The 288,358-nt window shown below is 40.8% G+C and overlaps 5 protein-coding genes and 1 long non-coding RNA gene across 10 annotated transcripts; 4 read left to right on the forward strand and 2 right to left on the reverse strand.

The window, feature by feature from the left end:
• Nucleotides 1–8,529: 8,529 nt before the first annotated feature.
• Nucleotides 8,530–18,758, forward strand: LOC143119588 (allograft inflammatory factor 1-like). 2 transcript variants are annotated; one of them, XM_076281203.1, is made up of 6 exons: nucleotides 8,530–8,636; nucleotides 9,589–9,650; nucleotides 17,752–17,818; nucleotides 17,924–17,965; nucleotides 18,044–18,212; nucleotides 18,339–18,758. In XM_076281203.1, exons 1-6 carry the CDS (start codon nucleotides 8,624–8,626, stop codon nucleotides 18,424–18,426), a joined length of 441 nt encoding a protein of 146 aa, XP_076137318.1. In that variant the 5' UTR covers nucleotides 8,530–8,623; the 3' UTR covers nucleotides 18,427–18,758. The 2 variants fall into 2 exon arrangements, with proteins under 2 accessions (XP_076137318.1, XP_076137319.1); XM_076281204.1 differs by lacking the exon at nucleotides 9,589–9,650 and having other exon boundaries at nucleotides 8,551–8,636.
• A 1,488-nt stretch (nucleotides 18,759–20,246) lies between these two features.
• LOC143119590 (frizzled-6-like) lies at nucleotides 20,247–46,522 on the reverse strand. The gene is made up of 7 exons (XM_076281205.1): nucleotides 46,246–46,522; nucleotides 44,093–44,384; nucleotides 35,769–35,965; nucleotides 33,427–34,444; nucleotides 32,083–32,231; nucleotides 29,698–30,129; nucleotides 20,247–24,546 (listed from the first exon to the last, which is right to left on the reverse strand). The coding sequence occupies exons 2-7, from the start codon at nucleotides 44,291–44,293 to the stop codon at nucleotides 24,408–24,410; spliced, it is 2,136 nt and encodes a 711-aa protein (XP_076137320.1). The 5' UTR covers nucleotides 44,294–44,384; nucleotides 46,246–46,522; the 3' UTR covers nucleotides 20,247–24,407.
• Nucleotides 46,523–46,709: 187 nt separating this feature from the next.
• On the forward strand, nucleotides 46,710–154,991 carry cep192 (centrosomal protein 192). Of its 4 annotated transcripts, none has more exons than XM_076281206.1 (43): nucleotides 46,710–46,797; nucleotides 54,662–54,850; nucleotides 59,500–59,607; nucleotides 67,489–67,598; nucleotides 69,547–69,656; nucleotides 78,967–79,099; nucleotides 87,984–88,216; nucleotides 88,834–89,110; nucleotides 89,259–89,411; nucleotides 94,753–94,817; nucleotides 96,205–96,417; nucleotides 102,479–102,620; nucleotides 103,445–103,536; nucleotides 103,939–104,800; nucleotides 105,320–105,443; nucleotides 109,298–109,442; nucleotides 114,596–115,370; nucleotides 116,585–116,733; nucleotides 116,826–117,056; nucleotides 118,356–118,481; nucleotides 118,649–118,774; nucleotides 119,344–119,407; nucleotides 120,209–120,348; nucleotides 125,602–125,694; nucleotides 126,485–126,603; nucleotides 127,014–127,199; nucleotides 127,791–127,881; nucleotides 132,028–132,207; nucleotides 132,477–132,737; nucleotides 133,248–133,369; nucleotides 133,497–133,606; nucleotides 134,417–134,573; nucleotides 139,488–139,651; nucleotides 140,030–140,153; nucleotides 140,275–140,380; nucleotides 140,465–140,672; nucleotides 140,921–140,997; nucleotides 144,769–144,864; nucleotides 146,711–146,830; nucleotides 153,579–153,688; nucleotides 153,801–153,930; nucleotides 154,109–154,167; nucleotides 154,490–154,991. In XM_076281206.1, exons 2-43 carry the CDS (start codon nucleotides 54,696–54,698, stop codon nucleotides 154,623–154,625), a joined length of 7,182 nt encoding a protein of 2,393 aa, XP_076137321.1. In that variant the 5' UTR covers nucleotides 46,710–46,797; nucleotides 54,662–54,695; the 3' UTR covers nucleotides 154,626–154,991. The 4 variants fall into 4 exon arrangements, with proteins under 4 accessions (XP_076137321.1, XP_076137324.1, XP_076137322.1 ...); XM_076281209.1 differs by having other exon boundaries at nucleotides 105,323–105,443; XM_076281207.1 differs by having other exon boundaries at nucleotides 103,448–103,536.
• Nucleotides 154,992–165,149: 10,158 nt separating this feature from the next.
• mc2r (melanocortin 2 receptor) lies at nucleotides 165,150–166,064 on the reverse strand. The gene has a single exon (XM_076281319.1). The coding sequence runs from the start codon at nucleotides 166,062–166,064 to the stop codon at nucleotides 165,150–165,152; it is 915 nt and encodes a 304-aa protein (XP_076137434.1).
• Nucleotides 166,065–211,628: 45,564 nt separating this feature from the next.
• On the forward strand, nucleotides 211,629–240,859 carry LOC143119592 (uncharacterized). Its single transcript, XR_012986304.1, has 3 exons — nucleotides 211,629–211,758; nucleotides 224,104–224,240; nucleotides 235,275–240,859. It is a non-coding gene; the product is annotated as an uncharacterized LOC143119592 (long non-coding RNA).
• A 30,192-nt stretch (nucleotides 240,860–271,051) lies between these two features.
• LOC143119704 (CGG triplet repeat-binding protein 1-like) lies at nucleotides 271,052–275,377 on the forward strand. The gene is made up of 5 exons (XM_076281320.1): nucleotides 271,052–271,259; nucleotides 273,498–273,501; nucleotides 273,642–273,961; nucleotides 274,769–274,826; nucleotides 275,278–275,377. Exons 1-5 carry the CDS (start codon nucleotides 271,052–271,054, stop codon nucleotides 275,375–275,377), a joined length of 690 nt encoding a protein of 229 aa, XP_076137435.1.
• The last annotated feature ends 12,981 nt before the right edge of the window (nucleotides 275,378–288,358 follow it).

Consider the following 288,358-nt stretch of genomic DNA (forward strand, 5'->3'; position numbering starts at 1 on the left):
ATTCACTTACAGCAGAAATGGTAAATATAAGTATAAGTATAAACATATAACCAAACTCCACTGTACAATAGAGACAGTAGAAGATAAGAAAAACTAACAAAACTAAATACTAAATATACTATATAAATTAAATAAAAAAATCCACAGTGTGCTTGAGGGTGAGCAAGCATGATGCATATGCAAGATTCATATGCAAATATCAGGCTTTGAACCTATTGTGAACAGATGACTATTGAATTGAATTTGGTGTTTTAAAAGACTGCACGTAACTTCATCTATATACCTAGTTCTTAGTGCATTGGTGGAATGAAATGGACACAGGTGGTGGTAGCAGGTGTCAAAAGAGCCAATCCCGGCACATTCAAACACTTTTGCTTAGACCATTAACTTGGTGTGTCATGATAGTTCATAATCCCTGAATCCCGTCACCCCGTCAAGTTAACTCTAATTGGCTTTAGGGATCAGAAACACTAACGGACTAGAGAGAGGGGAGTCCTTTCTGCAAAGAAGTCACAGTCTGGTGCAAGGGAGGACACAGGTAAAGATATACAGTATAAAGAATTCAATAAAATGATATAGCAGCTAAAGGGGCATTTTCACTTCAGAATTGTACTCACGTCACGTCTAGCTAACAGAAGTGGGCTCCTGTCAGTAATGCTGTTCAAACTTGTAAATGAAAGGAAAAAATGGTGAACATTTCAGATACATCAGCATATCAGATATATGCAAAAGAAAAGCTTTTATAGGCAGCGGTATTATATTGATAAAAGACACCAATTAGCAAACCAGCAAGCTTATCTAAGTGGCAAATAATGCTCTTAATTTAGCATGAACTCCATATTGTTTAAATTGAGCAGGCTTGGTAGCAAAGATGTCAGGAAGTTCCATTTTTACAGTTTTGCTAGTCATAATGTGACAAAATTAACACTCGGAGGTCCCGGGCCTTTCAAACAGTTTGAGGCAGTCTGCTACACCTTAACATGAAGTATTTCATCTAACTAAAACCATCTATGCAAAAGTGGCACATATTTTTATATTCTAGAAAACATCTACAATAATAACATGAGAGTAAAGTGAATGTAATGAAATTAGTTTTTATTCAAATTAAGTGTAAAAATAACTACACAAAAACCTATTTTCAAATGTCTTCAAACCATGTAAAAAACACAGAATAAATGTACCTAGCCAAGACTTTGTACTTTTGAACCTTATAACCCTGCTGAAAAAAACAGCTAGAAACCAGCTTATGCTGGTAGCTGGTATTAGCTGGTCTTTGCTGGTTTTCTTCCAGCTCTTGCTGGTTTTTGCTGGTGTAGCTGGTTAGGCCACCAGCTGGATATGCTGGCGTGACCATCTGAGGAAGCTGGTCATGGTGGTTTGACCAGCCTGTCGTGTGGGATACAGCTGGTGCAAGATGGTCATGCTGGTGACTAGCCTGTCAAGCTTGACATTGTTGGTGTAAGATGGTCATGCTGGTTTGCTAGAATGACCAACATAAGCTGGCATTGCCAGTTAAACCAGTAGTGTAGACCAGCAACCCCAGCTAAAATTACCAGCTTGAGGTGATGCAAAAAGCAAAACCAGCTGAATTACCATCAGCTGGGTAAACCAGCTGAAGGTATGTTTTCGCAAGAATTTTGCTGGTCTAGTAGGTTAACCATCATAGGGTGGTCAAACAAGCTGGTCAACCAGCAAACCACCTTAAGCTGGACAGGCTGTTTTTTTAGCAGGGAAACATAAGAGTTGGCTACATAAAAGTAAGAGCATTCAGAAATGTTACGTATTTTCAACACAAATTTAAAAAAATAGTACAGCGGCTAAACACCGGAATCGTTTAGTTTTTGCAGAAAGCATGAAACTTGGCACAGTTAGGCTATACTACTACCCCTAGTGATCAAAAATTAAAATGGACCCCAACACATAGCGCCCCCTAGTGGCTGCAATCTTGAATTCAAATATGGCTACTTCTTAATAGAATTGTTGATACAACTTCAAAATTAAACAACATAAAAAAGTATTTTAAGTTCTAACACTTCTTTTTTTTAGGGTCAAGGAAGCTATTGACATGATTTCCAAACAAACCTGATGTTTGCTATTTTGAAATCCAATATGGCAGATACCAAATGTGAAAATATAGATCATCTCTATTGTTATTCATGATAGAAACATCAGTCAAAAACAATTTCAAAGTTTGAAAAGTCATTTTATCACATGACAACCTCAAAATATATGAAGCATCAAGTATAATCTGGTAAGATTCCAATATGGCCACCATGTGTAAGAAAATGAGGCAATTATTCTAGATTTTGGTTAATGGAAGTAACTGCCTACATCATCAATAAATTCTTATTCTACCTTCTCTTTCAGAGCAAACCTTGACTCTTACTATACACTGCTCAAAAAAATAAAACACCTCAGGTCTCAATGGGAAAAAAACATCATGCTGGATATCTACATTAGATTACATTACATTAGGCTGAAGCATTTTTAGCCAAAGCAACTTACAACCTGGTAAACAGCTAAAACAATTCAAAACAATTCAAAAGGGTAGAGCACAATAGGAAAAAGTGAGTAAGCGAGTGCTGTTTTTATATAGCCAAGTGTCAGTTCTAGTCAGGTGGTAGGCCTAAGTGCTAGAATTTGCTAGTTGTAAGTAGTGCTACGAGAGGAAATATTCTCTAGAAGAGCTGGGTCTTTAGGAGTTTTTTGAAGATCGAGAGGGATACCCCTGCTCTAGTAGGAACTGGTAGCGCGTTCCACCAACCAGGAACAACAGATGAAAAAGTTTGGATTGACCTGAGCGTACCAGTGGCAGACCAGTGGCGTCATTCGTCTGAGGAGTGCAACAGTCAGGAGGTAGCAAATGCCTGTATGAGGGCATTCAAGTAGGTGGGAGCAGACTTTGTAGGCATGCGTTAGAGACTTGCCTGACTAACCTGACTCTCGTTTCATAGATGTGACATAGCGTAGAAGCGACTGTGAGACTGTTATCAGCGTCACAGGTTGGCTTCGATGTGAGTGGTTGAAGTAGCACGTCAATAGATGACGGACAAGTGGCTTATTCAATCATATGCAAGCATTTTTTGATTAGGCCCAGCCTTCTGAAACACCATTCCAATGGATCGGTTCCAGATGGATGAGTGGAGCGGAACGAAATTCATCTGGCGAGAGTCAGGTTAGGGTGAGACCATTCGCTCCCATGAATTTGATTATCACTGCTATGTGGCTAATGTGCTACTGATCTGCCCAGTTTATGGATCTGCCAGTCTGTTTACAAGGATACAAGGATACAAGGAAGTTTATTGTCACATGCATATAGTTACTGGAAGTAAGAAATGCAGTGAAATTATGTCTGGTGTCAGCCTATTTGTGCATTTATGGGGGGGGGGGGGGGGGGGTAAAAAAGTGCAGTAGAAGAGGGGTTTAGTAGATTAAGTGGCAAAGGCTGCATAAGAAAGGTGGGGGAGGATTGGGATTGGGAGGGGGCACCAACAAGGAGCACCCAAGAGCAACAGGGGCGAAAAACTCCCTTACCAAGGAAGAAACCTTGGGCAGATCCACGGCTCCAGGGGCTAACCCAACTGCCAGGGGTCTTGGTGTGTGTGTTGGGGGGATGACAAGGGAGATGGGATAGTGTGCTGTGTATGTGGGGAGAGGGCAGTGTGCAATATGTGTGTTGGAGAAGCTTCCTCATGAGACAATGTGCTGTGTATTGGGGGGGGGGGGGGGGGCAGTGTGCTGTAAGTATGTTGGGGATGTGTGTTGGAGAAGCTTCCTGATGAAATAATGTGCTGTGTATGTTGGGGGGGGGCAGGGACTTACTATTGCAAGCAGAGTACTGTATGTATGATGTATGTGAGTGATGACAGTGAAGATGTGTGTGTGGGCAGGAGGGGAGTGAGCAGTGACTATGTGTGTGTGTGTGTAGTGTGTGTGTGGGTAGGTGGGGGCAGTGTGCTGTAAGTATGTAGAGGATGTGTGTTGGAGAAGATCCTGAAGACAATGTGCTGTGTATGTAGGGGGGGGGGGGCAATGTGCAGCAAGTATGTAGAGGAGGCTTACTGTAGCAATCAGTGTGCTGTATGTATGTGAGGTAATGACAGTGATGATGTAAGTGTGTGTGTTTTTTGTGTGTGTGTTGGGGATGGGGGTGGGGTCGGGGGATGATGGGTGGGGGGGGGGCAGAAAGGTTAGGCAATCAAGGACATGGGTAGATGGAGGAGAAATCAAAAATAATAAATAAAAAGTTCAATGGAGATGTGCAAAAGTTGGAGAAAGTCAGATATGTGTGTGTGTGTGTGTAAGTGTGTGTGTGTGTTTTGACGTGTGATGAAATAAGAAAATAAATAAAAGGTCTGTGAGAGGGATGTAAAAGTGCTAAAAGTCTTGTAGGTGTGTGTGTGTGTGTGGGGGGGGGGGGGGGGGTCATGAGTGCTGAGGAGTGAATGAGTGCAAAGTCAGTATAGTGTGAGTTCAGAGTTCGGATGGCCTGGGGATAAAAACTTCTCCTGAGTCTCTCAGTTCTGGCTTTATGACTACATAGGCGTCTTCTTGATTTCAGCGGTAGGAATAATCCATTGTTAGGATGAGAAGAGTCCTTCAGAATCTTTTGGGCTCTTAGGAGTACTCTTCTGGAATAGATATCTTGTAGAGCAGGGAGTTGAGTTCTTATAGTACGTTCAGCTGAGCGCACTACTCTCTGCAGAGTACTACAATCTCTAACTGTGGAGTTCCCATACAAGGGGATGATGCTACCAGTTAGAACACTCTCAACCGCTGAAGTGTAGAAGGCCTTCATGATGGATGTAGAAACTTTGAATTTCCTTAGCTGACGAAGGAAGTAGAGTCGTTGTCTGGACTTCTTCAGAACATATTGAGTGTTAACAGTCCATGTTAAGTCTTCAGTAATGTGGACATCAAGGTATTTAAAACTTGTGACTCTCTCTACAGGTTGACCGCTGATTATTAGTGGGGTGTAACTGTAGTTCTGCTGCTGCCTTCTGTAATCCACTACCATTTACTCATGTCCTTATAAATGTCAATACACTACATTTTGTATTTGAAAAGATAAATAGAAGATGATAATAAAGAGTCATTATTATGCAACAAAAAAAGTTTAAGGGTGCAAGTCAGAACTTATTTCTATTGGCATTACCCTAGGTTTTTATTTAAGACTGTGGAACTGGTAAAGCCACCCCCTCCCTGTGTACCATTTTTTTACTGATAACCCACGTTCCTAAAAGTTCCCTGAAGGTCACACAAAAATAAACCTTTAACGTTCTATACCTATAGGGAAACTAAACTTGTACATTTTCTCATTTGTTAAATCAGTTTCAGATTATTTTGGTGCCCACGCTCATCATCGCTACTGGATCTGTGACACTACCAGTGTTGGGCAAGTTACTGAAAATTAGTAATTAGTTACAGTTACTAGTTACTTCTTTCAAAAGTAATTCAATTACGTTACCAATTACTGTATATCAAAAGTAATTAGTTACTAGAGAAAGTAACTTTTGAGTTACTTTTAAGTCTGCTTTTAAAATGTCAATATGAACAGTACTGAACAGTCACACACACAATAAACCCAATTTTTGGACCTATTTATTGTAGTTTCAACGGGCCTTCAAATCAATAGCCTTGTGCATGAGTTCTCAAACTTTTTCCGACCACAAAACATTCTACAATGCATGAAGGCCTCCCTGACCTTGTTTTGCGCCACCCTCACCATCTAGGTGGTTTGATAGATATGTACAGTACACTGCCTACTGCTTGCCTACTACTTGCCTTCTGCAATATAGTAATAAGTTATTATTATCATTATTATTGCAATCCTTCTGTAGGCTACATGGAATTCGTTCAATGGGATGTAATGTGAAACAATGTTAAATGGCCTATTTTCAAAGCAGTTATTGTCTGCTCACACACACATAACCTTAGGTTATCCTCATCCTGCTTTGAACACAGTTGTATTATATAGCATTTTAAGCACCACCAGTTTGGGAAAAGCCTGCGCTGCACAAGTGCTGACCTACCGAAATAAGTTCTAATGCATCCGAGAGTTTGGGATTGTCGCGCACTATGCAGAAGGTTACTCTTCAGCTGATAAGGTGTTCCAGAGAGAAGTTGCATGTTCCGTCGCAGACAAATGAATCCACACCATGGACGTCAATTCCGATGTAAACATAGCCTACTGTGCAAATAACTCAAGTCGCTGTTACGTAGGCCTACGGTAGGCTATTAGGAGGTTTCTTTATCTGGTAAGTGAAATCTGCATTTTCCTCTCGAGTTAAACGTGTGCTTGCTTGTGCCAAGGCTATATATAGGCTACCGTAGCCTATTGGTGTTGTGGCGTGGCTATGTTGTAAGAATGAGAAATTGATATAACGAGGCTTTTGCGCAATATAGGCGAAAAAGAGCGGAGATAAACAACAATGCACTTTTACTGTAGTGGAGCTTACGAGATGGAAACGAAAGGGAAAAGGCTTTTAAGATGCCCATTTAAATTGTAGCGTAATGCACTCTTGTGTGTTTTAGCATAAATCCGAAATAAGGAGGAATGTGAACTGTAAAGAATGCATCTGCAATCTAAACATGAAACACAATCGCTGGAAACACAGCTAAGGTCGGGAGACAAAGCAGCAAATGTGCATCTTGTCTGCAGTCGTTCATTCAAGATCAACAGAGTAACGCAAGTAACGAACTCTTTGAAATTTCAGTAATTGTAATTGCGTTACTGGATTTACAAAAATACTTAGTTACATGCTCATTACCACTAAAAGTAGTGGAATTACAGTAACGCGTTACTTTGTAACGCATTACTCCCAACACTGGACACTACCTCCCCTATTTATCTCTATCTATCTATCTATCTATCTATCTATTCGAAATACAATTTGGGCCCTATCTTACACCAGGTGCATTGTGGCAGAAGGTGCAAAATCTTGTTCTTAGATTACACTCAATGCAGTGATCATTATGCTGCCATGATTTGACAAGTTGTCAAATGACGGCGTATCAATGAATAGCATAGGTGTAGTCAGGCGCATGATCAAAAATTGGATATTTTAACACCACTAAATTATAACGTGCATTATATTGCTACTGTCAGAGAATGTAACAACTGTGAACGAGTCCCAAGCAACAATTAAATTGTCGCTAAGCCCCGCATCCCATTGTTACTGTGAAACTCGGACAAACTTGATTAGAAATACATTATGGAAAATGGCAGCTGACAGTATATCACAGCAGGCTTTGAGGACGTTTTGGTCAATAAAGGATTTAATTTCGTCCAGAAGTAATCAAAAGAGACTTAATTATGCTATGGAGGGGTAAATTCAAAACTTACATATATATATAAATACATATACATATATAAATACATAAGGCAAAAACCACTGACGTTAATGCTAGCTAGCTAGTGGAAGATTAAAACTGATCAGGCTACGTTAACATTCGATGTAGTAAGAATATAGTGGTTGGCTAATGAGCCTTTTCATCTTGGGGTTTATCAGGGAACCTGGTTACTGTGCCCACGTTGTTGGCTTAGCAGCCTACATTTCTTCAAGCTGTTGAAAACGCGAGAGACATCCTGTAGGCTACTGTTGATGAAATATACCCTCGTTTTCTAGCCTCTCGGGGTACCGGCTATCAGTATTACACGTCCCCCATGCACAACGTTTGACCATGGTTATCCGTCATCTGTCAGGGTTTTTTGAGGAAATAAGCTCCATAAATAACCATTAATTTGTAATTTTATGCCTCCGCCCTGTTGTTTCCTTTGGAGTTGTTTGAGCTGATGTCTGAGTCAGTTGAGGCTGGACTGTCATTGGCTCATCTGCGTTCTAAGGGTGGCGCTTAGCAACAGGTAAATTGGACTGCTTAAATGTCCTTATTCAGTCATTTAATATTATTAGCGTAAGTGTTGTTTTTTTGCTATGTTGACGCATAGACAATTTTTAAAGCTGTTGAAATACTGAAAGTGAATTCAGACATGGCCTAAATGTGTATTTAGCATCGCGCTTCAGACTATGTTTAGTTTCTGTTGCACGCCAAAGCACAGCTTGCACCCAACCTCTGTCTACTATCAGTGAAACTTTCACACAAGCAGCTGCATCCCATCCACTTATGGGTCAGAGTGTTCTTGGGGACCCCGGTTTGATTTAGACCGCTTGTTATTTCCTATCCTATCCGCATTAAGGCAAAAGGACCCAAAAGGTATACTTAAAAAATGTCCAAAATATTTGTAGCCAGGAAACCCAGAAAACCTATACTAAACAAGTACAGAGTGGAAGTATAGCTTCAGGGCAGATGAGTAACATTAGCAATGCACATGGATATGAAACCGTCTATAGGTTGAGTTTGTGATGAATAAATGGTGTGTATCTTCTGACCATAAAAGCAAGGCTCCACTAACATAGGTCACCACCCAGTTCTGTTTTAGAGTACAATTTCACTCTGAATGCAAAGGGAAATCATCTGACCAAAAGCTAACATTAACCTCCACACTTCCCCTCTGTCAACCTTCATATAGGCTACAGAGGAACTAGAAGCGTTCTTTTCATTTCACTTTTATCAGACACCACATCTGCCAAGACTTATATCTCTTTAGTGGGGAATAACAGACATGAACAAACAAGGTAATGTTTTGAAAAACAATCTCCTTTTATCTCTATTCTGTTCCAAGCTGAAGAGGGTAAATTGTGAGTTATGAGAAGAATGTGTTTAAAAAGCAATTTTTATCCTTAAGTTCCCTGTATTTAAGCAATTTGCAAATAATGCTATTGATGCAACACATACGTGTACATATTTGTATTTACAGATTCGGCATTATAATGTAGGCTATTATTAGTTATGACAGGTCACTTTGTAACACACTATGTAGCTCACACAGACTCATTTCTCATGCTCGCTGATGTGTCAGACTTTTTTGTACTTCCTTAAATTGTTTCACTTAGAGTTGTCCATTTCAAAGCTTGATTGCCCAAATATGGTTATAAATGGTAGCCTAGAAATCTAGACGCACCCTAGCGGCGGCAAATTAATTTGCTCAGCTTGTACGTCTAGTATCGAACCATAGGAATTTCTATTGGCTTAACACCGTGGATGACGGCCAATCACAGTGCTCTATTTCGTTAGAGAGTCTTAAGGCGGGCTTAACAGGATAACGACATCCTGCGACGGTGAACAACAAGGAAGGTGGCTATGGCAAACGAAGAGCGGTTGTTTGAATCGGCGTTGGCGTCAACTTTGGAGGAGTTGGACTTTGCTTTGGAAGTGCTTTTCTTTGAAAGTAGATCAACACAATGCACTTAAGTCATTCCTTTCGAAGAAGGATGTATTTGCCGTTTTGCCGACTGGATACGAATATGGTCGTAGCGCTGGCCTATTGCATGCCTAGGCAGTTTGAAAGACAATTCTCTGCCCGCCCCTTGGATTAAGCGAGGTGAATGATTCGATGCCAGACTATACATGTCAATGATATAGGATGGCCCGCCAGGCTATATAAATGGTCTTTTGGCTTTTATACTTCAGAAAATGTACATATATTTAAGTATGATATATTCCTAATTATATCCCAAACTTTTACAGGTGGGAAAGCATATGGAATGCTCAAATCCCAACAAGACGACAAACTGAACTCCATCAATGAGGTTTGATTACATTTGTTAATAGTGACATTATGCAGTCTGATATCATTCATCTGACTGTACACAAAAATTGATCTTTCAGTCAATATACTCTTAATATTCTACAAAATATCAGGTATGATGTTTTTTAGTAGGCAATTGTTTCTAGACATGTCTATAAACGTATAATGATATCAATGTTACACTTAGGCTACTTAAGAACTTCTTCCGCAAATCGTAGAAACTATTGTAACATGTTCAATGAACCCATCCATTAAGAATTATAAAGGCACATATAAAACACTGAGGACGCACTGACATGAGTTGTAAGCAGCCCTTACCAACTAGTCTCAAACAACTCGTCTGCAGCATAAATACAGTGCTTATAAAAAGTATATTGGATATTTTCCCTTTTGCTGCTTTTATAAATGGAATCTTGATCAATTTAATTTGGCAATTTTTTACAATAATTTACAAAATTCTTCCTTCCTCTTTAATGCCAAAGTGAAAGCAGATTTCTACAAAAGTAATGTCAACTAAATAAAAGTATATATAATGCAAAATAAGTGATTGCATAAATATTAACCCCCTTCAAGTCAGCATTAAGAACTGTAGATGCACCTTTGGCTGCAAATAAAGCATGGAGCCTGTGTGGATAGGTCTCAATTAGGCTTGCACATCTGGATACTGATACTATTGGAAGGTAGCCTGACGAGCCAGACCCACATTAAAATGTAGGGTCTGGGCACTCACCGTTCGCAGTGCTCAGTCCGAGGGGCGGGATAATCGGTTGTCTTTAAAATTCCCTCTGCATGCAATAGGACAGCGCTATGAGTTCCATGCGTTTCCCACCAGCGGAGCTAGTTGGCTAGTTCAAACTTTTGCCAACTTAATAAAAGCTTAACTCGTGTAACACTGTTCGCCAACGCGCAACATCCATCTTATTTGTTTTCAAGTAGGGAATTCAAGCCAAACCGTTACAACTCTGACATCAATCATTATGTTAAGCCCGCCTAACGACTCTATACACGATTTGATTGGCCTGATAGAAGTTTAATTTTTCAAGCTCACAAGCCAACGGAGAGTTGCTAGACTAGCCCTGGCAGCAATTTGCTGCTGCTAGGGTGCGTCTAGATTTATAGGCTAGTTGGAAGGGGATTGGGCGTGAAAAGCCCTTTTCAAGTCCAACCACAGATTTATAGGATTTATAGGATTTATAGGATTGAGTTCTGGGCTTTGACTTGGCCACTCCAGAACATTCACCTTGTTGTCTTTAAATAATTTCTGTGTAGTTTTTGTTGTATGCTTCGGCTCATTGTCTTGCTGGAAAGTAAATCTTCTCCCAAGTCGTAGTTCTCTTGCACACTGAATCAGATTATCCTTTAGGATTTCCATATTGTGCTGAATTAATTTTACCTTTACCTTTACAAGCCTTCCAGGGCCTGCTGTCGAGAAATATCCCACAGCATGATGCTACCACCACCATGCTCGAAATTAGGGATGGTGCATTTTTGGTGTGTAGTGTTTGGTGTTCGCCGTCCTCCAAACATAGCATCTAATCTGATGCCGAAAAGGCAAAATTTTGGTCTCAGCAGACCAAAGAACCTTCTTCCATTTGACCTTGGAGTCTCCCACATGACTTTGGGTGAACTTTAGTCGAGATTGAATAACAGCTTTGCCACTCACCCATAGAGCTTTGATTGGTGAAGGCAAAAGTTGCTGTATGCATAGTTTCTCGCATCTCAGCTGCTTAAACTTTTAACTTCTTCAGAGTTATCATAGGTGGCCTTCTCCACCACTATTGTTCTTGAACGGTCACTTAATTTGTGGTGACTGCCTGCTCTAGGCAGATTTGTACATTTGCGGTTTATGGTTACCCCCCTATGACAATGCTTTACACTGTCAGATTAATCTAACTATGTCTCACTTAAATTTAATCAAAAATGCCCTCCTCCCCCTCCTCCGCCTTTGGTACTTCCCTAACTTCTAGCTGCAGTGTAGGCCTAATATGCTAGCTATATGCTAGATATAGCATATTGGGTCTTGAAATATTCACAGGAATCCATAGAAATTGAATAATTATGTTATTTTATCCAATATTAGTTGTACAGATGTATAGTCCATCTTATACACACCAATTGAATTGAAATAGAAATTGCAAATATTTATATTTTTGTGTAATTATTCCATATGTAGTGTAGTCATTCCATATCAGAACCCCTGAAGTACAATTCAAATACAAGCATGAAACTTCAAAGTTTTACCTTTCATTTGAGACCAAGATTATGCTTCTACACTAGAGTGTGGCTACCCGACCTGAGCCCGACGGGACCCGACGGGTCGGGTCGGGTTTGGACAAATACTTAGAAATTGTAGTTGGGTTCGGTTGGGGTTCGGACACATGGGGGCGATATGCATTGGACGTTTGTTTTTTGAGAATAAAATAAAATGTAAAAAAGACCTAACAGCTTTCTTCCTGTGTCCAAGATTTGTTTATGTAGCCGTGACAACGTGCATTTCAGGCTTGGGTGACTTTAAAAAAAGTTGTTAGCCTATCAGGAGATTTTAAGACCAAAGAAAATTAATCAAATTAAGTCTAGACCTACTATGTGAAGGCAGTCATATTTGCGTTGCATACTGTGGTAAAGACATAGGCTATAGCCTATGTCCATAGCCCCTACCATACCTATGGTCGTCTTGTTCAACTGGAGGAGGATTTCCTCGAGTTGCCCCAATTAACGTTGATGCTGCATATGGATCAGTGACAGAGGGACTGTAGTTTCAATGACTGTTGCAGTTCATTTCAAGACTTTTCGTCAATGGTAAGACTAGAATTCTACTTGCTTGGGCCTCTTGTTATTGTGCGCTGTGTGTGACCTGCGTGCGTGCACGCATCTGATTCTGTAGACAAGAATTCCATTTGTTGTTTGTTCCGTTTAATGGGCTAAGGCTATCCACAAACGTGAACGTTTAATCACTAGCATGGGAATAACTGAGGTATCATCTGCGTCGGGCTCGGGTCAGGTTCGGACATAAAAATGAAAATGCCTGTCGGGTTCAGGTCGGGTTCGGATGCAACTCTGTCGGATGCGGGCCGGGTTCGGACAGAAATTTGCGGCCTGAACCGCACTCTATTCTACACAAAGGGGTTCATAGACAGTAAGCATTTGATTGTCAGTATGTTTTGGATAACCAAAAGTTCTATGGGGAGTTTCCATAGGGCATTTTACAAAACACATGAGCATTGGCAAATATTGGTCTAAAGTACTCATATTTTCATTCTATATTGATCTACTTTTGAACATAGCTTCACAAGACCTTGTGCTAGGCCTCAGTTGTGTTTCTAAGTCATATCAAGAGACCTAGAGGGCTGAAATGTGGTGAGTTCAGAGATGCTTGTTATCTGGCAGAAAGAAAAAACAATATCCTAGCCTCTGTAACTCTGTGTCAGTACACCACACAGTTCTTTTGAGTGTTTTCCAAGAAACAGTGTCTGAGCTTTCCAAAGAGGTCAAGCATGTGATTATAGGGCAAACTAGGTGGGAACAGTGGACTCTGAAGCAGGCACTGTGCAATTTCAGGCAACACCTGGAAATTGGTATTGAGAATTAGGGCTAGTCCACACGTACGAAACCGATCTTTTTTCCCTCTGTCTTACCTGAAACCGCATCAAGAATATTTGCGTCCAAACGGATCCATCTCCACACGACTCAACACGTTACTTCATACCCCAGGCCTATAGGTGGCACTGTTTCTTTACAGAAATTGACCAAAATTTGCGCTTTACAAACAGACAGAATAGGCAAGATAGATAGATAGATAGATAGGCTACGACCAAATGGCTAGTGCAAGGAAACCAGAATTGTTTGTGTGGACTGATGGTGAACTGTCAACTGTTGTCAACTGTAAAACTAATAAACTTTATTTTACGGTTTGTGAAGGGTGCAGTCCCGTCCTTTATTTGGCTAATGCAGGTAGGCCTACTAATCACCTTTACTTTCTTTGGTTGTAGGATAGTTAGATTCACCGCAATTAGGCTACTAAACGCAAGGCTTACCCAAGTTCTAGGCTATTCTGTCGCCACATTTATACTATTGCTATAAAACCCTCGTTAGTAACAGTCAATACTTTTGCCTGCATCAAATCGCGCATTCGCATTCAGTGTGCTATCATCGGCTTAACGTGAGTTCTAAGCGTCTTTGTATGCTTATATCTGATTTCACTCGACTGTGAATGCATGTATATATGTTGTAAGACATGTAAAATATATGAATGACACTGGCACTACGCACAAATTAATGTAGCCTAAACTTACACCGCACTTAATAACTTAAGTTCTCTCGCGTCACTGACAGTAGCTAGAATGCATAAAAAAACACCGGGAAAAACAGTGTTCAGTCCACCAAGTCATAAGCTATCGGCGCTGCGCAGCACCAGTTGTGATATTTATCTTACGGAGTGTAATCGTAGGTAATGTCATGTATGAAAACTAGTATTGTTAGGCAATACTATAAGTGCAAGTCCAGGGCAGCTGAGGTGTGGCAATGACATCATCGATACGCAAGCAGGATGTGCGGTTTCGCTGTCTAAACGAACGGGCTACGGTTTCAGATTTCGGGCTACGGTTTCAGATTTCTCCACTCTGGGACCAGGTTTCAGAAAGGTGCGGTTTCGGGCAGTGCGTTTACAGGATTCGTTTGGACGCTCGGCCAAAACGAAGCAAAACCTCTGCGTTTAACCTAAAAAGCGTCTCCGTGTGGACGGGCCCTTAAGCTGTTAGATGCGCATCTCGTCGGTGATTGGCTGGAAAAGTTTGTTATGCTTTTATGGTCCAGGCTGGACCAGGTTGTCCACAGAGACCGCGTTTTTTTACAGTGTATTAAGGGCACAGGCAGCTAGCGGATGGTGAGGTGATGTTTGCTGTATGTGACAAAAAAATTTTTTGAAACCGCGTAACATCGCTTAGAGCTCCTTTAATAATGGATATCACTGATATCCAAGAGATGTTCAGTGACTTGAAAAGTGTTTTGTATCCATCCCCTCACTTATGCTTTTCAATATTGACTCATTGACCAGTGACTGGACCTTCCAGACACAGGTTACTTTATATTAGTATACTATACACATTCACTTCACTCAGACGATCTCCATTTCACTAATTGTGAGACTATTATCGACAATTGGCTGGACCGCTGTTGATTTAGTCACTTTAAGGGGAATATTTATGCAATTGCGTATTTTGCATCATATATGTGATGGTATCCAGGATTTTGCAAGGTGACGGTGTCCAGAATGTTGCTAGAATGGTATCAGAATCTTAAGTTGGTGAAATTCCACCAGAGAGAGTTGAAACAGAGCAAAAATCAAGAATTTTTGAGTGCTCCATGTGAAGGATCGCATCACATATTTTTAATTATTTAACATTATTTTGTAGAAATCTGCTTTCACTTTGACATTAAAAAGTGGAATTTTTGTAAACTATTGTAAAAAGGCCGAATTAAATTGAAACAACTTCTTGCGCACGACGGAATGGATTGGCAGCATGGCTCATTCATACTTTTCCTTTTTGTTAAATGGGTCAGTGACAGATAAGGGTTGGTAAGATGAGAAAATTAAAAATATGTTTAAACCTTTAAAACAAAACATGCCTGAGGTTTGATGAAGTGTATACTTTGTATTTCTGTTGTATTCATATTATTTAATATGACATTTATGCTATTTTTTAACAAAAGATAGAACTAACAGCCTGTTAAACTGTCAAATGGTGTAACCACAAAAATGACAAATATCTAATATTTCACACCTCCTAGAGTTCATGCAATTGCTCTCATGAAATTATTAGTTTATTTTGTAATATCCTATGAGAATATGTTTTATTATATTTATTTCTAAATTTAAATATATTTATTTCTAAATTTAAATTATATGGGTTACTGAGCAAGACCATATGCTGTAAACATCTTGTTTTCTGTCTATTCTTTGACCATTTGAGTAAAAATGGTTTAAACAACCATTATTACAGTAGAGTATTAAATCATTATCCCTATTCATTTTTTTGTACATTATTAGTATTTTAGACAAAATACTGGTTACACCAATTGACCATGAAACGTTTATAGCAATAGGACAAGAAATTGACACAGAAAATAGGCATCAAGGTAAACTGAATTGGATATTTTGATATGTATTCATGTCATTCATCATATTCCATATCAAATATCATTTCATATCATCAATGAAGAAACTTGTGTTCTATTTGATTTCAATTCAGTTCGCATACAATTTCAGTCTATACCCATTATTTTCAAAGAGAGTGAGATAAAGGGCCCTATTTTCGCGATGCAAAACCCGGCGCAAAGCGTATTATTATTCTGACGCAAAGTTTTTTCCTATCTTACACTTCACTTTTATTAAATAATGCGCCCAGGGGTGTGGCAATTACTGACATAAGATGTGGTCTGGCACATGATCTAAAAATCGCTATCTTATACCGTCTAAAAAGCATTATGCCACTGACCAAGAAAAGCCTGGTCTACAGTATAGCGAAAGGCGCATATGAAACACAGCTGAAGATGCACTGTCACGCGATGTAAGCAGCAATTCCTCTGCAGAATAAATGTCCTTAGGTTATTTCGAACATTATAGGGGGAAATTTTGCTTTTTTCAGGCTATGTTTTTGCTGGTAACCCATTGTCAGTCAATATTGAAAGTAATTAACTGTGTATAACTGTTTTGTCGTTGACTATGACACCACAGTGAAGTTAGTTTCACTTAATATGTTCAATTAATAGACAAGTGCAGATGTGTGTAGCCTATACTCTACTCGGTTTTAGTAAAGAATGGCTTAGTGGAATACCTGTTCCATACGGTCTTGCGTACAAGCAGATTCCTTCAAATACACCGCTGACTATCAAAATACTGATGCGCTGTTTGAAGTTGCCCTGCTTGCTGTTAAAGGGAATGACAGATCCTCCTCATTGGTTTAAAGAATGTTAAGCCCAAAACACACCCATGACTGATTAAGAAACATAACCTGAATCTGATCAAACTGGTCTCAAACAGAAAAGAGTCAAATGGTGTAACCGGTTACACCATTTAACATTTCTATTTAAAAGCAAAATTTGCAGGCATTATTATGGACAACTATGTACACACTTCACCTTTATATGAATATTCAAACACAGTTTTTACATTAAAGTGAATATTTTATGATTATTATGATTTATCAACATTTTTAAAAGGTCATACAATTTGACATGTAACCTAAGCTTGCCTGGTCATGGCCTAAAAACACTATTATGTTACTTTAAGAGAGTTGCTAACCTTGACTCATAGCAGTTGGGGTCTTGAAGGGTCCTTCTCTATGACATAAATTCCTGTCACATGATTCTCTGACATAATACATACAAAATTGCTCTTTAAATGGTGGTTACACCACTTGACATTTTAAGTGGTTAATGTGACAGACACGATTCCCCATATTAATTCAAACATTCAGAACAATGGGGTTTCATTACTTGTATTACATATTGAAAAGTTCTTGTGCAAGATCATGCCAGATTATTTAAGAAGGGATTTTGGAGAGAATTTAAAAAAATTTTCAGCAAGTGTAATTATTTGGTTCATGTTTTTGTGGTTACACCGTGTTGACAATTTTACCCAAATTCAGTTAATACTCTTTCAAAATTAAATAAATCCAAAACTTTAAGATTAGGGTTTGATGAAAATGATATTTGAAAATAATTTGTCAAATTATTTTCAAATTTTAACAATTTTAAATGTATGTAAGCCATATGTACACAAAAAAATGAGCGTCACGTCATTGACCCAAATATCCTTTTATCTTCGATTGTATGGGGGGAATTGGTTATTTAAGTTATGTATTAATTATTTATTTATCATAATATATGATTTGAAACTTCAATAAAATGTGTTTGTGTTGTTTGATTTGTGTAATAGTTTTGCTGTAACTGTGGCTATGGTTGAACTGGCAGCAAATACGGCCTGGCACCCCAGAGATAATTACATCTCTAAACTTAAACTAAAAATTCAGATTAGTCACATTACAATATAATACATGCTTTAGTGAAGGTTAAGTAGTCATTTTGTTTGTGTCATTCTGCAGATGTACCTTACTGATTCTAAGTATGCTGATGTGGAAGACCTGCAGTCCAAACTGGAATCTTTCAAACGTAGGCCATAGTGATAAACTCCATGCATTTAATAGTTGAATAGCTATGAATGATACCCAACTGCTGCAAATAATACAATAACATTCTCTCCCTCTCCTTTTCCAGACAAATACATGGAGTTTGACCTTAATGACCAAGGAGAAATAGGTAAGCAGACAGCACTGGAATTTTGCTATATTAGCTTATTTCAACTCAGTATCAACAGTCTTTAATACGTCCCTTCAGACATTATGGGTCTAAAACGAATGCTGGAGAAGTTGGGTGTTGCCAAGACTCATCTTGAACTAAAGAAGATGATGTCTGAAGTGGTGGGAGATAAAGAGTCCAGGGACACCATCAGCTACACTGATTTCCTTAACATGATGCTTGGGAAGAGGAATGCAATATTAAGGCTGTAAGTCTACAACATACTACAGATTAACTAATGATCACAGAAAGTGGTTCAAAATGAGCAGCCAGAACACAAATAGAATGTAAGAACATTTTATACATTTTCATTATTCTTTTTTGTCTCCAAAAGGATTCTAATGTATGAAGAAAAAGCAAAGGAGCAAGAGCCCAAGAACACTGGCCCACCACCTCCCAAAACCTTTGCTGATCTCCCATAAATTCAAAATGATTCAAGTTGGGATATGCCCTTTAGTATTATCTGAGACATCATATTATTCTATTATAGACAATGAATCAAGTTGTTTAACGTGTTAGGCTACAAGTAAGCTAAGGACGACACGGCGTTCGGGTAGCAGAAGTTAATGCACATTCAAGGTGGTAATGTGACCAGAACGCCAAATGGTCATTACACCTTGAGGTACATTAACTTCTGCTTTCTGGAAAAAGTCCATTATCCTGCTTATACCACTGTTGCCACACTTGCATTATGTAGCTTATGGCCTCTTTACACCAAACAACTTTGACAAGATTTGGAAAAGATTCTTGAAAGATTGTAGTCTTTTGAGTAATGCTTGTAGTTAAAAGACTACAATCTTTCAAGAATCTTTTTCCAAATCTTGTCAAAGTTGTTTGGTGTAAGGAGGCCATAAGATGATAATATTTCCATGTTTTGATCACTAAAACAGAATTGTTCGTAGAACTACTTCACCACACCTCACCACATATTCTCTATTTTCTTAACTTACAGGACACACTGCCATTAATAGTTCAAAATGTGTGGTTGCTTTGGCCAGCACAGCCCCCCAATATGACATGGGCTCCCCTGAAAAAGTGATGTGAAATATAAAATCTGGATGATATGCTATTATGCCATGCAATTTTGCAGTTTCCTGGATCAGACATAAAATCATATCTTCACATATTGATTTATCACTAATTCCCTTAAATAAAGATACTGACATGCATGCTAGCATGCCATTGTTGTAATAACCATTTATGAGTGGCGCCACTAGCGCAAATCAAACTTCACTCACATTGACACTTTACTAATGACCAGAAGAAGGAACACAAGAAACAACTTTGTTGAGTCCCATTAGTCTACACGCAACATTTCTTTATTTTGTAGTTAGCAATCAGTACACCCCCCAAAAAAAAACATTTTACAGTGTAGGATCATTGACACCCTCTGAATGCATGCCAAGTTTTGTGAAATTATGTTCATGGGGGGCCATATCAGCTACACATCCTCACACACACATGCATGCACACACAAGCACATATGCACACACAGACACACGCACACACATAAACACACACACGCACACACGCAGGCACACCATTACCCCCACATGCACACTCACAAACGAACACACACACACAGAAGCACACATATACACAAACACTATGCACACACTCATTTACATGCACAAAAATTGCAAGAGGAGGGGCTGGAGTAAGAGATGGAGACAAATTGATAAGCGTTTATTTTTGCGGAGAGAATGTGCAGGACTGAACAGCGGCTGTATTTTGTACCGCAATTGGTGTTGAGGACTAGCTTTTTTTTTTGGGGGGGGGGGGGGGGGATATAATACTTGTCTTTGTGGGTTGTGGCTGGCTGGTTTGTTGACAGACCTTCAGACCTGAGTTTCCCTTATAGATTGTAGAATCTGCTAAATGTGGAAGTCTTTCCACCATCTACTTGCTGAAACACTCTGCTTTGCATGTTTCCACCCCAGAATCTGTATCTTCTGTGCTGTACTGCCCACTTCCACCAGACTATGCATCTGCATCCCCACTGTTATGATGCCATTCCCACCTGACATGCATCTGCATCAAAGGCAACTGCTACTTTCTTGCTCATTTCTGCCAGTCTGCAATGCAGTATGTTTTGTACTCTTGAATGAATGCATGCATGCATGAAAACCTTTTCCGCATTATTTTAGAAAAATAATAGGGATTTTGAACTTTTCTCAGAAATATCACTTCAGGGCACCAACTAAACTTACAAATGCGAGAACAAAAGGGACGGACAGAGGAATGTGAAACTTGACGTACTTTTAATAAAAAAAGACAAAACAAAGCACTTTAGAAATTTTTTTAAGACAATTTTACCAAAAAAACCCTACCTGTGGCATGTCTGACTATAATTCAAGAATTCTGTCATACAACCCCCCCCCCCCCCTCCCACACACTACATTAAACATAAAGAACAGTGGGAGTGAAGCTAAACAAACAAGTGCTGGCCTGCTTGATATAATGATCCATATCTAAAGTCGGTTAGTGGTTCTGAGTGCCCATTACGTGAGTAGTAGTCAGGTTATCAAGCAGGCTACAGAAATGTCCTTAAAAGGCTTGCATGATTAAAATAGTTGCACAAAGCATTTTGAAATAAGAAATGTGACTACACAAAAATATATATAAAAGTAAAACATGTTTTCAAAAATCAACATACATTTCTATTAATCAGTCATGATGAAATGTATCAATAACATACATGAAATGACTTGAACCCATGTTTTCGTGGCAAACTGAGACAATGTTGTCATGTACTGTGTCAGAGACTTGCCAGATGAAAGGGGAAATGCCCTAAACAAATTCTATGATTCACCATCAGGAGTTTCTGAATGAAGGCACAGTGAAACACTGCCATTCCAAACGTGCAGCAAGAGTCTGACCACCCATTTTTGACTTCAAGGCGTATCCTTCCAATACAAAAGTGAACCAGAAATTATAGAATTTCTAAGAGTTACCTAACTCCTTCACAAACTGTCCATTGTTTGTGTCTCTTTGGAAGTATACAAACAAATCTGAAATGATAAGCATCAATAAATCAAGGCATATTTAGATGAAACGATTCCCATCTCCAGGTCATTCTTAGGGTGGCCAGAACACGGTCCCTTAAAGCTAATGAGGCTCATTTACCTATTACTCTCTTACAAGAAATATTACGCTATATGAAAAATACTTTTGTCTATTTAAGGCATTACAGCAGTGGTTTCCCCCCCCCCCCCCCCCCCCACACACACACACACACACACCCAGCGCCACAATGGAGAGGCTCATATAGCCAACATGTCCATCGGCTGTTGCATAGCTTTTCTTTAACATTATTTCTGCATCCAAACTATTTAAATTAATACAATTTTCTCTGTTGAACTTTTGTCTTTTATCCTGCTAAATGTTAGGCCAACCAACATTATGTATACCGTAAAACTCCAAATAATAGCCCGGGCTTTTATTTTCCCAAATCGCCAAACTGCACGGGCTAGTATTAGAGACAGGCGTCTATATGAGACAGGCCTTTAATTTCCTTTACACAAAACTTTTCCTCTGCAAAGATGGAAAATATTATCGAATTAATTATTTCAAACACACTGAATGTCTACCTATATGACTAGGCTATCTGATGACAATTACGGATCATCATTCATTTAGTGTTGAGATGTTGTTCATTTAGTGAGATACAGTAAGATCCGCATGCATAGCCAGATAAAACAGATGCAGAAAACAGAACAGATAAAACACGTTTTAATTACGTAATTTAAAAAGAGTTCGTATCACACTGAAAGCTCATATTTTGTCACTAGCAAATAGCATATCGGTCCTTTGTCAAACACAGTTGCATTATCAGCCCATACATAACATAACATATAACATAACAAAATAATCATGGATGTCCGACGATTTCTCCCCCAGCATATGATTCGAATTTAGACAGCTAAATACGCCATTTCACCGCCGTGTATGAGTAGGTCTAAGAGTGAGAAGTTTTATAATGCCCTGGGCAGCCACATTCCACTGCAACTACACGCAGCACATGCCACTCCGACTCATCAATAAAAACCCATATTTCAGTATATAGCCAGAGAATGTCCGTAGACGGGCTCTGATATAGCCTAGTCTAAGGTAAATTCCTTTTCTGACTTCTTTCTCTGTATCGCCATGGCATTTAGAATAAAGAATAACGTTCGCAAACCGTTCTGGTTTTGTTGGCAGCATGAAAACACGCTTACCATCGGCCTATCCGCAAATTCTAAACACAAGGGATGAATTGAGCGATGACAAAGTCAGACATATAGGCATAGTTCATATTGAAAAAAAAGCTATACAATTTGGAACTCTAGCTTTTCACCGCAGTCTTTTAATGCCATAATCATAACGTGCGCAGTCTGCGCCATACTTAAGCCCAAATCACACCCAAGATTCGCGACGAGATGAGCAGCAACTTGATGCAACATTCTAAAACCTTGCAACTATGACCAGACAAGGTGAATGCTTTGCGACGGCTTGCAACGACGTGCAACATCTAATTCACACTGCTGTAACTGCTGTAACCTCCACACTGTAACCTCCTTTCGTGTCATTGCGAATCTTTAAACAGACGATCTGACGGGTTTTAGAATATTAAATACAACCCGAAACTAAAAAACAGACCAGGCCTCTACTGGAGACCGGCCTTTAACCCAAACCTGTAGCCACGCCAGGCGTTTAAAAGAGACAGGCGTCTCTTAAGGACTCAGCGATTATTTGAAGTTTTACGGTAAGTACAAAGTTAGCTATGAACTCATCACCAAATAAATTGGTTAGGCTAGTAGGCTACTCTGCTGCTATGCATTGCCATACAGTGCCCTCCACTATTATTGGAACCCTTGGTAAAAATTTGTAAAAATATTTTTTTTTAAGTTATTTGTGTCTATGAATCTTCAAGCAGTAAATCATGACTTAATGTTTCACTAAGATATAAAAAAATAAGGTGACACAGGTTCAAATATTCACACAAAACCACCTTATGCTGGTAGCCAGGTGGACATGCTGGTGTGACCATCTGAGGAAGCTGGTAATGCTGGTGTGACCAGCCTGTTGTGTGGGATACAGCTGGTGTAAGATGGTCAAGCTGGTGACCAGCCTGCCAAGCTTGACATTGTTAGTGTAAGATGGTCATGGTGGTTTGCTAGAATGACCAACATCAGCTGGCATGGCAAGTTAAACCAGCAATGTAGACCAGTAACACCAACTAAAATGACCAGCTTGAGGTGGTACAACAAGCAAAACCAGCTGCATTACCATCGTAAGCTGGGTAAACCAGCTGAAGGTATGTTTTTGCAAGAGTTTTGCTGGTCTAGCTGGTCAACCATCATAGGGTGGTCAAAGAAGCTGGTTAACAAGCTGGTCAACCAGCAAACCACCAGCAAGCTGGTCAGGCTGTTTTTAGCAGGGATGTATATGATTACCAGCATGATTTTGTTCCAAAATTCCTTCCAAAATTTGGACTAAAACATCAGACATGATTTATATGCTAATAGATTATTATAAAGCATGCCAGGAAAACACATTTCCTCACACTAAATGACAAATATGGCTGGAGTTGCTGCTAATGTTACTGGGACTTTTCTATGGTCAGGTTAAATGGAAAAAATGGAGCATTTTGGTAACAAACACTCAAGGCGGGTTCGGCATACATTGAAAGATGACTGATGAACTGAATACAAATAAACTCAATATAACCCCATGCCTACTGATGGGCTGTTTGTTTCTCCAACTTTTTCCCCTTTACTGAGCACAAAATCAAACTTCTGTGATGATTATCTCAGTCTCAGTCAGGTCATTTCCCCCCTCATTGTTTTGAGTGTGTGTGTTTACTAAAATAAATCAGGATAATTGTATACATCTTTTTACTCAACTTTACCAGGAGTGGCAATAATTATAGAGGCAGCTGTAATGTAAAATAAAGTGAGTGAGATTTAGTACACGCGTGGCAACGCTAGTACTTCTCCATCACTCCCCAGACCAGTAGTTTAATTTGACCAGTAGTTGTTTAAGACTTCTTGTTACATTTTTTCACCCCGATCACACGGCCCTCTATCGGCCACCACCATCACCACACCCTTGGGGCCTAGCCCCATACATCAGGAACCACTGCTTTACAGGCGTTACAAAGCCATGTAAATGGTCAGCAGGAAGAAAACTGCTACATCACACCTTTGACTACAGCTATAATTATCACCATATAAGTCCCCATTGTTCTGAAGGCCACTAGTGCTGAATTTTGGTATTTGACTAAGACAAATAATGCTCCAATATATCAGTAATGATTTCAAATTCCAGCAGTTGACATTTCATGCAGCTGCAGTTTTGGAGGGTCTCTTACAAATACACGTAGGGTTGAGGTTTGTACAGGTTCCGGGGTTGAAGGTTGGGTTCAGGTCTGCATTTTGGGAAGAGTAGAACAACTGCTCCTTTGATCCTGACTTCTTGGCAAAGGGCTCTCGCTACTACTGTGAAGAATGCCATGGAGAGATGGTTGCATATCTTCTGGAAACTCTACTCTCGGTTTCACACTAAAGTGAACAAAAATAAGAATTTATTTCATATAATTATTAATAGTATGTAATGTTATTGATGTAATTGCCTGTCAAATTTAATGTACACTATCATTCAAAAGTTTAGAATCACCTAGAAAACTTGCTCTGACACTGATGAGTTAATGAAGTCTGCTTGTCTGAAGTTATACTTGTGCTTGAAATGTGACTTCTACAGAAGTAATGCGCAGAAACGTTCTTTGCAGTTGTATTTATAATTTCTACACTATATGTTTGATACATTATGTTATTTTTTTTAATTGAAATGGTAACGTGTCAGTGATTACATGTTTTTGAAAAGAAATGCATATTACATTTGATAGCAAATGATCCAAACTGTAAAATCTACAAGAATGAACACACACACACACATATACAGATGCACATACACAGTTGAAGTCAGAAGTTTACATACACCTTAACTAAATATATTCAAACTCAGCTTTTCATAATACCAAGTATTTAATTTAAATACACACACACACCGGCCACTGTATTAGGTACACTTGTTCAACTGCTTATTAAACACAAATATCTAATTAGCCAATCACACGGCAGCAAAACAAAATGTGATTAATTAATCTATATTAATCGCATGCATCCATTTTGCCATGAAATTATTTTCTAAATATTGCAATGTTGGCAGATGACTGAATCATTATTCATCATTATACAAGTGCTATTCCAAGAAAAAGTCCTTGTATATGGGTCTACAGGCATTTCTTAGTAAAAGTTGGGAACAGGACTTTTTATCATAATTAACATGTGCTGAATCCAACTAGCCCTGTTCCCAAGCAGAATTTTGAGTTTTTGACCATCTAATTAGCATAAACAAAATGGCTGCCAAAATGGCGATTTTGGGCACTTTCTTCGGACGGGCATCATTATACCATGTAAATAAATTAATATTGTTCACATCTGTGCATCTCAGAAATCTCCCGTGGGCAATAAATAAAAAGTAAAGGCTATGAAAAATATAAAAATGCAAAAAAAAAAACTATTATTATGCTAATTAACCTTATTATCACCTTATTATGCTCTTGACTATGTTTACGGTCCTCTTTGGCAAAGAGTGTGGCCTGACTTCATTGGTAAACATCTTCTTCGTGGTGGGGAGACACATGTTTGGAGTTTAAAATCATTGGAGTTCCTTTGAACTAATCACGAACAACCGTTAATTAACAACCGTTAACTAGCATCATATCCTTGATTCCAAATGGGAAAGATGGCCAGCAGTCACATGTTTCATTTGATTAGATTATCTTAGATTCAACTTCATTGTCATTGTGTAGAGTACTGAAAATATATAAGTGTATGTGCAGTATGAACAGTATAAATATCAGTAGAATATCGCTTTGTTTAAGTGTAATAAAGTGTGTACATTTATAAATATAAATAGAATACTATGGGTGGGATAGGGGCAAAATGTTCGCCTCCTTGTTGTCCCTGTGAAGGTTGCCATCGACATGGACACCTCAACAGGCACAGGCAAGGAGGCACCGGGGGGGGGGGGGGGGGTTGATGGAGGGGTGTGAGGAACCAGTGATGCGTTGAGCAGTTTTCACCATCCTCTGCCGTGCTTTCCAGTCGGAGGCAGAGCAGTTGCCACCATACTGTGACACAGTTGGTGAGGATGCTCTCAATGGTGCAGCGGTAGAGGTTTAGAAGTTCACCAGGATCTGAGGAGAGAGGTGGTGTTCTTTAGTCTCTTCAGGAAGAAGAGATGCTGGTGAGCCTTCTTGATCAAGGTAGAGGTGTTGAGGGTCTAAGAGAGGTCCACAGAGATGTGGACACCCAGAAACATGAACTGGTGACATGCTCCACCTCAGTCCTGTTGATGAGGATGGGGCTTTGTGTGCTAGCTTTTGACTTCCTTAAGTCCACAATGAGGTCTTTGGTCCTCTTGGTGTTGAGAGCCAGGTTGTTGTCGGTGCTCCGCGATGTTAGGTGGACCTCCTCCCTGCAGGCTGTCTCACCATTGTTGCTGATGAAAGCAATCACCGTAGTGTTGTCTGCAAACTTGACAATGGTGTTAGAGCCGTGTACAGGTATGCAGTCGTAGGTGAAGAGGGAGTAAAGGAGGGCTCAGCACACACCGGTGTTCAGGGTGAGGGTTGAGTGGGTGAGGTTATCTGATGTAACAGACTGCGGTCTGTTGGTTAGGAAGTCCAGAATCTAGTTTCAGAGGGAGGTATTGATGTCCAGTTCACTGAGTTTGGTGATCAGTTTGGAGGGGATAATGGTGTTGAATGCTGAACTGAAGTCAATGAACAGCATTCTCACATAGGTGTTGCTATTGTGAAGGAGGGACAGGGAAGAGTGAATTGCCGTAAAGATAGCATCCTCTGTGCTCCTGTTCTGGCAAATTCTCTTGAAGCACTCTATACTGCAAACAAAATCTACCTCTGGGTACAAATAAAGTAACTTGAACTTGAACTAGTTATAAAGTTATTAATCTAGCTATTAATTCATAGGACATTCAATCATTTTACTAACACAAATGTTATGAAGAAATATGGGTAACACTTTATAGTAAAGGTACATGAATTATCATGAATTCATGCATGAATTAATTCATGATTTATGCATTACTTCCTTTATCCTTTATATCCTATTAATAATCAGGAATTGACATGAATTCATATACTCTCATTCATGATGACCTCATGTATGAACAACACATCAACTAAAGCATTAGGTGTGATGGGTATATCATTGTGATTTATGATTTCTTAAGCATGATCATCATGATTACATGCATTTTAGGATAATTGCTCATGCATTCATCATGTCTGTGGCCCCTCAACTAAAGTAGTGAATAATGACATGTGTTTAGAGAACTCCAAAGTTATGAGAATTTGAGCAGTGATGACCACATTTTTGGCAGAAAAATAAAGTCATGATCATGGTTAATACATCATAATTCATAATGATGTGCCCATCGTACCTAATACTTTAGTAATGTGTTCATGTATGAGGTCACAAATGACAAACTATGGACTCAGTAAATTCCTGATGATTAATTAGATATTAATGAATGACGTAATACATAAATCATGAATTACTTCATGTACCCTTACCGTAAAGTGTTACCGAAATGGGTAAAGGCCTGTGTAACTTAATCCGAGACTACATACATTACCAACCTAATTCGCTTCAATTATGTAAAATGTAATGTAAATCAGGTTTTATGGCCAAGTATACTTGGGTATACAAGGAATTTGTCTCTGCATGTATCCCATCCGTGAATTAGTGAACACACAGGTCACACATTGAAGCACACATTAACCTGGAGCAGTGAGCTGCCTTGCTACAGTGATGCCCGGAGTGCAGTGAGCCTTGCTCAAGGACACTTCAACCGTGGATGTGGGCATGGAAGACTAGTGCTCAACCTTTCCACCACCCACATATTTCCTACTGGTCGGGGATCGAACCGGCAACCCTTTGGTTTCAAGCCCGAAGACCTAACCAATAGGCCATAATTTTAAACTTTACATTTCATCACTACACATCTTTCTTGACCCTCAAAAAACATAAGTCTTATTCGTCAAATACCGTGTGCCTGCTCAGTTATAACATTTTAACAATTACATTTTTCAAAGGTTTTTTCAGGTAATTAACATAGGCATAATACTAGATTTTTGTATCCTTGATCTATTGGCCAAGAGAGATTTCTGTGAACAATATGAATTAATTTACATGGTATAATGACATCCGCCCAATGAAAGTGCCCAAAATTGCCATTTTGGCAACCATTTTGTTTATGCTAATTAGATGGTCATAAACTCAGCTTGGGAACAGGGTTAGTTGGATTCAGCACACCTTAATTATGTTAAAAAGTCCTGTTCCCAACTTTTACTAAAAAATGCCTCTAGGAAGCACATCTCTCAAAAATATCACCTGTCTATAAAGCTAAACCAACATTATACACTTTAAAGCAATCCTACAGGGCTGCAGCTATCGATTATTTTTGGAATCGAGTATTCTATAGATTATTTCATCAATTAGTCGGATAAAAAATTATTTTCCGTCATTAAATGCAATTTATTAATATGCACAACCAATGTCATGCTGTAAACTAGCCCTACTCATTTCAAAGTAAATTAATATATCTTTGTTATGTAGATTTGTGCATCTGCAGCATTTACCTTTACTACCAAGTAACCTATAATAATTACGTCTCGGGTAGGCCTATTCGGTGATGTAACCTAACACTGTGTGTGTGTCAGCGGTAGACGCGGTGTTCAATCACAATCCAGATTCAATCAAACATTTTTGATGTTACCTTTTAGGGTCCATTGTATGGTCGCCATGGTTGCAATTATGACATGTTATGTTATTAGTGCACATACCTAACTCCCATTTCTAAAACTGATAGTTCCGGTCCTTGATTGTGATTGGCTGAATCACGTTCGATGCCGTTGTAAAATCCAGCACAATCATACACCTTGACCGCATTCTGTTCTATATTACTGCGCTACCATAACTTGATACAAAAGTTAAAGCAGCTGCATCTCGACGTTGCTTGGCATCCATTTAGATAGAGGAAATATATTTCTTGCCGGAAGAATGATTACCTTGGAATAACTTGTTATAGTTGCTGTACCTTTACTTTATAAAACGTTGCCAGGTATTTATAGTAACAGTTTTAGAAAAGCAATAAGCCATTCGAGTCCGTAGGCGCGTCGTGCCTAATAACGCCCCTTAGCTGTTGTAGAATCAGCGTAACCTAATCATACCAGACTTTGTCTGTAGGTTTGGTCTACTCAAACTCGTTCTTATTGCGACTGAAAAAAAAATCTGGAGGTCTGTTCCTAGCTTAAGGCATGTAGTCACATTGATATCTTATTTCAAAACCAACAAGAAAAAGGTTTTCATGCATCATTACTCATTAAATGTCTAATGTGTAAGTGTATGTAAACTTCTGACCGCAACTGTATCCTATACTGGTAGGAAGAAGTTTTTCTAGTAAACGATAGGAACAGCGACATGTGTAAAAGTAAGCATGAACAGATCAAGTGAATTACTGCAGTTGGTGTTTGTTGTGAACAATGTACTAGAACCATATTATTAATGTACAAAAAATTGTGTATTGAGGCACCAGGCTGGTAACTAACATATTATACTTACCTTCCTGCTGAAATCTTTCGGAAGTTCTCAGACTGACTGCTGAATTTGCTTGAGCTTCCAGTGTTGTTATGCTTCTCTGAGCTTAAGTGAGCAGCCATAGCCTGTCCAACAGGGCCTTTACCACTCCTCCTAGACATAGGCCTCTCCACCTGGTCTTTTCCTGACATCTCAGAGGAACTTTGTGTCCTTGAGAATGCAGTCTGATTCCTGCCTTGGTGGTTCCCAAGAGTTTGGGTAATGAGAAGCTCATCACCTTGGTTATCAGTGGGTGCAGGGATTGGCTCACCAGTGCTGGTGCCCATGGATTTTGATATGACCTTAAGTTTGTGGGAGTTAGGCATGTAGTGCTTCTTCTTGTGCTGCACACGGCTGTTGTGCTTCAAAAAGAATTCACAAGACTCTTGCAATACTCGGCGACTCTCGCTGATTGCACTGTTATTTGGAACAGAAAGAAAATTCATGTCATTTTTTTAAAGGGCCCCAACATAAATCATATATCACAGAATCATAACTTCAAAAGAAAAAAAAAAAACATTCAAGATTGAAAAATGGAATGGAGAAAAAGAACATGCAAACTAGTGTTGTTACGACACTAAAATTATTGATTCGATACCGATATCAAGTCAAGAATTGCAATTTCGATACTTTTTCAATATATTTTTTTTTATTTTATTTAATTTGGGGGCGCCCACCACCTTGACGTCATCAGTAATATTGAATATAGTGTGATCATTCACACCACTGGCCATCCTAGATTCTGCTTGACCCTCTACATGCACACACACACAAACAAACAAACACACACACACACGGAATATGATGGCTTATGTCATATGTTTCTATTTCATATATTATTTAATATATTTTGGAATTCATATAAAGTGTATTTTGTTAATAATATATAGTATTTTATAATCTGCATAATTACTAGTAGCTACAAATATTTTGTCATTTGAATACGTTATATTGCACTATATTACACTTAGGCATATCTTTAATGTGGTGTTGGTCTAATTGAGTTCGCATAGAGCTCAACAGTCCCGCCCACCACTGATTCCGGAAGTAAGAATTCCATATACTGTAATTTCTCCATTGACAACTGGAGTATAAAATCGTAACTGTCCACGGTAGACATAAAACCAGCTGATGACAAAATTCACAGGGAAACTACGATGATTGGTAACATTTGCAGAAAAGTTGCAGTGTTTGGACAAAATTTCAAAGTCACCCAGAATTTGGAGGGATTGGTTGAATTTGCGTTAATTGTTGCGATCGCAACATCGCAAAATCCTGGAGGGACTGAAATGCAACCTAAGTCCTGAATTAAATTAGCCTGGAAAATCCAGACCCTGGTAATCTAGAAAGATTAAGGGTCTGGCCACTAACAATGTAATGGCCCAAATCGAGGGGTGGCAACAAGCATGCATTTAAAAATCTCACTGCATGCAATTGGATAACTCTAGACCATGTTAACTCTGAATGATTTCGGACTTCGACGCAATCGGAAAACACTACGACCAATTTTTACTGTCCTCCAACGTTGCAGCGCTGTATTCATCAGTTTAGCTGGTTCCCCGGGATGCAAGGGGTAAAATTAACGTGCATCATTGCTCATTGCCAGAGTGTCTTGCAGAGACTATTCCATTGTGCTCTCGCGAGAACTCTGGATTTCTAGGGTAGAATTACATGCTCATAGTAGCCGATTCATCACTCATTACCACTACGCTACACCACACAAAGAACATAAGCAGGGGTTTCTACAGGTTTAAAAAAATTCAAGTTAAGACTTTAAGACATTTTAATCATTATGAATAAATGCCCATATTTGCAAAAAATCCCAGAATTATAATCGAAGTAAATACATTTGTTCTCTGAACTTTTATACAAGCTACAAAGTTTTATCAGTTCTCAGTTCCACATAAATCTTTTTATAATTTCATTACATCGAGAAACTGTATCTGTGCCGTTGAGATAAAGAACTATTATGTCAAACAACTAAAAAATGATATGACCACTGTTGAAAAAACGTCAATTGAACATTAACCCCAAAACAGAAAAAGTTGGGACATTGTGTAAAATGCAAATAAAAATAAAATGTGATAATATACAAGTTTCGTAAACCCATATTTAGCAAATATATGGAAAATATATGTTAATTTTGAATTTGATGCCAGCAACATGTTTCAAAAAAAGTTGGGATGGGGGTAACAAAATGCTGGAAAAGTTGTGTAAAGATGAAAATGAAAACGAATGAATGAAAGCAAAAGGTGGAATATTTTACAACTGTGATAATGTTTGCAAATAGTAGATTCAATTTATAATTATTATCAATGAAGAATTCCTATAAAAGTTCATAGCTCATTATATATAAAGACATTTATTTACTCTTTCTTGTGTGTCCGCTTAAAGAAGATAGCCCATTCTGAGCAAGTCTTCTTACTGCTGACCCAGAAAACAGCAGATATGCCCACTACCAGAGTCATCAGGTATTTGATCAGAAATAAGGACAGGTCAGGCCAATCAAACTCCGTTCTCTACAGAACACAAAGAACGGTGTTAGGCTGATTGTGATCCAGGTACCCAGGTACACACATACACATTCAAAAGTTTGGGGTCACTTAGAAATGTCCTTGTTTTCATCATTAATGTTGTAAATGACTGTTGTAGAAAGAAATGGCTGATATTAAATGCAATATTTACATTGCCCATTATCAGCAACCATCCATTCAATGTTCCAAAGGCTGTTTACTAATCTGATATCTGATTTTAAAAGGCTAACTGAGAAAAAATTGGAGAACCCTTTTGCAATTATGTAAGCACATAATGTAATCTGAAAACTGCTGCCCTGATTAAAAAAAACGATGCAACTGGTCTCAGCTGGTATTCTGTCTATAATGGAGTGGAATGGAAATGTCTAAGTGACCCCAAACTTTTGAGCGTTAGTGTATACATATTAGAGTGTGGCTACCCGACCTGAGCCCTATAATGTTGGGTAACCAACAGGTCTGCTTTACATGATGCAAACGTTGCAAATGTAAAAAAGACCTAACAGCTTTCTTCCTGTGTGCAAGATTTGTTTATGTAGCCTTGACAACGCATGTGCATTTCAGGCGGCACGTCTTGGGTGATGATAAAAAAAGTTGTTAGCCTATCAGGAGATTTTAAGACCAAAGAAAATTAAGCAATTAAGTCTAGACCTACTATGTGAAGGCAGTCCTATTTGCGTTGCGTACTGTGGTAAAGACATAGGCTATGTCCATAGCCCATACCATATCTATAGCCATAGGTATAGTATACCGGTAGGCTATAAGACTTTTCTGTCTTTTCTTTTCAATGGTAAGACTAGAATTCTACTTACTTGGGCCTGTGCTGTGTGTGACCTGCGTGCGTGCACACATCTGATTCTGTAGACAAGAATTCCATTTGTTGTTTGTTCCGTTTAATGGGCTAAAGACAGGCTATCCACAAACGTGAACGTTTAATCACTAGCATGGGAATAACTGAGGCCTGCATCGGGCTCGGGTCGGGTTCAGACATAAAAATGAAAATGCCTGTCGGGTTCGGACGCAACTCTGTCGGACGCGGGCCGGGTTCGGACAGAAATTTGCGGCCCGCACCGCACTCTAATACATACACACAAATTCACTTTAAATTCACTGAATAACACCAATAACTAAAACAAAAATATGGTTACTTTGATATGAAAATGTCCACTCTCTCACAGCTTACCTTGTGGGAACAGGGAATGCTGAAGTCACGGCAGCGGTCATTGATCCAGCTATGCTCCCAGGCTTCTCGTCGGCCTTGCTCATAAAGATAACAGCCTAAGAGTGTGAGCAACGGCAGTAGGTAGAGGCCACTAAAAATTCCAATGCGTATCATAAATTTTTTCAGCTTCTCTTGGTTTTGCTCATCATGCTGGATCACCTGCCGCACATTATTGAGAGAGACAATGCCAGCCAGCAGCAGAGCCAGGCCAGTGAGCACACCCACACACAATGGTGCAAGTACAAACCAGCGCAGCGTGACAAGGTCATAGAGCCCCACAAAGCACACACCACTGATGCTGTCCCCCTCCACCTTATCTAGGGCCAAAAGGATGATGGTGAGTGCTCCAGGTAGGCCCCATGCCACTGAGTGGAACCACACAGCCTTCTTCTCAATGGCTTCACAGCTCCACTTGGGCCCTGCTGCCAGAAACCAGGTGATTGTGAGAATGACCCACCACACAATCCCTGCTGTGGAGAAGAAGTATAGCAGCATGAAGAGCAGTGTGCATGACTTATTGCCTTGAGCACCAAGGACAACCGTTCCCACACCTCCTGGGTGGAGAGACTGATTACAAGCAGCCCTGTTGCCCAGCAAAAAACCAACAAAGTAGATGAGTGACACAAAGCTGTAACACACTGCATAAAAGATTATTGGTCGCTCTGGGTAGCGAAAACGTTTAACATCAATGAGGAAAGTGAGGAATGTGAAAAGCGTGGCACACAAGCAAACAATGGAGCACACGCCGATGAATGTCTTGGCAAACTTAATTTCATGTGGCTTTAAGTACATATTTTCACATGGAGGGGCACAATCTTGAGCTCCCAGGAATGAAGAACCTTGTCCAGGTTGAGTCTTAAGCTGCAATGGGCACCAGAAACCTAGGTCCCGCTTTGATGAGGGTGAGCTCTTGGGTGTGGTCACGTGCTTTGTGGGAGACACTATAGACCCATCAAGTGAGTTCTGACAGTAATTCAACCTGAGGTAGGAGAGAGAAAGACATGATTTAAGACCACTCATAGATGACTTCTATAGATGATCATTAGGGCTGCACGGAATGGATTTTTAGGACATATTGCGATTTGCAATATGATTTTTGAATGTCAATGAATTGATTCAGTTCAATATTCCAAATGTCTCTTTATTTTGTGCCACCCGATTGGTGAGCATGGCTGTAAAGCTCACCAATCAGAATTTCTGTGCCCCTTATGCACTACGTACACAACCAATCAGAACTGGCAAAGTCGATGAGGATGAAATGTATATAAAAGTCAGAAATGTGACAAAATGAACTGGGCACAATTATTTGTAGCTTTTGCGATTGGATAGTTGCATTGGTTCATATTGAGATTGTGATTGCTATAACTGTGCAACCCTACTTATCATGACATGGATACCTGGATTTACCTTCCAGTGTTTAAAGTAAGACAGTGTGGTTTGCTATGAAAAGGCAGTACATTGCTATTCACCAAGGCTTTGAACAGGTTCACGGAACGAAAACCAGAAACTTAAAAAAAAAAAAAAAAATGTTCCGGAACAGAATTGTTTATCTAAAATAATGGTAACTGGTTTATACCGTTATTTTTTTCCGTTCTTTGACAAGATTTCTGTGCAATATGACTTGGTAGGGTTCATGTCCGGTCGTTCGCTCATCGGGAGAAATGTAATAGAGAAGCTTGCCGCCAGCAAGTAGCCTAATCAAGATTGTATGCCCAAGCTGTAGCCTGTCAATCAAGCTCAATCAAAACAGGTAAGTATTGTACCTCGACAAGTATCTCACAAATGTTTAGTTTTAAATACAAATTCTATCTATTTAGATAGGATATGAATTTCCATGTTAAAATACTGTTGCTGTTCGGAACGAACCAATTGGGAAAAAAATATGGTTCAAAGCCCTGCTATTCAGTCATTTATTTCCCTTTTGGTTCACATAAAGCCAATTTGGTCTTTGACAAACAAGGAAGAAATGCATTTTTCTATCATTGCATTCTCATTGTTACAGTATCAGATAGGCTGAATGAAACCACTAAGAATACATCAATATGCATTAATGAATATAAGATTTTAGTGCTACTGTGGCCAATCCAAATGCATTTAAAATGCAAATGCACAGGCAGTCAAAGTATGGACAGCTGCCTGAATAATCACCAAAAATCAATTATCATCCTGTCACCAAATATTTTACTTACCATCTTTCTCATACAGTAGTTTTATTAAAGTCTTAAAATATCATATCAATGTGTCAATGTATGCATCATTGTGAAATCAAATGTGTCCATTTTGAGAAGTAAATGAGTGCATACCTGTCACACTGTAGTTCAGGGGGCCAGCTCAAACCGAAGACCTGCATGTCCATTTTACAGTCTGAGTGGACTCTCTCACACAGCTCCCGACATGGTGACAACACCACTGTGGGCTCATTGCATTCTGGGACAAATGCCTGACACAGGAAGAGATGAGCATCTGGGGAGCACTGGAGGTTGGCAAGGGGCATGAATTGCTGTAGGAATATAACAAGTCTTTAAACCACCATTCAGATAAATAAAACAATAAGATATGTTTTAGGGGTGCACAATTCAGAAAATGTCACAATTCGATTCAATATCGATTTTAAGAATTAAAAAACGATTCTCAGTATATACAGTGCAGTTACTTTTCCCATATGATTGCAGTAAACATAAATATAGTTTAATACTACTCAATATCGGGTTTGAGTAAGATTTATTGTTTTCCTTCTGTACACTCATAAGGATGGCCAACAAAGTTATAATTTTGACATTATTTAGTATAGGCCTACTTGATGATAATATATGGCCTGCCCCCTAACAGTCCTCTGGGCCAATGTACAAAATAGGGAATCATGTGATAGCCTTCTGATATTGATGCTGATTGAAGAGGATGCAGCTTGAAGGTTGTTGATATTTCAGTTCAAAATGAAATCAAATTACACCTCTCCCTCTCCTCCAGAGGCGATTGCTCTAAGACTACAGGGGAAGCTCAGCCTCCTCTAAAATATCACGGAAAATCGCATCAAATAACACTATTACATTAGCTTCTAGCCTACTATTCCAACTAGAACATGCTGAAAAAATGTTCAACTTCATGGCTAGTTTGTTCAGCAATAAGGTTTTGCCGGTCATTTATCGTGATTTCGCACTCGTAATACATTGCTGTAACAACACGATCTATCAAAAAACCATGCAAAAAACCCATAGACGCTCGGCTTCACTTGGTTTCAATGGCACTACAGAGTGGGCTGATCTCAGTGCAGAAAAGCTACACGTTTATTGGACAAGCGCCACAAAATCGTCATTTCCAGGGAAGCCCGGCGTCCAGTAGGGGTTAAGTCATTAGGGGAGTTCGACTTGCGGCAGATCTGTGCAGATCTGACTTGATGTGATGCATGCTGGGTTGAACACAATGCATACTGGGATGGACGCAATGCATACTGGTTAGAAATTCTGTCCGACTTCTGTCAGCCGGGGAGGGACTTACCACCGTGACACCATGTCACATGGCCTTAAAATATCGCGGGAGTCTTAGCCTGCAGACAGATCTTGCAGTTGCCTTCCACGAGCTGCACGAGCTGAAACACGCCCTCAGTTCAAAGACGTGATAGGGCCATTTGGGAGGAATGTCCTCATGACGATTATGACTAGAGGCTCATGCTGCTTCCTTATGTTGGAATATGCGACAATAAACAGAAATCGAAGGGATACCTTCTTATACGTGATTTCTGCAACAATGGTAGGCTAGCCTACTGAAAACGTTTGGATATTCTGTTATTTTCTGCTGTTGGCTAAATAGATAGACACACATATAGGGGAAACACTTGATATTGAATGTATGTGCTACAATGCAGGCCTGTTAACTGTATGACAACAGTGGTTTATTTAAACTACATCATAAGAATTTATTTCGTCAGTCATCATGCTCATTTTAATGAGTAAGAATGAAAGTTCTGCTGTGTTTATTGCAAACAACATTCCGCGATATCTCCCGCGATGTCTCCCGAGTCACGTCAGGCAGACTGTAGCCTTTCTGTCCGGGATGAGCTGCCCTCTGTTGTAGCTCCTCCCGGCTAGGCTCTGAAGATCACGTTTACGTAGTAAGCCAGACCAAGTCAGACTCAGCCGAAGTCAAACAAGCCTATTAAGAGACCTCAGACCCATTAGACCAGCCTCAGACGAGTCCAGGAAGTGACATCAATTCCGAAAATAAGTACATCATTTACTTTACTCTTTATGGAGAATACAGCTGGAAAAAACGTGTTTTCTTTTACAGTTCATGGAAAAAATAGTCACATTAGGTAGAAGCTTTTTATTATTAATCGTAATTCACATTTATTTATTAAATAATCGATCGCGACTGACTGTCCACGAGATCTGCCAGAGTCGAATCAAGGGAATCAAGGCAGATATTGCGCGAAATTTTGGTTTATGGCTATCGTTTAGGTGTCCTTCCTATTCATTAGCATGATTTACACTAGGCTACAGCATATAAATCAACAATAGGCTATCAACACGTTTGCAGTATCACTGTTGCAGAAATCACATACAAGAAGGCATCCTCTTGATTGTTTATACATTTTTGCACATTCCAACATAAGGAAGCAGCATGAGGAAACTTGTCATTTTTCTGCCTTATTTTCTAACTACTTTTACGAGTCTGCAGTATCCAGGGGGTCAAGAGCGTGCAGATTAGCTTCGGCATGTTAGCATACGCCATTTTCAAATATGGTGCTGCATGGAGCATTTGGAACCAGCTCCATGCACGAAAATCCGTGTTGGGCACGAGCTCTCATGCGCGTACATGTTGGTGGGCGGGTACCTATCCGGCGGCTACAGCCAAACGTTATTCAGTGCGTATTTCTTGAGGATCCTATGAGAAGACGTGCATATTATGGTTGTTTATCCATCATATTGTAAAATTGTATTGATCTTGTTTCGTTGTTGTTTGTCCCGAACAAACGTAGCCTAAACATATGAACAGCGGCATAAAGACCTTGTCTCGTTACACCATCCAACACGTTGCTCTCAACCTAGCCGCCCCCTTTGGAGCTTGCCAGAGGCTGAAGCACTAGGCTACTACATTTAAACACAATTATTGCCGCGAGGCATTCCAGCCTACGAATTTAATAAAAAGTAAACCATGCATAATTAAAAAAAAAAAAAAACTCAATTTAGGCTACTTCTCTATGCAATAAGGATTCCATTAGAGCACAGCGCACGTTCAATGAATGAAAATGGCCTTGTCTCGCAAACAGCTGGAAATTCCAACACTTTTTCAACTACACGAAACTTTACAGTGATCATCAAATACCCTCTATATTTAAATGCCCATCAGCCTCAACATTTAACTATATAATAAAAGTCAAAAAGTAAATTAAATCCCATACCAAAGCCGAAAATCGTCTGCGTTTGATAGCCTGGTATGCCGCTCCAAACAAAACGCATGTCTCACAATAACGTACAATGTAAGAAATAAAGGTCTGCCTCGAATAAGCATACCTCAAATAAATACTTGTGCTTTGCAGCCTAAGTAAATAGCAGACCCTGGACATAATTTAGGATTTACGGAAATGCAATCATACGATGTTGGACGCCTGGCGAAGCTCTGGCCGTCTACTGTGCCTCTGACACCGCTGCTTCATTTGGATGGTAACTCCACAGGTGAGCGCAAAGATTGGACGTCGTGGATGCGTAAGTAAACTGTTTTTTGCTGAGTCCGCAGACAATATTCTCTTTAACCGTTACTTTACCATCTGCGGTGTACAACTCAAAGTAAAGACTCCACATTTTAGATGAGTTGGGGACGTAATTGTCCGCTCAGGTTGACCGTTTTGTGCGTTATCTTCAATACTATCTTCAATATTATTTTCAAAACAGGGTGGCTATTGAGGGCTCTGGCTCCAGTCATTATTGTGGCTACTGGCTATTATTGGCTTGATTTGGTCATGGGCCAACGCTAGAATACGTTTAGAGCACCCGCTATGAGATGGCAAACAATAAAATAAAAAACAAACTAATCATAGACTGTAAAAATGCGCTACACTTGGCACTAAAAACCGAATAGTTTATTTATAGTTCGACTACGGATATTTCACGTCAAGTTCGAATGCATATTTGCAGCAGGACAGCAAGCAGACCGCTCCTAGTTAGAGCCGCTGTGTTATCCAATGAAATTAAGTTGCGCTTCAGGGCGACTCCACTCGGACTCCATGCGCGTTCCCGAGCAACTTTTTCTTCTTCTTGTTATGAGGCAAGGACTTTATGTGCATTATCGCCACCCTCTTACTGGAGGATGACACTCTTTTTACAGAATATCCAATAAAAATCGACGTTGGTCCATGCGTCATTTCCAGCTTTGTAACTGGCGCATGGTCAGAGTCGACTGGCGCTGGATCCGAACCCCAGTGTTCAAGATGGCGTTGACTATGAATTGGCCGGATTTACTAGCCTAGCCTCCACCATTCATTTGTATGGAGGGCGGGACTTAGTCACTCTCTCCAGTTATATATAATACCTCCATGGCAGTATCACAGCTGTTACAAGAGGGTCTGGCGTCCCTTTGTTATGATGCACTTCCTGTGACGCGGTCATTCGTCTCTAAATGACTTAACTCCCTCTCCCGGCGTCTCTGGGAGTGAATGGGACAGTGGGATGGCCCGGACGCCGAGCTTCTGTATGATGATTGGAGGAACCGTTATAGAGGCTGGACTCTTTTTGATTGACAGCATATGTCGCGATCTGACAGGAAGTGGTTCAAGTTCAAGGCAGGGATGCGTTAACGTTAGTGTTGGCAGGTGAAGCCGAGAGACAAGGCAAGTTACAGCTCAAATTCTCATAATTTGGGAGCAATAGAGCTGCACAGTCCCGCCCACAGCCGATGCCGGATGTAAAAAGTCAATGCAATTTCTCCATTGGCAATTGCGGTGTAAGCCATAAAAACTTAACTGCACGTGGTAGACTTAAAACCAGCTACGGTTGTACTTAGCGATTGTATATGCTCCTATAGACACCAAGAGTTCGTGGGGCACTAACCTTGTTTTGAGATAAATGCCTTTTATTCGCGATCTCTTGGATAAGTACTTCATTACCCACAATCCTGAACAATCCCACAGTGATGCCTCTGATTGGTGGAAAGGCCGTTATGGTCATAGTTTGAAACTTTCTCAGCGGAAAAATATTGACAAAGATGGAGGAGTTTTTTACTGCCTATGGCGAAAATCTTAATGTGATTAAAAACTTTCTTGACGAATATTGGTACTTGTATCAACAAGGATTGGGGTTTATACATCACACGAACTTAGTCAGGGCCAATACACTATCAAATAGACCACTGTAAATGTTAGTTTAAACAGTCAAACTTTTCAGGTAGGCTAGCACTAGCCGACAGGCTAACCTTTAGCATTTCCGACATTGTATGTCATTACATAATGCAGCTAACATTAGCCTATGCGGCAACACAGGTATGAATATTATGTTTTAGTGAGTGTCCAAAGGGGTGAAAGCCACTTTAAATCTGGTAACATTATTGACTGTTGTGTGTCCGAGAGTCAGTTTGTGGGTTTTGTAAGGGTCAGCAGCATGAGGGACAAGACCTACAAAGTTGTGGTGAGTTAGCTAAGCAGGGAGGTTGTAATGTTAATGCTGCTAGCAGTGCTAGTTAACATTAGCTAGGCTACTGTAGCCTTCATACTGTATGATTCATATTAATCATTAACCTAGGAATACTTCGTGCATTTAATGAACATTTTGTGTAATAATTCACGGCAAATTAATAAACTGAATATGGTGGTCCTAGAGCAGACCATGCATCAGCCCGACTGTGATGACAGCATAGGTTGAGTCAGGTAACGTTATGAAGCACTGCCGTTAACGTTAACCGCTTTCACACACACGATATAAAATACACGATGATAAATATAAAATTCAATATCAAAACACTATTATTTACACGATTACTCCTGAAATAACTGCTATTAACTGCACAATCACTATATAAATATCACTGTTTGGAGGAAAGGGTTCGCTGCTGTCGCCGGTTGGAAATGAAATATTTCGCGCTGGTTCGTGCTGCTTATATATTTTTCAGTGAGGCCCAGTGGTTTATGGGATGAGTAGTTCCTTCGCTCGGAAATGAAAATATGTACACAGTCTTGTACCTTTGACTTTTTTTGGATTTTCTCTTCGTTTTTTCACTCGAAATGTTATGTTGTATGCTTATGAGTTATGCCGTAGCTGGTTAGCCTAAGACAGGGATTCCCAAACTGTGGTACGCGTACCCCAGGTGGTACGCGAGATGAAAAGGACTATGGCGGACAGGTATAAAATGAAATTTTTTAATCTTTTGTAATTAATTCATGAATAAATACATAATTTCGAATCAGGTCATAATGATATGGAAACATGAAATTAAAGGATATCATTTATAAACTCTGTATGTGTTGATCAAAAAAAGGGCAGCTTATTAAACATGACGCCTGGAATAGCTAATAGAATGCGTTACTTTTGAATGCGTTTGATGGTCCGTGGTGGGGAAATTTTGCGGATATAACAGGTTTTTGAAAACAACAAAAACAGAAAGTAGCCTAGGGAAGGAGCAAAGCTAGGAGTTATTTCAGATGGGCAAGAAAGGTAACATTAAACTAGGCTTTACATTTAACAAACTAAAGGTAGCCTAAGTTTAGCCTTTCTAGGCTGTATAGCCTAGGGGAGCGCGGGGCACAAAGTAACACTTTTTGGTTATGGCTAAATAATTCTAAAATCATTTGAGTTTCACTAGTTATACTTTTTAACAAGCAACATACATATCTCTGTTACACATATGCACTGGAAGTTTGTTTGTAGGAGCTACTGTTCTTTTACAATTCCACCGAGAGTGGCGATAGGTGAAATGTTACAACCTGCCCCATATGCGGGGTTAGTTGTAACACTCATCCAAACGGCTGTTTTTAATTAGATTAATTCAATAAATGTATCTGAATGTGTATGATAGAATAGGATCTGACTATTTATGATACATAAGTCATGAACTAACAACAGACGTGTGTGGAAAATTGACTTTATTTTCTATACGGAGAAATAACATGAGAAATATGCGCCAAAGGAAGCAAAGAGTCTAACCAAGGTCAATCCTGCCAAGAAAAGCCCTCAAACCTGAAAACACATGAGGCAAAATGCAAAACATCACAAAAACTAACTAAACTAACACTAATACGCGCATATTTTTGTATTGCAACATCATTGTACAGTATGAGTGGCTTAGTTGTAACAGCGCGTTACAACTAACCCCGCTGGGTCACGTTTGTTATAAGATAAGCTAGCTCCTGCTATGAGTTGGCTACATGTTTCAAAACGGTGTTCATTTTTAGCCTACAAGACGGTTATTAAGATGATAGAAGATTGGAGTCAGTGAGCTGCACCCACAACTCAGTAATGGAAAGACAAGTACCACCTAGACATTTAAGTTGATGTCTTCAAAAGGCGTTTTGCTGCAGATCTACGTGGAAACACGTCCATACTGACTGAAAATTTGTGGAATACCGTCTCATAGTAATGTGATTAACTGACCAATAGCATGCCTCGATCAACCCCCTGCAAATAGGGAAAAAGTCCGTGTTACATTTAACCCCGCGTTACTTTGTGCCCCGCGCTCCCCTAATGTTGTCCAAACGAATACATCCTTGTCAGGTGTTGTTGTAGGCCTATTATAAGATATTGTATGTGGATGTAGTTAGGCTACTATGCAGGCTACTTTTCATAACTTTTTAACTGACCAAATGCACGCACCTAAAACCGGGAAACGGAAAAATATTGTCAACGCGGGGGTGGGGGGGTTATAGAATGCGTTACGTTTTTATGTGTCGGATGGTGGGGGTACGCGAGCCGAGTCGGAATGTAGGCGGTGGTACGCGGGGGGAAAAGTTTGGGAACCGCTGGCCTAAGACATGCTGTAAAACTCTTTAGATACGGATTTTTCCAAACGTCAATGGGACAAATGAATGGGAAGCTTACATCCGGCACCTAACCGCGTTTTGGCTGTGGGCGGGACTGTGCAGCTCTATACAGTCGGTTTCTATTTGTCTTTGTAAATAGCATACTGTAAATAAAACCGTAATGTGGAGTTACAGAGTTTGTGACTTGCTTTTGTTCCAGGCTAAATTAGGTAGCGTGTGTAGGCTACATGCCATGTCTGCCATGCCAACTCTATAGCCTACTGTTTGGGATACTTTTTGCCCTCAAAGAACAATATAGCACCTTAATAATATTAATTTAATAATTTACCATTTTTTATCAGAGCTTCCCCTGTTCCAAAGAGCAGCAATCGCCACTGCTCTCCTCCCAATGTAACACTGTAGGTCCTAGCCTACACCTCTCCTCCTAAAGTCACATTAGATCACATCTGATTGGGGAGCATTTGAGTGCCAGGATCACAGCACATTGCAAAATATACATTCCCTGGGTCAGATGCGTAGCAAAACTTGTTATATTCTTATATAATTCTTATATTATATCACAGACTTTGCTAATCACATTGCCAATTTGAATTTGAAATTGACGAATCCATCAGCCCTTCCTGAAACTGTCAAATTTAGACCATTTCAGACAAATTGACTTCTTACCTTCATTGCCACTGCTGCAATGTCTTGGTCATAGTGTCCCAACATGTTGGGGAAGAAAGTCATGTTGTACGGCATGCCATGGCACCACTGCACCCTACTAGGTTCACAGGTAAAAAGGCTGTGGGCATAACAGGACCTAACAGCCCCCTGTAGTACCACATACATATGAAGCAGCCTCCAGATCAACATGGTAGAGTCCATAGGTTCCTCTGTAATTATGATGTAGCTCTCTTAGTCCCCTATGAAGGCTAGTTCCTCTTCACCTATAGTCCACACCATTGGAGATCATCATCTGAAAGGAATGACATTTGGCATAAATTGTTTGTTTGTATAATATAGAGACCTATAAATTATGTTAGATTCACATCACTCACAATTAAGCATGTGAGAGCATTTGCATGTGCCAATCACAAACTACCACTACTGGTATGTGCAATTGTTTTGGAGCTGAGGACTAGCAACAGGCGAAGACAATCTCGAAACAGCTATATCTACTGACCAGGTAATGTTTCACGATTCTCGCGTCACGTTCCGCTGGTTCTCTGTCTGCAGGTCGTTGCCAGCTATGCTCCATCACTATGCTAGGTGAACGATTCTCCTATTACAAGGTTGCTTACCATCAAAATGTCTTTGAAGCTGTTATATTAAGGTAAAAAACTTGCATAGTGCTGCTTTGCATCGTTAACTTGGACGACCTAGCAAATGGACCAAGTTTGAGACAAGGGATGATAAGAGATAGCTATGTGGTGGTGGGCTCTTGTGTAGGTTCCACTGCATCACAAAGTCAACCTAGTGCTAAGGTGAAGATGCATCAGTTGCCTAGACATTTTTTTTTTGAGATGGGCTTTCAATTAAACAAATATTGTTTTCTCAACCAAATAACCTATTTATCTCTCTGATCATCCCAACATATCGCTTTTGTTTATGCATGTCATTTAGAGTAGTCATCACGTGTCTTATAGGCCTACATTTTCTATGAATAAGAGGTGTGTTAAGCGCGGTGTTCGGTTTCGGGGCGTGGGTAGGGATTCATGCTTTACCAAAAAATGTGGTCACCAGCAGCCACTGTTGTACCAGGGTTATCGAGATGAACATATTATGTAGTTAAAGTGCAGAAGCCTAAAGGCTGATCATTCTTTCACGTCACCACGCAGTATGCTATTAGGGAGAGCAGTAAAATTTCCTGGTAAAATGTCCCTTTCCTGGACCATGCTTCACTTACTCGAATGATAATAAATAGGCTAATGAATCTTATTCGGTTTAGGAGCTTCCATGATTTTCTTTATTTTGATTTCTGGTGTTATAACATCCATCTTTCCACACTCTCCAGGATGAAGATTGGTCTGGCGGAGGCCACAAATGAAGATACCAATTTTTGCCAGAATATTTCACCCTTCGATCAGATCTGCACGGAGATCTCATCCATTTTTTGTTTCTAATATGTCACGTAACTTCTTTCTTCTTTCTGATGAAAACCGGATTGTAGATTGTTGCCTACCCTACTGCGGTTATATAGAGCTCTCTATTATGCAATGAAAACATTTCTCCTATGATTTATTGAACCGCAAAACGCGAATCTTGCGAATCTGCCAATTTCTGTCTAACTTTACCGAAGTCGTATCCAGAAATCATCATGGAATCTTATTGCAAAGTTCCAGTTAGTTGCATCAGAGACGGGCTCTGGTTGCATTCACCCCGGCTATTGCAAGCAAACACAATAAAAAACTCAAAAGGTTTTCCTGATGAAACTAGGTTAGATCTAATTTGTTTAATTTCATATTAATCTTAAATAACTACTAGATAGAAGAACATGGTGGTGGCAGTAGGCATTTGAGGCCTAGCTTAAATATGCTAAATTAGCCTAAGCTAGTTGTCACTTCTTTAACTGATAGTTTACGTTCCTATCCAAATCATATATATATATAAAAAAAACACGAATAAACAAAAAATGGTATAAAACACCAGCAACATTATAACATTTAGGCTATAGCATTTTATAAACGATGATGCAAAGAGAGTCTCGTATGAGTATCCCCATTCGGGAAATATCGTTAGTAGGTAGCACTAAACAAATAAACACTGTCTCGTGGGCGACAGGTAAACTGCTACTGTCCATTCATTTAAACAGAAAGATTGGCGAAATTGCAACATACCTCCATTGCCTCTCAAAAATAAGCCCTTTACTGGTTAAACACTTTGATACTTTGTATTTAACACAAATCGTTTTGATGGCGGAGCTTTCCTCTGTCTGAAGCATAGGGTCTGAAGTCTCCGCCCTCCCCATTCCAACATCCTGTTGCCTAACACGATGGGAATCTATGTGCTTGCTTTCTGCAAGTGTTTGGTATGGAGAGAGGAAAATACTGAGAATTTCTATAGACGAGTTCTTCGAAGCAAAGCAGCAAGAGAGAAGACAACGAAATTCATTTAATTGGTTTCATCTTCTGGTTTTCTAACAGGGAAAATACATATCTGACTCCTTCCATCCTGTTGGAATCAATATCAAAATGTTGTCCGAGTTGTCTTGAACACCACTAGAATGTTACTTCCATGTTTATCCAATGCCATTGGACAATGACTCTAAGAGGCCCCGCCTCCATAGTGTGAGGTTTAGGCGGGCGGGTTTACTTAATTTAGGTAGCCTAACGTTAATCATCTCACGTCGCAAGTATCAAACAACACAGCTTGGTATTTTTAAGAACATGGTAAGTTTCTGGGAGAAATGGCCGGGGTTGTTTCAGATTATTCTCGTAATATAACTTCCTAATGCAACGACTTAACTTTGAACGTTGTAGTAGCACTAAGGGAAAGAGTCCTTGTTTAACGTATAACTTCATCCTGCAGGCCTAATTAACGTTACCTTGCCAGCTAACGTTAACGTTGTGGCTCATGATGAAAACAAACGTTAGTGATTTACTCACATCAAGTCATGATATCCAATAGCTTCTAGTTACTCGAAAACCACTCGAAAGTGTTCTTCTGATATCAATGGGTCTAACTTAGCAGGGACAGCGGGGGATTCGGGATTCAACTGCTTAGTTAACTTGAGGTGACTTAAGTTTAACGTTAACATTACAGTTAGCTGTTAAATGTGTTTTTCACTTTTGTTTTTACTTTGCAAGCAGGTGGATGCCTTGTGTTAACGTTATATCTCAAAATGACTTGACGCTAGTGTTATCTTTACAGTCTATGGACAAAGACCGCTATCCTGAACTTTGGTGTTTCGAATTAAAAAGTGCTACGGGGCTAAAATTAGCCACACTCAATGCAGCGTTGTTTGAGTTCTGTTTCAGTATTTAGGACGTTAAATCATGTTATAGCTGCTAATGACATTGTGGAGGTACTTTTGTAAGCTTTAAGAGTTAGCTTGATCATGAATAACCTACATTTGTACCAACATGGGAACTTTTAATTTCACCGTTAGCTGCTAGCTGTCTGTCGATATGGCTAACTTCAAGCGTCAACTAACTTAAAGGGAGCAAACATGTTTTACGTAATTTAAAGTAACTTACATCTAAATGGTAGCTGAAAGCTGAAGTTACATTAATATGACCGATATTTCTTGTAATGTTAATAGTCTAACGTAAATTAATGTCAAAGTAATATGGTGGGGTTCTATGCCGCGTTCTATTTACCTCAGAGCCTCTAATCACTTATCAGCTGAGTTCCAGTAGGCTATAAAAGTCGGAAAACTAATTGTTGTTCATTCAGTGCTGGCGGATAATGACGCAGTATGTAGTATTTTGTTGCACATGTGACCGCCTTGAAACATGTCCTCAAATGGACCTGTATTGTTCTAACTGAACTGAATCGGACTGTAGCCTATGCCTACTGTACAACAAACTTTAATTCAAGTCACATCTATCTATCTATCTATCAATATATATGCGATACGATCTGGGAAAACCCTTCATATGGTGCAATTTTACCAACTTATGATTCTGATGCTGGGTAACGTCACTTCTGTTGACGTTCAAACAAAACAGAAAGCTAGCTCACTACTTCCTACCCCTCCCTCCCATGCAATTAAAACTCTCCTTAACGCACATCTCGTCAGTGATTTGGTGGAACAATTTGTTATGTTTTTATGGGCAAGCTTTGCCCAAGTTGTTTTGTGGCCTGGGTTGTATTGTCTACAGAGATCGTGTTTTTTTTTTAGTGTCAAGACACAGGCAGCTAGCGGATGGTGAGGTGATGTTTGCTGTAAGTGACAAAATGTTTTAGCCTAAAAAAGGTATGACATCACTTAGAGCACCTTTAAGATTTTCTCTAAGAAAAAACTTGAGAACAAATGAGATTCTTGAAAACAAAGTTCTTACATTTCTTCTCAATTTTCTTTGCCACTTTACAACCCTTCCCCTGTCTTAAAATGTTACATAGTAAAGTTAAGCCTCTTAAAGTCATTCATATAATAAACACATTTAACAGTTTTAGACGGCTTGTTTGAAATATTACCCTTTATTATGTGTACTCACGATATGTAGGTTTACCATTTATTGCTAATTTTAGCTTGCTGCTATTGTTTTCGGTAAGTCTTCTGTCTGCTGAAAACTGGCATAACTGAAGGGTTCCTGGCACATGGCTCTAGTCTACACTAAAAAAAATTTCCTATCTATATCTTTGATGTCAATATATTGTGTAGGTCTAATTGAGTTCCTATCACTTTAAGACTGTCTTGGTAGTCATGAGAGAGGAAGCTTGCAGTTTTAACGCAGTTAAAAGGCTACTGATGAGTGGATGCAATTCATAATGTTTTCTATGTAGTTAGTTAAAATAAGGTTCGTACTTCTCTTTGGGACAAGCACTTTTGAGTTTTGGACTCACTTTTCCATTTTCACTTTTCCATTTACATCGGGATTTTGCAAACATTCAGAGTCAATAAATTCAATAGAGCCCTGCACAAGTAGCCTAGTTGAAATGGACAAGCAGCTGTAACTAAGCATGCTAAGCTCGACATCCAAACAGTATTCTAATGTTAGCTTAGAGCAGTGGCGGCCGGTGGTTAAAAAAATAACGGAGGAAGGAATGTCCACTTGATTGGTGTTTGTGGCAAATGTGAGGTTGTGATGGTGTTGGTGGCATATGTGAACAATAGTGTATGTAGGCCACCTACCCAGACACATTTATAGCAGCAGTATGTACTAGCATTTTAACTGGCAATGTTGTGCAATAAATGCTGTTTTAACCTTCTCGGGGTCTGACCTAAGGAGCTAGGCTAGCATGCAGCAGCCAGAAAAGTTGTGGGTTCAATTCTTGGCTTCCACCATTGTGCATTTGAGCAAGGCACTTAACCCCAAATTCCTCCAGGGACAATGGACTTTGTAATATAATTTAAATATATGCCACTTTGGATAATAGTGCTAAATTAATACATGTAAATGTAAATAAATGTAAATTTAGGTCTGGGAAGTCAGGGAAGATGTGTAGGTCTAGTTATGAAATACTGTTTTCCAGAATTATGGAAAGTCTCATTGGTTCACCGTTGCCGCCGAAAACAGCACCCCCTATCGCAATTGAAAATTACTGTACGGAGGAGCTTCCTCCCTTAGCCATTGAAAACGACGTGATTCACGAGCCGCTGGGGTCTGAGCATAGACAGTAAAAGATACGGACAGAGTCATCACGTAGACGTCAGTCGAGGCGGGTGAAGCAAATTTCAACCGCTTCCTGTTGGTCGACGAGGCTTTCTGCGCAGGCTCAGGGGACGTAGATGTAACGTAGGCACGTAGTGTGACTCGTGTAACTCTTGTGATAGCTGCACCAAGAGATTGGGTATGTAGCCCCTTACTTCATTACCACCACGTCTACATTACTGTTCTAAATGTCCTAGTTGTTCATAGATAAATGTGATTTCATATAAACAGCACTCGCCACATTCATAGCCTAGCCCAGTGGTTCTTAAACTTTTTGTCTGGCGACCCCACAAAAAAGTATGGCGAGGTCTGGCGACCCCACTTTCCCCAAACCCATTCTAAGTCCTTACTCAAATACCCCCCTCAAACGTTAACAACTAAATCAAGCAAAAACTAGAAAGCATTTGTTTTATTTACTCCATATGAACAAGAATTGAGAAAACCAAACAATCACGATTAAACAAGTGTAGGCTGCCGCCATATCAGATCAGAGCGATATGTGCGTAGCGTGCGCGCACACACAAGCACGCACACACACATACACATGCAGCATTAGGCCTACAACATTACATTAATTATATTTATGGCGATAACAATAACAGTATTTTTTTATTTCCCTTTTCTGGTTTACTATCTTTAACAATTTCAATGGGAAGGGTGGGCATGCTTCCGTGAACATAGCAAGTTAATTCTAGGAGGAATGCTGCATACGGCGACACAGATTTTCCTCCACGGTGCTGAGCCGACATCTGTATTTTGAGATGTCGTTTCATTTTGACAGGTTTTAAGCTCTCATTCGCCAGAACATCGCCGCAAATCACACATTGTGGGTGGTCGAGGTTATCTTTAACTTGGCAAGTGAATGCATATTTCAGAAATTCTTTCTGATAAAGCCGATCGCGCCGTTTGTTCTTTTTTATTCTCACCGGCCTGTAGACTTGTCCATTCTGAGGATCACGGATGAGTAGACGCACTGGTAGATGGCACTTCCGAGCTTTTGTTGATTTTTTAAGCAGCCACCTGTCCATTTTGGCTAGTAGGCTACCTATGTCTTTTGTTTTGTTTTACTTAAAATAGCGGGAACAAGTTGAGTTTGCATAGTGGGAGCAGATAGTTACATTGTTTCTATCAGCGGACCAGTAGCCCATAGACTGAACCAGATCTCGTTGAAAGACGAAAACATTTCTCTCTCTTCTCTTAACTGCGTGTAAATAAGAAAAAGGCAGAAAAGGCCAATATAATTTCCCTTTGTTTCACCTAATAATAATTTCAGACTGAATACAGAAAATAATTGGCGACCCCATGGAAGTTTTTGGGCGACCCCATTTGGGGTCTTGACCCCTAGTTTAAGAATCGCTGGCCTAGCCTACTGTCAATCCATCAAAACTTTGCGGAAATGTTGTGCTCCGATGCTTTCGTTCTTATCCAGAGAATACGGTTATTTTGCTCCTGTGCGACGCTTTCACCCGCTCTGTTCGCATGCTCATTACTTCATTTTTTAAGCAGCCACCTGTCCATTTTGGCTAGTAGGCTACCTATGTCTTGTTTTGTTTTACTTAAAATAGCGGGAACAAGTTGAGTTTGCATAGTGGGAGCAGATAGTTACATTGTTTCTATCAGCGGACCAGTAGCCCATAGACCAGGGGTGGGCAAACTTTTTGGCTCAAGGGCCACATTGGGTTTTGAAAATAGGCCGGCGGGCCACACAACCCAACCCCCCCCCCCCACGACACACGCCTAAAAAAATACATTTTTTATAGCCTATAATTTAGTATGAAAAGTATTTGTTTTAAAATACTGCTAATTTGTTTTAAAAATACAAAAATACTGCTAATTTTATGCTGTTTAACAAATGTATAAATTGTACACTATCGCTTTAAGACAGTCGCTTTAATTCACGTTTATTTCTCAATGATCTTCTGCCTGCTCCACTATGGCTAGTGCTGTACCTACGGCTGGGCCCTCTCACAGTTTTTAAATGGTCAGTAGTGGGAACTACTGTTGCCTTCATGATTTCCTTTTAAAACTTTCTTATAAGGAGGAGATATCAATTATCAACAATCACAAGCCAGCTGGAACCTGCAGCTCTCTCTCCCTCTCGTGAGTGCAGACGCGTTCCCAATTAAATGGATTGCATATGTTCACGTTAGATCTGCTGCAAAGGAGATAACTAAGAGTTAACTTAGTTTAACATGATGTTATCTCTATTTAACATGATGTTTTGACATTGACATTGTAAACGTTATCTAAGGAGAGTGAAAAGCAGTTTGCAGTAAAGCTAACCAACGTCTATCGCAGGAAAAAAATAGCGAGCAGCCTGATAACTAGCCTAAATGAAATGCTCGGCGGGCCGGATGAAAGTGCTTGGCGGGCCGGATCCGGCCCGCGGGCCGTAGTTTGCCCATCCCTGCCATAGACTGAACCAGATCTCGTTGAAAGACGAAAACATTTCTCTCTCTTCTCTTAACTGCGTGTAAATAAGAAAAAGGCAGAAAAGGCCAATATAATTTTCCTTTGTTTCACCTAATAATAATTTCAGACTGAATACAGAAAATAATTGGCGACCCCATGGAAGTTTTTGGCGACCCCATTTGGGGTCGCGACCCCTAGTTTAAGAATCACTGGCCTAGCCTACTGTCAATCCATCAAAACTTCGCGGAAATGTTGTGCTCCGATGCTTTTGTTCTTATCCAGAGAATACGGTTATTTTGCTCCTGTGCGGCGCTTTCACCCGCTCTGGTCGCATGCTCATTACTTAAATTATGTCACGTTAGCATTGATTTCGGAAAAAAGTTTATTACTCAGCCGGTAAGTCAGTTACGAGGTTATGACGCCAATCACACAATGTTGTATTACTCCGAAAATAGAAAAAGTTCATATAAAGGCTTAAAACGCTTCAGCTGTAACGTTATTTGATGTCAAAGTGTCGCCAAATTGAATGGGGTTCAATGGGATGGCTAGGTGGAGCTGGTCTACTATTTAGCATCAGATCCGCCATAGTGTCTACACCAGTGGTCACCAACCTTTTTGAGCCCAAGATCCCTAACCTTGCCCTGAACAAAGGCAAGATCTACCTTGAAGCGTCAAAAGAAAATCAAAGCTAAAATACTTCCAATTTAAGGCCTTTTATTTAGGCAAATGTATCAGGTCAAAAATATCACATCCTCCACCCCCTTATACAGGCGTCAATGAGATAACAACCCTTTAACATAGTCTTTACTTACATGATTTTGGTTTTGATTTTCTAATTGGAGTAAGTGTTTGTGACAATATGTCATGATAAATTTGATGTTTGATCGCTGTTTTGGTATGAAGCATCTTTCACGTAATTAATGCGTACTCTAGAAAGTGAAAGTAGCCTAGGCCTACAATGCACTCCGTGTCTGTGCACGTCCGCAATCGATTACATTCTTCAAATGGAGAACAAATTCCTGATCGCTAAACTTTAGTTTTTTTTTATTTTCTGTCAGTTAGCAGTTGATATAGAAGCACCTAACATAATTTGACTTCAGCGTTGACGAGAGAGAGAGAGAGAGAGAGAGAGAGAGAGAGAGAGAGAGAGAGAGAGAGAGAGAGAGAGAGAGAGAGAGAGAGAGAGAGAGAGAGAGAGAGAGAGAGAGAGAGAGAGAGAGAGAGAGAGAGAGAGAGAGAGAGAGAAAAAAAAAAAAAAAAAAAACACAAACAAACACAAACAAACACCTGCAAAGCGGTGCTGTGCGCGTGTGTGTGTCTGCATGGGGTTACGTTCGGTTCAAGTCAGAAGTTGGTTCGTCCGGTCCCGCATTCACGCTGCTCCATTATTAGATTAACGTTATCAGACAGCACTGTAAATGTATGCAGGAATTTCTCGCATTATGATGGCTAGGTCTTGAATAAATCATGCGCTATCCTATCCCACGCTGAAATGTAGGCTACGCCCGGTAAACGTTGGCGAACATGTGGGAATTTGGTGACTGTTTTTAATTGTCCTGTTATTCTCTGGATCTACTGGGCAAGTCCTAAAGATCTACTGGTCGATCGCGATCGACGGGTTGGCGACCACTGGTCTACACTCTCCGAACGTTCGCCTGCCCCCTTGGGTCTGAGGCGTTTTATAATGGACTTCAATGAGGGGCTTGAGGAGGAAGCTCCTCCATACAGTAATTTCTGTTGGCATTTTGACCTAAGGGAACGATTTTGTTCATTCAAAGTGTTCAAATAGTAATATTAACAGTAATTTATCAGATTAGTAATTCACTTTATATATTTTTTATTTTTCTCTGAAATTTTAGGGAGGGTTTTCCTCCCTTTCCTCAATGAAGGAGCCTCCTCTGGCTTAGAGATACGGCTTGATTGCATAACTTAAATTAGTTTAGTCTCCCCAATTTACTATGTTGTGATAAGACCTTAGCAGAGTTGAGTTCAGTTTTGAACAAATTTGCGCAGCATGGTCACGATGCTAAGCAGATTTAATAGCAATTTAGCCCGTCATCTTCTAATGCTTCTATGTGCCAACAACAATCCTTCAACAATTGTTAATGTTTTGTTAAATGTAGGCCTACATGCAGAGAGGCGGCAGGTCCGTTAGGAGAGACAGCGGGACAGGGCAAGGAAAGACTACGAGAGTGATAAGCGCAGGTCAATGAAAAGATTTACATAGAACATTATTGTGTGATGGCCAGTGTTGATCTTGTGGTGGCCCGCCACAGATTAGGCAATGTATGGGAAACACTGTGTAAATTGGCCCTTAGGCTATCAGTATGCACACTGAAGGACGGGGAGGATCCAGAACAGAGCCGCGCCTCCATATAAATAAAACTTATTGGATATTGAAATTAATATTCTCTTCTCTGACTGAATTGATTATGACTGCTTATGCTGCTTTATCACTGCCAAGCACCAGTATTGTAATGTCTAAGTGACATGAATGTCTCTTCCCTTCCCTATTTCTTTACAGTTCATCTTCTGCTGACTGTTTAACTGAGGCTGACATGATGGAGAATGTTGGAAACATTGTGGATGAGTCTTTTCCCAGCCTTCTCTCAAATAGTGCCAGTGACCAGTCCTCCTTGGAGAATTTGACACTCGGCCCGACTTTAGGGATACCTGTTGCTGCCTCCACTGTTGCTAAAATAAGAGCAAACAGGTAGGCTGTAATAACTTATTAGTGTGTGATTTAAAGTCCAAGAAATTATTGACTGTAAGTAAGAATTTATTTATATTGCGATTTTCACAGACCGGAGTAACACATTGTTTTACAAAGAATAACTAAAAACAGAATGCAATGCACAATACACAATTTAAGAGTAAAGGGGAACTATGCAGTTTTTTTTAGCTTAATTTACTTTACCTTAAAGTGGAAATGAAGCAGTCAAATAAAACAGACGTCTATAGCACTAGTTAAATATTTAAATATACCATAAATACAAATAAAGTCAGAAATATGACCCGTTATTCAAAATAAAGCACAAACAAGTTGCATTAATTTCAGCTGTGCGTCGCCATCTTTGTTTTCAAAAAATGATGACATCACAAGAATGGTTGGTACAACATTCTATGCTGTTTACGCAGCTGTTATAGCCTCACAGTTAGCTTACTGCCTCAACAAAATGGATATGGACGAATGGGATAGACCCACCAATGAGGACAGGCATCCAATTGCCTATGCTTTTGAGCCAGTAACGGCTCCCACACACAGCTGCGTGCATCGCGTTGCTGGAGACGCATCCCATTCACTTTAAATGGGCTCACGTGATCCGTTGCCGAACTGAATTGTGGGTCCGTCGCGTCGCGTTTCTCCCGCCGCTCGCGTTGAGGAGTTCAGCTGTTGCTGCACCGACAGACGGCACCGGCCAATCAAGCCAATCTACGGACGGCACCAACCAATCACATTACGGTTTTACTTCAAGTCATTTGCATAGCTACCGTCGGGAACACCCACTGGCATGCATTGACGGAACGCAGCTGTGTGTGGGAGCCGTCAGAGCAGTGGGAGTTTTAGTGCCCCCCACAGAGCCTGACTATGGAGGAGAGATAGATGATCGAGAGAGAGGTGTATCTGAGCGCACAGAAAACAAGCGGTGGTGCTTATGTGGGGGTTGTGTGTCCCTATGTTCACTGACATGGCACACATGGAGAGTGTCTGCTGCCAGGAAATGAACCTGGGACATCTCATCCAAAATAACAGATATATCACGTCCAATCTTATCTTACATGCCAAATGCTGTCATTAGAGCGAGACGTTGGAGGTCGCAATGCGGTCGCTGAGGGACATCCGAGCCGAAACACTGGAACGCCCAATAAACTGCAGTTAACCAACTAACACACTCTTGATAGGTTGTGCGGAGGCGGTAGGATAGGGGACTGATCACCTGAGACTACACTAATTTTTACACACATACACATTGTTCTGCAATGTATTATCATGGTAGAAGCTGCGATACAGTACTAGCATAGCATAACATAACAAGCACATACTGTAACTAGCATAGCATGAACCCTAAAATATATGGTTGCTACAAGCGGCACATCCGTGCATTTATTTACTTAAAGTGAACAGCTTGTTATTTTATGTCAGCTTACATAAACAAATAAAAACTCAGACGCCTAGCCTAGTCTCCATAAACAACGTCTACCCACAAAACCATGCCTGTCACAATCACAGACCTACAGTAGGCTACACAAGTCAGACGTAGGCTAGCGTACCCACAACAGGTTCTCACCAGGTTCGCAAGTCTCTGCAAATAGTTTCCACTACTTCTTGAGTGAAACAAATGCAATCATCGATACTACTTAATCACAAAAATAAACCTCTTACTCACACATGAGAAGTTCGCTCCCCCGAGTTTTTTCACCAATTCATCAACGATGCAAATGCATTTTCAGGTCGCGGTAATCCACAAGTTGTGCGAGAACATCCAAACACATTATTGCAACTGAAGTTAAATCTAATTAAGTACTGTCTCTGATAGGCCTACAGGCTACATTACAGCGGCCCTTGTTCTTGTACAAACACAAACATCAACAGAATTTGCGTAGGCATATTGAAATAAAGTGAACGTCCGCTAATGGATAAAACATCCATGAACAAACGCTAACCATTCTGATGACGTAGCGCCTGCATTTTTAAAACATCGCCCTAGTGGCGAAAGTCTTGACATGTCATTTTCCAGTGAAACTACTTGAATTTCGGGTTTAATGAAAATCCATGCATCTTCAAAAATGAAAAAGCAACCAAAAAAAGGTCACAGTTCTCACTGCTTCATTTCCACTTTAAAGGTGCCATGTGTAATGTCCGGCAAAAAATCAATTCATACTCCACATTCCATAAAAGATGGGGGCAGTATACCTCCAGAAAGTGAGTTGGTCTACCCTAGAGTAACAACCGAGACATGTGTATTGCAGTTTGGCTGGCGGTTATGTTGCCCGCATACCGCCTCCCATGGCTGAAACTGGTATTATGACACCTGTCGGGCTGTGGCTAGTAATTTAGCATGCTAATTCAGGTTGATATCTCTGCAGCACTATACCTTGTCATTTTTTTAATGACATCATCGCCCTTATTTCTTCTCATTCTTTTGATGCGTGTAGCTCATTTTTTGGATATTTTTACCTCAATTCTTACACATGGCACCTTTTTAAAGGGATATTCCACCATTTGGGGAATTACACTCATTTTCCACCTCCCCCTTGAGTTAAACAATTGATTTTTACCTTTCTCCAGTTCATCCAGCCGTTCTGAGTCTGGTGATATCAGTTTTAGCTCCAGCCTAGCATAGATCATTGAATCTGATTAGACCATCAGCTTCTCGCCTGCTTCTCAGCCTACGCCTGAATAAGAGTATAGTTCCATGTCAAATCAGCCTAGAAAATCGCTACGTTTTAAATAGGAAAATTACCGGAAACCTTAGTCACTTTTAAACGTGATGCTAGCAGACGAGATGCTAATGGTCTAATTCGATTCAATGATCTATGCAAGGCTGGAGCTAAAAGTGGTATCGCCAGACTCAGAACGGCTGGATGAACTGGAGAAAGGTAAAAATCTATTGTTTAACTCAAGGGGAGGTGGAAAATGAGTGTAATTCCCCAAATGGTGGAATATCCCTTTAACAGCTTCGGAGTCATTAGAATGGTTATGACATTTTCCGGGTTGAATGGCTGTCTCCCCTGTTCCCCTTAGCGTCTGTGAGCAGAAAAAACAGCCTTTCAACTTTGGTCTGGCAAGCCGCCAGCCTCAGTCAGAAAGTCTCGCGGTCTCGCAATGTAACAAATTGCTCTATGGCACTACACACATACACGCCAGGCACCGGTTAGAACAAGGTAGCGATTGAGTTTCTCAGACATTCATCAGAGCCAGTGAAAAGAAGCAGAAAGTGAGTAAACCGTTGTCAGATGAACAGGAAAAGAGGAAACGGCAGTCTGACTGAACAAGGTGTGTCGAAAAATATATACTCTGAAACTGTAGGGGGAGCTCCGTAGGGAAAACGGCAAGCAAAAAGCGAGAAAACAGAAATGGCCAAAACGGCATAGTGGCCCTTTAACACAAACACACAGACAAAACACAATACAAACACTTACACAACATAGAGGGGAGACACTGATTTACAAAAATATTTATTCATGTAGCAGACACTTTTATCCAAAACGACTTACAGGGGGCAGCTGTGGCTTACTGGTTAGGGCTTCAGGCTTGGAACCGAAGGGTTGCCGGTTCGATCCCCGACCAGTAGGAAAAATGTGGGCGGGGGAAGTGGTTGAGCACTGCTCCCCCATGCCCACATCCATTGCTGATGTGCCCTTGAGCAAGGCATCTAACCCCTCACTGCTCCCCGAGCGCCGCTGTAGCAAGGCAGGTCTCTGCTCCGGGTTAGTGTGTGCTTCACCTCACTGTGTGTGCTCTGTGTGTTCACTAATACACGGATGGGATAAATGCAGAGACCAAATTCCTTGTATACGCAAGTATACTTGGCATATAAACCTGATATACATTTACAGAAGAGTAAAAAATTGAAGCTACGTTGCAGAGGAGACCTTAGCTTGGAATTACTACTACATTTGTCAATACTATTACAACAGGATAAGAGTGCCGACATTATAAGTACTATAGTCAAAGTGTGGTTGGAGGAGAAAGTGGTAGAAGAAGGAGGTCATTCAGGTCAAACTTGGCAACAATAATCAGAAAGCATCAAAATGTATTTGCTGTAAGAATATTATATTTTTTCGAAAAATCAACTTGACACTTTTTAAAAATCCTATTTTCATTTGAAGTTACTCTGTGTGTAGAGGTTATGTTGTCACACATTTTGGCATTTGCTCATACAAATGAAATCAGTAATGTTTTTTATCCTTCAATGATGTATATTAAATGTAAAAACAGAACTGCATTTTAACAGTTTAATTTTGTGTCTGAAATAACCCATGATTATGACACTGGGCAGCCAAATGGGCAAGCAAAAAAGAATTCTACTAATTACATCACACATTATATGAGCACACAAAACCAGTCTATAGCTGATATTAGGATTATGTATATTAAAGTAAAAATGCATGTATGACATCAGAAAAATCAGTTTGACTTTTGAAACTGTTTAAAGTTACTGTTTAAAGAGGTTTTTGTCAATTTGTTGTTGCTCAGTACTTAGTCAGTGGAAATTGTTTATTTCCACTTATAAATGATTGTAAAATATTTCACACTGTAAGATGATAGGGTTTGTATGAAAAGCATTTGATACTAGTCAGATATGTGACTGAAATTTTGTAGTTAAACATTTCCATCTCCATCATTGTTTCTTCCAGAATAATAAATACTCAAGCATCATACCTAGAAGATGAAAAATTCTCTCTTGAACAGACTCTGAGCTCTGAGGAGAAGCAAAGATTTTCCCTAAGCTTTAAGGATGACTTGTGAGTATGCACCCACTGAAGAATTTCACTCCTTACTCAAAATTAGGTAAAAAGTATCATATGATGTTCTTCATATCAAGCTTAAAATGACCATAATATGCTAGGAAAGATTAGGAAATATGAGACAAAGTACTGGCTTATGAGACATCAATGCTACAGCCTGTATATTCCCATTAGAAAGGTCTCATAGTCCCAACTTTGTGTTTTTGTTTGTGTTTTGGCCATGGTTTTACCAAAGTCCTTTTAGGCAAGTCCCTCCACTCGGCGGCCATATTGCACTGCTTTTTGGGGACTTATCGGGCATCTATTTCGGCAGAAATGCGCGTGCGCAAGGCTTCTCGACACCAACCTTGCTCCAGCTGCGAGATCACACCACATGATTGGCTCGATGTATTCACAACACACCACATGATTGGCTCGATGTATTCACAACACACCACATGATTGGCTCAATGTATTCACATGTCAACGTTTTGCCGCGGAAGGGGCACTTTACTGTACTGTGGCATAATGGCACGCAGACTCAAAGCGGCAAAAGACGGCCAATTGAATGTAGTACCCACGTGTAGAAATTAGCATGTAAAGTGAATATCTTTCAAAAAATTTTCCCAGGACAGCGTGTCCCAAATACCTCTAGTTGTGACCGGTTTTATCTTTCCACACAATGCTCCCCTTTTTTCCCCTTTTACCTGAACTGGAACAACAGAGATGATGTTAGATTCTTCATAAGCTCTCTCTAAAAAGCTCCATGCAGAGGTGTAGTAAAATGCTATGTAACATGACAGAAAGACAGCAGGTTGCTGGGTTGGCAAACAGTGTTGGGCAAGTTACTTCAAAATCGTAATGTACTATGAATTACTTATTACTGTCATTTAAAAGTAATTTGTTACATTATAATATTACTGTCTCTGAATTGTAAGGCATTACACTACTATTGCATTACTTTTAAGTTACTTTCACCAAAATATCTAGAAATATGGATTTGCCATTCTAAATGCAGTTTATTACGCTCAATGCAGCTTGCTCTTCCAATGGAGGGAGATGTGGTATAGCATAATGACTGAGCTAGGCTTAAGGCAACAGTAGAATGCAATAGGTGCAGTGCTCATAATGCAATACAAGGAACAATCATAGTCAGAATGTTAAAAACTGACAAAAGGTCAAAGTCTGGTAAATTGTGATAGAAATACTGTAACTTTAAGGCCTAGGCCTACTCATTAAAATCAATAGAGAGCCTACTATATTGTAAATCAAAGCTTAAAGGAACCGTATGTAAGATTGTGGCCAAAACGGGTACTACAATCACTTTCAAATTACTGTAGAGCGGTGTATTCCCTTCCCCTCTGACTGGCAGAGTTGGCAACCGGATGACGAAACACTACTGACTTTGTGATTAGTAGATAGGTGGAGGGTGGCGCATTAGGCCAAAACACAACATGACAACATCAACATCAGTTGAGGGCTGCAACTTCACTTTTTAAATGACAATATCCTGGCCAGACTACTGTTGTCAGTGATATAAGTATTTGAAATGAACATGATTTCGTAATGTCTAGTGACATATCAGGGCAATTTTATGATTAATTGAAATACAATTTTTACATACGGTTCCTTTAATAAAGACATGTCAAGATGGTGGCCTGCTGGCCATTTCGGTGCCCTAAGTGAGTGGCTTTGGCCTATTATTTACAGACCATTACTGTGTATTTTTAAACATTAATTTCTGAAGAAATGCTGTTTTACTTATAAATGGTGCACTGTCACTTTAAGAGCATTGATCTTTACGTTGTCATAATGCCCTTTTGCCAGCTCTTGCTTACAAGCCTTATTTGTTTGAGTTACATTGATAGCACAATATTAACAATAATATGCACAATGTTAAGTTGTTTTAAGCAACCTTCATTGCTTTGGAAATGGAAGTATGCAATGACCTGTTGCTTCACATTTCGTTTTGCGAATACAAGTAAATTATGGGCCTGGTATCCACCTAGCTATCTGAATGGAATGCGTTTCAGCCGACTCAGCATATCATGTGCTTCATGTAGCCTAAATGCTTGGAAAACGAATGATTGAAGACCCACCAATTCTAGTACTACATGGTGATTGAGAACCCAAAAGGTATCAAACTTGCATGTAACATCGTGTTAGTGCATTTTGACATTGTAAACGTTATTGATAAAGAGTGAAACGCAGTTTGCAGTAAAGCTACTATTCATTGGTTACATTTGGGTGCCCCCTCTGTCCTTTGGTGCCCAACGCAAAGTGCGTGATGCGCGTGGTGGGAGCGGTGGCACTGCCAGGCTACACAATCTTTTTCTGCATTTCTATCCCTTTATTCTCTTCAATTTAAGTTCACAGCACAAAGCTGACATGCACAACAGCATAGTTTGTGTTTTATCAAGAATCAAAAAGATTAGCGTGGCACTACTTTAGATGTTTCATTAATTTACTTGTGCTATTTCGCGAGCTGAGAGATCTTTCGGTTTCGCACACAAAGTGCACTAACTATTATGTTCTTCATAGCCTTGTCTCTGACAAGCTGAAAATAATGGCTTATGTCCATCCCGCAAATAGAGTCCGCCTGCGAGTCTGCTGCAGCCACAGTCATATTCAACCAGTATCAGGAGATAACGTTCTACTATTTTGCGCGGATTTTTTCTCCTCTGTTCTCGCGTGGTGTTTGCGAATATGTATCAAAACAAAACAAAAAAGAGCTTAATTTTGGGTTAAACTGCATTGTAACGCGCGTTACTGAAGTTTGTACCGAGTAAATATTACCCATTTTTGTTTTGTAATGCCTTACATTTCCGCGTTACCGCAAACAGCAATATATTACAGTAATTACATTACTTTTGTAACGCATTACTCCCAACACTGTTGGCAAACCTGTAAGAACTGAGCTTCAGCTAAGATTAGCTTAATTTATCAGCTACTTTATGCACAGGGATTTGCAAAAAATAAATACGTACACAAAGGTATACATTCGCTGATCATCTTGCAGTGTAGGCACAGCTGCAATGTAAGATCATTTTCATTTGCTTCTCTCGTTGTGTGTAGTTTAATGTCCTTGGCAACCAACCTGCAGCTACGATTCTGGTATTTTCATAGGGTATTTTAGGTGGGGCAGACAACTCTGTACAATATTTGATTTTAGACCGCAGTTCTAAGCGGTCTGTGTCATTGCTACATATGGTACCTTTAATATTTGAGACTGATCCTTCTTTGCTGCCAGCAGTGTGTGTTTTTGTCATCATGGGTCCTCGTATGTTTCATATTTGGCCTTTGTTGTGTCGACCAGTCATGAAAACTGGGTCTAATTCCAGACTCTTTTCTTCAGTGGTTCCATGTTGGTGGAATGAATTGCCCAGTGCTCTCCGTTCCTGTGGTAGTTTTGGGTCGTTTAAGAGGGGTCTAAAGACATTCCTATTCAACATATACTTAGTTGTTTAAGCGCTTATGTGTTATGGTTTGTATAATGTTGTTTTATTTCAATTGGGCTGTTAATTAATTTGACATTATTGTTTATTATTGATATTCTCCTTAATGTAGTCTTAGCATGTCATTGTTTTTATATTATTGATTGAATGAATGGACATTATTGTTTTATTATTGCCTTTCCCCTTTTTTTCCATTGCTTTTTATTAGGCTATTGATTGAATTGATATTATTGTGTATTATAACTATTCTCCTTATTATATTTGACCTACATTCTAATCTGTTCCCTGTTCAATTTTAAATATTATTACTGTATGTTGTTTGTATTTATGTGTTGCTTTGGACAAAGGCGTCTGCTAAATCCATAACTATAACCATAACCATATTACAGTATTAACACTAGAACTATACATTCTGCCAAGTATTCCATAGCTTTAGTTTACTTGGGCAGCAAGACTGTACCCTTTACACTCAATTCTCAGATTTACCTTCATAACCTTCTGTTTAAATATATGATTTGTTATAAGCTGTCAGAATGTACTTTTTTTCACTTACTACTCAAAATATTCATGCCTCATTCTGTAATTAGGCTAGATTAGTACAGCGGCTAAGCACCGGAATTGTTCAGTTTTTGCAGAAAGCAACAGTTATACTACTACCCCTAGTGATCAAAAATTGAACAGTTATACTACTACCCCTAGTGATCAAAAATTGAAATGGACCCCAACACATAGCGCCCCCTAGTGGCCGCCATTTTGAATTCAAATATGGCTACCATTCTTAATAGAATTGTTGATACAACTTCAAAATTAAACAAGATAAAAAAGTATTTTAAGTTTTAACACTCAATTGTTAGGGTCAAGGAAGCTATTGACATGATTTCCAAACAAACTTGATGTTGCCCATTTTGAAATCCAATATGGAGGATACCAAATGTGAAAATATAGACCATCTCTATTGTTATTCATGATAGAAATATAATTCAAAAACAATTTAAAAGTTTTAACAGTCATTTTATCACATGACAACCTCAATAATATACAAGGCATCAATTGTTGCTCAACAATTCTAGAACAATTTAAAACAATTGAAAAAGGTAGAGTACAATAGGGAAGAGTGCAAAAGTGAGTACTTTTTTATACAGTCAAGTCAGGTGGTAAGTGCTAGAATTAGCTAGTTGTAAGTAGTGCTACGAGAGAAGATATTCTCTGAAGAGCTGGGTCTTCAGGAGTTTTTTGAAGATGGAGAGGGATGTCCCTGCTCTAGTAGGAACTGGTAGTGCGTTCTACCAACGAGGAACAACAGATGGAAAAAGTTTGGATTGACCTGAGCGTACCGGTGGCAGAGCTATACGATGTTTGTCTGAGGAGGGCAACGGTCGGGGGGTAGCATATAATGCCTGTATGAGGGCATTCGAGTAGGTGGGAGCAGTAGGTTTAGCTGGGAGGACCAGTAGTTTGTTTTTTGAGAGGTTTAGCTGGAGGTGGTGTGCCTTCATCCATGAAGATATGTCTGAGAGGCAATCAGAGGTCCGTGTCGAGGCCAAGGGGTCATCAGGTGGAAAGAACCGATAAAGCTTTAGCAGTGGTATGAGAAGCTGTGCGAATGTATAATCTGTCCCAAAGAAGTGGTGTGGATAGCAAAGAGAAGGGGGCCCAGTACTGAGCCCTGGGGGACCCCTGTGGTGGGATGGTGAGGTGCGGACAGATGTCCAAGCCATGATACGATAAATGAGCATCCTGTGAGGTAGGATTCAAACTGATATGGACTGGGTAATATGTTAGGAACAAAAGGATGCCACTTCGTTATTTGGGAATGAAAATGATCAATCCACAGAGGACTGAATTCAAAGACCCCCCGAAAATCTAAGTGGAAAAAATGACATGGCGAGCTAGTCCATTTTGCTTGAATTTCAGCGCAGCAACTCATGATGGTACTCAGTAGTTCGTATGGCCCCGACATGCTTGATGGCATCGGGGCATGCTCCTAATGAAATGGTGGATGGTGTCCTGGGGAATCTGCTCCCAGATGTTGACATGGCCATCACTGAGCTCCTTGACAGTCGGTGGTGCAACCTGGCGATGTTGGATGGACCAAAATATAATGTCCCAGAGGTGTTCAATCGGATTTAAGTCAGGGGAGTGTGGGGGGGACAGTCAATGGTATCAATGCCTTCATCCTCCAGGAACTGCCTGCACATTCTCGCTACATGTGTCCAGCCATTGTTGTGCACCAGGAGGAACCCAGGGTCCACTGCACCAATACAGGGTCAGATAATGGGTCTGAAGTTTTCATCCTGATGCCTAAGAGTAGTGAGTGTGTGCGTCCTTCCAAGGATATCCCTCCCCAGACCATCACTGGCCCACCACCAAACCAGTCATGCTGAATGATGTTGCAGGCAGCATTACATTCTCCAAGACATCTTTAAATGTCACATGTGCTCAGGGTGAACCTGGTCTCATTTGTGAAAAGCACAGGGTGTCAATGGCGAACCTACCAATTTTGTAATCTATGGCAGATGCCAATTGAGCTGCACAGTGCTGGGCAGTGAGCATAGGTCCTTCCAGAGGCCATCGGGCCCTCAGGCCACCTTCATGAAGTCTGACAGTGTGGTCAGAGACATTCACACCAGCGGCCTGGAGGAGGTCATTTTGTAGGGCTCTGGCAGGGCTCCTACTGTTTGTTGTTGCACAAAGGAGCAGATACTGGTCCTGCTGCTGGGTTAAGGACCGTCTACCATCCTGCCCAGCTCTCCTTGAGCAACTGTCTCCTGGAATCTCCTACATGCTCTTGAGACTGTGCTGGGAGACACAGCAATCCTTCTGGCAATGGAACGTATTGGTGTGCCATTCTGGAGGAGTTGGACTACCTGTGCAACGTTTGTAGGCTCCAGGTACTGGCTTATGCTACCAGTAGTGACACTGACCCTAGCCAAATGTGAAACTAGTGAAAAATCAGTCAACCACGGAAAATGTATCATTTGCCACCACCTCTAACATTCCTGTTTTTACAGACCTATCTCCCTTCTTCCTTTCTTGTCAAAGTTTTTGGAGAAAATGGTCTTCAAGCAAGTCTTGGACTTAGTATATCAGACAAACCTGCTAGACCCTATGCAGTCTGTTTTCAAGAGTCATTCTACTGAAACTGCTTTTCTGTCTGTGACCGAAGCATTGACAATAGCTAAGTCCTTATCTAAGTGGCTAAGTCATTCTACTAGACTTATCTGCAGCCTTCGATACTGTTAACCATGACATTCTCCTTTCTACACTATCTGAACTGGAATGTCTAGGAAAGCCCTTGACTGGTTTAAATCCTACCATAAAGGGCACATGACCTCACCACAGGTGTGCATCAGGAATCAGTATTAGGGCCCCTACTTTTCTCTATTTACACACTTCCTTGGGTGAGACCATTCGCTCCCATGAATTTGATTATCACTGCTATGCGGACGATACTCAACTTTACCTGTCTTGAGCTTTTAGTGTTTCCACCAGACTTGGCGCTGAACGCACTAGCAAGTGTCCTAAAAGTGCTGGTTCACTGACTAGCATGAGCCCTAATGTGTCAGGAGGGAGCTAAACTCATAAGGTATTACATATTTAAATTAGCTTCATTGACAGGCATAATCATTTTATGGGATGCAAAATATTAAACTACAATAAAACAAAATAGACCTTTTCAAACAATCACTATAAGCCTTAAAAGAAACGTTAGCATATGCTAATTGGCCCCACCCACCTCAATTGAATTAGGCTAACAGTAGGATGTGTTGAACTGGGTTATGTACTAATTTATCTAACTATGACTGGGTGTATGTACTAATTTATCTAACTCTAGGATAGAAGACAAAATAGCTAATTTCCCAAAAGGCAGCATATGTTTCTTTAAGAGACTTGACAGACACTAGCATCCAAGGGTTTTAGCCTCCTTGCTAGCATGCCAGCCTCTAGGGGGCAAATTAGAAGGATTGAGCCCAGGCAAGTGCAGGGTTTAGTCACACAGTCAAAACTTCTCACACAGCCCAAACGCACCCCAGTTTTTGACTGTGTCAGAATGTATGGCTACTTCCTTAAAATCTAACATGTCTGCCATTTTAATTATGCATGATTGTCTCATTATGTATTTAATAATGCTGAAAGATGGCTGTAGACATGTCATATTATGTGTTAAAAGCAGCATAGCATTATAAATGTAGAAAAAAAGGGCATATTTTGGTGGCCATATTTGAAGTCAAGATAGGGGCCACTAGGGGGCACTATGTGTTGGGGTCCATTTCAATTTTTGATCACTAGGGGTAGTACTATACCTGTACCAAGTTTCGTGCTTTCTGCAAAAACTGAACAATTCAGGTAAAAATCTGGCCTTAGCCGCTGTACTAGATATGTTTAATGCTATCTTCATATTCTGTCGATCCTCTAACCTATTTTCATCCCTTTTGCTTCACAGAGGTGATGCAGAGAACTTCTTTGCTGATAACTGTTTCTCAGATATGCTGGTAAAAGTCAATCTTGAAGAATCCAAATCAAAATCTGAAATTTCCAACACAGGACTGTCAGGTCTGCTATCTTGCCTCTTGCTTTAAGTAATATAATCATGGTAATGAGGAATGTCAGGTTTAGGAATGGTTAGGAATGTCAGGTTGTTAGAGGTGTTATCATTGTCATTCGAAAATCCGTGTCTGCACCATTGCGTTTCCAATAATGCAGGATGGAAAGGGAACAGTTGGAGGCTGCTTTAGTGTTGCCGGTTTTGTGCAAGATTAGCTTTAACTGGCAAACTTGGGAAATTAGCTTATTTGCTGTCTCCCCCAGAGTTGGATAAGACAGTGGTTTTCAAAGTGAAAAAAAATAAAAGCAACAAATAAATACATTTGATAATTTTAAAATATACCTATTACTATGAGGGTTGTTATACAATGCCATTATAATAATTTGTCGCATATCTGAACATTACTATTATTCCCAGTCATTATCATGGAAAAAATAGAGTGATGGCTCTCATATAGCAGAAAGCCCCAAATGGATTTTTTTCACACTGTATGCTCAATCGCGAAGTGCTTGTGGCTAAAATAATTATTAGGATAAGCTTAATGTATTTTTACATTTGCCGTAGTGTTGTCGATGGGTTTAATAACACATCAAGGGGGTCCTTGGCCAGAACCTAGTGGTATTTGGGGGGCCTTGTCGTGGAAAAGATTGGGAACCCCTGGGATAAGATGACTTACTCCTATTAGAAATTCTCTGACATACTCTTCTCGTCTCTGTGCCTGCTGTAACTCTACTGTAAGTCTGATGCAGCAACCGTTAGCCTAGCTTAGCATAGTTCATTGAGGTGGCCAGCTCCAACTAGCCTTAAAGGAATTATCCGGAGTAAAATGCACTTTAGATCAATTTACGGATGATTGGGAGTACATACGTTGAGTTTCCGGAAATGTTGCTGCTGGCGTCTTTAGGGGAAAGTCCGTAGGAGTAACACGCTCTGGAAATTCACAATTTCGTTGCCGTTTTTTTTTTTTTTTTTTTTTTAAACATAGTCCAGTATTTCTTTCGAAATTGAAATGAAGTTGTATGGACTGGACTATGTTTTTTTTTTTTTTTTTTTTTTTTTTTTAAACTGCAACGAAATTGTGAATTTCCAGAGCGTGTTACTCCACACTCTGCAATCGACTCCTACTGACTTTCCCCTAAAGACGCCAGCTGCAGCAGCAACATTTCCGGAAAGGTACTGGCTTTATGAAATTCATTCTGGACTCTCTATCCGACCACATAAAGACCTCGGGATACTTCGGTTTGGCTTTAGGGACCCTCTACTCACTACCACGTAAGTGTAATGTTGTTTGGAACTGTAGAAGAGGTATAACAATAGGGTTTTGTAGCGGCGAAATGACTTGCCCTGGTAAAAAACGGTAAAATCGAACTTTCTCAAAACACATCCGAATGACATGATTTTGATGTCAACTCAACGTATGTACTCCCAATCATCCGTAAATTGATCTAAAGTGCATTTTACTCCGGATAATTCCTTTAAGCTAGTTAAGTGACAAAATAACTCCAACATTTTCCTATTTACATTTGACTTGTATGGTTACATGTACAAATAGCAATGTAAAATGAGACACAGCAATTTTCTAAGCATATACATACTTGGAACTATGTTCTCATTCAGGCAAAGCACTGCTACCTGGGTAGCACCTGAAAGCTTCGCTTTGACTACTGCAAATCCCAAGTAGCAGTGCTTCTTTTTTGTATTCATTTGAGTTAACTGTATTTTGTATTGAAATATAATTTAATGCAGGATGCATAATGCAGATTTAACATCAGTAATGCTCTTCCAAGGCTATTCCAAGGAAAAAAGTAGTAATGTATGTAGCTATCATTACTCAGTTGTTAGCATTGATGAGATGGTTGTTTGTTGAACGGGTGGGTTGGCTAACATTAGTGACGTTAATAGCTTTTGTGGTAATGAAGTAGATGTTTATCCTCTGAATATTAACCTTCTCTTTAGATGAGGATATTGATGCTGTTCACCTTCAAGATGAGCTGAAACTGTACTTTGACACGGTTGTGCCCTCAGCTATGCAGAGAGGACCAGTAGATGGCCTGGACATCTCAACAGTGAGTGTCTCTCTCTACCCACATATTTTGCTTAAACCTCTATTTGAATATTAAGGAAATTTAAATAATGTTTGTGCACTTTTATTTTGGTGGTTATGTACACTCGACACATGGACCTTTCCGCTTTTGAGCGGTTGTTCCTGCCCCCATAGTTACTGTTGAGAAATAGCATGATCTGAGCATTTCTTAGACTGACCTAAGTTGCATATGTTCTGTGTTAACATGACAGAACAAGGTCAAATGCTCTGCTCATCCATTCAATCAACCCTTTAACTTATTCTGCAGTAGGTTATTAGCTTAGCTCATTATTGCCCACCTGCGACTGATACAGTGGCGTAACGAGCCAACACCGGGCCCATATGCAGGATTATCAAGGCGGGCCCCCCTTCTACAGCACGTGATAACGCAATGTCCACGAGTAGGCTACCATGAATAGGACATGATAGCATCCTTGAGACACAGCATATAAGAGATGAGATGACTGACAAAATCAGGAGTACGTGCACCACAAAAACAAAAATACTGGTGAAGGCGCACAACACATGAAAAAACACTGCTGGTGACGGCGCACTATAGCCTAACACATGAAAAAACATTGCTGGTTAGGCTACTATATGAAATTGCATTAATGATAAGTCATTATGTTATGCTAAATCGTTCATTTAGCCACAAACATAGCACTAGTGCATAATAGAACTGCCCGTCTGCACTCTTAGACTGAGCTGCCCCCCTTACAAAAAAAATATATATATATATAAAACGCAATTTTGATATTCTTAGAAAGCGAAAATAGGCTATGTGTGAGCGCAGATAGGTGCGTCCGATGTATCAGCTGGAATAGTGATGTGAGTCGCCGAGCAGAGGTGATGAATGTCACAGGTGAGCTACATGAAACTTTGAGAATTCAAATTCAAATTATGTTAGGAAAAAACGGTGAGTATCCTAGTGTAGCAAGAAGCATATTTTTTCAATGTCATTAACGTGAACAATATTAGACAGCTAACCGTATGTTGCATTTTTGCACGCGAAAATGTATAACGAGTCTATTTGATGGAGAATAGCCTACGTGAACTTTAAACCATTAAGATGGGCAATAGGTGAATAGGCAGACATCATTAGTCTATTAACCTAAAGGCTAATGAATAACTTTAGACAAGGTGCATTGCTCCTAAACTCAAACAAGTTTATTTATTAGGCCTACCTGGTTTGGTCCAACAAAGATAATCTTAACATGGACTATGCTGGGCTGCAGTGCCGGCGCTCCGCACACGCACATCACGCACTGCGCGTAGGGCACCAAGTGCCTGGGGGGGCACCAATATATCTGGGTCGTGAAAAATCACCACAATAGGCTACTTGTATTAACAAATAAAATATGTATAAAGCATGTTAATATGCAAAAGCAATACAAAAGTAATATAGGCTTAGACCAAATTAGTCGAGAAAAAGGTGAATCTCCTGTGCAGCCCTCTCTCCAGTCTCCCTCTGGTGCCCCCCTCCCCCACCTCCCAGTGGTCTGTTCGATTATTCCTCAATCCCAAATTTGGCAGACAGTAGACACATCACCTTGAAAAGGCACTAAGAGTCGGGGGCGGATAAAAAGAAAAAAGAAGACAGCGGGATGATGCTCGCGCTTCACTTGCAGTTAAGACAATGTTTAAATAAATAAAAAAAAAGTTTTGTAGCCCTTGCGTGTATGCATGCCTATGCCAGGTAATACTACTACCACCGTCAATACACTTTGTAACGTAAGCTCCTACTAGCCATGTTCATGTTCAAGTGTTAGGCCTACATTGCAAATAATTTGATGCTGGCTAGCTAGTTATTTTACGTTGTGGATATGGATATGGATTATGGGTTATTGAATGCAATTCAACACTTTACTTTAACGTTAGCAATCGGTGCATACAGTAAGACTAGCAATACAATCCTTCCTCAGGTTGATAGCTAGCAATGCTATTTCTGATTATGCTTAATCTGGGTTTGCTATTTCTTTGAGCCATCAGAGATATAGTCAGGTAACGTTAGCCTATTAGCCTAGTTTGCTTTGCATTTCAGGACGCTTTTTTGGCGTTTGTTATTATGATCAAACGATCTAATTGTGTAGTGAAAAAGTAACGCTACAAGTGACACTTTCACAACGTAATGAAATGATGATTGGGAACAACTCTTGGTAAGGTGAACTTTGGAAAAACTCTGCAACTGAACATGATATGATTTTGCCAAATTAGACAGCTTTAGATAAATTTACTAGTTGTTGTTCTATGCGGTCATTTCCAAGAGGTTCATACTAGGCCAAGGCGACATCTGTTGGTGAAACTGCAATTAGAAAAAAAAAAACTAACTAAGAAATTCTGAATGTTTTTTATTCCTTTGGTGGTGGTTGGTTGGGGTGTGTGTGTGTGTGTGTGTGTGTGTGTGGGGGGGGGGGGGGCACCACCAAGCATTTGTGCTTAGGGCACCCAAATGGCTAGCGCCGGCCCTGCTGGGCTGTGTTAAGCTCTGAACAATGTCCGTTTTACAGTGAAAGGCCCGGTGGCGAGTGACGATTATAAGCCTAATTGTAAAGCAAAAGATTCACTGAAAGAAAAAGAAAATGCCATGTGGTACATCAAAATTTAGCTAAAAATGTGGAGAATGCAATGCAATCAAGCATTTTGGGCGATGTGGAGTGACAAGCCGGCAGCAGATTAAATGCCCACGAGAGAGAAAAAGATGCGTTTTAAAAAGACGTGCACAGACCGGTTTTAATATGTGCAGACCAAAGCTGCAGCAAGCAGGTGATATTTAGCAATTTGCGATAGGGGGCCCGGCCGTCAATCATGTATTTCCAGTGTGATGCGGGCCCCTGATTGGTCCGGGCCCGTAAGCAACCGCGTACCCTGCTTACCGATAGTTACGCCCCTGGACTGATATCTACACACACCACCAGAGTAGTGCTGCCGCGATTAGTCGACTTAGTCGACCTAATCGACCATGAAAATTAGTCGACGGCAATTTTTTTAGTCGTAGAGTCGTTTTACTATTGACCGCCTATTTATTTTTGGTCTCACACGGCTGTAATGTTATATTAACTCTATGTTATAAACTCTTGAAAAGTACAATGACTGTCTTTGGATGTTAATTAAACAGGCTACTAAGACTTTGGCAGTCATGTTTTAAACCCCACTATGCACGCAAGTGTTAACGCCAGCAGCAAACCTGCGTGTCTACCTGCTTTCAGCGCAATTCATTATTAGGCAGAGCTAAGTGGGGGGAGCTAAGCTAGTAGGTTACGCTAGTCCAGACTCTGACTAATATAGTATTGTGGAAATTGAAATAAATGAAGTGAAGTGTCTCACGTTGACAACGCAACGGCGTGTCATTACTGTAATTCAATACAAAAAAACGTTAAACCGAACATGCCGCCGCCCGTGATATCAACAATCAAGGTGCGCGTCATTTCCCATGGTCAATAAGTCACAACGCATATTTTTTTGCGTTCAAGCCAACTGATAAAGTGAAGTAACCTATGTGGTAAGACGCGCAAAGTGCCTGTAGCCTACTTGTTTTGAACATGCTGATGTTAGGCTCATTTGCAAAGTCCTCAACTTCTGTCGCCTTTCAAAGTCCAGCGTGCGTCAAACTTTGGGCCGCGCGGACCAGCACCGGCCGTAACGTGGACATTGCTGGTCCGGAGCCGCGGAGTGAAATTATTCCCGGGGCTTCGTCTGATAATTTGCTGCGCAATTGATCAAGGAACCGCGGACCGACAGAAAAAGAAAACAAACTTTTCTGCAATCAGTAGGAATTACTTGCTAATTTGGTGTCATCAAACATAGAGGCATACAATTTAATGGTGGTATGAGCGTTCATTCAATGCGCGAGAGAAACGATTTGAATAACGTGGCCAAAAGCTTGTGGCATGATTAAATATGTCAATATTCTTTCCATTTGCCTACCAGTATATGATGCTTGCATGAGGGAAACATCCCAAAACGATGACACCCATATAATTGCTTGTTTTGAGAAGTATTTATCATGCAACCATGCAAAAGCAATGGAACTATTCTAATTATATTTTACATTAGTAAAGCAGTCCTCTGATGTGCATGTTTTCAAACTTTTTGTGAACAATGTTAGCACTTTAAACACTGGCTGCTTTGAAGTGCATGTATAACAATATAGCATAACAATAATAATTGTGATGTGATATACCGGTAATGATAATTTGATGGGGGGTGGGTTCATGTAGGTGGGCCCTATGACCCCAAAGTATGCCATGAATGGGCCTCAGGTCAAAAAAGTTGTCTATGTCGATGGCAACACTGGCATACAAATAAAGTCTATCAAAGATTAGTCGAAAGATTAGTCATTAGAAAATTAGTCGTTAGTGGCAGCTCTACACCAGAGCCACCGTTTGTTTGTGGGACAAAAGAAGGAGCTACAGGAAAATTGGACAATTTGATTGGTTTTAAGGTTATTATGATTGACAGACCGGAAAGGTCCATTAGAGACCATGTTTTTGGTTTGTAGTGCATCTGACGGTCAAGCATTAGTAATGTTAGCACCACCATGGACGTGTAGTCGACAACTAGTATGAAAGTCTTCTCAATAGGGCTGGGCGATAAAACGATAGCGATATGTATCGCAATAGACATGTAATCGATATCAATAAAAAATGCGTTCGATAGAACATTCGATAATTAAAAGCAACACACACCTCCCGCCTTACGTTGTCCATAAATAAATAGGCTAAATATATCTTGCATTGTAGCTAGAGTAGACGATAGAAGTAGGCCTACCTCAACACAGACTCTCAATGAGTCCTTGCCCCGTGCGCGCTCTCTCTCTCTCTCGCTCTCTCTAGGTGCATCCCTCCTCAGCATGCGCATGTAATCCAAACATTCACAATCGTGCAAGACGACTGAATTGCTATTAAATCCGGTTCGCATCATTAGCACGCTGCACGAATTTGTTCAAAACTGTTGCATTCAAATTGACTGCTAAATTCTAATCAACTCAATCCCGATGCAAATGGGAAAAGTAGGCTATTTTCCAAGACTCAAACGGCCTGTCCCAAGGAGAAAAAGTATTAATTTGAAACACACGTGGGGAAACTAACCAGTAGACTTACTATGATAAACTAGCAAATTACTTTGTTTACAATTTATTTCCAGGCTTCAACCAGTGCTGCTCATTCAGACTTATGTGCACAATTATTTATTTGAGTGTTTTTCATGATTGTGGTGCTATTTCTTTTCCCTGTTTGCTTTGATTGATAACTGAGGTGATTCAAATAAGAGGAAGGTTAAGTTTAAAATAAAAGTGTTTAAATTGAACTTTTTTTCCCCTTCTGGTCCTTATCTGAAATAGATTTTTAAAAAATCAATAATTATCGATATCGAGCGATATGAAATACTTATATCGTGATACAGTTTTCAGCCATATCGCCCAGCCCTACTTCTCAACTGGTAAAAGGCCTCAACAAAAGACGGTGTTACAGTGGACTGAGCAGTGTTTCCTCTACATTTATTTCAGCATGGCGGCCCCCCACAGTTTAATTAATACCGCCACGGTATCAGAATCAGGGCAGACGCACATTTGCTTTTTAAATAATCCTGCGACCTATCCTCCCCTGCTGGCTGCCGCTCACATTGCAATTTAACAATAAGTAGCCTAAACTAGTCAGATGTTATTATGGCCCGTCCAGTTTCAGTTCACATATTATATATTGTATTGATGTAGCCTATTTAAAGCATTTACTTTCTTCTCAGTGTTTCCTCTTCATTTAGCCGTGCCACTGCTTCAGAATTAGGGGAGACGCAAAATATTGCATCCTGCATTTTATAGACGTTAGTGGCATGCGCTATCAAGAGCTTCCATGTGCTACACATGTTGTCAACATCGCAAAAACTAAAATTTTCGCACAACTTGGTGGAAAGGTGTAGCACAGGCCAAGGAAAACCCATTCATTTCTGAAGCTGATCGTATAAAGTATTTCCCATATCGTAGTCTATAGGCCTAAGCTCGCTCGTAACAACAGCAAAAATGAAACTTGATGTTTCCGCGAAGACACCGCTGTTATATTAGATGCGCACTCAATCGTGAATCGACGCAGTAAAAAAGCAACGTCTGCTGGTAGTAGCGAAGGTTAATTTTGCAAAACATTTTGTATGCACTCGCGGTGATGGCCTAGTAGGCCTAATGTGAATCGCGGACTATAAAGTAAAGGAGATTTGCACCAAATACAGGCAGTGTTGTGGGTTGTGTTTTTACAACGTGTTGGCACAAAACTTAATTTCTGTCATAAACGAAGTAAGCTAAGCGTTTCTCCATTGTCAACGTAAACTACCGGTATGTTCAAGCGCTCAAGTGACAAAACTTTAATGCATGGGTTAACGTGACGTGAGTTAGACAGAAGATGGGCCTGTCTTAGTTCCTGAATCCTGTCCCTCTCAAGTCACGTTAGGCTAGAATAACTAGAATTAAAAAAACATCCCGGGAGTGACACCCGACCAGTTTTTTCATACTAACCTTTTTTTTCTTGGGGGTTGGCTGCGCTGCCGCCACTGTTAAAAAAAAAAAAAAAATAATCTAGCGGAAACACTGCTGAGGATAGTATTGAGACCCTGAGAGGCTGTTTTTTGGGCACAAACTGGAACATCTTTCACAGCTTGGCACTTAACTGACGCAAAGTGCATCAAAAAACACACCATTTCTTCTCTGTTACATTTCTCCGGAACTGTTCATCGCAGCGAGCTGAAACCTTTATTGCGTGACAGAGCAGAAATGGGGCTTTCCAACGCACTTGTCTGTATGATCAAATATGATAATTAAAAAAAATCATGAAATTAAATCAAATTGCATCATATTTACAGTCTATACTTCTCTGCGTTCACCTGCGCACCCATTACTCTCGTTTGAATTACTCGCAAACCCATGATCGCATAGATATGGGAAGCATATCAGATGAAAGAGGAGACCTGTCAGACATGCTTCAGCAGTACACACCTTCTCGTCCTCTCAGGTCCCAGGTGAAAAACCTGCTAGTAAAACCTACTGTTAGAACTAAACATGGTGAAGCAGCTTTTAGCTGCTATGCGGCTCAGCTGTGGAACCAACTTTCGGATGACATCAAAAAGGCCCCAACTGTAGCCAGATTTAAATCTAGACTTAAGACCAAACTGTTCTCAGATGCTTTCTGCTAACCGTGCCGAGTTACAAATTCTGAATCTGCCTTGATAATTATTCTACCTTGTCTTTTACTACTTTTGCCTTTGCTTTTGCTTACTAATTATTCTTTACTTTTAAATGATTTTACCTTGTGTTTTATGTTTTCTTTTTATTATGATCTTTACTTTTTAACTATTCTTTAACTATATTTCCCTTCTATGCTTTTATTTGTTATTATTGTTTGGTTTTGTTTATGTAAAGCACATTGAATGACCTCTGTGTATGAAATGTGCTATATAAATAAACTTGACTTGACTTGACTTGAGACACAGAGCTATCCACTGGTACCATGTATATCGATCCTTCTGCCTTTTATAAACAGACGAAGTGACTGCAAAATAATAACGTCATGTACACAAACCAACGCTGCACACCCATTACTCTTGTTTGAATTACTCGCGGACCCGTGATCGGATAGATATGCCACGCGTGTCAGACGAAAGAAGAGACAGAGCGATCATCTGATACCAAGTACATCCTTCTGGGTTATAAAAAAGATGAAGAGACAGCAAAATAATAACTTCATATAGCTGGACTTACCCCACATTTTTGTCTGTTTTTGTGGCAAAGCATGTTTATAATCCAACGCTATCGTGTGTTTCTCTATGCCAAAGCATGTTCATAATCCGTTTTTGAGATCCTAGCAAATTCCTGCATGGCATCCAATTCAAGGCTCACATTGCATCCCAATTTGTTCAACAAAGAAACACCTTTACTTTGTTCATGGCAATGCAGTAAAAAGTTGGAAAGTTATGAGTGCATACACCATAGGCACACACAGGCTAACATGCAAACTCGGGTCAGGTCAGATCAGTTTGTGTCACAGATATGGAGCACAGAAAGGTCATTTTTCATCACTAAATAAAAAAAATGCCATTTATTTCTGTAATGCGCACACCACATATGTCTGTAAATTGCTCAGCCCCAGAGAATCCTTCCACCATGTAAGGCAAGTTGAGCTGCCAGCTTGCAGTGGTGTCAAAATATAATAATTTTTATAATACACTTTTTGTATTTTTATTATTTAAAAATCTAAATTAAATCAAGATTTGGGTAGCCTAGACTCTGCTGAAAAAAAAAACAATATATAACGTGTGTATGGCACTGACCAGAATAAATCCTTATAAATAAAGGTAGTGAAAATGCCCTAAAAACAGCTTAGGGTTCTAAGGGTTAATGAAGCTAGTAAAACTATTAGACTACATCAAATTCTGTGTAGACTGCATAATACCAAAAAAAGGTCCTTCACTTTCCCAATAATAAGCCTCATATTACCAAGGACGGCAAAGCCTGCATAAATAAAAAGAAGCTGGCATTTAGAAATAAGGACTGGGTGGGTGTGGCAACAGCTCAAAAAGAACAAAACCGGATTCTGTGGAAGGCCAGAGAAAACCATAGAGAGGCCACTGAACAGAGCTTCAGGCATATGAACAATAAAAATCTTTTGGACTCCATGAACGGCATCACAAACAAGGGTACAAGGAAGTTTATTGTCACATGCATATAGTTACTGGAAGTAAGAAATGCAGTGAAATTATGTCTGGTGTCAGCCTATTTGTGCATTTATGGGGGGGGGGGGGGTTGCCGGCCCATTTGCTAAAAAATGCTTGGTTAAGTTAGCTGAGGCTTAAACGGTATACACATTTGTAAGTAGTGACTTGTCTAGCTGTGTGCCATTCTGAAGTCCTTAAATTCGGGACCATAGCTTGTCACTTGTTTCAGGGACCTTGCAGTCGGAATAGTCAATTGTTTATTCAAAGCCTCAAGTCCAAAGCAGTTTGGGCTATTCGAAGTGTACGTTTTTTGTACATAATTTTTACGTCATCCAGCCGTTCTTAGTCTGACAGTAACTCGTTTAGCTTCAGCTCATTGAATCAGATTAGACTGTTATCTTATAGCAGAGACGCTAACGGTCTAATCTGATTCAATGAGCTAGAGCTAAAAGTGCTACTGTAAGACTCAGAGAATGGCTGGATGAACTGGGGAAAGGTAAAACTCAATAACTCGATGGAAGGTGGAAAATGAGTGTAATTCCCCAAATGGTGGAATATCCCTTTAAGCTGTCATTTCTGGTTGGACTTTTGTGTCTCTTAAGGAAGGGGAGAGCAAGCGATTAAACTTCAGGCCTGGATTAGAAGGCGGAGAGAGTAATGTGCCAGCACTTAAGAGCTTGGAAAGTGAACACAGACACTGCGATGAGGACCAGGCCATCACACCACCAGTCACAGGTGAATGCAGTTGATTTTACCGAGAAATGTTGCCTGTCCGTTCTTGTTTTGAAGTGACTTTCTCTCCTTTTTATACAACCCCAACTTAGGAAAAAGTTGGGATGTTGTGTAAAATGCATATAAAACAGAATGTGATAATATACTAATTTCCTAAACTCATATTTAGCTGCAAAAATGACAGACAACATATCAAATTGAAAATTTAAATTTTGACTTTCATGGAAAATATGTTAATTTTGAATTTGATGCCAGCAACATGTTTTTAAAAAAGTTGGGACGGGGGCATGTTTACCATTGTGTTGCTTCACCTCTTCGTTTAACAACATTCTGCAAAATGTTTAGGGACTGAGGAGACCATTTGCTAGTGTTTTAAGAATGAAATGCTCCTGCCCGATATAGGATTTCAGTTGTTCAACAGTATGGGGTTATTTTAATCATGTTTTTCATTCCATGATGCACCTAATTTGACAGGTCTGGACTGCAGACAGGCCATTTTAGCACCTGGACTCTTCCTCTATGGGGAAATAGTGTTTAAATATGTGCAGAATTCATTTTAGCATTATTTTCCTGAAATATTCAAGGTCTTCCCTGAAAAAGGCATTGTCTGTATGGCAGTATGTGTCTACAGGGTACAGTTATAAGACGTCACTCGTCAGGACCAATGAGGGAACTGGGAGTGGTCGAAGGAAATCGTGAAGCTTCCGCGCGCTGTTGGAAATAACAATTGATTATAGAACCCCTGTTAACCTAATGATTCTGACCCCGCTAGATATGGAGAAGTTTCAGTCAAAGTAATATTACTATCCATAGTAGGCCGATGTAGGCCTACCCACGATACTGTTACAAGAATGCCTTCTAGCTATTTAATTAGACTCAACTTCCCCAAGAATAGTGTGCAAGGCCCTCCTCGGCCGACTAATTCGGGAGGCGCCATTTACTGAGTAATGATCCTAGTATGAAAGTTGGTCAGAGGCTATAGTGCTGGCCTGGACCACTATACTCACCTGGACAGAACATCTTACCGAAGTTACAGAGGGTTCAAGGTGTGCTAAGGTTAGCTGTCCAATTCCAGACTACTAATAAAATCAGTGACCCACCACAGTACAAAACGATGGCCAGTTCTCCTGGTAGCCTGCCTACTTTCACTGATTTAGCCCCACGGCCCTACGGACTAATCCTAGCCGTTCCCCCTGGCACATCTTCAACTTTGAGGGATATCTAAAGAAATTCTAGAAAAATATGCGGGTCAAAGCATAACAATTTATTTGTCAGATACAAGCTATTCATCCAATACATTATAGAAGGTACATCTAAATGAATAATGTGAAAGTTACGAAAACAGGTTAAAGGATCATTTAGGAAGCCATATGAAGCAATCAGAGAATGAACATACCAGCTCAGAGGATGATGACTACACACCTTAGTGGTGCGGCAGATTCTGACTACAGAATGGCTCCTAGAATGCTCTGTAAACTTCACTTAAATAGGCTACCTAGTTTGTGGTTGGTTACATTGATATGGATCACATGATTGGAGGTCATCTGATTTGAGAGTGTAACATGTAATGCACACAACTTTATTGGTTGGTTAAACACACTAGCACAATGCCACAATCTGTAAGTAGCCTAGGCTGCATGTTAAAACATTTCAAACCAATTTTACAAATTAAAGCCTAGTCTACCCTATTTTATATAATAATGTTAGTCTGAAATAGTGTGTGTGTCAAGCAAGTTTATTTATTACCTGATTTGGTCCAACAAATATTTAGACTTATCATCTTATTCAGATTTATTCTAATAGCCTACTATGAAGTGTCCATTAGGCCTATGGAATCTTCAGAAATGTCTGATAACTTCAGGCACAGAGAAAGAGGGCCAAGCTGAAGCATGTTCCCAAACAGTGCAAGCGGGCCTCTTCACTTTTTATTTGCAGATTCACATTCTGTTTTTATTGCAACATATACAACATCCCACTCCATTTTAGTACCAGCTGAGATCAGTTGCATTGTTTTTTTAAATCACAGCAGCAGTTTTCAGATTACGTACATAATTGCAAAAGGATTCTCAAATGTTTTCTCAGTTACAGTGGGCATCGCTTTCAAATGGCCACTTCAGTCGCGCATTACAAGGCGTGAAGCTTTAGTACCACTTACAGCCACTGTGCGTCGCTCTGCCACTGTACATCGCTCTGTCAGTAGCCTGACTGCCGCCCCTTCTGAAAAAGCAGGAGGCTAACTTTAAACATAATTGTTACCGACAGGAATCCCAGCCTACGAATTCAATAACAAAATAAATCATGCATAATTAAACATTACCTCGATTAAGGCTACTTGGGTATGGCTTAAGGCTTGACTACACGGTGGTAGTGAAAATCGAAATCTGCTTTTGATAGTCTACCGGTGCCGCTCCACAAAACGAAAAAATATCTTAATTTGCTGTCTACGTTATTGTCAGTGTTGGGGGTAACGCAGCTACGCAAATCAAAACAGTGTCTTAATTTACCCTACTTCTTGACTGCAATGTAGTCAATTGACTGCTTGACATGTCATTTTTATTTTTCTGTACAATAAACAAATACATCTGCTTTATGCCGCAGAATTACATTCATATTTGGCTGACTGCAGACGTGCCCCATATTCCAAGATTAAGATAGTATGAAGTGCTTTTTGTATAGGCTACTATCATAAAAATTTGTTAAAACAAATAGCTATTTGCAATTTGACAAAACGCTGGTCCTCATTTTGCGAATGCGAGGACGATATGAGCCTTTTGCATTTAGTTCGATGTCCGAGTCACCCATAATGTTTTAAAACCACTGGCTCGTAATCACAATAATTTAACACACGACAGTTGGATAGCCTACTTCATCATGTCCCCATGCCTACATTTTTGTGAGTAGCATAGAGATCGTTAAAAACAATAAAGTATGGCTCTCCGTTTGGGACATCGAAAACTTATATTTTTAATAGGGTAGACTACCGTTGGAGATGCTGACTTGCAAAGGGGATAACACGTTATCCCCACTATCATCAGTCATGCCCCATGATCAAAGTGGGGAATGAAATAAAAGTTTGAGAACCACTGGCTTAACAAGTTACCTGCAGTCCAGAACACACAGAATCTGTTGCAATATTCTGATGATATCGGCAAATGTTTGTTTTCCAAAGTAAGAATTTCACTTCACCATGCACCTTCGACAATGAATAGCTCATTACACTTGTTACTGTTAAACGTAGGCCTAACTGGTATCATTACAAACATTATTCTCTGTCCTAAAACTGGCATATTTTATGGCATTGTGTCATGTAAGTTCGTTGCAAAATCTAGAGAAATGTGTGAGGTGGTCAGCGGGGGACCATTGAGGCACACATTGGATTGTGTTATTACTTGAACATTCCACACTATCCACAGCTGTGGTATCAGGGGCAGGAGGATTATTGTTAGCGCAGGCTTTATATAAAATTCTTCAACAGAAGGCCTTGAATGCAGGCTTGCCCAAAATAAAGGCCTGTGGTTTGCGCAGCCTACAGTAAATAACAGACCCGCCACAATGTGCGGTATGATGCTTTTTTACAAGCAAGATGTTTTTGGTGCCCTACGCACACTGCATGTTCTTAAATAACAATGATCATCAGTAATATTCGACCATTAATTTGTGTAAATGGGAAAGCGTGACCACCTTGATTGGCTGATGATTGTAACGTGGGCATGATTCCAAACACCTCCCTTACAATGATGAGTGACTGTGACAGGTCTCAGAATGCGTGCGCTACACAAGGACGGAAGATATAACTGGGGCCGTAGGCTATTCACAAAGGCTTTTATCTTACCACTAGGAGTAGGCTACTCCTAAATCGCACTAAAAGATTTTAGCTTGGAGTTTTCTCTTAAAAGTTATTCACAAAGCCTTTCAGACAACTGCTAAACTAGGAATGAGTCTTCATTGCTATGGATGACGTCATTACTCATGCACGAGCTTCACTGAAGTGACCACCTTGATTGGCTGACTATTGTAATGCGGGATTCCAAACACCTCCCTTCCGATGATGAGTGACAGGTGACCGGTCGGAGAATGCGTGCTCTACACAAGTAGTGCAAAGACGGAAGATGATTAATAACTGAATAAAAAGGCCTAGCCTAAATGAATAAAGAGTAAGGCAAAACAAATAGCCTAGTAGCCTAATGAAACACAGGCCTACGGATTGATGCAGTATCGTTGCAACATTATTAAATTAATCTGTCACCATATGCCTAGGCTACGTTTGCAAAGAGGAGAACATTTTAATTTGATTCACAATGAAACATTTAATTTACATGTTAACAATGAGTAGTTTTGGTTGTTGTTGGTGGCGTTATTGCATCCCTTTTATGAATGCAAAATTGTTTCCTCGCGATTGGAAGCTCCTGTTGCCGCATAGGCTACGCATTTCAAAACATCGCAACATAAAATGCCACAAAAAGCTGTTTATGAATAGGTCTTAGTGAGTTAGGAGTCCTCTCGACTTCTTTTAAAGCGATGGTTCAGAGTAATTTTACCCTAGGGTTCTTTGCACCATGACCTCGAGCCAAACACCCTCCCAGAACCTTTTTTCCCTTGGTCGAGCCCTGGTCGAGTAGCGCCGTCAGAAACGAATGACGTTCTGCAGTCATGATGGAACCAACTTTTATCTCGTAAATTACCCCACTAATAATGCCCTGAATGGTACGAAACTTCTGCATTAGTACAACTACGACATTTAGTCCAATAACGAGGCATTAGAAAGTTTGTAAGTGCACCAGGAGTTTATTTAAATAAGACTTGCCTGATTATCTGCTACTATACCGGTGCGTCAACGTTTCTTCCGTGATTTGGGAAAAGCCTGTAAAAGTCATTGCAGGAAGCGATTACATCAACGTTTTTTGGTATATCCAGTTTTAAATATTTTTTTTCCGAAGTGTTTACAACTTAGTAATAACTAATAATTGTTGCAAACTGGACTACGAACAAAATATTAGTGCATTCCTGGATCTACATCCTTCTGCATGCTTCCTGCCAGGACTTTTACAGGCTTTTCCCAAATCACGGAAGAAACGTCGATGCAGCGGTATAGTAGCAGATAATCAGGCAAGTCTTATTTAAATAAACTCCTGGTGCACTTACAAACTTTCTAATGCCTCGTTATTGGACTAAAGGTCGTAGTTGTACTACTGCAGAAGTTTCGTACCATTCAGGGCATTATTAGTGGGGTAATTTACGAGATAAAAGTTGGTTCCATCACGACTGCAGAACGTCATTAGTTTTTGATAGCGCTACTCGACCAGGGTTCGACCAAGGGAAAAAAGGTTCTGGGAGGGTGTTTGGCTCGGGGTCATGGTGCAAAGGACCCTAGGGTGAAATTACTCCGAACCATCACTTTAAGCTGTCCCAGACTTACAGTAGGTGCTACTTTTAGGTCTAAAATGCTTTGTGAATTACTTTTTGTGAAAAAAAATTAGGAGTCCTAAAGTTAGGAGTGACACGCCCATTATTTTTAGGAGTTGCTCCTAAATTCGCCAGTTAGGAGCTACTTTTAGTCTTGAATACGGCCCCTGAATAAAAAGGCCTAGCCTAAATGAATCAAGAGTAAGGCAAAACAAATAGCCTAGCCTAATGAAACATACGGATTGATGTAGTATCTTTGTAACATTATTAAATTATTCTGTTACCATGCCTACGTTTGCAAAAGAGAACATTTTAATTTGATTCACAATAATGTTACATTTAATTTACATGTTGACAATGATTAGCCTAGTTTTGGTTGTTGTTGGTGGTGTTATTGCATGTTAGTTATGCCTACAATGCAAAATTGCTTCCTCACGATTGGAAGCTCCTGTAGCTGCATAGGATTTAGGGTTTGTGAATAGGTCTGTGAGTTAGGAGTCCTCTCGACTTCTTTTAAGCTGTCACAGAGGTGGGAAGGTGTGATTTGTTGGGGGCAGGGCCGGATTAACTGGGCACAAATGTCTGATGGCCCCCCTTCCCCCCAGCCAACGTGAATCGGGTGGTCAGTTAATAGGCCTATATCGTGAAGATTTTTCCTGCCATCTAAGGCAGGAGCGCATCTGTGAGGCCAAGCCTCACCAAGTAGCTCGTTTGTTTACAACTAACATTCCATTTAATTAAACTGCTTAGGCTATGCCAAAATAGTTTTCAACATTTTGAATATTAGTGTCGGGTGAATTGAAATGTTCTCAAAGTAGCCTTATGGCTGAAAGCTGCTTGGGATCCCCCCCGTCAAGCAATATAACCATACAAACGCGCTTCCTGCACTCATTGTTTCAAAAGGAGTAATTTCGGCTTTGTCAGAATTGAAGAGCTGTGGACGGCATGGCACGGCATGCCCAATGAAAATAAATTAACGCAACACAACACAGACCCCGCTTCTCTCGCGTCAGTCACTGACATGAACGAAACACAGAACCTGCTTCTCTCACGGCAGTCACTGACAGTAGCCTAGAATAAATGCATGGGGAAAACACTTCCCCATGACAAAGACATCGTAAAACACTGAAAGTTAATATTTTGTCACTAGCAACATACATCTGTCCTACATCTGTCAAATGTGTTATGCGTAATTCTGCTTCATAAAGTTGAACAAATACATTTGCTTATTTCACAGAAAAATATAAATAGCCAGTTAGAGTCTACAGTGCAGAGTTGGTAAGTTATGGTAGGCCAACTTAGAGTGAACATACAAACAGGGGAAGTTCTTTCTCTAGTAGCTGAGTAGCCTGATGGTAGGCAGGTGCGCACGTATAAGGCCGAACATGCAAGCGCCAATGAATCGTGCTCTCACGACAATCACGCCGTTAAACTTAAATAGGTTAACATCACTCTAAGTTCGCCTTCAAGCAAGGAAAACGATGATTTTAGAAGACATCTGTTTCGTTGGAAAGGCAAGGGGGTAGCAACAGGGCAACACAGAGACAGGCACGATGGCAGGGCTGTTATGAGAGTATTAAAATATGGGATATTCTACGGGAAAACATTAAAACGGCAAGACAGCGGGGAAAAGTTAAAATATGTGAAACACAGAAAAAGTCGGCATGCATTGTTTCGGTCCCCGTGCACAGGGATTATTTGTCATATTATTAATCACATATGATTATTTGTGAAATTGTGCAAACAGGTGCAACACATTTGAAAAGGAAGGACTGGTAGCATGCAAGCTCACGGGAAAGACTGATTTAAGAACGTTATCACAGTGTGTGGCTGTGGCGTAAAGCAGCGCGGGCGGAAGACAGCGACAATTGGCAGGGTCATGTCTTTTTTAACAATTCTGTCGGACGGTCATTGAACAATTTCTAGCAGGCAAGGGAGGGTCATGCAACTTTAGACTGAAGCATTCAAAATTCCTCCGGTGGCCCCTTCAATAAATAATGAACAGTCCCTAGATTGCTGCTGGGCTATATGTCTTGAGAAAACCAGAATGTTTAATTTGTCCTGTGTTTCTTCTACGGCTGCAAACGGGATTCACTCGCAGTTAACCAAATATTTATTTATTAGGGCGGGGCAGGCATATTTCTGGCTATTAAATTATTTCTAAACCAGTCTGCTAAAGTCTGTAGTGAAGTCTGTGTAGGGTTTTCCAGGCTCCATTTCTTTTTACGAGACACCCTGCTCACTTGAGACATCTGCCGGTTGTTTGGGTTGTTGCAGCGTCGTTGCAGCGTCACTAGAAAAATACAAATTAAAGGGAAGCTGGCCAAGTCTAAGCACTGCCCACTGTAGCCTTTTAAAATGATATCCAAAGTAAACATGTTCCTTTGGAAATTTGGATCAATGGTTGCTTTTATATAGGAACGTCACTAATTACCGCCCGTCCCCTATGTCCGCTCTCTTACGTGTATGTGTCACTTAATATTAATTTCATTGGGGCAGCCGTGGCCTACTGGTTAGTGCTTCGGACTTGTAACCGGAGGGTTGCCGGTTCGAACCCCGACCAGTAGGCACGGCTGAAGTGCCCTTAAGGAAGGCACCTAACCCCTTACTGCTCCCCGAGCGCCGCTGTTGTTGCAGGCAGCTCACTGCGCCGGGAGTAGTGTGTGCTTCACTGTGTGTTCACTGTGTGCTGAGTGTGTTTCACTAATTCACAGATTGGGATAAAAGCAGAGACCATTTCCCTCACGGGATCAAAAGAGTATATATACTATACTTCTATACAAAGCAAGACGGCGGATTCCTAAAGAAACGCAAGCACCCACACCATAAGTGTATCTAAATTAGCTATGTACCAAAAATTACATTTTACCGTGACTCGAAGAGCTGTAAACAGTGTTGTAAGGCTGCGTGTACAAATCCGCTTGGAGCTCCAGTGGAATTTTGCTATCGCGATGAGACTTCTCGGTCTAACCGTTGTGCCGTGTGAAAGGGTGGAAATAGGAGGCCCACCAGGCCAGCACTAAGCGTGGTAAACAAAATCGGATATACGAACCAAACCAGATTTTGTTCAAATCTACGCACCTATGGCTACTGAAAAATTTAAGGTTCATTTATCAAATGTTATTTTGAAGTATTGAAAAATATTGTTTAGATTTTTCGAACGAAAGGGGCGTTAATTGGTGCTCTTACCATAAATAAATAAATCCATCCCCAACAACAAATTTAGAAGAAAAACCCATGTACCACAATTATTGGCACCCCTAGAAAATGACACTGATGTAAAATGCACTGGTCACCCTTCAACATGGGAAAGACAAGAGAATACACAATTCAAGCTAGAATGGCACTACGTAGGGCGCATACCTCTGCTAAGAGCCCAGTGTTTATCTTTGTTTATCCTCTGCCACAGGGTGTATTCATGGTATGGTATTTATGGTATAGTATGTACTGTATGTACTGTCTAACATTTTGTCAATCCTTGCAGGTGCTGTTGGAAGAGAATGTAGTAATGGGAATGAGGAAAATATTAATGAAGGGCTGACCACCCACCCTCAATCTCCTTCTGACAGACCTTCTACCAACAATGAGATGAGGGTTCTAGACATTGTGGATGGCATGGGCGCAGACAGCAATGATCACCATTCTTCTGCTTTTTTGCCCACAGCTAGTATACCTGAGGATGGTGCAAGACCTCTCCATCACTTAAATCCCTTTAAGGTGATTCGAAGAAATTGCTATACATAGTGATGTGTTTTTGCATGTACAATACTATTAAACCTCTTTCTCAGAGGTGTCTAACACCCGGGCAATGTTCCATTTATGAAAAGCAAAAAAATTGTTTTTATTTTCATTTTACCACAGAGTTGATATTATATTTGACTTTAGTGTCCATGTCAGCCATTTCAAAAGTACCATTTCAATAGAGATTGAGCCTCAATTGGAGATAACTAGTGCTTTCTTGTGTATATGATTGATGTATGTTAACTGCGCAATTTTTTTAAAACTGCATTAAAGCCAGATTATGTTAACATATTAAAATGTGTGCTAACTTTGACAGCCCATATACATACATAAGAAATTCTAAACTTAATAACTTTTAATAGCTCATCTATACTCGACAGATGATCTAGGCAAACAACCACACACAGAAAGCGGAGGACTGTAAAGAGAAATTTGATTAATGTAACCAAACAAATGTTAAGATTAAAATCATGGATTGCATCTTTGACAAAGCGTGTTGGTGGGAATCGTCTACAACCAAATAATGAGATTTTTTTTTTACCTTAATTTTCCCTTCACATTAACTATTTTTTTTTGTTGTTGTTGGAATGTAGGATACTAGGGACAGCACAGCCTTTATGTCAAACACAAACCAGAGTGGTCACCACCTCTCTAAGGTACTTCAGAACACACATGTGGTCGATGAACTATCGGACAGACAGGAGAACCCCAATAAGGCCTCTGGGTTGTCCTGTGTACTTGAACCTTTACAAGGAAGTAAGGAGGATTTTGAAGGTCCCTCATTGGATCCCAAATATCTCTCTCAAAGCTTTCATGATGAGGAGGCTGGAAGTTGGAGCCACTTCCCTGAGGATATGGACTTTCACCAAGGTTAAATCTTAATCAGATTAGTAGCAACAATATATTATCTTCTTAAGACTATAAAATCTTTCCCAGACGACCCTAGTAATCACTGTTAGGAAGAAGAATGTTAACTTGCATGAAGGTCTCATTTGTAATTTCCTTTTTGTGTTTTTAGGTGAAAGTGAAAAACAGAGTGTTGTGTACCAGAATGAAGAGGGAAAATGGGTGACCGATTTGGCCTACTACTCCTCATTTCAGAAGGAGTTAGAAAGCAATCTGTCTAAGGAACTAAGCAGCCAGTTTCAAAAGGAAGACTTTGTCTCTGGCAGTAAGTAAAGAAAGTTCAACTAAAATTTACACCAAGGCCCGAGTTTGGCAGCGATGTCTCCATTTCAAGGCTTTTCTCCCGCTCAGGTGTATTAAATGTCTCTGGCAATATGGGAAGTTCGGGAAAAGCTATGTCAAGGCGGGGACTGAAATGGGCGAGACCTCTCTGATTAATTTAATTTGAATAAACCAATCGCATGCAAACAGCCAAGCCATCTATCGGCAAATACTGTGTTGGCCTAGACAAAAAAAAAGAAAGAACCCATAGATGGCGCCATATCGATATTTTGAACAAGTGAGCAGCAACCATACAACAGTGGCACAAGCCTGAATGATAGAGAGACCAAGAAATCATCTCGAACAAAGTGGTTCAAAAATAGGTATAAGTTAATAAGTTAACCAACAATTGTGGAGCTATGATGGCAATTTTAAAATAGCCATCATATTTAAAATATATTTGAAAATTTTGATCAGGTATAAAAATCCGTGGTCCTAAAAGTGGCCGTTTCCAACAGATTAAGATTAGATTAGGAGATGAAGGAGTGTGAATATGTGACTGAAAAATGTAATGACTGAATTACCATAACCAGAGCCATCATACAGCTGAAGGCTTTGGAGATCGCTAAAGAGCTAAACATACCCACCGACTTCAAAACTAGCCTTAATGATACGCCGCAATGGACACTTTTATGGCATTCTGAAAAAAGATCAAGGCATTCATTAACATATTACTGTATTACAAGTAATTTATTTAATTTCAATTTGACAAATGCATCCCAAAAGATGAATGAATTTGATCTCATGATTTAATTTTAATGGTGTAAAACAGCCTGAATGGCCTCATCATCAGCATTTTCAAAAAAAGATTTGTTATACAAAAAGCTGCTTTTCTTTTCTTTTAATTTTATTTATTTATTTTATTTTATTTTATTTTTCAAAAAATTGTCATGAAAAGAAGGGTCGTCTTATATTCAGGCCAAATACGGTACATGATTGCTAGATCTCTTTATGGTAAGAATGGGACATTCTGCCATCCTATGTGAAATAATAAGCAGAACAGTAGGAGTAGGCTATATCCAAAATACCTACACGATGTTGGCTGCAAATAGCCTATCATTAATAACATGTCATGGTAGGGTGTCCGAAACAGTAGGTAACGTACATAGGCTATATAAGGGATAATGTATAGAACGCCGGTCATTACTGGGAAAATATGTCCCGACAGGGCGAACCGGACCCCGACGCGCAGCGGAGGGGTCTTGTTTCGCCCTGAAGGGACTTATTTTCACAGTAATGACTGGCGTTCTATACATTATCCCGCTTATTATACGGCTACTTGCCAAAACGAAATAATAAACTCCCCACGATATGACTTTAGCCTACATAACCTAGCCTATTTGTTACCGTTCATCGTGGCATTTGCTGAGAAACAAATAGTTCGCAACAACACACGCTGCTGAACTTGAATCAAACATTCTTTAGAACACAGCTGATCAACCGTCTGCTTTCAGGTTTGAATGAAGTTCCAGTCCTTGCGTAGTGATATGAAAGACGTATCAGAAGCACAAAACCCGTTGCCATTGACAGCGGTAATTATATGTTATTGTGTTATATAAGTAATTTGCTGAATTCATATTTGGAGTTCAGAGAGGGTTCACTTCCTTATTTAAACTATGCTATCTCAAGGTAACGTTAGTTAATTAAAGCTACATTGTGGAATTACTTGAGATTTTTTCCTTAAAATGTGTGGTCATTCATGTGGAATTACTTCCACCAACAAAGTGTAGTATCCTTGTAGAATCTGTCATTTAGAACACATACGGGAGAGTAGCCCGAAAAGCGGTAGCCATGTCGGGCCTCCATCTTTAGAATACATTAGGTATGTCTAAGGAAGGACATACCTAAAATTCTAGCTCTGCCCTTTGTGTTTGTCGTTCGGTTACCAAAAGACAGAGGGTTGTGCTCGCGGCTGTCGGGATATTTTAAAACCTGCATTGTACTGATGCCAGGATGAAGGATTATGTTTATTCATTATCATATGAGAAGATATCCTCGTTACCAATTTTCCTAGTATATAGGCTAATGTGCAAATCATTGCATTTTTGAAAGTTCCAAATATGTATGAAGCTATCACTTGCCAGTCTCTCCAGGAATTTGCGATGTTGTGATCACAACAGTTAACGCAAATTCAGCAAATCCCTGCTAATTCTGGGTAATGATGCTCATTACCTATGCCCATGAAACCGAGCTGCACCAGTCACATCGGTGTGTCCAGGTATGGATTACTGCACGGGCCTACCAGGCCCAGGGGCCCAAGGGCTCAGGGGGCCCTGAAGCCCAAGCCTTTGCATGGAATCATTGCCTAAATATCAACAAATCAGGATGTAGGCTATGAATCTGATCCCCCTTCCACATATGTGACAATTAGTGGGGAGCCCTTAATACATCTGGACCCAGGGGGCCCGAAAGTTCATAATCCGTCCATGGGTGAGTCTGATATAGGCGGGCCAGAAGCGAGCTGCAGCGCTGCAATGTTGAAGTTAGGTGTGCCAGTTTGGCTGGTTTTCGTGTTGGTGATATTTGCATAAAATCAGCAAGGTCCTGCCTTCTTAAGAGCGTTCTGCTCTGCCTCCGCCCCTGGAGTGCCAGAAGTTCACATTTTCACAAAGTGTTGTGTAAGTGAGACAACATATGTTGTATGTATGCCCATGTTAACTGGTGACGGCACAAGTTAACATGGGCTATGCAAGCCTTGAGACATAAAGTAGGTTCATCTTTGCCTCACATACCAAAACCTAACTGATGTACAACAAACTGGCATGACTCCACTTAAAGAAGCCCTATGCAGGTCTGGTTATTCTTTCGCTGTTTCTGGGTTTTCGCCTGATTTGGGCTCGCATTTTTCACGACATAGCTCCCCCTGCAGCTTCGGTAGCAAGTGACTGCTACGCTAAACCCCCACTAGCTAGCGAGCTAGCCATCAAGAAACCAAGCTAAACACATACAGGGCTCACAATAAAACGGTCGAGCAAACACATTGTTCAAGAGACTATCAAACCACATTACAAAAACAAAGTTCACCCAAGGGTAGGCTATTTACAATTTCAACAGCAACAAAGCCAAGTCTGAGTCCGTTTTGCAGTCTTCTTAGAAACTACAATCTGACTACATTTTCGAGACGTGATTGGATACTTCCGCTGAGTCACATCTGGATTTGTTCGGGACGGGACCAGAAAGTTGCATATTCGTTTTTTCCACGGAGAAGCACTAGGGGGAGATGAAGCACCCACCAAACGACCCAAAAAGTGTTGTGGAACCATCAGAACGACTCTCAACCTGCATAATTAAGGTCATTTTTGCTAAAAATTGTTGCATAGGGCTTTTTTAATTCTTTAATCTGTTTTATGGGTAAAAATGAAACGCGTCAGTCATGCGCAAACGTGATCATTTATCATTGTTAATGTGGACCATGTCACACAAAAATGTGTAGGCCTATCTCAACACAAACAGTCTCTTTCAACCTGTGCCACAAGTCAACTGATTATAGTTGCGTTTTATTTTACTAGATCCATATTAGGGTAGGCTATTAGGGTAGGCTATATGTGTCAACCCACAATCGCGATTTTTTTGTCTTATGATCACCCTATACGCTATTGCTATGACCATATGGCCATTGCAACAATTGAATGTTTTGCAGCAAGGTGCTGATCGACAGATATAGTTTTCTCGAAATAGGCCTGCAGTCAACCATGATATGGATCTCGGTTAAGTTATTAAGTCAGTTGCAGTAACAATCTAGTGATTTGAACAATATACCGGTAAGCTTATTTTCTCCGAGCTATTGCTGCAGCCCACATAGCCTAAATTAGATAAAAATATAGGCTACTGCTCGTTCAGCCTGATGTAATGCTATAATAAGTATAGATCTTGTTCGGTTGACGAAAAAGCAGTCACAAGACAACATACTCATTAATTTAATGGGAAGACCGTAGGATGTTATAGAGATACAAAACTTACTCAAGCTGTAACATAGTAAGTAGAATTGGTGGCACAACAGCCTGGGGGTGTATTGCTGCTGGCTGCAGTTTTACTGAGCAGTTTCGGCCCAAGTGATCTTCATAATTTTTGCGCATTATAATCACAATGTGTGTTTCTGCCCCCAAAAACGAACAACGTCTGAAGTGGGGCCATGCCAGTTTGTTGTAACTGTTTTGGTATTTGTGGCAAAATAAATCTGCATTGTTCAAGGCTTGCATTCGTTGTGTTTGCTCATGTCATGGGCTGTTACCAGTTAACATGGACATCATGATATCTGTAGGCTATAGCCTACTGCTAAGACTAAAAGCCATTGTCCGCTCTCCGTAGTGTAGTGGCACTAATGCTTGATGCAAAGAACATTTTGCCTCCGTGACACTCATGTTCGAAACCCAACCCTTTGTTTTACTTTGACATGTTCCTGTTTGTAGAGAATTTTGTGTGGATAATGCTACATGCATACATGAACCGGTGATGTCCGCGTGTTCGGCAAGATCTTTCTTCACTGTATAGACTTCGTGAACATGTGAACCTCCAAGGGACGGAGGCAGAGCAGAGCGCTGTTAACAAGTAGGGATGGCCTTGTGATATTTGCATAAAATCAGTAAATATTCAACAAGTTGACATGCTCACCATCTAAACTGGCACGCCGTAATCAGTAAGTAAACATTGGTTGTAGTGTTATCCAATTGCGTGCAGCCCCTCAAGTTGGGCCGTAATGGTCATTAGTCATGGCCAGCCTTACAGCTCCCACACACAGCTTGCGTTGCAGTGCTGGAGATGCATCCCGTTCACTTTACATGGGCTTATGTCATTTGTTTCTGAACTGAGTTGTGGGTCCGTTGCGTCGCGTTGCTCCCGTCGCTCGCATTGAGAAGTTCAACTTTTGCTGCACCGACGGACGGCGCCAGCCAATCAAATTATGAACAAGTGAACAACAACAGATGGCACCAGCCAATCAAATTACGGTTATACCTTAAGTCATTTGCATAGCTACCGTCGGGAACACCCACTGACATGCGTTGATGGAACGCAACTGTGTGTGGAAGCCGTTAAAGTTTTCCAGGCTAGGTCGGCGACCTTGTAATTTTGTCCAAACATCGCAACTTTTCCGCAGTTTGACCAATCATCGTAGTTTCCCCGTGAAATTTCACCTACCACAACAGCCCCTCGCACAGAATATTGACCCAGATGCCACACTAACTTCTGACACCAGAGACATCACCGCCCAACTCTGGGCCTAAGTGTTGCAGTATATTCATTTTATAAAGATTGTTGATCTTGATCAATGTGATCTTTGCACTTAGGTGATGTCATTGAAAAAATCACAGAGGACCAAGAAGTGTTTGAGAAAGAAAACAGATTCATTCAGGTCTGCATCTCCTTCATTTTGACACTTATTTAGAGTGTATTCTACAAGTAGATTAACATAGAAGTCATTCTATGGCAAATCAGATAAGGTTGTTGCAGCATTTCAGATTCTTTTCAGTACATATGGGTCCCAAAACAAAGGCCTGTAAAATATTTCTGTTCAAATCCTCTGTCTTCATCTTTTAGCCCTAGATTTTTTGTTTTTGTAGCCCGAGAAGCACATGATCTGGGAAGCCATATTTGGGAATAAAATAATAATAATAATAATAATAATAATGATAATAATAAAATAAAAACTATTTTTAATGGTTTAGTCATACATGTTTGTCCTCCATCCTCCAGAAGTTTGGACAGGCTAGGAATAATGATTTTCAAGATTAATGCCCAAACATGATTTCCTGTGTGAGGCATTTTTGGGAGTGTAAAACATAATTGCTGATTTTATAACTTCCCCAAATCTTCACCTTGATTGATGTCAGGTCTGACCTTGCCATAAATTTGGTGCTACCTGAATTTTATGCCAAATCTTAAAGGAGAAATACGGCAATTTTTCACATAGATCTCTGTTTCACAGTCACCTAGTACTGTCGGTACAAAAGAAAAAAAAAACAAAACAGGCGGTTTTACCTAGCTCGAGTTGCTGCAGCCAACAGTTAGAGCATCCAGGCAGCTACGGTGCTACACCCTGGGGCTGTGTTCATAAGCCCCCATGTTCATACCTCTAGAGTGTAGTGCTGTAGCTGTCGGCTGCAGCAACTCGAGCTAGGCAAAACCGATTGTTTCCGTTTTTTTCAGTACTCGTGACCTTGAGAAATGGAGATCTATGTAAAAAAAAGCTGGATATCTAAGTTAAGAGTGCGGCCCACACATGGAGATCCCAGAATTAGGTTGGTTCCATTCATAGAAATCTTCATGCTTATAGCAAACTGAGATGCCTTATAGGTTTGCCTGTTTGGATTGTAAATATCATACAATTCTGTATGAACAGATGTCGCACGATCATTCTGTTGCCAGTATTATCATGGAAATACTGTAAAACGTACAGTAATGGCAGAGACTTCAACTTAAACAAAGTCCCTTTATAATTGCCTGTATGCAAGACCCTTACAGTGAAATAAACTCCTGCCCTATATAAATGCAGTGGAAATTATATGTAGTTTTGCGAGTATTATAACAATACTTTCATTATTGTTAGTTAAGATTACGTGTGTTTTAGCACTGCTTTATGTTTGGTCTTTTCATTGATCTAACATGGATGTTTTACAAGGATGTGAAATGTGGTGTAGGACAATTATTTGGTTGAAATTTGTGTTTGTCTAGGTATGTTTCGTAAATGCATTTGGGAAATGTAATGCTTCCAGGAAATGCAGATGTCTTTATTCCCCTAGGAGGAACAAATGGAGGCTAATGGCAGCTTGGGTATGGGAGATCCTTCATGGAAGCTGCCAACAAGTAGTCATATTCTCATGAGGGCTTCCCAAATTTCTTCCGACTTTGAGAGGGGAAATCATAGTTATCTGCGGCTGTCTTTGGGGGAGTTCTTCCAGCAGAGATCAGAAGCCCTAGGCTGCCTTGGATATGAAGAGGACACTGTTAAACGGGTGTGTATGTTTTTGATGTATGCATCATTGGAAAGTATTTTATGGCCCTTCATTAAAACATAATAACTTAATTTATAAAATTGACTCATGTTACTTGTTTTGCCCTAGATGGTCACACATAAGACTATAACTGCTTTTAAAGTCAGTTACAACCACTATTTGTATGATTTTTGCTGTATTCAAGAGTACTGCAAAAACCTTACCCTGACATGATGACATACTGTACTATACACCTAATATGACTGGCTTACATTTCCTTGAAAAGGGGCCACTTTTATTTCATATGAAGTTGACTATTGTTTTGCTAAGTCATGGCTGATCTCGACACACACAACTTTTTAGTAATACCAGTGTTTCCCCTAGAATTTTTTCCAGCAGCGGTGCTGTAAGTTGTAGGAAGGTTTAAAAACATTTTGAAAAATTACTCCTTAAATGATGACTTTTGGTGGATTTTGTTGACAGAAATTGACAGATTGAGAGTTCTGTCAATAACCATCAAAACGGGCATCTGCTGTGAAAAAAAGATGTAAAAAAATGTAGTGGACAAAACCCCATCTTGCAGTCTAATATTACCGGTATTTAAAACAACCTGATTTAATGCAATTTGTCAGATTTCTACCCTGCACATATGTCAATCACATGCATACAGCAATCGGCATAGGCTGCTAGACAGATAGGAAACCTATGGTGCGTTCATATGCATGGGGAAAAATGTTCCAACCAATCGGATTTTGTTGTTGAGTGGTGTGGTGAATCTTGGGCAGTTCAGTGTTGCTAGTTTAGCACGCTAGTTGAAGCAGCCGTGGCCTACTGGTTAGCGCTTCGGACTTGTAACCGGAGGGTTGCCGGTTCGAACCCCTACCAGTAGGTGCGGCTGAAGTGCCCTTGAGCAAGGCACCTAACTCCTCACTGCTCCCCAAGCGCTGCTGTTGTTGCAGGCAGCTCACTGCGCCGGTATTAGTGTGTGCTTCACCTCACTGTGTTCACTGTGCAGGGTTTCCCGCAGGAAATGTGTTAGTCAAGGTGGTAGGTCGTTGGTCGAGGGGGTGGGGGGGGGGCTCTGGTATCGGTTGCCATCCGAGTGGGGGGGGGGGTGTTCTTGTATCGGTTGCCGTCGGTGGGGGGGGTGTGGGTGTTGGCGTCTTGTTTGTGCGATACACTACAGACTGTATATTTAACAATTATTTATTAAACACTACATTATAAATAAATAACCAGCTTCTCAAAATAACAGTTAACAAAGAACAAAGTAACAACACCAAACAAACTATACAACAGTATACAAATATTTCAAAATATTTGTGTAATTTGTGCAATTTTAACAAAGACTATTACAAACTATAGAACAAGTGCAAAAGAAAGTGCAAAACAACAAAATGTGCAAATGTGATCAGTCACTACTTATGGCAGAGCTGACAACTAGCATGGTTACAAGCCATCCTCCTTGGCTTTAAAAAGATAATTTCAAGGGCCCTTTGGTAATTGCACTGTTTTACTATTGGACCATTAATGCTTATCTTCATGCAGGCTGTCAGACTGTTGACCTGCAGCCTGTTCCACAAGTCTGTCCTGATCTATACACCGAGAGTGAATGAAGTTTAGATAATTTTATAGTTTTGTGTAATATGGATGGAATTTGAGCGCGGAACGCTTTTTAATTTAGAAGCCGCAGTGGCCGCTCTGTTCCGCTCCGTTCCGCTCCCATACCGCTCACACCACGAGTCTGAGGCATGCCCACTAATAAAACCAAGACCGTTAAATTTCAAAGATATTGGCCATATAGCCTAAGTTCGTTGATGGGGATGGAGTTAGCTAAATAATTTAGAAAGCATACGCGTAGGCACGGATGGGCCTGGACTAGTCAACGCGCAAGTCAACACTGTGCTGAGAGCAGGTGGCTGTTTACTCGGCCGCTTCTCAGGTCAAATTCGCGTCAGGTCAATTTAGCTCCCCGGTCCCAAAGAACTAAGAGCAACGGCAATATATTTCACTCAGAACATTTATTTTAAAAGACTGCAACACTGATAGTGCAACAACAAACAAGCTTGGCAACGTTAACTAAAGGGATCAGTCGGGATTAATTGACAAAAGAACGAAAATGACAAATCACGCAGTCGGCTAAATATTTTAAACTTGCGCCAAACGGATGAACCCAGCATCGGTGCGTCGCATAAATTAAAACACAAATTGAAGCAACAACTTGATCATTGGACAACCCTACCACTAAACCTTTCCATAGGCCTGCAACGATTATGACATAAAAAGTGGAATATGAACGCATTTCATCATACCTAACAATTAAACGGAGTTGTGGCTGTTCGCGATTTGACTGATTCTTGAGAACGAGGAGCGATATATTTGCACTGCTCAGCTCCGCCAACGTCCTTTTAGGCAAGTCCCTCCACTCGGCGGCCATATAGCAACGCTTTTTGGGCACTCATCGGGCATCCTCTTCGGCAGAAATGCGCGTGAGCAAGGCTTCACGACACCAATCTTGCTCCAGCTGCGAGTTCACAACACATGATTGGCACGATGTCTTCACAACACACCATATGATTGGCTCAATGTATTCACATCACACCACATGATTGGCTCAATGTATTCACATGTCGACGTTTTGCCGAGGAAGGGGTGTGATGTGTAGGGTTACAAACTAACCCCATGCATTTCTATGGAGGATTTTTTGAGTGCTGTGTCTCCTCATTAGAACGTCTCTGGCTCCGCTCACTAGCTCTGATTCGGAGGCATATCACATATGTAAAGATTATAAAATCTGATTATTTTTCGATTCATGACACGTTTCTTCTTATTTTTTAATGCGTTCTGCGGAGAAGGGAGATTGGCGTTGGTCACGGTTTGGAATGAAAGGGAGAAAACAGGACAAAGTAACACGTTTTTTTTTTTTTTGACGACGTAGTTAAGGCGGCAGGCTTGTTTTGCCAAGGCGGCAGCCTTGACTGCAAAGTGCTGCGGGAAACCCTGCTGTGTGCTGAGTGTGTTTCACTAATTCACGGATTGGGATAAATGCAAATTTCCCTCACTGGATCAAAAGAGTATATATACTTATACTTAGTAAACCATAGGCAGAGAATGGGATTCCCGCTAGCATGCTAGCTAGCTTTGTATGCTAAGCTAAACGAACATAATCATATTGCTCATTACAAAACAAAATGTTAATGTTTGTATATGAAACGGTTTGTATGAATTACCCAAAATTCCCAGTTAATTCCCGTAAAGTTCCATTAATTCCCATATTTTTCTTTAATTCCATGAAAGTTTCCCATTTGGAATATTTCCAAAATTCCCCAGCTTAACTTCCCATGGTAAGTTTCCGGAAATTTACCGGAAATTTTCCGCCCCTTTGCAACCCTACCCACAACACAGAAAATCATTATTTACAATTAAATTTAAAAAAATTAATCATAGGCCACATCTCACCTGTTAGCTAAACTATTACTATATAGAATGTATAAACTATATAGACTTGTCTTACACTGTATTGGTGCTGTGCAAGTTGAATTGAGTGCCTGTCACTTTAAGGCCGTGACGGCCCATGAGGCTTTCTTGAGTCTTACGGTTTTAAGATGATTAAGTAGCGTTGTTGTAGCCTGGAAAATCCAGACCCTGGTAATCTAGAAAGTAGGGCTGCACGATATATCTAAAATTTATCGTTATCGCGATATCAACGCTTGCGATGGACATACCGCAAAGATTACTTAATTTTCGATACATTTTCTGTGCCGCACGCATTCCATACAGTCTATGGTGTATTCACATTCTGAATGTCAACATATTTTACCAAACCGATGCTGTCATGCAGCCCTAGAAGCCCGTCCCCCACCAGTTTAGGTGTGTGGTGTTTTAGGTGTTGAGGCAGGAGCTAAGTCGTGATGGCTGAAGATAGTGAGTCAAGCGAGGTAGGCTACACTTAGGTGAAGAGGAATTGGTGACTAAAAGGAAAAACACGTCTGTTATAGGGAAATATTTTGGTTTTATGAAGGCCGACTTACAAACACAGCGCCAAATGCGTCCTCCACCGTGTTCAAATAAACAATTTCTTTCGTTGTTGTTATAGGATCAGAAGATAGCCTATCTGTCTTTCACTGTAAGGCTTGTATTTCATAATTTGCATTTAGCAAAAGCCCCAGACAGCAGCAGAGAGGTAATCAGGATTCGTTATTTGTAAAAGTTTAGCCTACTTTGTTAGCCTGGACTGTGTGATCGCAGCCAGTTACTTTCACTTTCCGCTGCCCTCGTAGTCGGCATACGTGGGATGCGCAGCGTATGAGGTTACAGACTGGGATACTTAAGATTTTAGATGAGTGACCGCCGCGATATAGCTTAAGTACAGTAGCTTTTTTGCTAGGCCCAGCGAAGGCTGGCAATGTGGAATATTCCGCTGGTTGGTGCGCAAGTATTCAGATTGGCTGTCTATCCGTCTTTTACGAGGATTTTCTTGGAGCACATCTTCCACACAACTTCGATAGCCTAGTCAGTGGGTATCTTAGCTGTCCACCTAGGCTACATAATATACTGCTCAAAAAATTAAAGGAACACTTACAGTTTTCCACAATTGTTCAAACCAATTTTTTGAAACCTTCCACCTTCTCTCCATTCTCAAACTACATTCACAGAATGTCTGACAGTTCTTGCAAAATAAAACACTCGCCTTAAAAGTTTTTCTTCTGCTCAGAATCAAACAGTGTCAGCACCAATCCAGTGTATGATTGAAGTGTCCCCTTAATTTTTGAGCAGTATATTTTATATTGTTATATATTTTATATATTATTGTAGAAAATTATACATTTATTTCTGTAATTATACATTTACCCCCCCCCCCCCACCCTTCAGTCTATGTTAGCAGCAAGTAGAATGGAGAAAAACATTAAATATTTAAATATCGCAAGTTATATCGTTATCGCAGTACTCAATAATGTTATCGCATATCGCATGTTTTCCTAATATCGTGCAGCCCTACTAGAAAGATTAAGGGTCTGGCCACGAACAATGTAATGGCCCAACTCGAGGGGCGGCAACAAGCATGCATTTAAAAATCTCACTGCACGCAATTGGATAACACTAGACCATGTTTACTCTGAATGATTTCGAATGATTTCGGATAACACTACGACCAATATTTACTGTCCTCCAACGTTGCAGCGCTGTATTCATCAGTTTAGCTGGTTCCCTGGGATGCAAGGGGTAAAAGTAACGTGCATCATTGCTCATTGCCAGAGTGTCTCGCAGAGACAATTCCATAGTGCTCTCGCGAGAACTCTGGATTTCCAGGGTAGCGTTGTTGTGCATAAGGATATGTGGATGGAATTAATTAATTGGTAATTAATGTTTTCCATGTCATTTGTTAAAATAAATGCTCAAAAGCCTAAATACTCGAAGAAAATCTATCTTTGATTATAGGAGAAGCGTCTTGTAATGGTAATTTCTCTGATTTTGTTGAACTTCTACTCTACAAGTAACTAACTCCAGATGTAAATGGTTGCGTATCCTATTACTCAAATTCAATTATTATATCCAACAGTAGGCTAGATAATTTCACAGCCTAGGTATGTTAGCAGCACAGGGTTTGAGAGCATTGATTATAGAACAAACAAAAACAAAACCCTGCATGGAATTGATCTGGGAATACCGAAGGTAGGGGTGAGCTACCTCGCTGGCGTGTTTATTTGGTTCCTTGGTTAAAATATAATGTAGGCTATGTTTTTTTGCACAAAATTGCGTCTGCTAATAAACTTAAACATAAACACAAACAAACGTAATTTCTTGTGAAATCCCTGACTGTGCCTTCAATGCTAGCCTACTATTATTTGTTGACATCAGCTGTCGTTCGTTCCTCTCCAGATTTGCTCCTGAAGTTCACTTGCGTTGTTTTTTTAAAAATTATTTTCAATTAGGCGACTTTTTTGCAGCAGCGCTGCGCCGCTGCTGAACACGTAGTAGGGGAAACACTGAATACCTAGAGAGATTGGGCATGTGGCTGTTTTTTATGCTGGTCCATTGGGATGAAGAGCTTGTCATTATTTATTTTCTCTTGCATTTCTAGCCCTCATTTGGTTACATCATAACATCTCCAGAGAAGAGGGAACCCTTTGCTCTAATCCGACCTTCAGACTTTTCCTCTAGGGGTAGCTCTTTCCACAGTGAAACTATTCCTCTCAGTGATGCAGATGAACCAATGAATGCAGGTGGGATTTTAGGTGATCTGTTGTATCCAATACTATGATATTTAAGTGCATTTTTCCCAGACTGAAAAAAAGTATGAATCCTGTGTTTACATTATTCAAACCTAAAATTGATGCACTTGGCATCATCAGGAATCACTTTCTTCACTTGTTGTGGTAGAGCAGTGTTTGAAAAAGGGGCAGCAAACTGAATTAGCAAGCTAACAAACCTTACCACTTACTACTTTTAGTCAGAAGATCCCCCACAACTAAATCTATAATCGATCCATTTTTTTCGTGTTGGTGACTAAACAATACAATCCCTCAATTGTTAAACTGTCTATAATTAAGGCATACGGGTTGTTATTCCATACCAGTTTGTTATTTTGTCCTATCCATGTCTTATATTATCATACAACATTTTTGCCTGATATCTTATTTCATTGCTGAGAGATGCCTTTTTAACTATGTATAAACATGCACCAGAAAATTGCAAGGAATGCTCCTTTCCTCTCAACGAAACAATATTTTTGCTGAAAGATAAATGGATAGATAGATTTGATTGTCTGTCCCAAACAAAATTTGTGGTAGCGATACGTCATAAGACATGGTAGACTTATTGGACAGAAATCTGAGGCCATGGAGAACTGATGAATTGATCCATAATGTACAATCTGAACTGAACTATCCTACTTTTATTTTTTTTATTTTTCCATTTGCCCTGACAAAACTCTTCTTTCTTTGCACACTTGCATGTGAATTCAGAATTACGTGTAGGAGTTGTATTACAGAAAGGTAATTTTATCATTATATTATTTACTCATAAGCTTTACCTTTTGTAAGCATAGAAGACTTGGAGAAAACCCTGGAGGACAATGTTGACAGAACCATAACCAATATTGATGTCCAATCTGCACTAACGGACATGGACAATTTAAAGGTAAGCTTATGAAGACCATTGTCATCTGCTTGTGAAGTTAATAAAGGCCATCTTCACACTGCAAGTCAAGTACAGAAATCCAATGCAATTTCCCAGTTTTATTTTTTATGGTTAGTTATATTGTCATTTTAAAAAAGCTGAATTTCAGACTGTACCTTTTAAATTATAAATTTAGTTTACAAGTGCTTTCTGTGAAACTGGCACAAATCTTAAACTGAAGTCCTTGTGTAATTGGTTTCTATTCTGTGTTATGTTGAGTACATTTGACGGATTGCCCTAAATCCATAAAATATGTACGACTGGACTGATGCTAAAATAGCAAAGACACATCCTTAATTCTGAATGTCTCCAAGTTCAAAAGCAAGCATTAAAGTTACAAACAACATCGTTTTTACCCTCTAGGGTTTGAATAACACTGTCATGCTGGGAAAGGATTGCGATATTAAGGAGACCACAGTTTTGGGAACAGACTTGCCCAAGACCCCTACTGATGTACAGCTAAGCATTAGCACAATTGCTTCTGCAATTGCAAATGCCTCCCTCAATTCTGATCCAGCCCAGCTTGCTGCTATGATTATTGAGCTGTCCCAGAAGAGCCACTTCAAGGTTAAACAGACAACAAATGACGACCAAGATGCCAGCATTTTACCTCAGCATCCCAGCAGCAGGACTGCAGCAGCCCAGGCAAATATTGTAGGTAATATTAGTACATTTGATATGGAGAAATACCTGAAGAGAGTTGAACTTTCAGCCAGTGACAGCGATGTATATAGTTCCCAGTCCTGTGTCGACATTCTTGGTTTGACTGATGGCCGGGATGTCTCCCATCGGATAGTTGAACCTCCTTTTGAAAATAATCTAGAAGCTGGGACTAGGAATTCTACTGAGGCTGAACACCTGTTCAATGAGCGGACTAGATCATTTTCTTCAAGGATTTTATCTACATCATCTGATGGGACAGAAGAAAGCCCTTATAATCTGACAACCTTTCAGTCGAATGGAAGGAAAGTTGTTACTTCTCAACCTAAGGACTTACCAATTGCATTGAAAATGTCAAGTTCCTTGAATTGTAACTTGCCAAACACTAGAGAGGCCCCTCTCAAATCTAAACTTTTGGCAGAATGCAAACCAGGATCAGGCAAATCAGAGGTAGCTATAGACCCTGCTACAGACAGGAGCAAGAATGATGCTACTGTGAAACTCCAAGAAGTTTGCTCACATGTCTGCAGCACTCCAGCTTCGGACACTCAGGATTCTGTAGAAGGTAATGACCAGCTGTTGTACTAAAAAGAAATCTAGAAATCTTGTCAACCATCTATACTGTAACACAGAAAACCTGTCATGTCTTTTAGTTGTCATAACAAAACATGGCAAACTTCTACAAGGCCTTGTTGTCCAAAGTTACATTGACACACCACACTGTGATGGTAAGATAGGAAGGTGATGGTAAAGTGGTGGTTCAGTAGCATTTTTATGCTAGGATGTAGAATATAAAAATGGTTATTTTTTTTTGTTTTAAAGCATTTTTTAAAGTATATATTTTTGGGGCTTTTATGCCTTTATTGCAGATAGGACAGTGGAGAATGACAGGAAGTGAGTGGGAGAGAGAGTCTGGGTGGGATCGGGAAAGGACCACGGGGTGGGAATCGAACCCGGGTCGCCGGCGTACCGTGCAGGTGCCCCAGCCAGTTGCGCCACGGCTGGGGCCGAAAACGGTTATTTTACATCTGAACATAACGTTTTGATCTTTGTCTAATTCCTTTGTGAAAATTTGTGTCTCTAGCAGATGCATTGAAGTCCTCTCCTGAGCATAACGCTCCAACGCATGCACAGTCTTCCTTTAGGCCCTCCACTTCTCCTCTGACCCATTCCAGCCCTAGCCAGACCTCTATCCTCACCAAAGAGGGGTAAGTACTGTCGATCATTGTATTCTACAGCATTACAGTTCCAGTGTTAGTTTTTTTGATTTTTTTTAACTTTTTTCATTCTGTTATTAAGTGTAGCATTCTTACAGGTGTATAGACAATACATTCTTTCCTGTGAAAATTAAATTATTTTTTTAACATGTCCAGACTATAACATGGTATATCAGGAGCAAAATAAGCAGTCAACATAATGACAAGATTTCTGCTTCAAATTTGTAGTCGGGGTTCTAAAAGACAAATACCACATTATTGTAAAACGACACAAACTGTTGTGACCGAAAGTTGTTGTCTCTGAGCTTCTGTAAAGCCTGGTAGCTCTCATTTTAAAAGTTGTAACAGTATAACAGCTGTAATAGTAAATATAGCCGCAAGCGGCAATGGCGGGCCCGAGCACCTGCGGGCCGCAACCCGTGATATTTCAGAATCCAACGAAGCACCAACGTGGTGCATTTGTAAAATGTACATATTTGATGTGTGTGCTATTTGTTTTTGCATGTTATTTTCTGGCACATTTACTTGCTTGGTCAGATGGAGGCGCAATGCAAGGCAGGCCCATTGTTTGTCATCATAATCATAACATATATTAACCTGAGAAATTTCAGATTATTCATTTTAAGCAAAGAACATTTCTGATACACTTTTTGGCCAGATGGTGGCGCTATATTAGGCATGTGAATATCATCACAATAATGATATCCAATATTTTGTTAAATTTCAGATCAACCAATAAAGGCATTACCAATTTCTGGCACATTTTCCTGCTTGGCCAGGTGGTGGCGCTATTCCAGGCAGGCCCATAGGGTGTCTGGATGTCATCATAATTATCATATCTATTAACCTGAGAAGTTTAAGACCGTTCATTCAAAGCATAGAGCATTTTTTGGCATATTTCCTGTTTGGCCAGATGGTGGCGCTATGCTAGGCATGTGAATTATATGTGTGAATATCATCACAATAATGATATCCAAAATGTTTGTAAACTTTCAGATCAATCACTTAAGGCATTGTCCATTTCTTGCACATTTCCTGCTTGACCAGGTGGTGGCGCTATGCCAGACAGGCCCATTGGGTGTCTGGATATCATCATAATCATAATATCTATTAACCTGAAAAGTTTCAGACCATTTATTCAAAGCATAGAGCATTTCTGGCACATTTCCTGCTTGGCCAGAAGGTGGTGCTATGCTAGGCCTGTGAATTACACATGTGAATATCATCACAATAATGATATCCAATATTTTATAACGTTTCAGATCAATCACTTAAGGCATTGTCCATTTCTGGCACATTTCCTGGTTGGCCAGGTGGTGGCGCTATGCCAGGCAGGCCCATTGGGTGTCTGGATATCATCATAATCATGATATCTATTAACCTGAGAAGTTTCAGACCATTCATTCAATGCACTGTGACTTTATGACACATTTCCTGTTTATAGGGTGAGATATTAAAATCATGACATATTACAACATATCAAAAATCCGTTCGCAATTTAACATCAGCAACATCTTGGCATCATATTTGCCAAATTTCACATGAATCTGACAAATTGTCTAGGAGGAGTATGTTAAAATTGACCATGTGACATCAGTGCAATTGCCATTCTTTCTGTTGCCAGGTGGTGGCGCTATGCAAAATATGCATTATGGGCATGTGAATATCATCACTCCCATGGTATTCAAAGACCTGTGAAATGTAAAACATTTCAAGCCATGCATGGTGACTTATGACACATTTATTGTTTATGTGGAAGGGTATTAAAATTAATAATTTCGCCATTTCGTCAAATTACAACATATCAAAAAAAAAGCTTCACAATTTATAATCAGGAACATCTCAGTGTCATGTATACCAACTTTGACATGAATCGGATCAACCGTCTAGGAGGAGTACGTTAAAATTGATCATGTCCACAACGCACAAAATCTCAATTACCTCACTTCCTGTGGGCGTGGCTAATGCATTGTACATACGAAAGTTGTTCATCTTGGGGAGATACACATACCTACCAAATTTGGTGTTTGTAGCTGAAAGTATATGCCCACCACGGGATCAGTCATCTAAGGGGGCGTAAGGGGGCGCTAGCGAGTCTATGGGCCATACCCGGGGCCAAGCTTTTTTACCTAGCTGCTTTGTGTGACACCTGATGTGTGTGCCAAATTTCAAGACTTTTCGATTATGTTAACCACCTCTAAATATTTGCCAACCACGGGATCAGTCACCTAAGGGGGCGCTAGCGAGTCCCTGGGCCATGCCCGGGGTCAAGCTATTGTACCTAACTGCGATGCGTGACACCTGACGTGTGTGCCAAATTTAAAGAGTTTTCGACCATGTTAACCACCTCAAAAACAGGAAAGCAAAAAAGTAGAATAACAATAATGAATAATAATAATCCTTACAAAAACAATAGGGCCTTGCGCCCTTCGGTGCTCGGGCCCTAATAATAATAATCCTTACAAAAACAATAGGGCCTTGCGCCCTTCGGTGCTCGGGCCCTAATAATAATAATCCTTACAAAAACAATAGGGCCTTGCGCCCTTCGGTGCTCGGGCCCTAATTAACTTTGTTCTGTATCTCTAACTATAGCGTCTTGAGACTTTGGGTCCAGAAGTCCTTGAAAAATGCTTGAATTTGAATTGTGGGAACTCTGCAGTGCACCAATGACTGTCTTGAAAAATGAATTCAAACAGCTCATGTTGAAGGAACAAATCCTATCTTGCGGACACTCTTAGTATGTTATTAAAGGCATATGACTGCTATTTTTGTATAGAGAAACCAGATGTAGCAAATAATTGGGGGTCTAGCAACAATATTCTTTATTCTGACATAGGAGTCTATGGCAGCCCATAGAACAGTCAGGTAAAATTTGGCATAGTGATTGGGGACAGTCCCATGATTAATTTCACCAAGTTTCATGTCTGCACCTCAAGCGCTCTAGTGCCACCAATGAGTCAAAATTGGTGTTACATCCAGGCGCATCATTTTTTAACCGTATGCCCGGTTGTCAAGATTGAAGTATTGTTGGAATCCTTGGATGACACCGAACTCCATGCACCCATGGGGTCAATTTCCGCCATGTTGGACCTTCTGCTATTTTGGATTTTATCAAAAGCGAAAATAAATTCTCAAGTCACAAATTTTGTCAGATTTTCACGGAACTTGGCACAGATGATCTTCAGACCAAGCCTCACAAAAGTTACCTATAGGCAGGGTTCCCACAGGTCATGGAATTTCTGGAATATCATGGAATTTTGGAAAGTCTATTCCAGAATTTTATCATTTTTGGTACAAAGTCATGGAATATCAGGGAATTTTGTTGCAGCAGTTTAAAACTTACTTTCCAAAATACATTAATACAAATATATTTCCTCAAAATCGGTGTATATCTGGTTATTAGCCTTACTGCTTGCTTGAGTAGCCCAACTTTGTTTACCAATGCCCATTTAGTAATTAGATTAGATTAAATTAGATTACTTTATTGTCACTGCACAAATACTGTACTAGTTTGCGTCTAACACAAAGTAGGCCTACTATTTTACGGACTATAAAAAATAATGATTATGTAGGAAGTTTAGAAGACCCAGAATTGACCTGCAGACTACAAAAGTGCACCGAATTCAACACAAATGACTCAATACACTTGGAGGAGGTATGAGTCCTTTCTTTTTCAGATATCTTAGGATTTCGCTGTAGTATCGTTTCAGTATCGAGCATCGTGATATTTATGGCAGGTATCGTATCGAAGTCATAATTTTGGTATCGTGACAACACTAGTGCAATGTCCATGTCAAATAAACCGTATGTAAATAAATAAATAAATATTCTTACATGTGTTGTAGAGTTTCGTCATATGAGTCATCAGAGGACCTCATGAAGACCTGCCCCAGAAATCCTCCCTTTCCAGAGCTACACATTTCAAACCTCAGTATGAGCCGTCTTACTTACCTCTCCATCAATGATGGTCATGGTACTCCAGATCAAAAGGTAGATTTGTTATTTTTTTTAAAGAACTTGCCACGTCTGGGGCAAAAACAATGGAATTAAAACGTTTGTCCCAGTCCTCTCCTTTTTTTCTTTGATATGCTCACAGGTGTCCTGACTGATTTCGGTTGAATAATTTTCGACATGATGTTGGGAATAATTCTTATGTTTTATATAGATTTTCTTTTAGAATTTTAACACAATTTTCACCTTACTGTACTATATAATTCATACAGTATTTTCATTTAATTTTAATTGCAACACTACATTTTATTAGAGGTTAATGGGGATAAAATATTTTGTTTGCTGCTTCAAACATATACATTTCCCATCAATTACCAAGACTGTGTTGGCCCGTCAAAATCTAATTCATCCTGGCAAAGTTTCATAATGAAAAGTGGGTTTACATGCGCATGTTTAATCCGATTAAAATTGGATTCATGCCTCAATTGGAATAAAACAAACTCATCAAACACCTTGATCAGAATCACTGATCTGAAGATTAGAATCCAATTGAATAGCCATACAAAATTGATAAAATAAACTGTCTGAACACAGGTTATCATTTCCGCTTCATTCCTTTGAAGGCTGAAATGTAGGCCCATGGACTAGTTATTTTGTTTGTTTGTTTTGACCATTTCTGAACTGTTACATTCCTTAAACTTACTTTGCGAATGTGACCTTTTCGCAATGTCATTACCAATCATAGTTATACCACCAATGTGTTTATTATTATTATTATTATTATTATTATTATTATTATTATTATTATTATTATTATTGCATTTCCAAAGTACATCATGTTTTGAACACAAATGTTTTCATCAATATAGATATAAGTAAATAAATATACAGTTAAGAACAAAATTATTCATACCCCTGGCAAATATTGATTTAATACTGATTTTCTCTTTATCAATATGTTTGTTCTGACTGAAAATGACAGTCACATGCCAAAAGTTTGTAAGACAATGTGGGAGAAACATGGAATTAAAAAAAGAAGCGTTTTCATCAAATGGCAAGTCCAAGTCCATTTTTCATACCCTTTTTAAATAATCACTGGGAACATCTTTATTTGCATTCACAACTCTTAAAATGGCTTATAATGTCTACCAAGCCTCTCCATGTCTCCACAATTATTCTAGACCACACCTTTTCAACAGCAATCCGGTTTTTCAGTCAGGAATGATTATTTGCCATTACTCTGGCATTGTGCTCACTTGTGCCAAGAGACCTGCCCCAATAGGCATCATTGGACCATTAAACCATACAATGATCCAAAACATACAGCCAAACAAGGCAAGAAATGGTTAACAGAGAACAATGTCAACATTTTAGAGTGGCCCAGCCAGAGTCCAGACCTCAATCAGTAAAAAAAAGTTAGCACAAGGCCAAAGTGATGGCAAATAATCGTTCCTGCCTCAAAACCCAGATTGCTGCTAAAAAAGGTGCAGTCTACAATCATTGTGGAGACATGGAGAGGCTTGGTAGGTATTCTAAGAACCATTTTGAGAGCTTTGATGGCAAATAAAGGAGTTTCCATTGATTATTTAAAAAGGGTATAAATAATTTTGCACACCATTGTTTGCCGTTGAAAAATAAATAAACGAAGTGTTTAATCCATCAACCAATGTGCTACCAAGTGAGGTGACAAATATTTCGGTCCTCAGACTTTCATCAGTGCAAACCATATACAATGACGTGGCGCCTATTTATAGTCTGCGTCTACTTGGTTGCAGCTCTGTCAATCAACCTGACCCCTAGCTAGGTAGGTTGAAGTGTAGACTCAGAGAATCATGAGAAAAGAAGGCCCTCAGGCTCATCGTTACAGTAGACCTAGTCATAGACAGTAGTCAAGATAATGAAAAAAATAAAATAAAAAAATCACATGCAAAATAGAGAAACAAGAAAAACATAAGGAAACAAGATTAACAATGAGCAAGTGAAGTCAACAAAGGACTCTCTTTTGTCCCTACACCCTGGGCCAACCCGTTCCAGACCAAAGTGGAATTATTAAAGTTTTTCCGCACCATCAAACTGAAATATTTCTTTCACAAGGACAGAACTGGCCTACCCCTCACCACTGACAGCTTGGACAGAACGCGTAAGGCTATCTTTAAACCAAAGAGCACTTTCACAGCACCTGTGAATAATGCCGCCATAGACACTTTTTGTAAACTGGTTGATAAGGACATTGATTCCATATATATGTCTGCACCCAATTACAAATGGTCTAACTGCACTAAAGAGCACTTATTGTCATTGTCTTCTTTGAGCAAGAATAACAATATTATCTTTAAAAGTGCTGATAAGGGAGGGGGACTAGTATGCTTGAACTGTACTGACTATGAGCATGAGGTCTTAAGACAACTGTCTGACGCTGATTCCTATAGAAAGCTGACTGGTAATCCTACAGCGTCCTTCAAAAGGGAGGTTGACATTTTTGTTAAGAATGGTTTTGACAAACATTACTTAACTGCTTCAGAGAGGGATTATCTCATCACTGACAACCCCACCATTCCAGTAATTTACACATTACCTAAGGTCCATAAGCAATACCATAAAGTACCTGCTGGTCGTCCCATTGTGTCTAGTAATGGGTCTCTCACTGAGCCCCTTTCTAAATGTATTGACATACATATTAGACCCCTGGTCACCAACTTACTGTCCTACCTGAGAGACACAGGAGATTTCATAGACACCATTAATAAAGTTAGTCTAGATGAGGTCGACATCCTTCTGGTCACCATGGACGTCACTAGCCTTTATACGGACATTCCCCATGATTCTGGACTCCTAGCTTTAGAGTTCTTTCTGAACACACGCACAGAGTGCTATCCTCCCACATCTTTCTTGACTGAAATGGCCAGATCAACAATGATTTTCGTACAGATTTGTGGCACTGCCATGGGTGCCACATTTGCGCCTGATTATGCTAATCTGTTCATGGGTTACCTTGAGCATCACCACATCCATGCTGACAATCCATTTTCCGACAACATACTGCTTTACAGGCGCTATATAGACGATTTATTTTTTATTTGGAAGGGCACAGAAGCATATCTTCATGAGTTTCATGACTATCTTAATGGTCTCATTGATTCCATTAAATTCAGCCTTGAATTTGATCACAAGCGCATGCATTTTCTGGACACCTGGGTAGTGCGAGACACCCGCAATCTACACACCACTTTATACAAAAAACCCACAGACATGAACAGCTATCTACATGCGTCAAGTTTCCATCCTGCACCGAGTAAGAAGGGGCTCCCTTATAGACAGTTTTTATGCATTAGACGCTTTTGTCATAGAGACGACGACTTCGAGGATGAGTCCAAAGCACTTTACATGGATTTCTGTGCACGAGGTTATACCTCCGAGGTTCTTGATGGTGCCCTGGAACGAGTACGCAAATATGTACATCGTGATCGCTCCATATTGAACACCCAGCGTAGCGATCCACCTTTGATTTGTTGCACAACTTACACACCCCTCAGCCAACAAATCAAACATGTCATTAGACAGCACTGGCATGTTCTTCAGGCTGACCCCAAATGTGCTGAGCTTTTTCCCAACCCGCCCCTTTTTACTCACTCCAGATCTGCTAACTTAAAAGACAGGCTGGTCCACTTGGACACCTTCAATCACTCTATGCGTCCCCGTGAACGCTTGGATGATCTGACGGGCTTCTTTCCCTGCTGCAATTGCATGTCCTGTACTATGATCACTAAGACCAGCCAATTCACAAGCTACTCCACTGGCAAACAGTACAACATAAGAAAATTCATTACATGCAATTCCACTAATGTAATTTACTTGTTATTGCCCTTGTGGTTTGCAGTACACAGGATGCACAAGGAGACAGTTAAGAGTCAGGCTCAATGAACACCGCAATGCTATTAACAGGCAGGACCCTAAATCGCCAGTTGCGCGTCATTTCACAGAAGCCAACCACTCCATGTCAGATCTTACATTTTTAGGAATAGATAGTCTCTTCTACCCGTAGGAGGAGCTCTACAGGACAGATGCTCCTTCAGTGTGAAGCACGCTGGATCTACTACCTTAAAACGTTACATCCACATGGGTTAAATGATGACTTTGATTTGACTTGTTTCCTTTGAGCTGGTTTATCTGAGAATGTTCAATCTGCTTATTATATATCCGAATATCCATCTATTGTTTAATATTCACTTGCTCATTGTTAATCTTGTTTCCTTATGTTTTTCTTGTTTCTCTATTTTGCTATTTTTTTTTTTTAATTAATTAGACTACCTGTCTATGACTAGGTCAACTGTAACGATGAGCCTGAGGGCCTTCTTTTCTCATGATTCTCTGAGTCTACACTTCAACCTACCTAGCTAGGGGTCAGGTTGATTGACAGAGCTGCAACCAAGTAGACGCAGACTATAAATAGGAGCCACATCATTGTATATGGTTTGCACTGATGAAGGTCTGAGGACCGAAACGTTTGTCACCTCACTTGGTAGCACATTGCTTGATGGATTAAACACTTCGTTTATTTATTTTTCAACGGCCAACAATGGTTTGCGAGTTTTCTTTCATGATTGACTACTATGTTGCCTAAAACTAACGCACCCGCACGACCTTGAGTATTTGCCGCGAGACCCTACCGGTCTAACCTGACCTATAAATAATTTTGGACATGCTGTTTTTCATAAAATGTAAAAAAAAGATAATTATTTTTTTGATTCCATTTTTCTACCACATTGTCTTACAGCCTTTTGGCATGTGGCAGTGTAATTTTCAGTCAGAACAAACATATTGGTCAAGAGAAAATCAACATTACATCAATGTTTTCCAGGGGTATGAATAATTTTATTCTTAACTGTAGCTGTACTGAATACAAGTATATATTTACTGTTAACTTGTATACAGTATACTGTATGCAAGTAAACCTGATTGATGTATTTAACTTTAATATGCAAAATTTTTTTAGAGGTCAGAGTGAGGTCCACTCACAAAAGTCCAATGGGATACACTGACAAGATAATATAACTTGTATGCATATATATCTAATGGTTACCTCTACGATGCTCTTTTTTTTTCTGTTAAAGAATGCATTGTATAGTTAGTAGTTTAGCTGGTTAACCTGCTAAGAAACCTTTTTTTTTTTTTTTTTTTTTTTTTGATTTTAGAAAAACACCAGTATGGAACTGAGCACCACCATCATTAGGGCCAGCCCAACCCCTGAGGAAGAGGAAGTGAAATTGAGAAAAGACTGGGCAGGTGTTTTTCAAGACTCTTCTGGAAACATTCTTGAGCCGTCTATGAGCCCGAATCACACTCAGTTCAAAGCTTCTGATCCTACTCAACAGATCTATGGTCTGGGAGCACAAAGTCAGAATAGCTGTAATTTCCATCAAGGGACTAAAGACTTTCCGCCAGACAGTAGGCCAACCAAGAACTGCTCCGAGATTCGCCACTGTGCATATGTTGGTGATTCAGGCTACACCAGTAACCTCAACATCCAACACCACCAAGGAGGTTTCACTGGCACAGATCCGAGATCCATTGTCTCCCAGCATTGGCATGGTATTTCTGGCCATGGTATGCAGTCTGCCCCTACATCTTCTGCCTACATGACCTCTGATCTGCGGTATGCTCCTCCCATTACTAACTATACCTCCCATGTTGCGTTGTTGGATGTCCCACGAACAGCGCCCGTTCCGCTTTCAAGAGGTGCTGTCTTCAGTACTCACTCAACGCAACAATATTTGGATGGAGAGGTGCCCCCACACATGTCTAATCATTTAGGTGGAGGGCATAGTACTGTCTATCCCATATTACCTGCCCTACCTGGTGGGTATCTCAACTGTGCCCAAATTCAGAACCCACACCAGTGTTTCAGCAAATCTTACAGCCATCAAGGTATTACACAGTGGGTACCCATAGACTTCACAGATCTTGAAGGTGAGATGTTTTGCATTACTGTTTCTGGAGAATTGTACAACATTTGTAGTTTATGGATAATTCATATTATTGGGCCTCAATCACAACTTTGTTCTTAAGAAGGTTCCACGAAAACTCATAAGCATATTCACAAAGGTGTTCTTAAATCTCAGAATCATTCAAGGGCGTTGTTCTTCATGTTCCATCATGTTGAATCCCATATCTTAAGTTGACAGTAGGGGTCAACCAATTATCGGCTGGGCCATTTTCGGGCCAATTATCGGTAGGGGTCGACCAATTATTGGCCGGTCATTTTTTCCACTGATAAGCCGATATTGAAATGGATAAAGAATTAAATGCGCTACTTTGTCTGTAAAGCGTCTCTCACTCCCTGCATTTGCTACTCTGTGGTCGAGAGCATTGTCCCGCCCACTACACCGTCTGATTTGTTAGTTAGCACGAATGCAGCCAATCAGGATGGAAAACTGAATACACAGAAAGTTTAGGCTTCTCATTGAGGCAGACTGTAGACTAGACTTCAGCGGTATGGAGCTATTTTTCGAAGGTAAGATACTTTACATTGCTGAAGTTGCAATGAATTACATTGCATCCTCTTTGTGACAGGTCCCTTAACAAGTACAGAGCAATTTATTTTAATAGACTAAGCCTACTCAATGGGCTATCACTCAGCTCTTGGATTAACATGATACACAGGATTTACACTTGTGATTCAAGTTGATAGACAATTGTGTAATAAAAGAAGAAAGAAAAGTTTGCATAATTAAATGCTTTTGAATGAAATCTTTGCAGCATATCGCCTTTACTATCTACCCCCCTTTTTGACAACTGACATCGGTTTTACATATTGGTTATCGGCCTCCTGTTTTGGTAATAATTGATATCGGTATCGGCCCTGAAAAAAACATATTGGTCGATCCCTAGTCGACAGGGTCTGCCAGTTGTTCTTAATTAGGTAAACACCCCATCAGCCCCTCAAAAAAGGGCATGACACTGAAGGGCTGTGCACACTGCACACACACACACACACACACGCACGCAGACATACGACAGACATGCATCTTTCTACAGACATACATGTTATAGGCTACACATACGGACAGACATACATGTTATAGGCTACACATACAGACAGAAATACATGTTATATACAGAGAGGTGAAATGTGGTGTTGTACTGTTAATTCTGACAAATTGTCTGATCCATCTGTTATCAAGCCTCCGTGGTTGTGCCCGATGAACTTAAATTCCCCAGTCCTTGCTGTGTGGGAATTGCCTCACAGATACCCCTTAGCATATTCAACCCCACGGATCGTTGGCTGCAGGTCAGCATCTCCATTTCCAGTCTGTCTATTGATGGCGAGCAGGTAAGGCACAGAGGTTCTAGATTGCTGATGATTTGATTGATTGATTGATTGATTGATTGATTGATTGATGGATGGATGATGACTTTTTACAGGTGGATTTGATTCCTTACCAGTGGATAGTTGTGAAGAATAAGACTGTTGTCTGCCCAAAGAGTACTGAAGAGCAAAGGGTCTTGTTCATTGCACCACAACCTGGTGTGTACCAGTGCACACTTAATGTGCAATCGTGGCCAGCCTCAGCTGAGCCAGAGACTGTGACTAGAGCCAAGTTGTTTTCCAAGCGCATATTATTTTGTGCCGTGGCAGAGAATCCTGCTGTAGAGGTAAGTGTAGATACTGATCATATGTTCGTTTACAGTAATATGTATTATGCATGACGCTTGTGTGCATGCTTGATTGCAGGCATGCATGATTTTTCTTTTTTCATTTCACACAAATCGCTTGCCTCGGTGCCAAAGTCTGGCCAAGTTGTTTCATATTCCTAAATGCCTCATGCACAAGTGGATGATTCTGGAAACAGCTGCGTTTGGAAATAGTCTTTCAGACCATCACTCTGTTGTAGTTCCTTCTGCTCACACATATGTGTGACATGAAAAAAAAAAGTGTAGGGCAGTTACGGCAAAGTCCTTTTAGGCAAGTCCCCCCACTCGGCGGCCATCTTGCAACGCGTTTTGGGCAGCTACCGGGCAGTTATTTTGGGCAGAACTGCGCGTAAGCAAGGCTTCACGACACCAGCCTCTCTCCAGCTGCGAGATAACAATCTTGTGCGCCAGTGCAACCACATGATTGAGCACGATGTCTTCACATGTCGCCTTTTTCTGGAGGAAGGTGCGAGATATGTGTCCAATTGCCATAATGGTGTTACAAACTAACCCCATACATTTCTATGAAGGATTCTTTGAGTGCTGTGTCTCCTCATTAGAAAGTCTTTCGCATGGGCAAATTCTCACTATATATTTCTAAAAACTATATATGTCCGGAGTATATTTTTATACTCCTTAGCACTTTAAAAGTGCCAGGTTGTATGAAGAGCCTTTAATCACTTATGAAAGCCAGATTTGATTTAAAGCGTAACTCAAGAGTTATACTTTAAGAGGAATTAAGACAGGCCCCACCTTCCTCCATGCTTTGTTTTATCATAACCTGTACATAGCCTGTATTGGATTCAGATAAACCAAGTTTAGAATTGATACATTTTGGCCTGTACCATTTAGGAGAACTGGTTGTGCAACCTAAAGTGCATCTTTAATAAAAGCATATACCCTCTAGATCTGATGTAACATGAGTTGAGCACTGTCTGTCCCACAGCCGATTAGATTAGCTTATTCACACCATGCCTACTTCCAGACCACCTTCTTAAGATAATAAAATTCTTTAAGACGTCTGAGTGCCCCAACCATGACTACTGGCTTACTTTGGTGGTATTTGTATGGGAGTCATAAAAATGTTACTCCTATATCTTTGACTCCCGGAACAAATGGAAGACAAGTATGCATTTGGTCATTATTATGTCGAATAGACACACTGAATGATTTCCCCCAACAACTTAAACAGTGTCCAAGGGATGTTTTCATTAAAGTTTAAAGCATTATTCTTTTTTGGGTTTTTTTTACTCTTGGCAGGCAGAAGTAGGTAAATCAGGTTGTCTGGACTTTGGAGACCTCCCAGCTGGCAGCTCCAAAGCCCTTCCTCTGAGACTTATCAACAGGACCCATGCTGTAATTCCCATTCGTCTGTTCATGAGTGCTGTGAGTCAAGCCTTGATTACCTATTTTGAATTAGCTATCTGGTAATATGACAAAACAAATTGCTTTGTGAGAAAAAAGAAGAATGTAAAAATGTATTGGAGTACTGGTCATAACCTATAGTTTATTTGACATTAAATTTTTGCTGTATCCTGTGATATTCTTTCCAGAATGCTACTTCTTGGCGCTGCTTCACCTTCTCCAAGAGTTCAGTTGTTGAGGAAGTAGTGCATCCAGCAGCTAATAGGACTGCTCCATCTGTTGTCAATTATGTGCTACATGCTAGCAATGGAGATGTAAGTATCATGTGTGGCCGTTTTTATGATGTACAAACACCAGTGTACATGAGACAGTGATTTTCTAAGGATATACAAACTTTCAGGTAAAGCACTGCTACTTGGGATTTTTAGGTGCTACATGCAAATCACTCACAGCAGTACTTCTGTGGTATTTGTACATGTTGTATTTATAAAAGTCAACATGTAAATAGGAAAATGTTAATTTAGGGATATTCAAAGTTCTCTAACCATCGCCGTTTCGGTTGGTGCAGTTCACAACACAAAAACTCTTCATGGAGAGTGCTGCTCTATGGTGCTCTATGTTGCTCTATGGTGCTTTGAGTTGCGCACAGTTTTTCTAGACGTTGCATAGAAACCCATGTATAGTAAACAACGGTTGAAGGAAGCAGGCTTCGCAACAATGAAATTAACTGTAAACAAGCTGACTATCCACTGTTATCACTATCAGGAGTAAGAAAGAAAGTACTACAACAAACTGAACAAGTCTGCTGCTTTTAAACTGTTTCCTTTGCGTGATTAGTTTTGAATTTCTCATTATGTCTTTGAATGTCTTTGTGTGTCTGTAGAATCCTGGGGTTTTCATGATATGGGTCCATTTTCATGCACCACAGAAGTACATGTCCACCACAGGTACAACAATGTACTTTTACTTCAATCTTTTTTTCTGTCCTTTGAGAAACTTTACAGCTGCTTATTTCATGCAATACTTTTTACTGTGCTTGTGCTTCATCTTGCATTATTGTGTGCAAGCCTATTCTCTTGCAAATAAATAAATGCAGTCATTGGCATGACTAGCCACGTTTACATGGACAGTTTTTGTCATTCCGATTAAACTATTCTGATTGTGCTTTAGAATCTTTGATCGGAATAGCCGCCGTTGCCTACTTTTCCTTGAGAAGATACAGCAGGCAATCTGATTGACCGTATACATGGCTGTTCAATCTGAATAGGAATGGACTACACCACCTCTTTCATTCCGATTAAAATTCTGATCAGATCAAGCATTTTTATTCCAATTGAGCCGTTATTCCATTTCTAATCGGAATAAAAGTGTCCATGTAAAGTACTATCTACTTAAAAGCCCTGCTTATCTTTCTACCTCATAGTAACCTCATAGTAACCGACTAAGCTGTTCCACTGCTTTCCATGCGTGTTCACTATCAATCTTGTACATATTCTTGCGTGCATACTATGTGCTAGCCTGAACAATGAATGTATGAATTTATGTGCTTTCATCGTTTTCTCTGTGATCCTCCTCTCTTTCTACTTGCTCCTCCCTGTTTTCTTTCTCTCTATCGAACCATTCTCATGCGCTTGTAGTTTTTCCCTTGTTACTGTCACATTACTGCTTTGTTTAGGAGGTTCAGGCTGTTCTCTATGTAAAGCATCTTGAAACTATTAAATAAATAAAAATTGAATTGACTTTCTCAGGAGAATTAGGGCCTGCTGATGAATTAACAGCACGTATTGATATTGAAGTGGACAGCCCTGGACCAAGTCATGTGATCCAAAGTGTTGGGCTCAAGGCACGGTCAGGAACAGCTCGAGTGCATGCCCCAAGACATTTACAGGTACAGAGACATGATAATGGTAGAGTAACTGACGACTTCAAATTATTATGACCAGCACGCTAGCGAAGTGGCAGTCATATAGGATTAGCCAGACTTTTTTTTTTCAGTAATTTTGTGTCATTAATTCCCGGGACACTGAAAGACCGGGCTGCACGTAACTTGGTGGGCATGTAGCCCAACAAGGACACGGAACCATTGATTTTCGCTTTGATCTGTTGCCCCTCTGCTGTACTGGACCCCCTTTAGGAAGGTAGGGCGGACACAGTTTTCTGTGACTATCTCAAGAACCGTAGGGCCTAGGAGGATCAAATTGTTATTTATGTTGGTCTCAAGAGGCCATCTCAACCCATTCCATAACCACTCATTTGCGGTATAGCGCTAAATTAAGGCGTAATCGCAGGTATCTTTGGCTGACATGTTCAGAACGGCACGAAATCTGACGTGTAGGATCATTACGACGCCCTCTGAATGCACGTTTCGTGAAATTACGTCTATGGGGAGCCATACAATGAATTAATTTATATATACTAGGGTAAGTCAAGCTGATTTGAAGTTTCCTATAACTACCAGTGAGCCGCAGGCTCAACGCATCACTTTTTGACACTACAATAGGCACACAAAGGGCTATATCTTGGCTATATAAAACGCATGGTCACTAGGGCTGTCACTTTACGTTCGAAAATCGATTGCACAATCGATTGGACCAACCAACACAAGTTTCGAAAACTAAAATAGGGAATCGATTTTAATCAAATATGTACACTATTAATTTTAAACGAATTAAACAAATAAAAAAGATAGATGTAACAAAAATCAGAAAAATAAAATAAAGAATTCCGAAGTGCAGTAAGCATTGCGAAAGCTAAAAAGAAAATTACCACCAATTTTACGCACCGGAAACAGCTGTTTCAATCGGCTGCTGTGTTGCTCGTGTTTTGCCAAAAAATGGAGGACAACGCGATCAACCTGTGCGACATGAGAGACGAGTGATAGGCCCTAATAACTTGAGGAATTCGATGTGGAAGCACTTCGGGTTTTGGGTATATCAAACTATGGAGAATGACAAACTGTGCAATCGTGAGTTCTACGTAGGCGAAATTTGTTTGACATTACTAATCGTAAACACAGACACAGCTACGTTAAAGCCTGCTGTAATGATTTTCACTGATTTTATGGCAGTCCACTCTGCTTATTGTTTTTTGAGAATGTTGCACTCCTGTTTGTCATTGTGCACGAAACTTCACGCCAATAAATCATCAGAAATTGAGTTGGCTTGTGCGTCTACAAGCGCCCTCTTTACGTTCGTCATAATGCCTGTTAGTTGTTTGTGGATTGGCCTATATTTGGCGTTGAAAATGGAAACGTCTTTAGACATGAAAAATCGATTTTACAATCGATTCAATTAACACTTATGTCTCAAAAATCGAACAGGATTTTTTCACAAAAGTGACAGCCCTAATGGTCACTGGCGAATGGCTTAAACAAATTTTGTGGTTTGTCCTGTCCACATTGAGGGTGGTTTTGTTATCAAACGTTATCAAACATCAGGCCATAAGAACCGCGTTTAGATGACGCGCCAGACCACAGGTCGTTAATTACCTCAGCCTTGAGTGCATTGTTCAATGAGAGGGAGGCGCATGGCGAAAAATCAGAGAAAAATCTGTTGTACTACTTGAAGTGCTCATCACACAGATATGAAACATGAAAGAGCCTTTTCTCAGCTTTTAACCCATTTAGGCCTAAAACGCCTGGAAAAAATGCCTGTAAAACCTAAGGGTGATTTCAGAAAACCCCCTAAAACCTGAAGTTTTTCTGGAAATTCAGCAATTGTGTCAACGCCTACTTAATGATTGATTTCTCAGCCTCTGTAGCAGATAGGAACAAAATTTTAAAAGTGTTTGAGAGCTTATACCTGTGGCTTTGTTAAGAAATTGGGTTTATTCAGTTACACCTTCACAAAAATAAAACATGTAATGTGTCAGTGCAGGAACAGCACTATTTTATCAGAAACCAGTGCATTTTCTACAGCTTGTCATTCTGGTTGACATCTACTGCCTGGTTATATGTATTATTGGTATGTTCAGAAATTACTGATAGGCCTACACAAGCTGAAATAGTTTCAAAAAGTGTAACTGTGTTTATTATATTACAAAAACATAGGCAAATTGGGGCCACCACCACCTTGACACTTATCAGTAATAATGAATACTGTGTGATTATTCACAGTAGTGGTGATCCTAGTCTCTGCTCAACCCTCCATACACACACAAAATGATGGCTTGTCATGTTTCTATTTAATATTTTGAATTCATAAACTTTATATATTTTGTTAGTATTTTATGATCTGCATAATTACTTATAGCTAAAAATATTCAGTAATTTGAATACATATTGATTTTTAAACTATTGCACTTGTCTTTAATGACATTACAGTGGTGATATGTAGGTCTAATTGAGTGCCTGTCACTTTGAGAAAAAACGTGAAAGTAATTAGCTTTCATTATCAATTCCATAGCCTAGGTAGGTTACCGTGGCATTGTGTGTTGTCCCATTGACTTGGTCATGTTTAACGGGCTATGTGCTTATAGCTTACCCTACCATAACTTGGAGTTCGCTATTTCTGTTATTTTGATCCAATGAGTGAGACCTAGAAAGTGCTCAAAATAAAACTTTACGGTATTCTCTTGATAACGTTAGTGAAATGGATTTAATGTGAACGTGCACATAAAAAGACGCAGAGTGGCTACATAATACAGCGCACGTTTTGCAGTGATGTTCCGCCTTTTAAAAGCAGGTGTAGCCTAATCCGAATCAGGGTTAAATCCATCAATTAGACAAACAGAATCAGTAGGGTACAAGTTTTGTAGCCTACCAGGGCTATGTCAAAAGCAGGCAACATTAGGGAGGGGAGAGCGCGTTCAAAGTCATCAGCAATAATGTCATCGAAGCCGAGAATCTCCTCAAAATCATACCTTCCGAAATCTCCTCGCTATCAAAGTCCTCCATGCTTTGCTCGAAGAAATTTCAAAACAATGTCACGAGGAACATGACGACACTCCCTCGTGTCTATTCTGATGCATTTCATTGGCCCAGAGGCCGATAATTGGTGCAAAAAAAACCTTATACGCGGAAATCGACGCATACGCTTTCCCGGCCTCAATGGTAGAATTACGCAACAGCGCTCCCGGCTTTAATGGTAGAAATGCGCCAATGCTTTCCCGGCCTAAATGGGTTAAACGGTGCCATCTAGCCGCTATTTGCTGTGATAAACAGTTCACGAGAAAAATAACTTTAACATTTTCAAGAAATTTAATCATTATTCTCTGTGCCTCCACATCCATTCATCTCGGTGGAATATCTCATGAGCTCTTTACGTAACACATGACACCATATATCAGAATTAGGGGTGTCACGATTTCGGAATCGATCGAAATTACATCTCAATCTCAAACTTTGAACTCAAAGGTCGAATCGACGATGTAGCCCCAATGTCATGTCTAGCATGTATGCCAAGACGCAAAAACACACACGCGCGCACACACACACACACACACACACGTGCTGAACACTCCTCTAATTTTAGGCTGCAGCCAGTTAAAAAATATACATCAACGTCTAGCATGTATGCCAAGACGCAAAAACACACACGCGCGCACACACACACACACACGTGCTGAACACTCCTCTAATTTTAGGCTGCAGCCAGTTAAAAAATATACATCAACTGACCGAAATCGAAGCCCCTCTTGCTACTCTGAAATCACTGGTATGGAAGTATTTTGTCGTTCATTCACGTCAATTAAACACTAACTTTTCGTAACACCCCCAATTATCACCACTTTTGTTTGGAAATTCTAAAACAACAATGTTTTTTAACACTTCATATATATATTAATAATATTATATATTATTATATATATATATATAATAACATTTGCTAAATGAACCTTACATTTTTCAGTAGCCATAGGTGTGTAGATTTGAACAAAATCTGGTTTGGTTCTTAATGGGAGCATTTACTGCCTGAAATATCCGATTTTGTTTACCACGCTCGGAGTTATAGTGCTGGCCTGATGGGTCGCCTATTTACGCCGTTTCAATGGCACATGAACAGTTAGACCGAGAATTCTCGTCATGAAATTAAAATTCCACTTGAGCTCCAAGCGGATGTGTACACGCAGCCTTACAACACTGTTTACAGCTCTTCGAGTCACAGTAAAATGTCATTGTTGGTACATAGCCAATTTAGATACACCTATGGTGTGGGTGCTTGCGTTTCTTTAGGAATCCACCGTCTTGGTTTGTATAGAAATAGATATTAAGTGACACATACACGCAAGACAGCGGAAATACGGGACCGACGGTAATAGGGCGAGTTCCGATAGCCTACTCAACGTAGCAAGTGAAAAGATTATCTAGTTACAGTCCAAAATTACTTTAAGGCTTAAAATGCACATTGATGAGTACATATTTCATGAACACTAACCTTGGTTCTCGTCGGAGTTTGCTGAAACAATCAAATTATCATTCTCTGTTGTTTCATTTCACTATCACGTCTCTGTTTAATGTTTGTTCTATTTACATTCTCGCGGTTGGAATGGTTTCAAAATAAAAAGCAGTTTCAAAATAAAAGCCCCCGAAACAGAATAGGAAAAGGCCAAAAAAAGAGTAAATAAGATATAAGGAATGCATTAATAGTATTTTTTTTTTTTTTTTTTAAAGATTGAAAATCAAATCGAATTGTGACTTTAAAATCAAAAATGAAATCGAATTGAGGATTTGGAGAATCGTGACACCCCTAATCAGAATAAACGGCAGACCTTACCAAACACAACACTGTAATGCATTTCCGTGTATAATTAGCTGTTCCAGAGTAATCTGGTTTTGAAATAAATTATAGCAAATTTCAACATGGTCTCCAACTTTGTTGCTTCACTTTAAAAAGAAATGTTTAAAGCCCACAGTGGTAAACATTCCCTGTCCCAACATTTTTGAAACATGTTGCTAGGATCAAATTAAAAACTAACATATATTTTCCATTTCCCAATGTTCCAATTATTTTTGCTGGTAAATATGGGTTTGCGAGACTTTTATATTATCACATTCTGTTTTTATTTGTATTTTACACAACTTCCCAACTTTTTCTGATTTGGGTTACATGTCATAACGAAGAATACATGCAGATTTATGATACCCCCCCCCCAGTGCCAATTGAGGCCATTAATTTACCTCTTATCTTTTCTGTTTCCATAGACTGTTAGTCTTCAGGCACCATTTGGTCAATCAACTGAACAGACTCTACCATTGAAAAATGCAGGCAACATCAATGTGCAACTTAGACTAAAGGTTTGTACCCACTCAACTAGTGGCAGGTCTATACTTCTACAACTTTCACTTTCACTTCAACTTTCACTTTTTGGCAAGATACATATACATATACATCTTGGTCTGTCAAGGGATTAAATTATAATCGCAAGACTGACATGACAAACTATGTGAATTTCACTACTCTAACAGGTATCTAATTAGATGTGTTGCAGGTGCAATTGATGGCATGTTGACCACCATTTTTCCACAAAGTTAACATATTAACTAGGGCTGCAACTAGGGTAGCAAAGGGGTGGAATTCGGGACCGTTGCGCGACACTGCGGAAAAAAGTTAATTTCGAGCCCTGGGCCTAATGAATTAATGTAAATTGAATTGTTTTCTAATGTTCATGTTATGTTAATCGTCTATAGACCTAATATTGTTATTGAGAACTTCCTCTCCAATGAGCAATGAGTGACAGCCCAAGAAGATGCGCCAGCCTATTATGAGTTTTGTTGTAGCTCTGTGATTAATCAGTTATCAAAATAATTAGCGATTCATATGCGACATATGTGATCTCACTAATTAGCTGAGGAAAGTAGGTAGGACTTTATTTTATTCCCTGTTAATTTAATAGTTGACAACTAATCCATTAATTGTTGCAGCCCTAATTATATTTTGTGTTTGTGGTTTTTGTAGCCTAGTGATGCACATCATCAGACTCCCTTGACTTGACAACAGCAGAGATTAGCTAGACTCTGTGTTAATATTTTAATATAATGTAATAGTGGTTCGTCTTTGACTTCTTGCCTTTTTTGAAAATTGTAGAGCAGTGACAGCAGTGAGTGCTTTTATGTTAAGCCAAGTGAGCTTATGTTGCATGCCGGAGAGGAGCAAGGAATTGTGGTTTCTTTCACGGCTAAGGATAAACAAAAATGCATTGAGAGGTAAGGCTACTCTTTTTACTTAATTACTCCAAGGTCTTTAGTAGGAAAAAACAATTCCATCCAAGCGTTCCATCAATCTGAACTGATCAAACTCAGTTTATCAGTGTCTTAATTACACTTTTCTTATGAAAGGTGTAATTTCTCTCAGATTCCAGTGAGGATCTAACATGCTAAAAGTCTACATAGAGGTTTCTTGACTTCCACAAGTCAGATCTTATCCTACACATTACCTCTCATTTTGCCTGCCTCTGAATCCTTACTGATCTAACAATTCCACTGAGGATCTAACATGCTAAAAGTCTACATAGAGGTTTATTGACTTCCACAAGTCAGATCTTATCCTACACATTATATCTCAATTTGCCTGCCTCTGAATCCTTACTGATCTAACAATTCCACTGTGTCTTCAGTGTGCTCACCATTCTGGTGCTGCCTTCTGGCCCCCAATATGAAGTTATCCTGAAGGGAGAGATTCAACCAGAGGGCAATGGGAAAGCTGTCCATAATTCCACCACTGTCTCACAATGCCAGGTGCCACCAATTCTCTCCAACAAGCAATTTATGGTCTGGGGAGGAGTCACACTTGGCAGGGCCATGTAAGTTTATCATAGTTCACTTTTTCTATTTTTACTGGTTCACCAATTTCCTCACACTTTTTTCTTTGTTTTTGTTTTTGCACATAGTAGGCAAAGTGTGTCCAAATTCACACCCATTCTCTGTTGAATGGCTCTGTTGAGTACTCATCACACAAATATCACGAAATCAACGTTTCGCTATTTGATTAAATGCTAAGAGATAGCAGGGAATTAATGTGGTCAAGAAAATATGCACTGTGATATTTTATAACTATGACAAATAAAAGCAATTGAATTGCAAATTGCTGTTAAAACAGTTCAATTTGAAATATAAAATTTTGCCAGTCATAAACTGCTTCCATCTCTGCAAAAATGGACACACTAAAGCGCTGTGGAGAACAGCGGCGACACGGAGTGCGGCACACTTCACTTTCGACATTCGATTACTTTGACAACATTATTCTCAATACAACCCAGCACACCAGCGCAGGTGGCAGCAGAGTGCGATGCTGGTTTGCGGGGTTGTATTTAGAATAATGTTGTCAAAGTAATTGAATGTCAAGCGGACTGCAAGGTTTTTCTCATCTCTGCATGCCTTCTTTGTCTGTTAAGGCAGCAGAAGTTGGTACTCCGCAATAACTCAACCAATGTGGCTCAACAGCTGCGGTTACTGGTCAGAGGTCAGGACCAAGACTGCTTTCAGGTAGGATCAAAAATATGTCTTCAGTCCAATTTTAGAATATTGCAGTGAGATGTTATTGTAGGAGTATGTGTTTATGGAGGTTGTACAAAAAGTGAACAGTGCAAAGTGATTACCAAGAATACCATATAGAATAAAAATGATTGTTAACTATGCAAATTCTTGATAATTATATAAGCAAATACTAAACATTAACCTAAGAACCTGAACTGTAAATGAACAATTACCATATTTTCCGGACTTTAAGTCGCACAGTTTGGCTGGTCCTGAAACTTGTCAGGTGCGACTTGTATATCAAAATTAGGGCTGTCAAAATAACTGATTAATTTGAGAAAAAATAACTGATTAAAAAAATGTAACTTTTAAAAAACGGCCTAATGGTGTTGATAAAAATAAAGTGTTGAAAATAAAGTCCTTTGCAATGTCTGCAAGTGTTGACATTGAGGGGAGTGTTAATTTATTTTCATTGTGTCCCCTAGGTTATATCTGTGGCCTGAAATGTCTTGTATTACTTCAGCATATTAGGTCATATCATAGATTATTATGGCCATAATTTGAACAGTGAAAATAATAATAAAAGAGTTTTTGAACTTTAATGTCACTAATGCTGATTATTCAATTATTCATTTGAATACTTTTACAGCAAAAATTATATATGCGATTCATTTAGATTAATTAATCACAGAGTATGTAATTAATTAGATTATTTTTTTTAATTGATTGACATCCCTAATCAAAATATATATAATTTAACATGTTTTTAAATGTTAATTCATACTGACGGTGGGTTTCCACACAGCGAAACACCTCGCAAATTTCGGCCAGCGAAATTTCGCCTCGGGGGCGTGACGGCCAAACCGCTAACCTTTTAACTTCAGTGTCTAGCCAGTGGTGGCAAGCGAGCTAATTAGGCTAACCAGCTAGTTCAAACGTTTAAGTACTTAATGAAGATATCCAGGAGTCTTTATGCCTCGACTAAGTTGATGTTGCGTATAAACAACAATTCATGTTCATAGAAAAAACAAGGTCAAATATAGCCGCAAGCGGCAATGGCGGGCCCGAGCACCTGCGGGCCGCAAGCCGTGACATGTCGGAATCCAACAAAGCACCGACGTGGTTCATTTGTGAAATGTACATATTTGATGCATGTGCTATTTGTTTTTGTATTTTATTTTCTGCCACATGTACTTGCTTGGCCAGGTGGGGGCGCAATGCAAGGCAGGCCCATTGGGTGTCATCATAATCATAATATATATTAACCTGAGAAATTTCAGACCATTCATTTTAAGCAAAGAACATTTCTGATACACTTTTTGGTTGGCCAGATGGTGGCGCTATGTTAGACATGGAAATTATACATGTGAATATCATCACAATAATGATATCCAAAATTTGTGTAAACTTTCAGATCAATCACTTAAGGCATTGTCCATTTCTGGCACATTTCCTGCTTGACCAGGTGGTGGCGCTATGCCAGGCAGGCCCATTGGGTGTCTGGATATCATCATAATCATAATATCTATTAACCTGAGAAGTTTCAGACCATTTATTCAAAGCATAGAGCATTTCTGGCACATTTCCTGCTTGGCCAGAAGGTGGCGCTATGCTAGGCCTGTGAATTACGCATGTGAATATCATCACAATAATGATATCCAATATTTTATAAAGTTTCAGATCAATCACTTAAGGCATTTTCCATTTCTGGCACATTTCCTGCTTGGCCAGGTGGTGGCGCTATGCCAGGCAGGCCCATTTGGTGTCTGGATATCATCATAATCATGATATCTATTAACCTGAGAAGTTTCAGACCATTCATTCAATGCACTGTGATTTATGACACATTTCCTGTTTATGTGGTGAGATATTAAAATCATATCAAATATATTACAACATTCAAAAATACCTTCACAATTTAACATCAGCGACATCTTGGCATAATGTTTGCCAAATTTCAAATGAATCTGACAAACCGTCTAGGAGGAGTATGTTCAAATTGATCATATGACATCAGTATAATTGTCATTCTTTTTGTTGCCAGTTGGTGGCGCTATGCCAAACATGCATTATGGGCATGTGAATATTATCATTAACATGGTCTTCCATGACCTGTGAAATTTAAAACATTTCAAGCCATGCATGGTTAATTATGACACATTTATTGTTTATGTGGAAGGGTATTAAAAGCAATAATTTCGCCATTTTGTCAAATTACAACATATCAAAAAAACGCTTCACAATTTATCATCAGGAACATCTCGGCGTCATGTATACCAACTTTGACATGAATCGGATCAACCGTCTAGGAGGAGTACGTTAAAATTGATCATGTCCACAACGCACAAAATCTCAATTACCTCACTTCCTGTGGGCGTGGCTAATGGCATGTTAATTGAAAAGTTGTTTGTTTTTGGGAGTTACATACACCTACCAAATTTGGTGTGTGTATCTAAAACTATATGCCAACCACAAGTCACAGTGACATAAGGAGGCGCTATGGAGTTGCTGGGCAACGCCCAGTGCCAAGCTTTTATCCCTGTCTATTCACTGTATCACTAGATGTGTGTGCCAAATTTCAAGACTTTTCGATTATGTTAACCACCTCAAAATATTTGCCAACCACGGGATCAGTCAAATAAGGGGGCGCTAGCGAGTCCCTGGGCCACGCCCGGGGTCAAGCTCTTGTACCTAACTGTGATGCGTGACACCTGACGTGTGTGCCAAATTTCAAGAGTTTTCGACCATGTTAACCACCTCAAAAACAGGAAAGCAAAAAAGTAGAATAACAATAATAATACTCAATAATAATAATAATAATAATAATAATAATCCTTACAAAAACAATAGGGCCTTGCGCCCTTCGGTGCTCAGGCCCTAATAATAATAATAATAATAATCCTTACAAAAACAATAGGGCCTTGCGCCCTTCGGTGCTCGGGCCCTAATAAGAAATAATATATTTCATACCTGTGTTGCAGCATGTAGCCTAGCTGTCTAGCTAGGTTTACAATGCAATCCAATGTCCGAACATACTAGCAGTTCCCCTGTCAGCTAGCTAAAAAGTTCGAGTGTTTAAACTAACATATATAGTGGTCTATTTAGTAGAGTATGTGCTCTGACTAAATTTGTGTGGCATATAAACCGCAATTCGAGTTGATACAAGTGCCAATGTTCATGTAGAAATATTTTAATCGCATACAAATTTTCGTGTTACAGCTCAGGAAGTCTCCGCCATCTTGGTCAGACTTTTTTGTAACTCCCGCCTCCAAACACAAACACGCGGACCTGATTGGTTCTCCAATGGTCCTCATTTAAATAAAGTTGAACTTTCGGCAACTTTGTTTTGCCCGCCTCGGCGATTCACTCTCATTTCGCCCAACCAGGGCGAATTTCGTCTCCATTCAACCTCAATGAGAGCGACGCGAAATTTCGGTGTGTGGAAACCCACCGTGACTGACATGAACCAATGAGTAAACATTACCGTCTACAGCCGCGAGAGGGTGCTCTAAGCTTGTGGAAGGAGCTTGATGAACTTGCTTTTGTTTGGTTCTTCGGTTAAGAAAGGCATGTGAACAGTTAAAAATAAGGGTAGCACCTTAGTATAGCGTCGTTGAAAGTTTGCACGTTATTTTAAAATGTGCATCTTTTTTTCTCTCTCGCTCTCGGAGGTAGCCTCCCGAGCATTTGCTCTGCTGCCGGCTTGTGCCTCCACATCACCCAAAATGCTTGATTGCATTGCATTCTCCACAATTTTAGCTACATTTTCATAAATCACATCAGCATTCAGTGAATCGTTTGTAAATTGCTTTACAATTACCGTCGGGCCCTCCTCGTTGGCCACCTTCGTTATAGCCCGGCTCGCCTCAGCTTCGTCGCCATTCACTCTTTCGGCTTCATTAACATTCCCGGTAGAATTCTCAATCTTTTTGGCCTCTATGTCCAGTTACATAGTCTCTGTCTGTTCTTGGTCTTGGATTTTGTGAAATGAATTTCAAAATAATTTGATGCGACTATGTTTTTCCCCTCTTCATGACTCATTTTTTGACTGATGCGACTTATAGGCCGGAAAATACGGTAAATGTGTTATTCGTACCTGTTTATTACCAGATATCTTTTTAGATGGGTTACCGCTACTCTTCTCTTTTCTCACAGCTTCAGAGCTTATTTGGGCCAGAGGAAAGGCTGAGTCAGCATAGAGAATTAACCATTCGACCCAAGGAGGACATGGCAGTACATCTGCTTTACACTCCCACACGTGTGGCATGCATGCTGGCAAAACTGGAGATCAAGCAGTCTTCAGTCAGGCCCTCTCAACCTGGCATTAAATTCACTGTGAGTTTTTTTTTTTTTTTTTTTTTTTTTCATATTCATAAAGCAGTAGTCAGTGTAATTTTAAAGAGAACTCGTTAATTATTACCATAGTTAAAGTAGCCAAATAGATTCTTTTGGAGTGAACGCCATGGAAAATTGTTGGTTCGCAAATTCTTAATTTAAATTCTGCTGTTTTCACCCGCAGTTATTCTTAGATCACCTGCAAAACTTAGACCAATCAAATGTGTAGTTGGTTAAAAGTTGTTCCTTTTGCCATCCTGTTCCCTCAGATCCCATTGTCAGGGTATGGTGGCACCAGTAATGTTATTCTGGAAGACCTGGAGAAATATTCTGAAGGCTACATGGCCTCACTGACCGGAGTTAAAGTCGGTAGTGTCAGTAAACTGTGTCTGTGTGTGCGCAACACTGGTTCCCGAGCTGCTTATGTCAAAGCTGTGATCTACACTGACCTGCAGAAATCAGAGCTTGCTGAGACCACAGTCTTCAGCCTGGCACCTTCACAATTTGTTCTGAAGGAACGGACAAAAGAGGTAGGTGAACCATGTTCTCTTTTCCCCTTAACTCCCTCCCCTGATTAGAGCCACATCAAATCTGAACTGTTTAATTCCAACCATTGTCAGCATTCAGGTGCACTTTTTGACTACACCCATGCACTGTACAATATACTGCACTGTCTAGTTTTCAAGCACCACACCTGCCTAAAAACAATGCATGAAATATGCACAACTATTTTCCTGTAGGCCAGGAACATCCTTTGAATAAATCATGCATGGGATTTATAAACTGGAAACTTTTGATGAACACTGTTTTTATTTTTGGAAAACCGTTGTAGGAAATTTTAAGCTATTAGAAACATGTCATGTTTGGCTATTTGCTGAGTTGCAGAATTAAAGGAAACCTAGCAGGTTGTCAATGTTAAATGTTTTCAAATAACCAAGTCTCCAAGTTTAATGTCCTCAAATATCGGTAAGGTTATGTTGAATGATCAGCTTGCAGTGCATCTCTCTACTTCTTGGATGACTGTGCACCTTTGTTGATAGGTGATCACTGTGCTTCTGAAGACCTCTCCACGGGAACAGGCCCTTTGCCAGTCAAGAGCTGCACTTCTTGCCACTGTTTGCCTCTTCTGTGGGGATGAGATCTCACGACAGCAATATAGAAGGTCAGGCAGAGAACAGTTTCCAAACTGTAGGGGGAACCTGTGAGATGATTCACACCACCAATATCACATCAACCATGTGCATCACACCAGTACTGAAATATTAATTATTTTAAACATATTTATTCAGGTTCAGAACAAGCAAACCTCTTACTGGTCAGAAGGTACTCTCTGATGATTCATTACTGAAGAATGTCCCCTTTGATGAGACTTTCCTGGGTGAAGATGAAGTCCATGAAGGTACTGGTTACATAAACACAAAAGCAGTTGTACAGACTATCTACCTGTGGGCATTGGAGGATTCTTGTGCTTACTATTTGTAGAATCAATATGTATTATGATCAATATGATGTGCACATATACAGATTGATTTTTAAATGCCTTATTTTAATTCTTCATTTATGGTCTGTTTCTCTTGAAAGTATGGTTTCAATTATTATTATTATGACGCCGCGCAAGCGAAGCGGCAGTCACATGGGTTTAGTCAGAGTTTTTTTCATTAATTTTGTGTCAATAATTTCCGGGACACTGAAAGACCAGGCTGTGCGAAACTTGGTGGGCATGTAGCCCCACAAGGAAGACATGGAACCGTTTTGATCTGTCTGATGCCTGAGTATTTTTAAGTAGACTGGTGCATACTCATTCATTACTCTTCAGGATAGCTATAGTTAGACTTGAAATGGAGTTTTAAATCAATGGCGTCACTGTATACATTCTGGACAATCTCCTGTAATCTCTCAGTGTATGCTGATCATATCACTGATCATACACAAGCAGTGTTTTGCAGTAGCCAAGGCGAAAGATACCACCTTAGCCGTTGTACAGGCTACAGTTGAGATAAGTAGGGCTTCATTTGATGAAAGGATTGTATTGGAGGATTTGCTTGGATGACTATGCTCTCTGTCTTGTAGAAGGTAACATTCCTTTATCCATATGGAAATATCAGAGATGCAGGCAGAGATCCATGCATACAAATTATTTTACTACCCCACTTTGATTTCTAGAGATTACATGACATGTATTGACTCAATGTGTATGTTTTTGTGGCAGTGTATGACCTGCCCCAGAGGCCCAGTGATGCACAGATCTTCTTCAACAACATGAATAAGGTCTTGCTTTCCTTGTTGGGAACCACAGATACTGCAGGCTTGGATGACCATCTGGAATTTCTGCATACATCACAACGTAATGGATCGGAGTTGGATGGGTATACCAGTTTCTTTATTTAATGTTTCTGCGTCCAGATTCAGGCATTTAGGTTGTAGACATTCTTTTTTAGTCAAAATCTAAACATACAATTCATCACACTGTAACGTAAATACAGTCACACTGCATTCCTAGAATATTACAATTGAGGGTTTTCTTTGGCCAGAATAGCATCTCATTCAAACATATACTGTGCAAATAGATGATACACTGCCAACAGAGACCTCAATATCTATTTTGAGTTAACAGCATCACACCAGCCAACCACTATCAAAAGCACATTTGGGTTAAATCTCTTACTAGTCCCAAACAAAATCCTCATTTGAATCAGATCGGAGGCAACTTTATTCTTTGCTGTTTGGACCAAAACATGCTTTTATTTTTGGACGCTTACAGTATATGAACACTACATTAATTAAAAATAATAGTGCACTAAATGATCACACATTCGGCTATTCCCACACAGGTTTTCATGTTCCTCCTTGCTACCCCACATTTCATTTTAGACACATGAAAATGACCAAAATGAACAAACATTAATAAAATATTGTAGTAGCAGATAAAATGCTGATTGATGCCTCTTAGGTACAAACAATTATTTTATAATACCCTCGATAATACTAATGGTCAACTCATAGTAAGAGAACATGTTTGTCTTCTATCCTACTAAGTTTGGTCTAGCATAGATATTAAATGCCCAAACAAGGCTTCCAAGATGATTTATTTTCTTGGTGTCACACTTTCAAAAATGCCTCAAGGGCATTTACAGTTGTTAGTTTTGGGACCTAAACATTTAAACATTATATAGACAAACTCCAAGCAAAATCTGAGATTGTGTGGCAACCATTTTCCTGGATTCTGACTGATTTGATATGGAATGACCCATGCATTAACCATTGTGAACATAGTGGTAATGGGAAGTATTACTACACTTACTTCTTCTTCAAGTTCAGAATTCAAACGGCCTAAACATCAATGTGTATTTTTTGATGAAAATGGTTTGTAGTCAGATTGTCATGACATCCTGACTGCTCTCAGTTTTGTTGCTGGGTTGGTGATAATGGAAACATTACTGGCACTTTGGAGTCAGTGTTTGTTTTTTTTAGTTGAAACCTTCCGTGAAAAATATTCCCTCAGCCCTAAAAAAAAGTAATTCCTCTGTCAGTCCCATGATCACCAAAATGATCAATCAGTTTCTCCGGTCCGGCCATGTCCCTACGTCTCTTAAACTGCTGTCATCAAGCCACTACTCAAAATGCCCCGCCTTGACCCCGAAGCACCTGCCAACTACCGCCCCATCTCGAACCTCCCTTTCCTGTGAAAGGTGTTGGAAAAGGTTGTTTCTGCCCAACTCCACAACCACCTCATAACTAACAGTCTTCATGAGAAGTTCGAGTCTGGTTTCCGCTCTGGCCACAGTTCAGAAACTGCCCTGGTCAGCGTCACCAATGACCTGCTGATGACTGCTGATCCTGGCTTTCCATCACTTCTCATCCTTCTCGACCTCACCGCAGCATTTGACACTGTGGACCTGGTTCACATCATATCTCACAGACAGAACAGAGTATGTATCCCTGGGTGGTGCTAAATCGGACACACACTTTGTCACCTGTGGTGTCCCTCAAGGATCAGTCCTTGGCCCCACCCTCTTCACGCTGTACATGCTCCCTCTTGGTCGTGTCATCAGCCAGCATGGAATAGCTTTCCACTGCTACGATGATGACACCCAACTTTACATCAAAACAAACCCAACCCCCATCTGCAGCCCTTTCCACACTTTCCACCTGCCTGAAGGAGAAGGCGTGGATGACGGCTAACTTCCTGCAACTTAACAGCTCAAAAACGGAAGCCATTCTTGTTGGCACTCCACACCAGACCCGGCCATCCACGATCACCAGCATCACCTTCTCCGGCCACGACATCAACCTCTCATCCTCAGTCACAAACCTCGGTGTCAGAATGGACCCTCACCTGACTTTTGAGGCCCACATTAAACATCTTTGCAAAATCTCCTACTTCCACCTCAGGAACATTGCAAAACTCCGCCCCATACTCACTCTCCCCGATGCCGAAAAACTTGTCCATGCCTTTGTCTCCTCCAGGCTGGACTACTGCAACGCACTTCTCATCGGGATCCCAACCAAGAACATCCAGCAGCTGCAGTACATTTAGAACTGTTCTACCAGGATCCTGATGGAGGTGCGGAAGTACCACCACATCACACCCATCCTCAAATCCCTCCACTGGCCTGCTGTCCAGTACAGGATTGAATTCAAAGTTTCATGGCACTGCCCCCCTATACCTCAAACAACTCATCACCCCCCTTTCCTCCTCACGCCTTCTCCACTCTGGACAGGCCAACCTCCTCCAGCCTCTGAGGGCAAGGCTTCAAACTGGACGACCGCACCTTCTGTTCAGCTGCACCCAGTCTGTGGAATGCTCTCCCTGTCCATCTAAGGTCCCCACAGACTGTGGACTCTTAAAAAAAAAAAAAGAAAAAAAAAAAGGCCTTAAACCCCACCTTTTTAGAAAAGCCTATGGCTAAAACTGTTATTTTAATGTTTTTTTTTCTCTCTCTGTTTTCCTTTTATGTTAGATTTAAATTATTTTATGTTTTATGTGCACTGTACCACTTTGAGGTCATGGAATTGATGTAAAGTGCGTTATAAATAAAATTTTATTATTATTATTATTATTATTATTATTATTATTATTATTATAACCAGTGTTGGGAGTAATGTGTTACAAAAGTAATGTAATTACTGTAATATATTGCTGTTTGCGGTAACGCGGTAATGTAAGGCATTACAAAAAAAAAATTGGGTAATATTTACTCGGTACAAACTTCAGTAACGCGCGTTACAATGCAGTTTAACCCAAAATTAAGCGCTTGTTTTGTTTTGATACATATTCGCAAACACCACGCGAGAACAACAGAGGAGAAAAAATCCGCGCAAAATAGTAGAACGTTATCTCCTGATACTGGTTGAATATGACTGTGGCTGCAGCAGACTCGCAGGCGGACTCTATTTGCTGGATGGACATAAGCCTACGCTCATTATTTTCAGCTTGTCAGAGACAAGGCTATGAAGAACATAATAGTTAGTGCACTTTGTGTGCGAAACCGAAAGATCTCTCAGCTCACGAAATAGCACAAGTAAATTAATGCGCTAATCTTTTTGATTCTTGATAAGACACAAACTATGCTGTTGTGCATGTCAGCTTTGTGCTGTGAACTTGAATTGAAGAGAATTAAAGCGATAGAAATGCAGAAAAAGATTGTGTAGCCTGGCAGTGCCACCGCTTCCACCACGCGCATCACGCACTTTGCGTTGGGCACCAAAGGACAGAGGGGGCACCCAAATGTAACCAATGAATAGTAGATTTACTGCAAACTGCGTTTCACTCTTCATCAATAACGTTTACAATGTCAAAATGCACTAACACGATGTTACATGCAAGTTTGATACCTTTTGGGTTCTCTCAATCACCACGTAGTACTAGAATTGGTGGGTCTTCAATCATTCGTTTTCCAAGCATTTAGGCTACATGAAGCACACGATATGCTGAGTCGACTGAAACGCATTCCATTCAGATAGCTAGGTGGATACCAGGCTCATAATTCACTTGTATTCACGAAATGTGAAGCAACATGTCATTGCATACTTCCATTTCCAAAGCAATAAATGTTGCTTAAAACAACTTAACATTGTGCATATTATTGTTAATATAGTGCTATCAATGTAACTCAAACAAATAAGGCTTGTAAACAAGATCTAGCAAAAGGGCATTATGACAACGTAAAGATCAATGAGATCAATAAGTAAAACAGCATTTCTTCAGAAATTTATGTTTAAAAATACACCGTAATGGTCTGTAAATAATAGGCCTTTTATTTTACTTTAGGTGTTTAAGTTATCATTTAAATGTCACTCATTTAAAGCCACTCACTTAGGGCACCGAAATGGCCAGCAGGCCACCATCTTGACATGTCTTTATTAAAGGAACCGTATGTAAAAATGGTATTTCAATTAATCATAAAATTGCCCTGATATGTCACTAGACATTACGAAATCATGTTCATTTCAAATACTTATATCACTGACAACAGTAGTCTGGCCAGGATATTGTCATTTAAAAAGTGAAGTTGCAGCCCTCAACTGATGTTGATGTTGTCATGTTGTGTTTTGGCCTAATGCGCCACCCTCCACCTATCTACTAATCACAAAGTCAGTAGTGTTTCGTCATCCGGTTGCCAACTCTGCCAGTCAGAGGGGAGGGGAAGTGGATACACCGCTCTACAGTAATTTGAAAGTGATTGTAGTACCCGTTTTGGCCACAATCTTACATACGGTTCCTTTAATTAAGCTTTGATTTACAATATAGTAGGCTCTCTATTGATTTTAATGAGTAGGCCTAGGCCTTAAAGTTACAATATTTCTATCACAATTTACCAGACTTTGACCTTTTGTCGGTTTAAAAAAAAATTCTGACTATGATTGTTCCTTGTATTGCATTATGAGCACTGCGCCTATTGCATTCTACTGTTGCCTTAAGCCTAGCTCAGTCATTATGCTATACCACATCTCCCTCCATTGGAAGAGCAAGCTGCATTGAGCATAATAAACTGCATTTAGAATGGCAAATCCATATTTCTAGATATTTTGGTGAAAGTAACTTAAAAGTAATGCAATAGTAGTGTAATGCCTTACAATTCAGGGACAGTAATATTATAATGTAACAAATTACTTTGAAATGACAGTAATAAGTAATGCATAGTACATTACGATTTTGAAGTAACTTGCCCAACACTGATTATAACATATTTTGCCAATGTTGGACTACTGAAAGTGCCTGACAGGCCCTGGATTTAAAAGATTAACACCACTTTGGTTTTACTCATCTCCATCTACAGTGGTTTTGGACCCTCAGATCAAGCCAGCCATGTGTCGCTGGATGTCCTCCCTGTGAAGGGCCCTCCCCTTGTAGCTAAGGAGGCCTTTCAAAACCCCACAGATGAATATTGTGGTTCCTGGAGAGTTAAACCTGAGCAGGTGGTTTTGAGAGCCCCTACAATTGGTTAGTGGTTTTATTTTTGTCATTTTAGTGGGTGGTGTAAAATATAAAAAATATTGCAGTCCACGAAGTGTCCATTAGGCTGCTATTGCTACCAATGCATGTTGATATGAAAACTATTGCCCGAGTAGGCTTTATGACATTATGATGGCCTAAATTCACTAATCACAGCTGTTGCTGGAATGGAGGCATTTAATATGCACATACATGTAATATGCACATACATTTAATTCACACACACACCCCTTTCTAGCCATCCATCTGTTGAAGATGGTGGGATAGATGGATGCATGGATGAAGGGATAGTGAAGAGTAGAGATGTATGTGAGTTTTGTCAGTGTTACAATTTGCATGTCTCATTACTGCTTCATAATTTTCTAGGTGGTGTAGCTGACATTTGCCAAGTCCAAATTGTGAATAACTCAGGATGTGAGCTGAGTTTTGAGTTGTCTTGGCCAGCACATTGTTTGACCATCACCCCTCAAAATGGAGTCATCGAACCAGAGTATGTACCTGCCTAATTAGTAGTGGTATAGTATATGGAATCGATCACACCTCACCAATATCTGATTAGTTTCAATCTGCCCATCTTTTTTTTGTTGTTGTGTTGCTTGACTTTTATAAAGGAGCCATATGCAGATTCACATAAGCCCCAACCCATCCTTGATCTCAAAGCCACTGCAGCTGCCCTGGAATGGGCATGTGTATGTCTTGTGTGACGGTCAGCAAAAGGTTGGTTCTAATCCTGACTTTAATTACTGTTGACCCCATTTAATTTGAACTATTACTAACAAACCTATGACTAATGTCTCCAAGTTTGTGAAGGTGCAGATCCAACAGAACATGACCAAGGATGTGACGATGTCTGGTGTATCGGACAAGTCTGTCTTGCCCCTAGTGCCACAGGCAGAAATTCCAGCTTTGCCCACAGCCAAAATCCAGCCAAGGGGCGACATAATTTCTCAAATTGAGATTATAAACCGCATTTTGGTCTTTCCCATCACACCTTGTGGGGAGAGCACAGGTAGCGTAGTCCTGTGATTACACCACATAGTTAAAGTTCAGCATTTATTCTTAATGTTTTAAGTTGTATGTGTTTTATGAACAGATTAATTTACTTCCTTGTGTATTAACATCATGCAAATGTACTGGATTTTTAAAAGCAGATAATACCGGCATATAATCTCTGGGTGAAACATTTTTCTTCAAATAGTTCTTTATGCTTCTCTATTTCTCATGTTCAATCTCTCTCTCACTCATGGGCTTGCTCAGAATGTTCTCTTAAGGTGGAGAACAAAGGAAAAGAAGTGAGATGGTATCTATCATCTCTTGCCCCACCATATGTCAAGGTAAAGTGTTTTAAAAATTGCTATCATGAGAAGGATCATTATTATATACAGGTTTTTCATGACTTATAGCAGACTGTAGAGTAAATCTATAATGTCATCACCCGTTTCCCATAAGTCTTGTCATGTTGCATGCGTCTTGTTTCTTTGAAACAAGTAAATTATTTGTTAAGCAAATACATTATGTAAATCTATTATGTCAACTAATCCTGATGCAATTTGAGTACTGATGCACTGGAAGTCCAAGAGTGGTCACTGAAATGTGCCTGACTTGGAATCAGCTACGCCCCGCAGCCTCTCAAGATTTTGTACTGGATCCAATGCTTTCCTAATGCCTTATAAGAATATGCAACATCACACATTTTAATGTTTACTAGGTGATTATCATTAGAAAGTCTGACAAACACAATAGGTCCTCTCTCATTTTTCTGTTTCGTGGTTACAGATGCACTTGGGACATCTTTTGTGAAATACAGTAGTTGTTTTAGCAAAGTCCTAGGGTGGAGTACATGGCCATGAATCCAAATAATTAGACCGGCTCACTGCTTGTGTAGTAGGCTACCTGAACATGTCAAAAGATTTTATTTTTGGCATTTCTAGTAGGGCTGTGTATTGGTAAGAATCTGACAATACATATACATGGGTTATGATTCGTTATATATTTCAATACTGTGCGGAAAGCGATATATTGCGATTTTCTATTTTAGAAAAACGGGTATCACTTTACTTGACAGTATCGACATAAGAGTGACATGACACTGTCATGACACATGAACCCTAATCCTATAACCCCAACCCTAACTCTAAACCTAACCCCAATCCTAACCCTTACTTGTTATGACAAAAACCAAATGTCACTTAATAACAGAAGCGTTATGTCAAACGTTTATGACTTGTTTAGGACACATTCATGACTGTGTCATGTCACTCTTATGTTGACACCGTCAAGTAAAGTGTAACCGAAAAACGTACATTTTATGCGTATGATGGTATCTTCTTTATAATGTAAGTAAAAAAAGAAGTTTGCTTTAGACAAACAATTTAGGCAGAACTGTACTGTACAGTGTGCTATGTTAATAACAAAATAAAGTGCAGTATGTAATCTCTCTCTCTCTCTCTCTATATATATATATATATATATATATATATATATATATATATATATATATAATAGGGTGCATCAAATTTGAATGGGAAATTTTAATTTCAAAATATCAATTTGGCTGGCATTGCATTTTGTTCCAATTAACATAAAAATGACTTTTGCACAGTTTTGAGTAATTCCATTGAGATTTAGGGGTGCCACATAACACATGAACTTTGGCGAAATTTCGAAAAATGTGCAATTTTTAGTCTAATTGCCAAAAGTTGACCTGGAAATGTTGAGTACAGTGAACTTTTATACAGTAACATGTTCTATAGGGTTATCAAAGTAAAAGTTGTTTGTTTGCCTATTGGGCAACTTGGGCATTTCTCAGAATTCAACTTTCAAGATTCTCCATTCACTGTCCTATAGACAAAATGAATGGAGGTCAATGGGACATGTTCACGTGGCCTTACCCTGAATTCTGTGCAGCAGTGATGGATGTCGGACACACATATAAAATTGAATTGACTTTATTGTCACACACACTTTATTAAAACACAAAGGGTGATACTGACAAACTTAAAAGAACAAACCCTCTCTAGTGGCTAACTCACTGACTAACAGGGCCTAATGGTAAGAGCTGACACTAACTAAACTCCGAACTTAACTGCTCAGTCTGTGCCAGAGTCTCTGCTCCACTGAGCAACATCACCAGGGAGAAAAAGAGAGGGAATGGAACCTGAACTCTGAACCTAGCCAGTGTGTCTCCCCCCAGATATGTCTCCCCCACCCGCCACCCAAGAGTAACCGTCCTATTCAGGGATTAGCTTGGGTTTGCAGCGGCAAAGGTTTGGCTGTTGGTTGCGGTCATGTTCAACTCATATACACACACACACACACACAAAGACAGACACACACACACACACACACACACACACACATACAGACACAGACAGACACACACAGAGAGAGAGACATACACACAAAGACACAGACACACACATACAGACACACACAGAGAGAGAGACATACACACAAAGACACAGACAGACACACACACACACACACACACACACACATACAGACAGACACACAGAGAGAGAGAGACATACACACAAAGACACAGACACACACACACACAGACATATATACACACACACACACACACACACACACACACACACACACACACACACACAGAGACACACACACACACAGAAACACACAGACACACACACACACACACACACACAAAGACACAAACACACACACACACACACAGACATACACACAAACACACATACACACAAAGACACACACACACACAGACATACACACACACACACATGTTCTCCACAGCCAAAGAGATAAATAGAGAGAGAGAGAGAATAAGGGATACAAAGGAGAGAAGAAAGACACACCCAGAGAAAGCGGATGAAAAAAGGAGAGACAGGGCCAGATGTATGTTTTTGTGCCCACGTCAGGCATATTTTATTCGCAAAGTGCACGTAAAAGCATGGCGAGGTATGTACATACAGGCCGCACTGAGGAAAAAGCGTAGACTGCCTGTCGTGGGAGCTGCAAATGGCTATTTGCGCTTTTCCGTGTCATGCATATGCATTCATAGGAGGGTCAGAGGAAAGTGGGAGTATCGCGCAAACACAGGAGACGACAAGTGCTAATAGCATTGATTAGGTATTCCGCCATATGTATGAAAACAGCGCATGTCTGTTTTGCGGTGAAAAACTTGCGCCTGTTAAAAGCAGGTGTAATCAAAATCGCGGTTGAATGCGTCAATTAGAGAAACTTTTAGAGACAGCTGAATAAGAATTCAGAGCATCAGTTTTCTTCATTGTGCAATAAATAGTTCAAGTATTTTTAAGTAGATTAGTAGAACTACTAGGCCTACTCTGTATGTCGCTGCTCGTTGACATCTTATTATCATGTATGATCGCTAAAGTTTGTTTCTTTTTAATGTCACAATTGGTTAACTATTCAACTGTGCTTGTGGTTCAGCTGTGGGCACGCAATTAGCTTTGCAGAGGGGGCGGGGAAACAACTACAGATATGATAGTAATATGTAATAAGACATCCAACACAGATCAAGATCACCTCAAACAGAAAGATCACCTCAGTTTTCTTGAGCTGTAGTATTGTTTACCTCAGATCTCCATGGCGACCATTGAGCACTGTTAACCACTTTATCCAACAAAAACAGATGTGCGGTGGCACCCCTAAATCATAATGTACTGGAAAAATATTTTGCATGTGTTGTTTCAAGAATTGTGTTTTTTGATGCACCCTAATATATAATGTGGTTTACATACTGCACTTTATTTTATATATCGATATTAATGTTTTTGAAAATCAATACTGTATTGCCAAATAAAATATTGCAATGTTCGATTTTATCTATTTTCTTACACCGCTAATTTTTAGAGGAAATTATGTACATGTTAATGCATGAAAACTATATGTTGTATATTAAACTACTGATTACTGAATTCTACATATTGGTCACTCAGGGACACTAGCCATGTAAAGTGTGTGTGTTTTTTTTTTTTTTTTTTTTTTTTTTTTTTCGTAACAATCTAGTGCCTGGAGTACAATATCTAATGGGAAGACTAAAAAGGTACAGTAACATCTGTAAATACTGATCACTATTGTTTGTGTCTCATGTGCTGTAGGGTGTTGACGGCACCGGAGATGTTTACCGTGCCACTTACACAGCATTTCGATGCCCTAAAGTATCTGGCATACTGGGGACACAGGGAAACACACAGGTGACTACAAGATAGTGGTGTTTTGTGTTAATATTCATAGAATGAGAATAATTAACATATTTGATATGTTTGGCCTTGTAGCAAAGCACTCTGTGATAGCAGTGCTTAAAACTACTAACAACTAAAATGGGAATATAAATATAGAATAACTTTTCACTTCATTATGGAATAACACTCACATTTTCTAGGAAGCTGACACAGTTTGTAATACATTCATTCAATCAAACTGAGTGATGACTGTACAGGTAACGTACAGTAATGTCGTGCAACATGGCGTTCAAAGCTGTCAAAAACACACTCAGATGGTATTTTGCAAGACCATTTACAACCCTATAATCAGGCTGAGGAATAAAATGACCCTTTTTAGCAGATATCTAGAGCCCCTCATGTTTATCTGGCATCCACATGAATAATTAAGTGAGTGTTTGTCTGTCTGGCAGCCAAGGACCATTTACAATAGCCTCTAGCAACTACTATTGGAATCTACCACTCAGTGGTAGTGTGACGTGTGGAGGGGGGCAGTGATCAGAGGGGTGGTTTGCGTCACAATCTGTATTTGTATCACAAATGCAATTTTTTGTTCAGATTTGCCAGTTTTTTTAGTGGTCAATTAAAAGTCTGACATTTGCATATCAAGGAGGGGAAAAACGGTTTTCCATTCTGTCATCTCTAAGCTGTCATAGACTTATTTTTCTTTTTGAAAACCTAATAGGTATGTATAGTATAAGTGTATATATACTCTTTTGATCCTGTGAGGGAAATTGGGTCTCTGCATTTATCCCAATCCGTGAATTAGTGAACACACACAGCACACAGTGAGGTGAAGCACACATTAATCCTGGCGCAGTGAGCTGCCTGCAACAACAGTGACGCTCGGGGAGCAGTGAGGGGTTAGGTGCCTTGCTAAAGGGCACTTCAGCTGTGCCTACTGGTCGGGGGTTACAAGTCCGAAGCACTAACCAGTAGGCCACGGCTGCCCCGAAGGTGTATACGAACAAATGCAGTTAGGTACATAAAAGCCATACAGGTTTTAGAAAGAGCAAGCTTAAAAACCAATGATGTATATACAAATATATAATTATGTGCATAAAAACCTTTTTCAATTTCAGGAAAATGAGACTAAATATCACCGTGCATGGAAGAAGAGGTTAGGTCTACCCAGTGGTTAAGTCTGACGTCACGGGTCCAACAACTTTTTCTCAAAAAAACCTTTACTAGCGCAGCCAGTCGTTTTTCTCAACTTGTAAACTTTGTCACCATTATCTCCGTTTTAGTGAGAGTAAAACAAAATCACTTAACTTTGACAGAGTAATTAGTATAGCTGTGCAGCGAGATGATGCAATCAAGGGTAACGTCCAGGCTTCCGCAAAAAATAAGATTTTCTTAGGTTGAGGTAACTAGTGAGTAGTACCATTTACCGGCTACTCTGAATAGCAGAATTTTTATTTTATTTTACTGTCTATGGAGAAAAACAAGTGGCTCTGAAAGCCATTGGACCTGGAAAAAGATGTATTATCCCATTATTGCATCATCACTTTAGCATTGAAGGGGACACCACTACAACTGAACCTTTAAAAAAAAAAAAAAAAAAAAATGGCTGATTCTGGCTTGACACATCACTACATTCAGTTACTGTATATATAAACAGCTTTATGTGCTTGAAGCTACTATAAATCAGAAATATAACATATTTATAGATAGACATCCATTTTGGTTGGATATTACATAATCACTATTACTCTAATGCGTTGTTATTATGTAGTGCATTGTTACAGGCCCTTTTTTTGTAGTAAAAGGCAGTGTATGTCAATTGTTCTGAAATGTTGTTTGCTACTGGCTCTTTCAGGTGCCCTTCACCTTTCTTCCACGGGATGAAGGAGATTATGCCCAGTTCTGGGATCTTGAGTGCCACCCAGTGGGTGAGCAAAAGCAAAAGAGCCGTTTGCGTTTCCAGCTCTGTGGCAAGGTGAGGTTCTGGCATCAACCCCAAAAAAGACATTGAAGCATAATTGAACTAGTAAAAAAAATTACTGTCTATTCAGCACACCACACACATATAGATTTAGTCAAGATGGGCTGTTTGTGCTGCTTTCAGTCAAATGCACCACACTGGCTCACAAAGTTCTGGTATGAAAGGGGTATGGTTCAGAAAAGGAGTAGATTTAGTAGGATTGTCAATAGATCTAATTTCCAGTGGTTTGAAAAGGACAGTTCACATCCAACAGCAAAACTTTTTTTTGTAAATCTATTTCATTCTCAATCCACAGCCTTGACATCTAATGTGAACTCTTGTGAGACCAGAATAAACAGTTATTTTCTGCTTACACATTAAATACTTCTCAATCAATCAATCAATCAACATTTATTTGTATAGCACTTGGCGCCCAGAGTGCTTCACATCAGAAGCTATATAAAAACAGCATATCAAGCAGTAAAAAGATTGACATGTAGACTTAAATAAATAACTAGAATTGTCACACCACTACAGCATATTAAAAGCCATTCTAAACAAGTGAGTCTTTAGTTTAGACTTGAAAAGACCAATGTCCGTTATTGTCCGAATATCAGGGGGTAGCTTATTCCAGAGTTTCGGGGCCAAAACCGCAAAAGCCGGCTCACCCCACCGTTTATACCTGGACCTTGGGACCTCTAACACCAATTGGTTAGAAGACCGCAAAGACCAGTTGTGCTCACGCAGGGTCAACATCTCGGATAAGTATTCTGGGGCCAGGCCATTAAGGGCATTAAAAACAAACAATAAAATCTTGAACTCTATTCTAAAACGCACAGGGAGCCAATGGAGTGTACAGGAGTAATATGTTCGCGTCTAGGTGTGTTTGTTAAAAAGCGGGCAGCAGCATTTTGCACAAGTTGCAGACGTGAGATGGACGTTTGACTCAAGCCAGCATACAAGGCATTACAGTAATCGAGTCTTGAACTAATAAAAGCATGAATCGCCTTTTCTAAATCATGCCTGTTAAGGCAAGACACTACAGGTGAATAGGGTAACATTTTTAACAAGCAGATATCACTATGAAACTTCCCCAGTTGATTACTTACATTAATATGAGAAAAAAATGTATTACAAGTTTGCTGTAATTTAATGTTTACATATGCAAATTAGGCATTATCTAATTAACCTAGAAATGCAATTCCAAGGAATTACCAGTGCATGAAAATGCTAAAGGTGTGATGTAAAATATCATGTATAGTTAAAACAGATAATACAGAGATGGTTACTACAGTGATGCTAGGATAGACATGGTGGTTGCATAGCTTAATAAAAGTTGATAGTTTAAAAGTAGACTGTTTAAAAGCTGAATGTAGATAGTTTACAAGTTGTTGATCGACAGTAGATAGTTTAAAAGTTGTTGATAGACAGCTAGTTTAATAGATAGTTTAATGATAGTTTAAAAGTAGACCGTTTAAAAGTTGAAGGTAAATAGTTTAAAAGTTGTTGACAGACTGGAAGTTTAATGAATGTTGATATTTAAATAGTTTAATGGCTGGGTATAGGTAGATATTTGACGATAACTGAAAGTTGGAATGACTAATGTTTGCTAGCAGTTATGCTAAGATTTTTAACTATGCTAACCATGCTACTTAGCTAATGTTTTATAGCAGTGCTAGCAATGCTAACCTGCTAACCATGTTACTTAGCTAACGTTTTCTAGCAGTTTAATGAATGTTGATATTCAAAAAATTTAATGGCTGTGTATAGGTAGATATTTGACGATAACTGAAAGTTGGAATGGCTCTGATGTTTGCTAGCAGTTATGCTAAGATTTTTAATTCTGTTAACCATGCTACTTAGCTAATGTTTTATAGCAGTGTTAGCAATGTTAACATGCTAACCATGCTACTTAGCTAACTTAACTAACGTTTTCTAGCCGTTTTGTTAAACATGCTAACTATGTTACCAATGCTAACTATGTTAACCATGTTACTTAGCTAACTTAACTAACATTTTCTAGCAGTTTTGTTAAACATGTTAACTATGTTAGCAATGCTAACATGTTAACTATGTTAACCATGTGACTTAGCTAACCAAGCTTATCATTTTTAGTTGTTATGCTAACTATGTTAACTAGCATGTTAACAATGCTAACTATGCTAACCATGTGACTTAGCTAACCTAGCTAATCATTTTTAGCAGTTTTGTTAAAAATGTTAGCAATGCTAACATGCTAACTTTCTTAACCATGCTAACTAGCTACAGTGGGTAGGAGTCATAGTTGATGAAAAGTGTTGACATAGTTGAGTTAAAAGTTAAAAGTTGTTGATAGACAGCTAGTGAATGTATATAGTTTAAAAGTTTAAAAGTTGAATGTAGATAGTTTAAAAGTTGTTGATAGACAGCTAGTTTAATAGATAGATAGTTTAATGATAGTTTAAAAGTAGACCGTTTAAAAGTTGAATGTAGAAAGTTCAGTAGTTTAATGGGTTACATTGTTTAACGGTGGATTATTGTAGTGAGGACTTTTATTTTGAAACAGTTTTGGGCAGAGGAAACAGTTGAATAGGATGTGTAGTCTTAATTGACCCAGATTGCATGCTTAAAGTGGAAATGAAGCAGTGAGAACTGTGACCATTTTTTGGCTGCTTTTTCATTTTTGAAGATACATGGATTTTCATTAAACCTGAAATTCAAGTGGTTTCACTGGAAAATGACATGTCAATAACGACTTTCGCCACTAGGGCGCGGCCATGTTTTAAAAATGCAGGCGCTACGTCATCAGAATGGTTAGCGTTTGTTCGTGGATGTTTTATCCATTAGCGGACGTTCACTTTATTTCAATATGCCAACGCAAATTCTGTTGATGTTTGTTTTTGTGTTTGTACAAGAACAAGGGCCGCTGTAATGTAGCCTGTAGGCCTATCAGAGACAGTACTTAATTAGATTTAACTTCAGTCGCAATAATGTGTTTGGATGTTCTCGCACAACTTGTGGATTACCGCGACCTGAAAATGCAGTTGCATTGTTGATGAATTGGTGAATAAACTCGGGGAGCGAACTTCTCATGTGTGAGTAAGAGGTTTCTTTTTGTGATTGATTAGTATCAATGATTGCATTTGTTTCACTCAAGTAGTAGTGGAAACTATTTGCAGAGACTTGCGAACCTGGTGAGAACCTGTTGTGGGTACGCTAGCCTACAGTACGTCTGACTTGTGTAGGCTACTCTGCAGCAGCCTAGTTCTGTGATTGTGACAGGCATGGTTTTTGTGGGTAGACGTTGTTTATGGACTGTAAGGCATCTGAGTTTTATTTGTTTATGTAAGCTAACATAAAATAACCTGCTGTTCGCTTTAAGTAAGTAAATGCACGGATGTGCCGCTTGTAGCAAGATTTTAGGGTTAATGCTATGCTAGTTACAGTATGTGCTTGTTATGTTATGCTATGCTAGTACTGTATCGCAGCTTCTACCATGATAATACGTTACAGAACAACTGAGTATGGGTGTAAAAATCAGTGTAGTCTCAGGTGATCAGTGTAGTCCCCTAGCCTACCCCCTCTGCACAACCTATCAATAGTGTGTTAGTTGGTTAACTGCTGTTTATTGGGCGTTCCAGTGTTTCGGCTCGGATGTCCCTCAGCGACCGCATTGCAACCTTCAACGTCTCGCTTTAATGACAGCATTTGGCACGTAGGATTGGACGTTATATATCTGTTATTTTGGATGAGATGTCCCAGGTTCATTTCCTGGCAGCAGACACTCTCCATGTGTGCCATGTCAGTGAACATAGGGACACAACCCCCACATAAGCACCACCGATTGTTTTCTGTGCGCTCAGATACACCTCTCTCTCTCTCGATCATCTATTTCTCCTCCATAGTCAGGCTCTGGGGGCACTAAAACTCCCACTGCTCTTACTGGCTCAAAAGCATAGGCAATTGGATGCCTGTCCTCATTGTTGGGTCTATCCCATTCGTCCATATCCATTTTGTTGAGCCAGTAAGCTAACTGAGCCTATGACAGCCGCTATGTAAACAGCATAGAATGTTGTACCAACCATTCTTGTGATGTCATCATTTTCTGAAAACAAAGATGGCGGCACACAGCTGAAATTAATGCAACTTGTTTGTGCTTTATTCTGAATAACGGGTCATATTTCTGACTTAATTTGTATTTAAGGTATATTTAAATATTTAACTAGTGCTATAGACATCTGTTTTATTTGACTGCTTCATTTCCACTTTAAAGCCTGAGGCTGCAGGTGGCCTGAACACCTGCCATAGGATTCTAATTGCTTAATGGCCGTATTGTTAAGTGTATGGGGATTTTTAAAAAGTTTTTCTTTAATAGTTTAAAAAGTATAAAAGTTTCAAAGTTGAAAAGACATAGCAGCTTGGTCCGTTTGAAGACCTACGTTACAAAGTTTGAACGAAGTTTCTAAGTTAAACTGTTCAAGAGAAAACACGGAAAACGTGGTAAGCGGAATAATAATAAGAAGTTGTTGATGTTGTTGCCTTGGAAGAACAGTACAGTGCATTTTCATGCACTGTAATATGCGCTAATTTGCATACATTTTAAGGCACGAAACCTGAGCATTGGATACAGCCAGGTTCAAAATTATGTTTTCATTGTGTTCAGATATTAGATGGGGAAACATTTACAGAGGGATTTATGAATATCTACTTTTGTTATCCTGTAAATCAGTAAATGATGTTACTAGCCCTAAAAAATGGAAAAAATTTTCCATGTTTTTAGGAATAAAATGTCATGTAAGTCAGGCTAGGAATAATATATCAACAAACCCCTCTGTAGAAATCTTTGACATATAGTTAGGCATAAGTCTAGAAAGTTTGGTGTATGTACGTGCTTCTGAAGTGGAGTTTTTGAGCTCAGAGTGTGAGAGGAAGCTCATTTTGAGAAAACAGCCTTGAAAGACAGCCAATGAGATTCCGTTCTCAGCCTAGACTCGCCTTTGAACTTTCGTGATTGGTTGCTGATACAAAGGAAGTGTCCATATATGGATCACATAGCGTGATACAGGAAAAACAGAGCTTTCCAACGGTAGTACACATGTTATGTTTTGGACCACGGTCGCGAGAGTGCATGCAAGGTTAGAATGCTAACTTTTGCTGAATTTAGGAGAAATATACAGACGCGAGTAGACACAATATAATGAAATAAACACCTAAATGTGTAAATCGGACTTTTTTGTTATAGTAGTGTGATAGAATACATGCTAAGGTAACATACTAGCTCAAAATCTCGAAATTGACCAGTGCATGAAAAAACTATGTTTTCACCTGCCGTGTCTCGCCTTAAGAAAGTTCTTAACTTTAGCCAGGAGACGGAGCTGGAAAAAACTTGTTTTAACCACATTACTGATTTGCTTGTCAAATTTCATGTTGCAATCAAAAGTAACCCCCAAATTTCTAACAGCTGTCTTGAGATAAGTAGCCAGAGCTCCCAAACTCAGAGCTGGACCGTTTGGTGTCCCAGCAGTACTGAACATGATGCACTCAGTTTTGGCTTCATTCAAGTTAAGAACGTTTTGTGATAGCCACAATTTAATGTCGTGAATACAGCTAAGTAGGGAATCTAATACTGCGCTGTCATTCAGTTTCATAGGCAAATAAATTTGCACATCGTCTGCGTAACAGTGAAAAGACAAGTTGTGCTTTCTTATAATGGCCCCTAACGGCAGCATGTATAGGGAAAACAGGGTTGGGCCAAGAATCGAGCCTTGGGGTACCCCACAAGAGAGAGGAGCAGTTGACGAGGAGAAATCACCAAGCATGACAGAGAAGCTCCTGTTTGTCAGATAGGAGCCAAACCATTTAAGTGCCGAGCCTCGGATGCCTACACAGTGCTCAAGGCGGGAGAGAAGGGCTGCATGGTCCACTGTATCAAAGGCCGCTGTGAGGTCCAAAAGCACTAAAACGGCAGGGTTCCCAGCGTCTACAAACAGAGTAATATCATTGTGTACTCTCAACAGTGCAGACTCTGTACTATGACGTGATCTAAAACCAGATTGAAGCTTTTCGAACACCTAAACATATTTATGAGCTAGACTACTTTATTTTGTTACTTTCCCCCCTTCTATTCTTGTCTGTCGCTTCTAGCAGTAGGCTTACAGGTAGGAAGTTGTGTTTCATTATTGCTGTGCATAGCTTACAAACCAAGGTATATGGTATAGGGGCCTCAAAGGGGCTTTACTCATCATTGCACTATCCTGGATGTAATTATAAATATCCAGGCGGTTCTCAAGGAATGACTGTTGCTGTGGACTCTTGTAATCAGATGTTCATGGGCATCTCCTGCTTAACTTGATTCAAGTACAAGCAAGAAGCTATACTACAGGGCGAGATAAAAAAAATAAAATGCATGTGTTCTTGACAACCTGACAATTAAATCCAAATGATCAATCAAAATGCAGGACATTATCTCAGTATGCAGGATGCTGAACAAAGGCTGTGCAGTACCACCCAAAGCGATACTACTGGAGGTCACCCTAGGCAGGAAGGGTATGTTGTTATTACTCCAAAGTAGGTGACCGTAGCAATAAACTACTCCACCTTAACAGGAAAGATCCTAGAGCAGAACTGGGCTTAAAAAGTGGGCTCACTATCTTGGTGCTGGTGAGGAAGACCGAAAAAAGGTCTACAGATTGGAAGGAAAAAGCAGCAGAGAATCACCAATGGTTATGCGAAGTACGTGTTGCAATTTTTGTGTTAAGTTTCTTGGATTCTTTAATTTTTATAGGGTGTGAAAAGTAGAGCAAGCACTGGTTTAAATGAGGGTGATCCATCGCTGGCCCAACTGGAGACCTCCACCAAGCCAAAGATGAGACCTGACTCTAAAGCCAAGACTGAGTAGGAACTTTGATATCACAAATCCATTTTTAACTGAGTTTATTCATTCATCTTGGCACAGGTGTTGTAAACTTGTGGAAGTTCTTACAGGAGACCTGTGCAAATGTTTCAGGTCAGAGGAGGCACCCAAGAGAGGAGGAGTATATGCTCCCCAGGACATCTACACTTTCCCAGTCACACGATTGGGCCTGGCTCATACACTGAAGGTCAACTTTCGCAACAACTCCTTTGACACCCATGAGGTGAGTTCACAATCAGACTCAACATTGTGTGCAACTATGTAGGAGAATGAGGTGATGCATGCACAAATGCACATTTTGTCAAATGAAAAAAACACTTCACTCAAGCTCAGCTTCCTCATTTCTTACCTGAAGTCATTTAGTGAAAGGTGTGATTAATTCATTTTTTATTGACTTACAGCTTACATTCTGCAGTCCCAGAGCACCATTCCACATCAAGCATTCCAAGTATTCTTTAAGGTGAGTTGTTTCTCCAAAAAGGAGAAAAATCCAATCCAAGAGAAGCAAATTTATTTTGTGCATATGCTTTCCCTGTCATTTCTGATGCAGTAATTGAATGCATTAGATCATTTGAAGGTTTTGTGTGAATTTCGATATTCCTCTCATTTTAGAATTCATGTAAATATGCCTGTTTAATTCTGAAATGTGTGGTACTGTATATACGATGTATGCATATGCACAAACTTGGATATGGATAATATGGACTGATTTAAAAGTCAACATGTGGATATGTGTTCATGACTCACTGGACTTCTACTGATGTTTTCCTCTTTTCCATCAGATCACAGCATTACATCAACCTTCCAGTCCAATTCAAACCCACCTCTGAAGGATCCCATGTTGGCTTCCTTGTTGTTCAAGTGGGCACATCTGGTGCAAAACTTAGCATTCAACTTGTGGGTGAAGCAATTACTTGATTTATTTTGCAAGGATTATATCCTTGAATAATGTTATTTAGGAGACTGCTGTAATCTAGAACACTAATTTGGAGTAATAGCAATAACCGGTCACCGCATATTGTCCCGTACAGTTCAGTGACATTAGTTTTTCCAAATGTTTCTGGTTAATGAGATCATGAGGGGTCATACGAATGTGGATTTTGTGCATTTTATTGAACATTTGAGAATGTATATAGTAAAATGGCATGAAAGAGATTTTGGTCTTTTAATTTTGTTGCTTTATTTGGAACTGTGCTACTGTATTTTTTTTTTTTGTTGCATTATTGGTTTCCATGTATTTATTGTAAATCTGTATTCCCAATAAAGTGATTTTTGTTTTTTCTAGCTTTATGGTCATAGTTGTGGGTTATTTGTTTTTTGCTACACTGACATTTTAGGGATAGGGTTACAGAGGAACCTTACACAGGGTTAGGTCTGACAGAGGAATTGAAGTGTGCTAAGGCTACTGTAGGTTGGAAATGACTCCTACTCAGTCCAAGGACCCAGTGGTGAGGAAAGTTGCTCCCCCACCCCACAGTTAATGCAGGGAGGAAGTGGAACCCAGAACAGGCAGTTAAGCAAGCTCAATCAGCATTAAGGCATAGGGATATAATGGGCCATGTGCAGCAGGGGGGGGGGGGGGTCTAGGGGTGGGCATAAGTAAACCCTTGTGGAGCAAGGCTTCTGCAGGAGAAAAGAGGGTAATGGTAGTGAAGGAAATGCATAGACAGGAGGAGACTGTAAGATGTACTAAGGCAGTGTCGCAGGCAAAACAAGGGCAGTGGGTGAACTGGGAAGCGGTGGAAAAAAGACGGATTAAATGGAAAGATCTATGGGGCATGGAAGCTGGTAGGATCAGATTTATGTTAGGTGCTACTGTACATATGATGTGCTCCCATCTCCCAAGAATACCTCCACATATAGTGAGTACTATAGTATTTCAATTTTGCCGCTACAAAACGCTATTTTTATACCTCTTCTGTGTGTTTTAACACGCTCTGGAAATTCACAATTTCGTCGCCTTTTTTTTTAAACGGCGACAAAATTGTGAATTTCCAGAGCGTGTTACAACACACCCAGCAATAAGACTCCTACAGCAAAGATGGCAACATTTCCGGAAAGGTACTGGCTTGATGAAATTCATTCTGGACTCTCTATTTGACCACATAAAGACCTTGGGATACTTCGGTTTGGCTTTAGGGACCCTCTACTCACTACCACGTAAGTGTTATGTTGTTTGGAACTGTAGAAGAGGTATAAAAATAGCGTTTTGTAGTGGCGAAATTGAAATGCCCTGCTCACTTCCAGGCTACGAGTTGTGTGACTGAAAACGGTACAATTGAACTTTCTCAAAACACATCCGAATGACATGATTTTGATGTCAACTCAACGTATGTACCCCCAATCATCCGTAAATCGATCTAAAGTGCATTTTACTCCGGATAATTCCTTTAATTGAACTCACTGTTCCTTGGGAAGACAGAGTGGAAGAGGCCAATGAGCTGAAAAGAGCAAAATACTGAAATAGAGGAGGCAGCCAAGCGAGGTTTGAGTGCACGATTAAGGCCTATTGAAATCGCAGCACGAGGGTTTGTGGCCAGATCTGCTATTAGCTTGCTGTCTGAATTGGGCATTTGTGGTCGAAGTCTAAGGCAGGTGGTCAGTAACATGTCCTTGGCAGCAGAACGAGGAAGCGAATGGTTGTGGGTAAGCTAAAGGTAAGCTAACTGGCTCATTTGTTTTGTGTTTGTGATGGACTGTGCCTAGGTTGATGGTGGTTGGCTAGGGTTTTTATGGTTATGGTTCAGTCCGCATCAACGGGACGGATCAACCTAGCCAACCTAGACCATGGGCCTGTACTACGAAGGGAGCTTAACCTACCCAGATGTAACCCAGGGTTACTTTGTTAAACCAGGGTTGACAAAACCTGGTTATCTTAAGTGGTGTTAATCGGTACTACGACGCTGATTATGAAGTTGATTTGTTGAGCCGGGGTTAACCTGTGCGCGTTCACATAAAAGGGGCGGGTTGCTTTCAATGATGACGCGATCACCTTATTTTACGGATGAGGAATGCACAATTATTATGACAAGTTATGAGGAATTAAAACCCACTCTACGACAAAAATCAAATACGTCGGCAGTGAGCAAAGCAAGGCTGTTGGCAACGTATTACAGATCGGGTAGCCTAAATGCCTAAAAGTAAAGTTTTATTCCCACATGTTCTTCAAATATATACAGTGTTACGGAGGATTAGTAGCTTACGGAATGTCTGAAATGAGTTGAAATAATTAAATAGCCTAATTTGAGTTCATAGAAAGGCCTACAGATGCAACCCAATTCAGAAGTGGGCATATAGATTACAGTAATAAGGATAATTGAATGTTTAAGTAGCCCCCATTGACTGATTTAGTGTATGCCTAATCCTGTGAACATTTCAGATGCAACACCATTGCCAAATGCACATGGCAGCAGGTGAAAATGAAACACAAAAACATTATTCAGAATAGTAGGTTTATATAGTTATAGCTTGCATTAATATTTCTTATTTATGATAACATGTAGGCCTAGCTTATAGCATTCACTTGGCCTCTGTTTTACAGCTAACAAGAAACAGGTGTCTTCGAACACTACTGTAGGAGGAAAGGCACCAGAGTGTTTTACAGTAGCAGAGGAGTTTGCCATCGCAAATAATAGTGGAAGGCCGATTATGGAGGGGGTTGAGGGAGGCATTCGGTCGGATTCTGGTGCTGCGGAAATGTGTAGCCTTTATGTGCAGGGTACAGTAATATGACATACAATTCGTTAAAATTGTGATTTTTATTTATTAGGCTTACTGTAGGCTATGTCCGATTTATTTTAGGCTATTCTTGCTCAGATGTTCAGCATAGCCTACTGTAGGCCTATGTCCGATTTATTTTAGGACATACAGTATTCTTGCATCACCGATTGAATACATGAATGTCCACGTACGGGCATTGCTATGAGACGTCTTCCTAGATCATCTGACAAAGATAACGAATTCCCTCGGCTGACAATCTATATCTTCATAGAGAATATCGTCCGGGTAGGCTATATATATTTTCTGGCGGTCTCTAAAACCCCTCGCCCTGCGAAGAGAGTCCCTCACGATTTGCGCTCCAATGTCGTATGGATCATCCAGGTACGCCGACATGTCTCGGGAGAAATTGTTAGTGGAGGGGTGGTACTTATAAAGGGTGTGGTTAACGGAAACCTCGGGTTAACCAAGAACATAACCTGGTCGGAGCAGGTTTGAGATGCAGCGTAAATTGCCATGGCAGCATACCTCGGTTAAAACCTATCCACCTTTCGTAGTACGGGTTAATCGGGAAGTTACGCCACACGTGATCAAGTTACTCTCGAAGTTACCCAGATAAGCCAGAAACCCCGCTTCGTAGTACAGGCCCCATGCCTAGGTTGGTTAAGGGTATTTGGATGTTTATTGTGGTAATACGGTGGCAACATGGGTCGTAAGCTTACTGGCTAATTTGTTTTGTGTTTGTGATGGGCTGTGCTAGAGAATGTCTAATAAGGGGAGAACTGCCACTCTCGGAAAACTTTAGGTTTCTGAACAGGTTGCAGTTCCTTCTGTGGTTCCACACGAGGGCGCTCATCCACGAGTGCAGAATGAATGGAGGTTTATAGAGCTGTACCCCTCAAAATCCACTTTTCTAGGGATATCTTTTTTTTTCCAAGTAATTTGAATATTGTATTCGAAAGGGGAGGCAAAGAAAATACACTTGGTTGAGTATTATATTTTTTAAGTCACTTAATTGTTCTAAAAAGCCTTTCAAACGTGTCGATGATGTCATTCATTAGCATAATGCTAGCGTGTTATGGGCAACAACGGCCCAACCTGTAAGAAATCAAAAGGACATAAGTGCTCGTTCATTCAACTTTTGACCTATAACCCATGTTGAAGTTAGACAAACTACAATCAAATCTGAGATTTGTCAACGACAATCGTGTGAAAGAGACAAATTTAGCCGTCTAGGTACATTGACTCCCATTCATTTTGCACCCATGGCGATCGCCCCCAGTGGAACTCTGGTGGAACTGCAACCAAAATTTGGTACAATGGGACTTAACCCTTTAGGCGCCAGAGGTTTTTTTTCTTTTCTTCATTTCAAAAGGCTATATCTTAAAAGTGATGAGATAGAGACTTTCTGTAAATTAGAGAAATATTAAGGATGACCCAAAGTTTATGTAGAGATTAAATGTTTATATCTAATTTGCATATTATGACGTCATATGGTGGCGGCCATCTTGGATTATTGAATTTTCATGAATTTTCATGAATGATAAAATGCACCACTTCTTTTCCCCCAAAATGTCCCTCCCCTTCTGTATGCTATATTGCGCAATACTGAATGCTCAGGTAAATAGTAAGTAGTAAACAAACTGTATAAATCATTACTAATAAATGGCAGAAACAAACCAAATGCATGTAGCGGTAGGCTGGCCTTTTGATGTAGAGATTTTCCATTTACTACATACAGTAGGCACTCTGATTCCATGTATGGGGCACATATATATTATTCAGATGACACACAAACACAAGTAGACAAGACCTGTTTAGTTCAAAAGCTCACTTGCCACGGCAAGGCACAGATCAGGAGTGAGATGACGAGACAAGAAACAATGTTAGTATTTGTTTTCTTTTTGTTGTTTTTGTTGATGTTTTTTTTTTTTTTTTTCTTAGCTGACAAAGACACACACATCACAAGGACATGAACACACAAAAAAGAACACATATATGTCCTAAATGGTCAGGGAAATAGATAATCAACAGTGTAAATCATTACTAATAAATGGCTGACAATTTTTTTTTTTATGTAGCAGGCCTTTTGCTGTAAAGATAATGACTATCCATATCCTATCCATACAGGGCCGGCATTCCCATCATCTTGTGATAGACTATGCATGGCCTAATAGCTCTCCTGCCCCGTGTCACCACCTCTGCTCCTGTTGCAAGCAGCATGGCCAGATCTGCCTCGCGCTCGCGTCGAGGAGAGAATTTGCGCAGCTCGGACTAGGCCTACTGTCATTCTCATTGTGACTCCCCACACTGCCTCTACGTTCCCCCCTAACTGTCCTATGAGCACTTCGACCTCGTCTAACATACCCAGTGGCATTAGACAAAGGCTCCACCACGTTACTGTCGCCGCGATTGCGGAGAGGCACACGTTCAGAAGACAGAAGCTAGTGCTATGGACATTAGGCTACCTCCAGCCTCGTTCGCCACACCACTAACACCCTGCTAACTTCCCGATGAACACTCCGAACCCGTGAAACATTATTCCCACCAGTGACATTCGGCAAACGATTCAACGTTTGTGCTTGGTGTAAGCTAATCATCATTGCAAGGCAGGGACGCATCTGAAGCCTCACTAAACGAATCACCGTCATTTTCTGAAGGCAGATATTCCCCTTCAGAATCAGGGTCCGCGAATAGAAGACCCAACACTTCATTTCAGGTAAACTTTTTTGATGCCATTAGACGATAATCTAATGTAAATACTCGCTGACGTTGACAATATCGCTCTGACAAAGTGGCTCACACGCACACTAGCTCCGGTATTTCACGCACTGATTCAATGCGCTGTAGCTAGAAAGTTTTGTTTAAAGCATGCCGTTTTTTCGACTCGGGATGACGTATGACATGTCTGCCATCTAGTGGAGTGGAGGTCGAACGAAATATGACACCCTATTTGACTAAATCGGCCGTTTTATTCAGTACCGGTATGGCAGATTCCGTCCAAACCCCAAAGCAAATAGGACTCAAACAAGTCAATAGAAACAGAAGAAAGGTCTACCATGATCTCCAAACGTCTCAAAAAAAGCTGGAAAATGCCTTGAAAAAGGTAGATAAGTATAGGAAAAGGTTAGATAGGCTGACTAAGTTGCATACCACTGACCAGTCCCCAAGAACTAAAGCAAGAAAACAGATGAGGGAAGGACATGGTAATCTCAAGAGGACACTTGTGTTCCATAACACATTAGTCTCACAGCTACGACAAACCTACCATCAAAATAAAATTAAAGGAAAACAAATTATATCAAAGGTCATTGCAGGAAACATTTTGAAGAAGTACCGGTTAGTGTATGCGGCACACAAAGAACTTGGAATATCCTACAAAGCAATGAGAAAGAACAAAATGACACCTGGTCTTCAGTATTCCAGAAGAAAACATAGTAATGTGGTGAGCAACACTACAAAAGAGAATATTAAAGAATTCTTGGAACGTGGCAACAATTCGCGAGCGACTACAGGAAAGAAAGACACCTTAACTAGACAGAAGCTCAAAAAGCAGAAGCGTTACCTCAATGACTCTCTTCTCAGACTGTATCAAAGTTTCAAGGAGGAATATCCCCAGGTGCAAATCTCATACAGTAAATTCTGTGAGAAGCGTCCTTTCTGGATCGTCAAACCCTCCATTCAAGACAGGGATACCTGTTTATGCAAGACCCATGCAAACATCCAACTCATGGCCGATAAGTTGCTTTATCTGAAAGTAATTAGTAGCAACAGAATTGAAAACATAATGCACTCACTATGTTGTGAAAGTCCAACTAAAGCCTGCATGTACAGAGAATGTGTCCATTGCCAGGACAAAGAAGTACAAACTGCTGCATTTGAACCTGGTGAGCAAACACAGTGGATGGAATGATGGAGCAAAACTGAAAACAGGGAGAAAAAGAAAGGTTTTGATAAGGTGACATTCACTGCTCACTTAACAGTGAAGGAGAAAATCCATGGAACTATTCAACACTTGTTGGAAAATTTCACAGCAGCACTAAAGAATAAGTTTGGCAAACATTCTTTTAACATTTCACATCAGTACGCAACCCTCAAAGCCATGAAGGAAAATGTTCAAGACAATGAGTTAATTCTTCACGTGGACTTTGCTGAAAATTATCTGTGCAAGTATTCTTTGGAAATACAAGCTGTACATTTTGGAGACTCACATAAACAAGTGTTGCGTATACAGTTGAAATAAATAAACTTATTGTGGTAATATGGTGGCAACATGGGGTGTAAGCTAACTGGCTAATTTGTTTTGTGTTTGTGATGGGGCGTAAGCTAACTGGCTAATTTGTTTTGTGTTTGTGATAGGCTGTGCCTAGGTTGATGGTGGTTGGCTAGGGTTTTTATGGTTATATGGTTCAGTCCACATCAACGGGACAGACCAACCTAGCCAACCTAGACCATGCCTAGGCCTAGGCTGGTTTCACTGTTAAGCCTTCATGAGGTGTCGTGGGCCTAACTTAACAAAACATCGGTGAATGAGGGTGTCCACTTGATAACCCCAATGACATGCCGCATACTATACTGCTGTTGGATGGGCCATTTGTGTTTGTGACCATTTGTTGGCAGATTTGTGGGTATCGTGCTTTTTAAAGTTAATTTGAGTAGGGGCTTCTGAACGTGTGTTTACCTTGGATTTAGGCACAAGGGATTTTAACATCTAATCCTGTGTATTAATGTAATAGGACATGTAGGATTTTCTTATCTTGTCTAGGGCTGGGTGATATTATGGACTAAAAATCATATTCTAGTATTTTTAGGCTGAGTAACAATATACAACATATTCTCTCCGGTATATGCTAAATGTTGAGGAAGTCAAAGCCACAAGTGATATGTCACAAACACTTTTATTAAAATCGGCTGTTAGCATAAATGAAAATGGAGTGTTTATTTGCACCACAGTATGAATACCAATCCCACATTGACAAGGCTATCGATACCCATTAAAGGAACCGTATGTAAGAAAACTATTTCAATTAATCATAAAATGGTCCTGATATGTCACTAGACATTAAGAAATCATGTTCATTTCAAATACTTATATCACTGACAACAGTAGTCCAGCCAGGATATTGTCATTTAAAAAGTGATGTTGCAGCCCTCAACTGTTGTTGATGTTGTGTTTTGTCATGTCATGTTGTGTTTTGGCCTGATGCGCCACCCTCCACCTATCTACTAATCACGAAGTCAGTAGTGTTTCGCCATCCGCGTGTGCAACCTCGAGTCAGGGGGGAGGGGGAGGGGATACACCGCTCTTCAGTATTTTGAAAGTGATTGCAGTACCAGTTTTGGCCACAATCTTACATATGGTTCCTTTAAGTAACAAAACAGCAACAAACACAAGTGTGTGCATGCACAAGTCTACCAACGATGAGGCAGACGACAAGCCAGCATAAATCGTTTGATTTCAGCAATTTGCATGCCCAGAATGCCTGGTACGGCACTAGGTAGGCTAGGAGAACTATGTTAGTAGGCTATAAGAACTAATACTGGTCTAGGCTAGAATGGAGCAAAGCCTCCTGGGAATGGGGGATGTGTTTCTGGTTTATCCAATGAACCGATTGGAGGTCAAGTCTATTTACAGAAATGTAGGGATAAATGAGCGGCCCCTCATCTAAAGGCATGACCCTACAAACGAAAAGTTCGAGGAAAACTACAGGAGTTTTGACAGTCGACGGATTTGTGTGGTTGCTTGCTGTTTTACATATGGATGGAAGGCAGAGAGAAAGGTTAGCGGAGCTAAAGCATTGACGTTATTGAAACTAGCACAAGCTAGTCTTATGTTGATATGTAGCCTAGGCCTAGCCTAATGACTAATTATTGGGCCACTCAGGCTGATAAATGGTTTGTGGAACTCGTTGGAACTGTCTATATGTAAGCCTATATAGGCCTACTTTAGTCGTTCTCGTACAAACCTATTCAAAGTGGCTGTTTTTTTTTCTTCCAATTATTTAATTACCTGTGTTATTAGGTTGACATTGTCTGTAGGCTAGGCCTTTTTTAAATTTATACAGGCAACTATTGGAGTGCTATGATACGTCCTTGCATGATGCTTGAAATTTCCATCCGACCACAAAGCTGTTTTTATACTGCACTGTTGCATATCTAGTTCCTTACACATTTATTGAAAGTGCCTGGTTTGTGGTTGATTGGCTTGTTGTATTGCATTAGCACTATATTTTGTTTGTGCTATGTGTGTGCATGTTTGGGGAGGGGGGGGGGGGTGCCGTCAGAATACAATCTTCTCGACCCTTGTGGCTTGGTTTTCACTCTGACATGCACCATCAACTGTGAGACCTTATATAGAGATGTGTGCCCCTCCTAATAATGACCAGTGAATTCATTTAGGCACAGGTGGATTCCAATCAAGTTGTAGAAGCATCTCAACGACCATTGATAGAAGTAGGAGGCACCAGAGCTCAATTGCAAGCGTCATAACAAAGGGTCTGAATACTATGTAAATGGAATATTTCAGTCTTTTATTTTTTATAAATTTACGAAACACTGCAAACACCTCCTTTTTTGTGGAGAGTTGGAGTGTTGTGTGTAGATTGATGAGGAAAAAAAAACATGAGTCTGAAAAATAACAAAATGTTTGGAAACTTGAAAGGGTCTGAAAACCTTCCGGTTGCACTATACAGTATGTTTCTCCCATATTGTCTTACAACCTTTTGGCATGTGGCAGTGTCATTTTCAGCCAGAACAAACATATTGGTCAAGAGAAAATCAACATTAAATCAATATTTGCCTGGGGTATGAATAATTTTGTTCTTAACTGTATGTATTTGTGATTTATGTTCATATTATTAATTGCTGCTGTAACACCATAATTTCCCTTTGCAAGTAATCTATCTAATTCTAGTGGTTTATTAAAACATCATCATTTATTCTGTCAGTCTTATTTATTCTAATGAAAAGGAAAGACACTTACTCAATGCAGAACAACAGTAATGAACAAAATCCCATAATATCTATCACGTCAGATGTAAACTGCAGATGGAAGGATAAAGTTGTCAAGGCTTGTCTAGTGTCTTCTCTAACTCCTCCGACACCGGAAGATCAAGTTAGATGTTAAGTCAGAACTTCATAGGTTCCCTCATCATGACACATATGAACTTTGTGAAACTTTGTGAGGGCTAAGGGCTGTCCCATGGTGAAATTGTGAAGTGTGTGAAGGCTTGCTTGTACCCTTTCTGTGCCCTTTCCATAAGTCAGCATTTATACAGACTTTACCCAAGGGAATTGCCAACCATTCATACACTGCAGAAATTGCTTGTCCAACAAATTAATCTAACCAATTAATCTTACGTTAAGATGAAAAAATATATTGTTGGTATTGTTTTTACTTGTTGGTATTGTTTTAGACACTTACCTAACGCTTTCTCGTAAAATCATTTGACTTCATTTAATACAAGTTTGACTTATTTTAAGATTATCAAGAGAACAAGCTAATTTGGCTGCCTGCGCATCAAGCACATTTTCTTAAAAACAAGCAAAGACATTTTTAAATCTTGCCAAAAGAACAATATCAAATAGACTCAGTTTAAGCAATGCCTGTTGTGATTTGTATGGCATGAGGGTTCAGTTAAGGTACTCTGAATAAACTATAATGTCCTCTGCACTATCAACAGCAAGAGTTGCTGTGAGATGAAAACATGATTTTATGTCCAGACCTCATCGAATTGGGTAGCGCAGCATCCTCCGAATTGAGCGTCTGAGTTCTTTACTGCGGAAGGCATAGATTGTGGGGTCAATGACTGCGTGACTGACTGACAGCAAAAGATGTAGGTGAAACAGGGAGCGGTAGCATTCGCAATAAGGGTCTTGTGGGCACAACATTAGCAATAGCAGGTGCAGAAAAAAAGGGGTCCAGCACACCATAAACACACCAAATAGAATGGTGAGTGTCAAGGCTGCCTGCATGCTTCTCCAGCCAGGAAGGCGAGTTCTTCCTGCTTCCAAAACACCTGGTAAAGAAGCAATGTGTCCTGCATGTTTCCGTGCAAGCAGAAACATGAGAACATAGAGGGGGAGAATGAGGAGCAAAGCGAGAAGAAAAATTATGATGAAGGTCACCATGACAGTGGCGATGTCAAAGAACCTTATCATAACTGCTCCACCAGTGCCACACAATGCCCAGATTATCCCTAGCACCATGATTGCCCGTCGGCATGTTACAATGACATGATACCGCAGGGCGTGAAATATAGTAATGTAGCGATCCACAGCAATTGCCAAGAAACTGCAGAATGAACCCAAAAATGACATGCATAGTAATGTGTCAATCACATCATCAAGGTGACGCTCCAGTGTCCCTCCCGTGTCCAAGTGACCAGCAGCAGAGAAGGCCAACATGGTGCTCTCCCAGGCCATGCACAGGCTAGAAAGGGTGTTGAAAGCAGCTAGATTGCAGATAAACAGATACATTGGAGAGTGTAGTTTAGGGGTGCGTATCACTGCAAGCACTACCAGTAGATTCTCAGTCAGACTTGCTATACCAACAACCAGGAAGACCTCATGAGGGACATAGACCTCTTGGCAGTCAGTCCCCACAGATGCAGCAGTGGAAGAGATGCTGTACCTATTCATGTTGCTCGACTGACCTGTAAAAGAATAAAAATATACAGTGCTGTCAAATACGGTGTAGTTTATTCAGTGACGTCAAAGAAAACATGCTTTATGACAAATAGGGAATAATGAGTCCAAACATGAATATTGGGATAGGCCTTTTTAAAACATCTGATTCCAAGCAACAAAATTACCTTGAAAAAGAATGCAAAAGGTTCTTCAGGTTGTACAGAATGCAGCAGCTAGTTCTATGGAATCAAATTTTGACTTGAAAAAAAAAAAAAGACTTGAAACTGTAAAAATTATTTGTAACTGAAAATTATTGGTACAAGTATTTGTCATTATTACACTATGCCCTACACACTTATCAATCTATTTTATGAGAAGGGAACTGTTTTACAGCTACAAATTATCCTACAGTTAAAAATATTTTACCATTACAAATATATTTAAACTATGCTTTATGCGCACACAGCTGTCCTACAGTTAGCCTGTAGGTACATAGACTTGCTCCACTGTGGGGATCAAAAGTGCCTTGTGTGTGTGTGTGTGTCACAGTTTGTAACTGTAAAACTGTTACTTATGGACTGTACAAACAATTTACACAAATTATTTTCAATATTACCTATATGTTCTTTCACTTAGGCTCGAAAAACAATGGTTCCATGCTACTATCCTTGTGGGGCTACATGCCCACCAAGTTTCGTGCACCCCGGTCTTTCAGTGTCCCGGGAATCCTTGACGGAAAATTGGCCATGTGCGGCGGTCATAATTATGTTCATTTCGAATTTGATGGCAGCAGCATGTTTCAAAAAAGTTGGGACGGGAGCATATTTATCACTGTGCTGCTTCACCTCTTAATTTCACAATGTTCTGTAAATGTTTAGGAACTGAGGAGACCATTTACTACAGTTTTGAGAATTAAGTGTTGTCCCATTCCTGCCCGATATAGGATTTCAGTTGCTCAACAGTATGGGGTATTTTTAGTCATGTTTTTCATTCCATTATCCACCTACAGTAATTTGACAAATCTGGACTACAGATAGGCCATTTTAGCACCTGGACTCTTCATTTGGAGAAATACTGTTTAAATATGTGCAGAATATTTTGCCATTGTTTTCCTGAAATACTCAAGGTCTTCCCTGGAAAAGACATTGCCTGGATGGCAGTATATGTTGCTCAAAACCTGTATACATCATTCAGAATTGATTGTGCTTTGCCAAATGTGCAAGATTCCCATGCTGTAGGCACTAATGCTCCTCCACACTGTCATAGATGTTGGGTTTTGAATGGAGCACTAGTTGGATAGGTTGGATATTTGGATAGGTCCTCTCCTCTTTAGCCCAGATGACTCCATGATTTCCAAAAAGAATGGCCAATTTTGATTGGTGTAACCACAGGACCTTTTTCCATATAATCTCAGTCCATTTTAAAAGAGCTTAGGCTAAAGATAGTGTTTTTTCCTGTATCATGTCTCAATACAATTTTGGCTGCTGTTTTTTGATTTGAGTATCAAACTGTGCAGATAGAAAATGGTTATCAGAGGTTTTCCTGAGCCCATACAATGACAGGTCTGGAAATAGGTCTGATGTTGATGCAGCGCCATGTGAGGTCCAAAAGACCACGGCCATCCAATTTGTTTTTCAGCTCTTTCCCTTGTTTGCAAATATTTCTCTGGATTCTCTGAATGTTTTAATAATAGTATGTACTGTAGATGATGAACCCCCCAAATACTTCACAATTTCATCTTGAGAAGCATTAAAATTACATTGTTTCATCATTTGTGCACACAGGTTTACACAGTGATGAATACCCCTACATCTTTACTTTCAATAGACCCTGCCTCTCTGGGATGCTCCTTTTCATACCCAATCGTGTTACCAGTTACCCTAATTAGTTGTGAAATATTACTCCATTTGTTTTCTTTATCATTACACAACTTTTCCAGCATTTTGTTACCCCTGTCCCAACTTTTTTTTGGAAAATGTTGCTGGTATCAAATTAAAAATTAAAGGAGAACTTGGCAACTATTTCAACGTAATAAACCCGTTTAGAAATCATTTGGATGGTTAAATTACCTGTTCTGGTAAAAATGGTGACTTTTCCCGCTGCCCCCTAGCGTCCCCAAGCGGAAAACCAACCTTGCAACATTGACACTACCGTCCCAGAAAGAGAAGTGAGAAACAAGAAACTCGTTTTAAATCGTGTTTCTTACCTTGTAACATCCACATTGTCTGCCGAACTTATGCTGGTGGTTTTGCTAGCTTGTAAACAAATCCATGTGCTTTATCGTTACCTTTTTCCACAGTTTGAAATAGCATAATGCACAATTTTTCCAGCAGAGGGGAAATCCTGCTAAGTTTCCCTTTAACATATATTTTCCATGAAATAGTCAAATTTGTCATTTTCAACATTGTATATGTTGTCTGTGTCCTTTTTACAACTAAATATGAGTTTAAGAAATTTGCAGAACATTACATTCTGTTTTTATTCTCATTTTACACAATGTCCCAACTTTTTTCTATTTTGGGGTTGTAGTATAACGAGAGCACTATGTAGTAAAGCGAGCACACAATATACTAAATTGTGCACACAATCTAGTAAAATGAGCGCACACTTAACTAAAATGAGCATACATTCTCTCGATATACAAAAATATCTTGCAATGACACCCCTGCTGAAAAAAACAGCAAGAAATCAGCTTTTGCTGGTAGCTGGTTTTAGCTGGTCTTTGCTGGTTTTCTTCCAGCTCTTGCTGGTCTTTGCTGGTGTAGGTGGTTGGGCCAGCAGGTGTGACCATCTGAGGAAACTGGTCATGCTGGTGTGACCAGCGTGTTATGTCGGATATCGCTGGTGTAAGATGGTCATGCTGGTGATGCTGGTTTGCTAGAATGACCAACATAAGCTGACATGGCCAGTTAAACCAGCAATGTAGACCAGCAACACCAACTAAAATGACCAGCTTGAGGTGGTACGACAAGCAAAACCAGTTAAAACACCATCGTAAACTGGGTAAACCAGCTGAAGGTATGTTTTCGCAAAAGATTTGCTGGTCTAGCTGGTCAACCATCATAGGGTAGTCAAACAAGCTGGTCAACCAGCAAACCATCTTTAGCTGGTCAGGCTGTTTTTTTCAGCAGGGACCTCCTGGGCTCCGTAGAGAAGAGGGCCTACACTATGCCTAAAACACGCATGCATGATCATATACCTCACCTATTATCCAGACATCTGCATGAAAACATTTAACTCACAAGGGAAGTGGACATGGCCATACTGTAGGTTACACGAATGACTATTTTTATAAACTAAATAATAATAAATATAATAATAAATTACATTTTGTGTAGACACAAAGGTGCTCTAAGCGATGTTGGGGAATGTCACTTCTGCTGACGTTCAAATAAAACAGAGCTAGCTCGCTACTCCCTTGAAACTCTCCTAAACGCGCATATCGTGGGTGATTGGCTGGAACAGTTGGAACCAAGTTGTTTTTGTTGCCGTCCATAGAGGCCGCGTTTTTTTACAATGTATTCAGGCCACAGGCAGCGGATGGTGAGATGATGTTTGCTGTATGTGACAAAAAATGTTTTATCTTAGAAACCATGTAACCTTTTTAAAAAAAACGGCGATTTAGGCCTAACCGACCAGATTTCCAGCTTAGTGCATTAGCCGAGGCGTGCGTGGTGACAGTGGTTCTAAAACTGCCATGATCACACGCTGGAGTGGGAGCCAGGTGTGTTTGGTGTTAGTATTATATATGATTTACACAGCGATCATATTTTGTAAAGGTCCGCCAGGGAAATTTTTGCCTTCATAAATGCTTTCTCACAAAAGCATAGAATCACTGCTCAACTAGCTGGCTACGATTAAGCATTCACCAATTCACCTTCACCAATCTATGAGCTTATTCTAGCCAGTCACGTCAGTGGCACGCTGAGGCCCTTCTCATCTTTTGATACAGCAACAGGAGAGTCCTCCACTGCTATCCTTCTTCTTATTGCCTTGATCAATAGCAGGGTAATAATCGGGAGAGTTGGGAGAATTCACAAATTTCTGGTGGGCCGGTGGTGTTTTGGGGCCGGGCTGATTAAACTGAGCTAAAAAGCACATGATCTTGTTGTTTGAATATTTTTCTTTGCGGTACCTTCCAAGTAAGCCTAGCCTGCACTATGTGACTGCGGTTCCTTTCATTTTCAGAATGTTCATTACATCCATAACCTTAAGTCTTTCTTCAGTGATTAGCAAGCTACCACCAGAAACCAACAATCATTTAAGACCTGTGTGTGCTCTCTCTCCTGTGCACATGACATGAAAACTGCTCGTGTGTTGTAGATTTGTTTCATACTATGGAGCAGATCCAACTCAAAGGGTCAAAAGATCCAAACTTCAAAGTGTTTTCTATATAGTAGGTTCAACTCAATGTGCTTGTAGGGTAATGACTGTATAGGCTGTATTGAGAGGGAATGCAAAAGGTTATTGCGAAGGAACGCAGAAGTAATTGCGAGGGAAAGCAAAAGTTATTGCGAGGGAACGCAAAAGTATTGCGAGAGAATGCAAAAACATTGCGAGGGAGCGCAATACCCACCCTGACCCTTCGTGGGCTCCACAGTAGGCCTACTTTCTATCTGCATTCCTTTTGCGATGTCGCGATGCCTATCTTGTGTGCGTAGGCCGCCGCTAGAATCATTGGTCAGTAGTTATAACTGATTTGTGCCTGTCGCTGACATTTGTCCATCTTCTAGTTGACAATGTTGGGGGGGGGGACAAACACCACCGTTTTCAAAGTTCAGGGTGACACTTCCCCCCTGTCAACCCCCTAATAGGCCTAACCCCCCTGCACAAAGCTATAACAACACAATCATTGTGTTTTCTTAATGACCGACAGTTTATAAAAATTAATTTAGGCATAAAGTAGGCCTTTTAGCGTTTAAAGTGTTATGGAAAGGCCTGATTTACATGCATGCACTGTTAAAGCGGTCATTGTTTTTGTTTTTCATGATGACATTTGAGTTCATGATTTTAATTATTTTCTTTTGTTGAGTATTTTTCTGGTTTACCTAATGACAGAAAGTTGCATTTCTGAATAAAAATTATTTTGGCGCAGAGTTTTGAAATTCTATTTTATACGTGTAATGCCAACCATCTCGTGAGTGAAGAGTTGTAAAGATAACACAATTCCCTTCACTTCTCACAGTGCTGTGAAAAAACTTCATAAGGCACTCAATCACCTCGTTTTATACATTAAATGTTAAGAAATGGGTACTATTTTGGTTTGTGCAAAGCAAGAATTGTACTTCACTTAACTTCTTTACCTTAATAAATGGAGTGTGATATTCAAGGATAGACTTTCAGTAGATACAATTCTAGAATCTGCCTCTGTCTGTTTGAGATTTTTGTTCTGATTAACCTTTTAGAGAAGGGTTACAGATAACTGTGCTGAAATAGTAATGTTGATGGTGTTAGCGAGACACCTTTGTCCAAAGTGACTTGGAACATTTTTGGAGAATAGTGTGAGTCAGAAATGAATATATTATACCAACTCCCAAAACAAATACATACACTAGGCCTACTAATTCAAATAAGATATCCATATCCATTAAATGGTAACCGGCAACAAACAGAATGTTCACACTCGGAGTTAACTATAAAGGATCACTGATCAATTGTAGAATGAGAATTACTAAGGACCATGTTAGCTTTTGATATAGGACAGCATCTATTCTGACACAATGTAGTTTTATGTTCTCTGTACAAAATGTAAAAAACATGTTTACAGCCTGATGTTGCAGAATATCATTTTTAAGTTAGCAATCTTTTTTCAGCGTCACTGTTGGTGTTTGCAAGGCAAATCTTTGGTTGTTAGGGGGTTCTCACTTGGTTTAAACAAAGGCACAAAACATGGACAATGAAACATGAACAATGAACATGATCAATATTATAAAGCAAAAACGTAAATACATTTGCACGCTGTCAAGAACAAAATGTACACAAAGTTTACACATGCTCATAATATGTATGCTTCATGTTATTCAATGAATAAAACCACTATCTTATAACTATAAATATAGGTAAAATACCATGAGAAGGTGCTCTCAGACACCTTAAATGGCTGGGTCTGAATTCACTCTAGTAGTAATAACAAGTGCAATCACTATAGATTAATGTTGATATTATCAGTATTGATCCTACTAAACTCAAAATGTTTCTGTTATTGTTACATTATTAATATCTATTTATTTTCTTTCCACTCATAATTCAGAATGAAGGTATCCATACCTATAGCCTTGCTTTTTCATTGGTCTTCATAGGATCTGTTCTATCAATTTTGATAGAACCCTGAAATGCTCCCAAAGACACTTGTGAACATTTGTGGGGTAGTAGGTTGGTGGAACACACACATCTGTTTTACTGTTATTCTGCCCTTGGGTGATAACAGGACCAAGGTTGTGGTGAATGTCATGTTTTTGTCACAGATGATGAAAGCAAGGCTTTTTCACTGCTGAAAATAGAATTGGCCCTAAGTGTGCTTGTATTATACAGGCCCTAACCTAATATACAGTCACAGTCAAATTTGATAATAGTGGTACCCTTACAAAAAAGAAAAATGCTAAATCGTTCCAAACTGACAAAAGTAGTGGCAACATCATTGTTTATGTAAATCTATTAAACATACACAGTAGGCTACACAATAATGAAACTGATGGAATACCCTCTGATTACACCAATAGATAATAATAATAATAATAATAATAATAATAATAATAATAATATATAATTTATTCATATAGGACTTTTCAAGCACAGAGCACAAAGTGCTTTATAGACAAACAAGAAAAAAAAAGAAACAGAAGAAAAGAAAAATATACAGTACTCAAAACAAAACAAACAAAAATGCTAATAATAATAATGATAATAATAATAATTTGGCAGACATGAGTGGAATCACTCACTTATTAAGGAAGGATGTATACAAATGGGTCTTCAGAGTAGATTTAAAAACAGCCACTGATGGTGCAGATCTGATGTTATAAGAGAGGCTGTTCCAAAGCTTGGGTGCTCTAACTGCAAACTATCGTGGTCACCCTTGACAGTTTACTTTCTGGAACAACTAAAAGTCCTAAGGATCTGAGGGGCCGAGCCTTACAGTATAGGGGGTTAATAAATCGTTTAGTCAGGTGCCAAACCATGTAAAGCTTTATAGGTTATACAATAGTGCAGTTCCACATATCATACAGGTCTACCAGAGGGTTTTTCTGATTTGCCTGGAAAGTCATCAATGCGTTTGGCATGGAGGTGAATAATTCCAAGCCAAACAGGAAGTTGGAATAATAAATGTTTTGTACTATGGAGACAGGGCATGGGCATTGTTTTTATTCACATTAAGTGAGAGACTGGCAAGCCAGACTCACATCAAGATGTTGGGTCTGGGAACACACCATTGACAGGGCTCAATCCAAGAGGCGGGATAAACAGTTGTCTTTAAAATTTCCTCTGCAAACAATAGGATAGTGCTACAACCACTCAGTGCCGTTCTTTGTTCTTTTCTCAAAGAAAAGCTTAACTCCAAGTCTTTAAGAGTCGCGGCCAAAGCCAATTTGAAAGATCGCTGATCGCCAGCAGCAGCAGCCATCATCTTTGTTTTCAAGTAGCAGGAAATTCATGCAAAACCGTCACAACTCTGTTAGGCCCGCCCACCGAATCTATACACAATGTGATTGGCCTGACCAGAGTTTGGTTTGCCAGCTCGCAAGCCAACAGAGAGTTGCTAGATGACCCTGGCTGCAAATTACATTTGCTGCCGCTATAGTGCTAGATTTCTAGGCTGAGAGAAAAGCACAGGTACTGTTTTACCATGGCCTGGGCTGCAGATCATTACGCTATTTTTCCATCCTCCCTTCCTTCTGTCCTATCCCCTCTTTCTAATTAATTTTGTGAAGAAATGTGGGAAGGAGGAATCATGGAGAGACAGATATGAGAAATGAGATGTCCTGCTCACTCACGCATCACTTTTAAGAGATGTCAATTACTGATAATGTGGCAGCATCACCTAGGCTAGAATAAACAGACCATTGTTACACATAAATTGCAGAGAATATTGACTTATACCAAAGCCTAAAAATATCATATGAACATGGAGTATTCCTACTTACTGGGAATCAGAATGTCGGAATGTGTGAAAAACATGGATGCCACAAAAAAGGTTAAATCATATGCTTACTCACTAATCTTAAATAAACCAGTGTTTTTCAACCACTGTGCCGGGGCACACTAGTGTGCCGTGAGAGATCATCAGGTGTGCCGCAGAAAATTACCCAAATGTCACTCACTGGTCCAGAAAAGCAACTGTTGCATCAAAGAATTTGTAACCACATGCTCTCATTGATTGTATGATTGCACTATTTGTGCAGGCATTGTACAACGGGGGCCCCATATCCAGTATTCACAGAATCATCACATATCCAGTTCATAACAACAATTAAATTAGATATAGTCACCTACAAATGAAACAGAGGTAGCTTGTTTTATTGAGCAGGTCTAGCATAGAAGCCATAATAAGGCCATATCTGTGTATTATTTGAAATTTTAGGCTATGGCAAGGGCGCAGGAGGCACGGGGGACATGGGGGATGTGTCCTACGCAGTTCTGAAGAGATGGCCGTCGTCCCCCTCACTTTTGATAAGGAAAAAAGCCTTATAAATAAATAATAACCTAGGGTTTGCGCTATAACTATGTAAAACTCCCTATTAACAGCATCACATCACTAACCACACAGCCATCTACAGTAGCCAAGGCTACTGTAAGACTGCACAATCTCATATTCACGTTGGATATCTGAAGCCAGTTTGTCTACACAACCATCATAAAATAATCCAGGCTACTTGATGCATTTCGTTTGGAGCGGCATAGGCCTACGGTAGGCTATCAAAAGCATAACACTTTCGGTTTGGTTTGGGATTTAATTTACTTTTGGACTGTTTGATTATATCGCTAAATGTTGGGACTGACGGGCACTGAAATCTGGGGGGTATTTGATAGTTCATTATTAAGTTCCATGCAGTTGAAAAAGTGTCGGGACTTCCACCGCTGTTTATTGCGATACAAGGCAGACGTTCATTGAACAGGGGCTGTGTTGAAATGGAAACCTTTTTGCATAGCCAAGTAGCCTAAATTGAGTTATTGTTTAATTATGCACGATTTTTTATTAAATTCGTAGGCTTATGGTAGGCCTCTCATGTTTATTCATAACTCAACTAGCCTACTGATCAACTCGTTTTCACTAACTTATGAAATACAAATCTTACCCAACGTCTTTGTTCTAAGACATTTATTTCAAACATAATTTCAATACACAAATATAGCTTATTGGCTAGTAGCCTACTTCAGTTACCTTGCCTGGCTAGCCTATTCTTACGCGTTCGGTGTGGGGTCCTAAACAAGCTGAGAATTTTGCGGTGTTGAGTTCTTTGACGCTTGGGATAAGGAGAAGAATCGCAATGAATCCAGCAAAAAAACAAAGATGCATCACATCTTTTTTCCAGAAGGCAAACGTAGTAAGTTGACATACATTTCATACATCCCCAGTCAACGTGTAATGGAAAAGTAATTTCCCCATGTCGGATAGCATGCCATGTCTATTTTCTTAATGGCGTAGCCTATGATTCGCCTAAATCAAAGAGATAGTTTCACATTTGCCTGAAGTTATAAATGTAGCCTGGATATTATATGGTATTTGTTTCAATATGACAGATATTTTAAATCATGTTCAATTAATTCAGTGTTGTTCCTATGCAATGTTCCTCAGTGTTTTTGTTTTATCATAGGCCAACATTTCCTTGGCTAAATATAAAATGTCCTCGTGGGCTAATATTTTCAGGTAATTTCTGATGATGAGGCAGGTCCAAGTCAGGCTGAAAGAGACAGAGAGGATCAGCTGGAAGGAGATAGGAGAAAAAGACAGCGTGAGGAAGGAGAGACAGAAGGAGAGATAGGAGAGGAGGCTGAAACTGCACTCTAAAAAATACTGGGTTATTTTCTCAACCCAAACATTGGGTTGAGGCTGTCAGGGCATTTTGTGGGGTTGTTTTTACTCATGTTGGGTTATTTTCTGTAACCCAGCTTGTTGGGTTGATAGTTTAGGACAGCGCCCCTCCTCTCTCCCACCTGACGTGGAGTACACTACCCAGCACCTGGGTGACTTTAACACAGCTGCATAGTTATTTGAGAGTTCGAAAAAACATCGTTATTCTTCCAACCGTCCTGTCCACCAGCTGTCAGCATGCATAGTACAGTACGCTGTGTTTGGAAAATAGGGTCCCGCTGGATTTTCATGTAAAAATTGATTTTTTTGCATATTTTGCTAATATAGAGTCTAAGGAACAAGATTTTTTTTGTCTTCAAATTTTCACAATCCATCTTTAGTGTTTTTTCCTGTATGTTTTAAAATAAGCGATTATATCTAGTCCGAAAAGTGATTTTCACATTTTCTTCTAATTTTTTGACAATTAATTCCACTTTTTGCACACAAAACCCCCAGATAATGTAGAAAGGTTGTTGGTTCTAAAACAATATCCATAGTTTTCAAACTTTGAGTGTCTGAAAAGTGTAAAAACACCTCCACCCTTGTTGCCCATGTCAAAAAACGATTTCTTAATCTTTGCTTTTCTTGATGCTTTCCTTGACCTGCCATGTCATTCTATTGTCTACCTTAAGAGAAATTTGTCTTAGAAATAATCTATAATAGTACAAATAGGCAACACAGTACACCACTAGGGGTCATAGGCATGGGTAGTTGAGTAACAGTAGGCAAAATTAAGAAACAAAAGAATATAAGGTACAAACAAACAGACAAACCACGGATGGCCCTCTCACAGCCTGAACTAATACAAAAAACAAATAACTCAAGGGAAAACATTGCTCAGACACTAAACCATGTGCATTTGCTCTCTTTAAAAGCAACGGGTTATCCACAGCCAACAGACCGGGCGTTTGAGAGAAGCAATGAAGTCTTAGAATTAAGAATAAAGCCATGTTCTTCCAACAACAACAACCACAAACACCCATGCGGCAAAAATATCAAATGACCGGCTGTGTTCTCCCAGAGAGGAAGCTACGTATATGATCACCACCCACGGGTGGGAGTGTGCGCCAGCGCTGCAGGTCAGCCTTTCTGCATACAGTACACACCTGGCTTTAAAGTTCACCATCCTTGTAGCATACCTATCTGCCAAGGCCTGAAGGGGACGGGGAGAATATTTACTTCTGCTAAATACTCATGTGAAACAGACTGTGGGAGGTGGAAGGGGATTGAATGCGGTCCGGCAGTATTATGAGTGGAACGTCTTAAGGGGGCCCTTTTCCCCATACAGCCTGATCTTATAGTGTGTGCCAATTCCATCAAGACACTCCACAATTTAATACTTGGTAGACACCCATGTATCCTGGATTTTGTGGCGACCGTGAAAATGGTTCTTGCAAAAGAGTTTACATGTACATTATATTTAGCAGACACTACTTGACCAAAGTCACTTACATACTGTATGTCAGCTATATTACAAGGGATCACATTGTCCCCGGAGCAACTTGGGGTTAAGTGCCTTGCTCAAGGGCACAACAGTGAAAGCCGGGAATTGAACAGACAACTTTCAGGCTACTGCACGCTAGCCTAGCTCCTTAACCACTACACTACCACTGCCCACTTGAAAGACTAGAGTGCCAGGTGGTAATATGGGTGCAGTGTCAGGACCACACACTGCAATCTCCCAGAAGAACTACATTTATTGAGCTAAAAACATAACGCAACATTTCGACCCACCAGGGTCTTTATCAGGCCTAATGATGACCCTGGTGGGTCGAAACGAGCTGAGGGAGCAACTGGGGCCATTTACACTTCTTTTCAGGGGGTAAGGTCCTGACCAAGTCATGAAGTGTCCTTTTGAAACGTTCACATTGACCATTCCCCTCTGGAGGATAAGTGGCGGTTCTAGTCTTTGTTATGATGTAGGTGTCACACAGGTGCTTCAACAGCTCCCCCTCAAAGCTGCGCCCCTGATCAGAGTGGATTCTCCTTGGCACGCCATACACATAGAACCATCTCTCAGTTAGAATCTTAGATACGGTGGAAGCTCTCTGATCAGGGGTGGGAAAGGCCTGGGTAAGCTTTGAGAAAACATTTGTGATAACCAGAACATTCTCTTGTCCTATGCTCAATCCAAGAGAGTAAAGTCAATGGAGATTATCTACAAAGGCTTAGTGGCTAACATATTTCCCAAGAAATGGGTTGTCTTGCTTTAGCAAGCACAGTGCTCACACTCAGAACACCACTTTTGCACCTCATGCCACATCTGGGGCCAGTAGCACCTCTGTCATATCAAATCTGTGGTCCTGTCCACCCCCAGATGGCCGTGGTTGTTGTGTAGGCTAGTGAGCACTTCGACTCGCAACACCTTTGGCAGTAAAAGCTGCAGCACTGGATCCCTAGAAGGAGGAGCCTAGATCGCTCGGTACAAGGTCCCACCCACTTCCTGTATCTGGGACCACTGCTTTATCAACTGCGGACTTCCCTTGGTTCACTCCACTTGTCTTAACGGGTATGTGGTCGTCCCGGTCACCAAAACCACAGGTATCTGGAAATACAGGGATCAGTCCCTTGTAGGACTTTCAGGTCTCTTTTGGTTCGACCAGGGATGGTGTCCACCATACAAGATTCTGTCATCCAAGAGTCTTGGATAGGTGCACTCGAGGCTTGCATGTTGGCTATGGCAAGCGGCAGGGGAACGTCCAGGCCGTGTGACACAGATCGCAAAATGTTAGTGGGGCTTCTGGGAAACCTAGAAAGGGTATCGCCATTGCAATTAGCTGTCCCAGGATGATATTTGATGAAATAAAGAGGGCAAGCTGAGAAACCCAGCAATAATCCAGAGTGCCCAGTTTCGCTGACTGCAGGTATTGGAGGGGATTGTTGTCAGTGTACATGGTGAACGTGTTGCCCAGGAGATACTTGCCATTTTTTTCTGTGATTGCCCACTTGACTGCAAGGAGTTTGAGTTTCATGGCACTATAATTTGACATGTTCCTCTCACTTGGCCGCAAGCCCCGGCTAGCAAAGGCTATTGGTCGCTGTAACCCATCCTTCTCCTGTGACAGAACTGCCTCCAATCCATGCATCCGTCTCTAAGATAAAGGGACGACTGAAATCAGCATAACCTAGGACTGAACAAGCCATTCTTTTCAGGCTCTGAATCCAGAAAAAGTTCTGAAGGCAAACCTGAACGTCACTTCATTCAATGTTAACTATCCAATATTCAGATGTCTGTAATTGAAATGTATGCAAATTAGCGCATAATTAATGATATATTGTTAAATTACATGCATAAACATATATTTTCAGAAAACTTGTAATGCAAAAAAATATTGTCTCTACATAAATAATCAACTAGTAAAGTTTCATAAGAATATCAAAGAGTTACATTTTTTACCCTATTCACCCATTCTATGTTGCCTATGGAGGCCAGTTTTAGGCCGCAAATGCTAATTAGCAGGTTTAAAACTAAAAAATCAGCTAAGTAAATATGATATTCAGAATCAGCACCCAAAAATTAGGCAGAATACCCTCTTTGCCAGTGTTTTCTCACATTTGACCCCCAAGTGATAGTAGTCCCAGTCTTAATTATGCATTATATAAATGATGATGTCATCTAAGTGTGAAAATGGATCGTGAAAATTTGAAGACAAAAAAAATCTTGTTCCTTAGACTCTATACTAGCAAAATATGCAAAAAAAATCAATTTTTACAAGAAAATCCAGCGGAATTACACAAGACACCGTACTAGCAATGGAAATCAGGCGATTTCGTAAGGTATGTATCTTTAACTTTTTTAAAAATGTTTTATCCAGACTGATTTTAAAAGTCCACCCAGAGATGTAGAAGCTAGCAGTACCCTTCATGATATGAATGGATATTCTGCCTGCCAATTTCGTTCAGCCTCAAACAGGTTAACAATTGTGTCATTCATGCTAACTAACGTTAGCTAACATTAACTTACAATTACTGTTCATGTTAAATATACACAAGACAGACTCATAAAAACATAGTTCTTTGTTCACTGGGTATGAACTGCTGACAGAAACAAAACTTTTACAACGAACTAAAATGAGCATACCAAGCTGGTTGACATTAGCAGACCATATAGCTAGCATCAATGCTAATTAAATATGCTTCGTGGTGGTTGTAGCAGAGACGGTTGATAAACTATAGAATCTTTGGTTGTAGCCTAGACTATGGTTGCAGCTAACGTTTGTCAGCTAATATTAGCCAACACAGTTGAAGTAATGTTAGTCTCTTCACAAGCCACACATATGGTAATAATAATGACAAACAACATCTTATTAATTCATTCAGGGTAGCTTCATATTATAGCCATGTAACTTAACGTTACTGGGTGTTTTTGGTTGTAGCAGAGAAGACGGGCTCTGGTTGTAGTAGCACTATCAGACAGTCATTTAGATAACGTTAGCATCTAGAACTAGAAGCTACAAGTTATTATAACTGCATAGGTGGTCATGGTTTCCGAGTGTGTTGCGCTAATATTTTGTCTCCTGGTGGATTTTTAATGTTTGTCAACATCATTCAATGATAATGGTTCATGAAAATCTTGATATAAAGTTCTGTAAATAACAGTGATTAATGCACTCTTTTTTCCCCCTTTGATTCACAGGGGTGATCCCCAAAACGGACGGTGGAATCTGCCTGCCTTCATGGAAGTATCACAAGCTTTTTCTAGCTATCTGTTAAAAAAAATAAACTGCCAAATAAATAAATGTCGAACTGTTTTATTTCATTGCATGGCTATTGTTGCCCATTGGATGGATTTTAAAACATTATATTGTAACATTAATGATTTGCAAACATTTATTTGAATTATTATCAATTAATAGTGATTGGATAAAGGAGAAAAATAAGATACTTAGAATAACCCATAAATTAGGTCAGCATAACCCAGGAATGACAGTGAAAATAATATAAACCCTGGGTTGTATAAGATAGCCTACCCAACAATTATGTAGGTTTAACCTAACAGTTTTGTTACGATAACCCAATGTTTGGGTTAGACTATCAACCCAACTCATTGGGTTGACCGAACAACCCAATTTTCGGGGCTAATATAACTCAGTGCTGGGCTCGACCACTATTTACCCAGTGGATGGGTTGAAATTGGGTTGTTTTTAACCCAATGTTTTTTAGAGTGTGAGAACATAATAATTACACCAGCATATACCTTTAATATTGAGAGCTTGTGAAAAGATGTTCACATGTGTAATAAAGTTTTGCAGCTGTGCAAAAGGAGTTCTGCATGTGAAAAGAAATTGCGTACCTGTAGAAATATTTTGTACATGTGTGAAAAAATGATGTACCTGCAGAAATATTACGTACTTGTGTGAAAGAAATGTGTATCTAGAAATGTTTTGTACATATGTGGGGGGAAAATGCGGATCTGTAAAAATATTTTGTACACGTGTGGAAAAAATATGTACCTGCACAAATACTTTGTACGTGTGTGAATCTCCTACGCGATGCTTTCCTGCGCAACACTGAAAGTACGAGTGTGAAACTGAGATACAAGCTTACGGACTTTTGACCCTAATTTTACTGCCTTTCTGAAGAGCCAATCAACACATTGCTTACTGCCAACCAATCAGCGTTCCCCACCGACCACCCAGATTTTGCCGCTAACCAGGGGGTCAAGAGCGTGCAGATTAGCTTCGGCATGTTAGCATACGCCATTTTCAAATATGGCGCTGCATGGAGCATTTGGAACCAGCTCCATGCACGAAAATCCATGTTGGGCACGAGCTCTCATGCGCGTACATGTTGGTGGGCGGGTACCTATCCGGCGGCTACAGCCAAACGTTATTCAGTGCATATTTCTTGAGGATCCTATGAGAAGACGTGCATATTATGGTTGTTTATCCATCATATGACAAATAAACAAATAAAGAAAATTGTATTGATCTTGTTTCGTTGTTGTTTGTCCCGAACAAACGTAGCCTAAACATGATTAAAGACAATAAATTACACAACAGCGGCATAAAGACCTTGTCTCGTTACACCATGGGTCTCCAACACGTTGCTCTCAACCTATAGCCGCCCCCTTTGGAGCTTGCCAGAGGCTGAAGCACTAGGCTACTACATTTAAACACAATATTGCCGCGAGGCATTCCAGCCTACGAATTTAATAAAAAGTAAACCATGCATAATTAAAAAAAACTCAATTTAGGCTACTTCGCTATGCAATAAGGATTCCATTAGAGCACAGTGCACGTTCAATGAATGAAAAAGGCCTTGTCTCACACTTTTTCAACTACACGAAACTTTACAGTGATCATCAAATACCCTCTAGATTTAAATGCCCATCAGCCTCAACATTTAACTATATAATACAAGTCAAAAAGTAAATTAAATCCCATACCAAAACCGAAAATCGTCTGCGTTTGATAGCTGGTATGCCGCTCCAAACAAAACGCATGTCTCACAATAACGTACAATGTAAGAAATAAAGGTCTGCCTCGAATAAGCATACCTCAAATAAATACCTGTGCTTTGCAGCCTAAGTAAATAGCAGACCCTGGACATAATTAAGGATTTACGGAAATGCAATCATACGATGTTGGACGCCTGGCGATGCTCTGGCCGTCTACTGTGCCTCTGACACCGCTGCCTCATTTGGATGGTAACTCCACAGGTGAGCGCGAAGATTGGACGTCGTGGATGCGTAAGTAAACTGTTCTTTGCTGAGTCCGCAGACAACATTCTCTTTAACCGTTACTTTACCATCTGCGGTGTAAAACTCAAAGTAAAGACACCACATTTTAGATGAGTTGGGGACGTAATTGTCCGCTCAGGCTGACCGTTCTGTGCGTTATCTTCAATACTATCTTCAATAATATTGAATATCTTCAATATAATTTTCAAAACAGGGTGGCTATTGAGGGCTCTGGCTTCAGTCATTATTGTGGCTACTAGCTATTATTGGCTTGATTTGGTCATGGGCCAACGCTAGAATACGTTTAGAGCACCCGCTATGAGATGGCAAACAATAAAATAAAAAACAAACTTTTTACAAACTGTAAAAATGCGCTACACTTGGCACTAAAAACCGAATAGTTTATTTATAGTTCGACTACGGATATTTCACGTCAAGTTCGAATGCATATTTGCAGCAGGACAGCAAGCAGACCGCTCTTAGTTAGAGCCGCTGTGTTATCCAATGAAATTAAGTTGCGCTTCAGGGCGACTCCACTCGGACTCCATGCGCGTTCCCGAGCAACTTTTTCTTCTTCTTGTTACGTGGCAAGCAAAGTATGTGCATTATCGCCACCCTCTTACTGGAGGACAACTCTCTTTTTACAGAATATCCAATAAAAATCGACGTGGTTCATGCGTCATTTCCAGCTTTAGAACTTGGCGCATGGTCAGAGCCGACTGGCGCTGGATCTGAGCCCCAGTGTTCAATATGGCGTTGACTATGAATTGGCCGGATTTACTAGCCTAGCCTCCACCATTCATTTGTATGGAGGGCGGGACTTAGTCACTCTCTCCAGTTATATATAATACCTCCATGCCGCTAACCCACATAGATATATACACTAGATGTCGCCTTCTGCTTCTCAGCATGCGTCAACACCGCCGCCATCTTGGTACAGGGATCTGAAGCGCTAAACTAGTTCTCCTGTATTGTCAGCGTTACCTATTTAGCGACGTTTGGCCATCCCCAGCGATAGAAAACCTTTTTAGCGATTAGCGACAAATTTGGGAACTTCTCACAACGATGGCAGATCGGCTTCTTTGTTGTTGAAACGTAAGAAAATCACCTTTCTCATGGCTTTGTCATTTATGAATTCAGCTACATCTCGTTTGCCCATGGCACTGACCCATGATTATAAAAGTAACGACTGGCGTAGCCTATGTAGTAGCAGAGGTAAATGTTCTACAGATCTACAGCAACTTCTGGTGAGATTACAACTTACATGAGTAAACGAGACGAGGGGTATGTGGCCTCAACCAGAGCATGTCTACGAAGAGCCTGTTTACTTTCATTGTATCGAACCTGGTTGCAGTTTACTCATTGTTCCTCTAGGGGCCGCCGCTAGCTAGTGCAGAATGAATGGGAGTCTATGGGGCTAGACGGGTAAAATGTATCTTTATTATCGTCTTAAGCTTAGTTTACTCTAGACTCAACCATAAATACATGCCTGTCAGTTGGAACAACCCAAAAAACTAGATGATTGCTTGAGATTTTGACGATTTATGGTGATTTTATTTTCGCTAGATCTTTGCCCAGATTGAAACTAATGCATTATAGAGGAGTGGATCACTGAAGCAAAATGGCGTCTCGATTGACGCATTCGTTCCAATGAACAGCAGTAGTCAAGGCGACATCTAGTGTATATATCTATGGCTAACCCACAGATGTACTAGATTAGTTATTAAAACTGGTGGTAACAGCAAGGGCAGATAGGTCGTAACATTACTGTAAATGAACACCCATAAGTATTTCTGGACTAAAATATTGCAAAGCGATTTGGTTACTTTATTTGTCATGCTTTTATCAGTTGTAACATAGTCAAAACGGTAAGAATATCATACCAGAACATGAAATAATAACTGTATGATAGCTGCCATAGCTATCCTAGCTGACGTTTATCGTAGCTCATAGTGCTAGGGCTAATGTAACTCGTCAGTTTGTACGTTGCCCAGCGAATAAGTAGGCTTAATTCTTACATGTCTTAAGTTAAAGAATTGAAAGAAATAGGAAATAAAGAAAACGCTTGAACGGGTTTATCCATTTACATTCAGATCTTGCCATAGACTTTGCCTAAGCGCTTGCTTGCTTGGTAGTCTACCGTCCTGTTCAGTCTATGGTTGCTATAGCAACCGCTGCTGTGCTTCATAAACTGACGAGATAACCGTGTGGTTAAAATACTCCCCAAACACAAAGAAAACAAAACTATGTAAGAAAATGGGATGTTGTATTCCAAACAACAAACCAACAGTCCTGGAAGGGCATTACTATAATCTCACTCACTATAATCTCCTAGCTGTGGATGTCCCATTACAACCCATTCATCTGATTCGTCTTTTTGCCGTCCACTAGGCTATTATTATAGGCTTGCAAAGGGTGATAAAATAAACGTGTTCTCATATCAAATAATAATAGCAGATAAACATAAATGTGTGTACAGTATTACTGTTTTTAATCATGAATGACACCACTGAATCACCCTTTCGGAAATGGAATGAATAATTCAACTATTTCGTCAACATTACTGCTAGCTAGAAGCTAACGTTACAGTCTAAAAAGCGGATGGGATAGCTAACGTTAACATTACGGCTCCGCTTCAACCCTTTTTGCGATCACAGTATAAATTGAGCTACCACGTCACTCTTAATTAAGTTATAATTTTGCAACCACAATCAAAGAGTATACCAGAGAATTTCTAATAAGACATTATAGATGGGCTCTGAGTATACTCTTGGATATGAAGCCAATCTGTTTGTTTAGCACCAAAATCTGGGTGGTCGGTGGGGAACGCTGATTGGTTGGCAGTAAGCAATGTGTTGATTGGCTCTTCAGAAAGGCAGTAAAATTAGGGTCAAAAGTCCGTAAGCTTGTATCTCAGTTTCACACTCGTACTTTCGGTGTTGCGCAGGAAAGCATCGCGTAGGAGATTCACACACGTACAAAGTATTTGTGCAGGTACATATTTTTTCCACACATGTACAAAATATTTTTACAGATCCGCATTTTCCCCCCACATATGTACAAAACATTTCTACAGATACACATTTATTTCACACAAGTACGTAATATTTCTACAGGTACATCATTTTTTCACACATGTACAAAATATTTCTACAGGTACGAAATTTCTTTTCACATGCAGAACTCCTTTTGCACAGCTGCAAAACTTTATTACACATGTGAACATCTTTTCACAAGCTCTCAATATTAAAGACCCTATTTTGACTCCATATATACCCAGCCAAATCAACCTGATCCTCATGTAATCATTAAACAAGTGCTTGGTGACAGAACATTATCATTCCAAAAATCTTGGTATGATAAGTACCCATGGCTGCATGTAAGTGAAGGTGCTGATGGTGTTCTGTGTTTTCAATGCTCCAAATACTTTAAAGCAGGGAAACCAACACAGGCAAAGAGTGCAGATGCAGCTTTTGTCAGTGCTGGTTTTAAGAACTGGAAAAAAGCACTAGAGCGGTTTAGCATGCATGAGAATTCAGAGGCCCACAAAGTTGCTGTCACAACAGCAGCATATGAAACAAGACCAATCAATACACAGCTAAGCAGTGCACACATTGAACAACAGAATGAAAACAGGGCTAACCTGTTAAAGGTTATTGGTGGTGTAATTATGGTTCTGAGACAGGGTGTGGCCTTGAGGGGGCATGATCATAAGAAAGGGACCTTCGATTCTGCTTTAAAATACAAAGCTGAGGACGACCCATCTTTTACCAGATGGTTGTCTGCCAAGAGGGAGACATACACCTCTTGGGACTGTCAGAATGAGTTTATCAGTTTGATGAGCTCATCAATTGTCCAGGCGATCAGAGATGAAATCCGTGCCATACCTGTATTGCAGTTTTCAGTTATTATGGATGGAACACAGGATGTGTCAGGCACTGAGCAAGAGTCCCTGTGCCTACGCTATGTTGATCATGATTTGGTAGTGCATGAGCAATTCATTGGCTTTTATGAAACCACATCAACAACAGGGGAAAGTCTTGCAAAGGTTATCTTTGATGTACTGTTGAGGCTGAATTTGCCCCTATCAGGCCTTAAAGGTCAGGCCTATGATGGGGCTGCCAATATGGCTGGCAGATACTCAGGTGCACAAGCTATAATTTTTCAGACACAGCCATTAGCACCATATGTACATTGTGGAGCCCATTGTGTGAACCTAGTAACACAACAAGCATGCTCAGCCTCACCTGTTGTGCGAAATTCACTTCAGTGTATTCATGAGCTTGGCACATATTTTGCACAGTCAGGTAAACTAAAGAATACTTTTAAAGCCACACAGGAAAAATGACTGAGCATTTTTTCCAGAGTCAAGACCATTTTCCTCAAAGAGAGTACATTTAGCTCTATAATGAGTTTGGAGAGTAAAATTTTGAGTAAGAGAAAGAGCAAAGTCACAGAGTTACTGATCAATAGGCGGGGCTTGTCAACGAAGTTAAGTTTCGTTTGTCCGCCATACTGTTCATCATCACTGCAGTTGAAGTGGATTTGGAAAAGACGATTTTGCAGGACGTAAAAAAGTAAGTAGTCTTCCAATCTCTCAGTTTTCACTTTCATATTATGTGTTTGGTGTCCATACAGATTTGCATACACTTTCCTTGTTGCCCCAGTGATTCTCATTTTAACATGGACACAAGTCTACCATTAAGGTAACCGTGGTTTACATTTTGTGCTGAACAGGAATAACTGTTAACGTAGAAAATTCATCATATAGAAATTTAATCAAATAGAAATATATATATTATACTCGTTCATTAATAGATACTTTGTGAGGCTTTAATTGCTTTAAGACTAGCGAACTAAGCAATATGGCTGTTATAGCAAACGTAGCTTAGCATTGGGTGATGTTCCTGTTACATAACGTTACTTGTTCCGGAATGCTCGTCAGTGTGGCAGGTGTAGTGGATAAGATAACTATATTTAGTCTCTCTAGACAAAGGTGTAGGATTGTTGAACGGTACATGAACGTCAAATAACCGTGGTCAAGAGCTAGGTAAAGTTAGCTCCCATATTTGCCATGTTTTGGACACCACATGTAAGTGACTCTAAATAGAGTGAAGTGGTGCGCTACCTTAACCAACTGTGATGTAGTTGATGAGGAAAGGCCATAGTACATAGGCCCATAATCACATTAATGTTCAAAATATACTTTTTTACTTAATAATATTGGTTGGGTTTATGTTGCAAGGACGCCAATTGACAGCAGAAGGCATGAGCTTTTTTTAGGCATGCTAACGTGTTGTACTGGGCACCGCATGTAACGTTACTTGACTCTGAATAGAGTGAAGTTAACGTGGCGCTATTCCCTTAACCCACTCCGATGTTCTGGATGACCAAAGAGCACCATATTTTAAGAAAGCCACAATTAAAAGTTACTTTTTGCATTAATGACTGCAGCATTTTGTCTAAGAGTGTTGATCTTATTTTTTTCCCCCAGGATGGAAAACCGCAATGTTGTTAAAGTGAAGTTCAAAGACCACAAGAAATATGTTTTTTCTCCAACAACATTTACATTTGAAGTATTTTTGGAATGTGGTGAGAACTTTAATATTTGTAATAATAACATTCATATTTACAAAATATATGGACACAAAATATGGCTGTGGTTATGTCATGTTTTTTTTTTTTTTTTTTTTTTTTTTTTTTTTTACCCTGCAGCAAGGACTTTATGGAGTCGATATACACAACAACAATTGAATCGTACAAAGGCTTGTTAGCTTAGAAAAGGGCATTGTAGATAAAGTTGTAGTCATTTAAATCACAATGTAATCAGGTACCTTTATCCATGTAATCAATTTCCATTCTCTGATTTGATATGGCTTTTTTTTTTTTTTTTTTTTTTTTTTTTTTTGGATTACAGTGTAATGTACAATTTACACATATAGAGATATAAAAGGCAAAGTAGATTACAATGTACAGATATAAAGATAGAAAAGGCAAAGTAAATTGCAATGTCCACATATAAAGATATAAATGTAATGTACACATATAAAAATATAAGAGCCCCCCCCCTCACAATCCCATCCCAACCAACCCACCACACCCTTAATAAACACTAACAAAATAAATCATAAAAGAAAGAATCAAACAAAACTAATCAACAACAACAAAAAATAACCAATATAACTCATAAGAAATAATAATAATTAGAAAAAGACTAATGCTTGTGAGGGAACTCTGCCAGCTCAAATGTTCTCAGGGTTAATTGCAATAGATGCTGTGTAATCTAGAAATGGTGTCCAAATTTTATGGAAGGTGTTTAGGGAACCTCTTAAGGAGAAACGCATTTTCTCCAATTTCACACTTTGTAATATCTCCCGTATCCATCCATCATGAGTGGGTGGAGATACATGCTTCCATTTTAAAAGGATAAGACGTCTTGCCAATAAAGTTGTAAAAGCCACCACACGTTGAACCTGAGCAGGTGTTTCAGGCCTGGAGGGAATTCCAAATATTGCGGTCAAGGGATTGGGGTCTATAACTGAGTTAAGGGCACTCCCAAGGGTTTGGAAAATCTCTGACCAAAATTCTGTTAGTCTCGGGCAAGACCAAAGCATATGCACCAGATCGGCTGGTGACCCCTTGCACCTATTACAAGCATCATGTCTCTCAGGGTATATCCTAGCTAGCTTAGCATTAGTAAGGTGTGCTCTATACAAGATCTTGCATTGCAACAGGCCATGCCTAGCACATATGGAGGAAGAGTGAACCAGGTCAAGCGTATGCTCCCACTGTGTCTCTGAGATTGAAATGGCCAGGTCCTGTTCCCACACGTTTTTCAGGGCTTTGGTAGGGTCTGCATGTAGAGTATCCAAGTAGCTATAAATAGTAGAGATGAGGCATCTTTGACTCAAGTTAAGGGATAGGAGAGAGTCGATTTTTGATTCAGGGGGATGTTCAGGGAAGTTGGGAAATAGCTTCTGCACAAAGTGTCTAATTTGAAAATACCTGAAGAGGTGGGCATTAGGTAGACTAAATTTAGCTGATAACTCAGAAAAGGTGAAAAAAACACCTTTATTGTAAAGGTCATGTACAGTGACAAGACCGTTAGTGGACCAGAGACGAAACGAAGGGTCGGAACAGGATGGAGGAAATAAGTGGTTATTGAAAACAGGGGCAACAGTGGAGGATCTATTCAAGCCGAATTGCTTTCGAAACTGGGACCATATTTTGATAGTATTCAAGACAATTGGATTTGTAGTGACATTGTTTGTGAAGGGTAACTGAGAGGAAATCACCGAGTGAAGTGAGTAATTTGAGGAGGAAAGTTCTGTGTGGACCCAGGGAGGTTGACTCTCAAGGTGTTGGTCGCTGACCCAATAAAGGAGCTTATTTATATTGCAGGCCCAGTAGTACTGACGGAGATTGGGCAGACCTAGACCTCCCTTGGTTTTAGGCAGCTGTAGCACAGATCTCCTAATGCGTGCTGGTTTGCTTCTCCAGAGGAAGGAGTTAATGTGGCTATCCAGTGTAGAAAAAAAAGATTTGTTGATTATGACTGGGATGTGTTGGAAGAGGTAAAGAAATTTGGGTAGTACTGTCATTTTTATCAAGTTAACCCTTCCAGCCAAAGATATTGGAAGAGTTGACCACCTGTTAAGGTCGATCTTGCATTTTTCAACCAATGGAAGGACATTTTTTGCAAACATTTCACTAAGAGACCTTGTCATAAAAACACCCAGGTACACAAATCCCTCTGCGACCACCTTAAACGGGAACAAAGATGTAGGAAGCTTCCTCGCAAGGACATTGATGGGGAATAACTCACTTTTCTCCAGATTTAGCTTATAACCAGATAGCCTTCCAAACTGCTCAAAGATGTTAAGAACAGTTGGCAACGAGGAGGCAGGGTTAGAAATGTACAAAAGGAGGTCGTCGGCATAGAGGGAAAGTTTATGTGAGCGTCCAAATCTAGTCACCCCCTCAAATCTCTCCTCACTATGGAGCCAGATAGCTAAGGGTTCAATTGCAAGTGCAAATAAGAGGGGAGAAAGTGGACAGCCTTGGCGTGTACCCCGGTGGAGCGGAAAGTATTCAGACTGTAAGCCATTAGTGCGGACTGAAGCCATTGGAGAGGAATACAAAAGTCTTATCCAAGATATGAATTTGAGGCTGAACCCAAATTTCTCTAGTGCAAAAAACAGGTAGTTCCACTCCACTCTATCAAATGCCTTTTCAGCATCCAGAGACACCACTACCTCAGGGGAGTCACAGCCAGGACAAAGAAGAATGTTAAGAAGCCTCCTGGTGTTGTAGAAAGACTGTCTCCCCAGTATAAAACCAGTTTGGTCTGGCGAGATTAAAGTAGGCAATACCTGTTGGAGGCGCCCAGCCAGTACCTTAGCTAAGATTTTAACGTCAACATTTAGAAGAGAGATCGGCCTATAACTGCTGCAAACAAGGGGGTCTTTGTTCTTTTTGAGGAGTAAAGATATGGATGCTTCAGACATGGATTGTGGCAAGCGACCCTTCATAAATGCATCATTGAATATCTTAGTTAACACTGGGGCCAGGATGGCAGAGAATGTCTTATAGAACTCTACGGTATATCCATCAGGCCCAGGGGATTTCCCAGATTGTAAAGATTTAATGGCCTCTACCACCTCGTGTTCAGAAATAGCTTCCCCCAAGGTGTCGACAACTTCCACATCAAGTTTGGGATACAGTAGATGATCAAGTGGATTGGAACTACTGCACAGGTTTTGGGAGTATTCAGATGTATAAAGTTTGGCATAAAAATGTAAAAAAATTTGGTTTATTTCATGTGGAGCTGTGACAATTTCACCACTTGGTGATTTTACTCTGGGGATCAGTCTGGAGGTGCTTATGGCTCGTGCCTGTTGTGCCAGTAGTTTACCAGCCTTATCCCCCTGTTCAAAATAACGCTGCTTTGTAACCAACATCTGTTTTTCAACTTTACTGGTAGACAGCAGCTCGTATTCTGAGTTGAGCTGTAGGCGTTTCTTATATAATGCCGGAGAGGGTGTGATGGAATACTCACTGTCTATCTTAAGAAGTTCACTAGACAATTCATTCAATCTGGATCTCCCTGCTTTATTAACATGGGATACAAAGGATATAATCTGTCCACGTAGACAGGCTTTGAAGGCTTCCCACAAAACATCCCTACAAATGTCTGGTGTGTCGTTAATTTGGAAGAAAAAGGCAATCTCTTTTGAGAGAAAATCAGTAAAACTTTTGTCAGATAGCATGCCTGAGTTGAGTTGCCATCTTCTAATGGAGGGTTTACCTTGGGGAAAACTAATATCTACAGAGGTTGGGGCATGGTCAGAGATAACTATACTGTGATATTCACAGGATTTAACTAGGTGTAAGAATCTGTTGTCTAATAAAAAAAAGTCAATTCGAGAGTAAGTATGGTGGACATGAGAGAAAAATGAGAACTGCTTACTTTTGGGAAATTTGGATCGCCAGGGATCTGACAGACCTAACTGGCTGGCATAGGACTTCAATGCCCTGGCGGAGTTAGACAGTGTCAGTGGCTTTGAAGATGATCTGTCAAGATGCGTGTCCTGGACAAGATTAAAATCTCCTCCCACAAATATGTGGTGATCATCCACGTTAGGAAGATCAGAGAAGAATCTGGAGATGAATTTATCATCATCCCAGGTTGGAGCATATACGCTGGCCAGGATCACTGGAGTATTTTGTAGCCTACCAGAGACAATCACATACCGCCCATTGGGGTCTGAAATAATGTTAGCAGGTTCAAAAGCTATGTCTTTGTGAATAAGAATGGCAGCCCCTCTTGTTTTATCTGAAAATTTGGAATGGAACAGGTGGCCCACCCAACCCCTCTTAAGACGAGAGATATCTGATGTGCGAAGATGTGTTTCTTGTAAAAAGACTATATCTCCTCTGAGGTGTTGCATATGTGTTAGTACCTTATTAAGTTTGGTGAGGTTGTTCAGCCCTTTGACATTCCAAGAAACCAGACGCACAGTCCTATTAGCTGGAGTCATAATACTAGACATCTATATAATTGGTTTGGATTGGTGAGCTGTTCACACAGAGCCTGAGCAGAGTGAAATAAGGGGAGGACATACAAGCATAACAAAAACAGCGGCATTGAAGAAAGATGAAAAAAGGGAAAGTGAAAGAATAAGGAAAAAATAAAAAAATAAACATAAATAAAATGAGAAGCGAGAACCCCAACCCCCAACCCTTGTCAAAAGGATACACCAGCGTGCATCCCTCAGGATGGCATTCCATCTTCCTGTGCTCAGAGCGACCATCACTTTTAATCCTAAATTCCCTCATGAAATGAAGAACCCCAACAGCAAATTCAGGGAATTGAAATATAAATTGAATTGAATATGACAATATATATATATAGTATACATGCCTATATTATAGAACCCGCTAAACATGAAAGCAAACCATATGTTAAAAAATAAAAAAACAAACATAAACTGGGTAATTCAGACTTCGACAAGAAACAGTCATATTGCAAGAATGTTAAATCACAGTAATCATTCTACAATAAAACAGTTCATCAGCCCAACCACTAGGGGCTTTGATCAATCACAGAAGTCTTGTACAGTCTCCAAGATCGAGGAAGAAGAAAAAATAGAACGTGTACAAAACTGAAGCACAAAACTGCAGGACGAAATCGATGAACAATTAGTCGGCACCATAGGTCGGCACTCGGCAGCAGCAGACCATCATGAAAGAGCCAGTCAACAGGTCGCAGTCATCACGACTATTCTAGTAAATGGCTCGACGGTCACCTCTGACCAACCCACCATGGTCAAACAAGTGTAAACCAAACGAAGTAAACTAAAACATGTAAGAAATCAACCCCGCATTAACAGCAGATATTATAACGTTAACTGTGAATAGTGTGGCCAATGAACAGTTGTCGAAGACGAACTAATCGAAGGTAATCCTCCAGCTAGCATTTCCAAGTTGCTAGTTACATGCTAGCCCCCAGCAGCTAAAGCTGCTAGCTAGCTAGCCCTGCAGGGAGGCGCTGCCGTGAGACCTCAGATATGCCTTGGCATCGACAACAGAGGACAAGTTAACTTTAGCCCCTTCTTTGGAAGTGATTCGGAGCCTCGCTGGATAAATAAGTGAGGGTTTGAAACCCTGTTGGTAGAGCTCCGTCATTACCTCCCTGTATACACTGCGCTGCTCCAGGACCTCAGGGGTGTAATCCTCGTAGATGGCAATGGGTTTGCCCTCAAACCGCAGCTCCCCTCTCCTCTTGCGAGCCTCCCGAATCACGCTGTCCTTCACCTGATAGCGGTGGAAGCGCAAGATTACTGCCCGTGGCTTCTGCCCTGGATGTGGTTTGGCAGTGAGGGACCTGTGAGCTCGGTCCAGCTCTGGTGGAGAGGGCAGGGTATCCTCGCCGAGGACTTTATGTAGCAGTTCAGAGAAGAAAACCGTAGGACGTGGACCCTCAATGGACTCAGGTAGGCCCACAATTCTTATGTTGTTCCTACGGCTGCGGGACTCAAGGTCAGCCGTCTTTGCTTGTAGCTTGGTGTTGGTGTCCAGTAGGGTAGCGCAGGTCTTTTCCAGCTCCTGGATGCGAGTGTGAAATGTGTCTGCTGCGGTTTCAATGCCGGTAATCCGTTGTTCATGGTCAGTCACTGAATCCTGGACTCCATCCAACTTTGCTTCCAGAGAGGCAATCGCTGATCTGAAATCAGTGGACAGCGCGGCCCTATGTTCTTCCAGTAGTTTAACCAGGGTAGACATGTCAAAGTCACCGGGTGTAGCGGGCGTCTCAAGGGCATCGATGTCTTTGACGCCGGAGATCTTTTTGCTCTGTTTTGCCGACTTGGAGGCCATTATATCAAGGCACCACAGTTGCAACAGTTAAATAATCAACAGGCTGTCGTATATGTAGAGATCGGGGTCTTAAAAGCGAAGTTTAAAATAAAACGTAATGGGAGCAATAGGTAGGGACGTCTACTCCATATCGCGGCCGGAACCGGAACTCGTTATGTCATGTTTTAAACGATTTGTCTGCCTTAAGTTGCCAGGAAATTTGACCTTCCTACAATGGATTTTAAAGTCTTTGATGACTCAAAGACAGAGGTTTATCAGGAAGCATTTGAATATTTGATGATGCAGCCAGATGTTGGTGTCCTGGAAATTATGTCAGAGACAACTTTTGAAGGTAAATGTGCCTTTTTGTGTTACTTTTTCATTTTATACTTACCGTTGTTATCTGTCTATTGATAGTCGTTTAGTAGCATGCTGCTAACATGGTATTTAAATGTAAGACCATTGACTTGATTCTGTATCACAGATTCTTTTAGTTCAGACTCCCTTGCTGGTGCTGAGACTACTTCTGGGTTCAAAATATACTTTTTTACGTAATAGGAAGCAATAGCTCTGATGAAGCACACAGCTGATGAATCCGTGGTGAAGGAAAAGATGAGGTTGACCTTGGTCTATCGTCAGAAGATTTTGCATGATCCTGACAAGTCATCTGATATTCTAACCATTTTCCCACGATTTATGGACATACCTTGCCTGGTGAGTCTTACAGTAGACATACAAATTGTAAATTCAGTGCTGTATCTTTGCAGTAATCCATAACTTGTTTCTATTCTGTCTTTTTTTGTAGATTGAGCAGGATTTTACACTACTTTTTGGTGACTCAACTTCTGCAAAGCTGTTGGAGAAATGGTCCACCAACATAAAACCAAAGGTCATTGCACAGAGTCGTGGCCTGACACAGACTGGGGAGCTCCAAGACCTCGTTCAGAATGCTGTAGCTACTGAAATTGAAGAAGGTAACTATAATGGCTATGCCGAAATACATTTCACATAAAAGTCATTACCGGAATTGTAGACAAATGAGGAACCTAAATCAATGTGTTAGTGGTGAGTGGCTAAAGTTTGTTTGAAAATGCTATTCCTTAACCGTAAATGTAGGCAAAGGAGATTACTGGGGTCTTAGACCAGTTCATTTTGTTTTCTATTTCTCCAGGTTGGGACAGTGACATGTCTTCCATTCTCTTGCTCGTCCAGCTTCTGCCACCTTCGAGTCAAGGGCGCAAAAGACCAGGGAAGATTTCGGCTATGGAGGTTGGTGTCGAGGTGGCTGAAAAATTTGAAGTGCCTGTTAGGACTAAGGTTTTAAAAGTTAAATGGGGCTAAACGCAATGGAGCTGTTTTCAGGCCCGGGTTGGCTGTGTGTGTGAGGACTGATAATGAGATACCAGTGTTCCATGTCATTGTTTAGATGAACATACCCATGCTTTCACGGTCTCGCATACTACTGAGGCACCATTTGTCTTGGATGTTCAGACTTATTTGTACCACAAGATTTTTGATATACTGATGTCCTATGATTGTGATTTGCTTATTGTGCCTTATTGTTTCATGTAATTGCTCTGCCCCCCTGTTCTTTGTCCTTCACTACTTTTCAAAGTTATTGTACTGTGGAGTTTTATAATGTATATAATGTGCTTTTATATTTTATATTTATACTATTTTATTTTTCTCCAAGTCATAAATGATTGAATTATAAAAAGAAAACAAGTGCCTGAGAAATAAACTGAGACATGGGCATACAGTTTGTTGATCTGTTAGATATTATTCATTATTTTTTCAGGTTGTAAAATTCTGAAAAATTACTCTGGTTAGAGTTAGTTTTGACTCTTAACTGATCATAAAACATCTCTAAAGGTGAGGAAAATTTGGCAGAGTAAATTGACGGTTTCTCACAATAGAGTTGATTACAGCTCTGAACTGAGTAAAATGGCACGAGAGTTAATTTTAAGACACTCTGAGTTGAATCAAATGGCACCACAAAGAGTAAAACATTAACTCTAAATTGAGGAAAATTGACTCTAGAAAAACAGCTCTACCAAAAGAGTAACTTTTACTCTTTTTAGAGAGGGACCAAATGTTATCTGACACAGAGTAAAATTTTCTTCAATTTGAGTAAATTTTACTCAGGCAAATTTCCTGTGCATTGCTTCTGCTGAGGAAGGGCCATTCCAGGCAATTAGGCCTTTATGCCCCACCAGGTGGACTGTGCGGGCATCTTCCATTCGTGCTGTGCTGTCACAATATGAAATGGTGCTAAATGCACTGAACGAGATGGCTGCTAGTGACTGCAGCCGGGCCCAGGGCTTGCATGATAGATTGCAACATGGTAATGTTGTACTGGGCCTTATGCTTGCCCTAGATGTCATAGGTGAACTAGAGATACTAAATGTATCTCTCCAGAAGAATACAGAGACAGTGGATGGCATGCTTTCTGCAGTCTCCCTCATTCATAACAGCATTAGGGCAAAAAGAGACCCTGAACACTTTCAAATGATCTTTCAGAAGGCAGTGGACAAGTGTGACAAACTGTCTTTAGAGCCTATTGTTTTACCACGCACTCATAGGCCTCCCAAAAGGTACTCTGGACAGGGCCCTGCTTACACTCCTGGATCTGTGTTGGATTTTTATAGGACAGAGTTCTATCGTGTCTTAGACACAGTAAATACACAAATGACGGAGAGATTTAAGCAACCAGGCATAGAAATGGTCAAACACTTAGAAAACACACTTGTGACTGGCATTACAGATGATACTGTTCTTAAATATCCAGAGCTGAATGCAGTGAATCTAAAAGTCCAGTTAGCTATGTTTAGGAGCAAGTACACTGTTAGGCGAACTGCAGATGCTGTACAAATCTTGAGAAACATGGTCCCTGAAGTTCGTGGCCTCTTCAATGAGGTGGAGACACTAGTTAGACTGTTGATGGTGGTGCCCATTTCTTCTGCTGAGGCAGAAAGGAGCTTTAGTGGGTTGCGGAGGCTCAAAACTTGGTTGAGATCCAGCATGGGTCAGAAAAGACTCAATGGTGTGGCTGTGTGTCATATCCACCAGGAGAGGCTTGACACACTGGACAGAAAAGAAATTGCCCAGCAATTTGTGCAGAGCAATGATAGAAGGAGGACAGTTTTTGGGTCCTTCAAAGAGTCAACTTGCCAAACCTGAACTATCTGTGTAGATGGGGGCCTTTTTTGTGATAATTTTTGACATACATTTTATTTAATGGTGCAGTTACTACAGTAACAGTATTTTATTTTACTTCTTATGTTAATCTTTTTTTTTCAACTTTATAAATGCTTTGTTTAAATGCTGTTGGAACAAATAGTTGATTATAAAGGCAATTTTCTGTTGCAATTTCCTGTGTGTTCTGGACTGGTAACTTGTTAAGCCATCATGTTCTAACGTTGCATCAATAAATGTTAACTGCAAACACATAGTGAAGAGTTGATTTGGTTTATACCAGACAATTTAAGTAGGCCTAACTATTTGATCATGTAGTAGTGTGAAATAAATATAAAAAAAAGTAATTGCACATAGCAAGAAGCTGGTCTGAGGGCAAATCTGGCGCTCATCTCACAGTTTTGACCATTTTTATCAAAAAATATTTTGAAAACAATCAATGGTATTATCTTAATATTCTGGCAAGTTTATGGTTGAAAGTGGGCCAGAGGTGGCGATCCGATATCTGGAAATCTGATCTCACTATGGGTTTGTGTTCACAATTTGGTCCCCCTCACTTTCAAAATATCTCCTGCGCCCCTGGGCTATGGTATGTTTATTTTTTCTTCACACAGGATGTTAGTGTGCCGTGGGACATTTTAAGTGTCAAAAGTGTGCCGTGGCACAAAAAAGGTTGAAAAACACTGAAATAAACAACTGTATTTGCTTAAAAATATAGTGTAAGACGCTTGTGAAAGAAAGATATGCAGTTTGACAGAGGCCATGAACCAATAATTGAAGACTTTGTCCAGTGGTGTGAGGAGTCACACCTTCAATTGAACATATCCAAAACAAAGGATATGTACATTGATTTTGGTAAAACTCCAAGATATGAGGCCACAACTATAAAGAATCAACTAATGGATCAAGTAGAATCATATATCTAGGGACAATTATTGACTCTAAATTAAACTTCCAGAAAAACTGTGAAGCTGTCTGTAAAAAAGGACAACAGCGCCTCTACTGCCTGAGAAAACTGTACCACTTTTATATAGACAAGACCATGATGATATTATTTTATCATCCTTTCATTGAATCCATTATGTCTTTTTCCTTAGTGTCATGGTTTGGGTCTGCTTCAGTTAAACACAAGAATAGTTTAAATCAAATTGTCAGATGGTCAAGTAAACTGATTGGTGAGTCAGCTGCACCCCACATCCCTGTATGCAGCGGATAGCTATGGCCATCTTAGAAGATAGCCTACACCCTTTGAATAGGGAATTCCAGTATCTTCCTTCTGGACGGAGGCTAATAGTCCCTAGATGTAGGACTAAAAGATTTAAAAACAGTTTTGTCCCAGCGGCAATCACTCTGTTGAACAAACTATAGAATTACTTGCACATAACGCACAAGCACCTTGGTCAAGCACTAGCTAGCATCTATTGTATGTTTTATGTCATTTTTTAATCATGTTCTAGGCCTACTGTCCGTTTTATATGTTTTATGTCATGTTTTTAATCATGTTCTACTGTCCATTTTATATCTTGTCATATGTTTTTATCCATGTTCTATGGTCTGTTTTATATGTTTAATGGTTTGTGTGTTGTATGTCATGTGGTGGTCTACAAAGGGTGAAGGATGTCCTGCCTCCTAGACTGTAAACCTAGTTTACCTATGGGTGCCAATAAAGTAACCAGACCTGACCTTTCAAGCAGGGGCGTAAATTTGCGTGGGGACCGAAGGACGTGTCCACACCAATGTCAAATTACGACTGAAATGTCCCCACCAATATTCAGGTTGAAATGGGTAAAAAAAAAACGCTCACATGCGCTACACAAAGAGTTAATCATTTCTCACTTCAGTGCTGCGGATCATCTCATACAGATCTTGTAATGTGCAGTAGCCTATAAGGGTAAATCTATGAAGGTATATTGGGTGCAAAAGTGGCGAGCACATTTAACTGCAGATTTTGCATGTGCACACTAAAGTCGTAAATGTGTAACAGTAAAGTTGAAGTTGTACATATTTTTTTATATCTTGTTAACACAAAATAGGGGCTACGGGTTCACAAATCCTTTTTACAGGTACACAAATCCTTTTTACAGGTACACAAATCCTATCCTGTGAGTCACAACTTTCAAGAGTCACGCACTCGACACTTTTGCTCCAATCGTTGCAGCGCAGTAGGTGCGAAACACATTTGCACATCCGTGTTTCATAATCTGAGAACATGCACAACATTCGTGCATTTGTAAACCCAAATGTGAACTAATGCATCCGAAGTTGTGCATCTGTGAAATAATTTCTCATTAATAAAATTCTACAGATCGCTTTGATTTTCTTGCACGACTACAAGTCAATTGATACAAGTGCTCGAATCTTCTTCTACGAGTGACGATACTTTTGCTCCTGGCTAGGTGATATAATAGGAGCAAAACGATTTGTATGTGTGCACGTCGAGCGAATCGATCGAGAAAACAAGGCGGCCGGATCTGGATCGCGCTCAGACTACCATTGCCTGCTCATAAGGTAAGTAACATGATAATAATATGAAGAAAGTTATCTTGTTTGTTGGTTTACATTATCATGACAGCTATGTTTAGCTTAGTTTACCTGCTTGCTAAATCCTCCAGTGCCAGATCAAGCTAGCTATCGCTAGATAAATAACTAGTTTAGAAGTACAGAAATATAACACTGCCCGTCCAAAATCGTTAGGACACACAATCTGACACAATCGTTCTGCAATTTTCGAACAGCTGACTTGTATCTTGCACGAAGACTATTGGATAGTGCAAGGCAAGTTAGCAATTGTTTGCTGTGCAGACATTATGAATAATAAGGTCGACTTAACACCGCACACCGCAACATTTTTTTCCTCGCTTTGTGCAAAGAAAAACTATAAATCGTGTGTCCTTCATTGATAAGGAAACATGCTGAGGTTACTTACTTTATGAGCAGGCAATGGTAGTCTGAGCGTGATCCAGGATCCAGATCCGGCCGCCTTGTTTTCTCGATCGATTGCTCGACGTGCACACATACAAATCTTTTTGCACCTATTATATCACCTAGCCAGGAGCAAAAGTCACTCGTCACTCGTAGAAGCAGATTCGAGCACTTGTATCAATTGACTTGTAGTCGTGCAAGAAAATCAAAGCGATCTGTAGAATTTTATTAATGAGAAATTATTTCACAGATGCACAACTTCGGATGCATTAGTTCACATTTGGGTTTACAAATGCACGAATGTTGTGCATGTTCTCAGATTATGAAACACGGATGTGCAAATGTGTTTCGCACCTACTGCGCTGCAACGATTGGAGCAAAAGTGTCGAGTGACTCTTGAAAGTTGTGACTCACAGGATAGGATTTGTGTACCTGTAAAAAGGATTTGTGTACCTGTAAAAAGGATTTGTGAACCCGTAGCCCCTATTTTGTGTTAACAAGATATAAAAAAATATGTACAACTTCAACTTTACTGTTACACATTTACGACTTTAGTGTGCACATGCAAAATCTGCAGTTAAATGTGCTCGCCACTTTTGCACCCAATATACCTTCATATAAATCGCGCTGATTTGAAGTTACCTATAATTACTACCAGTGAGCTGCAAACTCCAGCGCAGCATGCAGTGCTTCAGCTTTACTTAAGTGCATCCAAATTCACCCATTCTTCTCTGTTGAACTTCTCGAGAAGTAGGCTACTCATCACACGTGTAACATGAAGGAGCCTTTTCTCAGCTTTTAAACGGTGCTAGATAGCCACTGTTTGCTGTGATAAACATTTCGCGAGAAAATAAAAAAAAAATTTTTCAAGAGATTTAATAATTATTCTCTGCGCCCATCTCCACATCCATTCGTCTCGGTGGAATTTCGTAGGTAGGTGTAACAGAGTTGAAAATTACCTCACTTAGGGACCGTTCGTTATTTATAAACGGGGTCACCGGAGGGATTTTAAGTGCTTCGATCAAAAGTTGCATGACCCTCCCCTGCCTGCTATATAATTTTCAACGACCCTCCAACAGCATTTTCAAATATGACATGACCCTCCCCAGCCAATTGTCTACGTCGACGCTCTTACGCGCTATAAAAACACATCAACATATATATACTCCCGCCCTAAAACCAACCTCTGCTTTCTGATCTTACACATCACACTTCACCAAGATGGTGGCCATTTCAGTAGATTTACTCACTAACATTGTTGTGGAAACACAATGGAAACTAAATGCACACTTCCTGCAACTGCATTAGCCTACTTGAAAAGTTACTCCTCTAGTAATTATTCACATGAAATAAAACAATAAAGCATTGAGACCATTCAACAAAGCACACTGGGTAATAACACATTCAACACATGAACTTGTTGCTATGGACTCGTCTCTAGGCTTCCTCAGTCATTGTAAAGCTGCCGAAGCTGAACATTATCCAAAACTCAATTTCTCAGACGAGCGTCAATTTGGGAGCTTGCTACACTTCTTCCTTCTCAAATGACTCGAACAGGCCGTTTGCACAATTTCACAAATAATCACAGGGACCGAAAAATACCTAACATGCCAACTTTTTCCGGGTTTATCATTTTAACGTTTCCCCGCTGTCTTGCCGTTTTAATATATTTTTCCCATATTACTGTAATACTCTCATAACATTAGTCCTGCATTCTGGCCTGTCTCTGTGTTGTCCTGTTGTTACCCCTTGCCCTTCCAGAGAAACAGATGTATTCAAATCATCGTTTTGCTTGCTTGAATGCGAACTCAGAGTGATGTTAACCTAGGCCTATTTAAATTAACGACGTGGTTGTCGTGAGAGCACGAATTATTAGCGCTTGCAGTGTTCGGCCGTATGCCTACGTGCGCACCTGCCAGGCTACTCAGCTAGACAAAGAATTCCCCCTGTATATTCACTCCAAGTTGGCCTACCATAAATTACCAACTACACTGTAGACCATAAACTGGCTATTTATATGACCAAATGTATTTGTTCAACTTTATGAAGCAGAATTACGCACTGCTACTTGGAACGTTTTTGTTGGCAGGAGAGAGAATGACAGCGAATAACAAATTGCACTTGTTGCTGGTTACCAATAAATACTAGGCCTATATATTTTTTTGCAAACAACAAAAACAGAAAGGATGGAGACAGAAAAGCTAGAGATAGTCAATTGGTAGAAATGCTTGTCAAAACGTTAGGAGCTGGATGTGTGGATGAATGAAGCACAAGTATGCTTTATAGGCTATGTTAAGCATGCAGACTGTTTAAAGTTAGGCTACACTGTAAACTACAAGTAAACCAAAGTTAAATTTAGCTTTTTTAGGGCTGGATAAAGTTGACCAAATGGATATAGGCTGTTAAGCGTGAATAAAGTAGGCTACTTTGTTGCTCCAACCCTTTCAACGTTAATGGGGACGAATGTTGACATTTTCCGTATTTTGCGTGAGAAACCCGGGAAATCTCCCTTAGGGACCGTTCGTTATTTATAAACGGGGTCACCGGAGGGATTTTGAGTGCTTCGATCAAAAGTTGCATGACCCTCCCCTGACTGCTATATAATTTTCAACGACCCTCCAACAGCATTTTCAAAAATGACATGACCCTCAGCCAATTGTCTACGTCGACGCTCTTACGCGCTATAAAAACACATCAACATATATATACTCCCGCCCTAAAACCAACCTCTGCTTTCTGATCTTACACATCACACTTCACCAAGATGGTGGCCATTTCAGTAGATTTACTCACTAACATTGTTGTGGAAACACAATAAGCATGGAAACTAAATGCACACTTCCTGCAACTGCATTAGCCTACTTGAAAAGTTACTCCTCTAGTAAGTATTCACATGAAATAAAACAATAAAGCATTGAGACCATTCAACAAAGCACACTGGGTAATAACAAATTCAACACATGAACTTATTGCTATGGACTCGTCTATAGGCTTCCTCAGTCATTGTAAAGCTACCGAAGCTGAACATGATCCAAAACTCAATTTCTCAGACGAGCGTCAATTTGGGAGCTTGCTACACTCCTTCCTTCTCAAATGACTTGAAAAGGCCGTTTGCACAATTTCACAAATAATCACAGGCACCGAAAAATACCTAACAAGCCAACTTTTTCCGGGTTTATCATTTTAACGTTTCCCCGCTGTCTTGTCGTTTTAATATTTTCCCGTAGAATATCCCATATTACTGTAATACTCTCATAACATTAGTCCTGCATTCTGGCCTGTCTCTGTGTTGTCCTGTTGTTACCCCTTGCCCTTCCAGAGAAACAGATGTTTTCAAATCATCGTTTTGCTTGCTTGAATGCGAACTCAGAGTGATGTTAACCTAGGCCTATTTAAGTTAACGACGTGGTTGTCGTGAGAGCATGATTCATTAGCGCTTGCAGTGTTCGGCCGTAGGCTATTGCCTACGTGCGCACCTGCCAGGCTACTCAGCTAGACAAAGAATTCCCCCTGTATATTCACTCCAAGTTGGCCTACCATAACTTACCAACTACACTGTAGACCATAAACTGGCTATTTATATGACCAAATGTATTTGTTCAACTTTTATGAAGCAGAATTACGCACTGCTACTTGGAACACATTTTTGTTGGCAGGAGAGAGAATGACAGCGAATAACAAATTGCACTTGTTGCTGGTTACCAATAAATACTATATATTTTTTTGCAAACAACAAAAAAAGAAAGGATGGAGATAGCAAAGCTAGATATGGGCAGGAACAAGGTCAATTGGTAGACATGCTTGTCAAAACGTTAGGAGCTGGATGTGTGGATGAATGAAGCACAAATGCTTTATGTTAATCATGCACACTGCAGCTCATGGTTAAGAGTTTGTCAATGTAGCCTTAATGATTTCTTTTCACAAAATGCTAAGCATGCATGTATTTAAGTTTCTTAAAACTGAGCTGTGCTTAAATATTTCAGAACAGACCAAATAGAAAATAAATGTTAAATATAGCCTACGTATTCAAATCAGATTATGTAGGCTACTGTTGGATTCACGATCGTTTTGCGTTGTGTTTTAGTTCTGATGTCTGTATTGAAGATGGTCAGTAAAGCTTGACGGCTGGATCAGGATCGGTGATCAAAAGAATTTATTGTAGATGGTACATCACTCACTAACCGAGCACAGGCTAAGTCTCAAACAGTAAAACTGCACAGAGTCTAACAGGTGTGGTAGTTAGTAGAAGCGGGCTGCTGCTGAGTGTCTTGGCATAAGATGCTCCCCGAGTCGCTTCCTCGATCCGTCTCGAAGTCAAAACCTGAGACAAAGCCTGTTATACTAAAACCATATCTACGTAAATCATGCCAACGTGGAAGGTACCAGGCACCAGAAATAATAGGAAAAGTACTAGCCCTGAAAACAGAATAAACAGGTGATATCTCATTCTGCCCATGCTATCACTACGGCCAGGAACATGACATTCTGACCCTGTTGATATTCCATCCTATGTGCAGCCATACAGGCGCCTAAGGAACTAGGGAGTGAAACCATGGCATGCACCTCTCCACGTCTCTACTATACACAAAAGTAACACATAAGTAACACATAAGTAACACAGATGGACACATCAGAATACATACAGAAATACCCCAAATTCCTACAGTCCCCCCTCTTGATCAACTAAAAAACACAGATTTTTATAGATCATACAAAACAAATAAAAGGAGTCTGATGTGGTCTAAAGAACAGAGGACAAACCAAGACAAGATTACTTCTCTAGCACTTTGAAAAAGGAAAAAGTGCCGGTGTCTTAAAAGAAAAACATAATAACTGATTTCGTTCCGGAGGATTGTCTCACACATAAAAATAAATTAAAAAGGAAAGGAATCAAACCCACATTCCAGGTTCATCCCGAGGCTGGGCAGGAGGTACTCTAACAGGGGCCAATCTTGGAGTGGTAGTGGTGGCACGCTTGATGATACACAACACCACTTGGATAGCTAAGTAGATGACAAAGATGGGAATGAGCAGGGGCAAAATGAACTGGACAATCTGAGCAAACAGGGACCCACCCCAGCTACTCAACCAACCTCCCAGGGACCAGCTACCATTATCCCGCTTAAGCTGCTGCACGTTGGCGTAAATATCTTTGATGTAATTGGAGACATTACCGGTCGAGTCGGGCACATAAGTACAGCATTCCTGTCCAATCAGAGCACAAGCACCTCCCTTACTGGCCAAAACCACGTCCAGGCAGAGCCTATTCTGAAGGGCAACCTGTCTTACTGCATACAGTTCCCGGTTAATGTCTGAAAGAGCGCGTGCAGTGTCATTAGCTACTACATCAACAATGTGTACCAGATCTCTAATCTCATCGAGCGCCACAGTCAGGCCATAAGTTGGAATTAAAGCGGCAAAGAATCTCTGTGTCGGGGTTGCAACAATACTATGACCCCCAAAAGCGTCACGCTTAGTCCTAAGGTTGTATGGATGTTGACTCACCCACCAAATGTTCCCTCTCCACGATCCTCACAGCTGGAACAACATAAGCTAAATAACAGGAGCCTTGCCAATTAGGGGGAAGATAGGAATATGCATACTGTCCACACACAAACATGGAACCACGTACAGGGGCTAGTGCATTAGTGACGACCGTGCTTCCTGGTGTTACACCTGGAACACGCATCATCGGGGGAAGGGGAATAAGGACCACTTCACCTGACTGTTCAATGGAAACCTCAGTCTGTCCAACCTGAACTTCATATGGGCAGATGCTCTGACCTACCACCGACCGTCCACTCTTGTCGGGGGGCCCTTCGACCCATGGAGGATTTGGAAAGATGTCATCAGGGGAACCATTTGTTGTACTGTTTAAGGCTGCTACATACTCTGGGATGGTAAAGGGGATGGCTATGTAAGGATACACTTCAGAGGCAGATGGCATTAACCCGCATACCCAACACGAATGCTTACGCTTGGCCTGGGCCAACCCATGAGCCGTCTTCAGGAACGTGTTGTCCTTGTGCACATCATGATGGCTGTCATACAGAGTATCAGTAACAATAACCAGGTGACACAGGATAACAGCACAACAAAACAACATTCTCGGGGACATTTTCAGATGATAAGGGAGACACACAACAACAGTTACACAACACAGAATTCAGTGAGCTGATCGCTGTTAGAGAATGATGGAGTTGAGGATTCCTTTGGGAAACAGAGTCTTTTTGGGGAGAAGTGCAGGAGACCGACAGGCAACAGTTCAGTTCAAAGGCAAGTCTCTGTCCCAGATGTTGTCTGTGGCTCCCGGCAACCTCATAGGCACATGTGGAGTGAAAAGAAAGAGCAGTATCAGTTGAAGGATAGTCATGAAAACAATAGTATATATAATCATCTATTATAGGGGTGTAGCAACCTCCCAACCCTGGTCCCCCAGTGAGTCCCCGGTTAACCCGTTGCTGCGTGTTCAGCTCCCTTACGGGTGTCCCCAGAAACCAACCTCTAGAACCAGGACTACAGGATTACTCCCCCCTCTTGATCTAGCTTAACTGTAATCATTCTCAAAAATCGGCAATTGTAATTGTATCCTCAGATTAAACATTTCATATATCAGTAATCACACATATTTAATCATCAAAATCAATTATAAGACTTATCTAAGTCTATAACTTTTCATAACATGAGTTTGTGTCAAGAAGAGTCCACTACCACAACACTCTGAGCATGTTCGGATTCTCAAAGGAAAGATTCTACCCTCGGATCCCTAACCTTTCATTTCTCCTGACGTCATAAATTCCTGGTCAAAATGAAAGTCTCCCATGAATCTTCCCCCCTCTAGTTCACACCTCACCCCTAAAAGAAGATCGGCGGAACCTCAGATAGAATTCGTACCCTACCCAAGCGCGTCATGTTTCAGGCGGTTCTATTAGTTTGCAATGGCTCGCATGTATCCACTTTTCTCTCACCCTGGACCTTCACTGCCAACTGTGTTATCAACAAAATCTGATATGGCCCATCGTACTTTGCCCCTAGCGCTAACCTTTGGGGCTTGTGAATCATCACCCACTGACCTGGCACTAGAGAGTGCCCACCTTCCGGAGGGTCTCCCCACGCCTCTTTCACTTGATTAGCCGCTGTCTGGACCGCTTCTGTCAATTGCACACAGTAGTTCAGCATTGCATCTGATGTCAGGTGGATGTCGGCTTTCCTCAGATCAATCGTGCCTGGTGCAGAGAAAGGCCTGCCAGTCACGATCTCAAATGGGCTGAGTCCGGTGTCTCTGTTGCTTGTAGCACGCATGCTACACAGGACTGTTGGTAAGGCGTCAACCCAAGGAATGCCTTCTTGATGTTTCTTGGCCAGTCGTTCCTTCAACGTCCGGTTGGCTCTCTCCACCTGCCCAGAGGATTCTGGGTGGTAAGGGCAGTTCAGGGACCATTGCACATTCAGCATGCGGGCCACCTCGGCGCAGACTGCTCCAGTGAAGTGTGTTCCGTTGTCTGAGCAGATCCGTTCCGGCAATCCGTATCGGGGAATGATGTCTTTCACGAGGACTTTGGCAGTGTGTAGTGCAGTTCCGGATCGTGCAGGGAACGCCTCGATCCACCTAGAGAACTTGCACAGAACAATCAGAACGTCGCGATAGCCTTTGCACTTTGGAAGAGTGATGTAATCTATCTGAAGAACTCTGAAAGGCCCTGGTGGAGCAGGTGTTTTCAATGTTGGCAGCTTGACCTTTCTGTCGTGGTTGTTTTGCCGACAGGTGGCACACCGCTTGACGATGTCCCTGGCCGTTGCTGTGAACTTTGGGGCCCACCAGACCTGTATGAATCTGTTCCTCATCTTTTCCACTCCCACGTGTCCAAGTGAATGAATTTGCGTCGCCAGGTATGGCAGAAGACTTTCTGGAGCCACTGTTCGTGTTCCAAACCTCCACAGGTTGTCGTCATGGAGCTTCGCCGCATTTTCAATCCAAGTCCACTTCTCTTCTCGGCTAGCGCTGTTCTGCATGTCTTTGATGTTGGCCAAACTTTCCCGTTTTCCCTCTTCAGATGTTTCCTTGGCCTAGGCCTTAAAGTTACAGTATTTCTATCACAATTTACCAGACTTTGACCTATTGTCGGTTTTTAACAAAATTCTGACTATGATTGTTCCTTGTTTTGCATCATGAGCACTGTGCCTATTGCATTCTTACTCTATGTTGTTAGCCTTAAGCCTAGCTCAGTCATTATGCTATACCACATCTCCCTCCATTAGAAGAGCAATGAGCTGCATTGAGCGTAATAAACTGCATTTAGAATGGCAAATCCATATTTCTAGATATTTTGGTGAAAGTAACTTAAAAGTAATGCAATAGTAGTGTAATGCCTTACAATTCAGAGACAGTAATATTGATGTATGTAATATAAAATATTGGGCAATTTGTCTGGCCAGCGGACCGCCAGAGAACCGATGAGCAAAATGCCAGCGGACCGCCAGCTATGCCCCCAATAGACCGACAGTGGTTCGCCAGCCTCTTGCTATCTGGGCTGTTAGGGTCTGGTGTCGCATTGTTATGACACACTTTTGGGACTCATCTCTTGTTCATCTCCATATTCGTCTCCGAAAGACTTAACTCCCTCTCCAAATGACAGATCCTCGATGACATCGAGCTTTAAACCCAAGCTGGAGGACCGAGGAGAGAGGACACTGTTAGACTTTTTATTGTATTTTTACAGTAACTTACAGGCAACACTGTAGCCAGAGACAAAGGCCTACTGTAACCATGTTACAGTAATGCAACTGTATGTGTCTGTAGCGGTATGTGCATAAAAACAACTTTTTATTTGATGTACAATTCAGTATAGGCATGCCTTATCTTCTCCGTAGTGCCCCCTTGGTTTAGGCCAGTGGTCCCCAAAATTTTTCTTCCAAGGGCCAGCTCACTATGCCTGGCTCTAAGAGAGGGCCAGAGACTCGGGAGTATATTAGTAACCATAAATAGCTTAGTGCTGTGAACAACAACAGTCTACCTTAGTTGAATATTCCATTACATTTAATCATAGGGTACTGCAATTTAATACCATTGTTAGCTGTGTTTATATTGCCATCATGCCATGTAAAATGTAGCTCAAATGAAATAATACTAATAAAAAAGACTTTAGCATTCCCAAAAGTATTAGCAGGGAGTCCCAAAAGTATATTGTATTTAAAATGTGTGTCTTTGCATACACCGCTCAAGTTGTGAACAAGCAATATCCTACAAATAATTTAAAGTTCTCAAACTATGAAAGTTTTATGAAGTGCTGGCAAAAACATCTGAAATGACCACCATTCTAACTTTCACTCACCTGATGAGAACTTTGTGAATTTGTATGAGCATTTGAAGAGTGAATAAAAATAGAAATAATTATCCCAGAAAGTCCAAGAAATATGACTTGAATAGAAGTTAGTTAGTTATTAACAATTAATTGATACACTTTTAGAATACTTTGAGCACTGATGCAGTCAGCATAGGCCTCTTACATTGTTTGCAGGTAGGTTCATTCCGTTTTCGATGGCAAACGCGAAACAGCGCCAAAACAACCACCAGTGGACAAAAAGAGTATTACATGTGTATTGTTATGACTCGCCATAGGGAGGGAAAGTAATCTCATCGCCATCTAGTGGTTGCGTTCCTAGAGTTTAGCGGAGGGGATGGGATTTTTTTTTTTGAAAAAATATATCTCGGTGCACATTGGGATCTTAATTTAATGCCTTCCATATGTTAGGCACTGGGGTCACCTCTATTGCTTCAAGTGGTCATACCTTATTTTTAGGATCAGTTGAATTGTTTTGAGTTTTTGTCGTAACATGGTGATAACAAACTACAGTTGCATGTGACGTCACAGGGTTGTGGCTTAATCTCTAACTGATCAATACGGCAATTTGCTTAACTGGCTTACATATTTTTGTAATAACGGAAGGTGATGTAAACCGCGTGGTGATAACCTTTATGTCTGGAGCTGGCAGTAAGTGTTAAGTGGCAATGCTAACCAGGCTAATAAACAAACCATGCTACCGTGAGTAATGCCGAAGGGTAAAGTCACGTGGCTTTTTTGTAGTTCGTTTATGAAACAAAAGGAGCAATTTCGATTTTTTAAAATAAGGCAAAATAGGCTCTGACATTTTCACAGTTAGAAGATTATTACTGTATAGACACTGAAAAATATTTTTGGTGGATAAGATCGCTGATTTGGCTTCACAGTATTTTTTTTAAAATAGGTCTATGAGACTTAACATTGGAGCTGCTCTTCAATAGGAACGCAACCACTTGGGGCGCTGGTTTTCACTTTCCCTCCCTATAGAGAATGAATGGGGGGTTAGTTTGACGATGTCATCTGGCCCGCACCGGAGTACGACATCGTCATGCCACAGACATGTTTTGGGGGGCCACCCAAAATGAGGTGGCGGGCCGTAGTTTGGTGACCACTGGTTTAGGCTATTTCACCTTTGGAATGCACAGAATAAGAGCACACTTTAAATGTTATTATTATTATTATTATTAGCCTATTATTATTATTATTCATTTTGCCATTTCCATGAAGCATGAATTATGTGCCCTAACATGAAGCAATGCGTTTATGCCTTGTTATGCAAAACAGGAAGGCTTAAGTGTTTTTTTTATTTTATTTATTATTTATTTATTATTTAACAGGTAGGCATAGTTTTTTTTTTTCATTATTATTTATTTTTTTCCGTTTAGCGTATCTTTGAAAGTAGGCTACATATCTGTTGGGTAGAAGATAGGCTATGTTTCTTTAAGCCTATTTCAAAATACTGAATAACGTTGGACTTTTATTTTGAAAGTTGACGGACAGTGGCCATATTGAAATTTTATTTGGCTCTGTTGCTTGTAGGCTAATAGTTGAAGTGGCTATGATAAGGAAAAAAACAAACCGAGGACTTCTAATGATTGCACATTCAAACCATATGGAAGAGGAGATGACATAAATTCACCCGTAAGTTGGCAAAACCGACCTGCTACAACCTGAACTGGGCCTGTCAGCTTGACATCATATAGCCTAAAAGTTAGCAGCACAGTTAACGTTAACCGAGAGCATAAACAGAAACACAGCGTTAGTTAGGGTAGCAGCTAGAATGTAGAGCAGACATGATGCTGGTCGCATTGATCTTTGTTCGCTCGTTAACATCAATTTCAAGTGCTCGCTCGAGTTTTGCTCTTTGAGAGCAATTTCCTTTCTGAAAATTATCGTTACACATACATAGTAGTCCAGTGGATAACCACCAGGAGTTAGGCTATTCACCATATGAGACTAGGCTACTCCGAACGCAGCTTTGGTTCGTCTTCATTCTTCGTCTGTTCATTTGGTTGGCGCAATATCGCCACCATTTGTTTTGGGTGTGAACTGTGAAGCATCATACGTTCAAAATAAATCATAAAAAAAAACCTTTTCCTCAACAGGGTAATTTAGGCAAATCAGCAGTTCCAGGTAATCTGAATTTCTAGGGTTAACCCTATGATATCCCCACTCATGGTGTCTCTCTGTCCAATTAGACAATTAAAGATGCCCTGCCACACAAAACCGTTTTTACTTGTATTAGACTGAGGTGATTTTAGTTTGATTTTCGATATTCGGATAAGTCTCCTTTTTTCAATACTTCGTAAGCCATGTGACCTAGTGACTCCAAACCAATGCAGAATAGTTATCCTATATGGGACTCATCAGACACACCTCTTATAGCCACTGTATGCACACTATTGTAACAAACTGCAAAGTTGTCTCAGAATGGTTTTATTGGTTATGCACCAATACACACGAACGTCATTACACAGGCAACACAAGGGAGGTCAATTAAACAAGCACGATACACAAACAGGGTAGTCACATACAATACACGGGGTAAACACATGAGGTACAACATAAAGAAAGACTATACCAGCTAACACATACATGACAAGTTAAACGCAATTAGTCTCACTAAAACCAACATCAACATTACACACACACACTGCACAGCATTATGGGAGTTCAGTCATGAACCAGCTAGACTCAGTTCACTACACAGCCCCCGAGACTTAGTCTATGTCCCTTTGACTCAAGTCTTACCCCACGTCAGTCCATGAGCCTGGCTGGGACGCGACGCTGGCGTTGTGGGTGCCCCGCTGTCGCGGCGGTGACTTCCGGGGACGGCTGCACGGTGACCGGTGTTAGAGCCAGAGGTGGGACCAAGTCATTGTTTGGCAAGTCACAAGTAAGTCCCAAGTCTTAGCAGTCAAGTCCAAGTCAAGTCCCAAGTAAAGACAGAGAAGGGCAAGTCGAGTCCAAGTCCAAGTCACATCAAAGTCGAGTCCAAGTCCAAGTCCCAATCTTTTTCAAGTCCTGAACAAGTCATCAGGTACTCTTCACTTAATAATGCCATTATTAGACTATCGGTCATCATTTTAACACATCAATCTAATCTACAGTATTTTTTTTTATAAATACAGATTAAAATATGTTCAATGTTTCTGTCTTGAAATCTTTTACGATATATGCGCATACCTGTGTAATATACGCATGAGCATACCTGTGTAATCTGTACAAAACGGATAGCTACATGATACTCAGCACAACTGCAAATACTGTATATATTGTTTTTCCAAATTGTGGCGTCCACTGTGGATGAGTAATAAATTTGACTGACGGCATATCACTGCGCTAGGCCACATATTTGCCTGCAAGCTATTTATTAGGCTGTCTGCCAGTGGCCACCCATAAGGGAAGCCAAGGTCATGGTTAATGATTACAATAAAAGGTGACGAGAAGAATTGTCACATAGGCTACATTAGCAAATTGTTGCGGTTAAATATTTTATGTTTTTATTGGGGGTGTTAAACATTTAAAAAATAACTAATTAATCTCATATTTTGAAATGAATTAATCTAGATTAATTGCGATTAAAAAGTATATTTTCTCCCTAAAGACTAAAACTTCTTATATGGCATATTAAATAAATACAGCATAAATCACAAAATTACTGAGTAACCACAAAGGTAAAAGTAAAACATTTCTATATTATTTAAATGATAATAATGACACAGTAATTTTGTTTTAAAGTATTCATTTCTTAAATACTACACATGTGATGCTGTTTAACTCATTTGTAAATGGTGCACTGTCACTTTAAGCCCATTGTGTGCCACTGTCCACACGTTATCCTAATGATCTTTTTTTACCAGCTCCATTCAAATATAGCTATGGCTAGTCCACAAACTAACATTTTGTGCCACATGTATAGCACAATATTAACAAAGATAAGCATGATATTAAGTTGGCACAAACAGCTTTCATTCCTTTGGAAATAAAAGCACGTAATGGCATGATGCTTGCTAGACATTTTCTGTTTGCAATTAAAAGTGAATTATGAGCCTGGTAGCCAGTAGCCACCTAGCTAAGTGGAATGCGTTTCAATCGGCATAATATCATGTGCTTAATGTAAACGAATTATTGAAGACTTCAAGACTCACCAGTTCCATTACACAAAGACAAAGACAACTTTTCATATCCTTGTCCAGTTTACAAATCACAGTGAGTGCAGCCTATGTCAAAGTGCCCTGGCTCTCAGTTTATAACAGTAGTGAGAACTGGATAAATCCGCAATTTCCTCTAATCTCGTCTTTGTTGCCTTCATGATTTCCTTTTACACGTTTCTTATATTAAAGGAGATATCACTCATCATCAACGATGACAAATCAGCTGAAACCTGCCACTCGTTTTCTCTCCCTTTCGTGCGCTCTGAGACGCTTTCTTTAATTAAATGGAGTAGGCTAGCATACGTTCAAGTTGGATCTTAATGGAGAGGACCCGAAAAGTATAATTTTTATGTAACATGCTGTTGGTGCAATTTGACATTGTAAACGTTCTCTGTGCTCTGCCCGTTTGTGTCCACTATGTGTTTTGTTTTTTTCGTCGCGGAAGTGAAAGCATCTCTGGGATGACTGGTCCACGATCAGGAAATGTATTTTTTGACTCGAGACATGTCAAGTCATTACAAGTCAAAGAGGCAAAGTCCGAGTCAAGTCTCGAGTGAATAGTATTCAAGTCCAAGTCGAGTCGCAAGTCATGCCGAATTTTGTCAAGTCGAGTCTGAAGTCATTAAAATCATGACTCGAGTCTGACTCGAGTCCAAGTCATGTGACTCGAGTCCACATGTCTGGTTAGAGCCACAGCTCCATTGTCACCAAGGTCCACAGAATCAGTGTCCAAGTCTCCACGACCCTCAGCTGAGGCCAGGGGTCGATACGGGGCCAGTCGATCACGGTGGAGAGCCACAACTCTCCGACGCTTGATCAGTCTCACGCGATAGACCACGTCAGACAGCTTCTCTAAGACATCGCACGGCCCGACCCACTGGCTAGTGAGCTTCGGGGAAATGCCTTTCTTTCTCTCCGGGCAGTACACCCAAACTTTATCGCCGGTTTGGAACTCCTGGCCGCGACAGCGCGTATCGTAAGCTCGCTTTTGACGTATTCCAGCTTCACTCATAGCCTGCCTGGCCAACTCGTGTACTCCTTTCAGTCTCTCGCGTAGCTGCTTGTAGTATTCCAGCCCTGGCTTACCTCCAATCTCCGCTTCCGGAGGCGAACCGAACACCAAGTCCACCGGCGTGCGCAGCTCTCGCCCGAACATCAGAGCTGCCGGCGTGCATTTCGTTGACTCTTGCACCGCTGTGCGATATGCCCAGAGCACCAGGGGCAAGTGTTAGTCCCAGTCCTTTTGTCGGCGGTCGGCCAATATGGCCAGCTGCACTGCTAGCGTCCGATTAAACCGCTCCACTAGCCTGTCGCTTTGTGGATGCAGAGGTGTCGTTCTCGTTTTCCGGATGCCCATGCGCTGGCAAACCTCAGCAAACACCTCCGCCTCGAAATTCCGCCCTTGGTCGCTGTGGAGCTCTTCCGGTGCCCCGAACCGGCAGAACATTTCAGTGACCAGTCTGTCCGCTGTCGTCTAGGCGCTCTGATCTGGCACTGCATACGCCTCCGGCCACTTAGTGAAATAGTCCATGGCTACGAGCACGTATCGATTTCCCCGCTCTGTGACTGGCAGTGGGCCCATGATATTGACGGCTACCCGCTCCATGGGAGCCCCGACTGCGTATTGCTATAGCAGGGCATGCGAGCGTCGCGTGGGGCCCTTCTTCGCTGTGCAGGCGTCACAGCAGTGAACATGCAGTTCAACGTCCAGCCTGCATCCTGGCCAATAGAAGTGGCTTCTCAGCCGACGAAGAGTTTTTGCAATGCCGAAATGAGCCGCCCCCACTGCCCCATGTACCTGTTCCAGTACACGGGCTCGTAATCCAGCAGGAACCAGCAACTGGAAAATGTCAGATTGTCTATCGGGGGCTCGCCAGTCTCTATACAACAGTCTTTGATGTGCTACTATTCCCGGCCACTGTGAATAAATCGCTTTGGTCTCTGGATCGAGTGCTGATACGTCAGTCCATGGCGGTCGCTGACCGGCTTCGATCCATGACCACACTCGGCCGAGCGTGGCGTCCTCCGATTGCGCCTTCCGGATCTCCTCCCTTGACATCACGTCCACCGGCGACTGCGCGTCCATGGCCGCAGCTGCCACTCTGCAGTGCAGCGTTGTGTCGTTGGGCTGTGGTGCGTTGCCTCCGGTCTCTCGATCACTGTAGCTGGTAGCGGAAGGCGGCGAGACGACCTCGGGGTGCTGCTGGCTAGCGTTGACTCTCTCGCTGGCGTGAAGCTGGCGAGCGGTGGCTCTCTTGATGGCGCGGCGCTGTCGAGCGCTGAGTCTCTCGCTGGCGTGCTGCTGGCGAGCATTGGTCCCCTCACTGGCGTGCTGTTGGCGAGCGTTGACAACAGCGACTCTCTCTCTGCCAGCGGTGATGCAGCCTGTAGCCGACAAGCGGGCTCCGGTTGAGCCGCGGCCAGGCTCCTCCTCCGGTGGCAGTGCTGGCACTGGTCTGCTGCACATGGACGCCTGGACAGGGCGTCCGCGTTGCCGTGAAGGCGACCCGCCCGGTGTCGAATCTCCATGTCGTAGTCCTGGAGCGCCTCCAGCCAGCGAGCCAGCCATGCATGGTCCGTTCTCAGCAGGAACCGTTTGCCGTAGAGGTAGGTTCAGAAATGGCGCACTGCCACCACCACAGCCAACAGTTCTCTGCGGGTCACGCAGTAGTTCTTCTCCACTCGGTCCAGTGAACGGCTGAAGTATGCGACCACCTGCTCGCCTGCTTGAGAGAGGACGGTGCCGACGCCCACGTCGCTGGCGTCGGTGTCCAGGATGAACGGCAGTTGAGGGTCAGGGAAAGCGAGCACTGGGGCCTCACATAGCGCCCTCCGCAGTCGCCGGAATGCCGCGTCGCACTCTCGCGTCCACTCGAAGAGCTGGCCTTTGTGCGTCAAATGATGCAGCGGGCTGGCGACTGTAGCAACGTCCCGGATGAAACGCCGGTAATATGACGCCAGGCCCAGGAAGCTCCGCAGCTCAGCACCATCGCGCGGAACAGGCCAACGTCTCACCGTCTCCACCTTAGCTGGGTCGGTGGCCACTCCGGCGGCCCCCACGACATGGCCCAGGAATCCGGTTTGCCTCCGGAACAGGTGGCACTTTTTCGGGTGCAGTTTGAGCCCAGCACCCCGTATGGCGTCGAACACCTTTTCCAGATGTCCTATGGCACCGGTGAAGTCTGTTGCATGACACAGAATGTCGTCCAGGTAAACCACGCAGCATGTTCGTGGAATGCCCGCCAGGACACGCTCCATCAGCCACTTAAAGTTCGCTGGCCCGTTGCATAGGCCGACCGGAAGTACCCGGAACTGCCACAGCCCTTGCCCGATGGTAAACGCTGTCTTCGGCCGAGCTTCCGGGGCTAGCTCAATCTGCCAGTAGCCACTGCATAAGTCCAGCGAGCTAAACCAGCAGGAGCTGGCAATGCTGTCCAGCGCATCGTCAATGCGGGGGAGCGGGTAGGATTCTTTCCGGGTTACCTGGTTGAGGCGCCTGTAGTCAACACAGAACCGCCACGAGCCGTCCTTCTTCCGGACGAGTACAGCCGGCGCAGCCCAGGGACTACTGCTTGGCTCTATCACTCCTGCCGCGGCCATTTCCTTGATCCTTTCTTCAGCTGCTTGTCGTTTGGCGAACGGTAAGCGATGAGGCTGAAGTCGGATGGGCCGAGCATTTCCGGTGTCGATATCGTGTTGGACCAGGCTCATTCGGGTGCAGTCCTCATCTCTTGCAGCGAAGATGTCGGTGTACGCTGCTAGTAGTCTCCGCACCTGGCTACCCTGTGCTTCACTCAGCCCCTCACAGCTACGAGTGCATAGTTCATTTACGGCTTGCCTTGTCTCTAAAGAGGGCCGCGCTCTCTGAGCGGAGAGTGGTGTTTGCTCAACCCACTCTCTTGGCTCCTCCCTGGTGGACGTGAGCTGAGCAGTGGCGGCCTCAGCGAGCGGACCTGGATGAGACCTGTTGTTTTCGCGGGCTTGTGTGGGGAGGGGCGGAGTCTGGGATGACGAGTACTCTTTGCGAGTTCGCTTCCTGCGGACTTGTGTGGAGTGAGTTGGAGAGTTCTTCGTCGCGCCAGCTCTCCGCACTTCATGCTCTGTTTTCCCCGCCGTGTGCAACACTACGCTGCTCGTCCCCAAGTGTAGTGTGAACCGGGAAATGTCCACCACAGCCCCCCATTTCTCTAGCACGTCCAGGCCGAGAATGCAATCATCCTGAATGCTAGCCAACCAAAGCCGGCGGCTCGCCGTCTCACCGTTGATGCACACGCACACCACTTTTTGTCCATACAGTTCCGCTCGCTCTCCGATAACTGTTGTGATGCGCGTTTTTGTCTTTTCCCAGCCTCTGGGTCTGGCTACCAGCGTGCCGGGTAAGAGACCGGGGCGCACAAGCGAGATGGTGGAGCCAGTATCGATCAAGGCGCGACACCGAGTCCCATCTAGCGTGCAGTCCACATACAGTCCTCTGGTTTGGCCGAGCCGGCCCAGGCGTATGCAATCCATAGCCCCTCCCGCCGTGCCACCTTCTTCTAGTAACTGGGGCGCGAGCGTGAGGGGTGCCGGGGCTGGGCAGTACCACGCGATGTGTCCCGGCTCGCCACACTGATGGCATCCGTCTCCGCTGGCCGGCCTCTTCCACTCGCGTGGGCGCCGTTGTGGTGGCTGTGCCGTGGTCTGCCGCGTCACCTCCAGTTCCCCCCCGTCTTCCTCCATCGATGTCTGGCGTACGCAATGCCGCAACTCTGTTGTGCGGAAGATGTTTTCCACCCGTTCGGCTTCCGCGAGCGCCACAGACAGCGAGCTGGGGGCGCTCAGGTGAAGGTGTTCTTTTAGCCGCTCTGGGTGGATGCCTCGCACAAACGCTTCCAGTGCCATCTCTTCATGTAGACCCTGGCTGTACGTTGGGTAGCCCCGCCGAGCATACAGCTGCAGGTCAGCCGCGAACTTGCCCAGTCTCTCGTCCTTGTGTCGCCGTCTGGAAGCGAGTTGTTCTTTGGCATCGCTGATGAAGATTCTCTGGCCGAATCGTCGTTGCAGAGCTGCTTCGATTGCGGTCCAGCTTACTTGCTCCGCCGGTGGCAGGTCTTCTAATACTTGTAGCGCTTCCCCCTCCAGAGCCAACGCCACCTGTACGCCCGTTCTCTCCGCCGACCAGCCATTCAGCTCGGCTGCCAGCCGGACCTGTACCAGGTATGTCGCCAGCGGCCTTTCGCCATTGTAGTGGGGCAACTTTACGCTGGGGCGCCCTTCTACCGCCGCCGTCGCACCAAGGACTGGCCGGTTTCCATCGCTCCCGTGTGGAGCGGGTTCAAGTGGCGGGATGCTGCCATCAGCCCGGTTCGTTTCCTCCTGTGGCCGGGGGCGGGTCTCTTCGTCACGGTCACGCTGCAGGCTGGCTCCGTCTGCTGGGCCCAGCAGGTGGCCATGGGCGAGTGCGCTGTCGAAGAGCCGTCTTGGCAGGAAACTCATCATCGCCAGGTAATCAGTTGCAGCTTTCTCCTCCCGTCCAGTAGGGGTCGTCATCCCACTTCTGACACCAATGTAACAAACTGCGAAGTTGTCTCAGAATGGTTTTATTGGTTATGCACCAAAACACACGAACGTCATTACACAGGCAACACAAGGGAGGTCAATTAAACAAGCACGATACACAAACAGGGTAGTCACATACAATACACGGAGTAAACACATGAGGTACAACATAAAGAAAGACTATACCAGCTAACACATACATGACAAGGTAAATGCAATTAGTCTCACTAAAACCAACATCCACATTACACACACACACACACTGCACAGCATTATGGGAGTTCAGTCATGAACCAGCTAGGCTCAGTTCACTACAGTATTTTATATGATTATTTTAAAGAAAATACATTATTTCCTATAAGGAACAGTCTCCTTTTTTCAATACCCCCCAAGGCATGTGACAATGACACCAAACCAATGCAGAATAGAATAAATATTAAGACGGGCCATCTGTTTGTACACTGCCTGCAAACACTGGGTGAAACCTAGGTGAAACCGGCCGCAATAAATAAATTTGAATATCTGTCGAATATCCGAATATCGTCCGAATTAGTCTAGCTCTGTGTATAGGATGGCTGAATGTCAAGGGGCGTGTGCGCTATGCACAAATAGAACTTCAACAATGCATTTTGCCCAAGAACTCAGTGGGCAAAATTGAGTTGAGGATTATGGCTTCAGTTTATTTTTTGGAACAATGCCACAAGCTTTGCAAAAAGGTTGCTGTTGAAGCCTGGAGCAGTAGGCTACCATCGCGGCAGTCTACAGCCGTAAGTAAAACGTTATTGTCAACTCCAGTGTTGCCAACTTAGCGACTTTGTCGCCATATTTAGCGAGATTTCAGATCCCCCAAGCGACTTTTTTCTAAAAAGCGACTAGCGACAAATTTAGCTACTTTTTCTGGCGTTCTTGGAGACTATTTGAGACTCTGATGTGATGGCATGTAATGTCATTTTCGTCGCGATGGATTGACCGTAGGTCAGAAAAGTGGAAAGAAGATTAGCTTCAAGGCTAGAAGCTATAACTTTTTTGTTTTGTTTTACCATGACTGTTTTTGAAGATGATCATGTGTGGTAGTTTCAACATTAACACGACTTGATATCATTTGTGAGGATGATATTAATAATAATACATAAATAAATGTTTAACTTTGATGACTTTGAAGACGAAGGAAGTGTGAGAAGAATTTCTGTGTATCTATCATATGAGTTACAAGATTCAGTTCGATGGCTAACGTCACGAAGTTAAGTGCGAGTCTGCGCAGTACTGGGGGGACCAACTGAAAAATGACTCAGTGCCCTCCCATTGAGAACGAAGGAGTCTGTTCGTCTATTTCTTTTACTGTCTATGGTTTTATGCCTATTTGGACAAGGCTAGCTCTCGCTAGCCAAGCTAAGTTCATGCAATGAAGCTAAAATTAGTTGATAACAGCTACCATCGCAGCAGTCTACGACAAGTGCCCATTCCATAAGTAAAACGTTATTGTAAACTCAAGGAAGTGTTATTAGGTTTAATGCACTCGCAAGCCTAGCAGGTTTTATGCCCATTTGGACAATGCTAGCACTCGCTAGCCAAGCTAAATTAGTTGATAACAGCTGTCATGTTATGGAGGAAACCGACTAGCTGTTAGCCAATCAGAGTCAAGCAACTTAGCTCGTTGAATATTAATGAGAACTGGCACAAATGGAGCTGAGTCTTCCTGCAGGCTTTCTATACCACGCTAGAATGGCTTTAAACAAGGTAACCAAGGCATGTTTTCCACAAAATGTTTTACAGAATCCATGGTAGAACTTCAGACATTACCACAAAGTAATGAAATACGTGTTAATTTAAATACGAAATAATTTGACCAGCCCTAACTTGTAGGCCTACTAGCCTACTAAACAATGTCAATACGCCTGAAAAGATTTTTGCAAGATATTTTCATGACAGAAAGAACAGGCATGACCAAGTCTGAGAATGGCACTCTTCTCTTGTGTGTTTTATAAGTTTGATGTGGTAGCAGTTTTGCTTACCTAAGAATAATTCAACCAGTGGCGGCTGCTCTGAGACTCTAAAATATATCTCTAAAAAGCTTGTAATTGAAATGTACAGGTGCAGCTAAAAAAAAATAGAATATTGTGGAAAAGTTCATTTTTTCCATAATCAAAAAGTGAAACCTTCATATATTCTAGATTCATTACACATAAAGTAAAATATTTCATGTATTTTGTGTTTTAATCTTGATGATAATGGCTGACAGCTCATCGAAATCAAAAATCCACTATATAAAAATATTAGAATAAACAATTTATAACACAGACGGTTTCTTGAGCCTTTCTCTGGATCAGTAGCCTATACACAACCACAATCATAGGAAACACTAAAGACTTGACAGTTGTCCAGAAGACACTCAATGTAAGAAGTGTCTTACCTGTGGTAAGAAGAAAACTGTACCGTTGTGTAGTGGTCCAAAGTCCTCTTTTCAGATGAAAGTAAATTTTGCATTTCATTTGGAAATATAAGTCAATGCAGTTGTATACCAGGATATTTTAGAGCACATCATGCTTCCAGCTGCTGAAAACCTTTATGGAGATGCTAATTTCCTTTCCCAGCATGACTTGGCATCTGCTCACAGTGCCAACACTACTAGTAACTGGTTTGCTGACCATAGTATTGGGTCATTCCACTTCAATTCAACCAGGACCCACACACTTAGGTCTCAAAAAATTCTGAAAAAATTACCAGCTGTGTTACCCAGGAGACAAATTGCTTTTATGTAAGATCAATACTTTCCAAGATACAGCCAGTTTTACAGGGGGAGGGGGGTGTCGATTTTGTTCTTTCGGCCTCTTTTTTTTGTCAAAGTTCACAAGCCCCATAGTGCAAGAACTAAACCATGTAGGAGGCTCAAATTTTGCATGCTGGTACATAGGAATAATATATAGCAAAATCATCACGTTTGGTCTGGATGATCCTACATGGTCATAGCTGTCCCTCAAAGTTGATAAAAATTTTATTGGAGTTTTTGGCTGGGCTCTGTTTAGGCCTTCAGAAGACATTTGTACTCAACATAGGATCTTGATTTATGTTCCTTATTGAGATAAGTAGAAACACCAGTGTTTCCCATACATTGACTTATTTGTGGCGGCCCACCACAATATCTTCCAGGTTGTGCTAAATTGTGCTTAAATCTAGTTAGCATCATAACCACGCTGCGCTAATTTGTTAAAAACTGCTGCATTAAAGTTAATTCTGCAAACATACCACCACAAATAGAATTCAATTCTGTGGGAAACACAGAACACTTTCACAAAAAGAAATGAACAGAAAATAAATTCCTTCAGGGTCTGAACAGCAGACCTCAAAATAATTTTGGTTCTCATTTTCAGAGCACCCAAACACCTTGTGGGAATATACAAAGATTTTTTTTATATATTGTTCTTTCTTCTCCATGATCCCTTCTTTTTAAAAACACCAATTTGACTTGTCTTATGCAAATCTTTCTTTGTATTTTCCACCCTGAACATGTTCAAAATGCACCATTGAGTTCAATATGTTTTATATAGAGTTACCACAGTCCCACCTGGTTGTATAGAGTAACCACCATCTATTCATGGGGAACACATGATTGGCACAATATATTCAAACACACCACATGATTGGCACAATGTATTCACGTGTCGACTTTTTTGCCTGAAGACAACTGCCATATTGCCGTTACAAACTAACCCCATGCATTTCTATGGAAGATTTTTTGAGTGCTGTGTCTCATTAGAAAGTCTCTGCCTGAACCCTATGGAGAGTATGGGGCATTGTCAAGAGGAAAATGAGAGACACCAGACCCAACGATACAGACGAGCTTAAGGTCGCTATCAAAGGAACCTAGGCTTCCATAACACCTCAGCAGTGCCACAGGCAAATTACCTCCTTGCCACATCACATTGATACGGAAATGTATGTAAAAGGACGACCGACGTATTGAGTGTGTAAATTAACTATTTCAGATTAGTCAGATTAGTTAATTACTTTTCAGAAGATACAGGAAATATCTCACTTAATGTAATGAATCTAGAATATAAGAAAGTTTCATTATTTTAAATAAATTATGAGGAAAAAAAAAAAACTTTTCCATGCCTGGCATATGATCTGGCAGAGTGAACTCCTAATGAGGCCTTTTTTTTTGCCTAGGTTGTATGGAATCTTTTCTTTTTGTGTAATTAAAACAAAACAGTGTATCAAAGCCGACAGTGCAAACATATCCTTAGAATTATTTCTTAAATTCTGTCATTGTTTGCTTTTGTTATTTTTGCAGAGGCAGTTGCAACAGTTTACCGTAGAGGAACAAACCAGCAGCTGATATCTCTTCAACCCCAAGTCCATTAGGCAGGTGCTGATTAACCAGATGGATACACAAGATGGTGATCCAGCAGCTGAACAAGATGGAGGAATGTGAGTGATTATTGTTTTATTCTATTGTCAGATGGGGGATACAGCAGAGAGACAAGTTGTACGTTTTTGCGGAATGCGCTTCAAGTAGGTGGCTGTCAGATACATCATACATCACCCCAGTATACATTTTGGTTGTAAAAGCTGCGGTTTTAGAGTGCCTGTTTCTTTCTAACTTTTGCTAAATGTAAGGCAAAAAATGCTAATACATTTTATAGAAATACTACTCTCTTGGAGTTAGCTCTTATTTTTTCGAGTTGAGGTTCACACCACATTACATGCTGTATGTCTTGCTGAAATATGGCCGGGTCTTTTCCCTTCACATAGGAAGCCCTAGGTCTACGTGATTGGTCTAACTCATAAACTCTAAATCTGCGCTGCCTGTGTAAACAAAATATATAGAAATATACTACTGTCAGAGACTTTATTAACAAGAATGGACGGCATGCAGAACGCACTCTGCTCCAGTCTGGACCCAAATGGATGGTGAACAGCCTTGTGCAATGGCATAACGTCTGCTACGCAAACAATATATCACTTTCTGTTGTAATTTGCCTGAATGCAGGCCTATACTACACACAAATACAACTCGATAATGTTAGAGCTAGTTAAACTTCTCCATCGTTTCAGTTTCATTTGCCCTGTCCCTGATCTCTGATAATTAATCTCTATCATTTAAGGGTCTGGGACATGGACAAGCAGTTTAATAAATAGCCTATATTAGGTAGGAGATCGAGTTTTGCCATGTTAAACCTATGGAGACTGACGGGCTGTGGGTCGTAAAAGGTACTTATTTGGATTTGCAGTGGCCTAACCCATAGTGAAATAACATTTTGCACGGTAGAAACATGATATAAATGGGAACACTTACTGTTATAGCTATATAAATAGCAAAATCATCCATATGCATGATATTTCCATAACCGCGAGATAAAACCTTTTGAAAGTACTATTTATGATTTGTTGTAAAATATTGAAGTTGAGGGAAGTTTAGGCTTAAACTGCTGGCTTCATTCGTCCATCATGCCTGTTTCATTCGTCCCGACCGAGGAATTAAACATTATGCACGTCCCACTTTTGCTGAAATAATTCCTGAACGGCTGAAAATGCAACTGTATTTGGCAGAGGACAGATGTAAGTTGCTATTGACAAAATATTAGATTTCTGTGTTGCACGATCTCTTGGTAAATTAACTTTAAGTTAGTCCCTCGTTTCTTGAGTGCAGTAGCCTACTAGGCTGAGCGAGTGGAGGAAGAAACTACTGCACGTAAGAAACGAGAGACTAACTTAAAGTTATGTAGGCCTACAACACACAAATGTTGCTTACATGCATTCTGACTGTCATAATACAAATCATAAATTCCGAAAAATGCGTAACTAATGGCATAAACGTGAAGAATCCCCCAAATTATCAGACGTAATTACAAACACTTCAGGACAACGGACAGTTTTCTCGTTTCTCCAATTTAGTGCAATAGCCTACTGCTAGTCAGAACACTTAGATGACACCATGTTCATAACATGTAACTTAGCGTACTATGACACGGCAACAATTCCACTAAAATGCCAGATGTTATTTATTATTTCGGTGACCATAAAATCAAACATCGATGAGCTTTCAAGAATAAATCCAATTTCCAAACAGATCTGATGACTAACGTTAGGCTACTGTTAACCAGTATGCTTGCTTGCTCTATCACATCTGTTTTTCACAGCAAAAAAAAGCAAAACGTGTGCAGCATCAGGATTTGCTTGAAGTGACAGTAGACAGTGAGGGTCATTCAAATAATTCCAAAATGAAGGCTAATTTACTCGCATTTGGCGAGGCCAGTAGCAAGTGACGACACTATAAACACCGTCGCTGTGCTTACGTCACTCCTTATGTGCTCCTACCAGTTACTATGGCCACTTGGCCAGTCAAAATGGAAATGGGTTTTGGGGGAGAGTAGTTAGTAGAACTGATTTCGAAATGGACTGTTAACTAAGTTCCTGTAACTACTGTAACTTGGTCCGAAAGGGACTAATGCCTTCAGTTCTTCAGCCATCTGAGGAAAGCCTGAATTTCCACTACACCAGTTTCTACAGGTGTGGAGTCCATCCGCAGAGTGTATTATATTCTGGTATGGCAGCTGTACAGCATGGTACAAGAGAGCAGGGGCGGTGCCAGGGGGAGCTAGGGGGCGCTATAGCTTCCCTTGGATTAGCCATAGCACCCCCAATAGCACCCCCAAGAAAATAATGGTTTATATCTATTTTAAAAATATTTTTAAGACACTTACACTCATTTTTTGTGTAGACAGACGCATAAATACACTGGACATACAACTGTGTTCTGTTCCCAGAGCAGTTCCCATTTTTCTCTGTCTATGATCTGCAGCATTAGAGCCTCCTGGACAAGGAGATTGCTGGTCCGTGGGTAATTTGCACAATTGAATAGTATTATGGAACCACGGACCGAAAGAAAAAGAAACAAAAACATTTTCAGATTAGGAAATATTTATTAATTTAGTGTTATTAAATAAAGAGGCAACACGTTAGGGGGTAGTGTGAGTGCGTGCTGCGCATGTGAAACTGAACCACTGGAGATAACGTGGATAGAAGCAGCAAAAAACGTTATTTAAAACACCGAACAAAGCGGCTTCTTGCTGTCCATGACACCAGCATAGAGACGGGCTAGTCCAATCCAAAAGAATGGAAATAACAGGTCTTTGAATTGACACTAGTTAAGCTGGTATATGCAGCACAAATATATTCCCTTTGCAGTGTTTTATGTTTTATTGAGGTAGGCTTCAAAAGTTTATTTTGAATTTGAGCATAGCTAGTTCTGTGTTATCTGTCTTTTACATTTCCTTACAAAATATATAGGCTATTAGGCTTATCATGCATTAATAGCCCAGTAATACAGACATGGGTCACACCTAGTCTACTCGAAATTAGGCTGTTGTAAGTTAAAAGTTTAATGGGCATAAACCACGAGGTAAATGTCGTAGCAAATTTATGGTGAGGACACTGCATTTAAACATTTATTTTACTCTTGCTGGAGTGAACGCAGAACATGGGTTATTGTGCAAACAAATGAATGAGGGGGATGATCTGCATCTCCTTTCGCCAAAACTATGGTTTTGCTAACCCATTCGCACAAAACATAATTTCTGAAAGGTTCTCTCCATTAGTGTCAAGCAGTGAAGTGATAGCCCATTGCAGGTAGGCTTATAAGCAATGTTTCACCTGAGTCAGACAGAAGATGGGCGCTGCTTTCTGTTGTTCTGTTGTTTCTGTTCTGTTGTTCTTTCTGCCAACGTAATAACAACATTTCCCACCAACGTTTGAAGGACGTTATTACGTTGTTGGGAAGTTCAAAGCGTTATAACATTAACTTCCCATCAATGTAATAAATCACTGATTTAGTGATATTATATCTGTTTTATCAGTTGTAAGTGTATAGTTGTCAACAATTGTCACCATGTAAACCATCTCATGACCATAAAACATGGACCCCCTCACATTTACCACTTACTTATACCTCTACTTATTATTCATCACCTTTACCAGGAGCCAAGCCAAGCTACATGGACACATGGATTTTGTTATTGTTATTACTTGTCTCAAGTAAAGTATGTAAGAAAGTGATTATATCGATAGCAAATGTCATTATAGTGTTATGATTCATCATCCAGAAGAAATAATATTTTCTGATTGGCTGGTAGGGTCTATGAAGTGGTAAAAATGTTAATCACCATTCCATATCAATGCTGTTTTGAATGGTAACTATATAACAACCAGAGATTTAACCTGGAAGCAGGCTTCACAACAATGGAATTAACCCTAAACAAGCTACCCACAGTGTACACAGTGCCAACTGGAGAATAAGTGAAATGGTGGCCTTCAAGGTGTCCCAATATACAGAATTAATGGACTCGGTGGAGGAACCTCCACTCTGCTGGGAACTCTGCCTCTGCCTTGTCCATTACTTCTTTAAATTGGGGCACCTCAATTTATTAATAAAACAGAAGAGTAGAAACACTGCAGCTTTGCTGCTTGGCCCCCAGTAACACAATGAGTGCATTCACAGCTGCTTGGCCCCCAGAAAAAAAGATGATGAAAATAACTAAAGGTAGAAAGACAATGATATCCTGTGCAGTAATCTGCTTGGCCCACACTAAAGGTGTTGAACTACTGTATGTAAGGCAAAAACACAATGGATGCCTAATCAACTTTGCATAAAGAGTCTGGGACCTGTCCCTATAAACAGTCTCTGTCCCTATACTACATTTAAAATCTGTTTACTATACGGTTCTAGGGCTGCTACAAACTCAATTATGGCATTTATTTAAGTGAAATAATAACAAAATATGACCGCAAGCGGTGATTGTCGGGGTCCAAGCAGTGGTAAGAAGTGCGCTTTAGTAGAATGAAGGTGGGGGCTGTAGTGCCCCCTATTTACCGAATTGTTTGAAATTTTGTGTGCATCCAGAAGATGTAGTATTTATTATGTGTACCAAGTAAGTACCAAGATATAATATAGGTCAGTGGTACTCATGAGTTTAAAAAAAAAATGCATGCAAACTAAACTAAATTTAATTCGCAATAATGTCACGTTTTTACATGGCATAGGCCTAGGCAGTTGTTTGATTGCACGCATGTTTGCATTTTGCAAGGTCTATTTTCTTACGTCTGTCTGTCCCGCCTTCAACACTTTTACATACAGTATTGCCTTCAGCGCTGCGCAGCCTCAGGACAGCTCACTTCACTTGATCAGTTCTTGGCGAACGGTAGTGTCACACAAAGTTAGCTAAACTGCTAGAATGAACAACAAAAAACAAGCATCTTTAGCAGGTCACTGGCCAGAGTGTTTGAGTTGCGAGAGCCGCTGCAGAGATTTCTTACAGAAAAAAAGTCACCGTTAGCTGCACATTTTAGTTATGAGGACAAAGGAGGTGTCAAAACGACTGACTGAATGACGACTGTCTTTAAACTGGCAGATAAAGTAGCTGCATTTAAAGCCAAGCTTGATTTGTGGGGACGACGAGTGGCCCGGGGTGTATTTGATATGTTCCAAACAGTAGTGGGGGTTTTGGGAGAGACTGAGGCAGGGCCCTTTCTCTCGCAGCTGGTGCGCGATCACCTTGTTGCGCTTTCAAATGAGTTTGAGCGTTACTTCCCATCCTCCAAAGATCCACGGCAAACCAATGAGTGGGTCCGCAACCCATTTGTCAATATCCCGAGTCCTAACTTGTCAGCGCAGGAGGAAGAGCAGTTGATCGAAATTGTGTCTTAAGAGTGTGTATAAGGAAACCTCTCTGGCGGGTTTTTGGATCAAAACCAAAGCAGAATATCCCGAGATAGCCGTAAAAGCGCTGAAAACGTTTCCCACCACGTATCTATGCGAGGCCGGGTTTTCGGCAATGACTGCAACTAAGACCAAATTGCGCAATCGACTGGACATTTCAAACACACTGAGGGTATCACTGTCTTCCATCACCAGATGGAAGCTTCTTGTTGCAGGGAAACAAGCAGGGCTCCCACTGATTATATTCGTAATGCACGTTTAGTTCCCATGTTTTGTTCCCATATTTTAGCATGTTCACACTTATAGATGTAGCTTCAAGTTGTTTAATTTTCACTTCTTCAAGTACATAAATGGAGCTAATTCTTTTCAAGTAATGCATGCACAACACATATGGAACATGGAACCCCCGAACCCCACCCCCCCCGCCGGTACGTGAAAAAAAAAATAGGAATCAAACCGGTCCATGGTACATAAAAGGTTGGGGACCCCTGATATAGGTAATATAATCATTATAGGCCATGTCCCAAAACTGGATTGATGTGTAACTTTCAGATGGAGTGATGAATCAAAAAATTGTAAAACGCCAACCTATTCAGCTTGGTCTGAAGATGTCCGAATTTCGTAGGAATTGGATCAACGGTCAAGGAGGAGATAGATTAGTTTCACTCATACGCGTAGATTACGAGGGGACGGGGGGGGATATGTCCCCACCACTATTTATAATTTGAATTTTGTCCCCACCACTTATAAAAATGTGCAAACCAATTGCGACCGAAAAAATCCCCACATACCGAAATCATCGAGTCTAAACCATGCGATAGGCGCGCACAATGCGCAGTTAAGGTTTTTTAACATCCGCACCCACCCGACCCGTCAGGAGTGTCGATCCGCACCCACCCGACCCTCCAGTCATTTAATGCCTGCTAGAGTTGACTGTAGCTCGGAATGCAATCGGTTGCAATCCAGCGATAAAACAAAGCATGAACTCATGAGCGTCGGTCTGCCCTATATGTAGGCTATATCCTCTGATTGTAATGTTTACAGATATCTAGGCGATATTTGTAACATTTATTTTGTATTTGGCCTGTTATAAAATCATGTAGGCCTATTGAACAATTGAAACACATTGTGAACCCCAAAATTGGAGACATGCTATGCTGCAAATTTAAATCCGGATTACTCTGGAATGGCTAACTGTACAGGGGAGTGCTTTAAAATTTAATTAAAACTTTAAACTTTAATTACACCTTTGTGTTCGGTAAGGTCTGCTGTTTATTCTGATATATGGTTTGTCATGTGTTGAGGGAAAGTTCGCGAAGCCAAGATGAATAGGGAGACGGGCGCAGAAAATATGATTAAATTAAAGTTAGGCTACTTTTCTCGCGAACCGTTTACCACAACAACTAACACTAACATCGTTTAAAAGCTGAGAAAAAACTCTTTCGGTGATACATGTGATGAATAGGCTACTTCGCAAGTATTTCAGCAAATTTGGGTGGGACAGAAATACCTTTACAGAGCAGCAGATCTGGCCATATCGGCTCTTATGTACATTGATTTAAATGCATTATCGCGAACAAGACAGAAAAGAAAAAAGAAACCAATGAGCTTATGTCGCAATTTCCGATAGGCCTAGGCCTAGAGAAAAGACAGCTATTGGTAACCTAACAATTAGGATTTGCTTTGCCTACTCTGCTGTTTGGTTGTCCCAAACTTTGAGATGACCCATACTCGCATTAACTGAATCTTATCAACCCGAACTGCGATGTTCCAAACAGAGTGACAGGAGGCAATGCCTAATAATCGCACTGCCTACAGCATAACTGCTAACAGTGCGCCTAGGCCTACTGTTAAACACCTGAAAAAATATTAAGCTGCTGTTTTCTTTTCATGACGAGCACTAGGCCTAAGTTTGAATGATTTATGACTGAATGGAACGTTGCGTTTTTAAGTGCCAGAACTGCTTATCACGTCGTGTGACAAAGTCTACACCAATCATCATCTTCTAATGTATCCTTATGTTGAGATGTCCATTCTCTTTGCCCTAGGCTATCATTTGTGCGTGAAGCATGTTTCAATTAAGACAGCACACAAGCTATTTTTATTGTTGTAATATTGAATGATTTCATGAATAAATTGTACGCACAGTGCGTAGGCTACAGGATTACGGCTGGCGGTGCGCCACTGACCAAGGCCACAGTAGCCTGTGAACCTCTGATTTTCAAAGGGGAATCACGGCCAACGCAGGGGGCAACTCTTCTCTTCAATTTCCCTTCCAAATTACTTTTTATTGTTTGAAGACATCTATCGCAAGAAACATTCTAAGCAACAGCAAAGCAAGTGCAAGCTAACCAAAGTGCAGTCGGTTCTCCCGTCATGGTTTTGGAAATCACACACCTGCTGCATCTGAAGGCCCACGCATAATAAGGCCTACGACTATCACTCTACACGCCCCTGTTGCACATCACATTAATAGCTGATCCTGCCTCCTGGCTCCCCAAAATGTCGCATCATGTGAACAGATCAGCAGGCCTGCAAATTTTCCCCTCGTTTTCAGACACACGTTGCGGCAAAAAGACGTCTCCTATTCCTGCAAATTTAGCGTGATCTCTGTGTGAAAAGGCCTTTTGTTGAAGCATATCCTACAGTGCAAATTCTTCTTGTTTTAGTGTTTAGTTAATAAGAAAGCATTGTCTCTACCTCAATATGAACTGCAAAGGATAGCCTAGGCTAAAGGCTCATTGGTTTTTTTTGTCAGTTCGGGTAGTTAATCAGTGCATATTTTTGAGGGTCGAGTGGGTGCAGATCGACTCTCCTGACGGGTCGGGTGGGTGCGGATGTTAAAAAACCTTAACCGGCGCAACACTACTGTTGAGCATATTGTAATGCAGCGTTGAATGGATGAATAGCTTACATAAGGGTACCCCGCACTTTTCAAACCACACTCAAGCTTATGGTTATTGTCCCCACCACTTCTAAAAACAAACTGACGCCCTTGGTTTCACTTTTGAGTTTTCGGAAAATGGCGGGGAAATGTGAAGGATGGAAATGGGTTTTTTTTGTCACAAATTCCATACGGTTCTGGAGATATGAGCAAAAATGTAAATTTGCTTATTATAGTGCCCTCTATGAAAAGAACTGGGTAATTTCTGTTTTGTGAGATCATGCATTGATTTGGGACCTAAAAAAAATGTACTGTCTGTTCCTAATATGGTTATGGCTGCAGACACTAATGTAGCGCTCTCTATGGACAGAATTTCATGAAATTCAGTGTGCAAAAGAATGTTGTGTTGATTATGTGTACGAAGATACAATATAGGTAATAGAATCATTATAGGCCATGTCCTAAAAGTTGATTAATTGACTCTCAAATGGAGTGACGAACCAAAAATCGGAAAAAGCTAATAGGCTTTGTCTGTAGATGACATGTACCGAATTTCGTGGGAATTGGAAGAAGGGTCTAGGAGGAGATAGAATAGTTTCACTTTTGAGATTTTTGAAAATGGTGGGAAATTTGTCCAATGGACTAGTTGCACGAAAGGCTCTTGGTGAGCACCTTTGTTTCCTGTGGAGCCAGGTGTGTTTGAACCTGCTGCTATTCTCAATTGTAATTAGTGTCTACACGGACCCGGTTGGGTGTGGCACAAAGTGAATCAGCACGTTACGATAAAGAAGGATGTGACGGTAATTACATTCAGATTAGTGGCAGGTTCAAACATACCTGGCTTCACAGGAAACAAACTAGCTCACCGAGAGCCTTTCGTGCAACTAGTCCATTGTCCATTCTAAACCGTTCCTGAAATACGAGCAAAAACTTAAATTTGCTTATTATAGCGTCCCTATGGACGGAATTCGGTCATTTCTTCTTTGTGAGATCATGCACTGATTTGAGACTTAAGGTGAACATTTGGTGTCTGTACCTGTTACGGTTATGGCTGCAGATACGGTTTTGCTGCAGAAACATAATTTCATGAATGGGTTAAAAATCTGAACAAAGCAGAACCTGTAGCTTTTCTACTTGGACCCCTAAAAACACAAGGGGTGTCTATGCAGCTTTGCTTGGCTCCTGGTAAAGGTGATGAATAATAAGTAAAGGTATAAGTAAAGGGGGAGGGGTTCCATGTTTTATGGTCATGAGATGGTTTACATGGTGACAATTGTTGACAACTATACACTTACAACTGATAAAACAGATATAATATCACTAAATCAGTGATTTATTACATTGGTAGAAAGTTAAAGGTGCTCTAAACGATGCGTTTATTAGGCTAACACATTTTATGTCACTTAATGCAAACATCACCTAACCAATCGCTAGCTGTCTGTGTCCTGAATACACTGTAAAAAAACACGATCTCTGTGGACGGCCTAGGCTCCAAAAACGGCAACAAAAACAACCTGGGCAAACCTAGCCCATAAAAACATAACAAACTGTTCCAGCAAATCACAGACGAGATGCGCGTTTAGGAGAGTTTCAATTGCACGGGAGCAGCACGGGAGGGAGGGGGAGGAAGTAGCGAGCTAGCTCTCTGTTTTGTTTGAAAGTCAACAGAAGTGACGTTGCCCAGCATCACTTAGAGCATCTTTAATGTAATAACTTTTTTAACTTCCCACCAACATAATAACTTCCTGCAAACGTTGGTGGGAAATTTGGTTATTACGTTGGCAGTAGGCAAAAGTATTAAGTTGGTGGGAAATTATTACGTTTAAAATGTGCAGATTTTTATTACGTTGGTGTGTGTTACAGGGCCGTCATGCAGTTATGAGCGTCGGCATTGGAGTTAGCCTAATAATAATAACTAGAAAAACAACTTTGACCAAACCTATATAGCAATAATCTCCATTTCATGGGGAGAGAGCTAACATGTAAACAAACAGATGACAGACACTGTTAAAAAGATGAGGGACGGGGGGGGGGGGGGGGTGTAGTAGAGAAATATATTGACTCTCGCCACCCTTCTAGAGTCTCCTTTCTCACCCTTCTAGAGTTCTCCTTTCTCAGACACAATAAGATTCAGGGATAGTCTCTATCCTAATGCCATAGGACTGTTCACCACACGCATGCATTTCATATTGATATTTCTCTATTATATAGTTTTTTGTGCTAAATGTGTCTTTTATTGTAATGTTGCACTTCTAATGCAACACTGTCTTGTCTAGAGAAGCATTTCAATTTCATTGTACTTGGTACACCAACACTGTATTTTTTTACATATGAATTGAATATGAGATAAAGAATGAAGTCTATATTTCAGTGGTTCTTAGTGTAATTGGCCTGTATCTCCTTGAAACCTGCGACTTCTGAATCATTTTGCCAGATCGGGACACAGTTTGGTGCTATTCAAAATACAATACATTCACACAGTGCTACTCACAATATAATACAGTGTTATTCACAACATTGTTACTAATGGTACAAAGACTTTCATACATTTGTGCGAAATTGTCATTTGATTTATTATGCATCACAATTTGTATAGTCTTCTGTACCTATAGAGTATGGCAACACTTTCTGAACACTTCCTTTATTTCTCATGCACATAAGGTCTGTCAACTTGATCTACAAGCAAAATTAGGTTGCAACATAAAATGGGCACAAACATATGAACTCATGACTTGCCAATGATTGAACTAGACATTTTAGGACAAAATGTTATCATAATCTGTCATGTTTTCTGAAAAAAGAGTTAACCTCTAGCCTTGTGGAAATTAAAAGTTAACTATTGATTCTCCGGTGTGCTTTGCAGTCTTCGGAAGAGGCACAGAGAGCAACGAATAGCTGGAACAGTGCAGAAGATTCAAGAAATGAAACAGAGGATGATAGAGGCTGAGAAAAAGCAGAATCAGTGGCTCTATTGGAGGACCATCCTCCTTGGCATGGGTGCTGGTGCAGCCATCACTGCTGGACTCTTCACATTATGGACTCTCCTCTTACGCTGACAACCTACAATGATAATAATTATAAGTATGAGACTACCACGTCACCATTACCATCATGGATGACAAGTTCAAGTTACTTTATTTGTACCCAGAGGTAGATTTTGTTTGCAGTAGAGTCCTCATACACACATAAACAAAGAAGCACATATCACACATCATCAACTTAAGAAAGAAATAAAAAGGCAAATTAAAAAGTTCTTATTAGAATTAAAAAGTTCTTACAGGTCCACACTATTCTTTGATATTCAAAGTCAAAGTCTGCTTTATTGTCAATTTCTTCACATGTCAAGACATACAAAGAGATCGAAATTACGTTTCCCACTATCCCACGGTGGAGACAAGACATATTTTACCAATTAGGTCCACAGACAAACATAACATTCAAGTACAATATAAAAAGTAAATAAGAAGGCACAAACAATGAAGAAATAAGAGCAGCAAAATTTGGGTTCAAATTGTGCAATTGTGCATACAGTAGACAGTCAATATAATATTGCAAAAGTCAGGCCAATAAATGGCTGAGGTAGTTCTGTTTGACCTAAGTATGCAAGTGGCATAGTGGTGCAAGTTATGTAAGAGCAGCAGAAGTGTGTTCAGAAGTGTTTTCAGGACAACAACAACAACAAGTTGCAAAGTGTGCTAGTGTACAAGTGGAGTAGTGCAAGGCAGCCATTGATGTGAACTAAAATATGAATAATAAAAAGAAAATAAAACAAAACGGTAAACGGTCCTTTCCGGATCCCACCCCGACTCTCTCTCCCACTCACTTCCTGAATTTCCCCTTGGGGATCAATAAAGTATCTATCTATCTATCTATCTATCTATCTATCTATCTTCCTGTCATTCTCCACTATCCTGTCGCATTAAAGACATAAAAGCCCCCCAAAAATTGTTTAGGTTGTAAAAACATAGATAAAGGTTCATATATATATAATATATATATTTTTTTGTTCTACACCTAGGCATTGTAAACCTACGCCCAAAGGGAAGAAGCTGAAACTCTGTGTGCAATGGATGAGAACTATCGTTTAAAATTTAACTAGTAATGCGCTGTAAACTGTTTTGTGTACAATGTCTCCACGTTGAGCGGTGGCTCAATTAGCGCCTGAACTTCTCTCAACTAATAAATGCAATGAGTTTTCATCTTTTTTCAAAGGTAAAATTGACTAAATCAGACTCAACATACTGTATCTGCTCAATTACTAATTCAACATCCGGAACTTCCAGCTACAAATAGAGGGAAACTTAACTTGAGTTCTGATAGACCACGACAGACTTGAAAAAACGGTACAGAATCTCAGCTCTTCCACATGTGGCTTATACATTTTGCCAACCAATTTCTTTAAAACTGTTTTTCACCTTATAGCAGCAGATGTCCTTCACATGGTAAATTTATCACTGCTTTCTGGCATTTTTCCTAAGTCACTGAAAACAGCTGTTGTAAAGCCACTTCTCAAGAAGAATAACCTGGATGCCTCCATGCTAAACAATTACAGGCCCATATCCAATCTACCTTTTATTGGCAAAATTATTGAAAAAGTAGTCTTTAATCAACTAACCACCTTCCTTACATCAAATGGGTATTTTGATTACTTTCAGTCGGGTTTTCGGGCAAATCACAGCACTGAAACAGCTCTCAATGACATACGCCTCAATACAAATTCAGGTAAAACATTGGTCCTAGTACTGGACCTTAGTGCAGCATTTGACACTGTTGATCACAATATTTTATTACACAGACTACAACACTGGGTTGGATTTACAGGCATAGTTATCAACTGGTTGAAATCATATCTACAAGAAAGGAGTTTCTTTGTTGCCATTGGAAACTGTATGTCAACACCCAACGCCCGTGACCTGTGGTGTTCCCCACGGGTCGATCTTGGGGCCACTATTATTCAACCTCTATATGCTCCCACTTGGACAAATCATCCAAAATAATTTGATTTCATATCATAGCTATGCAGATGACACACAAATTTACTTAGCTCTGTCACCAAACGACTATGGTCCCCTTGAATCTCTGTGTCAGTGTGTAGAACAAGAACAAACCTGGATGTCTCAAATTTTTCTTCAGCTGAACAAAGAAAAAACTGAAGTAATTATATTTGGTAAAAAGGAAGAAAGACTTAGGGTTGCCACTGTCCTTGACACAAAAGGGTTGAAAGCAAAGGATACTGTTAAACATCTTGGTGTATTAAGTTAATTGACAGAGATCTAAATTTCAACAGCCACATGAAAGCGATAACTAAATCAGCTTTTTACCACCTCAAAAATATTGCCAAACTTAGAGAGCTGATGTCAAAACATGTCTTAGAAAAACTCATTCATGTATTTATCTCCAGCAGGATTGATTACTGCAATTGACTTTTCACAGGCCTTCCTAAAAAGACTATCAAACAGCTTCAGGTGATACAAACTGCAGCAGCTAGGGTTCTCACCAAAATGAAAAGAACTGACCACATTACTCCAATTCTTAACCTGTTGAGGAGTGAATTCTTTAAGACAATGCCGTTCCCCAGAGAGTGAATTATTTTCCTGGCTCCTTCTAGAATTTTACGCGAACGTTCTATAGTTTCAGTGTTCTTAAAATTGTTTAATGGCAGAAAAGTCCCTGAGGGTAATTGTTGCGTCATGTTATAGAACCTTTTTCGAAAATGTTCTAATCACATATTTGTGATCGTACTCCCAGGGGCCCAGCTGCATCTGATCACATATTTGTGACCGTACTCCTCAACAGGTTAAGTCCCTTCACTGGCATCCAGTAAGTCACAAGAATTGACTTTAAAGCACTACTGCTTGTTTATAAATCACTAAATGGAGCACGACCTAAATACCTTTCAGACATGCTTCAGCAGTACACACCCTCCAGACCTCTCAGGTCTCAGGACTGCTGTTTGAACTAAACATGGTGAAGCAGCTTTTTTAGATGCTTTCTGCTAACTGCACTGAGTTACAAATTCTGAATCTGCCTTGAAAATTATTCTACATTGAGTCTTTTTAAATTATTTTACCTTGTGCGTTTTTAATTCATTTATTTGTGTGGCTAGGTTACGGGGACGCTGGCGAGACACGCCGCTCCGTCTGGCATCATGTTTTTGTTTGTATTTATGTAATGTTTGTAATTTTATGTAATGTTCTGTTAATTTTTTTATTTATTTTTCAAGTTAAATGTAATCACTCTTTATTTATGTTATTTTCGATCGTTTTTGTATTATTCTTAGTCCTTTTTTCTGATTAACAAACTCGGCTGACACCATCAACGTCAAGTTAACGTTAACGTTAACCAGCTTCCATTGGGCTGATGAGCGCCTTGGCTAGCCTGCCTTATGTCTCTGAAGTCCCTCATCCATCCGTGACGCTGCACATCCAATGTCTGGACGGAGGGATTGCTCAGCAAGGGTGCCTCAATCTGCAAGAGATCTGCAGCTGCCACGACCATCGAGCTGCGACTGACATGCGAGCTGCTATGCTAGCATCTACCGGTGCCTGGAGTCTGGATTGAGTGCTAAGAAACTCTGATGACCGCGTCAACCATGAAACAACAAACGGTCACTGTCTAGGACCACCGAGCTGATAATCAGCAGGGTCGCCCATCAGAAATTCGGACTGTCTTGTCCTTCCAGTGCTCTCCAGACTGCCAGTGGATTCTCCGGGTTGTTCAGTTATTAAGAACTTTTGGTGTTGCATCGTGAAGACACAGCTGTGCGCAATTGTCACGCGGGTCATCTTTGCCCCTTGGACATTTTCAGCCGTTTGGAAATTGGACTAATTTTATTTTTAATTTGTATTTATTTTATTTATTAATTTGTTTCTTGTATGTCTTGTATGTCTTGGTGTCACGGGTACGCTGGCGACTACGCCGCTCCGTCCGGCATCTTTTGTGTTTGTTATTTCTTAAATGTATGTCTTGGTGTCATGGGTACACTGGCGACTACGCCGCTCCGTCCGGCATCTATTGTCTTTGTTAGTCTGTGTCAATGACAATGTCTTATATGTGAAGCGCTTTGGGTTGCACTCTGTGCATGTTAAATGCGCTATACAAATAAATCTGACTTGACTTGACTTTTTTATTATTATGATCTTTACCTTTTAAACTATTCTTTTACTATTGCCCTTTTATGCTTTTATTTGTTATTACTGTTTGCTTTTGTTTATGTAAAGCACATTGATTGACCTCTGTGCATGAAATGCGCTATATAAATAAACTTGACTTGACTTGACATTAGCAACACTCCAGTGACTTTCAAGACTGACACCGGTGTGATATCCGAGGACACTTACCGTAAGCTCAAACATCAGTCTGCATTAGCCAGGGATAACACAGCCCTCGACAGCCCCGGAGGTAAACTTGATTGCATTGGACTTTTCAATACTATGGTGAAATATGTGGGCCAGTATTACAAATTCACCATCCATGTAATCAACAGCTAATGGCAGCAACCTGTTAGGCCGTAATGTGGCCGTGGGCCTGGTGAAAAGACTGAATGAAATACAAAGCGCATTTGGTGCAGATCTGGGCCTATTAAAGGTTCAGGGATGTGATGACACCAAGTCTGAGATCATCACCACTAACTAGGGTTGGGCACCGAAACACGGTTCTAATATGGCACCGGTGCCGACGCAAACGGTAGTAACTGCATCGAATAACAACGTGGATTTCGGTGCCTCATTTCGGTGCTTAAATAGCGGTTTTATTTATTTATTTTTATACGAGGCATCACTGCATGTCATGTGCCATCTCTAACGTCTTGCTCTGATAGCAACACATACAGATACAGTTAGCTAACATAAACACTGGATGTATAAACCAGAGGGGTGCACCACATAGGGAGTGGACAGTGTTTGACAACTTGTGTGAGCCCAAGTACTTTAAAGCGATATCGCGAGCTCCTGTCAAAATTTAGCAGTGGGCCTAACTACACACAAGAAAAAGACTATGAAACAACATCAACAGTATACCTTACACACAATATCCTTGCTAATGTGGTAACTGGCATTTATTTGAAATGTTATCAGCAAAGTTGTAAGGTGAATACTTTATTTCACGGTGTGTTCTAAACATAATGGCATGATATTCTTGCATGTGCTTGAGGCCCATATAGCATCACAATGAATATGAAGATCATGTTAGAAGTTAGCTGGCAAAAACGTAAATATGTAGGTCAGTGGTCTCCAACACGGTGCCCGCGGGCACCAGGTAGTCCGCGGAAAGGCTACGAGGCGCCCCCATCTTTTTAATTGCACAAAAAGATTGTTGTTTTTTTTGTGAAAAAATTAAGATTAGATTCCCCATGCAAACTTTGAAATGAACAAACTGATAAAAAATGTTGGTAGTGTTGCATATTGATATTAAAGTATTGAAGAATCAGATGAAAATACAGTTGCTTAATATATAAAGACTTATAGGCCTATACAATATTGATAATTTAAAAGTAAAAATCACATAGGCCTATTATTTAGGACTGCCCTCGCAAAAAAGGGGTGAGGGCCTGTTTGTTTGAAATGAGTAGCCCTCCATATGATTTCGGGTCTTCGGGTAGCCCTCATTCCCAAAAAAGGTTGGAGACCCCTGATGTAGGTTACATACCTGATGTCACTGAGTTGTCAAAGAGGCTACGAAACCATCTCCGTACATTATCGCTAATTAAACTCAGCTGACTGATGTTGGCGCAAAGCCATAGTTGCGGTTAAATTGTCTAGGCTTGCGCTGGGAATCTAAACACTTCAACATCGACATGTAGCCTAACATGTTCAAAACTATTGCGTGTTATGGGTTAAGAAGACATGACATTTAGACATGAAGATTAGCTTGCTTGCAAATGCCGTTGTCCATGACCTGGCAGTTTTATGGCAAGCGGTTTTTAACATACCTTATGGCAAACAGCCTACACTGGGTAAACTTGAAAGCAGAGCTTAACATTGTGTGTGCATGCATGGCAAGCTGTTTTAACATTTAAATGTATTATTCGTAGGAGCAATGAGATATTGATAGTAAATTGAATATATAACAGTTCAATTTCATGTTCAAATTTGTTTTATCAGTAAAAAAATAAATAAAAATCATGCTTTAGACCAGGGGTTCCCAAACTTTTCCACGACAAGGCCCCCCAAATACCACTAGGTTCTGGCCAAGGACCCCCTTGATGTGTTATTAAACCCATTGACAATACTACGGCAAATGTAAAAATACATTAAGCTAATCCTAATAATTATTTTAGCCACAAGCATTTCGCGATGGAGCATACAGTGTGTAAAAATTGTATTTGGGGCTTTCTGCTACTGAATATGAGAGCTATCACTCTACTATTATTCCCAGTTAATAGTATCATGGGAATAGTATTCATGGGAAATATAATGTTCAGATATGCCTCACATTATTATAATGGCATTGTATAACAACCCTCATAGTAATAGGTATATTTTACATTTTTCAAATGTATTTATTTGTTGCTTTTGTTTTTCCTTCCAACTTGCTGAGGCCCCCCTGGCACCCCCTCGCGGCCCCCACTTTGAAGACCATTTTAATTTAAAAACAAAGTACCGGTTCAGGCACCGTTTCGGTACCGGCACCGTTTTAAAAGTATCGATTTAGCACCGGTATCGGATAAAACCCAAACGATACCCAACCCTACCACTAACATAGGGGCACTACAGGGTACAGTTACTTCTGACTGCAGACATAGCAGTGCCTCCTGTCACTTACAGAAGTTTTCTGATGACTCTGCATTAGTGGGCTACATCACTAACAACGACCATGCAGCATATCAGAAGGAGGTGGATAGCTTTGACTTTCATGGGAAGTATTGATGCATTAAGCATTTGACACTGTTGATCACAATATTTTACTACACAGACTAGAACACTGGGTTGGATTTACAGGCATAGTTATCAGCTGGCTAAAATCATATCTACAAGAAAGGAGCTTCTTTGTTGCCATCGGAAACTGTACCTCAACACCAACGTCCTTGACCTGTGGTGTTCCCCAGGGGTCGATCTTGGGGCCACTATTATTCAACCTCTATATGCTCCCACTTGGACAAATCATTCAAAATAATTTGATACCATAGCTATGCAGATGACACACAAATTTACTTAGCTCTATCACCAAACGACTATGGTCCTCTTGAATCTATGTGTCAGTGTATAGAACAAATCATATATTTTTTTATATTTCCATACATTTATAATCAAAAACCAGAACTCAAAAAACACAGAAACAAACAAAACAAAACAACAAAGAAAACATTACAAACAGAACATTCTGGATTGCATTTTATCTCAATAATAATTTAAGACAAAAAAGTGCATTAAAAAAAATAATAAAAATAAATAATAATACTGATAATGATGACAGTAAATCTAATTATCTATTGTCGCCATGCAAATAAGTGCCATTTCACCCATTTCTCTGCACATTGTGGTTCTTGTACTCTAATCCTGTGGGTTAACTCCTCATTACACATATATCACCTACTATCTAAGCCAGGGGTCTCAAACTCAAATGAGCTGGGGGCCAATTCTGCCAACGTCATCTGATTGGAGGGCCGGCTATTTCTGAAAATGCAATGTTCTTTTTTTCAAATACCACACAAAACTGCAAACAGAAAGTGCAAGTGTTTTTATCTAGTTTTAGACACCTGTGCCAGCAAACTTAGCTTATAAATAAAATAATGATAAAATAAATATTAATACAAATTATAAAACAAATGAAAAGCATAAAAACAGGTATGTGTGTGTTTCACACCAAATAAAAATATTTTCCTCAAATAACTTTTTTAAACCTGGCAAACTATAGGCGTCAGGGTTAAGAAAGCAACACTATTGGATTGTTATATCAAAATTTCAAAAGGCCATGGCTTGAAAGTGGTCAGAGATAAAGTCCTACTGTAAATGTAAAAATCTTTGAGTAAAACAAAAGTTTATGAAGGGGGTAAATTTACCCATCTAATTTGCCACTGGATGGCAAGCACCTCAAATTATGCACCTTTCAATAAATACTGGATGAACATATTTGAGCAGGTTTACTTTACTTTTTTCATATTACCCACATAACAAATTAACAGGAAAACACCTAAGATGTATACCAACACCTAAGATGTATATGGTTTCCAAGCCTACAATAAAGTATTCTGGTTAAATTAGTTCCTATCGCGGGTAATCGGAGTACCCAGAAGTTCGCATCATATTGCGGGTGACTTTGTAGTTTAGAGCCCTATTTCTACTAGCCCTGCTGTCTGTACCACGTCCATTACGGACACTATCATCACAATTACCACTGCAACCTCCAAGCTATGTTGGGCAGAGGGTCGAAATAAGCATGGTGCTTAGTGGACACCATCGTATACACGCAGACGCACCTCCATTCAATAGACGATTGATCATAATCTCCAAAAGGATATTCTCCTTCAGATTTAGAATAGGTGAATAACATAGCCTATCTATCACACGTAAACGTATGTCAACATTTGTTGTAGGCCTATTTCTGCTTAATTTCTGCTTCAACTTATGCAACACTATGGCCTGCATCGCTTCCGCGTCATTACAAATGCACGTCTTTGTGTTTCTCGCGTGTAGGCTAATACAAGTATTTCCTGAAAATTTTGGGTTTGAATGAAGCTCTGGATGTCTAGCACATAGTGGAGCAGAGTACAAATGAGATTTGTCACCGTACTTGGAACTATCGTCTATTTTAATCAGTATCGTTGTTTGTCACAATTAAAAAGTCTCAAGGGACGGATTACATTATTATTTTGACATACGTCGCGGGCCGGAATTGGGCCGAACGCGGGCCGGATTTGGCCCGCGGGCCGGGTGTTTGAGACCCCTGATCTAAGCCATTCATCAGGTATCGGTGGATCTGCTTTGTACCATTTTTTAGTTATTGCTTTTTTGCAGGCTGCTATCAAAATTTTGAATAGGTATCTGTCTTCCTTTATCACAACACCTCCTGCTATATTACCAAAATACAGTACCATACAGGATCTGGGTATTTCATAACCAAAGATATTGACCATGATCAAGTGCACTTCTTCCCAAAACTGTACAATGACAGGACATAGCCAAAAGATATGAGCATGGTCAACATTTGTAGCTCCACATTTTCTCCAACATGGTTGTTGGGTTGACACAACTTTACTCCTGATTTTGGGGGTAATAAAGTATCGTATAATATTTTTCCAACAATGTTCCCGCCAAGAGCGTGACAATGTTGTGGAATGTTGTGTTCTCCATTTTTGTTTAATATATAGGGTTGTGTTCCCTCTACACAACATTAATTGTTGATATAATGTTGATACTACCTTACACTTCCTAGAAGTGTATGCTCCCAACACAGTTTTAATGACTCCATTAGTGTCTGGTTTCAAATTTGGTTTTATTTCCCTCTCATAGTAATCCCTTATTTGTAAATATCTAAAATGATCTTGGTTGCACAGAGAAAATCTTTCTTTCATCTCCTGAAAACTTATAAACTTCCCATTCTGTATCAGTTTGCTTAGTGCTGTTATCCCATTTGCCTTCCAGCATTTAAACCTTAGGTCAAGAGTATTTGGTGTGAATTGCGTATCATATGCTACCCATCTAAGTAATCTGGAGTCTGTATTATATCATACCACACCTTTAATGTGAGTTGCATGACTTTGTCCATCTGCTTAAATAGATCTTTAGCCTCCTCCCTGTCCCCAATGAGACTTTGAATTTCCCTTTTTCCCACAAATTGTTCTATATTTTTCCATTTAGCTTCATAGTAATCATCACACCAGCAAACTATAGGTCTAATTTGGGCAGCATGGTAATATTCCTTAAGGTTTGGTAATGCCATTCCCCCTTCTTCTTTCCTAAGTTGAAGTGTCTTAATCCGTGGTTTTTGACCATTCCATATAAATCTTGAGATGTCTCTATCCCATAGTCTAAACTGTTTTTCTGGAATCTCAGTGGGTAATGCTTGGAAAAGATATAACAACCGTGGTAGGATATTCATTTTTATAGTTTCTAATCTAGAGCTGAAGTCTAAGGCCATAATTTTCCACCTATCCAGATCAGTCCTTATATTTTTATCAACCTTAAGATAGTTAGCTTCATACAGTTTTTCAAATGTCTTGGTAAGAGTTACTCCAAGGTATTTCATTGTAGTTGAATTCCAATTTAGTTTGAGTTTTTTTTTAAATGTATTCCTGGTGAGAAGTTAAATGTCAATATCTGTGTTTTAGCTATATTCAACTTATATCCTGAGTAAAACCCAAAGGTCTCCAAAAGGTTAAATAGTATTGGAAGACATGTATCTGGGTCTTCAATGTAGCATATCACATCATCTGCAAAAAGTCCAATAATGTGCTCTTCACTTCTAATTCTTATGCCCTTTAGTCCTTTGGCCTGTCTGATTGCTTGTGCCAATGGCTCTATAAAGATGGCAAAGAGCGTAGGTGATAAACAGCAGCCTTGTCTGGTGGATCTCTCTAATTGTATTTTGTCTGTCAAACTTCCATTGATTTTAATCCTTGCTGTTGGATTTTGGTATAGTGTCTTGATACATTTAATGGCTTTTTCATTCAATCCGAACCTTTCAAGGGTTTGATATAGAAAAGCCCAACTGACACAATCAAAAGCCTTTTCAGCGTCAAGACTTACTAAGGCTGCACTGATGTTACTGTGATTAATATATTCAAGAATGTGTAGTGTTCTCCTTATGTTATCATGAGTTTGACGTCTTTTTATAAAGCCTGTCTGATCCTCATCTATGATATCATTCATAAAATTTTCAAATCTTTTTGAAATGATTGATGTGTAAAGTTTGTAATCAACATTGAGAATTGATATTGGTCTGTACCCAGCACAAGTTTCATTGTTATTTCCCTTAGGAATAACTGTTATTACCGCCTCTTTCCAAGATGGTGGTAAATTGCCCTCTTCAAGAATGTGGTTGAAGGTTCTCTCCAGTATTGGTATAAGTTGATCATGAAATAGTTTGTACCATTCTGTCGGTAATCCATCACTCCCGGGAGATTTGTTTGTCTTTAATCTATTCACCGCCTTCTCTATTTCTGATCTCTCGATACGTGAGGTCAGAAAACTATTCTGCTTCTCCCCAATCTTTGGTAGATCTAACGTCTGCAAAAAAGTTTTTATTTGTTCTGTGTTAGCAGATGGTGGCTGGCTATAGAGATTTTTATAATAATTCCTAAAATTAGATTCAATTTCTTTAGGCTCATATATTGTTTCATTCGTTTTTATATCCCTAATCTTATATATTGTTCTATCAGCCTGTTGTTTTCTTAACCTCTTTGCTAGTAATCTGGTAGCCCTTGGTCCAATTTCGTAGTAAGATTGTTTTAAAAATCTTGTCTTCTTTTCTATTTCTGCATTTAATAATCTATCTATATTATTTTTAGTTTCTCTAATTTGCGGTAGCAGTGATGGGTCACCTGTGTTTTTATGTAGTTGCTCAATATCTAACAATCTCTGTTTTTCTTTCTTAAATGCCTCCTCTTTAGCTTTCTTGAGTGAGGCGGTTTTTGCAATTAAATTTCCTCTCAAGACTGCTTTAAGAGCATCCCACAAAATAGTTGGATTAACCTCTCCATTGTCATTTTCAGTTAAATATGTTGTTATGTCTTTTTTAATCTCTTCAACTAGTATTTTGTTGTTTAAGATTCCAACATTTAGTCTCCATAATTTTCTTTTCTCTTGTGATTTCAGTTGGATCTTTAGACAGACTGAACAATGATCTGATATATCAGCTGCCTCAATTTCACACTCTTTTACATGATACAGGTCTTTTTTGTTCAAGAAAAAATAATCAATTCTAGAGTAGCTATTATGAGGTGCTGAGTAGTGAGTGTAGTCTCTCTTAGAGGGATGGAATTCTCTCCAAAGGTCAACTATTCCAAATTCTTTAAAGGAAGTTTTAATCATTTTTGCAACCGGTCTAATTTTCTTCCTTTTATAAGTGGTGTCTAATTTATCATTCATCACAATATTGAAGTCACCTCCACAGATCAATATGCCATCAGTCCCACTCCCCATTATTAAGTTGTTAAGCAAATGCTGAAAGAAGTGTTTTCCACTATCAGGTGGTGCATAAACATTAACCAGTGTAACAATTTCATTCTCCAATCTTCCCTCCACAACAATAAATCTTCCTTCTTTATCACTAGTTGTCTTGGTGCACTCAAACTTTACAGAATTTGAAATTAGTATGGCCACACCTCTTTTACCGCCATTTCGGAATGTACTGTGAAATGTATTTTTATATCCAAACCTCTTCAGTTTCTCACTTTCCTGCCAATTCAAATGAGTTTCTTGTAGATAAATCACATGAGCTTTGTCTTTTTTAAATTTGGTCATCACCTTTTGACATTTGATAGGGTTATTTAAGCCATTCACATTCAACGACAATATCTTAATATTATTTTTATTATTGGTAGACTAATACATTAATGGAAGATCTACTCATTCAAGTTATCACAATGAGCACTGAAAATACATTTTTACAAGGCAATAATCTCTTGAGAAGAGAGGTAATGATTTCCTCTTTACCATGTAGGCCTACACTATCCATTTAGGCTACTTACGTCAATCTAAGTCCCTTCTAAACTCTGTCAGTTTCTCTCTCGCCCGCTGCGCTGTCATATCTGAAGTAGGCTTGACAGTTTGCCATAGAACTCGCTCATTCAACCACTCCTCCACGTCCCTGGTGTCATCTCTGTTGTCTTTATTCACGGTCACTTGGTATCCACGTTGTCTCATGTCTTGGGCCGCCTCCTCCGCACTCTCGTAGGTCTGCGTTCCTGAGTCCCAGTGGACGCGCATCTTTGTGTAGGGGGTCTGGAAACGGATCCCTTTCTCCTTCAGTGCCGTTTTGATAGGACCATACCTTTTACGTTTTTCCACAATATCGGCCGTGTAGTCATTGTCGAAATACACTCGTTTGCCGTCGACCTTTCTTCTGCCATGCTTTCTTGAGAACCAAGTCTTTCATTTGGAATTGAAGGAAATTGACTATAATGGATCTAGCGGTTGCATTTGTTGCAGGCTTCGGTCCTAGCGATCTGTGTGCCCACTGGATTTGTAAATCCAGCTCAGCTGGCAGGTCGAGTTGTTTTTTAAGCAATTCACTTACAAAGTCCATAACACTTTTTCCTTCCTTGTCTTCAGGGATTCCATATAATCGCAAGTTATTTCTCCTGGAGCGACTCTCCAAATCAACTAGTTTACTCTGCATCTCCCTGTTTAGCTTCACTGTGGTTATCAACGTATCCGTATTCCAGATCGGCTATCCGTGTCTGCGCCTCAGCAATATTAGCATTCTGATTCTGTATTTCCCGCAAGACATCGGTTTTGAATTCAGATAGGTCTTCTTTCATAGTCGTTTTCACCTCGGCTTTAAAGTCGCTTAAATCTTTCTTTATATCCTGTTTTAGGTCTTTAATCTCTTTTGTTAGTTCTGACAAACTTTCGACCAGGGAACTTTGGTCTGTGTTAGCAGTAGCGCTACCTTTGCTGGAGGCTAGTCCTTCGTCATTGTCTTGTTTGTCTTTCTCGGCCATCTTCTGCTTTTTACTCACTTTTTTGTCACTCTTCTGACTCAAATGCATCGCCCCTCTTTTCGTACTAAAGATAAACTGAATTAAATGAAATGTATGGTATTATTAGAGGACATTTCTGAATGCCGACGTGAGGAGCTCTTAACTATGCGTCCATCTCTTGCTGGCAGCACCGGAAGTCGACACAAAAGGGGTGAAGGCAAAGGATACTGTTAAAAATCTTGGTGTATTAATTGACAGTGATCTAAATTTCAACAGCCACATGAAAGCGATAACTAAATCAGCTTTTTACCACCTCAAAAATATTGCCAAACTCAGAGGGCTGATGTCAAAACATGACTTAGAAAAACTCATTCATGCATTTATCTCCAGCAGGGTTGATTACTGCAATGGACTGTTCACAGGCCTTCCTAAAAAGACTGACCACATTACTCAAATTCTTAAGTCCTTGCACTGGCTTCCAGTAAGTCACAGAATTGACTTTAAAGCACTATTGCTTGTTTATAAATCAGTAAATGGAGCAGGACCTAAATACTTGTCAGACATGCTTCAGCAGTACACACCTTCTCGTCCTCTCAGGTCCCAGGTGAAAAACCTGCTAGTAAAACCTACAGTTAGAACTAAACATGGTGAAGCAGCTTTTAGCTGCTATGCGGCTCAGCTGTGGAACCAACTATCGGATGACTTTAAAAAGGCCCCAACTGTAGCCAGTTTTAAATCTAGACTTACAGTAAGACCAAACTGTTCTCAGATGCTTTTTGCTAACTGTGCCGAGTTACAAATTCTGAATCTGCCTTGATAATTATTATGACCGCCGCTTCGCTGCGCGGCGGTCATAATAATTATCAAGGCAGATTCAGAATTTGTTGGTAATTGGTTTAGTCAGATTTTTTTTTTCTTTTTTGTTTTTTCTTTTTCGCATGTCCAAATTTCCGTCAAGGATTCCCGGGACACTGTAAGACCGGGGTACACGAAACTTGGTGGGCATGTAACCCCACATGGATAGCATGGAACCTCCTGTTTTCGTTTTGATCTGTAGCCCCCCCGCTGGACTGGACCCCCCGAAAGGAGGGTAGGGCAGACAAACTTTTCTGTGAATATCTCGAGAACCGTAGGGTTTAGGAGGACCATTTTTTTTTGTATGTTGATCTCAAAGGGCCATGTCAACCCATTCCATAACCACTCATTTAACGTATAGCGCCACCTAGTTAAACACAAAAAAGTAAAAATGAGGTGTTGTAATCGCAGGTATCTGTGACTTAACATGCATGAAATTGGAAGTGTAGGATCATTATGACACCCTCTGAATGCACGCCAAGTTTCGTGGAATTCCGTTCATGGGGGGCCACACCATAAATTAATTTATGTTACTATACACCAACTGGCCTGTAGGTGGCCGGAGACAGTTTTCTGTGGATATCTCGAGAACCGTAGGGCCTAGGAGGTCCACCTTTTTTTTGTATGTTGGTCTTTAGCGGGGCATGTCAACCTATCCCATTACCACTTTTCATGTATAGCGCCACCTAGTTAAAAATTAAAAAGCAAAACATTACGTGTTTTCATCACAATATATCTAGCTGACATGGTCAAAACTGCACGAAATTGAAAGTGTAGGATCCGAATGCATGCCAAGTTTCGTGGACTTTCATGGAGGGCCTTACAATAAAATTATTTATGTGTACATTTAGTGACTGTACACCAACAAGGATTCCCGGGACACTGAAAGACCGGGGTACACGAAACTTGGTGGGCATGTAACCCCACATGGATGGCATGGAACTTCCTGTTTTCGTTTTGATCTGTAGCCCCCCCGCTGGACTGGACCCCCCAAAAGGAGGGTAGGGCAGACACAGTTTTCTGTGAATATCTTGAGAACCGTAGGGCCTAGGATGACCAATCTTTTGCGTATGTTTGCCTCCAGGGGTCATGTAAACCCATTCCATATGCACACATGTGCATAAACAGATACACACGCACACACATACATTCACAGTAATCCTACGTATGACACATACTCGGACAGTAGACATATATACGCATGCATGCACATGCACACACACAGGCACATAAACAGGCAAACACACACATGCACGCACACATACCCACCCACACACACATAAACATGTACACGCACACATGCACACAATTCAAGAATTTCTCAGAATTATGAACAGGCAAGATGGGGGTGGGGTTGTATAAAATGTATATTACATGTGAAATCTATGAACTAATCATGTTTTGTTACTTGTCTAGCAGATACCAGTGAGAATTGAGTGTGCATAATGCAATTCAGTGAGACAGTTAGAATCATATATGCCTTTCAGCGTGACTTATTTTTGTGGAAAACATGTGCTGGACTGGGCGGCGGTCATATTTTGTACCGCTCTGCGGTACATCTAGTTCTACTTTGTCTTTTATTACTTTTTTTACTACTTTTGCCTTTGTTTTTGCTTACTAATTATTCTTTATTTTTAAATGATTTTACCTTGTGTTTTATGTTTTTATTATGATCTTTACCTTTTAACTATTCTTTGACTATATTGCCCTTCTATGCTTTTATTTGTTATTATTGTTTGGTTTTGTTTATGTAAAGCACATTGAATGACCTCTGTGTATGAAATGTGCTATATAAATAAACTTGACTTGACTTGAGATACATATATTTCAAACATTATAGCACATTACAATACATCCTACCGTATAAGGCCTAAAGGAAACTAATTTATAATAGAGCAAAGTAGCCTAGGCCTACACAAGACTAAACCAAACATGGCTGATATATATAGGCCATCATGATCATTTTGCCAACAGTGATGCAGAACCATGGATTTGTTCCGTTTAACATGTCAAATGACATCGCTCCCTTTCCTCCCAAAGTAACATTGTAGGTCCTACACCTCTCCTAAAATAAATGGTAGGCTCTTATATGCTATTGCGCCAGGATTGTGTAGGCTACATCACTAGTTTTACAAGTGCACACACTAAACGGAGAGCAAGGGTTAAAATGCAGACTGCACCTTTAAATAGGCAACTTTTTTATCTATCAGCACAATGCTACAGTAGGCTATTTCCACTAAATATTCAGCTCAAAATTATGTGCAAGACTAATGTTTACCAAGCATGCCAAAGCTTTGATCTCTTAGCACTGTCACCATAACGTTATGTTTTCTCATGGTGAGATGGCCTTCCCGAAATATGTTTTGGATGCCTGTTATACATAGCAACGGTCTGTGTTATACATAAATATAGCCTACCTCTGACTGAAGGGGAAAGGCCTCCATGACATAGTGACAATGAGAGGGAAGACGTCACAAATACTACAATCTTATTTTAGGAAACAAGAAAAGAATGAGGAATCCCAGAAACAAGCGATCATTCAAAGAGCTGCACGATTGATCAAAAGTGATATCAAGTCCAATGTCCTGTCCGTTACGGATCAGTATCTGAGCACAAAGTCACTTGAGCTTGACTCTGCCCTTTCATTTGTTCCTGAGACTCTCCGCACACTTTTGAATGGTCTTTTTGTGGGTAAGGAGACAAGGAATTGGACAGGCAACGACCACGTGCTGTGGTAGCTCCATTACAACTTGGCCTTGCAGTGCAGGCACATCATATGTATCGGTCACAATTCCTGGTGGATACCCTACTTCATGGAATGGGATTTGCTTCATCATACAAGGACGTTTTGCATTTTGAAAAGAACGCAGCAGATTCAGTTGGCCCTGTATGTTAGCGGATGACATAGATGTGCTGCACATGGCACTTCTTTTTGCTGGGGACAATTTTGACCATAACATCCTTACTATTGATGGTAAGGGGACCTTCCATGGAATGGGAATCATTGCAGCAATCACTCCAGGGCGAAAAAAGGACCGTATCATTCCAAGGAGACACATTACCAACCTAGATTTTGCAGTGCAAAGTAAAATCCCAGTCATCGAATATCGCTTTGCGAAACGTGTGCTAAACCATTATGTTCAACGACCTCCCAGCACTGATAGACTGTGACAGAACAGATGATGTCCTGTGGGAGCTCTCACTGAACTTCAAACAAGAAACCCCAGTGTGGCAGGGGAATGATGCATATCATTCATCAAGGACTAGAACATCTAGGCCAATCATCAATTGTGTTCCTGCCAATGATTGACCTGTACTCTGGAGACAAAACGTATTTTGTCCACATTGGATTTTGTTTGTGACCTGGCTATCAAACACAATGCTCCACCCATTATTACATTTGATCAGCCACTGTACTGGAAAGGAGCAAAGATCATCGTGGATGCACCACAGAGTAGTCCCCTGAAAAGCATAGTCTTAATGCTTGGAGATTTTCATAATTTGATTAACCTACTTGGTGCAATAGGCACACTGATGGAAGACATAGGACTGGAAGTTGTCTATGGATCGAATGCCGTCCAATACATGATGACTGGAAAGTCAGTGCAAAGAGCTTTTCGTGGACATTTGCTGGTGGACAGATGTCTCAATCACCTGGTTGTGTCAGAGCTGCAGGAGGATGACTCACAGTTTGAGTCATTGGTGAACCAAGCTGGAGAGATGTACTCATCCATGGTAATGAAAGAAACAACTTTGGAGAGTGCTGCAGCATCAGATATGCTGAACCAAATCAAGGAAAAGGTGGACACGAAGAGGGCAGACCTTAGCACTTAGCAAGGTCAAAAAACAAAAGGTCAAAAAACAGCCGGCTGTGTGTAAACTATCAGAAGATGCTGCAGACAGCCCAAACTCTGATCAAAGTAGAGCGTACAGGATCTTGGAAGATGCACTTGCAAGCAATGTTGGACTGTCTGCCAATACTTCCCGTCGCTGGGCACTACCATGTTTCCATGTGATCTGCCGCAGCAACCAGGCAGGCCTTAGCTCATCGAGCATACATTGATGCGATCCTTGAAAAGCAGTGGAGGCTTGACCCATGGAAGTGGAATGACTGAAGAAATGCGAGCATTGTGGACCATGTCTACACCCATCACATCTGAATACAACAACGCCATGCAGGAATCAGTCCCTCCAGGAATTTGCGATGTTGCAATCGTAACAGTTAATGCAAATTCATCAAATCCCCACAAATTCTGGGCGACCTCGCAATTTCGTCCAAACACCGCAAGTTTTTCACAAATTTGACCAATCATCCTAGTTTCCTTGTGAAATTTCACCTACTACAACAGTCCCTCGCGCAGAATATAAAGCCAGGTGCCACTCTCACTTCTGCAGACACCAGAGACTGCCCTATAACTTGTTCGTTCCTCTGCAGTTTTGATGACAATAAATAGAAGGCTAACGTTAATGATCTGCTTACTTGCATCTCTCAACCTGGGGGTTGTTTCTAGAAAGGTTAGCAACGACGTTGCTCAACCACCATGGTACGACGCAACTTGCGACGAAACAACGACATTGTTACACCTGTTTCCAGAAAGCATCGTACCTGTGTCGCAATTCACTACCTCCAACGTTCGAACACCGTAGTTCCAACAACGTTGTTGATGATGCAGCGATAAATATCATTGGTGGAAACAGTGGCAACGTGTAATACCCCACCCCCTAGAAATTTTCTGTCACGGCCTATGTTGACATTTTTCTCATTTAAACTCAGTGATTAATGCTGGCATTGTCATTGCCACAGGGGCATAGATTTGCGTGGGGACCGAAGGACGTGTCCCCACCAATGTCAAATTACGACTGAAATGTACCCACCAATATTCAGGTTGAAATGGGGAAAAAGCGCTCACATGCGCTACACAAAGAGTTAAATCATTTCTCACTTAAGTGCTGCGGATCATCTCGTACAGATCTTGTAATGTGCAGTAGCCTATAAGGGTAAATCGCGCTGATTTAAAGTTACCTATAATAACTACCAGTGAACCGCAGTCTCCTGCGCAGCATGCAGCGCTTCATCTTTACTTCACTACAAGCATGAAGTGCGTCCAAATTCACCCATTCTTCTCTGTTGAACTCCTCGAGAAGTAGGCTACTCATCACACATGTGTCACATGAAAGAGCCTTTTCTCAGCTTTTAAACGGTGCTAGCTAGCCACTGTTTGCTGTAATAAACAGTTCGCGAGAAAAATAACTTCAAGAGATTTAATAATTATTCTCTATTTATTTATTTAATAATTATTCTCCACATCCATTCGTCTCGGTGGAATATCGTAGGCCTACACACTCTTCACGCAAGACATGACAAACCATATATCAGAATAAACAATAGACCTTACCGAACACAAAGGTGTAATGCATTCCCGTGTATAGTTAGCTGTTATAGAGTAATCCGGTTTTTAAATAAATTAAATCAAGTTGGACAGTAGCACATTTTAATCATGGATAGATAGTAGTTGGACAGTAGCACATTTTAATAATTTTATATATTCGGGGGGGGGGGGGGGGGGGGGGGTAGTGAGTAGTGTCCCCACCAAAGCTCAGACCAAACCTACGCCCTTGCATTGCCATCAGCAAAAACTTAAACCTATTACAAGCATATAAAACAGTTAAATTAAGCCGACCAATATGAGCCATAATTTGTGTTAAATAACTATGTTGGAAAATATTTGTGCTGTCAAACGATTACATTTTTTAATCACGATTTATCGCTGAATTCCTATAGTTAATTACGATTAATCACATATTTTATCACATGATTAAAATTCTATTATTTTGCATTTCTGAACTTTCCAGGAGTCCATATTAACAATATAAAGCAATTATTGTGTATCTTCATTGGGATTCAAATAAAAGCAAAGCAAGTTACTTTATTAACTTTATTTCAAATCAAATTTAAAAAGATGTGCAGCATCTGAGGCAACACATATTCTTCAGAAATATAGCTGATATAAACTGAAATAAATGCTACCGTTGAAGTGCATGCACAAAATGTAGGCCTACACACATTATAAAGGGCATAACAAACAAAATACTATATTCGTAATCTTTGAGTTCAGTTGAAAATAAGGAACTTTTTGACATGAGTACACTGTCATTTTATAGGTCCACAGGCTATGGTGCACTGTCACTTGCACACACATCAGCGCCAAAGTTTTTAACAGGCAAACACTGGATGAACAATGGATTTTATGGAGTGGAGTCGACCAAATATAACTGAATCGTGAATTACACAGTGGCAAAGTGCGATGCTGGTATGCAGAGTTGTATTGAAAAAAATGGAATCTAATGTAAATGAATGTCGAAAGCAGATCCACAGCAATTTAAAACACCATTCAGCCGACCGGGAGTTCAGAAGAACTGCGTTGGTGTTTATCTCCATGCCTACAGGATGAGGACTAGGAGGAAGTAAAGTTCTTGGAATATTTGCTAAGTGTCTGGCAGTTTGAGCATAGACAGTAAAAGATATTTGAGGACAAGAAACGGTACATCAAAGCCAAAGAGTCAAAATAGTAGCAGCCAAAGAGGATTGTTGATAACAGAACAAGTGACGGTGAAAAAAATCTTTGGCGGCACACGATTAATGCGTCAGCCTAGGCTACTACGCTTAGGCCGCCTTAAGCCCAAACAAGTGTGTGCTGCATGCCTTTACGTAGCCTACTAACGGCGCATCATCATAAAGATACATTTAATCTGCATCACGCCCCATTTTAGCGGAACACAAGTTAACATTATATCATTGATTCCAATGGGAAAGACAGCTAGTAATCACACGTTGACGTTGCATCTAGTTATTAATTCACAGGACATTCAATCATTTTACTATCACAGCAGTTATGAAGAATTATGTGTACTGTAACTTACTCATGTCGAAATTATGTACATTACCAACCTAATTCGTTTGCAATACCCCAATGTTGAGGACAAATTTAGCACGTAGCTACATATATTTACCATATCCATTTAAAACGGTTAGCTTGTTAGCTAACTGTGGAACTTCAGTATAACATAGACAATTATCTCACCTAGTTGTAAGAAATAGGCTACGTTCATATTACAAGTGATAGAATGAATGTGTGACTTATGTTTAGTTGATGTTATGACATGTAAAGTTAAGCTTGCCAAACTTAATTATAGTCAGCCACGGGCAGTTTGATTGTGCCTACATTCGTGACACTCCTGTTAAACTGGAAAGAGCAAAACATAGGAACATAATGGTCACATTAATCCCATAAACAACAAATAACTCTTACACCAACCTTATTTTGTGCCTTTTATTCACGTTTGTTTCAAGATTTAGTAAGTATAAGCTCTTTTCCGCTCCCCACTTAGATGCAGCATAGGTTTCCAGTCATCTTTCTCCTAAAAGGGGGTGTGTATGTGCAGCACATACAATGTTCCACTCTATTCATGCGCATAGGTGCCAACTCTCACGCATTGGCCGTGAGACACACGCATTTGATTAGTTTCACACGCCACACCCCCGATTTCTCACGCTGAAGTGTCAACCCGGTCGGTCAGATGCCTGAAAAATTAGTTTAGCCTATCTATAGATCTACCTGTTGAGCCACGGTTATGCTTTCAGAGACGGTGAGAGGGTTCAAGTGCACCCCCTGTCTGTGGAATTTTCTAAATTTTATCTCATTTGCGATGCTACTTCAGAAGCCGTCCCAGGCGCATTCCCCCCGCATTTCCCCGGCTTCAGGTATGCTTTGAGTATTATTGAGTAGGCTATTTTTCACGCTGAAGTGTCAACCTGGTAGGTCAAATACCTGGCAGATGAGGTTCAACTAAACTAAACCTATACATATGATATCACACATCAGGTGAACGTGCGGAATCTAAGCTTTCCAATGATATTAGCGCCAAGTTGCTGTGATAAATTCGCGAGAAAATTAACATTGAACCGACGTGCAATTTAGGCTAATCATATTTGCATTTTGCACACAGTGCACACCCATTACTCTCGGTTTAATATTTCACTAACCCTTCACACAACACGTGGCAAACCCAATATCACAATAAACAGCAAACCGTACCGAATACGAGGATATAGCATGCCTCTGTGCAATAAGTGGTTCCTGAGTAATCCGGGTTTGAAATTGCAACACATTTCTACATAGCCTCATTGGGGCGAAATTATAATGTATTCTAATGTAAACTATTTGTCAGTAGGCTTACAGTACATACATTTTTGTAAATTGCTCAGCCATAGATTATCCCACTGTATGGTTCTTATATTGTCAGGTTCCAGCCAATCCCATTACAGATAAATGACTATATTTATATTGGCATGCTTCCTAGTGACATTAATGCAAAAATATGAAGAAAATCAAATAACGAGACACAAATATTGATATAAAGCCTGACATAAGCCATATGCAAACATTCACATCATGCAGATATGGTTACATCCTGAAAAAGGAATAGCATGTAGGCTATAGGCTTTGGCCATTACAATGACCAATATATTAGCTTAAATAAACTAGCTGACTAACACAGGTGACCACTTCTGCATAATTTCATGGAGTGCTGAAATATACACACATTTTTGAACATTTCTGAACTGTGAAATGTAGCATATGTTTTTGTGGTTGTGAACTTATTGCAATATCACCATAACTATTCCACCTGTGTGTGTGCATGGTTATAATTCTGAAGTGCAAAATAGCTTATAGGCTACAGCACAAATATTTCCATAAAAATAAGCAAGTCTGACCTCTGAATTTATTTTGAAAGTGCACCTGATTGATGCATTTAAAAGTTAAAATATACAAACATTTCTTAAATTCTTACAAAACACCCACCCACTTTTTAAAATTGTTAGTTTGGACCCCCTCACTTTTGCCGTGCAAAATACCAGTGCTGTTTTCAGCATCTGTTTAGTGCTTCATTGTCATTTTCTTTGGATTTACGGTTTAGTTTGATATTTAATTTACTTTTGGACTGTTTGATTATATTGTTAAATGTTGGGACTGATGGGCACTGAAATCTGGGGAGGTATTTGATGATCACTATTACGTTCCATATAGTTGAAAGAGTGTCGGGATTTCAAACAAACCATCCGCTTTCATGCGTTCATTGAACGTCTGCAGTGCTGTAATGGAAACCTTATTGCGTAGCCAAGTAGCCTATTGAGTTATTTTTAAATTATGCTTGATTTACTTTTTATTAATTTCGTAGGCTGGCTTTATTTTGTTATATGGAAGTATCCAAATAACCTGTTAAAATGTACCAGAATTCAGGAAATTGCATCTACACTGTAGTCCAAAAAACATTTTCTGGGGGAGAACCCCCATACCCCCCCCTCTGAAATGTCCCACCCACTTTAAGAATGCCTCCAACGCCCATGGTCCTAGTAGTAGTAGGCTAGATCCCTTTGATACCAATGTCCCAGGGATGGATTACTGCACAGGCCTTCCGGGCCAGACCCAGGGGCCCAAGGTGTCAGGGGGCCCTGAGGCCCAAGCCTTTGCATGGAATCTTTGCCTCAATATCAACACATCAGGATGTAGGTTATGAATCTGATTGAATTTAGTATTGGCAATCCCCAAAATGCTAGCCTGACGAGCCAGACCCACATTAAAATGTAGGGTCTGGGCACTCACCATTCACAGTGCTCAGTCCGAGGGGCGGGATAATCGGTTGTCTTTCAAATTCCCTCTGCACGCAATAGGACAGCACTGAGTCCCATGCGTTTTCCCACCAGCGGAGCTAGTTGGCTAGTTCAAACTTTTGCCATCTCAAAACAAGCTTAACTCGTGTCACACTGTTGGCCAACAGCAATATCCATCTTCTTTGTTTTCAAGTAGCAGGGAATTCAAGCCAAACCGTTGCAACTCTGCCATCAATCATTATGTTATGCCCCCCTAACGACTCTATAGACGATTTGATTGGCCTGATAGAAGTTAAATTTTTTGAGCTTACAAGCCAACGGAGAGTTGCTAGACTAGCCCTGGAAGCAAATGTAATTTGCTGCCGCTAGGGTGTGTCTAGATTTCTAAGCTACCAAAATGCATCAGAATACAGGAAATCACATCAAACAAATGAAAAAAATTCTGGGGAGGACCCCCAAACCCCCCTTCCACATATGCGACAATTAGTGGGGAGCCCTTAATGCATGTGGGCCCAGGGGCCCGAAAGTTCATAATCCGTCCATGCCTGGTCCCTACACCTGAGAACCACTGATGTACGTTTTTTTTTACTGTACGGTATAATGCTGAATGAGCCAAACAAAAATTTCCGCAGCAAAATTTTGGTTGGCCCCACCAAATCTCACTCCAAGGTTTTTTGAAAAGTTGGCAGCCCTGTTCATGCGTATTGTTTAGTTTTGGGTCTAGCTAGATACAGTGTGATGTTGTAGTTGTTCTAACGTTACTAGTTGTTGCTAGCCTGGGTGCCATTCCGAACTTAGTCCCGCCCACAACATTTGAGGTCGGGAAGTTTGGTCTGGCATTCAGGGGGTCAAGAGCGTGCAGATTAGCTTCGGCATGTTAGCATACGCCATTTTCAAATATGGCGCTGCATGGAGCATTTGGAACCAGCTCCATGCACGAAAATCCGTGTTGGGCACGAGCTCTCATGCGCGTACATGTTGGTGGGCGGGTACCTATCCGGCGGCTACAGCCAAACGTTATTCAGTGCGTATTTCTTGAGGATCCTATGAGAAGACGTGCATATTATGGTTGTTTATCCATCATATGACAAATAAAGAAAATTGTATTGATCTTGTTTCGTTGTTGTTTGTCCCGAACAAACGTAGCCTAAACATGATTAAAGACAATAAATTACACAACAGCGGCATAAAGACCTTGTCTCGTTACACCATGGGTCTCCAACACGTTGCTCTCAACCTATAGCCGCCCTCTTTGGAGCTTGCCAGAGGCTGAAGCACTAGGCTACATTTAAACACAATTATTGCCGCGAGGCATTCCAGCCTACGAATTTAATAAAAAGTAAACCATGCATAATTAAAAAAAAAAAACTCAATTTAGGCTACTCCGCTATGCAATAAGGTTTCGAGAGAGCACAGCACAGCATAGAGCACAGCGCACGTTCAATGAATGAAAAAGGCCTTGTCTCGCAATAAACAGCTGGAAATTCCAACACTTTTTCAACTACACGAAACTTTACAGTGATCATCAAATACCCTCTAGATTTAAATGCCCATCAGCCTCAACATTTAACTATATAATAAAAGTCAAAAAGTAAATTAAATCCCATACCAAAACTGAAAATCGTCTGCGTTTGATAGCCTGGTATGCCGCTCCAAACAAAACGCATGTCTCACAATAACGTACAAATAAAGGTCTGCCTCGAATAAGCCTACCTCAAATAAATACCTGTGCTTTGCAGCCTAAGTAAATAGCAGACCCTGGACATAATTTAGGATTTACGGAAATGCAATCATACGATGTTGGACGCCTGGCGATGCTCTGGCCGTCTACTGTGCCTCTGACACCGCTGCCTCATTTGGATGGTAACTCCACAGGTGAGCGCGAAGATTGGATGTCGTGGATGCGTAAGTAAACTGTTTTTTGCTGTGTCCGCAGACAACATTCTCTTTAACCGTTACTTTACCATCTGCGATGTACAACTCAAAGTAAAGACACCACATTTTAGATGAGTTGGGGACGTAATTGTCTGCTCAGGCTGACCGTTCTGTGCGTTATCTTCAATATCTTCAATAATATTGAATATCTTCAATATTATTTTCAAAACAGGGTGGCTATTGAGGGATCTGGCTCCAGTCATTATTGTGGCTACTGGCTATTATTGGCTTGATTTGGTCATGGGCCAACGCTAGAATACGTTTAGAGCACCCGCTATGAGATGGCAAACAATAAAATAAAAAACAAACTAATCATAGACTGTAAAAATGTGCTACACTTGGCACTAAAAACCGAATAGTTTATTTATAGTTCGACTGTCGTTCCTCGCTGGTGGAACACACTGCCAGTTCCTACAAGGGCAGGGACATCCTTCTCCATTTTCAAAAAACTCCTGAAGACCCAGCTCTTTAGAGAACATCTCTCATAGCACCACTCACAACAAGTCTTGCTGATCCTAGCACTCACCAGCCGTCTTGAACTGAGACGTAACAGCACTCACCGATGCACTTATTCTTACTGTACTCTACTGTTCTTAAACTGTTCTTTAAATTGTCCTAAAATTGTTGAGAATCGCTTTAAAACTTAAAATTGTTACCATGTTGTAAGTCGCTTTGGCTATAAATGCGTCAGCCAAATGTAATGTAATGTAATGTAATGTAATGTAATGTAATGACTACGGATATTTCACGTCATGTTCGAATGCATATTTGCAGCAGGCAGACCGCTCTTAGTTAGAGCCGCTGTATTATCCAATGAAATTAAGTTGCGCTTCAGGGCGACTCCACTCGGACTCCATGCGCGTTCCCGAGCAACTTTTTCTTCTTCTTGTTATGAGGCAAGGACTTTATGTGCATTATCGCCACCCTCTTACTGGAGGACGACTCTCTTTTTACAGAATATCCAATAAAAATCGACGTTGGTCCATGCGTCATTTCCAGCTTTGTAACTTGGCGCATGGTCAGAGTCGACTGGCGCTGGATCCGAACCCCAGTGTTCAAGATGGCGTTGACTATGAATTGGCCGGATTTACTAGCCTAGCCTCCAACATTCATTTGTATGGAGGGCGGGACTTAGTCACTCTCTCCAGTTATATATAATACCTCCATGCTGGCATTGCTCCATTGTGGAGGAAGTATGCTCGCCCTAGATCGGGCGGTCCAATCAAATCGGGCTTTACGATGATGGACAGAGCAACAGTGCCTGGTCTATCACGTCATCTGAACATGCTTATTAGGCTTATGTTTGAAACAAAAACGCTGTGGCTAGAAGGATACATGGCTTTTAAGACCCCATATGGAAAATGCATATTATTTAATGAGGTTTTATCACTGAAAACGATTATTTCTGAAAACTTTGGCCAAAGTTGAGATGTGGGAAAACTCGTGTTTTCACTTTCATCAAGGGAAAACAGCGCTGTTGCATTGCGACATGTTCCCTCTTTCGTTTGAAATCTCTGATTGACCACCTGTTCGAGGGATTTGCGACAGCCTTTCCCAGCTGTTTAACATGTTTGTAGCATATCAGTGTTCAACAGAATTATTTTTAAAAACGGAGGGGATATAGGCTATCAGTTTTTTCCTAATAGCCTACCCTACTACGTATTTCTTAGATTTCGCTAATGAGTGTTGTAGGCTAGGAGTTATTGACGGCACAAACTTTTACAAAAGACCAGAAAACAATGTTAAGGCATTTGTGGAGAAGAATGATGGTTTGTGTGTTTTCTTCCTACACCTCACGGTAAGCTATTTCCTTGCTCTGATTGGTTAGGTCTATCCAATTGAGTGCAGAGGCATTCCCCCCTGTATCGGTTGAAACACGCCCCATAATTACGTCCCAATGGAGTAGTATCAGACTCATATTCTGACTAGAATTGTTGTTGCAACAGCATGTGAAAAAACTACAAAGTTTGTTAGACCAAAAAGAATGGTAATTTCGCGATAAAAAATTGACGCCATTAAAATAGGTTTACGTTAACGCCGTTAATAACGCGTTTAACTGACAGCACTAGAAAAAATATATAGCTTGCACGAATTACAAGGTATCGCAAATCTTGTTCACTATCTCGTGGCTTAATGGCAGCGCGGCAGCACTCTGCGTGCACGACTGGAGTTCGCATCCTATCTCTCCTTTTCACTTCTGAGTAAGAGTAGGCCTATGAGACACAATAGGTTTTCACCATAAATATTTATACATATAGTTACTCTACATCGAGAGACCAATAGGTACAAGACATCAGTCAAAAACAATTGAATCTACGTGTCACACTAGTTCGCCTGCAGGTAGCGAGAAGCAAGAGGACAATCTCACATCATAAGAAAATCAAACTTATAACGCTGGGATACCTGCTTTAGCCACTACACCATTTATCACTGCTGATTCTAAGAGTCTGTGAAGATTATAATACTAGCAAGAATAAGACAAGTAGGGGAGTCAGTCTCTTAATCAAAATAAAACTAAAAGATAGATCAATCATTGAGTCGCAAGATAAACATCCACTTCACAATTTTTGGTTAGGCAGGTGTGATTTTTGTTAGGCGCTCAGGACACTGGAACTACCAAGGAACGACACAAGTGCGACTGCACTTATATTTATATTAACTAATGACAAAGAAACTCCCGAATTTCATCCACATATCGTAATGCACTATGCAAAAAGTTATTTTCACTCATAACCAAACACAGTGAGATGGAAGCCTTCCAATCCACTCAGAAATGTAAATAGGCTACTCTCGCATCCTTGAAGTGGAAGGCAGTCAATTAGACTTACACACCACCAATGTAATGACATTACGTTGCGGTTGTTATGGCGACAAAATATACCTCTACAAAGCAAAATATGTTTTTGACAAGTCTTACTGCAATATGGCCAATCATAATTCAAAGAGTAGTAAGCTTTTCTTTGTAAGTGGTTGTTTTTTTCCTGTCAATATAATTAAAGGAACCGTATGTAAGAAATGTAATTCAATTAATCATAAAATGGCCCTGATTTGTCACTAGACATTAGGAAATCATGCTAATATCACTGACAACAGTAGTCCGGCCAGGATATCGTCATTTAAAAAAGTGAAGTTGCAGCCCTCAACTGATGTTGATGTTTACATATTTGTGTTTTAGCCTGATTCGCCACCCTCCAACTATCTAGTAATCACAAAGTCAGGAGTTTATTAATATTTATGTTTTAATTATTTATATTATGTTTATTAATTTTAATTATTTATATTATGTTTATTCATATTTTGTTCGTAGTACCGGTTTGCAACAATTATTAGTTAACACTAAGTTGTAAAAACACTAAGTTGAAAAAAAAATATTAAAAACTGGATATACCAAAAAACGTTGATGTAATCGCTTCCTGCCAGGACTTTTACGGGCTTTTCCCAAATCACGGAAGTAGCATTGACGCAGCGGTATAGTAGCAGATAGTAGCATCCATCAGGCAAGTCTTATTTAAATAAACTCCTGGTGTATTTACAAACTTTTCAATGCCTCGTTTTATAAGTAAAGAACATACTGTAGAAGTTTCGTACCATTCAGGGCATTATTAGTGGGGTAATTTACGAGATAAAAGTTGGTACCATTACGACTGCAGAAACTCATTAGTTTCTGACAGCGCTACTCGACCAGGGTTCGACCAAGGGAAAACAGGTTCTGGGAGGGTGTTTGGCTCGGGGTCATGGTGCAAAGGACCCTAGGGTGAAATTACTCCGAACCATCGCTTTAAGAACGCTTCTAACCGCTGAGTTGGAAGCCTGTTCGACTCCCATAACGGGGTGTGTTGAGGTGGCGGGTTCGAGGGCCGTGAGTGGCGGATGAATTACGACCTCTGTTACATAAGAAATTACATTACCACTTCACACACATGTAGGCTTGTTTTCAATAAAATAGGTTTGAAACAGGTAAAAAAAAGACATACATTTTCTCCATGTTGAATGACCTCTAAAGACAGTCCAACCACTCTCCAAAAATTAGATGACTTGTTTGCAATATTGAACCAACTTGTATGTAAATCCAAACAGTTCTGCAACACTTTCTATGTAAGGTATGCCAGTTTAAATCATATGAATCCTCTGACACAATAAGCCAAGTGTAAAGACAATAAGCAAGGTGGTTCAGTGAGTAGGCCTATTGTGTAGGCTAATACAGGCTACTGTTGAAGTAGGTCTCATCTTTTTTTTTTTTCAGCTAGGTGGTCCATGCTTTCTTTTTTATTGGTTAAGTGGTCCTTCGTCTGAAAAAGTTTAAGAAACACTGCTCTAGATGGACTTGATGCAGTTGCAGGTGTTGCTGCAGGTTCAGAAGATGGTCTACCACGTCTTTTCTGAAGACAATGAGTCCTGCCTGCTTCACATGATTTCTAGTAGCGAATCTTAGCATGCAGCAGATGCTCACTGTTACAGGTGGATTTGTAGCAGTTCCTGTGCCAAACAGCTTTGTTCTGTTGTAAAATAACTGCACTGTACCATTGTAATTGTTGGCTGATCTGTGATCACCATCTCCATACTCTCTCATGGACAAAAACAAGAAAGTTGGCATACAGTATGTCTCTGGTGATGGGTCATTCACTAGTCCACACATATCTGCCACTGGATACATAGCCCAAAATCTGTTTCTTTTAGAATATGTGTGCCATCACCTGACTAACAGAAAGACACACCTCAGAATATAACCTAACTAGACTGTGCCACCATGAACTATGAAAATGTGCTCGCTCAAATGTAGAAAGCTAGAAGGTCACTAATATCACCAACCATGAAGAACAGAGCACTATGTGCTTCAGGTTATTCGATATTCTAAATTCTATAACTGCCAGCTATCAACAGCCAACTGTCACTGCTAGTGTCTCTCTTTCTCTTTTTCTCTCTTACACACACACACACACTCACCTGTCTGTTTGTCTATCTGATCCTTTTACCCTTTCTTTTCTTCACACTTATAGGCTACGGAAGGCCTTACAGACTTCAGCTGGTACTAGCTATATAAAAGTCTATTAAACTTGATTTAACAGAGATCTCTGCACTTTGTGCTCTGAATGGGTGTAGACAAGAACTGGCAGAGCAGGCTAGGCCTACACCCAAGCACACTAATTAAATAGGCATGAAGTATTCTTTTTTTAAGCGGACAATTTTGAGCATTTTAGGCACAATTTCTTGTTAAAGAGATCAATCATCAGCCTAAAAATGTTTTATAATGTTGTATTGTTTATGTGGTCCACTTTTGCACACTACCTTGTAGAATATCTTTGCTTTTTGGCACCAAACCCTATGCTATACCAGCAATGTGAGGTTTATGGACAAAACACCAAATTTGACCTTTTCTGAGTTTGACCTTTGATTAAACCTTAAAAAAGAATGGAGACATGTTGTTTTTTACTCTTAACTCATTGAGTGCCAAAAACTTAATATTACGTTTTTCCTTCCCATGCGTTAAGTGCCAAAAATGTAATATTACGTTTTTAGCTTTTTTTTTTTATTACGAAACTAGACACTCTAACACACCTTATATGTGATTTTGGGAACTCTGTGATGAATGGAAATGAAATATATGACGATCGAAAACTCATGAAAACGCACAATCTGGACATTTTATCTGGACATTTTATCATAACTCGGTTGCCGCTTTGGGTCGAATCAGTGACACATGCACGTCAGGTCAAAACCAGGCCATTTTCGTGGGTCTATCTCTAGGTGGCAGTCTCGCCAGGTCTCGCTGATCACTTCCCAGAAAGTTTACACAAGTAAGTAACAGGCAACACTTTATATTTCATGAAAGACGCTATATCTCCATTTCTTGAAAAACAATTTTTTGATGAAAGATTTTAATGAAAACTAGCCACTGTTTACCTTGGGATTTCTCAGGAACAAAGGCGTGTAGAAATACACGGTTTGCACCCACCGAGAGCTTAAAGTCTCACCTTTTAATCGAGCCATTGTATGTGTTCATAGCTATAACACAGAAAAAGCTGTGGCTGTACAAAAATCATCAACAATGGTCTAGATTGCTGGCACTGTAGGACAAAGCTCCCGAAAACAGCTTGGCATTCAATGAGTTAAGAACCCCTAGAACAAAGATATAATACTCTCCAAAAATTAACATGTGAATCCCACAAGCCCCCAAATTAGACACATAGGCCCCCCTACTAGTAGACAAATGTGCCAAAAATAGGTTTTCATGTGAATTAAAACAGATTTGGATGATTTTCGGATATACATTGGAGAGGATTTTCCGAGACTGCACTCTACTGTATCAAAATTATCCTATGTATTTTACACCATTTTATAGAACTAGTCTTAAAATGATATATGTATATTTCATTGGTGGGATATAATATATTTGAGAAATATGTATTTTGTTTGTGAGGTGGTTATTCATCACTGAAAATTGAATGCTCGGTACAGGCACCAAAGGGTTAAAGAGAAGTATAGTCTAATAGTTTAAATCAATATGAAATTACTAGATACTCAACTAGTAGTTATTATGCAGGTCACAGAATATGAATAATTATAAAGATATGAACTTAATATGAATTACAAAATATATGACATGATGATCTCTTCAATTTCTTCGCAACACACAGCTAAAAACACCGCAACTTACATCGCAATTTTTTAGAAAAGTCGCAAAATCAGCCATTTTAGATCGCAACAATCTCAAAAAATCCTGGAGGGATTGAGGAATTCAATGACCTCACCTACACGACCAGCGAGCAGCACCAAGAATCCTCAGAAGCAAGGATGAAAAGAGATCACTCTGATCTAGAAAAGATCAATAAAAGCTTAGCATTTAAGTAAGTATAAGTATACTCTTTTGATCCCGTGAGGTAAATTTGGTCTCTGCATTTATCCCAATCTGTGAATTAGTGAAACACACTCAGCACACAGTGAACACACAGTAAGGTGAAGCACACACTAATCCCGGCGCAGTGAGCTGCCTGCAACAACAGTGGCGCTCGGGGAGCAGTGAGGGGTTGGTGCCTTGCTCAAGGGCACTTCAGCCATGCCTACTAGTCGAGGTTCGAACCGGCAACCCTCCGGTTACAGGTCCGAAGCGCTAACCAGTAGGCCACGGCTGCCTCCTTGCACATCATTCTCTCCAGACCCATCTCTGAGAAAACATTGTAACTGGTGTTGTTGCCAAAAAAGAGGTGAATGTCCATGAGTTTAAGACTGTTGGCAATGAGATCATTGAAAAGATGATTGGGAAACCCATTTTTGGAATATCCTTCAAACGGAAAGACCGGGCAAAAACCCTTGCAGATGACTCCACCATCAAAGTTGCCCAAGACCGAACCATTGATCCTGCTTTGCTGTTCCAACGGTTCCTGATCATGTCGAAAAACTGGACAGTTTCCACTGGAAGATGTAATGAGCTATGAGCTCTGCTCATTTCCTGCAGCCCTGTTCGAAGGCAAGTAAATATTCCGTAAAGTCAACAAGTCCCAACAAGCGCAGGCAGTCACTGAGTTCTCAAGAAAGAAATCTAACAAAACTGTCCTGGATTCCATCCCACCAACTGAGCTTGACGGCGGTTCCCTGGTTCACCGTTTGGCATGGAAAAAGGGTGAGTTACGGTGCCATTGCACAGTCCTATGCAGACTTTACCATACGTCATTATGATAAAGCAACAGTCGTTTTTTCATGGTTATAGCGAAGGTCCTTCCATCAAAGACAATACGCATCAGAGACGCGGTGAAAACACTCACCCTGTTAATTTCAATGCAGAAACTGAGTTTGTGGGAAGAAAGGATGATTTTCTTTCCAGACCTTGCAACAAACAAGGACGTATCAATCTTATGACCGAGGAGCTGGAGACTTCGCTCACTGTCTTGCACAACAGACAGACTGAGGAATTCATTTATCCCCAGGGCCATTGAACTGTTCAATGCTTCACTTAAGGGAAGAGGAGAGATAGACTTCTCTGCATAGTCTGTCTGCCTCTCCATGTTTGTGTACTGTCTGTCCACTAGCCACTTTTTACCACTGTCTTACTGCTTCACTGTTTGCATGCTATATTAGCACATATGCATAACCCCTCCCTCCATCCCACAGCCGGATTGTGGCCACACGTATACCTATACTTAATGCTTTATAATCAATACTTGTATAATGGCTGTAACCCTATTGCGTCAACCCATTCTTGCACTGATATAGTTTTTTTTTATATTACCTTGTCTACTCTCTTATATGTCCATATTTATTTTATGCTGGTCTCTAGACTTTATTCTTGCACCATCACCATGACACTCACTCTCAGAGCACCTTACCTTACTATCCACAGAGAATCACAGGCTCAGTCCCTGCCTCAGTCATTGCAAGTGCCTCATGCTTAAGCACACTATGTGGATGGTACTGTTTTAGACTTGATTTAGATTTTGTGTTATTTAGTATAATTTGTATTTTAGTATATTCTTAATCTTCTAATGTCCTTATTGCTTAGTTGTGTTTTTTATATCATATACTTTTTAATTACTTTTTCTGCTGTTAGTGCATGTTGTGTGTGATGTCTGTATGCTACAGAGACCTTGAATTTCCCCTTGGGGATCAATAAAGTATCTATCTATCTATTTATCATCTATCTAATTATGGGGCGTGTTTCAACTGATACAGGGGGGGAATGCCTCTGCACTCAATTGGATAGACCTAACCAATCAGAGCAACAAAATAACTTACCGTGAGATGTAGGAAGAACACACAAACCATCCTTCTTCTCCACAAATGCCTTAACATTGTTTTCTGGTCTTTTGTCAAAGTTATTGTGGCGTCAATATCTCCTACAACACTCATTAGCGAAATTTAAGAGATACGTAGTAGGGTAGGAAAAACTGATAGCCTATATCCCCTCCGATTTTAAAAATAATTCTGTTGAACACTGATATGCTACAAACATGTTATAAACAGCTGGGAAAGGCTGTCACAAATCCCTCTAAAAGGTGGTCAATCAGAGATTTCAAACAAACGAGGGAACAACATGTCACAATGCAACACGCTGTTTTCCCTTGATGAAAGTGAAACCATGAGTTTTCCCACATCTCAACTTTGGCCAAAGTTTTCAGAAATAATCGTTTTCAGTGATAAAACCTCATTGAAATAATATGCATTTTCCATATGGGGTCTTAGAAGCCATCTGTCTCCTTCTAGCCACAGCGTTTTTGTTGCAAACATAATCAACCTAAGCATGCTCAGATGAGGCGCTGTAGCTCACCTGTCCATCATCGTAAAGCCCGATTTCATTGGTCCAAGCATAGTTGCTCCACAATGGAGCAATGCCAGACCGAACTTGCCGACCTCAAATGTTGTGGGCGGGACTAAGTTCGGCTGGCACCCAGGCTAGTGTACAACATCATTCAGGCCCTCCAGGAATTCGCGATGTTGCGATCGCAACTATTAATGCAAATTCAACCATTTCACGCGAATTCTGCACGACCATGCAATTTTGGCCAATGACCGCAACTTTCTCGCAAATTTGACCCAATTGCCACCGGTTTCCGGATCTACGTCATCAAACTCAGTTCCTTCACGTTTGGAAGATGCAGCAGACATGTCTAATGCAAAAGTGTCACATTTACCTCCAAATATTACGGCAAAAGACCACGAGAAACAATTTCCAGGCATGTTACACGAAAGCGGAGGTAAACTATTTTGCACTGCTTGCAATACTGTGGTAGAGCACAAAAGAAAATCCTCTATCGACAAACATTTTGCCACCGCGAAGCACACGCGAAGAATGGCAGAAGTCCAGGGAGCACGTCAGAGACAGATAACAGTAACGCAGGCTGTTGCATGTCTATAGCGACGGCAGAAAGAATCAAGGTAAGTTTTATTAAGCTGATTATACATGAGATGTAACGGTAACAGATTACCGGCGATTCTCCCCTCGAAACACACAACAATACAACGACGTAGTATAAAAATATATAGTTTATTAATAATCAAGTTTTAAAAACACAGTTCAATAAATAGCTTCTGGTCAGGTGAATAGTATACTAGCACCTTAACACAGCGGTAGCAGAATGGTCCTTCCTAAACCAGGGGCTATGATGGGGGTAGGCTCCGTACAGAGAGAACCAACCAAAAAGGGGGGGTGCGTGCATTTTAGCCTGGGGCTCTACCTGAGTATATGGGCGCTACTAGGGGTTGCCTAAGGCAACCAACAAGGAAGGCTAAAGAGGTAAGCTACAATACACAGAAATCACTCACAAAATGGTAATAAAAAAAAAACACAGCAAGCATATACGTGGTGACCTAGAGGAAGTGTTAACACAAGCTGCTACGCTACGGAGAAACACTAGAAGAGTAGCCAACCTGCAGGGTACATATAACTCGCTAGAGCCTCGCTACTGACACATGTTAAGGGTTGGCTCCCTCTACTGGCGATTAGTGGCAATTGTACGTAAACACCTAGGGGTAAGCAGGTTGTGGGTGGGGCCACTGATACTAATTCCCCCCAACTGAGCCTACACTACAAGTGGCAATATTAAGCACTACACACCAATACTACACACCAAGCACAGCACACAAATTATGTAGATACCACACACACGTGATATCAAGGAACATTTGTCAGTAGGTAACACAGTCAAACTAATATTGTACCAGCGGCAGCCCTTCACTACTTGACCAAACCCTGCAAAGAGTCACATACAATGCACTAATAAGGGGGAGTTGAACTGAGTGAAGGGAAAACAATATATTACTGTCCAGTGTCACTCGTGGCCCAACCCCCAGGATTGAAGAGCTGCCTTTGAAAACAGTCTGGAGTGATGCATCCACCAATGCGCTGTCTCTTTAAATGCGTGGCCAGACACATCCGTCGGGGATTCCTCTAGTGGTGTCTCCGCCCCCTTGACTGCGAGACAGAAGCGTCAATTAAATTTCCGCATACACCCCCAAAACACGGCCCAGATCACTCATACAATGCTCAAGGTGATGGAGGTTTTACTTTCCTTAATGATGCAAAATCGGGTGCGTTGAGAAGTTTCAGGTTGGCCGTTCGTCACGTCTGGCGGTGGAGGATTTACTTTCCTTGACGATGCCAAACCGGGTGCGTTGAGAAGTTTCAGGTTGGCCGTTCTTCACGGGAGGAAGGTCGAGCTTGTTCCGGACTGGGAAATAAAGGGGGAAACGCGCTTAGCCGCCAGTAGACAGTCAACACAAACACACACGCATACATAGGCAAAGGCAGGGCTACTTTCCTGTAACGTGTGGGATTGAGAACGTTGTTATGAGGTCTTTCCAATTCCTTCTGCTGACGGATGTTCAGAGGGTCGCGATCTCGGTGGCAGGCGTTCAAATCAGTGTGATCGGTGCGTCCTTCGTCCTGTGAAGATCCATGGTGCTTCTTTTTATGCAGTGGCTGCACCAATGCTCGTTGTTCGTTGGTCACTTAATTATTTTGGCCAGCTGTAAAGAATGGCTCACAGCCAACCATGGTAATCACCCCAATTCAGTCCTGTCCCACCCCCCGCATAGTTCAATGTTACGCACACACACACACACCAAACCATCAACCCATCTAGAGTCCAATTTATATGAAGTTCATGTAGGCTTATGGTCATACAGTCTTAGCAATGCATCCACCCTCCCCTACAATCACAACGCTTTGGACAATATTGCTAGGAACGGGCAATCAGGCAGACAACTGGCAACAACTGTCTGGCTTGTGATAACTGTGTTCGCAAAAGTAGCGCTAGTTAGCTAAATCCCATTCATTTTCAATAGAGCCGTGGTAGGCTAATGGCCATTTACACTTCACTTGGGGGTAAAACGATGTCTTATTTACAACCTCAGCACATAGTTGTTCATTCGTTTATGCATTTGAAAAAAAATTATGATGGCTAATGAAATCAAAATTAGTAGCCTATGTGTAAGCTATAAGACAGGGAGATAATGGGGAAATAACTGAAATGTTATTTTGGAATTAATGTTTAGTGGGAGGATTGTTTTTAATATATTTATGTTTTTGTATATTTTTCTTCTGCCCTTAGATTTGTGAAGATTGGGTTGCCACCTGCCAGACCTGCAAACTCTGCAGTAGTGAAAAAGGTGACAGCATACAAAACCCTATTCACTTCAACTACCCTGGTTAACATAGAAAAGGTGACTGTAGCCAAAAGGTGACAAGTTTGCAGGTGTGCCTGCACTGCAGTGAATATTCCGCTCTCTAAGAGTGACCATCCAGCATTAAGAAAATTCCTCACAGAAAAGGTTATGAATGGTGGTGCCATACCTGGATTCCATCAGTTTCAGGAAAAGTACTTAAGTGCTGTGTATCTGAATGAAAAGGAATCACTCAATACACATTTAGCTAAAAAGCCGGTTGCCGTCATATTTGATGAAACTCCAGACATAGAGGGCAGATGTGTACTGAACATTCTTATTGCACCGCTGGAGAAGGATGAGTCTGGGAGAATTTTGGCATACCTCTCTGATACAGTGTTCCTTGATGAGTGTAACCATTCCACTGTGTCTATGGCTGTTGTCAAGTGTCTTCAGGAATACAACATAGACAATGATGATGTTGTAGCGCCGAGGCTATTTGCCCCGTGTTGGACTTTCCCCTGTGTCTTCTGTTTTCCCGGCGTGTGCGCGTGTGTGTGTGTGCGTGCGAGAGTGTCTGTGTCTCCCTCTCCCTTCTGTGTCATAGAATGTGTCAATAAGTTCTGATGTGTTTTGATTGGGGGGAGGTGTCCGGGAGGGAATATTTAGGGGTTCGGATAGGTTAGCGATTGATAAGGGGAGGGAATAGAATAGGGGGTTCTAAGACGTCTAGTAAGTTTAGTCAGAGTAGAAGTGAATTACGTGCGAGTGAGTTGTGTTGCGTTGTGTTGTCTGCCGATGAGAGTGAATGACAAGAGATTGAGACCTAATTTATCAATATCAGTTTGTTATTTTGTAGTGGACACCTCCTGCTCCCCGTACTTTAGCCTGTACATCCTTTTGAGAAATAAATAACCGGAGTTTGGAACGATATCCCAGCCTCCCCGTCTCCTAACTACTCTTCGGCATTACACTGGTGTCTGGAAGTGGGATCGTTACCTCTGCCGAAAATGGATGACATCGCTGGGCTGGTAAGGTCGTTCCCTTTACTTGGACAGACTAGGGACCCTGATAAGGATGTGCCCCGACATGGGCAGGACCACCGAGGTCCGGAGGGACAGAGAGCTATTGCTAGATGGTCTCACAATAACCCCTTTCTGCCATTACTACGAACCGAATGTTCATTAAGCCCTGACTCTAACGCTCGTGCCCCTGACAGTGACACTCACGTTCGTTTTCCTGTTGCTACTGGCAACGGCGAAGAGATCAACCGGAAAGTATTCAATAAAAACATCCGGTTCGCTAGTACGCCAATAGTGGCTAGCGGCGCTAGTGGTGGCTGCCCTGCGCTGTCGGAAGCTAACTGGCTAGCGGGAGAAGCTAGTCGCTACTCCGGTAGCAGCAATACTGTTTGCTTAATTGATTCACATCCCAATTGCCTTCTAAATAAAGTCGAGTCCTCTTCTACAGAAGCACTTTTTGCTCCTTCACTTCCCACACCACCCAGTTTTATGTGTCCAATACCAAACGCCTGCAACTCCCATCAGCTCCTTGATATTGAGCCCCTTAGCATGCATGCTAATTTCCCATCCGAACACACTAGCATTGCGGCAAACACTCTGCAAAAAGGCTCCGACGAGGCAACCCGTCTATTTTATACACATAGAGAGAACACCACACAGTTGCCAGACACTCGACCTTCACCCCATCAGTGTGCTAACTCCCCAGTGACTGGGCCTCACTGGGGGGTCAGTCATTCTACCGGCGGGCTTGCTACAGCCACAGAGACTGGGCCGTCTGTCCCCCTGACCCCTCTGGTTGCACCTGAACCTGTGCGTAATAGAAGTTTCCTGAAGTTGGGCAGATACGATGGCCGTACCTCTTATGAAGCCTTTCGTGAAAAACTCTAATGGCTGGAGTGAAGAGGATAGAGTGGGGCAGTTGGCAGCTGCATTGGAGGGGGATGCGCTGCAGATTTGTCTTGACGTCCGCGGCAGCCAGGTGACCCAGGCAGATGTTCTACACAGGGCATTGTCTCGTCGGTTCGGTGACACCACTCCCACTGTGTCACGCCGTCAGCAGTTCCAGGAACGTGTGCGGCAGGACAAGGAGACACTGGGTGTTTTCATGGCTGACCTACAGCACTTAGCTCAGTGCAGCTATCCATCTTTTAATGTGGAAGTGAGAGATGCCCTCACCTTGGATGCATTTATTCGTGGTTTGACACCCGAGAGGCTTAGGCAACAACTGCGGCTGCAGCAACTCACCACTCTTGAAGAGGCGCTTCAGCAGGCCCATGCCATTGAGGGGATTTTTGACGAACAGCCAGCAAGAACCGCGAACAGCTGGGTTAGCCGTCCTAGGGCCTTTGCCATTTATCCAGGTGATGGTAGCCATCCTCCATCTGCTCGTAGGCCTACCTCTTTTGACCATGACTCTGCCGTCTGCTGGCGCTGTGGCAAGAGAGGCCACCTGCGCCGGGACTGCACCACACTGGACTCAGCTGTTGGCTCTTTACAGCAGGGAAACGGGAAGGGACCGGAGTAATGGGAGTGTCTCCTGGTCCTGTGTGCAGTGTAGAGTCTCCCGTCAGTGTTGTTTCATCTGATTGTGGCCTAGTCGAGTGCTGTCATGTATCTGCTGTTGTAAATAGTCATCCAGTTAAAGCTTTAATAGACACTGGTTCCACCGTCACTCTAGTCCACCCCAGCTTGTTAGTGAACCATGCACTACAACCCCCCAGTGTCCCTTTAACTACCGTCACCGGCGAGCGTGTGCCTATGGTCGGCCAGTGTGAGGCGGAGATCCAGGTGGCTGGACAATGCTTTTTCATACCCGTCTGGGTTGCTGAACTTCCTGAGCACTGTATCCTTGGCATTGACTTCCTTCATGCTGCAGTGGCTGTCATTGACCTAGGGGCAGCATGCCTCAGACTTGGAGAGTCAAACACTGCGCCCATCTGTTTCAGCCCCTCACCCCTTCGACCACTGTTAAACTGTGTTGGCGTGCTCCATGCGGCTGAGAATCCTGACCCGCCAGCACCTGAGACCATACCCACTACCCCAGACCTTCCTATGCCGTTTTCAGCAGCCTGCTCTGGGTCCGAGACTCCACTTCCCCTACGCCCCTTTCCTGCTGTAGTGGAACCTGAGCCTCCAGCACTGGTCACTGATGCACCAACACAGAGACACACCATCCATCAGTTGTGGGAGGACAACAGCGTAGGCCTTGATGAGTCACAAAAACAGATGCTATGGGCTGTGCTGGACCATCATCGTGCTGTTTTTGCTGCAACCCCCGGTGATGTTGGTAGGACCCCGTTGATTCAGCACAGCATTGACACTGGTGATGCAACCCCTATCCGTCAATGTGCACGTCGCTTGCCCCATTCTCGACAGCTGGCTGCAGAACAGTGTCTGGAGGAAATGAAGGCTGCTGGAGTCATCGAGCCCTCTGACAGCCCCTGGGCTTCTCCGGTTGTATCGGTCCCAAAAAAGGATGGCAGCTGGCGGTTTTGTATCGACTTTCGGCGGCTCAACGAGGTGACTGTTAAGGACTCATATCCACCACCCCGGATTGACGAGTCCCTGGATCAGGTGGGTGGGTCGAAGTGGTTCTCGTCGTTGGACCTCCGGTCTGGTTACTGGCAGGTGCCCCTCGCTGCTGATGCCAGACCAAAGACAGCGTTCACTACGGGGACAGGGTTGTGGCAGTTTAACACCATGCCATTTGGGCTTTGTAATGCGCCCGCAACATTCGAGCGGCTGATGGAGCGTGTGCTGCAGGGAATTCCCAAAGAAAGGTGTCTTGTGTATCTTGATGACCTGCTCGTACATGGCAAGGACTTTGAGTCTGCGTTGCGTCATCTAGATGCAGTCATCACAAGAATAGCCCAAGCCGGCCTGAAGCTACACCCAGAGAAATGCAGTCTGATGCAACGCGCTGTCACCTTCCTTGGACACCACGTGACTGGAGAGGGGGTTGCTACTGAACACCGGAAGACCGAAGCTGTTTGTGACTGGCCAGCCCCCTGCAACCTACGACAGTTAAGGTCTTTCTTGGGTCTGGCTTCATACTACCGCCGCTTCGTTCCAAGCTTTGCCACTGTGGCTGCCCCACTCCACCAGTTGTCTCGGAGGGAACAGAAATTTCATTGGGGGCCTGAGCAACAACGTGCTTTTGACAATCTGAAGCTGGCTCTTTGTAGTGCACCAATCCTTGTGGCGCCAGACCCGAAGCTCCCTTTCATCCTGGACACGGATGCCAGCAATGTAGGCCTCGGGGCCGTCCTATCCCAGGTGACAGCAGATGGAGAGAGGGTCATCGAGTATTACAGTCGGTCCTTCAACAGAGCTGAACGCAACTACTGTGTGACCCGGAGAGAACTGTTAGCCGTTGTCGAAGCTGTTCGTCATTTCAAGCATTACCTGTGTGGCCTTCCTTTCGTGGTCCGGACTGACCATGCCTCCCTGCGTTGGCTCCTCTCTTTCCGTGAGCCAGAGGGTCAGGTCGCCCGTTGGATAGAACAGCTACAGGAGTTTCAGTTTGAGATTCAGCACCGGAAGGGAGAAAACCACCAGAATGCTGATGGGCTGTCCAGGAGGAGCTGTTCAGCTGCGTGTCCACAGTGCAGTCGTCTACCTGGTAGCGCTGAGGGCACGTTGCCTGACGTGTTAGAGGATGAACTGCTAGCCATTCAGTGCCGAGCCATACTACCGGCCTCCAACATGTCCTGGGCTTCCGAACAACGTAAAGATCCAGAGCTCCAGGTTGTGATCAGCTGGGTGGAGGCTGGACAGCGCCCATCCTGGGAAGATGTAGCTGCTCATGGACTCACAGTGAGGGGCCTGTGGTCCATGCGGGATGGGTTGGCCCTACATGACGGGGTGCTGAAGAGACACTGGGTGGAGCCTGTAACAGGTTTACCTAAATGGCAGACTGTTGTCCCGATGTTTAGCTGCGGATTGGTCCTCGCAGCCATGCATGGGCAACCTGGAGTGGGTCACTTTGGGGTGAAAAAGACACTGAAGCGTGTGCGGCAACAGTTCTATTGGAGCACGTGCAGGAGGGATGTAGAGTCCTACTGCCGCCGGTGTGACGCATGCACTGCCCGTAAGGGACCCGTGGGCCGTTCCCATGCTCCACTTCAGCAGAGGAGGGTATAGTGGGGGGCCTTAAGCACATAAATAGGTTGTTTCGCGCAATTTCTTCTAAAAGCGCCAAATTTGGCACAGATGTAGCTCAAGTTATACTGAAATGATTTAGCTAGGGCGCCGGAGCCAGAGACCCTCGGGGCCAAGATGGCAGCCAATCCGATATGGCCGCTGCCCGAAAAGTGTTCCGACTAGCTTTTAACCACATGAGCTACAAATACAAACTTGATGTCTTTTACAACTTAATTGATCATGGGAAACACATAGGTATGTTTATATTTATGACCCAGTATATCTGGACAGCTTAAAGGAACACGCCACCCAATGTCAGTAGTAATATATGTTCTTACCTTAACTTTCACGAGTTGAGTCATACCTCTCCCGTGTCCGTACGTGCACTCAAACGCTCTGGTGCGCGGCTGGACTGTGTTAGCATGTTGCTATGCTAGCGGGCTTTGACGGCAACTAAGCGTAGAAGTAATCAAAAACATCCACGTTTTACCGACTTAAATACAGTTGCACGAGTAGTTGATAGAAATGCTACGGCCACGCAACGTGAAACGTGGCGATTTTCCAAGCGAATAAACCGGAGAACTACAATGTGTGGCGCAATAGCACTTGGGAGTACTTCGACCTAGCGTAGTAGTATTGTTAACACCTAATTGTAGATCCTATCCACCACAGAGTTTAGAATCCATGCTGGATCGACCCTCAGCCTCTCCCTCCCCTCTGAGCGAGAGAGAGGCACACACACTAGAGATGCGCTGATGGGCTATTATTTCAACCATAACTGCATAGCAAAACTTATCATCCATCAGCCATCCATCAACACCAAAGTTTTTTGACCAATCTTCGAAACGGCACCCGCCCACCATTAGGTTAAGGTAAGAACATATATTACTACTGACATTGGGTGGCGTGTTCCTTTAATCCTCCAATTCCAACATGGCCCCTGTCCAAAAAAGCAGTTTTGACTGTAGTTATACCCCATTGTTTGCGCCAATTTATCTACAAGCACCGAATTTGGCACAGATGTAGCTCAGGTCATACTGAAATGATTTAGCTAGGGCGCCGCAGCCAGCGACCCTTGGGGCCAAGATGGCAGCCAAATCCAATATGGCCGCTGCCCGAAAAGGGTTCCGACTATAACTTTTGAACCACATGAGCTGCAAATACAAACTTGATGTCTTTTTCAGCTTAATTGGTCATGGGAAACACATATAAATGTTTATATTTATGACCCAGTATATCTGGACCCCTTAATCCTCCAATTCCAATATGGCCTTACACCCCATTGTTTTCGCCAATTTATCTACAAGCACCAAATTTGGCATGGATGCAGCTGAGGGCATACTGAAATGATTTAGCGAGGATGCCGGAGCCAGTGGCCCCTGGGACCAAGATGGCTGCCAAATCCAATATGGCCGCCACCTGAAAAGGGATTACTGTAGGCTGCATATTTTGAACCAGATGAGATACAAATGTAAAATGAATAAATATTTCACCTTTTCTGGCTATGGGAAACACAAAATATATATATTTATGATTGGGTATATGTGGACCCTCAAAGTCCCCAAATGCAATCTGGTGACTGTCCAAAAAAGGGTTTTGACTACAACTTTTGAACCGAATAAGCTACAGATGAAAACTATTTTTTTTTACCATGACCACACATTAAATGACCTAAGCTTTCTCAAAAAATAGAGTCTGCTCTGACCCTTCTTTGGGGCAGCCGTGGCCTACTGGTTAGCGCTTCAGACTTGTAACCGGAGGGTTGCAGGTTCGAACACCGACCAGTAGGAACAACTGAAGTGCCCTTGAGCGAGGCACCTAACTCCTCACTGCTCCCCGAGCGCCGCTGTAGCAGGCAGCTCACTGCATCGGGATTAGTCTGTGCTTCACCTCACTGTGTGTTCACTTTGTGCTGAGTGTGTTTCACTAATTCACGGATTGGGTTAAATGCAGAGTCAAATTTCCCTCACGGGATCAAAAGAGTATACTTATGTATACAGCCTCAGTAGCCTGGAAAATCCAGACCCTGATAATCTAGAAAGATTAAGGGTCTGGCAAAGAGCAATGTAATGGACCAACTCGAGGGGCGGCAACATGACTGCATTTAAAAATCTCACTGCATGCAATTGGACCATGTTTACCAATGATTTCGGACTTCGACGCAATCGGATAACAATACGACCAATGTGTACTGTCCACCAACGTTGCAGAGCTGTCTTCATCCGTTTAGCTGGTTCCCCGGAATGTTGGGGTAAAAGTAACGTGCATCATTGCTCTTTGCCAGAGTGTCTCGCAGAGACAATTCCATTCCAGGGTATGTATACAGCCTCAGTGTACCTCCAATCCAGTTTATTGTCTATAAGAACCCTCACATATTTGTAGTTCTCAACAACTTCCTCACCCAGTATTGAAATGGTATTTAGCTCAGGCCTGGCCCTACGAAAGTCCACCACCATTTCCCTTGTCTTAGCCACATTCAAGGATGTTGTGGTTGTCACAAAGTTGTCCACCAGTTGCCTGTAGTCCGTCTCCTCACCATCACTGACACACCCCACAACTGCAGTCTGTGAACTGTCTGAGAACTTCTGCAGGTGACATGACTCAGAGTTGTACTGGAAGTCTGAGGTGTACAGTGTGAAGAGAAAAGGAGACAGCACAGTCCCTTGTGGTGCTCCTATGCGACTGACTATCTGTTCAGACACACACCCTTTCATTCTCAAAACCTGTGGTCTGTCAGTCAGGTAATCAGTAATCCATGAAGTTGTGGAGGTGTCTACTTGCATCCTTCAAAGGTTGTCACGTAGCAGCATAGGCTGTATGGTGTTAAAAGCACTTTGAAAAATCAAAGAACATGATCGATCCTCACAATACTGCCAGCCCCTGTCCATGTGAGAGTGTGTTCTATCAGGTAGCAGGTAGATTAAGGCATCCTCCACACCCACCTCTGGACGGTATGCAAATTGTAATGGGTCCATGTAGTGGTCACCTGTGGTCTCAGAAGATGACCAACAACAGTGTTTAGCCAACTACTTCCTTTCCTACCAACTTCCTTCCTAACCAGGTGTACTTTTTTCTATAAGTGTTTTGTTCTTATGACTACAATTGTGAGAGAGACCATGAGAATGAGAATTCATGAGAGAGCAAACAGTTATTGTGTGCACATCCCACCTTCTGGCAGGTGCAGGACAAATGAAAACTTACTCAATTGAAAAAATATAATGTCCGCAACATTATATTTAATGCACAACAGGCAACGTTTCGACCCTGCTGGGTCTTCTTCAGGCAAAAATTCATGAGAGAGACCATGAGAATTCTCTGTTGTTGTTTTTATGTTATTGCTGTTTTTTGATATGCTAAGCAAACCTTTGAAGAGTTTTGGACAAATTGACTATATTATTCTTTTAACAATTTGACATACTATAAATATTGCCTTGCAATAATAATTGTGTCTTATTCTTTCTTATATGATTACATTTTGAAATGTATTCACCTGTGGTACACTGAAAGCATTTCACTTTTATAAGGAAATTAATCCACATTGAAAATAACCTTCAAAGTTGTGGTAAAAAAAGATTTTCAACCAAAGTCTTGAAAAGAATAAAGGTTCCAGACTTACACAAGCATACATATAAATATGCCAATGGACTTCCTGTGGTCAATAAACTAAAAATAGACACAACATCCTCATTTGTAGCGCATTTGGTTCAAAATTTGAAGCCAAAACCCTTTTTCGGACAGCAGCCATATTGAATTTAGGGAATTTGGGGGGTCCTGATATACCCAATCATAAATGTAAGTATTCCTATGGGTTTCCCATCATTAAAAAAGGTAAAATAGACATCAAGTTTGTATTTGTATCTCATCTGGCTCCAAAGCTATAGCCGAATCCCTTTCAGGCGACAACCATTTTGGATTTGGCTGCCATGTTGGTCTCAGGGACCATTGGCTCGGGCGGCCTGGCTAAATAATTTCATTATGCCCACAGCTGCATCCGTGCCAAATTTTGTGCTTGTAGATTAATTTGCACAAACAATGGGGTGTAAGGCCCCATACTACAGCCAAAACTGCTTTTTTGGACAGCGGCCATATTAGAATTGGAGGAATAAGGGGTCCAGATGCACCGGGTCATAAATATTAACATTCCTATGTATTCCCCATGATCAATTAAGCTGAAAAATATATCAAGTTTGTATTTATAACCCATGTAGTTCAAAAGTTATAGCCGGAACCCTTTTCGCGCAGCGGCCATATTGGATTTGGCCACCATCTTGGCCCCAAGGGTCGCTGACTCCGGCGCCCTAGCTAAATCATTTCAGTATGACCTGAGCTACATCTGTGCCAAATTTGGCGCTTTTAGATGAATTTGCGCGAAAATGTGCTTAAGGCCCCCCACTAGTAGGCTATCCGATGGACCGTATATCTGTGGATGTGATGGGGCCCTTACCGTTGACACCCCGGGGAAACCGTTACATCATCGTGGCTGTGGATTATTTCACCAAGTGGCCCGAGGCGTACGCTGTGTCGCGTGTACTACAGCTGAGGTGCTCCTTGGAGGCATGTTTGATCAGTTCGGAGTGCCTGCAGAACTCCATACGGATCAAGGGCGAAACTTTGAGTCCCGCACCTTTGCAGATTTTTGTCAGCGGATGGGCATTCGGAAGACTCGAACCACTGCTCTCCACCCTCAAAGTGACGGCCTTGTCGAGAGGTACAACCGCACCCTTGCCGAACAGCTAGCCTTGTGTGTGCAGCAGGATCAGAGAGATTGGGACCTGCAGATTCCTCTGGTCCTCATGGCAAGCCGCACTGCAGTCCAAGAGTCCACAGGTTGTACTCCAGCGCTGTTGATGCTTGGTAGAGAGCTGCGGACCCCACCCTCACTCCTCATGGGCCTACCCCCAGATGCTCCAGATGCCCCTGCAGGGCTTGAGTATGCACACCAACTGCAGGACCGACTCCAGCTAGCTCATGACTTTGCACGCCATCAAGCCATTCAAGCTGGAATTCGGCAGAAGAGAGCATATGACCACCATAGTGCATGACGTGACTTTACTGTGGGTTAGTTGGTCTGGGTGTATGGGCCAAAACGGAAAAAAGGACGGTCGCCCAAGCTCGACTCAGCGTGGGATGGGCCTGCGTACGTGGTAGAGAGAGTTGGGGAGGTGACATATCGCATCCGTAAAAGACCTGGAGCGGTGTGTGGTCCTCCACCGTGATAGGCTGGCTCCGTACCGAGGGGATCGTAATCCCTTTGTCCGTGGAAGTCCGCATCGTTCCCCTGGGGTGAACTGCCCTGAACCTGGAGGAGCTGGACACGCAGCGCCAGGGGATGGGTGGGGAACCTCAGAGGAGGGCGAGGTCTGTCATCCCGTTGCCCTGGTCCCTGGGAGTGTTCCAGGAACACCTGTAGGAGCTGAACACGCAGCGCCAGGTGGACCTGGAGGCAACCAGGTTCAACCAGGCTTGGGATTGTGCTGGCCAAACCCCGCTTCGCCTGCGCTTGACGACCACAGGGGGGAGAGGGCCCACGGGCGTCGGCTCCAGCGGAGACTAGCAGGTGAGTGCCGTCCATCGGCAGCATGCCCCTCCTCGCCTGTGCCTGACGACCACAGGGAGGAGAGGGCCCACGGGCGTCGGCCCGAGCGGAGACCAGCAGGTGAGGGCCTTCCAGCGGCAGCGTGCTCCTTCTCGCCTGCGCCTGACGACCACAGGGAGGAGAGGGCTCGTAGGCGCTCAGCTCACCGGCTCGCGGACGTGAGATCACGCGCCCACCGAAGACCGGCAGCACCGGACGACATTCCTGTGTCGCCCCTTGGTGCTGTGCTTCCGGGGACATCACCGCAGCGGCTCCAGCAACATCAGCCTGCGTATAGCCTGAGGCCCAGGCAGAGGCGTATCAAGCTTTTTAAAAGTGTGGGGGTTGTGGGATAGGAAAATGAAACAATCTGGCCAAATTATAAATAACTCCCTACAGGGACGTTGTAAGTATTTTCTGAGAGGGGTGCGGACTACAGTATATTGGTGTCCGGGAGTTTCTCCCCGAAAAAAACGTGAGATTCTGATTGCTAAACACACCATTTTAATGCAGTTTGGGAGGGACAGAAGAAGCAGTGCCTATGTGTGGCTCATGTGACATGTAGGCCTACATGATCTACCTGCTATCACTTCACTATTTGACACTACCCTACATGGAGACATATCTCATGTTATAAATAAATCATTTCAGAAATTATGTTTTGTGCATGTGGGTTAGCAGGCTACAATAAATTGCCTCACAGATAACAGCCTAATTTCGAGGTATCACTAATACCTATTAAACTAGATGTACCACAGAGCGGTACAAAATATGACGGCCGCCCAGTCCAGCACATTTTTTCCACAAAAATGAATCACGCTGAAAGGCCTATATGATTCTAACTGTCTCACTAAATTGCATTATCCACACTCAATTCTCACTGGTATCTGCTAGACAACAAGTACCAAAACATGATTAGTTCATAGATTTCACATGTAAAATTAATTTTATACAACCCCACCCCCATCTTGCCTGTTCATAATTCTGAGAAATTCTTGAATTGTGTGCATGTGTGCGTGTACATGTTTATGTTTATGTGTGTGTGGGTGGGTGTGTGTGCGTGCGTGCTTGTGTGTTTGCCTGCGTATGTGTGTGCATGCATGTGCATGCATGCGTACATAAGTCTACTGTGTGAGTATGTGTCATACGTATGATTACTGTGAATGTATGTGTGTGCGTGTGTATCTGTTTATGCACATGTGTGCACGAGGAATGGGTTAACATGACCCCTGGAGGCAAACATACGGACAAAATTGGTCATCCTAGGCCCTACGGTTCTCAAGATATTCACAGAAAACTGTGTCTGCCCTACCCTCCTTTCGGGGGGTCCAGTCCAGCGGGGGGGCTACAGATCAAAACGAAAAACGATGGTTCCATGCTATCCATGTCGGGTTACATGCCCACCAAGTTTCGTGTACCCCGGTCTTTCAGTGTCCCGGGAATCCTTGTTGGTGTACGGTCACTAAATGTACACATAAATGATTTTATTGTAAGGCCCCCCATGAACAAAAGTTCACAAAACTTGGCATGCATTCGGAGGGGTGTCATAATGATCCTACACTTTCAATTTCGTGCAGTTTTGACCATGTCAGCTAGAGATATTGTGATGAAAACACCTAATTTTTTGCTTTTTAATTTTTAACTAGGTGGCGCTATACATGAAATAAGTGGTAATGGGATAGGTTGACATGTCCCCTTAAGACCAACATACAAAAAAAGGTGGACCTCCTAGGCCCTACGGTTCTCGAGATATTCACAGAAAACTGTCTCCGGCCACCTACAGGCCAGTTGGTGTATAGTAACATAAATTAATTTATTGTGTGGCCCCCCATGAACGGAATTCCACGAAACTTGGCGTGCATTCAGAGGGTGTCATAATGACCCTACACTTCCAATTTCGTGCAGTTTTGACTATGTTAGGTCACAGATACCTGCGATTACAACACCTCATTTTTACTTTTTTGTGTTTAACTAGGTGGCGCTATACATGAAATGAGTGGTTATGGAATGGGTTGACATGGCCCTTTGAGATCAACATACAAAAAAAAAATGGTCCTCTAAACCCTACGGTTCTCGAGATATTCACAGAAAACTGTGTCTGCCCTACCCTCCTTTCGGGGGTCCAGTCCAGCGGGGGGGCTACAGATCAAAACGAAAAACGATGGTTCCATGCTATCCATGTGGGGTTACATGCCCACCAAGTTTCATGTACCCCGGTCTTTCAGTGTCCCGGGAATCCTTGACAGAAATTTGGACATGCGAAAAAGAAAAAAAAAAAAAAAAAGGAGGTACTGCGCGGCGGTCATAATAAATATAAAGGTAAGGACACAGAACAGTGACAGAACTGTAAGCTCAAATTCAAAAACTTTTGAAGTCCACCCAAACATATGCATTTTCCATTGATAGTTACAGGAAGCCACGTTGTTGTTTAAACTATTGTTGCTTCTAGCCCACTTACCTCCAGTTTCACTTGCTGCAGGGACGTACACATTGCATGAGCGCTCCTAAGCGTTCTATTTGAGTTCTACATGCAGGAAATCTTAGTTCTCAGATGTAGATCTCAAATTTGTCTTGACGCCGCCGTTTGTAAGATCAACATAAGATGTTCTACATGGAACGCAGTCGTATTTAAGACAATAAGATCTTTAGTAGATATAGCACTACGACACATGACAGTGAAATGCCGCCGACGTTTGTAAGATCAGGTCAAATAAGACGTTCTAAATGGAACGCGATGTAATTAAGCTGATCTTTTCCAAGCGTCTTGGAGACATATGTGTGCTGACTGGGAGGGATATGTCTATATAGTTAATGACACCAAATTTATACGTTTTGATTGGGGAAACTTTTAGCCTAGTTTATTTTTGTTTTCAGTCCGCGGTTCCAATTCAATCTTGCTGCAAATCAGACGTGTGAAGCACCGGGCATAACTTCATTTCGCGGCTACGTGTACCATTAGGTTAATTGTTGAGGAGGCCCATAGTTTGATAAAAGCTGCAGATCATAGACAGAGAAAGCATAATGTTCCGAGAACAGTAGCCAAAGGTCTTTCTGCAGAAACAAGTGCCTCGGTGCGCGCACCCCACCCCCGTTTTCACTTTGACTCCCTGCATTTCTACATTGTGACAAAAACTGTCAGTCAGACAGTGAATTTTGGTTAACTAAATTAGCATAATGCGGTAACAATTATCATTTAAATTCTACCTGAAATCTGCTCACTGCAGACGTTATAATGCAGACCCAAGCAGCCGCACCCTTGTAAGACGCACACTGTGTCTCTCTGTGTGTGCTTTATGGTAGATACGGTTCCAACTCTGTACGGGAGCGTCTATTTCCATATTTTACTTCCATTTTAATCTGACAAAAAGTGTGGGGGATAGAATCGTGTTCCAGCAAAAGTGTGTACGTTATAACACCCACATCCCCCACGCTTGCTACGCGCCTGGGCCCAGGAGAGGGCTTCGCCCGCCTCGACGCTTTGATGAGGCCATCTTTCCTCGAGGGCGAGGAACTTAAAGGGGGGGGGGCAGTGTAGCGCCGAGGCTATTTGCCCCGTGTTGGACTTTCCCCTGTGTTCCCCTGTGTCTTCTGTTTTCCCGGCGTGTGTGTGTGTGTGCGTGCGAGAGTGTCTGTGTCTCCCTCTCCCTTCTGTGTCATAAAATGTGTCAATAAGTTCTGATGTGTTTTGATTGGGGGGAGGTGTCCGGGAGGGAATATTTAGGGGTTCGGATAGGTTAGCGATTGATAAGGGGAGGGAATAGAATAGGGGGTTCTAAGACGTCTAGTAAGTTTAGTCAGAGTAGAAGTGAATTACGTGCGAGTTAGTTGTGTTGCGTTGTGTTGTCTGCCGATGATAGTGAATGACAAGAGATTGAGACCTAATTTATCACTACTCTTCGGCATTACAATGTCATAGTGTTCAACACTGATAATGCTGCCTATATGAAAAAGGCCTATAAAGCTGCTTTGCAGTCTTTATTCCCAAATTCCGTACATGTAACCTGCATGGCTCATGTAATGAATTTGATTGGTGGTGCTTTCAGGAGACCTTTTGATCAGCTGAATGGGT

The sequence above is a fragment of the Alosa pseudoharengus genome, unplaced genomic scaffold, assembly GCF_046254945.1.
Source record: "Alosa pseudoharengus isolate Yale_2024_CS ecotype anadromous, Long Island Sound unplaced genomic scaffold, YU_APseudo_1.1 YU_APseudo_1.1_scf_12, whole genome shotgun sequence".
Lineage (NCBI taxonomy): Eukaryota > Metazoa > Chordata > Actinopteri > Clupeiformes > Clupeidae > Alosa > Alosa pseudoharengus.

Coding starts and splice junctions, on each gene's coding strand:
- LOC143119588 (XM_076281203.1), top strand. Junction 9,651..17,751: donor AACTGAACTCCATCAATGAG/GTTTGATTACAT, acceptor GTCATTCTGCAG/ATGTACCTTACTGATTCTAA. Junction 17,819..17,923: donor CAAACTGGAATCTTTCAAAC/GTAGGCCATAGT, acceptor CTCCTTTTCCAG/ACAAATACATGGAGTTTGAC.
- LOC143119590 (XM_076281205.1), bottom strand. CDS start 44,293: ATGGACTCTACCATGTTGATCTGGAGGCTGCTTCATATGTATGTGGTA. Junction 32,232..33,426: donor GCATTCCCTGTTCCCACAAG/GTAAGCTGTGAG, acceptor TGTGTTCTGTAG/AGAACGGAGTTTGATTGGCC. Junction 24,547..29,697: donor CGAAAGATTTCAGCAGGAAG/GTAAGTATAATA, acceptor TGTTCACTTTAG/TGTGAAACCGAGAGTAGAGT.
- cep192 (XM_076281206.1), top strand. CDS start 54,696: ATGATGGAGAATGTTGGAAACATTGTGGATGAGTCTTTTCCCAGCCTT. Junction 94,818..96,204: donor AAGAAAACAGATTCATTCAG/GTCTGCATCTCC, acceptor TTATTCCCCTAG/GAGGAACAAATGGAGGCTAA. Junction 104,801..105,319: donor CACTCAGGATTCTGTAGAAG/GTAATGACCAGC, acceptor TTGTGTCTCTAG/CAGATGCATTGAAGTCCTCT.
- mc2r (XM_076281319.1), bottom strand. CDS start 166,064: ATGAATAGGTACAGCATCTCTTCCACTGCTGCATCTGTGGGGACTGAC.
- LOC143119704 (XM_076281320.1), top strand. CDS start 271,052: ATGTCTAATGCAAAAGTGTCACATTTACCTCCAAATATTACGGCAAAA. Junction 273,962..274,768: donor TACAGTGTTCCTTGATGAGT/GTAACCATTCCA, acceptor TGCCCCTGACAG/TGACACTCACGTTCGTTTTC. Junction 274,827..275,277: donor GCGAAGAGATCAACCGGAAA/GTATTCAATAAA, acceptor CTAACTCCCCAG/TGACTGGGCCTCACTGGGGG.